Source organism: Geotrypetes seraphini, chromosome 8, assembly GCF_902459505.1.
Source record: "Geotrypetes seraphini chromosome 8, aGeoSer1.1, whole genome shotgun sequence".
Taxonomy (NCBI): Eukaryota; Metazoa; Chordata; class Amphibia; order Gymnophiona; family Dermophiidae; genus Geotrypetes; species Geotrypetes seraphini.
This window is the reverse complement of record NC_047091.1, coordinates 89,038,457-89,294,449: the sequence shown is the minus strand read 5'-3', so window position 1 is coordinate 89,294,449 and position 255,993 is coordinate 89,038,457. Positions and strand designations below refer to the sequence as shown.

General features: G+C 43.4%; 3 protein-coding genes and 1 non-coding gene across 13 annotated transcripts; 2 read left to right on the top strand and 2 right to left on the bottom strand.

Annotated features, from left to right (window-relative positions):
- Nucleotides 1-9,852: 9,852 nt before the first annotated feature.
- Nucleotides 9,853-20,517, bottom strand: NDUFA7 (NADH:ubiquinone oxidoreductase subunit A7). 2 transcript variants are annotated; one of them, XM_033955158.1, is made up of 5 exons: nucleotides 20,402-20,517; nucleotides 20,006-20,118; nucleotides 16,624-16,673; nucleotides 12,631-12,780; nucleotides 9,853-10,082 (listed from the first exon to the last, which is right to left on the bottom strand). In XM_033955158.1, exons 2-5 carry the CDS (start codon nucleotides 20,054-20,056, stop codon nucleotides 9,986-9,988), a joined length of 348 nt encoding a protein of 115 aa, XP_033811049.1. In that variant the 5' UTR covers nucleotides 20,057-20,118; nucleotides 20,402-20,517; the 3' UTR covers nucleotides 9,853-9,985. The 2 variants fall into 2 exon arrangements, with proteins under 2 accessions (XP_033811049.1, XP_033811048.1); XM_033955157.1 differs by lacking the exon at nucleotides 20,402-20,517 and having other exon boundaries at nucleotides 20,006-20,389.
- A 17-nt stretch (nucleotides 20,518-20,534) lies between these two features.
- Nucleotides 20,535-40,573, top strand: RPS28 (ribosomal protein S28). The gene is made up of 4 exons (XM_033955159.1): nucleotides 20,535-20,641; nucleotides 21,246-21,293; nucleotides 23,931-24,071; nucleotides 40,468-40,573. Exons 1-3 carry the CDS (start codon nucleotides 20,603-20,605, stop codon nucleotides 24,051-24,053), a joined length of 210 nt encoding a protein of 69 aa, XP_033811050.1. The 5' UTR covers nucleotides 20,535-20,602; the 3' UTR covers nucleotides 24,054-24,071; nucleotides 40,468-40,573.
- Nucleotides 40,574-64,584: 24,011 nt separating this feature from the next.
- TRNAY-GUA lies at nucleotides 64,585-64,672 on the top strand. The gene is given in 2 exon segments: nucleotides 64,585-64,621; nucleotides 64,637-64,672. It is a non-coding gene; the product is annotated as a tRNA-Tyr (tRNA).
- Nucleotides 64,673-80,151: 15,479 nt separating this feature from the next.
- Nucleotides 80,152-229,916, bottom strand: KANK3 (KN motif and ankyrin repeat domains 3). Of its 9 annotated transcripts, XM_033954736.1 has the most exons (14): nucleotides 229,796-229,916; nucleotides 171,708-171,794; nucleotides 154,894-154,945; nucleotides 120,099-120,256; nucleotides 117,633-117,741; nucleotides 113,498-115,486; nucleotides 106,330-106,429; nucleotides 104,157-104,417; nucleotides 102,126-102,213; nucleotides 98,769-98,988; nucleotides 93,401-93,543; nucleotides 92,626-92,826; nucleotides 82,764-82,862; nucleotides 80,152-80,912 (listed from the first exon to the last, which is right to left on the bottom strand). In XM_033954736.1, exons 5-14 carry the CDS (start codon nucleotides 117,667-117,669, stop codon nucleotides 80,829-80,831), a joined length of 3,222 nt encoding a protein of 1,073 aa, XP_033810627.1. In that variant the 5' UTR covers nucleotides 117,670-117,741; nucleotides 120,099-120,256; nucleotides 154,894-154,945; nucleotides 171,708-171,794; nucleotides 229,796-229,916; the 3' UTR covers nucleotides 80,152-80,828. The 9 variants fall into 9 exon arrangements, with proteins under 9 accessions (XP_033810627.1, XP_033810625.1, XP_033810632.1 ...); XM_033954734.1 differs by lacking the exon at nucleotides 154,894-154,945 and having other exon boundaries at nucleotides 120,099-120,259; XM_033954741.1 differs by lacking the exon at nucleotides 154,894-154,945 and having other exon boundaries at nucleotides 80,152-80,909; nucleotides 120,099-120,259.
- Nucleotides 229,917-255,993: the final 26,077 nt, after the last annotated feature.

Genomic DNA, 255,993 nt, shown 5'->3' with positions numbered 1-255,993 from the left:
CAAGCACACTTTTAAACAGCAAGATGATCATCATGAGCATTTAACTTGCCCCTTTTTGAAACATATGACTTTGATCGTTTTTCAACTAAAACAGCCAGTTATACATTTAGTTTTTTATACAGTTGCCAGCCCTATCCGCAATCCACATAAAGGCTTCCGAATATCAACCCCATACACTTTCGTCTGTTAAAATCAGGAACTTCTGGACTCCTAAAATATGGAAAAATAAGCCATGCTTTAAAAATTCCAAACGACAACAATAACAAGAATGAGGGAGAAATAGTGTGGTATTAAATTAAAAAGACGGTATTCATAAGCAGATGCAAAGGAGCCAGCAAATTTGGATGTACTATGTGGGGTCTGGCCAGCGCCAGCCCCAGGAGAAAGTAGCGTTTTGCAGAATAGGCACTGAGAAACCTGTGCTTTATTAAAGCTAAGTTCTGCACTTCAGCAAACTTCTTGTCGCCTCACTTTCTCTTGAAGCTGGCTGCTGTCATGCAGCTTCGGCAGTCCTTTTCCAACCTTATTTATGACATTTCACAGCCCTCATGTAGACCATTTTGGCTGCCCGCTAAATAGGATGACAGCCCCTGACTCACCACGACGTGCATCCTGGCCAGCTTCAGGGCTGATGAGAGGCGACACCATGTACATAAGAACATAAGAATTGCCACTGCTGAGTCAGACCAGTGGTCCATCATGCCCAGCAGTCCGCTCACGCGGTGGCCCTCTGGTCTAAGACCAGCACCCTAACTGAGACTAGCCCTACCAGCGCTCGTTCTTATTCAGCAGAAACTTGTCTACCTTTGTCTTGAATCCTTGGAGGGTGTTTTCCCCTATAACAGCCTCTGGGAGAGCTTTCCAGCTTTCTGGGTGAAGAAGAACTTCCTTACGTTTGTACGGAATCTATCCCCTTTAAACTTTAGAGAGTGCCCTCTTGTTCTCCCTACCTTGGAAAGGATGAACAACCTGTCCTTATCTACTAAGTCTATACCCTTCAGTACCTTGAATGTTTCGATCATGTCCCCTCTCAATCTCCTCTGTTCGAGGGAGAAGATGCCCAGTTTCTCTAATCTTTCGCTATACAGCAGCTCCTCCAGCCCCTTAACCATCTTAGTTGCTCTTCTCTGAACCCTTTCGAGTAGTACCGTGTCCTTCTTCATGTACGGCGACCAGTGCTGGACGCAGTACTCCAGGTGAGGGCATACCATGGCCCGGTACAACGGCATGATAACCTTCTCTGATCTGTTCGTGATCCCCTTCTTTATCATTCCTAGCATTCTGTTTGCCCTTTTTGCTGCCGCCGCACATTGTGTGGACAGCTTCATCGACTTGTCGATCAGAACTCCCAAGTCCCTTTCCTGGGAGGTCTCTCCAAGTACTGCCCCGGACATCCTGTATTCGTGCATGAGATTTTTGTTACCGACATGCATCATTTACACTTATCCATGTTGAACCTCATCTGCCATGTCGATGCCCATTCCTCGAGCTTGATGATGTCACGTTGCAGATCTTCGCAATCCCCCTGTGTCTTTACTACTCTGAATAACTTCGTATCATTCGCAAATTTAATCACCTTGCTCGTCATTTATATTTGTTGTTTTTTTTCCAAAGATGTCAAGTCAGATGACTTTAAAATATGCAATGTCACCTCAGTAAAACATGCAGCTTAGTAAAATATGCAAAGTAACCTCAGTAACTAGAAAAATAGACAAATATGGTGCAAAATATAGACAACAGATATAAATTCTCAAAACTGACACATTTCAATCACTAACTTAAAAATAAAATAATTTTCCCTATGTTTGTTGTCTAGTGATTTTATTAGCAACATTACGCCCATCTTTAAAAAGGGATCAAGAGGTGACCCGGGAAACTACAGACAGGTGAGTCTGACCTCGGTCTCGGGGAAAATGGCGGAAGCACTGATAAAAGAAAGCATCGATGAACATTTTGGAAGAAACAAACTTCTGATAACCAGCCAACATGGTTTCTGCAAGGGGAGATCGTGCACTTATTGCACTTCTTCGAGGGAATTAACAAACAGATGGACAGAGGAGACCCCATAGACATCATATATCTAGATTTCCAAAAAGCCTTTGACAAGGTGCCCCATGAACGCCTACTCCGGAAACTGAAGAACCATGGGGTGGAAGGAGACGTACATAGATGGATCAGAAACTGGTGGGCGGGTAGGAGTGAAGGGCCACTACTCAAACTGGAGGAGGGTCACGAGTGGGGTCCCGCAGGGCTCGGTGCTCGGGCCGCTGCTATTTAATATATTCATAAATGATCCAGAAACAGGGACGAAGTGTGAGATAATAAAATTTACGGACAACACCAAACTATTTAGTGGAGCTTGTACTAAAGAGGACTGCGAAGAATTGCAAAGGAACTTGAACAAACTAGGAATGGGCGACAAGACGGCAGATGAAGTTCAACGTTGAGAAATGTAAAGTATTTCATGTGGGAAACAGAACCCTAAGGTACAACTATACGATGGGAGGGATGTTATTGAATGAGAGTACCCAAGAAAGGGACTTGGGGGTAATGGTGGACATGACAATGAAGCCGACGGCACAGTGCACAGCGGCCGCTAAGAAGGCAAATAGAATGCTAGGCATAATCAAGAAGGGTATTACAACCAGAACGGAAGAAGTTATCCTGCCATTGTATCGGGCGATGGTGCGTCCACATCTGGAGTACTGCATCCAGTATTGGTCGCCGTACCTTAAGAAGGATATGGTGATACTCGAGAGGGTTCAGAGGAGAGCGACACGTCTGATAAAAGGTATGGAAAACCTTTCATACGCTGTGAGATTGGAAAAACTGGCTCTTTTCCCTGGAGAAGAGGAGACTTAGAGGAGATATGATAGAGACTTACAAGATCATGAAGGGCATAGAGAGTAGAGAGGGACAGATTCTTCAAACTTTCGAAAAATAAAAGAACAAGAGGGCATTCGGAAAAGTTGTAAGGGGATAGATTCAAAACAAATGCTAGGAAGTTCTTCTTTACCCAATGTGTGGTGGACACTTGGAATGCGCTTCCAGAGGGCGTAATAGGGCAGAGTACAGTACTGGGGTTCAAGAAAGGATTGGACAATTTCCTGCTGGAAAAGGGAATAGAGGGGTATAGATAGAGGATTACTGCACAGATCCTGGACCTGTTGGGCTGCCGCGTGAGCGGACTGCTGGGTATGATGGACCTCAGGTCTGACCCAGCGGAGGCATTGCTTATGTTCTTGTCTCTGGTTGCACTTCCTTCTGTTCTTTCTTTCCTCAGGCCCAATAATTGTCCCTTTCTAGTCCTTCCCTCCGTCCTTCCCCCTGAAGCCGCACCAAAACCTGTCTTCCTGCCCCCAAGTCGACCCGCCGCCGATTCCGCCTCCTGCCACCGCTCACCAGCTCCATTTATTCCCCCCCCCCCACCGCTGCTGCCGCAACTCCAAAAGGGCCAGGCGCATGCAGCGATTGCACCCGCTGGCCCATAAGCCTTCCCCCAACGTCAATTCTGACATTAGAGAGGTCTGGGCCAGCCAATCGCTTATTTTTCTTGTTTATCTTTCTGTTTTTCTTCTTTTTGAATCTTTTATAATCAGTTCAAGCTATTGTTTGTAAAAACAAAAAACATGGACACATGCACTGAATTAGGAAATAGACCAACAGGTATTTCAATAGTCTCAAACCCCTACTTTACAGAATATCATCAGGTCAGAGAGCAGATCAGCTACGTTTATCTCTTGTTGCCTGTGACTGAAATTGGAGCATGGTGATAGTATCACTCTTGAGACTTGAACTGATTATAAAAGATCCTGATGGGTTTGAGGCTCCAATTCTGAGGCTTTCTATTAACCATATTAGTAGTAGTACCTTATGTTAGCTGCATTATAAGGGGAATGCTTTACTTGAGAATATCATAGGTGATTAAATAGTGGATTGTTTTATTGCATAATCTGTGGATTTGGACTAGGTCATATTAGCAACTGTTTGTTTTTTCGGGGATCGGCATTAGCGATCCGCTTATGGCATGCAATATTAGGCCATTAATCAGATGGCTCATTTTAATATTAACTACTTCATTTTAATAGTAATTAGATCATTTGCATGCCAGAATCGGAGAATGTACAAATGCACGGAAAACCACATGGTGAGCCATTTTTAACATTGGGTCGGCAAATTCTGTTGGTCACTAAACTAGTCAAACTGGTTTAGCAATCATCGGTATACAATTGGAGCGTTTAGTGCATCTAGCCCTATGAGTGTTGGGGATGAATGTGATAGTTGAGTAGACTGGGACGGTGAATGTGAGCGAGAGTGTTAAGGTGCATAGTCCACACATGGTTTCTGCCTACCTGTAACCCTGAGTTTCTTTATCACACTTTTCTTTCCCTGCCCCTTGCTGTAACCCTTCTCTACTCTTCATCTTTTCTTTGCCTTTCCATCTCTTCTGTCTGTATTTCTTTCAATACTGCCCACCTGTCAAATCACTCTCCCTAGTCTCTCATTGCTTCCTCATTGGCAGGCAGAGCCAAAGCTTCTTGACTACTGTGCCTGCTTACTTTGTCCAGTCCAGTTGTTGGTGTTCCAGATAGCAGTGCCTGGCCTCCCTTGCAACCCTGCAGATTCTACCTCACTGCTTACACTTTCTCCACAATTATAGGTCTGCTTGAACATGCACAAACAAACCAATGAGTATGGATATATGAGGTGACTCATGGCAACAGACAAAACATGCCTAAACAGGATTTGCATAAGAGGCCTCCAAGGAAAAGTAGATGTTGCCATGAAGGAACAGTTCATAGGAGACAGCACTCTTTTCCTGTACCAATGCTGAAGTAATATTTTAGCAAAAAAACCTTATGCCAGGAGAAGGAAACCTCAGGTCCTCCAAGATCTCTGGCCAGATTTACAGAATATTTCTAATACATATGATGAGAAAGAATTGGAGAGATGTACATAAATATATCCCATGCATATTCATTAAGGATATATTGAAAACCTGATGGGTGTGCATCTCTTGCGGAACTACAGTACTTTACCCTTACCATACGAGTACACTATTGAGGGGGCCACTTATATGAGGTGTTAAGGGCCCTATTTTTCCTCATAGACACAAAATAGGGGAAGGCTTTCAGAATAGAGGCTCCTAAATCAAGGTTTTTTCTTCTGTGTGGACATTAACAATCCCATCACATATTTTACTAGAGCAAGGGTGTTGACCCTGGTATCATGGCTGAACTCCAGTATGGATTGTACAATCTGGCCTAATGAAATTTTCCTTGTCGATGACCCAATTAAACCTAGCAAAACTGGTTGTGTATTCAGTATGTTTTATTATTAATTAGTATGTTTTATTATTAATTATGGACTATTTTAGAAAAATAATGTTGCATATACAGTAATAACATATGAAAGCTCCACCTGCTAGCACTAACTGAAAACTGCATCTGCCCTGAAGACTCTGCTTCAGCTGCCACCCTGTGTCATGGAGGGTACCTTTTCTCACACAGATTGCATCCACATGGTCAAGGAGGTGATGTTGGACTCTTACTCTCACCATCTAGTAAATATCAACCCCTTCTTCTGCCTCAATCTCACTTTTCTGCCTCTGAAGTTCACTCTGTCTATTCATTCCTCTACCTCTCAAAGTAGCAGTCATCTACCGACCCCCTGATAAGTCCTTCTCCTCCTTCCTCACTTTGACTCCTGACTCTCCTTTCTTGAACTTTCATCACCCTCGGCAACTTCAACATCCATGCCAATGACCCTTCTGACTCCTCTATGTTCAGGTTTCTTGCTTTATCATCCTCATATGATCTCCAGCTATGTTCCACCACCCCTATGCACCAGAAAGGCCAGTCTCGACCTTGTCCTCTCCTCCAACAGCTCTATCACTGAATTCTGTACCTTGACTCTGATTATCAGATGCTAACCTTCACAACTCGTCACTCTCCCCCCCCCCAACCCGGCCAATCACTACCCATACATTTAGGAACCTTCAGGCTATTGACCCCAACATATTCTCTACCACTGTCTCATCCCTTCTTTCAACTACTATGTCACACAAGTCTGTCAATGAAGCTATCCTCTCCTATAATTCCATTCTCTCTTCTAGTGATACCCTCACCCCTCCCTTTTCACATCCTGTAAGACGTGCCAAACCCCCAACCCTGATTGTCTCCCAACATCTATTACCTGCGCTCCTGTGCCCGAGCTGCTGAACCTCTTTGGCTTAAATCCCGCACACATGCTGACTTCACACAGTTCAAATTCACGCTGACATCGCTTGCCAAAAAAGAATACTACAACCATTTAACTAACTCTCTTCGTGCCAACCCTCGCTCTTTGCCACACTCTCTACTTAAAGTACCTCCACCTCCTATCCCCTCCTCACTTCGCTCCAGACGATGGCAGAGTTCTTCTACAAGATTCACAAGATCCACCTTGAATTCTCAACCAAGTCACTTCCCCCACCACCCACTCTAGCTGCCCACTCTGCCAACATCCCTTCAACAACCCCTACCAATTTTTTCTCCTTTTCTGAAGTCTCAGAAGAGGAAGCTACTCATCTTCTCTGCTCCTCCAGACCCACCATCTGTTCCTCTGATCTGATTCCCACCCGCTTATTCGGAGCTATCGCTCCCACTGTCATCCCTCCAATCTGTCACATCCTCAACTTATCTCTCTACTGCAATAGTTCCTGATGTCTTCAAACATGCCATAGTTACACTTCTCCTCAAAAATCCCTCACTGGACCCCCACATCCCCCTCCAACTATCGCCATTTCCTTCTCCTCTTCCTATCCAAATTACTTGAACGTGCTGTTCACTGCTGCTGTTGCTTGGACTTCATTTCTTCTCATGATATTCTTGAAACAGATTCAATCAGGCTTTCACCCTCTCCATTCTACGAAAACTGCACTTGCTAAAGTCTCTAACAACCTGTTCATGGCCAAATCCAATGGCCTCTACTCTATCCTCATCCTTCTCAATCCGTCTGCTTCCTTTGATCACCACCTGCTCCTCGACACACTGTCCTCGCTGTGATTCCAGGGTTCTGTTCTCTCCTGGTTGTCTATCTCTCACATTGCACTTTCATGTTACAGTGGATACTCCACTGTCTATCAGTGTACCTTTTCCTCTTCTCCATATACACCCACTTTCTCAGTGCACTGTGGGCTATTCATTTTTAAATAAACAAATATCTCTGAAACAATCCAATGCTCCTTTCTTGCCCTAAAATGAATTCATTCCAAGGCAATATTTGGATAATTCTTCATTCTCTTGTAATTAGTTGATTATTGCAATTTTTTGGCAGGTTCTTCACATTAGCAAATGAAAAGATTTTAGCTGATTCAGATTTATGAACACTAAGAGAAAAGTCAGATCATATCACCCTGCTGCTTCTGGAGCAGCACTGGCTCCTAAGAAAAAGGATTAAATTTAAAATCCTTGCCCTGGATCATCATGCCTTTTTACACAGGATACCAAGCTATTTACACTCAAAACTTATCCCTTATAATCCCATCTGTTCTCTCCATTCATCTCAGGCAAACTTCCTTGTCCTGTCATACACTACGAGATTAGATATCTCATAACTTATGCCTTTTAATTGTGTAGTTCCTTCCCCCCTTTTGGAATTAATTTCCAATAGATGTTTGGCAGGAATACGTACTAAGAAATTTAAAACAGGACTTAAAGCTTGGCATAAAAAAAAAAATTTGAGGGGTACAGATAGAAGTGGAGGTAGGTTACAGAAATAGTCAGAAACCACTTCACAGGTCATGGACTTGATGGGCCGCCGCGGGAGCGGACCGCTGGGCACGATGGACCTCTGGTCTGACCCGGTGGAGGCAACTTCTTATGTTCTTATGATGAACTTAATCGGATCCACCATTGTTGCTGTTTTCTGGAGCAGCATCCCAATTCTTTACTTATTCTTAGCACACTTAAGCTTTATCTTAGTTTTCTCAATTGTATGTAAAGTTTTTAGATTGAAAAGTGTTTGATTATTACTTCCTCCCTTTCTGGGCTGTATCCCTACCTGTTTTAACTCTATAATCGACTGATATCCGTTTGTCATAAATTGTAAGCTGCTCTCCTATGACCAAATCTTCTGAAATAAAGAAATCTGAAATTAAATTGTGGCAAAGGCACATCACTTTGGGAGCCTCCACACAGGAAACCTACCCAATTGCTGAACCTATTCATGATTAGGGGGAGCTATTGGGATATTCACATTTAAAAGGCAATAAATGAAAACCGGCAGCTGAATGGGAGAAATATTATGAATTAAAAAACTGTCTCTACAAACTCTGGTTTGTTTGTTTGGGATTTTCTTTTTTTTTTTTTGGTGTGGGGGGGGGGGGTTAAAATCAACTTTAAATGAAAGGGAGCCGGTTCTGGCGGGATGATAAAGAAAAGGCAATTCTGTAAGATAGATACCAATAGTTTGCCTAGTTTATAGAACAGTAGCACTTTTGCATGTGATTGGCACCAGTAATTGACAGTTACCTGTGCAAGCGTCAGATGCTATTCTATAAACAGTCTGGCTAATATTCAGTTCGATTTAACTGGCCATATAGAGTTTAACTGTTTATACATTCCTGTTCCACTCATTACTGTCACCTGCAGGGGAATTGAAGGTATTAGATCCCTAGTATGTGTCGACTTAGGACAGAAACTTTTATTGAAAAATCTTGTACTGTAACTATGGCAAATTGTAACCTGTTAACTGTATATTATGTATGTCAACCCATAGCCTGTTCTGAGCTCTTTGGGGAGAACAGGACAGCGCAAGATAAATCATTCATCTCTGCTGAATATTCCCAGTTAGCAGCTAAAAGGTAACCAGCTATATCACGCAATAACCAGCCAAGTTGAGCAGCTAACTCGGGCCACATAAATAGTAGACCTATCTTTGGCCACTATTAACTTAACTGGTTAACTTTTTAGCAGGCAAAAAACCCCCAGATAGTTTATGCTGGTTACCAGAAACAGACCGCCATTAAATAGCTGTGGTAAGTGCCGACCACGGGAGCTGTGCAGGCTGCCTCCAGGCAGCTGAAGTAAGCCTAGATCGCTTGGTACACAATCGTCAGGGAATGTACATGTGGGCAGAGCATGGGAATGTCACCAAGCAATACACAACTTAGAGAATACATGGTACACCCATTTGTGCCTGTCATAAATAGGCGAGTCTAATTTTTGGTGCAGTAAAACAGCTTTGTGGTAATATTCTGTAGTGACTGAAGCATGCCTTTAGGCTGTTGCTGTATTGGTGCCAAGTGAACCTCTTTGTGGTGCCTAAAATTAGGTGCCAATTTATAGAACTGCCACCTTAGAGGGTATCATATTGACCTCCACCCCTTAACCTCATGGACCTGCTAGGTACATTAGATAGATTGTGAGCCCACTGGGACCGATAGAGAAAAATGCTCAAGTACCTGATTGTAAACTGTTTAGATAACTTTGAAAGGCAATGTATAAATAAATAAAATAAAATAATTTTGTGAATCCTAAGATTTCGTTGTCCAAAGATAACCTAGTGCTGACTGTTTAGCCCAAACTACACCAGACGGATGTCTGGACTATTTCCCCATCACACTCAAGAACCAGCTATATGTTTAGACTTCTCTCTCATTTTCTGGAATCTGGAACATACTTTTGCTTTCCTTTGGTCATTTTTATTCTAACCAGAACGCCTTAGCTTAGCTCAGTACACTTCAGCCTCTGAAATAATGTCTGTTTTGCTGGATCTCCTTGCCTTTATAGTCAGAGTCCAGCTAGATCTCCAATATGTGTTATGAGGCCAGACACAAAGTACTGTAGTAATAACTCATGCCAGGCCAGGGGCGCTTATCAACAATGTATTTAAGCAGCAACATGGCAGAATATTTTCCTTTTTAAATAAAGTCCCACACACTCTCAGTGAAGATTCAGAGTTTAAAGAAACCCATATGATTCTCCTTTTCTTCCTGCCCCACTCAGAGGTAAGGCTCATCCTTTGATAATTCCCACTTAGGTGGCGGCATCCCTGGAGTAACGTGCCTTTTTGCTGAAGTGGCCACAGCAGTTTCTGAGCTGATAAGAGAGTGAAAGAGAGAAACAGGGTTAGCACAACTGACAGCACATAACAGACCACAAGGCTCAGCTCAGCTGTCCATTTCCTCTTTCTAGTGCAACACTACAAGAGTCTGCAAAAGCTCAGGTTTTTCCCACGGCTAAGGATCCTCCATATCTATTCCAGGATTTCTTGAATCCATATTACTATTTTTGCCTCCACTACCTCCCAAGGTAGGTCTTCTTTTCAGAATGCATGTTTTAAGATTTTCGCTTAATGATAAATAAATATTAGGGGGAGAGAGAATTTATTTGGATTTTGCTCAGACTTAAGTTCCAGGTGAGTTACATTCAGGTGTGCTAGATATTTTCCTGTTCCTGGAGGACTTACAATCTAATTTTGTAGACAAGGTAATGGAGGGTTAATTGGCATGTCCGAGATCACAAGGAGCAGCAGTAGGATTTGAACCAGGAACCTCTGGATGTAAACGGCAGTGCTCTAACCACTAAGCTGCTCCTCCATATTCAGCCAGCACCAGTCAGTATTTTGATAAACACTAAATGCCACCCAGATATTCAGTGCCAGGCCCCATCCAGATCCAGCACTGACTATACAAGCACAAGCATACAACTAGGAGTTATCTGGTTATTGCTGATATTCAATAGCAGCTGCCCAAATAACTGCCTGGTTAACTTAGGAGAGCCTAACTATTGGCAGTGGTCAGCTCTGCCCTCATCCAACCTCAGCACTACCCAGAAAATGCTGCAGTGGCCTCCTTGAATTTTCAACAGCCTGATCCAATTATCTCTTTCCAAGAATCTGCCCCTCTACTTACTTATATTTGTTAAAAATTTCTATTTCTTGTACAATCCCACTCTATTCCTGGGTTATGCATCCCATGTCGTGAGACTGCTTGTAGGAAGCCTCATTTACATATTTTTCTGACCTTTACCTCAGGACTGCCCTCTGATTTCCAGTTGCTTTCCTACAAGCAAGACAGTAGAGACCAGTCGTTTCTACTCATGTTTATTTTTTTCTTTTATTCAGTCTTTTCACAGCTTCGCAGCTTTGGGGGCTCAAGGACTATTGTATTGAGAGCATTGCTCACCTCAGGCTCATTCGCTAGCAGATTTGAGTGCAGGCTACTCCGTGGAGGTGTGTGCAGGATCGGGTCTGACTGCATTCCTCTGCCAGTAGTGTGCGTGGCGTGTCAAGAGCGGTGGAGGTCTTCAGTGGAGACGTCAGGCCAGAGGGGCAGTCAGCAGTCCAAGTTCCAAGGCTTGTTGAGGCAGATGATCTCCCTATAAGCTGTTTCAGGTTCTTTTTTGCAGCTCCCAGCACATGACATGGCACAGTGGGTAAGAGGCTGACAGACTTTGATAGCAATTGGGGGGGGGGTCTCTAAATCTAGATTTTGGACAGTTTGAGTGTTAGCACCAGGACCCCCACCTCTAAACTCGCCACATTTTTGGGGTTTTGGAAGTTTTTCTGGGCTACTTTCTTGGTGCAATCACTCCCGCAGCAGTCATCTTGGATCTTCCAGAGTTGAATTTAAAGTTATTTTCTGCCACTACAAGCTTAGCTTTTGCAATAAAACGCTTCAGATGGACTGCTCAGGGCTGAATACTTCAGATCCATGCCTCGTTTGCAGCGAATTGCTGATCGACGAGTGGCTGTGTTCCACGTGCAAGAGGAGGCCTTGGCGTTGGCGCATGAGGGAGCGCATAAGGCATCAGCCTTGGCGCCATCAGCCCCTTTAGGGGATCCTTCCAATCAGTCAAAAAAGTGGAAAGTCAACCCCTGGCAATGTTTTTCTGTAACCTGTGAAGCGCAGTCACCTCCACGGAGCCACGCAGCCTGCACTTAAAACTGCTAGCAGACGAACTTGATGCGAGCAAAGCTCCCAATGGAACGATCACTGAATCCCGATCTGAAAGTGCAGGGTATCCAGGTTGGAATACTACCAAATAACCAGCTCCTTGGAAACAGATTTTACCCACAAAGTCTGCATCTCCCACAGCCAGAGCTGTTCCTGCGGGGAACCTCTGTAGCATGAGGCCGTGAAGCCGCATGAAGACTGAATATAAAGCCTGAATAAAAGGAAAAATAAACATGAGCAGAAACGACAGGCTCCTACTGTCTCACTTATACGAAAGCAACTGGAAGTCAGAGGGCAGTTCTGAGGTGAGGGTCAGAAAAATATTTAAATTAGGCTTCCTACAAGCAGTCTCACGACATGGAATGCATAACCCGCTTGTCCAGGAATAGAGTGGAATTGTACAAAAAAAGTCCATTATATTGTACTGAACACAGCGTAAGCCTCTGCAATAATATCCCTTTTATTTAAAATATTAGTTTATTGAGCTGGAGTAAGATCTTCCCATTTGACATTTATACACCACTAGTTCTAGTTTCTGTGACCTTCATATGCTCTCTGCTTCTCTACATAGTAGCACCCTGCTCTTTGTGAAGCATGCCCATTCTTCATCATATCTTTAATTTTAAATGAGGATACATTACTCAAATGAAATAACACTGCTTTCTTCCTGCCAAAAGGTTTGCCCTTACCTGGAAGGTGGTGCTCCAGATGCCAGAGTTTTCTGCGGCGACATTAGAACGATGGGAGGGTATGACTCCCGCCGGCCATCACGTGTACAATAATAATTATTAGCAAACTTGTGACTGGGACCCACAGGAAGCGTAGGTGGAGGCTGAGTCCTAAGCAAACAACGAATGAGATATAATGATACAAAATGAAATGAGTGAAGTAGACAAACTCTGAATGTATGACTAACTCTTCAACAAATATGCAGCTGTAGTTATTGGATTGCTTAACTTTTCAAATCTCAGCTCAAGGTGAATAACGTGCAGATATAGCAGGTATTCCCCTTCCTGAGGCCTTTAAATTTAAGTTGTCTCTGAGGCAGTAGAAGGTAAAATGATTTGCCCAAGGCAGAGTGAGAAGCAGGATTTGAATCCTAGCTTCCCTGGTATTGAGCCCACTGCTTTAACCTTAGGCTTCTCCTGCACTCCAATGCAACACTGAGGATATAGTGTGATGCATTGTGATACAGCAGTCCGAGGTTCATGTCTACTCGCCACTGAAGCTAGCTAGGATTTGGAGGTGATGCACTTGCTCTCTAAGGAACTGGGAAAATAACCAATGTTGTCCTCTTCTGGCCATAAAGAGTTGTGCAGGCAAGCAATTCCTGTGTCATTCAGGCTTATGACCAGGGGCACTGGGGATTAAAAAAAAACAACATGATCTGAAAGGCCGTTTTACTAGAACATCTGGGGGGAGGAGCTCGACATCACTGCATCGACGTCTGTGCATTTCCGGATGCCCTCCAGCCACGGCACAGGGTTTACTATGCCACAGTATCCAGAAGTTTGCAAGACACTAGGCTAGATGCACTAAAAAACAGTCATTTTGACCGTGTGGGTTGCTGTGGGATGATTTCTAGAAAGTGATCAACGTACAAACGGCTGCCATGCAAATAAGTTTTGCGGAAGGCAATTGTAATCCCATCCAATCACTCGCTTAGAAACCAGCTCTTACACATAGACAGAGCCGGTATGGGGAAGTATGAACAGCTGAGCGGCAGGGGAACCTACAAAGCAACCTCCTGCCACTCAGATGTTGGGGCTTTTTCTCTTATGGCACAGATGTTGTGTGCGTTACACACGCACAATATTTGTCCCCATTTTTATAAAAAGCGAGCCCCTCACTGATAATGATAAGCGATCCCCCACCATTACCCCCTGAACCAAAATAAAGGCAAGAAGGATGCCCACTCCCTCCTGCCACCACAAACCCCACCCACCCCGAAATGCCCCCATACCTCTAAATTACGATGACAGCAAGAGAGATGCCTAGTCCCTCCTGCTCGCAGGCCCACCACTCCAAAATGGCAGGCCTTCCCCTTCCCAGTGCATCCTGGGATGCATGGGGAGGGGCCTAAGGCCCTGATTGGTTCAGACACCTAAGGCCCTTCCCCATGTATCCCAGGATGCACTGGGAAGGGGAAGGCCTGCCATTTTGGAGTGGCAGGCCTGCGAGCAGGAGGGACTAGGCATCCCTCCTGCTGTCATCGTAATTTAGAGGTACAAGGGAGGATGGTTCAGGGGGGATCCAGTGGCAGGAGGGAGTGGGCATCCCTCCTGCCGATTTTTGGTAAAGCGGGAAAGAGGAGGGGTTGGTTCAGGGAGGGGGGCTCGTGGCGGCAGGAGGGAGTAGGTGTCCCTCCTGCCAATTTTTATTGAAGTGTGGGGAGGGGGTGTCATGCAGGGGATATGATTTGGCTTGGTGCAAGGGTTCACAGCAGCAGGAAGTAGTGGGCATCCCTCCTGCCTCTATTTTTGTGCTAGGGGGCTGTCATCGGGTGTGGGGGGAGAGGCACATCATTTGTGCCCATAAAAAAAAAAGAAAAAACATTAAGGACCTGCATTTCTATCTTAAAAGAAAGTTATTTTCTGTTCTTTTTCGGAGAGCTAGCAGTACTACTGACCTGAATTAGGTGATAATTAAGGTATTGTAATACAGCAGAGAAAGACACGGGGGAAGCCACTGCTTGCTCTGGATCTGTAGCATGGAATATTGCTACTCCAGGGTCCTGGATTGGCCACCATGAGAATGAGCTACTGGGCTTGATGGGCCATTGGTCTGTCCCAGTAAGGCTATTCTTATGTTCTAATAGAAGCAAAGGTATTGATAGATGTATATCATCCCTGCTCAACATCCCATGGTCCAGGAAGCCAAAATGCTCTTGACACATAAGAACATAAGAAATGCCTCTGCTGGGTCAGACCCGAGGTCCATCGTGCCCAGCAGTCCGCTCACGCGGCGGCCCAACAGGTCCAGGACCTGTGCAGTAATCTTCTATCTATACCCCTCTATCCCCATTTCCAGTAGGAATTTGTCCAATCCTTTCTTGAACCCCAGTACCGTACTCTGCCTTATAACGTCCTCTGGAAGCGCATTCCAGGTGTCCACCACACGTTGGGTAAAGAAGAACTTCCTAGCATTTGTTTTGAATCTGTCCCCTTTCAACTTTTCCGAATGCCCTCTTGTTCTCTTATTTTTCGAAAGTTCGAAGAATCTGTCCCTCTCTACTCTCTCTATGCCCTTCATGATCTTGTAAGTCTCTATCATATCCCCTCTAAGTCTCCTCTTCTCCAGGGAAAAGAGACCCAGCTTCTCCAATCTCTCAGAATATGACAGGTTTTCCATACCTATTATCAGACACCATCCACATAGCCATGCATTCAGCTCCAGGATGCGTGCTTATCTAACCTGACTGCTTCACCTTCTCTCCCAGAGCCACAAAGTCACTTTTGATATGTTCACAGGGTTACCTGACAGTATCATTAGTGCCAATGTGGATGAACAGCATAGTCATCAGGCTTGATGAGTCTTAGCAATCTCTCTGTAACATCTTGGATTTTAGCACCAGGTAGACAGCATACCTCCTGGGACATCATGTCTGGTCTGCAGATGGATGCTTCTGTATCCCTGAGAAAGGAATCGCCAACCACCACTACTTTACACCGCCTAGTGGTCATAGATCCAGCAATTTTAGGGATTTCACGCTTTGGTCTTTCCTCTCCCTGGGATGCTCTCATCTCCTCCACTTCCAGGTCAGCATACCGGTTCTTCGGTTCAAGGGCGGGTGGAGTAACAGTGCCAATCTTGCAGGATCTGAGCCCAGCTGTCTTCCCTCAGCACAACCCCATTGCTGGAAATCGATGTACCTGTCATTTTCACGGATGCTTTTTAGTCTTGCCACCTCTTCTTTCAGTTCCTTTACTTCCTTAATGAGGGATTCAAGCTGAAGACAGCTGGCATTCCCAGACCTTTAGCTTTACGATTCTGTCTCCGTCAGCACAAGATTTTTCTTAACAGCAGCCTGGACACCTTGATAGGGCCCAGCAGTGATCACAGAGTAGCTCCCAAGCACACTAGATTCAGGTGCTTCATTCAGCCCTATGCTGTCAAACAGCAGATTGGGGCTAGATGCACTAAACTCTCCGATCGGGTACCGATGGTCACTAAACCAGTTTGACTGGTTTAGCAACTGTCATAATTTGCCAACCCGATTCTCAAAAGGCTCACTGTGTGATTTTCTGTGCGGTCGTACATTCTTAGATTCTGGCATCGAAATGACCTCATTACTATTAAAACGATGGCCTAACATTGTATGCCATAATTGGATTAGTAATACTGATCCCCCCAAAATGACAGGCTAGACCTGTCAGTAACTATGCTTAAAATAGAAATGAAAAATGAAAGCAAACCATAAAAAACACTTGTCCTTTAGTATAAAGAGCCTCTGCTGTCTTGACTTCTCATACCACAACGAACATACAAAATAGAACTTAGTGCATATTAATGTCTGTTATTACATGTTAAGCGTTAATAAAGATCCCTTCCATCTCCAACATGTATCTTTACCTCTTGTCTGAAGCTGAACTAGAGCATATAACACAGAACTGAACTTGAGATCTTCAAGGTCATTTGAGAGAATGCATGTTTATAGTAGTGAAAAAAAATATACAAGTTACCTCTTAGATATCTCTGTATATCGAAGCTGTAATTTGGCCTGAAGGTTTTGCTGCAAAAAATAAAGGCAAGCTGCATATTACAATAATCATGGCTTCTGCCTTGGAAAAACTTGCTTTCAGTAATCCATTTTCTTCTTGCTATGTTCATTACAGAAGCAGCACAACAAGTACAAGTTGCAACTGAATACAAGTGCCCAGCTGAGTCTGTATGCCATTATCTTTCAGCAACACTGCCAACCCTATTGTTGCATCAAGCCCTGTGGAGCAGGCGCTATTTTGGCAAAAAATGCGACTGAAACTGAAGGTCAGAGAGAGAGATTTTTCAGATGTGTCTAAGTCAGGATATAAATCTAAAATGATTTAAATGTAGTACTAATGCTTTACTAAAGAAAAAGAAGTCAGTACAAATTGATGTTTACTTTTCTCTTGAGCCTCTGAAAAGATGCAGACAGAGCAGTAGTAATATGGCTACGTTCTCTGGGCTGAAAACTGCTCTCCCTTCAGTGGCTAAAGGCAAGCACATAGATTTCAGAACAATTGTAGGTGCATGAATGAGGTATAGGAGAGGCAATAGCAGAACCCTCACCCTTTATGTAGTATCTAAATTTGAATGCATAAATTTATAAAATACTACCGTGTTTCCCCAAAAATAAGACAGTATATTATATTAATTTGGGGCCCAAAAAAGGCACTAGGTCTTATATTCGGGTAGGGCTTCTTTATTTCATGCTTCCATCCTTCCCTCCCTCATGCAGCAGAACCCTTTGCCCAGCTTCCATCCTTCCCTCCCTCCCCCCTGTGCAGCAGAACCCTTGCCCAGCTTCCCTCCCTCCCATCCCTCGTGCAGCAGAACCCTTGAGCACCCGTTGCTGCACCGCTGATGACCCTCCATCCCCGTCAACCCATCTCCCAACTGATTCCCACCGATCACGACCATAATAATGCTGCAGAGGAGCATCGGGCCAGCAGCACTCACAGGCTGCTTCACAGCCTTCTCGCTGGGACCTTCCGATGACAAAGCAGCCTGTGAGTGCTTCTAGCCCGACACTCCTCTGCAGCAAGGTATTTATTGTCACGGTCAGTGAGGAAGGATGGTCAATGGGGGTTTGGCTGCGCGGCAGGGGGAAGCGCGGCTGCTTAAGACTAGGGCTTATTTTCGAGGGTAGGTATTATTTTCAGGGAAACATGGTAGCACTTACACAGGTAATCATACACTTATATTGTACAGGTCCCCCTCCTTCATATTTGTGGGCTCAGCACTCAACTTCAATTATTCACGGTTTTCATCTCATTGACCCATCCTGCCTCCCAGACTTCTCCATTTACTTATTTTTTAAAGCCTGGTGGTCAGCAGTGAAGCAGGATAGGCGCGATCTTCCTATGCTCATGCCCTGTGCAGAGCTGTGAACAAAAATGGCTGCCATGAGTTCCCGTGGTCTTGTGAGACTACAGCAGGGACTCACAGCAGCTATTTTTGTTCATGGCTCTGCAAGAGGTAAGAGCATAGGAAGAATAGTCCTGCCCTGCTTTACCACTAAACCACCAGGCTTTAAAAAGTAAATAAGTGGGAGGGAGGCAGGGTGGGTCAGTCGGCCCTAAAATTATTTGTGAATTTTTCTTATTTGTGGGCCGGCTTTTCACCTAACCCCCACAAATATGGAGGGAGGAGTGTACATGTAAGTATTAGATGAGCAGCAAATGCTAGTCTATAAATATGTGCAACTCGCTTAGCACATAAATGCAAGGGGCATTCATAGGGAATAAGGATAGGCGAGATAAACAATCCTGTAAGTTACATACTAACATGCTGTATTTTGATGCATGCATGTATTTAGACCTGCCATTGACATGGCTGGGCTCACACATTGATGACAATTTACCCTTATATTCTACAATGGAATCTTGGTGCCCAGATGCCTTTCTAAGAATTAGTGTTCAGCTAGGCACCTAAATTGTGGCATCAAATTACAGAAATGTCTCTGCAGTGTGTTCAAGTTTCTTCCTATTGATTAGGCTGTTTGTTTTTTCTTCTCTAAGGCTTAAAGTTCTAATGATTGAGAAAAGAGGCTCAAGGAGCACAAGAGCCTTTGAATTAATGGGACACACTCCTAAAGAGCAAGAGGACATTTTTGTTTCAACCTCAACAAGTACTGTACATGGAGGATATCAAAACAACACTACAGGAAATGTGTGACTAGGAAGGATGAAAGGGAGGTGGGGCGTCCAAAATTGCACTTTGCTCATTGTTTCACTGTTTGGCCCTCCTTCGCGCAAGAGCACTGACGGTAGTCATTGTTTTCATTCGGTGTCAGGTCAAAAGCGTGCCGGGACAAAGGCGCGCACAGACAATTGAGCGCAGCGTGGAGGTGCGCACCGCAGAAAATTACTGTTTTTAGGGCTCCGACGGGGGTGTGGGGGGGAACCCCCCCCACTTTACTTAATACAGATCGCGCCGCGTTGTGGGGGCATTGTGGGGGGTTTGGGGGGTTGTAACCCCCCACATTTTACTGAAAACTTCACTTTTTCTCTGTTTTTAGGGAAAAAGTTAAGTTTACAGTAAAATGTGGAGGGTTACAACCCCCCAAACCCCCCACAACGCCGGCGCGATCTATATTAAGTAAACTGGGGGGGCTCCCCAACAAAAAACCCCGTCGGAGCCCCTAAAAACTGTAATTATCTTCGGCGCGCGCCTCCGTCTTGCGCTCAGTTGTCGGCGCGCACCTTTGTCTTTCGCGGGATTGTCTATGAACCTTTTCATTCAGTTGTTATCCATCAGGTTATTTTGTTTTGACACGCGTTAGGACCCCTGAGGAAGAAGTGTTTCTTCGAAACACGGACCATGTTGGGTCCAGTCTTATCAGTCCTTTTGAATATAAACTGTTTTATGTTTTTACGATTCTTCAATAAAGTCTTGGCGTCCTGTACATCATCACTGCAGTCTATGTTTTTTGTTTTAAGCCCCTCTGGCTAACATCCTTCCTCTCCCTATATCCCCCATAAACACAAATATTCCCCCCATCCCCCAGCCTTGTGATCTAGCAGGAACACCCCCCCCCCTTGCTACCTGAGCTAGCTTCACACTCAGAATAAAACGCTCATGTCTCACTGCTGTTTGAGCCCAGCTGTTTCCCAATGAACTCAAGGGTAGGGTAGAAGCTGCTATATTACCTGCAGAATGCACACTAGTCTAGGATTTTAAGCAATTCCACCCGATCTACTGTGATACCCTACAAACCCCACAATGCAATGGACTAGGAACTAGCACACTCGGTCAATAGCAGGCCTTTATTAATCACTATACCAAGAGCTCTCCTCTTCCAGGAAAGCGCTCGCAGCCTCAACAAACGCCGTGTTAACCGTCCTCTCGCTCTGAATCACTTACCCCGGACGCCCAGTTCCGCAGCATTTGGATGAATTTTGTGGCCGATGCCATTTTCGTTGTCAAGGGCAGGTAGAGCTGCAGTGCATCCTGGGAAAAGGGCGGAGCTGAAAAAGCTGCCAGTCGCGCAGTATACAAGGTTATTATGGGCAAGTTAAACTAACACATAAAAGTAAAAATGTTCAGTGATGCTATAAGAAACCTAACCTGGAAAATTAATTTAGCATTTTGTTAAATACATTATAAAATATTGGGAGCTATATTCTTTCTAAGCTGAGCACATGAGCAATTGCTGCTACATTTTTAGAAGCGTCGCTCACAAAACAATACTTGTAAATCTGAAAAATTATTTTTTTTTTACTTGCTGTTTACACGATTTATTTTTTAATTGTCGCTCACATGAGAAAAAAAGTTGCACACATCCGGTTACTCCTTAGCTTAAATATAATCACGGTACGGGCCAGTAACTCAGTCACGTGCTTGCAGTGGCGCCGTAAACAAACGAGAACGTTGGACGTCACCGCGCCCCTTTTTTTACGTAGCGGTACATAAGCTGCTTGTAGGACCACGTGACTCTCTTTTTGCTTTGAGGTCGCCATCATGGAAGCAAACCGCGTGCAGCCGATTAAACTGGCGCGAGTAAGTGTGGGCCCAGATTAATGTAAGGGAAGGGGAGTCCCGCGGGAAGGAGCGAGTGCACCGGGGAAGAGGGAGGTACGGTGACCGTGAGGAGAGGACCCTAGGGAAAGGGGACAAGACCCGCTAATGAGTAGAGAGGAGGGTCCTGGGCCTGTGTAAATATATTAAGTTCACTGTATTCTCCACTCTTTAATTGTTTTTCAGGCCCTTCTTCCTGAAATATTGATAATTCGGCTTCATGATAACGATTATCCCTGTGCCTTCCGTTCTGAATTTATATAATAACATCTGTATAGATTTCGTATGTTTATTGAATTTTGTTTCATATATGTATGCTATTTATCCAAGTAAATGGGTTATTAGACAATTCCTTCCTGCTGTTGTGGCTGTGCTGCCTTTTTGACTGCTTAATCTTAAACTCAATCCTAGAGGATCACCTAGTGTGCTGGTGGTAGGGGTGCAGTGGGTAACGAACTAGCTCAAAATTTGAAACTGGAGAAGTGGAAAACGTTCAGCTTGGCCAAACTATTTGATGTGTAGTTACCAGACCCTAATGTGAGCTAGATGCTATTCCTGCTAATGCTCTTTTTTTCCCCCCTTTTAGGTCACCAAGGTGCTGGGCAGGACTGGATCACAGGGCCAGTGTACCCAGGTAAAACTCTACTTGGGTGGGAGGAGTATTTCAGTCTCAGATAACTTGATGTGCTGGTAAAGAATACTGTGGTTATTCTCTGTCTTTTTCTTGGACCAGCACAAAATCCCCGTACCCCCTAGTACTTTTAAAACAACCCCCTCCCTGCCGCTGCCCCTTTTTAAAACACCCTTCCGCCCGCCACCGCTGTAGTACCTGGTGGTCCAGTGTGTTTCCCTCCCTTGCTAGCAGCGTACAGGTTAGGAGCGTGGAAGTCAGGTGCAAGCTTTCCACGCTTCCTCGGGCCCGTGCCGCTATCTGAATGGCTGTCGTCAGTTCTCGCAGTTACTCACTGGGCAGCTTTGCTCGCGTTTGTGAAGCAAAATGGCGCTGACCCTGACCAGACGCCATGCATGCACTTAAGAACTTACTCATCAATTATTCATCAATTGTTCCCATAAAAGCGCAAGTGTGCAGATTTTACTAACTACTAAACGCATGGATTAACTTCAAGCAGATAAAACTTCAAAAAATGAATTTCTCAACTGTTGTAGCCTATGATTAAATCCCTGAAGAAGCCGACAGTAAGGCAAAACAGGTTCCGTTGGGCATAATGAGTTAAATTTGTCTACAACGGAAGGCATTATAAGATAAGTGCCAGTTCCAGTTATATTAGTAGCACTATAACACTTTATTTAAGTTTATTGTACAAAGCATCAGCACTTTTTTATAAAACATAGAGCTCAATGAAAGATATCCTTTGCCTGCATAAGTCGTTAGGAAAATCTAGCATGATTTAACAGTGCAGGTATCTGAGAGCTGTTTGGTAAAGAAAAACATATAGGTATTTTGTATACAAGTCCTGAATATATTGTTGATCTGTTGATAAGTGGACTTGTTTCCATTGTGATATATGGTAATAAACTACCATGAAACAGTTTCAAAAATATATTTCTTAAGTGCACTGAAATTCAATTGAGATATATAATAATGCTAAAAGGAGAAATGATACTTATGCAGCATCTAATAAGCACAAATCAGATCATTCAAATAACATAGGTATGATACTAATGCTTTTCTATAATAGTTTCAAGTTTCTATAATAGTTTCAAGTTATTAAAAATTTGTTGTACACGCAATGTCAAGTGCTTCAGTGTGTATGACAATTAGGAGACAAAAATAAAAGTTTTCTACAAATAAAAGTACAGTGTATAAGTACAAGAATTACAAATACAAAAGGAGAGAGGGATGAACTACAATCTTTAAATGAAGATATATTTAGGGAAAAAAAATATCTGGAAGGTAACAAAGAATAATTTTAAAAACATGGCTAAGCCTAAAGGAGAAGGTAAAGGAGATTGCAACCTATATGTAAGGTCAGATTAAAATTAAGTTTTAGAGCATAGGCGTTAATAATAGATGAATTAGCCTATCTATATCTCAAAAGTGTCCTTATACAGGTAACTTTTTAAAGAGCTTTTAAATTTTTCTAGTGAGGATTCTACAAGTAAGTAAATTAAGTTAATCCAGAGCTGAGGTGCTATAACCAAAAAAATAGTAGATCTCTTGGTACCTATTACTTTTAAAGATGGGATAATCAGCAAATGTTGTTCTGTCGATCTAAGTGTCCTAACTGGAGAATATGGTATCAGAAGACGATCCAGGAATATTAGTGCGTTAGTTTGTCGGATTTTAAAGGTTATCTGTGCGATTTTATAAATTATTCTATGTGAGATTGGTAACCAATGTGCTTTTTGTAGAAGAGGTGTGACAACTTCTATAGCCAAGAGATCAAATGCAGTTATTAGATGGGGACAAGATGGATGGTACAGACTGTATTGGGATTAACAAATAGGAGGCTAAACTCAAGGCAAGTTTTATACAGCTAAACAAGGTATAAGGAACTGATTTAGTTAGTATATGTGGCAAGCTAGTCCTGGTGCACATTGAGAGGGAAATTCTGTATGCAATGCTTTTTGGAGAATGTCGAGTATGTTGGGGAATGTCTGGGGAGTGGGCATCCCGCTTGCCGCAGACAGTGTCATGGGGGGAGGGGTTCAAGGGGTGGCAGTGGAAGGGAGTGGGCATCCCTCCTGTCGGCCAACTTCATGGGGGGTGAGATCCCTACCACAGCCTCTCAGCTGATTGTGGCAGTGAGATTTCTTTGCTGCCATCAGCATAGTGGCCGTGTCTATTTGAAATGTAGACCATTTTTTTGTTGGCCTACATTTCAGGTGCCTATCTTGGCACTAGGGAGACACCTAGGGCTGCTTAAGCTCGCCCAAGGCCACTTTGGGCGAAAGCATGCCCATGCCCAGCCTTGGGCGAGCTTAAGTGTCCCTAGGCGCCTTCCTGCACCAGTGACAGACACCTATATTATAGGCAGCCTGCCTCGGGGGGGGGGGGGGGGGTTAGAATACACGTGTCCCAATTGGCTGGTTAGACAGCGGTAGGATGCCTACCGATGCCTTCAATCGGGACACTTTTATAGAATTTGCCCCTGAGTTTATAATCAATCACTCTATGTATGGTAATGTTGATTACATGATTTGTCTTGTTTTCTGATAAATGTGGATTAAAAGCACTCGCCTGGCCTCTGATATCAATGCAAAAAGGATTGTTGATTATAGATAATGCATCATCCTGTTTTTCTTACAGGTTCGTGTGGAATTTATGGATGACAGCAACCGATCAATCATCCGGAATGTGAAGGGCCCCGTGCGTGAGGGGGATGTCCTGACACTGCTGGAATCTGAGCGTGAGGCAAGGAGGTTACGATGAGCTGACAAGCGCATCCAGGTAACATTTGCCTTTCTAATGGCAGCTTAGTTTTATATTTTGTTGTATTTCAAACTCCCTTACACCTAGTTTGACATAATGACTAAACTTCAGATAACTCTAAACTGTTGGCAAGAGAAAGTGGTCTGCATGTTGTCTGGATAGCAGGAGCAGGCACTCTGAAATTGATTCCCTGGTAGCAGTCTATAGTGCAGAAAAAAGAGAAATATGCATCCCACGAGTATCATAAATGCATTCTGGAAAAGACCAGTTTTTATCCCATGGCTGAAGAACAGCAACATCAAGGACTCAACTATAGAACAATCGCCCTGATCACCCACGCCAGCAAAGTGCTTCTAAATATCATAATAGAAAACAAGTGGGGAAGGGACTGTGCATCTCTAGAACAATCATAATTTATTAAAAATTATTATAAAAACATACCACATATAGAACACCAAGCCTTATATAGAGTCCTTTTGCTTATATCTTTGGACCCAACTCGGTCCGTGTTTCGGCTTCCACTAAAAAATCTCTGTATGGGGTTGAGTTTTCCTTTGTGGAGTGCTTCTAAAGATCATCCAGAGGCACTTGGGCAACATCCTTCATTGAGAAATTCCTGATGCTCAAGCTGGATTTCATAAGGGCAGAGGCACCCATGATCACATCGCAAATTTGAGGTGGATCATAGAAAAGACGAGGGAGTACCAAAAGAAGCTCTGCCTTTGCTTCTTTGATTATACCAAGGCTTTTGACTGTGTTGAGCATGACAAGCTTTGGAAAGCACTGAGTGAAGTGGGAGTGCCAGTGCACCTGATCAAGTTAATCAGATCACTCTACTATGATCAGGAAGCTACAATGCAAACTAGGTGTGGACATACAGAATAGTTCAAGATCAAGAAGGAATAATGGATGCATCCTCTCAAGAAAGAATAAAAGGATGCATCCTCTCTCCTTTTCTTTTCAACCTCTATGCAGAAGTAATCATGAGGAAGCTGGACTTAGATGATTTGAGTGTTTGGGTGAAAATAGGTGGAAGAACCATCAGCAATCTGAGATATGCAGATGATACTACCCGGCTGGCAGAGAGTGAGAAGGACCTGGTTCATCAAAGATTCCATGTCTCAAGGGGTTATTGTAGCGACCCAACAGACTACCTGGTTCCTACAAAGTTTGGGATTCGAAATCAACTTTCCCAAATCTCAACTTCAGCCCTCATAGACTCTACAATTCATTGGAGCTGTTCTGGACACTGTCCAACTCAAAGTATTCTTTCCACAACAACATCTGGAAGCTCTTCTTCAACTCTGTCATACAGTGTCTACCCACACTTCCATCTCAGCGAGACACATGATGGTACTTCGAGGTCACATGGCCTCCACAGTACACATGACTCCTTTTGTCAGACTTCACCTCAGAATTCCTCAGTGGACCCTGGCATCTCAATGGATGCAAGTTTGCGACCCTCCTTCTCGACACATTTCAGTCACTCCTTCCTTGAAGAAGTCTCTCCGTTGGTGGATGCTCTCTTCCAATCTTTCCAGAGGCTTGCTTTTTCAAACGCCCCCTCATCAGAAGGTCCTCACGACAGATTCTTCGACCTATGCTTGGGGTACTCATCTCGATGGTCTCCGTACTCAAGGCCTCTGGACCAGTACAGATCGTCAGTGTCATATCAATCAGTTGGAACTCAGCGATCCTCAAAGCTCTCCATGCTTTTCAACATCTACTTCACGACACAGTAGTCCTCGTTCGGACGGACAACCAAGTTGCAATATATTATGTCAACAAACAGGGAGGGACAGGGTCTGCCTCCCTTTGTCAAGAAGCTCTGGAGGTTTGGGACTGGGCAATCCGCCACAACACCTTCCTCAAAGCTGTCTACATTCAAGGGGCAAAGAATTGCTTGGCGGACAACTTGAGTCGTCTACTGCAACCTCACGAATGGACTCTCCATTCCTCGCCTCTTCATCACATTTTTTCACAGTGCAGAATGCCACAGATAGACCTCTTTGTGGCTCCCCACAACTACAAACTGCCTCAGTTCTGCTCCAGGATATATTCTCCTCACCGCCTCGAGGCAGAAGCTTTTCTTCTGGAATGGACAAATCTATTCCTCTATGCATTTCCTCCATTCCCTCTCATTCTCAAGACTCTGGTCAAATTGAAGAACGATCATGCCACCATAATTCTAATCGCTCCTCGGTGGCCGAGACAGTCCTGGTACTCCCTTCTACTTCAACTCAGCAGCAGGGAGCCATACCTTCTACCAGTTTTTCCTTCTCTGCTTACACAGAGTCAAGGATCTCTGCTTCATCCCAACCTGCAGTCTCTACACTTGACAGCCTGGTACCTCTGAACATAACCCCTCTTCAGTTTTCTCAATCTGTAAGAGACGTTTTAGAAGCTTCTAGAAAGCTTACAACTAGACAATGCTATCACCAAAAATGGACTAGATTTTCTACATGGTGTTTTTCTCATCATAAGGAGCCTCGGCATTCCTCCTTATCTTCTGTTTTGGACTATCTTTTGCACTTATCCAATTCTGGCCTCAAGTCTACATCTATATGAGTCCATCGCAGTGCAATTGTGGCTTTCCATCAGCCTATTGAAGGGAAACCCCTCTCTGCTCATCTGGTGGTTTCCAGATTCATGAAAGGACTTTTCAATGTCATACCTCCTCTCAAACCACCTCTTGTGGTTTGGGACCTCAATGTTGTCCTTACTCAACTCATGAAGCCTCCATTTGAACCAATTGATAAGGCTCATCTGAAGTATCTCACTTGGAAAGTAGTGTTTCTCGTTGCCCTCACTTCTGCTCGACGAGTCAGTGAGCTGCAAGCTTTAGTTACTGACCCACCATTCACGGTGTTTCATCATGACAAAGTTGTTCTTCGTACTCATCCGAAATTCCTACCTAAAGTGGTCTCAGAATTTCATCTCAACCAATCCCATCGTACTTCCAGTGTTTTTTCCAAAGCCTCATTCTCACCCTGGAGAATCAGCTCTTCATACTCTGGACTGTAAACGTGCTTTGGCCTTCTACTTGGAACGCACCAAACCACAGAACTGCTCCTCAACTTTTTGTTTCCTTCGACCCAAATAAGTTGGGACATCCTATTTCTAAGCGTACCATCTCCAATTGGATGGCGGCTTGCATCTCTTTCTGCTATGCCCAGACTGGATTACTTCTTCACAGTAGAGTCGCAGCCTATAAAGTCAGAGCTATGGCAGCTTCGGTAGCTTTCCTCAGATCTACACCTATTGAGGAAATTTGCAAGGCTGCTACTTGATCCTCGGTTCATACCTTCACTTCTCACTATTGTCTGGTTACTTTCTCCAGACGGGATGGACAGTTTGGCCAAACAGTATTACAAAATTTATCCTCCTAAATTGCCAACACTCCCACCATCCCATTCTGGTTAGCTTGGAGATCACTCATATGTGAGAATACCTGCCTGCTTGTCCTGGGATAAAGCACAGTTACTTACTGTAACAGGTGTTATCCAGGGACAGCAGACAGCTATTCTCACAACCCACCCACCTCCCCTGGTTGACTTCTCTGCTAGCTATCTGAACTGAGGAGATGGGCCCTGTGCTTGGCGGGAAGGCACTCGCGCATGCGCGGTGCGGGCGACTCGAAACTTCGAGTTTCTTCAAGCAAATCTGCTTGTGAGGCGTCCGCATCCGGGCTCCGTCGATGACGTCACCCATATGTGAGAATAGCTGCCTGCTGTCCCTGGATAACACCTGTTAACGGTAAGTAACTGTGCTTTTTCAGTGCCATTTCGATGGTAAAACGCAAATCTAATGTCTGGGTTTTCCCGGAGGAATCTATATCACTTACCGGCCCGATGGATGCGTTAGTGCTTCACTCCGCCCAAACACAGAACCCGGATGAATCCTTGGCAGGAGGAGGCAAACAGACTGAGGCGTGCAAACACTCCAGTGAGGGCGCCATCTTGTCTTCGGAGGAGCAAAGACCACTGCAGCGTCCTGTGGCCATAGAACCAGCATTGGAGGCTGGGCTGGCCCATGATGCTCCCCTGCAAACTCCCCTTCCAGACTCACGGATTTGAGTCTGAGTTGGGCCAGGAGGTTATGTCGGCATTATAGGTGGAGGAACTGGATGCAAATCAAGAGGGAGAGAGGATGCAAATTAGAGAATGACACGGTGGCGGGTTACCCACGGCTAGCCGCGGGTAGCCTGCCGAAACGGGGAAGAAAAAATAGTGTCCTCTGTGGGATGGGGACGAGGCCATTCACCGCCCCGTGGAGCGGTGAATGGACTTGTCCCCGCAGTGAGGCAATTAAGGATCGCATGGTCCCCGCCATCTCCCTCCCTCCTCCTTACCGACGGTTGTATTTCTGCCGGTCCGCGCGAAAAAAAAAAAGCCTCCTTCCTTTTCCCCTGCTCTTACCGCCATGCTCATGCTGCAGTACTAAAGCCGACAGGAAGTCTTTCCGACGTCAATTCTGACGTCGGAGAGGACGTTCTGGGCCAGCCAGGCAGCGATTGGCTGGCCCAGAACGTCCTCTCCAACATCAGAATTGAGTCGGAAAGACTTCCTGTCGGCTTTAGTACTGCAGCATGAGCATGGCAGTAAGAGCAGGGGAAAAGGAAGGAGGCTTTTTTTTTTTGAGCGGCAGGGAGGCAGCAGGCTGGCTTTGGCTAGGGAGGGAGAAAGGTAGGCAGGCAGGATTCGGGGGTGGGGGTGGGACAAAGTGTAGAAGGCAGTGAGAGGGACATAGGAAGGAGGCACTAGGGGCACTAAAGACATGGGAAGGAGGCACTGGGGGTACTAAAGACAGGAAGGGGCACTAAAGACAGGAAGGGGCACTAAGGACATGGGAAGGAGGCACTGGGGGCACTAAAGACAGAAAGGGGCACTAAGGACATGGGAAGGAGGCACTGGGGGCACTAAAGACATGGGAAGGAGGCACCGGGGGCACTAAGGACATAGGAAGGAAAGAGGGAGGGAATAGAAAGGGACAATTCTTAGGCCTGAGTGCAGAAAGAAAGAAATGAAAGAAAGGATACACAGACAGAAGGAAACGCAACCAGAGACTCATGAAATCAATCACCAGACAGCAAAGGTAGGAAAAATGATTTTATTTTCAATTTAGTGATCAAAATGTGTCAGTTTTGAGAAGTTATATCTGCTGTCTATATTTTGAACTATATTTGTCTATTTTTCTATAGTTACTGAGGTGACATTGCATATTTTAAAAAGTCATCTAAGCTTGCGGAGATGGGGCGGAAACAGGGTTTTAAAATTTTAGTCCTAGTAGTTTGCCGGTCCACAAAATAATTCTTTTATTTCTGCCAGTTCACGGGTGTAAAAAGGTTGAAAAACACTGATGTAGAGTATGCCAGCTTTCTTTTTCGCCCAGCCACACGCGTTCAAAAAGCTGCGCTTGCGCAGCTGCTCGAGTTGATCAATCTTTTCCTCTCTTACAACTTCCTGTTTCCGGTTGCATCAGAAGAGAATATTGAACAAATGAGCACCCGCACGTGCGGCTGGGCGAAAAAGAAAGCCGGCATACTCTACATCTAAGGTGAGATGGAGGGAGGGAGATGGCGGGACACTGCAATCGGTTGGGTGTCTGCTGTTTTTGTATCACTGCCTGCCTGCACTCACGTTCCAGATCCACCTGCATTTTTAGTGTGCACAATTGACCTGATTCAAGCTATAGGTGATGGAACACTGCTCATATGCCGAGAGGCTGGATAGGCTGGGGCTCTTCTCTCTGGAGAAAAGGAGGCTCAGGGGAGATATGATAGAGACTTTCAAGATCATGAGGGGCATAGAGAAGGTGGATAGGGACAGATTCTTTAGACTGAAGGGGACAGCAAATACGAGGGGACATTCTGAGAAACTGAAGGGAGATAGGTTCAAAACAAATGCAAGGAAGTTTTTTTTCACCCAAAGGGTAGTGGACACTTGGAATGCGCTACCGGAGGAAGTGATCAGACAGAATACGGTACAAGGATTCAAACAGGGATTGGATGGATTCCTGAGGGATAAAGGGATCGTGGGATACTGAGGGAGGAGCTGGGAGGTAACACAAGTATAGGAAGTAAATCAGGTAATGAGTATAAACTAACCTGGTCGTGCATGTGCAAGACCGGAGGGCTAGGACTTCGATAGGAAGGCAGGACTTAAATGGGAAACCAAGGTGGCAAGGGAGCCCCTTCTGATGATTCAGACAGGTCTTGACCTGTTTTGGGCCGCCGCGGGAGCGGACTGCTGGGCGGGATGGACCTGTGGTCTGACCCGGCGGAGGCACTGCTTATGTTCTTATGGGGGACACATCATTGCAAGGGAGGACAAGTCAATTGATTTATTTTATGTTCTGTTTTTACTGCAGGGCAGAGGCACTGAAACAGATTCTCAGTGCAGTAGTAGTAGTATTGGTGGCAGGATTCTCTTCTGTCTTCATGGTGCTTCGCAGTACTGAGGCTTATATGGATGCTGCGGGAACGGTGACGGGGCGGTGAAGGGGATGGCGGTGACGGGGCGGTGAAGGGGATGGCAGTGGCGGTGACGGGGTGGTGAAGGGAACGGCGGTGACGGGACGGTGCAGAGGATGGTGGGCCGGGGACGGTGCAGTGACGAGGACAGATTTTTTCCCCGTGTCATTCTCTAATGCAAATCAAGAAGGAGAGGAGGATTCCATTCAGATTTCCCTTGCAGCAGCAGCCAAAGGTATTGGATTTACAGGGGAGCCCAGGATGGAAATAACTCCCTTGCAGCTCCTGATTGGTGAGGCCTGACTTTAGCACAGGAAGAGGCAGTTGAAGCATACTGCGAGTAATTTCCATCACTCGCCGGCGCTCCAGCTGCCCGGTCATTCATGTTTGGAAAATACCGCAAATTTGCGGGGGAGCACTGTAGATATAAAATGCTTGGAAATTAAAACCCAGTAACATGTATGTAAGAATTACAGCAGCACACAATGAAGAGCCTTAATAGTAAAGAAAAGAAAAGGCTTTGTTTAAATGATTATCACGAGAATCACATAAATGCAAGTCACGTTGAGTTGTGCACAAGTATGATGGCTGCAGCCACAAAAAGAAACTGCCCGAAAATCCCAAAAAAGTATCAAGTGCTTCAAGAAAATATGCAGAGTTGAACAAGAATATTGCAACATCGAGAGAGGTTATACTGTACAAAAATGTATTGCTGTGAAAAATGAATATTTCAGTTTTACTAATAGGACAAACACCTGAGGTTAAAAATTCAAGTACTCACCAAAGGTTTTAAGTTATTTGTGTTTTAAGTGTTTTCACACTAGATCAATGGTCTCAAACTCAAACCCTTTGCAGGGCCACATTTTGGATTTGTAGGTACTTGGAGGGCCTCAGAAATAAATAGTTAATGTCTTATTAAAGAAATGACAATTTTGCATGAGATAAAACTCTTTATCTAATGTAATAAAACCCTAAGCCGCGCAAGCGCACTCCTACTGCGTGCGCCGGTTTTCTGTGAGCTGTAGGGACCCGCAGGTAGGAGTGCGCATGCGCACTTAGGGTTCTGTTTTTCGGTCTGGCCTGCTCCCTGCTCGTCTTGCCGTATTGTATTTTTTTGTTGAAAGACGCGGCGGTGGCTCCTCTCACGATCCCCGCCTGCAGGTGGGGATCATGAGAGGAGCCGCTGCCTCCTCTTTCAACTAAAAAATACAATACGGCAAGGCGAGCAAGGAGCAGGCCAGATCGAAGCTCCGACTTGAACTGCCAGTTAGCCGGCTCCCTTGCCAGAGTTATTTTTCAGTTTAAAGGTGCCGCGGCGGCTCCTGTCACGAGCCGCACCTGCTTCAGAGAAGACTTCTAATGCAGGTGGGGATCGTTAGAGGAACCGCCACGGCACCTTTAAACTGAAAAATAACTTCGGCAAGGGAGTCGGCCAGATCACCACGGCAGCCACTACCCCCTCCCGCCCTCTCTGTCTGCCGAAAAAAAAACAAAAAAAACCCAATAATCGCTGGCATGTAGGGGGAAAGGGGAGCTTGCAACAACAAAAACTCCCGATGCCCGCGATTGTGACCCCCCCCCCCCCAAAGTAAACTCCCCTGGGGGAAGAGGGAGATCATTCCCATCTGTCCGAAGAAGGAAACGGCAGGTTAACGGTCAGCTGGGGGCAGGAGCAAGGGAATCAATCATGAGATGAGGGTGGAGGACAAGGAGGAGAATGATAGTTGGGTGGGGGCGGAAAGAGATGCCTGTTTGGGAGTTGGGGCCTGGGTTGGTGAGGAGAAGAGAGACATGGGATAGCCACTAGAGAGAGAGGTTTTGGGCTGGTGAGAGAAGCAGGCATTTGGAGTGTAGGTAGGAGAGAGAGAGTGCATGGATGGGGTGGCCCACCACCACCTCAGCGAACGAGAGCTAAAGGAACCCCTCCCCTGCCAGGAGTGTGCGGGCAACTGACCACAGCTGGATTGAGGAAAGGGCAAGGGATCCCTTAGCTGGCACCGCTGGAAGGCGGCTTTAGTAAGGGTCTCGGCAGGGAGAGCGACAGAAAGAAAAAAAGATAGAAATAAAGATAGATAGCGGGAGGGAGAAAGAAAGATAGAAAGAAAGAAAGATAGGGCAGGGAGAGAGACAGAAAGAAAAAAGATAGACGGGGCAGGGAGAGAGACAGAAAGAAAGGAAGAAACAGACAGGGGGCAGGAGAAAGACAGAAAGGCATCTATTCTAGCACCCGTTAATGTAATGGGCTTAAACACTAGTAGTTTATAAATCTTTCCGTTTGGCTAAGTCTTAATAATAATATTGTAATTTATAGCTAAAGAGACATATGATCAAGAAACTGTTTTATTTTTGTGATTATGATAAACATACCGAGGGCCTCAAAATAGTATCTGATGGGCCGCATGTTGCCCCTGGGCTGCAAGTTTGAGACCACTGCACTAGATGGTGCTGTAGTGACGAATAAAGCTTTATTTAACCAGTTTAGAACAACATTGGATTTACCACTTGAATACTTTTGCAACCTTCAGGGTTAAACTCAGAAATAGATTTCAGTGTATTCTATGATCTTTTACTATGAGTTTATTTTTAATTATATCTTAACACACTATCCAGTTACATATGTTGAGATATTAATATATCTTATATCCCAGTCTTTTACTTTTTTCTGTTTTATTAAAGCATTTTCTGTTTGTCAGTTGCCTCCCCTTTTCACCGATATTTTATATTTACCATCTTTCTTCCCTTCGCTAATCCTTGCTTCTTTTTCAATTGTAGTTTTTAAGGGTTCTTATTTTTATTTCCCACTAGATGTATCCGTGGTGACTGGTGTAGTATAATGTTTGAATTACCATTTGATCAATCTGCACCATGTGGGGTTATATTTAGGAATACATTTGTGGGAGTTTTTAATGATTATATATTTTTCCATATGTTTTGTTTTAATTTCCACTTGATAACATTTGGCCAGTTTTTTCAGCATGAACAATGGGACAGTTTTCCCTTTTCCAATATATATTTGTATAGGGTGCATTTCTTTTCCCTTCATCCCCCTTTATTCTGTCCACATTTTTATTTTTGCGTCAATAAGGTTAAATTTTTTGGCGCTAAGGACACTTTAAATCACTTTGATTTGCATGTGCCATTGTTTTGTCTGCTTCTCCAGAGCTAAAAAAAAAAAAAGTATGTATATACAGAGAGTTTAGCTCTGGGGAAGTCTTATTTGAGAGTGTTCGGGTAGGTTTTCTTTATATTTATTTTTAAAGAACTGCAGAAAAAAAATGTTGAAAAATCTCTCTCTTCTAGGGGGGGGGATTTAAGTCTAAAGCTTTTTTATTTGTTTTTAATTTGTATGAGAGAGTGAGGGGAGAGCTGCATCTAACAAAACAGGGAAAAGGGAGAGGTCACGGATGGCAGGAATCCCTGCACTTGCCTGATCTCCCTGCTTCATTCTGGAGAATATACGGTACATAGAATCGCTAAAGGAGAGGAAGAGAGATGGTAGATGGCATGGATGGTCAGACTAGTCCATATGGTCTTTGCTTTCATTTTTCTCAATTTGTAATCTTACCTGTTCCACTCGCTAGGCAAAGGATAGTCCCATATTTATGTTTATTCAGAAGATCTGATATACCTCTATAACTATACAGGTCATGGTGGTTTACATAAAATCATACAAAAAAAACCCCAGTTCAGACCTACAGAAATGAAACTAAATCTAAAAACCAAATCAGATAAAATTATTTTAAATAATTTCTTGCAAGCAGTAGTAGTCTGTGGAGCTACACAACACCCTACAACCTATAAGTCAAAAGCATCTGGAGCTTTTCACTACCAGACACCAGTGTATTTAATGAGGGACCATAGCAACTGGACTATGACATCACAATATGACCTGACAGTGATGTCATCACCCAGGAAGATGCTCTCCCCAGTTGTCAGCTGGTTTAACCCTCTGCTGTCTTTTAATCTATAATTTGTCAACACCAAACTGGTAGACCTTTGCTGCATACAGAGTCTCATAAAGTTAGTGGGGCATCACGAGACGAAGTAGTGTGGGAGTCCATGGTCAGCTTATACTGCAAGAGCCACTGAAGTCATAGAATATACTACCCCTATCATCAGTCACCATATTGGACAGACCAGGAGTTGAAGGGTGGGCTTAGCATTAGCCATAGTGTTCGAGTTGGATCAATGCCACCCCACACTGTTAGCGCATCACTGTGTCGAAATATGGGAAGAAAGCTGTACAGCGATCATTGTGACTCTATTCTGTAGAATCTCTTAATAAAAGAAGCTCTTTTAGAATCTATATCCTCGAGTTTTTGAACTGTCTCTTGAGTAAAAGCACAGAGATGCTGTATCTGGGACGTTACCATGGACTTAGTATATGTAAACGCTGTCCAAATATCCTGCAAAGTAGTAGACTGATTCTGCTGAGGGGAGATCATCCTTCTCTTCAGAGACTGAAAATGTCACTTTTGGGCATAGGTGCAGAGTGAGTTTGATTTTAAATCATAATTTAAATCACTTGTCAGACTTGATTTAAATTATAGTTTTCTACAGAAAGACTCATTCTTGCTGGTATAAACTTAATATTTTCATATGGTTTCATTTTTTGAATGACCTGTGGAGTATTCTGTTCAAACAGTTTCACTTTCATTTTTACTGCTTGCTCCTCCCTGCTCATACTTTGCTCCTTGTACGGATATAAACTTAGCATTTAAGAGGTTAAGGCAGTGTCTCGCAAACTTTGCAAAGCTATGGCACATAAACGTGGTTGCCATGGTTCAAGAGCATCCGGAAGTGCGTGGATGTTAATGCGCAAAGGCCTTCCAGACAGGACCTGAGTCGCCAGTGGGGGGTGCTGGAAGGGAAGCGGCGCAGAGAGAAGAAGAGGCGCTGGCTTACTGCCTACAGAGGCGCCTCGCCACCTCCTCCCCAGTATCTCGTGGCATACAGTTTTTAATACACTGGGTTAAGGTGTTAATTCTTTAAGCGTCAATTTCCAAAGGAACAATGGGGATAAGGTCTTTTTTTTAACTCTATATTTTATAACAATTTTGCTGTGAAGAAGTATGTTATCTTTGCAAACACAAATTCACAGTTTTGAGAAATGCAAAACAAGCATCTGTGATATCTTCTAGATAGACATATTACCTGTAACATTATGAATGGATTAATGGAATTCATTTACCAAAAAATTTATTCATTGCTTCATAATTAAAAACTAATCCTTATTTTATGGTGAATAACTTTTGGACTGATCTTAAATAGAAAACTTATCTTTAGATTTTTTTTCCTCAAGAAAACATTTTATTTTATAAATCCAATTTTTTTTTATCGGTGATTTTTATCACCCTGCATAGATGGCAAAAGGAGCTGGGCCCACTACAAAATCCTTCTTAGTAACTACCAAGTCAGTGACAGTTCTAGAAGCTACCAGAGGATACTAGGCATCAGTGAAGGTATTCTTTCTGGTGAGCTGATGGTTACTCCTGAGGAGGAGGAAGGATAAATAACCTATGTAGCTGAACTAGATACTAGTTATGTGTTTGTCCATCAGTCCCCTTTATCGGGGTACTCCCACAGCTCTAGGTTGGGCCTTCTGCTGCCTCCCTCTGGTGGGCACATCAGGAAACTCAAATAAAACACTATAACAAATTCTCCCCTATACTCCAAGGGGCAGGGTTTGCCCCTTAGGTACTGCCATGTGGACACATGCCATAGGAGTCGCTGCCTTATGTGCTGTTCCAGGTCACTCAATATCGAGGTCACTCAATATTGCATGTAACATCTTTTCTTCCAGCCCTCATCATGCTTTAGTAAGCATTTGTTAAATACCTACAGCATTCTTAAGCATTTGCACCAACCCTCAGCAACTACTTAACAGCACGTAACATCTCTTCCAGCCTGTCACAACACTGCTACCCCTTCTGCCTTCTTCAGCCTTGCAACTCCCTTTCAACCCAATCAAACCCGAACAAAAAAAAAACAAAAACCATCAAGCGCCCCAACATGGCTTGGCCAAACCCTCATCAATGTGCTACACTGCTCATACTTTATCTCATCTCCATCAGGATCTGCACAGCCGACCCAATATACCCCGCCCACATCCCAGTCCACTACTCCACATTCTGCACGGTAAAAACCAAATCTCATACACCCACTCTCCACATGACTCCCCCAACATAAGCCCACCCCCCACCACCCCACAGACCAACCAAACCTCGCCTAAAAAAACAAAGATCACTGAAAAAACTAGCTTACTTCCACTACTCTCCTATCGACCCCACCAACCTTCAAAACCTTCAAGGTTTCTACCTAAATATAAGATCGATGAGAAATAAATCCATTCTCATTAAAGACTGGCTCACCGAAACCAATCCCGACTTCGTTCTACTCACCGAAACCTGGCTGTTATCAGACACAGACATCATTATCAAAGACTGTCTTCCCCCAGGCTTCAAGATTTTGTCCCAAGCTAGAACCTGGGGAAGAGGAGGCAGACTAGCAATAATCTTCAAAGACCACCTAAATTGCACCACACTCAACACCAAATCCTCCCCCAATCTAGAAATGCTAGCCGCCTCCCTAACCTCAGAATCCTTAGCCTCCTTAACAATCACGCTGTGTTATATCCCTCCAAAAAAATGGACCCTAGCCAAGGAGGACTTCGCTGAATTTCTACTCTCCAACTCTTTAGCAAGTCCATACAACCTTCTATGCGGAGACATCAATATTCACCTAGAGCAAACAGACCTTCCAGACATATCTGACTTTTGGCTACTAATCTCGCAACTAGGCTACTTCAAGCCCCCGCCCATCACAACCCACCAAAGAGGCCATCAATTAGACCTAGTGACATTCTCCACCAAAGAACCAGCCACCCCTAAATTTTACTGGAAACAGAACAGCTGGACAGACTCCCTATGGTCGGATCACAAACTATGCCACTTCTCCATCCAATGCCAACAAAAAGCCACTAAAAACAGAACATCAAAAAACACCAAAACTCATACCACCAGAGGTAAAATCGATCCGGCTGAATTCTGGCCCCTCTACGAATCTCTCTCAAAACAAAACGAAGAAACGGATCAAATTATGACCTCTTGGATCAAAGACAGCACAAAAATCCTAGACGAAATTGCCCCCTTAAAAACACGCAGAACTAGATCTCCAATCCAGGACGGATGGTTTGATTCGGAGCTATTACAGGCAAAAAGGGACCTAAGAAGATCAGAAAGACAATGGATTAAATCTGGTGCCCAAGAACACAGAACTACATGGAGACTCAAACTAAAAAACTACAAAAACCTTACCAAGAACAAACGAAAAAATTTCTATGCCCATAAAATTGGAAATGTTTCAAACAACAGCAGCAACCTTTTCAAACTGGTCAACGACCTCTACAACCTCGAAACTCTCGCCAACACCTGCGTTAACGAATCCACCTTAACCGCTAACACCCTTGCAGACTTCTTTAACACTAAGATACAAAAATTAAGATCATCGATATCTGCCCCAGCCAAACCCCACGGGGACTTCCCAATCCTTCTCAACTCAGACAGGCCCAAACTAGACCCAGGATCCAGAACTGACCTAAGCTGGAATCAATTCACAAATATCAACTGGCCAACCTTCAACACATATTTTAACAAATATTCAAACTCCTTCTGCAGACTGGATACCTGCCCCCCCAACATTATGAAAACTGCTCCAATCCATTTTAAAGCCAATATGTTAGCATGGGTTAACCTATTACTAACCACTGGCAGTTTCCCAGCAGAACAAGGCCACATTTCAATAACTCCCATCATAAAAAACAAGAAAGAACCATCTAGCTCCCCATCCAACTACAGACCTATCGCTAGTATCCCGCTATTCACCAAAATAGCAGAAGGGGTGGTAAACGCCGAACTTACCACATACCTAGAAAAATTTGATATCCTAAATGACAACCAATCAGGCTTTCGCTCCAACCACAGCACCGAAACCATCATAGCCTCCCTCCTAGACCACATACACACACTCTTCAGCCGGGGAACCAGTGCCCTGATTATACAACTGGACCTGAGCAGTGCATTCGATCTAGTCGACCACGACATTCTCCTAGACTGCCTTGCCTACATTGGCATCTCCGGCCAGGTCCTTAACTGGTTCAATGGGTTCCTACGGAACAGATCTTACAGGGTATTCAAAAATGACTCTCTCTCCTACCCATGGGAAAACTCCTGCGGTGTGCCACAGGGCTCCCCCCTGTCCCCCACCCTGTTCAACATCTACCTCACCTCCCTAGGAAACCTCCTGCAAAGCCTCAAGCTAAAATTCTTTATATACGCAGATGACATTACCATAGTCATCCCTCTAACCAGTTTCACTCAAGAACTCCTCAACTCCCTCACAAGCATAATTAGTCAGATAGAACTCTGGATGCTATCCTTTAGACTAAAACTAAACCCAGACAAAGCAAAATTCTTCCTAGCAACCCCCAATGACAAAATCAAAGACACCACAATTCAAGTGAAAGGATCCACATTCCCCCTTGAACAAACCTTAAAAGTTCTGGGAGTAACACTGGACAAACATCTATCCCTCGAGAAACACACTGATATCACTGTCAGGAAAAGTATCTCGATACTATGGAAACTCCGCACCATAAAAAAATACTTCGACTCTTCATTCCGCCTCTTAGTACAATCCTCCATCCTCAGCTTACTGGACTACTGCAACATCATCTACTTAGGCTCCACAAAGAAAACCATCAGGAGACTAAGGATGATCCAGAACACCGCTGTCCGCCTCATATTTGGCCTGAAAAAATGGGACCATATCACCCCTTTCTACCATAAACTACACTGGCTCCCACTAGAATCCAGAATCATATTCAAATTCGCCTGTTTTTGTTACAAGACTATATCTGGTTTATCCCCAAGCTACATCACCCCCCACTTCACCCTTAACCACAGCTACAAGTACTCCTGTAAAATTCAACTCTTCGCCTTCCCCTCCCTAAAACTATGCCACTCTAAAAAATTCCAAGACAAAACCTACGCCTTCCAGGCCACCAAACTAAACCCCTGGCTAGCCCAAATGGTCCTCAAGGCCCACAAATACCTCGACTTCAGAAAATTACTCAAAACTCACCTATTCCGAGACCAAGACCCTTAATGCCCTTTCCAATCCTCTTCCCCCCCCCTTTTGATCCTCGCCCCCCCTGTTCTCCCTCCTCTTCCCACTACTTCTCTCCTTGCTGTTCGCAACTCTATGATCAATTTGATATGTAATCACTTGTAATCTCTGTTCAACTACTCTATGATCAATTTGATATGTAACCACTTGTAATCTCTGTTTAACTAATGTGAACCGCCTATAACTCTTCGGGGTATGGCGGTATACAAAAATAAAGTTGTTATTATTATTATTACTTTTCAAAGTGTCAAAATCTTGGGAGGGCACAGTCTCACTTCTTTCTGTACCAGTGGCTCCTGAATAACACTGGGCTCCTAAAGGTGCCACCTACATCTGAGGGACATCCTGAAATCAGTTTCCTGATTTCAGGATAGGATTTCCTTAAATGTGGTAGGGGTTGTCGGCCTGCACTCTACTGGTGTAATTCTCCAATCTTCACTTGGCCAGCCAGACATTTTTTGTGGTGGTCATGTTTACTGATTGCAGCTAGGACACTGGTTCCCAACCTTGTCCTGGAGGACCACCGGTCAATCATGTTTTCAGGCTAGCCCTAATGAATATGCATGAGAGAGATTTGCATATAATGGAAGTGAGAGGCATGCAGATCTGCTCCATGCATATTCATTAGGGCTATCCTGAAAACCTGATTGGCCTGGTGGTCCTCCAGGACAGGGTTGGGAACCACTGAGCTAGGATACACAATAACCAGTTAAAGTCCTATGCTTATAACTGTTTGTTTGTTTTTTTTTCTTTCAGGTTTTTGCTTGGATCTGGAAGACAAGACCTGGAGTTTCACATCCCATTTTTCCCCATGTTACAAAAACAATGCAAATGTGAAATAAACATTTACGAGTCCTTTTAAGTACTGGGTTGCTGTTGATCTATTTCCTGTCTGAATTTCTCTTTAAGAATTTTACCTCTTGAAATAAGAATGTTACAGTAGTATCTCAGTTGTCCGGCACCCACGGGGATTGGTGAATACCGGATAATTATTTCTGGTTAATTGAGAGTGTGTTGGAAACCTTGTCTAACACACTTGCAATTCCTTCCCCCCCTTATCCCGAAGCATTATCATGGCAGTGGTCCTGAGCCACAAAGCCTTCCTCTTTCCCTCAAGCCCTGAAGTGGCAGAAGCAGGCAGTGGTCCTGAGCTGTGATATCTCTCTCTATCACACTCTCCATCTGCTTCTTGCCCTGAGTCCAAGCTATGCTTAAGGAGGCCTATGCAGTTGACAATATCAGCAGTCAAAGTACAGTCAAACCTCGGTTTGCAAGCAAAACATTCCTGCAAACTTTGACTCACAAACCGAGCGTTGACTATATGTGAGCCCTCCACCCCAGGAGCTAGCTTCGCACACACACCCACAGCCCCCCCCCCAAAAAAAAATAAAAAATCCTTACCTCGAGCAGATACCAGCACGCACCAATCCACAGGACATGTGTGTGTCGGTGCGGAAAGAGCCTGCCGCTGATCTATGCAGGGCCTCTGCGCATGCTCAAGGCCTTCTGGCTCCCACCCTCTCCGTGGAGGCCCTGAGCTGCCAATAGGGGGTGCTGCAAAAGATGACATGCAGAGAGGAGGAGAGACACTGGCAGCAGCTGACTGCCTACAGGACATGTCTCTTGCCATGAGAGGCATGTCCTGTAGCCATTCAATCGGCACTGGCCCCTCTCCTCCTCCCCAGCATCTCGTAGCATACTTGAAATCTCAGGCGGCATACAGTTTGTGATACACTGGTCTAAAGCAGTGTTTCTCAACTTCTTCAAGCCAAGTACCCCCTAAGTCTAACAAATATCAACTGAGTACCCCTGACCAAGCTCTGCCTCTGATCCCACTTGAATAAATTCATGTAAACCATTCTGAGCTCTCCAGGGAGAATGATATAGAAAATTGTATAAATAATAATTAATTGCATTAATTGTAATGCAATTTCTTCCATTCATTTTTCATATATACACAATATAATCTTATTACTGTAATACATAATGATAACCACAAAATTTAAAAAAACATAAAGCACACTACGCAGAAAACTGTTAATTATTTATATTCGTTTAGGGTTTTTTTCAAAGAGGTCAGGGCAGATGACTTTAAAATATGCAATGTCCTGTTTGGAGATTTGATAATACATTGATTGCGGATTCAAAATTCCTTGAAGAGTTGCAATTAAAAATGAATGAATTCTTTCAAATGAATACATTGGAAGAAACCTCCATGGAAATTTTATAGGATGCTTTTAAGGCGACCATGAGAGGTTATATTTATTATATCATATTCGGCATATATTAGGAAACAACTTAAAAAACAATTTTCTACTTTAGAAATAAAGAATCTAGAGTCTAAATTGATTCATAAATGGGAGCAAAGTACTTTGCAGGCTCTATTAAAAACAAAAGGTAAATATAATGAAATATCTTCAAAATTAGTAAGGAAAGATTTGTTTTCTCAGCAGACTCTGTATTATGGAAACTCAAATAAGGCGGGAAGATTATTAGCAAATTACCTTAAAGCAAAGAAAAGGAAAATAAAAATTATTGCAATAAAGGATAAGAAAGGTGTCATCCATACTCAAATTGGAGATATTTTAAATCAGTTCTTAAAGTTTTATAAAGACTTATATTCCTCTGAGCCTTATGATAATAGAAAAAAGGATGGATTAGAATTTTTTAAATTAATTAATGGTCCGAAAGTTCCTGAACTTATTAAAAGAAGTTTAGAGGAGCCTAGATCATTAAAAGAATTAGGATTAGCGTTGAAGTCTCTTAGAGCTGGGTCCGCTCCAGGTGGTGATGGTTTCACAGTAGAATTTTATAAATCATTTCAAGTTACCCTATTACCTCATCTGCTAAATTTATATCAGTCTCAACTAACTAAGGGTTGCATTACAGGTACTATGGCAGAATCATTGACTATAGTTGTGCCAAAGCCAAATAAAAATCCCACATTGATATCAAATTATAGGCCTATCTCATTAATTAATGTAGATGGAAAACTTTTGGCTAAGACATTGGCTTTACGCTTAGCTAAGGCTCTCCCTTCTTGAACCGCAAGGTAATGGCGGAATAGAAATCTCTAATGTAATGTAATTATTGGTATGCACCAAACTGGATTTGTTGCTAGAAGACACTCATCTAATAATACAATATTGGCTTTCCATACGTTAAATTTAACAAAAGCCATGAAAGATCGGGCTTTTATCCCAGGACAAGCAGGCAGCATATTCTTAACGTATGGGTGACGTCACCGACGGAACCCCGGTACGGACACTTTTAACTAGAAAGTTCTAGTTGACCGCACCGCGCATGCGCGGGTGCCTTCCCGCTCGATGGAGGAGAGTGTGGTCCCCAGTTTCTTCGTTTCCGCGGAGCGAAGAAGACGCATGTGCTTTCAACGGCTGTTGAAATCTCCTTCCTTGCCTTCCCGCTCGCGTATTTTTCTTATTTTACTTTTCCCTTCGGGTTTTGTTTTTGTTTCGTTCAAAAAAAAAAAACAAAACATTATTAATTAGTTTTTTTTCCTTATTTTTCTGGCTGGCCCCGGCGGGGCCTGTTGCCAACATACAGGCCTCCGGGTTTGATTTTGCGGAGGCCGTATTTCCATTCATGCCCCCTCAGCCGGGCTTTAAGAAGTGCCAGCGGTGTGCACGCCCGATCTCTCTCACTGACCCACACAATTGGTGTTTATAGTGCCTGGGTCCAGAGCATCGGGTTGACACCTGCACCTGCTGTGCCACTCTTAAAAAACGTACGTTAAAAAATCGGCAGATCCAGCAGAATATTCTTTTCGGCACCGGTTCTGCCAAGGAATCTGCCACACCATCGACGGCGCCACCGAAGTCGGCACCGACTACATCGACACCGCCTGATCCTTCCTCGGGGTCGATAGCGCCAGGTAAGCCGGCTAAGAAGCCTTCCACTTCCCTTGAGCGCCCTCCTGCCACAACGGCGACACCGGTCCTCCCGGCATCGCGCCGACCCCGCAAACGCTCCGCCCCGATATCGGTGAGTGCCTCGTCATCGGCCTCCTCATCGACGGGACGTGAAGCGGCACCTATGGTACCGAAAAAGAAAAAAGCGGTACCGGTGCCTCCTCTGGACGACCGCAAAGCGGCCATACTCCAAACCCAATTGCAGGAACAACTACAGCAACAGCTCCAACATCTGTTGCCGGCAATGTTGGCCCCGCTACTTCCGGTACCGGACCGGCCCGAGCATCGCTCCATACCACTGGAGTCCACTCCATCGGTGCCATTGAACACATCCATGCCGGTACTCTCAGCAGAACCCATTAATCCTCTCATTCAACTACGATCTGACGCCGATCCTCCCCAACATCGGGAACGGCACCAGGCTCCCCGAGACCAAGACCAGCACCGTTCTTCTTCCCCCGGTACCGTCTCCATGCGTTCTGGCAAATCTCTCTCAAAGACTCGCCACGCAGAACCATCCACACCGCCGTCCCGTCCCACGCACCCCGACGTCAGGGACCCGGACCTATGGGAGGAATCCCAACCTGGTACCGATGAGGAGCCTTCCTCATCCGATGAGGAACCTTCCACACTTGATACCGATTTCAAGCCTGAACAATCCTCGTTCACCAAATTTCTTCGAGAGATGTCAGCGGCTCTCTCTATACCTTTGGAATCTGACTCTAAGAAGTCACAGGCTTTCCTAGATGCCCTAGACTTCGAGCAACCACCCAAAGAATTTCTCAAGTTACCCGTCCACGACATCTTACGGGAAACTTTCTATAAGAATTGGGAAAACCCTCTCACGGTACCGGGCGCCCCTAGAAAACTGGACAGTCTCTACAGGGTCATTCCTATCCCGGGGTTTGACAAACCCCAACTACCCCATGAATCCCTTCTGGTGGAGTCCACTTTGAAGAAAACCCAGGGCTCCAGTGTATATGCTTCCACCCCTCCTGGCAGAGAGGGAAAAACGATGAATAAATTTGGCAAGCGCCTTTATCAAAATGCCATGCTTACAAACAGAGCCAATAATTACACCTTTCACTTCTCCTTCTACATGAAGCACCTAGTGAATCAACTTTCTTCTCTACAGAAATATCTGCCTGAACGTAAGGTCCCTCTCTTTCAACAACAAATTTCCGGTCTGCTCCAACTCTGAAAATTCATGGTGCGCTCCATCTATGATTCATTTGAGCTGACCTCTCGAGCATCTGCTATGGCTGTTGCCATGAGACGTCTAGCCTGGCTGAGAGTTTCCGACCTCGATATTAACCACCAAGACCGCCTGGCTAACGCATCTTGTCTTGGTGATGAACTTTTTGGAGAGTCCCTGGATTCCACCACCCAGAAACTCTCAGCTCATGAGACGAGGTGGGATACTCTCATCAAACCAAAGAAAAAGACTCCGCCTGCTCGCCCTTACAGACAGCAGTCTTCCTACCAACGTAGGTTCTCCGCCAGACCTCTTCAGCCACCTCCGCAACGACCTCGCCGACCTCGTCAGCAACATCAAACTCAGGCTCGCTCCCAATCTCATCAACCTGCCAAGCCTCTCCCTCAGTCAAAACCTGCTCAGCCCTTTTGACTCCTTTCTCCAGGGCATAGCCAGTCTCTCACCGGCGTTACCTCTTCCTCAACCTATCGGAGGACGCCTGCAACTTTTTCTCAACCGTTGGGAGGTCATCACATCAGACCGGTGGGTCCTCAACATCATTCGCCACGGCTACTCTCTCAAATTCCAGACTCTTCCACCAGACAATCCTCCCGTAGAGTCTGCTTCTCACTCTTCTCAAACCCTCCTCCTCCTTCAGGAGGTCCAATCCCTCCTTCTCAATGCCATCGAAGAAGTCCCCCAAGACCAAAGGGGTCAGGGATTCTACTCCCGCTACTTCCTGGTACCCAAGAAGACAGGAGACCTCCGTCCCATCCTCGATCTCAGGGACCTCAACAAGTGTTTGGTCAAGGAAAAGTTCAGAATGCTCTCCCTTGCCACGCTTTACCCTCTTCTCTCTCAACACGACTGGCTATGTTCCCTAGACCTCAAAGAGGCCTACACTCACATTCCAATCCATCTGACTTCACGTCGCTACCTCCGATTTCAGATTCAGCACCGCCACTACCAGTACAAAGTGCTACCCTTTGGCCTCGCATCATCGCCCAGGGTGTTCACCAAGTGCCTTATTGTAGTGGCGGCCTTCCTCAGGTCTCACAACCTCCAGGTGTTCCCATACTTGGACGATTGGTTGGTGAAAGCTCCTACGTCTCCACTTGTGCTACAGGCCACTCATCACACCATCTCTTTCCTCCATCTCCTGGGGTTCGAAATCAACTACCCCAAGTCGCATCTGCTTCCCACACAGCGACTTCAGTTCATTGGAGCCGTCCTCGACACCACTCTGATGAGGGCATTTCTCCCCTCAGACCGCCAACGGACTCTGCTCCGCCTCTGCCATCAGGTGCTCCTTTGTCGCTCTATTCCTGCTCGGCAAATGATGGTCCTCTTGGGCCACATGGCCTCGACGGTCCATGTGCTTCCTCTGGCGCGACTCCACCTCAGGACACCTCAGTGGACTCTAGCTAACCAATGGTCACAGACTACGGATCCTCTTTCTCATCCCATCTCTGTGACATCGTCTCTTCAGCAATCTCTTCAATGGTGGTTGAACTCCTCAAATCTTTCCAGGGGTCTACTCTTTCATCTGCCCCCTCACTCCATGATCATCACCACGGATGCCTCCCCCTATGCGTGGGGAGCTCACATGGGAGATCTTCGCACCCAGGGACTCTGGACCCTTCAGGAACGTCAACATCACATAAATTTCCTGGAACTAAGAGCCATGTTCTATGCTCTCAAAGCCTTCCAGTACCTTCTCTACCCTCAGGTCCTTCTCCTGTGCACAGACAACCAAGTCGCCATGTACTACATAAACAAGCAAGGCGGCACCGGATCTCCCCTCCTCTGTCAGGAGGCCATCCGCATCTGGACCTGGGCCGCGGCACACTGTCTCTTCCTCAGGGCTGTCTATATCCAGGGCGAACAGAACTCCCTGGCCGACAATCTCAGCCGCATTCTTCAACCTCACGAGTGGACCCTGGATCCTCCCATGCTCCGCTCCATCTTTGCTCGCTGGGGCACTCCACAGGTGGACCTCTTTGCAGCTCCTCACAACCATCAGCTGCCACAGTTCTGTTCCAGACTCTTCTCACCTCATCGTCTGACCCCGGATGCATTCCTGCTCGACTGGACGGATCGGTTCCTCTATGCCTTTCCTCCACTGCCTCTGATGTTGCAGACGTTATCCAAACTCCGCAGGGACAGAGCCACCATGATTCTCATCGCTCCTCGGTGGCCTCGCCAACACTGGTTCTCCCTCCTGCTCCAGCTCAGCTCCAGGGAGCCCATTCCTCTTCCTGTGTTTCCTACTCTACTTACGCAGCAGCATCAGTCTCTACTTCATCCCAATCTGTCCTCCCTCCTCCTGACAGCTTGGTTTCTCTCGGGCTGACCTCTCCAGAGAATCTGTCTCAGCCTGTCCGCCGTATTTTGGATGCCTCCAGGAAACCGACCACCCTCCAATGTTACCATCAGAAGTGGACCCGGTTCTCCTCTTGGTGTCTCCTACATCATCACGATCCCACCTCATTGGCGGTGGAAACTGTACTGGACTATTTGCTCGCTCTCTCCGACGCTGGCCTCAAGTCTACCTCAATCAGAGTCCACCTCAGTGCCATCACTGCGTTTCATGAGCCTATCCTCGGAAAACCTCTTACGGCTCATCCCCTGGTTTCCCGGTTCATGAGAGGCCTCTTCAATGTCAAACCGCCTCTGAAGCCTCCTCCAGTCATCTGGGACCTGAATGTGGTTTTATCAGCCCTCATGAAACCTCCGTTTGAGCCTCTTGCCACAACTTCCCTCAAATTTCTCACATGGAAGGTGCTTTTCCTCATTGCCATCACCTCTGCCAGGAGGGTTAGTGAGCTGCATGCCCTGGTTGCCGACCCACCTTTCACAGTTTTTCACCATGACAAGGTGGTTCTGCGTACCCATCCTAAATTCCTTCCCAAGGTGGTCTCGGACTTCCACCTCAACCAGTCCATTGTGTTGCCTGTCTTTTTCCCTAAGCCCCATTCTCATCCTGGGGAACAGGCGTTGCACACGCTGGACTGTAAGCGTGCCCTTGCATACTACCTTGACCGTACCAGGGCTCACCGCTCGTCACCCCAGCTCTTTCTGTCCTTCGATCCTAACCGTCTAGGTCGCCCTGTCTCTAAACGGACGCTTTCCAACTGGCTTGCTGCCTGCATTGCGTTCTGTTATGCTCGGGCCGGTCTCTCACTGGAAGGTGCTGTCACGGCCCACAAGGTCAGAGCTATGGCTGCTTCTGTAGCTTTCCTCCGCTCCACGCCCATCGAGGAAATCTGCAAGGCTGCCACTTGGTCCTCAGTTCACACGTTCACTACTCACTACTGTCTGGATGCCTTCTCCAGACGGGATGGACACTTCGGCCAATCTGTGTTACAAAATTTATTTTCCTAATGGCCAACTATCCCACCTCCCTCTTTGTTAGCTTGGAGGTCACCCATACGTTAAGAATATGCTGCCTGCTTGTCCTGGGATAAAGCACAGTTACTTACCGTAACAGGTGTTATCCAGGGACAGCAGGCAGATATTCTTAGGACCCGCCCTCCTCCCCGGGTTGGCTTCTTAGCTGGCTTATCTTAACTGGGGACCACGCTCTCCTCCATCGAGCGGGAAGGCACCCGCGCATGCGCGGTGCGGTCAACTAGAACTTTCTAGTTAAAAGTGTCCGTACCGGGGTTCCGTCGGCGACGTCACCCATACGTTAAGAATATCTGCCTGCTGTCCCTGGATAACACCTGTTACGGTAAGTAACTGTGCTTTTCTGTGTCTTTGGATGCAGAGAAGGCCTTTGATTGAATAGAATGGACCTTCATGTATCAAGCGATGGAATGGTTTGGAATTGGTTCAGGATTTATACAAATGATACAAACATTGTATAGCTCCCCTGTTGCAAAATTGTATATTAATAATAATTTTTCAGAGTGTTTTTATTTGTGGAGGGGGGTTAGACAAGGTTGTCCCCTATCTACTTTGCTTTTTGATATTGTTTTGGAACCCTTGTTATTAGCTATTCAGCAAGTAAAGGAGATACAGGGTATTCCTTATTCAGATCGGGAATACAAAGTCTGCAAATGCAGATGATATATTACTTCATTTGAGAAATCCAGAAACAATTATTACATGCTTACTTGAATTGTTTGAGAGATTTGGAAAATTTTCAGGGTACTAGATAAATTAGAGTAAATCTGAAGTTCTTCCACTAAATGTGTATTGTACAAAAGGCCTGTTTGATAAATTTTCTTTTGTATGGAAGGATAGTGGATTAAAATATTTGGGAATTTGGATAAAAAACATGCTGAAAGGCACGAAAGAGAATGAAAAATCTTTATTACAGAAGGTAACAGAAATGTGCAAGCAATGGAATCCATTACATTTATCTTGGTGGGGGAGAGTTCAAACTATTAAAATGATGATGTTGCCTGTGGTTTGTTATCAGATGGGAATGTTGCCAGTTTTTTTTAAGGGGTCCTTTTATAAAAAGTTAAACAGTATTCTTACAAAATTTGTTTGGCTAGGCAGAACTCCTAGAATTACTTTAGTATCTTTACAAAAATCAATTGCGGAGGGTGGGGTAAATTTTCCCAATTTCTATAGGTATCATCAAGCCTATATTTTGCGCCAGGGTACGTATTGGGTCCTCCCAGAGCTCATTGATAATACCCCAATTGGTTGTGGTTGGAATGGCGACTCATGTCCCCTCTACGTCTTTGTCATATTCTTAGCATTAAATTGCCTAGATTGTACAAAGAAAATAGAATATTTATGGAAAACTGCGATATGTCAGTAATTTAACATCTATTCCAGTCTATAAATTGGCGGATTTAAGGTCATCTGGAAGCATTGGATGACAGCAGGTATACGGATTTTAGGTGATGTTATTTTAAATGGTAAACTGCTTGGCTCTTCACAGTTGCAATATAAATATGGTCTTAAATCACAAAGCTTTAGATGGGTGCAACTGAAGCAGGCCATTCAGGCAGGGTTCCCTGAATGCAAGAATTTTAATACGCAATATAGTTTAGAATTCTTATGCTTTCAGGTAGACTTTCTGGGTCACCAGGCTGCACAGTGGTATAAATTGATAAATGAATTTGTAAATAAAAAACCTAAAACAGGACTTGGGGACATTTAGAGCATTGAGATCAAGCATCAAATTACTGCATCTCAATGGCCATGAATTTGGTCTTGGAGGATGAGATGTACGGTGTCAGCATCTATTAGACAAACTTGGTTTTTCCTTTTCATAGAGCATTTTGGACCCCAGTTAGATTGCAGAAGTTAAATAGCTCTAAATCTACTAGATGTTGGCATTGTAACCTTGAAGCAGGGACATTAGATCATTTGTTATACTATTGTCCCTTTACTTTGATCTTTTGGAAATCAATTTTGACCCAAATAAATTGTTTATTAGAAAATCCAGTGGTTTTGTCGTATGACATGATTTTATTTGGTACATCAATGAGAACAAAGAGCCAAATTTCATCAAATAATAATAATGTTTTATTGATTATGACAGGAGTCACCATACAACATATCATGCATAAATGGAAAAATTGGAGCAGGCTTAATTACAGTTTTTGGTGGAACTCATTGTGTCACATCTATAAGATGGAGAGAACAATAACCATACAAAAAGGGAATTATAAAACATGTAAAGAGATATGGGGGCCATTGACAAATTATTGCAATGAATAGATACCATTTTTCCATTATAAGTATAATACAAGGGAAGGGATGGGGGGGGGGAGAATTCTAAATTTTATTAAGTGTTAGAACATTAAAAATAAAATTTCACAGGATATACATTGATTACATATGTTATGATAGGGTTGGGAGGGAAGGGTTAAATTTATATGTATTATTGTTAATTATGACAAATTCAAGTGATGAATTTAATTTCAATTGTGAATTTATTGATACACTTGTTGTAAGATATAAAAATGAATAGATTAAAAAAATATATATATATCTAATATAATAAAATGCTAGCCACGCATGCGCACCCCCACTTGCATGTGCCAGTTTTCCATGAGCTGTAGCGACCCGCAGGTAGGAGTGCGCATGCGCGTGAAACTCTCCCTCCCCCCGAGGCGGATGACACCGGACCAGTTCTGAGACCGCGCTGGAGGCGGGGGGGGGGGGGAGGCTAAATATTTGTCTCGCCGGCCCTCTCAGCTCTTACCGCGTCTGCCAGAGAGTTAGGATAGAGGGCGCTGTCATGTCACCGTCTCCAAACTTCAGCACGGGACCGCAACCACCTGCTGATCGCCTCCAGAAGCCCGCTCCGCTCCTCCAACAGCAGAAGGCCCCGAGCCCGAGTCGGCGAACGAGCTGGTCCTTTGTCGGCTGCTGCCGCTCATGCTAAGGAGCGCGGTGTACAGGCGCTGAATGGTGGCGGCTCTGGAGCTTCTCCTCCCGCACAGGTCTCTCCCTTCTCCACCAAAGACGCTCCAAGCGCGGCACTGTGTGCGAAACCGAGTCCCACGTTCAACACTGACCAAACTGTGCTCCCTTAATAAAAGCCTGAGATCGGACAACTTAGACTACCTCCTCCCTCCCCTTAAAGTAACATTGCCGTCGCCGCCGCAATCGTTCCCTGTAACAACACTCTCTTAATTTATAAGTTCAATCAAAGATGCGGCGCCGGCTCCTTTCACGATCCCACGCAGGCGGGGATCGTGAGAGGAGCCGCCGCGGTTACTAATAATTCTGCAAAGGTTTTCCTCTTAAGTTCTGCCTTGCTCCCTGATCCCTTAATGCTGTTGTTTACATTTCACAGCGCAACCAACTTTACTTCTAAATTTTCCTCGGGACACGTTCTATGGTTGCCATAACAATTTTCCATGTGTGCAGGTTCAGTGCGCGTAACTTCGCTTTTAATCGAGTGTCCAGTGGTGGTTTATCTTCCACAAGTCACTCTGTGCCTATTTTACTACTTTGCCGATTATATACTCAATACTCTGCCGGTCTCATTCATTACAACTATTCTGTGCCGGTTTGCAGTTACTGTGCTATCAAAAAAAAAGGTAAGTGAGAGAATGGGTCTATTCACACAAAACACCCCTGACATCTCCACACACACAATGAGAAGGTGGCAGTCAAACACACACAGAAGAACAGGGGGCAAGAGAGACAGATTTGCAAAAAAAAAAAAAAAAAAAAAGGAGAGAAAGACACACAAAAAAATACAGCTGCCAATGAGAGGCAGTGAAATAAAGAAATAGACAAGGAGATAGATAGACAGAAGGTGGTAGTCAAACACACAAAAAAGGACCATGGATATAATGGATATAAAAGTTCTCATGGTAAGTTTTTAGTAAATTGTTTTAACTATTAACTCTGCACATATATTCTAGCACCCGTTAATCTAACGGGCTTAAACACTAATATATATATATATATGTATATATATATATATATATATATATATATATATATATATATGCAATGTCACCTCACCTCAGTAACAACTATAGAAAAATAGACAAATATAGTGCAAAATATAGATAGCAGATATAAATTCTCAAATCTGACATATCTTGATCACTAAATAGGAAAAATGATTTGTCCGGTGATTTCATGAGTCTCTGGTTGCATTTCCTTCTGACTGCATCCAATATTTATTTCTGCCTTTTGCATACTTCATCTCCAGACCTCATTCCCTTCCCCAACCAACATCTCTCTGTCCCTCCGTGAGTACAACTTTTTTTCCTCTCTCCTCTACCCCCATTGGCAACATGTCTCCCTCTCTCTTTCTCACTATCCATCTGTCTTTCATTCTCTCCCTTGCTGCAAAGGGAATGGGGAAAGAGAGAGAGAGATCCGGGGTGCATCGCTCCCACCCCCTCTACTGCCGCATCCAATATTTCTCCCTCTCTCATCTCCCAGATCATGTGCATCATTTTTTACCACTGCCCACCAGCCCCATGCCCATTTCTATCACCCCTCTCAAGCACCATGTCACATCTCTCCCTCCATCACTGTCCCTTCGATCTGTCCTTCTGTTCTCTCTCCACCACCATATCCAACATTTCTCCCTCTCCTTTTCCCCATGCATCTCTACCTCACTTCTCTCTATGCCCAATTTTCCTCTCTTCCTTTCCTCATGTGCACCTTCTCTTTCCCTCTCACTCACATAGTCATGCCCAACAATTCTCCATGTCTATTCCCTCCCTCCTATCTCCCAAGTTAGTGCACACTTCCTTCTGTGTCCCGAGTTTGTGTGTCCCCCTTTTCAGCCTTTGTTCCAAAATTGTGCCTCTCCCATATCCCAATGCGATCCTCCTACCCACTCCTCCTCCCTTTATCCCAGATAATGTCCCTTTTTTCCCTTACATGCTTGCTACAGGACCACACTCTCTTCTTTCAGGGCTGTCCAGCTTGGCTGCTCCTGCCTTCAGCAGCACATGTTGCAGGGATGCACGGACAGCGGCTCTTACATGCGCATGGCTGACCCATAAGCCTTCCCTCTAATGTCGGAAAGAAGGCTTTCGGGTCAGCCACATGCAGCGTGAAAGAGCCGCTGATGCATCCTTCAACAAGTGTTGCTGAAGGCAGGAAGGTACAGCCCACCTGGAAGGAGGTAATTGGGATCTCCCGCTGACCCAGAAGGCTTTCCTCCAACATCAGCTCTTGACACTGGTGGGAAGCCTGAGTCGGCTTCGGGGGCGGTAAGGAAGGAGGCCTTGTGATCCCCCACGCTAGGCTTCATAGTGGTTTCCAGTCACAGTAATTAGTCTTGTGTATCCTTAACTGTTTTGTTTTTTTAAACAATTTAGAAACAATAATAAAATCCATATATAACAATCTGCTTGGTCATAAAGGTATATGGAAAATCATGGATTGGTGGATGATCATGAACTCGACACGGACCGTGTTTTGGCTGCCGTGCCTGCATCAGGAGTCCCAAAGTAACAACAAACTAACGATGAAATCCAAATGTTTAGGAATGGAGAATTATACAGGGACAAATTTTTTCCCCTGTCCCCGTGGGAGCTCATTTTCCCATCCTGTCCCCATGAGTTCTTTACCTGGCCCTGCCCCATTCCTGCAAGCTCCATCCTCATCTGCACAAGCCTCAAACACTTAAAAATCATAAGTTTGAGGCCTGTGCAGTTAAGGCAGAACTTCCAGGAATGGGCTAGGGACAGCAACAAAACTCATGGGGATGGGATGGGGAAATTGAGTTCCTGCAGGGATGGAGACAAATTTGTCCCCGTGTCATTCTCTATTTAGGAATGGAAGGTAGCCATGTTACAAAGTAACTCATTTGAAGTAGAGTTACTATATGATGTAGCCGCAGTGGCGTACCAAGGGGGGGGGTCCGCCTCGGGTGCATGGCCCAAGGGGGTGCACAGCTGGCCACTCACTGGGGAATAGGCTGCCGCCAGGGAAAGGCTGCCACTGCCATCATCAGGAACAAGCCGGCGCCGAGTTCTCCCTCCCTGCTTCTCTTCCCCGCAAGCTGATCAACTCTAGCAGTCCGACGTCAATTCTGACATCAGAGAGGACATTCTGGGCCAGCCAATTGCTGCCTGGCTGGTCCGGAACGTCCTCTCCGATATTAGAATTGACATCGGGCAGTGAGAGTTGGTCGGCCCGCGGGGAAGAGAAGCAGGGCAAACTCGGCGCTGGCCTGTTTCCGATGGCCAGTGGCAGCAGCATGTTTCCCAATAGCGGTGGCATGAAGGAGGGCAGGGAGAAAGAAAGAAAGGGGGAGGGGAGACAGGGAGCCAGAAAGAAAGAAAGGGGGGGACAGGGATCCAGAAAGAAAGAAAGGGGGCAGGGTGAAAGAAATAAAAAATGGGGCATGGGAAGAGAGAGAGAAAGGCAGACAGAGAAAGAAAAGGGGCATGGAGAGAGAAAGAAAGAAGGGGGCAGGGTGAAAGAAAGAAATGGGGCACTGAGAGAGAAAGAAAGACAAACAGAAAGAAAGGGGGCATGGGGAGAGAGAGAGAGAAAGAAGGGGGTAGGGTGAAAGAAAGAAATGGGGCACAGAGAGAGAGAGAGAAAGATAGACAGAGAAAGAAAGGGCATGGATAGAGAAAGAAGGGGGCAGGGTGAAAGAAAGAAAGAAATGGGGCACAGACAGACAGACATAGAGAAAGAAAGGGGGCATGGAGAGAGAAAGAAAGAAGGGCAGGGTGAAAGAAAGAAAGAGGGTTCGGAGAGAGAGAGAAAGAGAGACAGAAAGAAAGGGGGCATGGAGAGAGAAAGAAGGGGACAGGATGAAACAAAGAAAAAGTTGGGGGAGGGAATGAGGTCTGGAGGAGAGGAAGCATACAGGAGGCTGAAAGAAGGAAATAAATATTGGATGCACAGTCAGAAGAATAAAGAGCAACTAGAGACTGATGAAATTACCAAACAAATGTAGGAAAAATGATTTTATTTTCAATTTAGTGATCAAAATGTGTCCGTTTTGAGAATTTTTATATGCTGTCTATATTTTGCACTATGGCCCCCTTTTACTAAACCTCAATAGCGGTTTTTAGCACAGGGAGCCTATGAGCGTCGAGAGCAGCGTCGAGGGGCATTTAGCGCAGCTCCCTGCGCTAAAAAACGCTATCGAGGTTTAGTAAAAAGGGAGGGGGTATATTTGTCTATTTTTGTATAGTTGTTACTGAGGTGACATTGCATAAAGTCATCTGCCTTGACCTCTTTGAAAACCCGCGGAATATAAATAATAACATTTTCTCTGCGTACAGTGTGCTTTGTGTTTTAAAAATTGTATTGTTGGTAGATCATTTTGACTTGGCCACGAAGGTAGGGGGGAGGGAGGGAGGGGAGCTGCTGAAAGACATCTAGTAATCCTTGCAGGCTTGACTGTGCAGGGAATTATTTTTGTAAAATCATGTTTTGTTATGTGACTGGCATTATTTAGTCTTTAATTTCTATGAATGAATAGAATGAAAATGATATAAAATTACTTGCTTGTTTTTATGTGCATGTGCTGAAGGAAAGTAGAGAGAGAGTGGGCTGAGAACGCTGAAGGGAAATGGGGAAGAGAGAGTGGGGAGAAGACGCTGATTTATAAATTGACAATTGTACAGAATATTGTATATTTTTATACTTTAATATAATAAGTTCAATATAAAACAATTCAAGGCATGTGTGGATGGAATAAGGTGGTTTGTGGGGATGAGGACCGAGCTTACGGGGATTAGTCCAATAAAATGGTATTTTCTTATTTCTCATTATTTGTTTTATTTTAATTTGTTAATTTGTAAAGTGGTGATTGTTATGTATCAGTTTTTTTAAATTTACATCTACTGTCTTTATATTTTGCACAGTATTAGAGGATATATATGTATTACTGTTTTTGTGGTGTTGTGGTGTTGCATTGTATGCAGAGTCTGTTTTTTTGGCATTTCAGTTTAACTTTTGTCTACATATTTCTATTTTTAGTTTGTGATTATTCCATATTGGGAGAGGGTGTATCTGTCTGTGTGTATGAAAGGGACATGGCTTTCTGATAGGATCAATTGACTGTGCAGGATCTGGTTTGTTTAGTTTTACAATGCATGTGTTGGTGTTCTAGTGCTCACTGCAGTGTTTAAGATGCTGCCTTTTCCTAGGTACACTCTTGTTGTGCGATATATAGATTGTTACTAAAAATCATATTTTTCATATAGATGGGTGGGGGTGTCAAAAAATGATGGGCCCTGGGTGTCACATATGCTAGGTACGCCACTGCGTAGCCAAAACACAATCGAGTTCATTATCATCCACCAATCTATGATTTTCCATATGCCTTTATGACTGATCAGATTGCTTTATATGGATTTTATTATTGGTTGCTAATAGAGGGGCTTGAAGACCAGGCACGCTCTGGTTCAGTTCTTCGTGCAGAGTTTTCTGTCTCCAATGCATTTGGCTGAATAATTTAGAAAGACACCCTTTTTCTGGGCATAACACCAAAGTAGAAATGTTCTACACATTTTGCAGTATATTCAACTCCATTGGTAATTAGAAACATAGAAACAATAGACGGCAGATAAGGGCCACGGCCCATCTAGTCTGCCCACCTTAATGTCCCTCCCCTACCTTTGCCCTGTGAATAGATCCCATGTGCCGATCCCATTTGGCCTTAAAATCAGGCACGCTGCTGGCCTCAATCACCTGTAGTGGAAGACTATTCCAGCGATCAACCACTCTTTCAGTGAAAAAGAATTTCCTGGTGTCACCTCGTAGTTTCCCGCCCCTGATTTTCAACGGATGCCCTCTTGTTGTCGTGGGACCCTTGAAAAAGAAGATATCTTCCTCCGCCTCGATGCGGCCCGTAAGATACTTGAACGTCTCGATCATGTCCCCCCTCTCTCTGCGCTCCTCGAGCGAGTATAGCTGTAATTTGTCAAGCCGTTTTTCGTATGGTAGATCCTTGAGTCCCGAGACCATCCGGGTGGCCATTCTTTGCACCGACTCCAGTCTCAGCACATCCTTGTGATAATGCGGCCTCCAGAATTGCACACAGTATTCCAGGTGGGGCCTCACCATGGATCTATACAATGGCATAATGACTTCCGCCTTACGACTGACGAAACCCCTTCGTATGCAGCCCATGATTTGTCTTGCCTTGGACGAAGCCTGCTCCACTTGATTGGCAGACTTCATGTCCTCACTGACGATTACCCCCATAATTAAGGCCCATATTCACTAAACTCACCGATCTGGATTGTTGGGCGATTCGTGGCCGAGTTCTGTCGTGTGACCGATTCACTACTAATTCAACATGCAAATGATCTGATCGGATGAACTCCCAACAGCGATCGAGACGCATGTGCAGATTCTCCTTGATTGTAGATGCCATTTGCACATCTGCTTGCTCTTCGCACAAGTGAGCTCAAAATAATGGGGGAGGGGAGCTGCAGTTTATTTACCAGTCCTACGCTACCATAGGCTGCAGCACATATAGGCAACAGTCTATCTGATTGTTAATGTCCGCCATAGGCAAAAGGGGGTTTTGCAATGATATTATACCTACTAGTCTTTAAGCCCGTTACATTAACGGGTGCTAGAATAGATGTGTGTGTCTTTCTTTCTCCTTGGCTGCTTTCTGTCTGTCTTTCTGTCTCTCTCCTTGGCCACTGTCTTGTCTGTATTTCTTTCTTTCTGTCTTTCTCTTTCCTCGGCTGTCCACCACCACCCCTTGCCTGCTCCCCCTGTCCAGCAGTAGCCCTTCTCCCTTCCTTTTACCTCCCCTGTGTCCAGCAGCATCCCTTCACTGCTCCCCCTGTCCAGCAGAAGCCCTTCTCCCTTCGTTTTACCTCCCCTCTGTCCAGCAGCACCTCTTCCCTGCTCCCCCTTGTCCAGCAGTAGGCCTTCTCCCTTCATTTTACCTCCCCCCTGTCTAGCAGCACCTCTTCCCTGCTCCCCCTTGTCCAGCAGTAGGCCTTCTCTCTTCCTTTTACCTCTCCCCCTGTCCAGCAGCACCCCTTCCCTGCTCCCCCCTGTCCAGCAGCACCCCTTCTCCCTTTGTTTTACCTCCCCCCTGTCCAGCAGCATCACTTCCTACTCCCCCTATCCAGCAGTAGGCCTTCTCCCATTACCTCCACCCCCTGTCCAGCAGCTCCTCTTCCCTGCTCCCCCTGTCCAGCAGTAGGCCTTTGCCTTTCCTTTTATCTCCCCCCTGTCCAGCAGTACCTCTTACCTGATCCCCCAGTCCAGCAGCAGGCCTTCTCCCCCTGTCCAGCATCCGCTAGCCCGGGCAGCCTCGGAGCTTTTGCTAGGCCGGCCCACCTCGCATTATCGAAGTGGGCCGGTCTAGCAAATGCCCCACAGCTTCTGCGTTTGTTGGTCCGGGGGTGAGAAGAGGAGTCCCGGCCTCGCAGGGGTCAAATTGCCACCGCTGCTCAAATCACACGCACTGCAAGCTGTCACAAGCCACCCCACATGCCTGAAATCAAATGAGGCACACATCATGCTGTCAGGGAACACAGCGTTGTAAGTGTGCATGCGTGCTTAGGGTTTTATTATAGAGGATGATAGACATTAGCACACAGCACATTAAAATGTAGGAAAAGGAGCTATTAATTACCCCGCAGCACTTCAGAGCTGTGTGCTGTCTACTGCAGGGACACAGAGCCAAAATCCTACTTCCATTTACAGTATTTCAATTTTTGTGCAGCCAGATTTTACAGAACACGCTTTTTGTGCAGCCAGATTGGGTAACAGAACACGCTTTAAACCCACAGATTAAAACCACAGGCTCACACTGCACTTTTTAAAGAGTAATGTACAGTATTATATATTTTTATGGTTGTTTTGTAACCTCGATACTGGGATTTCAGGGCGGCACAGAGCAGGAGAGTCAGCAAGGACAGTAAGCGACTGGTCCTCAGCAGTTGCTTCATTTTGGATCTGCAAACCCAATCGGTGTTTCTTCTGTTTATGGGTGGATCAGATCAGGTGGGAGATTGATCGGGCACAGATCGTGTGGGAGATTGATTGGGCACAAGGTTAGAGGATCAGGTGGGAGATTGATCGGGTTGGGGTCGGAGAACGATCGCAAACTGGTCGAGACAATATCAGTGCGTTTAGTGATTCTGGCCCTTAGTTTATCACAGTAGGAACATCTGGGTCTATCACATCACAACATGCACTCATATCTTTAGCAGTAAGTTAACACCATGTTAGGGCAGCTGGGTGAAAATCCTAGGAAGTTTCACTTTACATTTTTGCACACCTATGAATTGTGTGGTTATGCATCTAAATGCAGCTTTGTTATCAAGATAAGTAGCAAAAAAAAGGGTAGTAGGGTTTAAGCCTCCCTTTTTTATGAGGATATTTGTCACATAATGAATTAGATCAAATCCTGAAAATTGAATCCTTAGAACTAAAGGCAATCACAGTTTTATAAACAAAAATGAAAGGGTGGGCCCATTAGACATTGTAACAGAATTGCTAACTGCTTCCAGCAGGACCTCTACCAGAAGGGAACAGATTAAGATAATAGCTTTTATCTATTAACAGGAAACATCTGAGCAAATGTTTATACAGACATCCACTTGCCCTACCCTTTCCACATGCAGTACTTGTTTTTGTATTTTAACCAACCCTTCCAGGGTTCTGATAATTTCAGCAACAATTCATAATTGGAAGGTGGTGCATGGGCTGATCATCTGCCAAACTGAAAATGATGAGGTCATTTTGTAATGGCATGGGCATGGGCTTGGTTTTCCTGCCTGGATGTCCCACTGCCACTTAAAAATGACTATGACCAAGACTAAAGCCCAGATTCACTAAAAGATAGTGACTCAATCGCTATTGGCTGATTTTAAAACAATGATTGATTCACTATCAAGTTTGCATGCAAATGATTTGCACACAAACTCACTCAATCGCTCAGTTAGTGATTGAGTCGGTGCAGAGCCCTGACAGTAGTGACAGGAGAAGCAGCCTCCTGTCATTGCTGTCAAAGCTTCTGCCGAGTTGTTGGGTTTTTTTTTTTTTTTTTTAATGGCACAGATAAGTTTGCGTGTATTACACAAGCAAAATATCTACCCAATAAAAATGTTTTTTTTAAAAAAGCGCCCCACGCAAAATATCAGTGCCATTAAAAAAATGAAAAAAAAAACCCCAACAGGCAGACCTGTCAGTAATACAGTTACCGACAGGCCTACAGCAGTCGGGTTTTAGAATTGTAAAACCTGATGCTAAATAGCCAAGCAAAGACATTGAATATGTTTTTTGGGATCCCATTCAATTGCAACAATTTCTAATTGCTAGAGAACAAAAATGATTAATATTTAAGATGTTTAAGTTTCACTACTGAGGAATAAGAGGGTCAAATCAAGAATCCCTATTAGAGTAAGGAAAGGTTTAGGATTCGCGTGGGTGAATCATGAATTATTTCCTTTTTTCTCTTTCCTTATAATTTTGTTTATTTGAAATTGTGTCATATCTTCCTAATATTGTGGGCTTAGAAAGGAATTTTGTATGGTTTCCTTTTTTTCTTTGTATCATCTGATATTGTAACTATTAAATTTATAAATAAATAAAAAAATAGCCAAGCAAATGTTAGTGAATCAGTCGCTCGGCTATTTTGCATGGGGTTTTACAAATTTGCATGGCTGGATCGGGAAATGGGCGATCAAGGGAGAAAACACAAGGTGGGCCAATTTGTGAAAACAGGTTTAGGGACGATCGCTGACTTTAGTGAATTGGCGCCTAAGATACTTATCCTTCCACCTCAGGTCATCTTTCAGTCCTCTCTTTGCACAAATCCAACAGACCGCCAAAACCTGTTGTTTCTTTATATTTCCAAACCCTTACCCACATCCTTATCACCTCTTGCTTAGACTAGTGCTGCCTGATTCAGGGGAAAAAATTTCAATTCAGTTTGGCCCATTGAATTTATTTTTGATTCAATTCACTTTTCCTGCCCAATTGGGTGTTATTTTAAATGCCTGGTGGGTTTATATTGCAGCCTCTTCACCCACCCTACCCGCCTTTGCCTTCTCCAACCCCAGGCTGATGCTGGGGTATAAACAAAATTTATAAAGACTTTTCCTCTCTCTGGCCCAGGTGTACTAAAGCCAAAGATCATTGCTAAACCTGTTTTAACAGCTATAGCGACACTAGCATTTGCCGACCCGATGCAAAAAATGGCTCACGGTGTGGTTTTCTGCATGATCACTCATTCCCCAATCTGACCATGCAAATAAGCTTATTAATATTGAAATGCCTTATAAACTAGTGAGCGATTGATGCTCTTAACATGGCTTCCCGATACACTAAAAAAATGTGATCCGTTTTAGTGATCCAAAAAAAGCAACTGATCAAGACCAGTTGCTTACCTGTCTAACCTTTTTTTTAATGGGCACAGACGCTGTGTATGTTTCACATGCACAATATCTGCCCCATTAGAAAAAAAAAAAAGCAACCCACACAGCAGTGAAAACTGCAGGAGGAATGCCCACTTCTGCCTGCCATTCCAACCCCTCCCCCACCCTGTATGAGATAAAATGGCAGGATGGATGCCCACTCCCTTCTGCTGTGGTGACCCCCCGCATGAGAGAAACTTGGCAGTAGGGAAGCCAATGCCCTCCTGCCACCAGATGCTCCCCAGAACCCCCCATGTACCTTTTCTTTTGGCTGCAGGAGGGAAGCACGATCCCTCCACCTTCAGCACCTGCCAATCCAAAATGGCAGGCCTTCCCTCAGTAGAATTATGAGATAACTGGTAAAGTCCATTAAGTCCTGAGGAAGCGGCTGAAAAGTCGTGAAATATTGACACAACTCACCGATATGTATGACTGACAAATGAGATCTTTTGACTTATCATAAATAAGAATATTTATAATCTCCAAATAATCACTAGTGTGCAGTGAATAATTGAATTATACTGGTTTTTGCAAATTGTTTTTGGTAACTAATCTGTACGATAAACCATTGAATAAAGTTTTTTATGCCGATGATGTGGTTGGAGGTTGGTAGGGCTTAGCTTTGTTCACCACTATCCTGAGCCTTTTTCTTTCATTCTGAGTGGTTATTCAGCTTTTGGTGTGGGATGTTTTTGTATTAGTATTAATCCTCTACTTCCTTGATGTTTTGGGCCTTCCCTCAGTGCATCATGTGATGCACAGAGAGGGCCTTAGGTATCTGAGCCAATCAGGGCCTTGGGCTCCTCTCTCTGTATCCCATGTGATGCAGGGAGGGATCATTTAGGGGAGCATCCGGTGTTAGAAGGGAGTGGGCATTGAAAGCAATGGAAATAAGCAAGACAGTCTGTTAAAGTTGAAAAATTCACATCCAAGAAACATGGGGAGAGGGCAATAATCTATAGTGCACCTTGGAGTCCTGTAACTTTTGAACACAAGCATTTTCTGGCAAAAGACAGATTCCACCTTTTCAACAGCTGCACATAGTCTATCCAGAAGGTGCTGATCTTCTCCTGCTTCAGGTTTAGAAACAGTAATGGAAGGAGAAGCAGCTACATCCTGCTGCACTTTTTAAAAGACAGTAACATTAACTTGCCTAGTAATTAGTTTCAATATGTTTGACCAGGTTACTAAAATTCACCTTTTAAAGCCAAAGTATTGCTGTTTTGTTTTTTCCTCTTCCTGGATAAGCTACAGCCTATTTTGACTGCCCCTCTCTGTTTGTCATTCTGCAGGGAGTCCCCCGCACTGCCGTCTTCTCCATCTCTGCCCCACACAGGAAGAGAAGAGCATTGTCATAAGGGACTTGGGACTGGCAAAGAAGGAAAGATGACGTTGCTGGGGACTCCATGTAAATGCATAGCAGCAGCTGTGGCAATTAAAAACACAAAACACAGCTATCAAAATTATTTCAGGTTCAAATAAGTTTGATCAGGTCACCCCACTGTTACAAAAAGCCCACTGGTTGCCAGTTCTACATAGGAATACTTATAAAATTGCCCTCTTGACCTTTAAAACTATGCAAACTAATGCCCCAACTTCACAGCAGTCCCTTAATATTTCATCCTTGAAGATAATTGGCACTCTGTGGTACCCTTATTTTTTTCAGTTACTGCCCCTTTGATCTGGAACTCTCTCCCTATACCTAAGAGCCGAACAAAACTTGCAGAAATTCAAAAGCAGTTTAAAGTGTTTCCTCTTTAAAGATGCCTATAACTGACAATCTTACACCTATGTACTCCAGAAATTTTTAACTTTTTCCCATTTCTACTGCAGTAATTTTTAATCTTTTCCCATCTCCTATTGTATTTTCCTTCTATGTATTCTTTCTATAAAAATTGTGGTTCTCCCCCCTTTTCCCATTGTTCATGTATGTCCAATAATTAGTTTAATGTATGTCTAATAAGTTGAAATGTTTATCTTTCAGCTATTTTTAAATATTTTGTACTTTTGGATAAGCTTTTAATCAAAAACTTAAATAAAGAAAAAAAAAATAATAAAGATAGAAGAGGATGTCTGCTGTTAAGGTAGTTCAGGATCCTGGAAAATCCTGCTTTTTTATTTTTTATTTTTTACCAGGATCTCAATACTATTCAATGAGGATCCTGGAAATCCTGGTTTTTACTTTGTTCCCACTTGGGTATATTGCTTTTATAGATAAACCATAAACTGAAATCATTGGACATAATGCAAATATTTAATAAAGCTAGCCCAAGTAAAGATCATTTCTGTAATGGTATGGACAAACTAAACCCCTCAGGGTGTGGGTGTGAGCAGACAGCTCAGCTCTGTGTGAGTTTAACAAGTCTCCGGAATCAGACTGTGCGGGCCGGAAGAGCGACGTGGCAGCACTTGCTTCAAAGGTGGGGAAGGTTAGAAACTAGCGGGAGTGCAGGTGAGCGAGTGGCTTGGTGGGATCGGGTTGGGGCGGGAAAGGGGAGAACATTGGGGTCAGATCCAGGAAGGGGCAAAAGGGAAAGAGTGATACAGCTAAAGTAATGAGGGGGAGGGGGACAAAGTGGATATAAGAGGGAGCTGAGAGCAAGGGAATGAAAAAAAAAGAGAATAAATGGACCATCTCAGGTTCACTAGAACTCTAAGGCTCCCAGGTATTGGTAAATATGTACCCTTGAGGTATAGGAGCCAATTCTGCAGTTGCAGTGTTGAGCAAGCAACAGACAAAAGTAATTTGTTAGCATCCACAAATATTGTGGGGGGTGAACCCCCAAACAAACAACAAAAAAAGTTGGCCCCTTTACTTATTAGTGGCTATTGTATCTTCAACTGAGAAATCGTATTTTGAATGAATAAAATAGGTATCGCACAACAACAAATAAAGAAAAGCATAAGAGCCCTGCAGAAAATCATAGCCCCGAAGATCCCTTCGATAGCTCAGCTGGTAGAGCGGAGGACTGTAGTGGGAATACATAGAAATCCTTAGGTCGCTGGTTCGATTCCGGCTCGAAGGAGATCAAACTTTTTATATTTTACTTTCAATATTTTTTGCCTTGTACACCCTTATTATCTTTTAGGACAGGTTCTTCTTATATGATAGTGTTTTCCGGCAGTACAAAACCCCTGGTCTAAAGTTTTAGATTTGCAGCAAAGGGCTTGGGCTTGTCTGAGCAAAAGAGACGGGTGCCAGGCAGAGGGAGCAGGAAAGCCTGAGGCTTCCCTAAAAGTGCAGGCCTGATGTGGAATACTACACGAACCCCACAGCACATGCCAAGATCAGCAAAAGGTTATTTATTTATTATATTAGGTATTTATATACCATCTATTAAGCAGCTTACAATCAGGTACGCAAGTATTTCTCTATCTGTCCCAGTGAACTCACATCTTATCTGTACTGGGGCAATAGAGGACTGAGTAGCTTATCCAGGGTTACAAAGAGAAGCACAAGGTTTAAAACCTCAACTTTTGGGGGCTGAGGCCATATCTCTAACCACACCATCTGTCCCACACCACTGTGGATGATTTACACTAGTAAGTTGTAGTACAGGCAGTTCCCAAATTACAGACCCACCACTGAAGTAGTATTATAGCTAATTGATAAACATTTATAAATAGAAAATGGAAATAAGGTAATATTTTTATTGAAATAATTATAATACATTTTTTTACTAACTAACTTTTGGAGATCAAAACCCCCTTCCTCAGGCAGTGGTGCACCAAGGGAGGAGGAACGAGGGGGGGATGTGTTGCTCCAGGTGGCGCTCCTAGGGGGTGCTCCTTCAATCCCTTTTTATATAGGAGGGGAGTGTTAAAAAATGAACGGCCCCAGGTCTCACATACACTAGGAACACCACTGGCCAGTGGCCTTGTTGCAAGGAGTTGAACAGCATCATAGGCTTTATTCTGACTATCTCAAAAGAAGACATTGAATGCAGTGGCATAGAAAGGAGGTGGGAGGGGGTAGTCCGCCCCAGGCGCTGTCTTGGTGGGGGGGGGGCAACAGCTCCCATCCTCCTCTCTGACTCCCCTTGCTGTGCGTTCCTTCCCTTACCTCATACCTTTTTAATTTTCCTGGTGTAAGCAGTATCACAAACTTGATGTCTATGTCAGTGTCTGCTCTCTCTGATTCACTTCCGGGTCCCGCGTCAAGGAAGTGACGTCAGAGGGAGAGCCAACATGACGCGGACAGCAAGTTCGTAATGCTGCTCACGCTGGGAAAATTAAATTGGTACGGGGAAGGGATGGGGGCAGCGCGTGGCAGGGTGAGTCGGAAAGGAGCGGAGGGGGGGAACCATTCACCCTCGCTACCATACTGATTGAATGCTTGAGTGTTTGGAATGCCATTGATAGATGACTACACCTACGTGTTCGTGTTTAGCTAATAGCAAAGTTTGTTAAATTTCTGTTATTTTCCACAATAAAGTACGGATTTTGAAGGTTTATTTAATAAAATACTGCTAGATTTTTTTTTGCATAAAAAGTTTCTTTTTGTCATTCTTTAAAAAAAAAATAAAAATTTCAATCATTACATTTACATGATGAACAAAGAAAAGGACAAATCATCATAATTTTACCAATACTGAACAATTCAAATCATAGGGCTCCTTATACTAAGGCGCGCTAGCATTTTTAGCGCACGCAGGAAATGCGGCTATGCGGCTAGAACTAACACCAGCTCAATGCTGGTGTTAAGGTCTAGCGCGCGGAGCAATATAGCGCATGCTATTCCGCGCATTAAAGCCCTAACACAGCTTAGTAAAAGGAGCCCATAATTTCCTTTCAAGCCCACATTATTGAGGAGACATACTTCATTAAACTAAAGAAAAGATCGAATGGACAAATAATCCAATACCAAGTGGACCATAAATCCATTCACAAAAGTCAGGGTTTTATTCATAAACAAAACCAAAGTGAACTGCAGACAATGTACAAAGATGCAGGCTAAATTTATTGTACCAAAGTCATGAATGCGTTTAATGTTACCACCTTGTACCAAACCAAAGGACCCGACATGGTCCGTGTTTCGGAAAGCACACCTTCATCAGGGGTCCCAGGTGGATAAGGTTTTGAATAAAACCGCCTGGAAAGATAGCAGCAACAGCAATGAGAACAATCTCTTGGGAACTCCGCCATGGCGAAAAGAAGGCATGGACAAATAATCCAATACCAAGTGGACCATAAATCCATTCACAAAAGTCAGGGTTTTATTCATATTCATTCCTCAATATATTAGGTAAACAGTAATCATATTGTCTCTCTAGCTACTCAAAATTGTTGCAACTATATCGGGTCCCAAAACACAAATTCAGTGTCTTGTAATTTAACAACCAAATATCTAACTTGTTCCACTTAGAACCCAGTTGTTTGAACGTGGAGTGGTGCATCTGAGGATCTAGCTGACATTCTTAACTACTGGGTTCTAAGTGGAACAAGTTAGATATTTGGTTATTAATGAATGAATGTCAAGCATTACTTTAAAGATAAAGTGCAGTGATTTGGATTGTAATTTAACAAAGCACTTAACAGGGAAATTTTAAGTAAAAGGATGCCTCTGGAGCCACCATCTAATTTTAAACTTTTGTCAATGACAGGAGAATGTTTTCCTAAAGATTTTAGGCGTCATAATCAATTATAAACTTACATACCACGATCACATCAGCAATATAGTTAAATCGTGTTTTTTTAAATTACGTTTAATTTGTTCAGTATCTAAATTCCTGGAGCCTAAATCCAAAAACATTTTAATACATTCCTTGGTAATTTCCAAAATTGACTATTGTAACTCTCTTCTTCTCAATGTTTCACAAAAGGAAAAAAGAGGCTCCAACTAATTCAAAATATGGCCGTCAAATTGATCCACGATGCAAAGAAATACAATCAGGTTACTCCCCTGTTGATTAAATTGGCTCCCTGTCAGCCATCGCATCACTTTCAAAATACTATTCTCAGTTTTTAAAACTTTGAGTTATAATGAGCCTCAATTCGTAACCAGGATATAATTCCCCACGATCTCTCCGTTCGACTTCCCATAATCTTCTTTCCATTCCCTCTCTGAAAATCATAGGCACCAGAAGGCACGACATGTTCTCGGTTATGGCCCCTCAACTATGGAACCTTTTAACTCAATATATTAGAGAACTAAAAGACTTATCATCGTTTAAAAAAACCTTAAAAACTTACCTTTTCAATGATGCATTCGATCTTTTACTTTCTATTCAATAATCTTTTTTCTCTTCACTTAATAATATATGAAGCCAACTTGACACCAAATTTACCCTCCCTTTTGTTCATTCCATTAATGTTTTTCTTTCTTACTCAATTAGCATTGTAACTCTGCCCCTTTTTCCCTCACGACTCACGTTAGTTTTACCCCTTACTGTCATTGTCACTTTGTACGTCAGCACCAGATATTTATTTGTATATTTCTTTTATTATATTGTACATCGCTTAGTATATTAAATAATCGATTCATTAAATACGAATAAACTTGAACTTGAACTTCCTATTCTTTTGTGGTTGTAATACTGTAGTAGTGGGGTTCTAAGGATCTGACCCCACTTGTTATAATAAACATATCGGAGACTCTGTAGTGTCATTTCCGTACTGATTTATTGTTCTTTTTCAATAAAACAGACTTGACATATAGGGCTACTTTTACGAAGGTGCGCTAAGCGTAGTGCACGCCAGATGAAAATCTACCGCCGGCTCAAAAGGAGGCGGTAGCGGCTAGCGTGCGCTATTCCGCATGTTAAGGCCCTAATGCACCTTTGTAAAAGGAGCCCTTAATGCAGGGGTGTCCAATGTCGGTCCTCGAGGGCCGCAGTCCAGTCGGGTTTTCAGGATTTCCCCAATGAACATGCATTGAAAGCAGTGCATGCAAATAGATCTCATGCATATTCATTGAGGAAATCCTGAAAACCCGACTGGACTGCGGCCCTCGAGGACCGACATTGGACACCCCTGCCTTAATGTCTTTTAATCAATGTATCATTGCTGAATGTGAAAACATAAAAAGTTATAGCTATAATACCAAGAAATTTGTTCCATTAAGCAAAACTAATAGCAGATTTTTTTTAATTTTTTTTTAAATAAAGCTTTATGTAATCAGTGGCTTTGAGGGCCCCCTAGGGACTCACTAGTACTGTCTAGCATTCTATCTATAACTTTTTATATATTTTTTTTTATTTTCTTATTGTGACTGTTTCACTCTGTTTAGTACTTTTGAGCTTTTATACAGAGAGTTTTTTTACCTCATTCCCAAAACAAAAACTTGGGAATGAAGTGTGTGAATTACCACGTGGGTGATACGTGGAACAATTACTAATACAAAAACCACCCACTCATATGCTTATAAGAGAACACCTTACCAGTGTCAGTAGTGCTCAGAACCAATTGAATGATATTTAAAGATCACAACGGAGTAAAACCCTGGAAAATGTGCCTTTAATGTTCAGTCACTGCACTTTGATCCCTGTAATGGTTACACTAATGACACTGGTAAGGTGTTCTCTTATAAGCATATGAGTGGGTGTGTTTTGTATTAGTAGTTTACCTCATTCACCAGTTTCATCTGTTGGGTATCCCGGGATACACAGGGAGGAGCCTAAGGCCCTGATTAGCTTAGCCAGGATGCACTGGAAAGGGGAAGGCAAGCCATTTTGGAGTGGCAGGATTGGGCATCCCTCCTGCTGTCATCCAGATTTGAGGTATGGAGGAGGTTCAGGGGGGCCAGGAGGCATCCGGTGGCAGGAAGGAATGGTCATCCCTCCTGCCGATTTTGGTTAACGTGGAGAAGAGGTCGATTTGCGAGGGCCTGGGGGCGAGGGCGTCAGTTCAGTGGGGGAATTTATAGCATCAGGAAGGAGAGGGCATTCCTCTTGCTGATTTTTATTGAAGTGTAGGGGGGGTTCAGCTGGTGCATGGGGGGAGGGTTGTGGCAGCAGGAGGGAGGGGCATCCCTCCTACCTCTATTTTTGGTTCCAGGGGGTCTGGGGGAGCCGTTATTGGGAGGGAGGAGCTGCAAGGAATGGCATTTTTTTAATGGGCACATCTGTGTCCATAGAAAATTAAAAACCAAACAGGCAAACCTGTTGTTTTTTGGGGGGGTCAGTAGTACTGATCCAATTCTGGCATTGCAATGTTAGGCTGTCGATTGGATGGCTGGTTTTAATATTAAAGACCTCATTTGCATTCCAGAATCAGAGAATGTATGACCGCATGAAAAACCATGTGGTGAGCCGTTTTGTGTATTATGTCTACAAATTCGATCGATCGCTAAACTGGTCAAACTGGTTTGATGATGATCGGAGACTTTAGTACATCTAGCCCAATGATCTGAAACAATGTCAAAACAGAGAATTTTGTTTCTGCAAATTGGCACTTAACAAAATAGATACCGTATTTCCCCATGTATAGGCTGTGGCTTATACATGGATTTTACAATCCTGTGCAGTGGGTGCGGCTTCATTATATGGGGCGGCTTATCTAAAGACATCATAGATAAGCCGTGGCGCTCCCTCGCTGGGCAGCCAGCTGTCTCCTCCAATGTCGTGGCCAGCGGTGTAGGGCAGGAGCGATCTTTTCAGGATCCAGCCTGGCCCCGTGCTGCTTCCTCAATGCCTGCCTCAAATTTGTCCCCGTGTCATTCTGTAATATACACCACTCCATCCACTTAGGAGTGGAGATACTGCATGCTTCGTTCTACAGTTCATCCTCAATCTGGGGCTCACTCTAATAAACCCTTCCACTCAGACCAACACCTGCTGTCATTCGCTGCTTAGAATAAAACAGACCTGGATTCCTCTCTGGATATCCATTCAGATATGTGTACGAGGGAAAAAATATTAGGAGTATGGAATTATTAGGGCCAGCATAGGGGTCATACTGCCAAAGATGAGGAAAAAAATATCTTTTGCAGCTTACTTACCAGCATCTCTGCTGTATGTATTCTGTGGAGGGGCACTGTTTGCATAAAAGTGTGAGGAGACTTGTACTGCTGCTATCTATGCTGTATACAAAGGCACAGCCAGAGGTTGATTTGGGTGAGGGTGTCCGGAAGTGGATTAGGGGGCCATGCATTTCTTCTCAGTCCCCCTTCTTCCCGCTGTATCCATTACTGCTGTTGCCAACCCCCTGAATCATGGGGAAGCTCAAGTCTTACCAGCTGAAGTTTTGCAGCCAGAGTCCTGCAGGTGCTTTCTAAGAAGGGGAAAGCAGGCAGGTTGCTCCAGCCTCCAACACCAGCACTTCTATGCAAGACCAGTTCAAATATATGAACTGTGCACGCATGGAAGTGCCGGCATCAGCCGCTAGAGCAGCCTACTGATTTCCTGCTTCTCAGGAAGCATGGGCTGTGCTCCAGCAGAGAAACTCATGGGCTGGTGGGGCTTCAGCACCCCTGCCAGCCATATATTTGCTGCCACAATGTTATCAATACCTAGGGTTACTCATGGCTTCTAAATTAACATTTGAAGAGCCAGTATCCAAGGTATTGCAGGAAGCATTTATGGTTTTGTGGAAATTAAGATCACAGTAATGTATTGCGTTGATGAAGCAGCTTTGCACACATTGTTTCATGTTTTATTAATTTCTCAAATATACTATTGTGTAATGTTTTTTTATACAGGTTTAATCTACTGTAATTATCAGATTAAGAAACTTCAGGCTTTGTAAAACTCCACAATCCAGTTTTTAGTTAGTAAAAGTAAATTTGATCATGTTACTCCACTGTTTCAGTATTATCGTTGGCTACCAATTAAATACAGAATACAGTTCAAGTAGTTGATTATAGCTCATAAAGCTTTTTATGCTTTGAATCCTTCAGATATGTGTGCTTTCATGATACCATGGAAATCGCCTGCAAACGCTCCTACAGCCACTTCATGGTTCCAAAGCTGTGGCTTTGGAACCAACTCCCCCCCATAAATCAGATCACAAAACTCATTAATGACCTTCCGAAGAGCTGTGAAGACTTTTCTCTTCAACTAAAGGTCCAGCCGCAAACAATCCCCTTTAAACTCTCTCCCACCAACAGCCACTGGTTGGCAACCCTCTGGTCCAATCTACTGTAATACCTCCCCAGGAATTTCCTATGACTGTCCCCATCCCAAGCTATCCTTAAGCTCCCCTTTATTGCACCTTCTCTTCAACATCTACCTTGCCTTTCTAGGAGACCTTTTAAGCCGCCAGCATATGACCCACTATAGCTACTCTGATGACTTACTATTGTCCTCCCTGTTACCTGCCTATCTCTTTTACAAAGCACTACATGGCCTACTGCCCAATTCCCTTACTGCTCAATTCCTCTTTGCGTGACCTGGCCCCTCCACATGATATCAATCCTTCTTTATCTTCGCCCTACTTCAGTGGTGTCTTGTTGTTCCACTGAGGTGGTTTCTGACATTACAGGTCTGTGCAGTGTGTTCACACCCTGAAGCAGCCAAGAATGTAAAATGCTGGCCATCAACGGTGTGACAGACCTTTCCTAACACAGATAAGCCTGTTATTTGCTAATCTTTGAAATTTCAGTGGATTTACTTGCATTGCATAGAGCACCAATTTAATTTGCATGAGGAGGTCTTTTTTATGCCTATGAGGTTTACCCTGCTATACCTGTCATTGTAAGGTAGAGGCTGGGATCTGAGGCTTTTTCCTCCTCTTTTTTTTCCTTTGGGCACTTGTTGCAGTGCACTTGTATTAGTGTTTGTGTTACACCTATGTACCTGTTTTGTTTCTGATGAAAGCAGAAGTGTGTTTGGTTATAAATATTAAACTACGCCATGCAATGATCACTGGATATCACCCACTATAACATCAGAAACACTTTCACCATTTGTAAGCACTAAGTCCAGGATGACCCCATCCCACGTGGGTTCCATTACCAACTGCTGGAACATTTCTTCTTGCAGAGAATTCAGGATCTCCCAACTTCTAGAAGACCCTGCAATAGGGCTATCCCAGGGGTGAGCAAACTTTTTGACTCGTGGGCCACAATGGGTCCTTAAATTTGATAGAGGGGCCGGACCAAGAGTATCTTTCTATCCCTTCATCCCTCCCATCCCCCTGTGCAGCAGAACCGTTGCCCATCTTCTATCCTTCCTTCCCTCCCTCGTGCAGCAGAACCATTGCCCAGCTTCCATCCTTTCCTCCCTCCCATCCCTTGTGCAGCAGAACCCTTGAGCACCCGCCCCCGCCGCGCAGCCAAACCCCGACTGACCCTCCATCTTTCCTTCCCATCCGAACATGAACCCTACATACCTCCCTCCAGAGCAGTGTTGGGCCGGCAGCACTCAACAGGGTGCTTCACGGCCTTCCTTTGTTGGGGTCTTCCATGTACCGCGTCACTGATGCGGTAGAGAGGTATGTAGGGCTCGCAGTCAGTGGGGTTCGGATGGTCGGCAGGCCGGATTAAAAAAATAAACAGGCCAGTTATTGCCCATGGGCCGTAGTTTGCTCATGTCTGGGCTATCCCAATCCACATCCAGCGTATTAAAATCATCTATTAGTAATACCTCCCTTTTTACAGATATATTCTGAATGTCTACTAGTAAATCTCTGCCCACTTCACAGCAATGTAAGATCTATTGATATATCTGTAATTGTTTTTTTTTTCCTTTATTTATATTTTGAACATATTATCAAGAATAAACTCCTTGTACAGAATATGATTGAGTCAACATAATATAAACAATTGAAGTAACATCTATATGACAAAATTGCTATTTACTTAATCAAAATTAAAGTCCCAAATTGAGATCCAAGATGTTTCTGAGTGAGAAACTATTAAAAGGAAAAAGAATAAATTCAAATTACAAATTAGGCGGTCAGATGAGAGTGGATCAAGAGTAAATTATACATTGAGATTTTCTTAATCCCCTTCAAGGCCCCTCCTGGAGAGAAATCCTGTCAGCTGAGAGGGTTCAAAGAAAATATAATTGCAAGATTAATACTTTACAATGCATTTGCAAGGATATTGTAAAAGAAATGATGCCCCCATTGCAGCGACCCCAGGCTTAAGAAGCAAAAATTCCTTCCTTCGTTTCTGAGATTCCCTTGTCACATCCGGAAATATTTGAACTTTACATCCAAGAAATTCTTTATGTCTATTCTTAAAATAAAGCTGTAATATCCAATTTTTATCTGGTGATAAAACCACCGTAGCCAATAGGGTAGCTGGAATAGCTACCTCCTTCATTGAAGATTCCAATAATAATGTTATGTCCATTTGTTCACCCTGACCTTGTTGTTCTAGTGGATGTTGTTCTTCCAAATTTTTTGATGGCAAATAATATATTTTGGAAAAAGGAGGAAAAGCATCATTAGGAACATTAAGAACCTCACAAAAGTACTTTTTCAAAACTTCTTTTGCTGATAAAGAAGGAATCTTTGGGAAGTTCAAAAATCTAAGGTTATTCAACCGCATATTATTTTCCATCATTTCCACCTTTCTCCTAAGGTTAAGATTGTCCTTAATCAGTGTCGTTTGAATTTGAGTTACTTCACTTATCTTTTTATCTATTTTTTCCACATTATTTTTCATCGATATATTTTCCTGTTTAAGTCCATTTATTTCATTTCTTTGTTGTAAATATTTCTCTTCTAGTTCTTTAATTTGTGGTGACAATGTTTGTCCCAGAGTTATTACCAAGTCCCAAATAGAGTCTAGAGTAACATTCATGGGTTTAGGAACAGAGAATATACTTGCTTGCATTGTCCCAGCTTCCACATCAATGGCAGTCTTCTCCCTCTGGGAACCTTGCTCCATTTCAGGTCCCCTCGTTGTTCTCACCGCAGTCTCGTCTTCCTCCAGTGCTTCACTCACTTCAGCCTCCCGGGAAACGAAGTCTGCCTCCTCGGGCTGACTACTCTCCCGCGGAGAGCTAGCACGCTGCGGCTGAGGGGGCGGGGTTCTAGCGTCGGGGCTCAGAGTCGACTCTAGCCCAGGGAAACTTGCCGCGACCTCACTCCTTCCCAGCGATTCCAGCGGGCGACTCCCCGATGCAGCTGCTGCCTCTTGATTCAGGCGCCGCAAAAAATCCTCCATGGACATCTGAAGGGGAGTCTCCAGGCGCCTCGAGGCTCCAGAAGCGCCTTTCCCTCTCCTTTTCGGCATTACTGAGGCACAAGGTAAATGTTATTTCGTTAGGATCTCTGGCGGCGTCTCACTCACTCTCATCAGCACGCGGCCATCTTGGATCAGAAAATCGATATATCTGTAATTGTGAAAATGACTTTGTATTGTGCAAATGTTCTTTGAAATGAAAGTGATAGGTCTTTTCTATTTGGTCACTGTTCTTTTCTGAATTAATTTTGGTTTTACTGTTAACTGCTTTCATCTGTATAAGTCAGGTGGCATATAAAATTTGAATAAACATAAATAACTTCACTTTCTCCATGGACAAGCAGGATGAGTCAGACACACATGGGTGACTCCGAAGCTGAGGGCTGTGAAAGAGCATTCTGACAAGGGTGGAATTACTCAACCCTTCACAGCATGGTTGGCGTGCAGTGGGAGGATGAGGCCGGTGAAGGATATCAGCATTAGAGAATGACACGGTGAAAAACATTCATCACCGTTCCCCAAGGACTGAGGTTGAAACAGACACTAGAAAATGACATGGGATTATTTCCCGCGGTTATCCGTGGGGACGGGGACGGTGATGAATTTTGTCACCGTGTCATTCTCTAATCAGCATCTAGGTAAAACATATCTCAAGATCCCATCAGAGAGACAACTTATGGAGAAGGTCAGGGTCCAACAGGGACAGGAAAGGATGCTGTGGCATGCGTGCCAATATACCTGAGACTGGGAGGAGGAACTGTGTCAACATTACAAGGTTTATAGCTAAATGGGGGCTGGCAATGAGGCATCTCCATAGAACTATAATGGGACATGTCTGGCCCTAAGAATGTGGAGTGGGTGAGGGAGGTGATGGTATATAGGGGTTAGACAGAGTCAGGTGGAGCCGGTGTACATACCATGAGGTTGGTGCATTCTTTTCAGCGTGACTCCAAGGTCGCAGGTTCTACAGCGTGTCACCAGCGTTTTAGTTTCCACAGCGTGTCACTCTCATCGGACCCCTGATGAAGATTGTACGAAACACGGACCGTGTTGGGTCCCTTGCCTAGAAAGAGGTTTTTAATTAATGTTTTACTTGTTACAAATAAAGTCTGCCTGCATCGTGTACAAGGTCTGCAGTCTTCTGTTTTGTTTGTTTTGTTTTATTTATTGGAAGCCAGCCTCGCTATAGGGACATTAAGTGGGTGGAATCCATTGGAAGGATAGTTTGGACAGAAAAATTGCTGGATGGATGGCTGAGCCAGAGGTTATGGGCACAGGAGACTAGTGACCTACAGATTGCATTACCACGTCTTTTGGTAAAACTTGTGATAGCTGTTACTACTACCCCAGCTCCACACAAACCTTGTCTCTTTAGAACCGCGTCTGGAGGGCATCTGTGCAGAAGTACTCAGCGCTGTACACATTATAGGCAAGTAGCTGTCCCTAGTGGAGCTCACAATCTAAGTTTTATACCTGGTGAAATGGAAGTTTAAGTGACTCGCTCAAGGTCACATTGAGCTGCAGTGGGAATCAAATGAGATCTGAAGGATTCTGCTATGAATACTTCAATGAGCCTGTTTGCCCATCTGCAAGTATTTATGTAAGCATTTATATACCACTTATAGCCCAAGTGGTTTACATTCAAATACTCAAGCATTTTTCCCTGTCTGTCCCAGTGGGCTCATAATCTATCTAATGTACCTGGGGCAATGGGGGATTAAGTGACTTGCCCAGGGTCACAAGGAGCAGTGTGGGATTTGAACCCACAATGTCAGGGTGCTGAGGCTGTAGCTCTACTTGTTGCAGCTGTGTAGTGTAATTTTGTTGTGAGAAAACTGTCACATTCAGATCTGCTGCCTGTCATTGGGGTAAAATAGCCTCACTACAAGGGCACAGCATAGGCAGCAAAAGTGCAAGCTTCCTTCACACATATACACTACCCCACCACAGGTCTGGTACAGCACAGATAACAACAACGCAAGACCCCTCCCCCCCCCCCCCACACACACACACACTGCCCCACCATAGGACAGCTATAGCAGGGAAAGTCTCCTTCTCACATATATTACATTACATTACATTAGTGATTTCTATTCCGCTTGTGCCTTGCGGTTCTAAGCGGATTACAAATTAGAAGATATCTGGACATTACCGAGAGAATTATATAACAAAGATTCATGTACATTACATGATACAGTTGATAGTTACAAATTAGAGGATATCTGTATTTATCCGATGGAATTACATAGTAAAGATTCAAGTACTTACAGGAAACAGTTGAGAATAACAATATATCCGGGTAGCTGAGGAGGATTACCTAACATTGAAGGGATAAGTTTATTGGATACACGTGGTAGATGCTTATTTAGCGGTCTGGATATTTTTGGTTGGTATGATTCGAGGAATTGACTAGTGTGTTATTCACAGGGGAGAAAGCATGTACGAGTGGGAGGAGATTAGTAAGTAAGGACTTGTTTTTTGAATAGAACTGTTTTGATTTCTTTTCGAAACACTTTGATGTCTGTTGTTTTGATCATCAGTTTGGTGATGGTGGGGTCAATTTTTGCTGCCTGTGTCGTAAAGTTTCTTACGTCGGGTACCATTATGAGGAGGGAAGGTGAATAGGTTCTGAGTTCTCCTTGATCTGGGTGATTACAGGACAGGTACAGCACAGCCAACAGTGCAAACTTCCCTCACACGCCCCACAAACCAGGCATTGCAAGACTTCCTCACATACATACACTTAAGGTTACCAGATTCTTGCTCTAAAAAAAAAAAAGAGGATGCATGGCCCTGCCCCCGGCCCTGTTCCACCTGCAGCCCTGCCTCATTCTGGCCCCCCCCTACCCCAGCCCCACACAAATCTCATCTCTTTGGAACCACATCTGGAGGGCATCTGTGCATGCACAGATGCCCTTCAGATGCAACCCTGATCTCAACACTTTTCAAAACCCAAAGTGCCAGGTTTTGAAAAGCCATCTGGACGCCTGAACAGTCCTCTAAAAAGAGGACATGCCCAGGTAAATCCGGACATTGGTAACCCTACATACACTTCCCCAATCACAGGACAAGTACAGCACAGAAAGCAGCAGAGAAAGTTACCCTCACACACACCCCCTCCACAGGACAGTATTTTCTTCACACGCGTACACGGCCCTACCATAGAACAGGTAGTTCAAGCTAACCTCACAAACATACACTGCCCCGCCACAAGACAGAGGCAGCACAGACAGCAGCAGCACAAGCATCCCTCACTTATTCCGCAGACCAAGTACAATAAAAGTAGCAGCTTCCATAGGGAGATGAAGCAGCACATTTATCGGCCTGAAAGCAAATCTCCTTTAGGGCTGGAACCTAGTAATGTTATTTTACCGGCATGAACAATTTTTAGCTCCCTATAAATGAAATCAACTGAATAAAATCCATACAGTGAAAATAAAGGCAGTTTTTAATAACTGAAAATCTGTTAGTCTACATAAATACTGTAATGAAGGCTTGTTATATATCTGGCAATAAAATTACATTACTGTGCTGTAAATATGCACAGTTAAACACTTCACATTTATATCTGATGGACACAGCACCATACAGACTGCAGGAAGGAGCAGTGGTGTTACACAGCTGTAGCAAGGGGCATTCAACAGGCCAAGGGCTTTCTCTAGATCAGTATTTCTCAGTCCTGGAGTACCCCCTTTACCAGTCAGGTTTTCAGGATATCCACAATGAATATGCATGAAAGAAATTTGCATATAATGGAGGCAGTGTATGCAAATCAAGTTTTTGCATATTCACTGTGGATATCCTGAAAACCTGACTGGCAAAGGGGTACTCCAGGACTGAGTTGAAAAACACTGCTCTAGATCCCAGCAAAGGAGAAAAGAAAAACTGACAAATTGCCTCGTTCCAGAAGAAACTTTTTAGCCAGGCCTGGTTTTGTACTCATATCTTAAAAGCGGAGTGACATTTTTGTGGTCCCTGAATCTACTCATTGAAATCAGTGCTGCATTCCCATAATGCATTAGATGGGGGGGTTGAAATCCATGACTAGCCTAAATCTTCCTCCTCAAACTGGCTTACTTGGATAGCTCTGGGGAGTGTGTGTGTGTGAAAGTTTATTTCTTGTTGGTTTCAGGCTTCCAGTTCTCCCTATTATGCGACTATCAAGGCTGAATTTCCACATCAGAAATCATGTGTTACCCTTTGTCTTACTGCAGCAGTGAGAAGCAAGCTGTCTAATGGTCAGAGTTTGCAAGGGAAAGGGGATGGAAGGGGGGGCTGTGGAGGGTATATTCCAATCAGTTTCAGTTGCTTGATGCATCTCATGACTTGGTTTCACACAGAGAGCAGTACAGTGCACTTGGCTAAAGCTTACTAATCTGAGCTGGCCAGACTTCTCATGACAGCTGTAGGTAAACAAGCTGTTTGGCTTGAGCTGTGTTTTTCCTGATCATGATCTCTGGAGCGGTTGGGATTAGGTTCTGAATAGGGAAGACAGGGCTGGAGCGTCACAGTCCTCATTGACTTGAACATTAACTAAAAGGAGAAAAGAGTTGCATCTAATTATAAAGCAATTTATTTCTAAAAAGTGACTGCACTTTAGGAAAATGTTAAATTATATGGCGTGAGGGAGGCACAAGGACTGGCCCTGCAGGCTATTCCTGCTCACACACACAGCAGGGGTGTCAAAGTCCCTCCTCGAGGGCCAGAATCCAGTCGGGTTTTCAGGATTTCCCCAATGAATATGCATGAGATCTATTAGCATACAATGAAAGCAGTGCATGCAAATAGATCTCATGCATATTAATTGGGAAAATCCTGAAAACCCGAATGGATTGCGGCCCTTGAGGAGGGAACTCTGATACCCCTGATTTACAGATACCCCTATTTGTAACCCTCCATCCACATATAGACTAGCTAGCTCAGGAACTAAGTATATGTGCACCCCTGGATCTGGCCACCAGGTGTCACCAGTGTACCATGACAGAGACTCCTAAGATGTTCAGGAGGTGTTTGGGTTTACAGCTGCTTTCCCCTCATCCAATGGCTATCACATCCCAATGGGAAAGTGGTCTGTATGGGTAGGGTTCCCAGATTTTACTATTGTAAAATTCGGACCCATGGCCCCACCCAGCCCCGCCCAAGTCACACCCCATTCCGCTCCAGCCTCGTCCCCCAGCCCCGCATTGCATTCGTGCATGCGCAGTTGCCCTCTCGAGTGGAAGCTTTTCAAAACTCAGAGAAAGTGCCGGGTTTGAAAAAGCTGTCCGGATGCCCGTGCATGTCCTCTAAAAAGAGGGCATGTCCGGGTAAATCCAGACGTCTGGTAACCCTATGTACGGGAGAGGAAGGGATTGTAAAGCTCAGTAGTTGGAATGAATGGGCAGACTGGATAGGCCATATATGGTCTCTATCTGCCATCATGATCTCTGTTTCTTTTTTGTAATTGTTAGGAACTGTTTCTTCTTTTTTTTTTTAATAGGGGGCGATATATTCAATTATAGAGACACTAGAGAGCCTCATGAACATGTTAAAAGCTTATAAATTTAAGAGTGTTGAAATTCAGACTGTCTGTAGGGCTGACCCCATCCCTATGTTGCTGGATAAGGTTCCCTGCAAGCAGATCATTACAGGAGTGGCAAAACAAGAGTCCATGCTTTAAAATACAAAATATTACATAGATACATAGAGTATAGCATATGTATAGGTATCATATTCATGGATGCTTGCTTCCTTTGCTAGTATATTTCCTTGCGTTCAGTGTGAGATGAAGTCTCAGACACCACTCAAACCTCCTGGTAACTTCTAAGCAGGTCCAAACCAAACAGGTGTTTTTGTAACGAAAATCCCTGAAATTTCAGGACAGGAAATAAGTAACTGCCACCTGGGCTGTACAGACCAGCCAAGAGATAGGAGGATTATCACTGCATAGTGCGAGGGTTGAAGAGCCATTCCCGATGTGGAGTATCTGGGACCCTGGGATGTAGACTGTCCTTTCAGAGGAGGAGACTGCACCCTGCGGTGTGTGTGAGCATCACTGACGGAGCACCCTGGAATCCATGACGAGTGAGAACCACGCTGCGGCTGAAAGTTCTTGGAGAAAGAAAGGGGATTCAGAGGCCCACAGAGCTGCTTCCATCTGGCTCCTGATCCGGGGGGCTCTTGAAGCTATTCTCAGCCAGCACTGGAGTCTCCTGCTGAATGAGACAAAAGAGAAAAGCAGTATCAGGTGTTTGTGACTTTTTAGGGCCAGTTTCTTCTTTCAGACCTTCCTGGTGGCTGCAGGGAACACAGACTAGCTGCACAGAGTACAGGAAAACTACAGGAGAAAGTCACTGCTAGATGACCGCAGCTATCTCCTCCTCCACACCTAGTGATCTCTTCCTAGGGTTGCCAGATTTTGCAATCGGAAAATCCGTACCCCCCAGATCAGCCCACAGGCCCGCCAAGTTCTGCCTATCCCCGCCCTGTAACGCCCTAATCCCGCCTCCAGTCCTGCCCAAGTCCAGCTCCCCCCCCCCATTGCCCAACGTGATTTGAGGAGGCTTTTCAAAACCTGGACAAAGTGCTGGGTTTTGAAAAGCCATTTGGACCCCCGTACATGTCCTCAAAAGAAGGACATGACCAGGGAAATCCAGATGTCTGGTAATCCTATCTCTTCCCCTTCTCATGCTTGATGTTTTAACTATCTCTCCTCCTTCTCCATCTCCTATTCCGGAAGTCTCTTTCCCTCCTTATTACTTATTTACACTTGTTATACTGCCCTTTATAAAATATTCATCAAATGAGTTTACAACTTAATTCACAGAAAACCAGAAAAGAGCGCTAAGAAATCAACAGGACAGGCACAGCGCAAATAGAATAGTATGTAGTGCTACGAAACCCACTTCCCATGATCCATATGCTCTCTGCTCCCCCCCTATCAATCAGGAAACAATGGTTTAAAAAAAGACTGTCTTCAAGGCCACCTTAAATTGAGTGAAGGACCTCTGCCTCTATCTGATGTTTGAAGGGTTTCTTCTTGCCCATCTAGTGCTCTAAGGTCTCTCCTGCTCCTCTCACAGATGTTCTTAGCGGATCTATCACCTCCCTATCTCTGATGCTCTGGAAAGGAGGGAGGAGTTTCTTCCGTGTCTCATTATGCTCCCTGTTCTTTCTCTTCTGTGTATTACTCTCGGAATCTTCCTTCTAAATGTCTTTTCAGGTTATCCTACCAGTTACTAATCCACAGCAAGTAAATGACAGACACACTAGGATAGGGACCCGCCCCCAGGCTGCCCAGTTCCACCCATCCCCACCCTGTAACACCCTAATCCCACCCCCAGACCCGCCCTAGCCCCCCCACCCCCCCCATGCTCTTGTTAGGCAGGGAGGAATCCCGAGTATGCGCGGATGCCACGCGATGATATCTGGTTACCCTACACTAGGGAGCTCAGAGCTGCTAAGGGGTCCAAACCACTCAATGGGAGATTTGGGCTTCACCCACTGCTCTGCTTGGCACCGCCCATTGCTCAGCTTCTGGCACAGCCGATTGGTGGCCAGAGGCAGAAAGAGTGGCCTCCCCATCCAGCGACAGCAAGAAACACCGCTGCTGCAGTTTTAGTGGCAGTAGCATATGACATTTTGTGAAGCGTTTCCTGCTGCTGCTGAGATCATGGCTGACCCGTGGGAGGGCAGAGATGACCCATAAAAGCAGGAGACTTATCAGTTCTGGGAACATCCTGTATCATTTGGCTGCTCTGTGCTTTACTCACCTCTCCCCCCGGTCAATATTCTGTCAGTGTAATGTGCCAGAGATTATACGGAGTATTGATATAATAAGTCAATGCTGTAATCAAAGTTTCTGACTGACAATTGTGTGCAAACCTATTTCAACAGGCACACTGTATCTATGATGGAATGGCTAAGTGTCGACACCCATCGACAGATATAGGATCTCTTAACCCTTCCACCTCCATGTCTGTGTTGCCAGTTGCCCACTTCCATGTCTTCCTGGAACATTTTTTGACAAACTGGTGAACTCCAGTCTTTGGTAGAGGGATACTCACAGACAATGGTGTCTTAGATGCATTCATGTGCGCATACAGCAGTGCAGCAATGTCTTTTTGCTCAGCCTCCAGAGCAACAGAGAGAGCGCTGCTGCTGTCCTGAAGGAGAAAAAAATAGCAAACTGGTACAGCAGAGTTGCAGATTCTCTAAAGGTCATAAACACAGAAATGCATCAGTGTGCTTCAATAGACCAGGATAACTGGCACTGAGGATTGGGAGAAGGATGGGGAAGGGGGGTCCAGTACATTACATTTACATTTATTTAAACTTTCTATACTGCCTCAACTGATGAGCAGGTCAAAGTGGTGAACAGACTACAATGAAAAAGAAAAGAACTGCATAATGAGGTTAGGAAAAAAGCATTCAATGAAGATAACCAAGGTAGAGATTAAAACAAGAAGAGAGGACCGTCATAGGTTTTTAAGCTGAACAAGGTGTTCAGGGGCATATCAAACCCAATCAAGTATCATAAACCTGCCGGAACAGCCATATTTTAACTGCAATTTTGAAACATTTTAAAGACAATTCACTATGAATATCCTATGGCACAGTGGCGTAGTAGTGGCGAGTGGCGCAAAAGGGCGGAGGCACCCCTCCCCCACCCCCTTCCCTTTCCCAGTACCTTTTTAACTTCTCCGGCGTGAGCAAAATGCTCACGTCAGTGTCGGCTTGCCCTCTGATGTCACTTCCTAGGTGCGAGTCTGAGAAGTGACGTCAGAGAGAGCACCAATGCCAACGTGGGCAGCAACCTCGTGCCGGGGAAGTAAAAAAAAAGGTACAGGGGAAGACAAGGGGCACGTGTGGCAAGGAGAGGAGTGGGGTGGTGCGAAGAGGGGGGAGGGGTGCCACGCCCTTAGGAAGACCGTGCCCGGAGCGGACCACCCCCCTCTTACTATGCCACTGCTATGGCAGGGTATTCCTGATAGCAGCAGCAGCTTAAAAAAAGACAGCACTATGCCTAGTGGATTCCAGCTGAGCAACTCACAGACCAGGCAGGAACAATCTATAATTTTTAACCCCCATTTTTATATAGCCACACAAGAGGTTTTTAGCACCGGCTGGCGTGCTGAATGCTCTGTGCTGCTCCGATGGTCATAGAACATAACATAAGAATTGCCGCTGCTGGGTCAGACCAGTGGTCCATTGTGCCCAGCAGTCCGCTCACGCAGCGGCCCTCTGGTCAAAGACCAACACCCTAAGTGAGACTAGCTCTACCTGCGTACGTTCCGGTTCAGCAGGAACTTGTCTTGAATCCCTGGAGGGTGTTTTCCCCTATGACAGACTCCGGAAGAGCGTTCCAGTTTTCTACCACTCTCTGGATGAAGAAGAACTTCCTTACGTTCGTATGGAATCTATTCCCTTTCAATTTTAGAGAGTGCCCTCTCATTTTCCCTACCTTGGAGAGAGTGAACAACCTGTCCTTTTCCACCAAGTCTATTCCCTTCAGTACCTTGAATGTTTCAATCATGTCCCCTCTCAATCTCCTCTGTTCGAGGAAGAAGAGGCCGAGTTTCTCTAATCTTTTGCTCTATGGCAACTCCGCCAGCCCCGTAACCATCTTAGTCGCTCTTCTCTGGACCCTTTCGAGTAGTACCGTGTCCTTCTTCATGTACGGCGACCAGTGCTGTACGCAGTACTCCAGGTGAGGGCGTATCATGGCATAATACCCTTCTCCAATCTATGAGCATCGGAGCAGCGCAAAGCATTCAGCACAACAGCTGGTGCTAAAAACCTCTTGTGCGGTTTTGTAAAAGTGTGTGTGTGTGTGGTAGGGGGGTTAAGATCTGAGAAAGTGTAAGACAGAAAGGGTGGGAAGGAAGGAGAAATTGATAGGCACAAATAAGATCCTCAATAAAACAAATGGTCTGATGAGTCTCAGTGATATACGAGATGATCCTCAATCATACAAATGGCATGATGAGTCTTGAAGAGGTGTCTCATAGGTAGTCATGAGTAAATGGATTTAAGAAAAGATAAGCCTAGAAGATCATGACTAAGGTGACCATATGTCCCGTTTTCAACGGGACCGTCCTGTTATTGGACCGACCATCCCGTTGTCCCTACCCACCGCTTCGGGACACCAAAGCGATGCACGAGGACAACAGGACCGGCAATTGCTTTCCCCCCCTGCTGCGCTGATTCAAACCCCCAGTCTGCCGCAACTGCTTCTTGCCGCCCAGAAGCCTTCTTCTCAACGTCAATTCTGATGTTAGAGAGGAAGTTCTGGGCCAGCCAGGCAGCGATTAGCTGGCCCGGAACTTCCTCTCCGATGTCAGAATTGATGTCGGGAAGAAGGCTTCTGGGCAGCAAGAAGCAGCGGCGGCAGACTGGGGGTATGAATCAGCACGGCAGAGAGGAAAGGAGGGAGGCTGGCAGGCAGCGTCGGCAGATCGGGGGGGGTTGAATCAGGTGCTGGAGGGAGGGAAGGAGGTAGGCAGGCAGGCTGACTTTGGGGGAGGGGGTGGGACAAAGGCTGGAAGGCAGTGAGGAGGACATAGGAAGGAGGCACTGAGGGCACTAAGGATTTAGGAAGGGGCACTAAGGACATGGGAAGGAGGCACTGGGGGCACTAAGGATTTAGGAAGGGGCACTAAGGACATGGGAAGGAGGCACTGGGGGCACTAAGGATATAGGCAGGGGCACTAAGGACATAGGAAGGAAGAAGGGAGGGAATAGATAGGGACAATTGTTGGGCCTGAGTGCAGAAAGAAAGAAAGGAAGGATGCACAGTCAGAAGGAAACACAACCAGAGACTCATGAAATCACTAGACAGCAAAGGTAGGAAAAATGATTTTATTTTCAATTTAGTGATCAAAATGTGTCAGTTTTTAGAATTTATACCTGCTGTCTATATTTTGCACTATATTTGTCTATTTTTCTATAGTTACTGAGGTGACATTGCATATTTTAAAGTCATCTGCCTTGACATCTTTGAAACCCCCCCCAAATATAAATGATAATTAACATTTTCTCTGTGTATAGTGTGTTTTGTGGAGTTTTTAAAATTTTATGGTTACCATTATGAATTAATAAGATATTATGTGTACATGAAAAAATGAATGGAAGAAATTGGGGGTGGGATTGGGGTGGGGCTAGGGTGGGATTGGGGGCGGGACTGACAATTAATAGATGTCCCATTTTGAAGAAAAAAATAAATGGTCACATTAATCATGACAGAACTTGGTAGTCTGGAAGAGGCTCTTAATGATAGATATGAGACAATGAGCTTGGGAGAGGCTCCTTAGAAAATAAATCACATGATGAGTCTGAGAGGCAGACATTGGCAAATGAGTTTGAGAGAGAATCCTCAGTGATAGTCATAGAAACATAGAAAAATGAAGGCAGATAAAGACCGTATGTTCTATCTAGTCTGCTTATCCATGCCATCTACTATCTTTTCCTCACCCTTAGAGATCCAATGTACTTATCCAAAGCTTTGAATTCAGATATATTTTTGTCTCCACCACCTCCACTGGGAAATCATTCTACACCTTCACCACCCTTTCTGTGAAAAAAAGTATTTTCTGAGTTTACGTTTAGTCTATCTGTTTTGAGATTAGGAGCCTAGAACAAGCTTAGTGATACAAGCAGCATGATATATATGGGAGAGGTGTCTCACAAGTAGACATGCGAGAGTGGGGTTGGGAGAAAGTCCTTTATGGGATTATAAACGTGGTGATAGACACAGGATGATGAACCTGTAAGAGCCTCCTTGAGAAGCATGTCAGAGGTAGACTTTGGTGAATTGAGTTTGAGAGAGGATCCTCAGTGATAGTCATGAGATTAGGAGTCTAAAACAAGCTCTTCTGTGATAGATACAGGATGACAGGCCTGGAAGAGCTTGCTCAGTAGTAGACATGGGTGACTGAGCTTGGGAGAGGATCCTCAATGGCAATTATGGATTAAGAGCTTAAGTTATGGGCAGGGAATTCTGAGCTTGAGAGAGGCTTGTAATGATAGATATAATGAGTCAGGAAGAGGTTCCTCAGTAGTAGGAATGGCACTGGAGAACAATCTCAAGAGGTAGAAATAGGTGAACTAGTTTGAGATACAATTCTTGGTGATAATCATGTGATTTTGAGCCTGAGGAGCCTCTTCAGTGCTAGAAACGGCATGATGAGCTTGGATAGATTTCTGTTAAGAGGTATATATGAGTAACTGAAATTGGGAGGGGATCCTTAGTGCAAGTCATGAGATTATATTTAATGCATATCACACAGTAATGTTTAGAGCGAACAAATGGGATAATCTGATTAGAAAAAAAGTGGAGAAAAAAGACTCAGATATGACTGCAGCCTCCCATTACCAAAGTAATATAAGGGCAGGGGCAAAAAATACCATCATTCTTCAGAAAAAAACTCCATGAAACACAGTACAACCAGCCACAGATATAAACCCCACTCTTCAAGCAGAAATTGACAAAAAACCAGGGGAAAAAAAATAGAAGCTTATCTTGACCGTTGTATCAGACGCTCCTCATTCTCATTCAAACGTCCACTTTGGGAAGGTGCAGTCATATCTGAGTCTTTTTTCTCCACTTTTTTTCTAACCAGAGCACCAGTTCCAGATTATTCCATTTGTTCGCTCTAAACATTACTGTGTGATATATCTAATACAGGACTCCTCTTTTTGGTGGTTTTAAAAAAATTCTATTTAATGTTTAATAGTTTGATTAATTGCTTTTATTTTTTTAGTCAAGAGTGTCCGAAGATCTAAAGGTGAAAAAACAGTGTGACATGGTGGTGGCTGATGCCAGAAGGATGCTGGACTGTATAAAGAGAGGCGTAGCCAGTAGAAGGAAGAAGGTATTAATGCCCCTGTACAGGTCATTGGTGAGGCCCCACTTTGAATATTATGTTCAGTTTTGGAGACCGTATCTGGCAAAGGATGTAAGAAGACTTGAAGCGGTCCAGGGGAGGGAGATGAAAATGATAGGAGGTTTGCGCCAGAAGATGTATGAGGAGAGACAGGAAGCCCTGAATATGTATGCCCTAGAAAAAAAGGAGGGACAGGGGAGAATTGATTCAGACGTTCAAATACTTGAAAGGTATTAATGTAGAACAAAATCTTTTCCAGAGAAAAAAAAAAGGTAAAACCAGAGGACATAATTTGAGGTTGAGGGGTGGTAAATTCAAGAGCAATGTTAGGAAATTCTACTTTATGGAGAGAATGATGGATGCCTGGAATGCGCTTCTGAGAGAGGTGGTGGAGAGGAAATCAGTGACGGAGTTCAAAGAAGCATGGGATGAACACAGAGGATCTAGAATCAGAAAATAATAGTAAATATTGAAGAACTAAGGCCAGTACTGGGCAGACTTGCACGGTCTGTGTCTGTATATGGCCATTTGGGGGAGGATGGGCTGGGGAGGGCTTCAATGGCTGGGAGGGTGTAGATGGACTGGAGTGAGTTTTGACGGCGACTTCAGCAGTTAGAATCTAAGAAAGGTACTGGGCAGAGCTTTGGATTCTTGCCCAGAAATAGCTAAGAAGAAAATTATTTAAAAAAAATTTAAATTGAATCAGGTTGGGCAGACTGGATGGACCATTCGGGTCTTTATCTGTCGTCATCTACTATGTTACTATGTTTATTTATTGAAACTTTTGCATAGAGAAATACAGAAAAAACATAAACTGAGCATCATAAGTTATACATAATAAGTATATATGTAAGAATACAATAATGAATAAAATGTCAAGAAGGTATAACAATGATGATAACAGTGTAATAACAGTAGAACTCACACTAAATTCAACACCAAATTGATTAATTGCTTTTTGAAGCAAACAGAAAAGCAGTGTACTTAGCAGCGACAGGACAAAATACAGGTAACATTTAAATTATAAATCAATAACAGGGCAAGATTCAGCACACTCATAGAGACTACTTCCAGTACAAAGTACATAAGAATTGCCATACCCAAATCTCCCAGGGACAGACCAAAGGTCCATCAAGCCCAGTATCCACAATAAACACAGAGAAGAGGCAACCTACCAACTCTTGCCATAATTAGTACAATTTGAGGGGGGGGGGAGCAAAAGGAAGTAGTTAGCTAGCAGACCCCCTTCCCACACACTCACAGCATCAACCAAACAGCCAAGAATTCTCAAGCTGGAATGTTTGAGATAAAAGCCAGATCTTCAATTCTACTTTGAATTTTGAATAGAAGGATTGTCACCAAGTTGAAGAGATAGCTGAAGGAAGATAATAGAGGTCTAGGGGACACTCCATGAAGTTAAATAGTAGCACATTTAAAACAGGAGAAAATACTTTTTCACTCAACATATACTTAAGCTTTGGAACTCACTGCCAGAACAAGTAGCAAAAGCAGTTAATGTGGCTGGGTTTAAAAAAGGTTTGGAGAAATTCCTGAAGGAAATGTCCATACACCATTATTAAGGTAAACCCAGGGAAAGCTATGTCTTATCCATGAGGTTAAGTGGTATGGAATCTTGCTGCTTATGGGGACTCTGCAAATTACTTGGGACCTGGATTGTTCACTTATGGAAGCAGGATACTGGGTTAGATGGATTCTTGGGGCAACTCTTATGTTCTTATGTCTATTCCAAACTGTATGGCCAACAAAAAAACCCCAACAGTTTGGTTGGTGCTCATTTTAAATTAAATTTTTAGACATTTTTGTGTGTGTCTGTTTCACCTATTTGTTCTTTGCACATGTATTGTATTCGTGTTAGAACTTTGTTAAGCAGCAAAGAAACAGTGAAGGTGGCCTGCTCAAAGGAACCAAAGGCGCAGTAACCAAATGCATATGTTTCGTGAGGGCTAAGAACTTCTAACTTTCTAGTGGTCCCTTGGGGGCATAGGAAGAGGAAAGGCCAGTAAAAAAAAGAAGGTGATATTGTACAATTCTGGAGACTGCACCTTCAAAAAGATATAAACAGGATGGAGTTGGTCCAGACAATGGTTACTAAAATGGTCAGTGGTGATCATGAAGAATATTGGGACAAATTTAAGGGTTTCAATATGTACGCTTAGAAGAAAGGCAAGAGAAGAGAGATATGATGGAGCAGGGCTTCCCAAACTATGGGCGGGGTCTCAAAACCTGCGTATGGTGTCATGACCTGAACGGGCTGTCCACAGAAATGCCATCAGCCCATGTTTCTAGGGGTTGCATGCTTAATATAGCCACAATAATGGAGTCACAGCCACAGAAAGTTTGATAAGCATGTGATAGAGACATTTAAATACCTCTGTGGCATAAATGTGCAAGAAACAAGTCTCTTTCAACTGAAAAGAAGCTCTGGAACGAAGGGGCATAGGACGTAGGTGAAAGGGACGGTGACCCGTCAAAAGCATGCAGGACTTTAGCGTGCCTACAATCCTGCGGCGACATTTGCAAGCAGGACAAATGCACGCTGCGCTTCCGCTATTCCCATTAGCGCTTTGAGGGGTGTGTGTGTGTGTGGGAACCCCCAACTACACTTAGAAGTGTTCACGCTGCCGTGGGGGGGGGAGCATCCCGCTACACTGAAAACTCCTGCTCTTCAGCAGTTTTCAGTTTCCCCCCCCCCACACCCCCATGGCAGCGCAAACACTTTAAAGTGTAGTGGGGATTGCCCCCCTCACCCCCTCAGAGCGCTAACAGGAATGGCGGAAATGGCAGCTCACATTTGTCCTGTGCGTAAATGTCACTGCAGGATTGTCGGCATGTAGTTACGGTACTGAAAGGGACAGACTCAGGAATAATCTAAGGAAATATTTCTTTATGGAAAGGATGGCAGACGCATGGAATGCCTTCCTAGTGGATATGGGGGAAACAAAGATTGTATCTGAGTTCAAGAGAGCATGGGACAAGGACAGATGATCTTTGAGGGAAAGTAGAGATTAGTCGCTGATATAGATAAGCAGACTGGATAGGCCCTATGGTCTTTATTTGCCATCATTTTCTCTGTGAGATGAATGATAATGGGAGACAGGAGAGTCAGAAGATTGTCTTGTACAGCCCTTAGGGAGCCTTTTGATCTTGGAATAAGATTCTGGGTAGTGCAACCATGATGTTGTGATACTTAGCAGAAAAATGACTTACATTAGCAAAAAATGAAAAGTGTATACACTTCCCCCTCCTTATGCGCAGTTTCGATGTACGCAGTTTCGATTATCTGCGTTTTTTTCCCCAGGCCTCCCCCTGAGAATTGCTCGTTGGCATCGAAAAAAAAACGGCCCCAGGACTTGGAGGGAGGCAATTAGAGGCGGCAGGGGGTGGGGTGTGATCGGAGGCGGAGGGAGGCAATCAGAGGCGGCGGGTGTGTGTGTGTGTGTGTGTGTGCGATCAGAGCATGGACCTTACCTGGTGGTCTAGCGGTGATGTGGGGCAGGAGCGATCTGCCTACACTCCTGCCCCGTGCAGAGCCGTGCTTGAGTTCCCGTGGTCTCACAAGACTACAACAGGGAGTTCCTGTTGTAGTCTCGTGAGATCACGGGAAATCAGCAGCATGGCTCTGCACAGGGCAGGAGTGTAGGAAGATCGCTCCTGCCCTGCATCACCGCTAGACCACCAGGTAAGGTCCGGAGGTGGGTCAGAGCCGGCTAAAGGTTATTCGCGATTTTTCCCTATTCGCGAGCCGGCTCTGCCCCTAACCCCCGCGAATAGGGAGGGAGAAGTGTAATTTATTTCATGCTATTACTTATTGTGAACAAGAAAGATAATTTGTTGCATTTTTGATTCATTTCTCCTTTTTTCCGATTTTTGGACTTTTTATGATTGGTTTCCTACATTCATTTTAACAAAATTTTTTAATGCGTGTTAAACATTATGCATGTTAATTTGTAGGTTAACATCTGTTAACATTTAAGTAATTTATTTATTTAAAAATACTTAGAACCTACACAATCCAAATTGTTTTTGGTGGTGTACATTTAAAGCAGGGGTAGGGAACTCCGGTCCTCGAGAGCCATATTCCAGTCGGGTTTTCAGGATTTTCCCAATGAATATGCATGAGATCTATTTGCATGGACTGCTTTCAATGCATATTCATTGGGGAAATTCTGAAAATCCGACTGGAATACGGCTCTCGAGGACCAAAGTTCCCTACCCCTGATTTAAAGCATTCATAATAAAAGTTTAAACAAAAGTAACTAAACAATAAAAATGAACAAAAATAACAAAAAATTTAGCGCAGACTAGACTTTTTAAGGCATCTGACAAACCAAATGCACATCCCTCTTATTCACTTAATGCACAAGCACTTTAAGGGGTCCTTTTACTAAATGGCAGTAAGTGCCAGCATGCACTTACCGCATGTTAAAAAGGCTTACGGCAGGATACGGACAGGTGTCCTGCAGTAAAATGGATAATTTGTATGCACACCGGCGCTAAAAATATTTTTATTTTTCTTGAAAGGGGGCATGTTTGGGGGCTGGAGAGTAGGCATGACAGCGCTAGTCAGTTAGCACATGAGGCATCGCCACACGCTAATTGATTAGCGCAGGGGCTCTTACCGCCTACAAAATAGATGGTGGTAGGGGCTCACGCAGTTAAGTTTTTTAATGGCTGCGTGCTGATAGCAAAGGGGTCCTTTTACTAAGGCGTGCAAGCTGTTTTAGTGCGGGCTAAATATGAGCACGCGATAAATGCTAACGTGTCCGTAAAATATAATGGATGCGTTAGCGTTTAGCGCATGCTAAAATGGCTAACGCGCCTTAGTCAAAGGACCCCCAAATTAGCTCATGGCCATAAATTCAGGAAGTGGGAAAAACAGCCATTTTCTGGCCTCGGCAAAAGTGGCCTTAGTGCAAGGGAATGATTCATGTAAGGTCCTTGCCAAGGCCACTTTTGCTGCAGCTTTAGTAAAAGAGCCCCTAAGAGAGGTGCAATGGAACAAACCATAAAAACAAAAGCTTACGTTGTCCGTGATGGAAACATCACAACCAGGCTGCGCCAACAGGAGCTTCACTGTCTCCAAGCGCCCATGCTCACTGGCGCACATGAGCGCTGTGGAACCTTCGTCATCCTGGACGTTCACACTGGCTCCACATATGAGTAACGCTTGCACCATCTCTTGCCGCCCATGACTCACCGCCAGCATGAGGGCCGTCTGGCCAGCCTGAAACCAGTACCAGAGAAATCAAAGCACCTATATGGGCCACCTATACAGCACCCATGCCTTCTGCTATAGAGGCCACCCACCCACAAAGGGGTCGGATGCCACTGGGGCTGCACACCCCAGGCCAGAAGTTGGACGGGGGATGCCTAGGGTCAGCTTTTACAATCTCCCACATGCCCAAAAGCATGAGACAGTTGCTGCAGTGCTCAAATAAGGAATGTTTGGTTCTATGCTCATGCAACACCTGCAGTCAGCTGCTACATATGCCAGATAGGGGATACAGGGGGCTAGATGCTCTGAGGGTCACCTATGCAACACCCAGGGCCAGTTGCTAAAGAGCCTCAAGTCCTTTTTTTGGATATGGTTTATAGTTTATTAATCTTGTTATACTGCTCGTTCATTATACTGGTCCAAGCGGTTTACAAAAATACAATTTAAATAATTAAAAATAAAAAGATAGAGATACTGCATCCACCAGCTTTTTCTGTCTCAAGCTCTGGGTGCTATTGATACTGTCCCCACCCACACTCTTCAGGCCACCCGGGCTCAGGTTCAGGGTGTCAGAGGCACTAACCTGACTGGCTTTAGCATTGACATTCCCCAGGCTGAAGAGCCTCCGTACAACTTGCATGTCTTCGTTTTTCTCCACGGTGGCCAGAGCAGTTAGCATGATGGCCGTATACCCTGCTTTGTTCTGACGGTCAACATTACAAACTTCTGCCAAGAACAAGGGCAAATAGTTCTCTTTAGACATCAGTTTTAGGTACATCGGTATATTGAGGGGTGACAAAGAGAGACAAGAGGTTGGAAAGCTGCACACTTTTTCCCCCTGAAAAATTCCCATCTAATTCCCACCATTGAAAAAGACTCCATAACGTACTTCCTGTTGAATCACTAATCACACAAAAACATAGAAAAACAGAGGCAGATAAAGACCATATAGCCTATCTATGCCCATCCAGCCATCTATTATTCCTTCCTCTCCCTTGGAGATCCTATGTACTTATCCCAAGCTTTCTTCAATTCAGATTGTTTTCAACTCCACCATCTCCTATCATATCTACCCTTTTCTGCCTTTCTTCCAAAGTATACATATTGAGATCTTTACATATGCTTTATGGCAAAGACCACTGATCATTTTAGTAGCTGAACCTCTGGACTGACTCCATCTTGTTTATATCTTTTTGAATGTTCAGTTTCCAAAATTGTACACAGTATTCTACAAGAGGTCTCATCAGTCTCATACAGAGGTATTATCACCTCCTTGTTCCTGCTGGTCATTCCTCTCCCTATGCAACCAAGCATCCTTCTAGCTTTTCCACTACAGAGCTGCATGGAAATGGGGGCAATGGAAATCCTGCAGAGTCGGGATGGGAATGGTTAATTCAGGACTCCTGTGGGTGTAATACCTTCCTGTAGGACCAGCTGCACTCGCTCTCTTCAGGCTGCCAGCAGTGTTCCTTCGTACAGGTGGCCAGTGGCTAACCTGGAGGTCTTCCCTCTGACATGTTTTGCATCAGAGGGAAGCCTTCCTTCTGACATAAACACGTCGGAGGGAAGGGTTCTGGGTTAGCCGCTGGCTGTGTGTAGGAAGGAATGCTGCCACGGCCTGAAGAGAGTGCGGCTGAACCTGGAGGAAGGTAGTACACCCATGGAAGCCATGTGGGAGGAGAGGGAAAAAGATGCTGTATGGGCTGGCATGTGTGGGAAGCATAGGTGTCTGAACGAGGGGGTGTGTGTGTGGGAGGAGGGCTCTAAAAATTGGGAGTCTGAGGTCAGAAGAGTCAGTTATGGCTCGCTCGATTCTCCCATCTACATCCTCCCCAGCCGCTGTAATTTTAAATCTTCATACTGCCGGCAGCAGCAATAAGGTAAGCTTGCTGCTGTCAGCCTGTCCAGGAACCCTTCATTCTGCAGTGTACCGCCTATGAGAGAAGAGGTCACTGCAGAATGAAGCTTTCTGGGGCAGGCCGATGGCAGCAGGCTCACCTCATTGCCGTTGCTGGCTGCCTGAAGAATTAAAATTACAGCAGACGGGAAGGAGGTAGGTGGGGGAGTTGGGAGCTGGAGAGACAGGTTGTGCCACTGGATCCCTTTGGGGGTTGGAAAGAATATATGCTACACAGGCTAGGGGTGGGAGGGTTGGAAAGACAGAGAATGACAGATGCTGCGTGGGCTAGGGATGGGGTTTTTAGAAGGACAGATACTGCTTAGGTTGGGGGAGTTAGGAAGGGAGGGAAAGAGAGATGTTGAATGGGTGGTGTGATGTGAAGGGAGGGAGAGATGCAACTGGTGGGGGAGGGAAGAGAAAGGAAGAATTGTTGGATATAGGTGCGTGGAGTGGGAGGGAAAGAGGGATGTGTATTTGGGGAAAGGAAGAAAGAGGGAGAATTGTTGAACATGATAGTGATGGAGAGGAGGGATGGAGAAATATTGAATGTTGTGGAGAGGGAACGGTGGGATAGATGGAAAGGGATGCAAGAAGGAGGAATGTTGAACATAGGTGGAGGGAAGGGAAGAAGAGATGCAGCATGGTGTTGGAGAGGGTTGATAGAAGGAGAAATATTGGGAATGGGTTTGGTGGGGAGGAGGGACAAAATATGCTGTACAGGGGCCAGGGGACGAGAGAGAGAGAAATGTTGCACTTGGCTGTAGAGAGGGTGAGCGAGATGCACCCTGAATCCCCCTCTCTCTCTCCTTTCCCATTCTCTTTGCAGCAAGGGAGGGAATGAGATGGTGAACAGTGAGAGAGAGAGACAGGGAGACATGTGGTGGAGAGAGGATGAAATGCATAAGACAGGAAAGCAGAAAAAAGAGAAACTTGAAACAACTTGTTGGAAAAATAAATCTCCAGACAATAAAGGTAAAAAAGGAATTTATTGACTGAAATACGTTAGCTTTGGGAAATGTATATAGCAGATGTCTTTGTATTCTGTTTACCAGAAAAGGAAATGCATTTCTGGTTTTATTTCTTCAGTGCTGAAGTACTTTCTGATCCTTGCTGTAGCTGGTGGGGATTCCCAGGTAGAGAATGACATGGGGACAAATTTTTCCCTGTCCCTGCAGGTTTTGTTGCTGTCCCTGTCCCATTCCTGTAAGCTCTGCCTTAACTGCACAGGCCTTGAATACTTATGATTTTAAAGTGTTTGAGGCTTGTGCAGATGAGGACTGAGCTTGCAGGAATGGGGCAGGGACAGGAAAAAGAACTTGCCAGGACGGGACGGGAAAATGAGCTCTTTTGGGGATGGGGAAAAATTTGTCCCCGTGTCATTCTCTATTTCCAAGCACTGCCAGCTGAGAACCTCCTCCAAAGGTGGCCAGAACACCCTTCTACCAAGTGTAGCAGCATCCTTGAGCTACTGAAGTGCCAACATCTGTGACTTAGGGACGCTGCTGCTACTGCTTGCCAAGCTTGATAAAAATAATTTTTGGCCACCTTCAGAGGAGGTCTTAAGCTGACATAGCTTGGGGTCCTCATCAGCTGGAATATTTATATTTTTACATTAGAGGCTCTGACAGAGACCCATTTACAAAGTATGTATTCTTCCCATTAATATTTCCAAATTAATAACATGTCTTTGCTTATTTGTAAATGGGTCTCTGCCAGAGCCTCTAATTCAGTAGCATAATTAAATGAAATAACTACTTTATGGGGATGGGTGGAGACAGATTTGATTCCAGTAGGGACACGTTTGATTTCTGTCCCTGCGTAACTCTTTATTTTCTACCTGTTTGGCCATCTTAAAGAACATCACATACGATCATACCCAAGTTCTCCTTCTCTTTCGTGCACAACAGTTCTTCATCCCCTAAAATGTACCTCTCCTTCAAAATTTTGCAGCCCAAAGGCATGACCCTGCATTTCTTAGCATTAAATATTAATTGCCAGAATTTGGACCATTCTTCAAGCTTTGCTAGAAACCCCCTCATGTTATCCACACAACCAGGGTGTCTAACCTATTGCAGAGATATCAAACATCTCCCTAGGTTGACTTGCTAAGAGTTAAGTGCCTCATTTACTGCTGACTAATTGAGAGAGATCCCATATCTCTCCCTCTGCTACGTCTATGAATATGGATTCCACACTTCTCTACATGCTGAATTACCAAGAGAGATCCTGTGCCTCTCCTCCTGCTGTGTCATTATTCATACAGATCCTACACCTCCCCTCATGTTGAATCACAAAGAGAACAAATACCTTAATTCCTGCTGAGTAACTGCGAGAGATCCCACACCTCTCCTGCTGAACCACTTATTCCTGGAGATCCACCATTCCTCCAATACTGAGGCCTAGATTCACTAACCTCACAGATCTGATCCATGAGATGGCCGGGCACCCGATTCACAACATGTCAGCATTCAAACTAGGCCGGTCAGAGGCACGCCCCAAACCGACCACACGGATCGCTGAAGAGCGATCCTGACGCATGCGCAGACCATCTTCTTTGCCTGTAGATGGTCTGCGCATGCTCTCCGTGCAAGGAAGACCTGGAATTTTTACTTTTTTCGAGTCCGTGGTTTGAACCCACGGGTTTAAAGCGGGGCTTCACTGCGGTGTGTTCTGGAACTTAACAGAACATGCCATAGTGCAGCCCTGCTTTAAACCCATGGGTTAAAACCATGGAGTTGGGGCGGCAAGCAGGAGAGTTGGACCAGACTGGATGGCAAAAAGTTCCTTGCAGCGAAGGGTACTGTGATTTCACAACACGGGCACTAGAAACCAACGAGAAAGGCATTAGCAGAAGACAAAATAACCAATCCACAAAGGGAGAGGGATGATTTCACACTGCTTCTTTCATGGCAGTCAGCCCCCCCCCCCCTCTTCCTGCCTGCTGCATTTTAACTCACTCCAGAAAATCAGTTAGAATAAGCACAAAATAATGACAGCATTTTTGAGAGGCTCTTTCCATGACAAGTGACACATCATTTTGGGGACCAGAGAGCAGGGTGGCTAGCAGGAGAGCCAGGGCAGAGAGCGGAGCAGCAAGCAGGAGAGTCGGGGCAGAGAGCAGGGTTTTTGCACAAGCGACTGTTCCTCAGCAATCGTTTGTTTTTGGATCGGCCAGCCCAGTCGGTGTGCCTGAAAATGTTTAGTGAATCGCTGCCGGCTACATTTGCATGTGCGGATCAGATTGAATCGGAGGTTGATCAGCACCAAGGTTAGTGAATCGGGTCGGAGGAAAATTGGGTCGGGCCATGCTTGCAGACATGATCGATGGGCTTAGTGAATCTAGCCCTAAGTTCTAAAAAGTTAACACACCTTGCTTCCTGCTGAGTCACTGAGATAGATCCTAGATCTTTCCTTCTGCTGAGTTATTATTTATAGAGATCCCACCCTTCTCTATTTAGTTGCTGATAACTTTTGTAAACCGCATAGAACTTCACGGTACTGCGGTATATAAACTGTTATTATAACTTTCACACCTCTCCTGTTGAGCTACTTATGATAGAGATCCCACATCTCACTTGCTGCTGAGTCAGTAATAATAGAGATCTTATACCTCAATCCCTGCTGGTCACTATTGAGAAGGATTCCACATCTAACATTCTGTTGAATAACTGAGCAAAATCCCATATCCTCTCCCTTTGCTGAGGCACTATAGATATCCCACACCTTACTCCCTGTTGAGTCACTATGAGAACACATGCTTGGCTTCCAGTTGAGTTACTTATGACAGAACATACACTTTCCTCTGCTGAATGACTAATGAGAGAAAGCCTCTATTTTACCACCCAATCAATGCTGTTTCTCTGGTTTTAATGTGCAGATAGGTTCTGATTCCATTGTAAATGAATACTGATGAAGGGAGAAAGTGGTGAGGGGAAACAAATAATAGAGAAGGAATGTAATATGGTTACAGACATGGGGTAGAGCGAGGGATTGTGCAAATGCTTCTGACTCTGTTTGACCTATTAGACTTTAAAAGATTTTGATGTCTCACCAGTGTCCAGCAGCAGCTTCACAATCTGGAAGTTGGAGTGGGAGACACTGTAGTGGAGGGCAGTGTTACCATTGGCATCTGCCAGGTTGATTATATAAGCCAGTAAGCCAGGCGAGATCTCAGCAAAGGCCATGAGGTAATCAGACACTGTGCCAGGATGGGACGATTTCTGGCTGGACACACGGAACCACTCTTGCTGGATGATGTGCGCACTGGAGACCTGGAGAGACAGTAGGGCAGCCATTCCTGGCAATGTACAAGCAGGATGTCTAGCATGGGACTCTATCACTATCAGGGAAAAGCTGTCTCACACAGGACTCTCTTGTCTCTCAGGAGAAGGATGTATACTATAGAACTGTGGTCTCAAACTCGTGGCCCACAAGGTACTATTCCTTCAGTATGTTTATCATAATCACAAAAGTATAATAAAACAGTTTCTTGATCATATGTCTCTTTAGCTATAAATTACAATATTATTATTAAGACTTAGCCAAAAGGAAATATTTATAAACTATAAAGAGTTTTATCTCATGCACAATTATCATTTCTTTAATAAGACATTAACTATTTTTTCTGAGGCCCTCCAAGTACCTAAAAATCCAAAATGTGGCCCTGCAAAGGGTTTGAGTTTGAGACCACTGCTATAGAACCTATACAGATGATACTCAGGGCCAATAGCATAGCGAGGGTAGGAGACACCTGGAGTGTTGGTGCCTCTGCGCCTTCCTCTCCGCCCCCCTGCTCCTTCTGCACCCCACAAGCCACACTTGCACCCTCCCAGTACCTCTTTAAATCTTCGCCAGTGCGAGCAGCTTCCCCAGCCCTGAGACCCGGAAGTGATTTTAGAGGGAGCCAGGTCAAAGCGAGCAGCAAGCCAGAGTAGTTGCACACCCTGGTGAAGATTTAAAGGTGTATGGGGAGGGGGCAAGGGAAGGGAGTGTGTGAGCGTGGCATGGGGGGGGGGGCAGAGAGGTGCTGTGACCCCACCAAGATGGCACCCAGGGCGGTCTGTCAACCTACAATCGTAATTGGCTTGTAAGTTGCTCACAGCCATGGGCTTAGGGTTACTTGACATGTCCGGCTGGCTTTTCAAAACCCGGCACTTTGTGTACTCCCTGCCCGACAAGAGTAGGCAGTGGGAGGCGGGCTTGGGGTGGGTTAGGGTAGGGATGGGTAGAACTAGGCGGGCCTGAGGGCAGGGCTAGGGGGGGTCAGGATTTTCCAAAAGGAAAATCTGGTAATCCTATATGGGCTGAACTAACTGCAGATATTCAATACCAGGGAATGTCTGGCTTCCAAAGCGACAAAACAAAAAGAAGAGTTCCAACCTAAACTGCAGTAAAGAAACAACCAAGAGCAAACAAGACAAAACTGCAGATCTGTACAAGACGCAGGCAAAATTTATTTGTGACAAAAAAATATATATATAAAAAATTTTTTTTAAAACCCTTTACCAATCAGGGGACCCGACACGGTCCGTGTTTCGGACAAACCTTCGTCAGGGGTCCATGGATAAAATAGAGGGAAAAACAAAAAGTCACAAAAAAACTGTATAGTGATAGCAAAGTATGGACGGCGTCAAGATCCGTCACTGTAATTAATTGATGGCTAATTACAGTGACGGATCTTGACGCCGTCCATACTTTGCTATCACTATACAGTTTTTTTGTGACTTTTTGTTTTTCCCTCTATTTTATCCATGGACCCCTGACGAAGGTTTGTCCGAAACACGGACCGTGTCGGGTCCCCTGATTGGTAAAGGGTTTTAAAAAAATTTTTTTATATATATATTTATTCTACAATGTCTGGCTTCCAGCATTGAATATCCAGGTATGATTCTGTGGTCACCCAAAAGTTAACTGGCCACGAGCCTATATTTTAAAAAATGCCTAGTTAACTTGGCAGATAAAGTTAGGACCGCTTTTTTCTGTCCTAACTTTATCTGCCTACTTAGCTGGTTAGTGGACTGAATATTGCCACTAACCAGCTAAGTCATGGCTCCTCCTAAACTCTGCCCCCGGACCGCCCTTATCCCAGCCAATTAGGGAATTTGCCAGCTAGTGGAAGTATTTAGTGGCACTTCCCAGTAATATTGGTGGACAGTCAGCTCAATGGGGTTTAACTGGACAGGAGTCTCCTGCTTAGGGTTACTATATAGCTGCAGAGAAAAAAGGAAGGATTGAGACATTTGGGTTTTACTTCCACTGAAAGTAATGGAAGTAAAACCTGGATGTCTCAATCCATCCTCCTTTTTCTGGAGCCATATGGTAACCCTACTCCTGCCCGGTTAAACCCTTTGAATATTTACCTAACCCTTAGTTTTTCTTTACATTTGACACTTTGATAGGTGGAATATAAATGAATTAACTATAACAATAACCATGCTTTGTAATGTCCATGAAATTATTCAGATCTAACATGATTTTTTACCAAGGATTGTCATTTCCTATCGAACAAGGTTGTCCAAGAAACCCAGTTCTCAAGCAGTTTTTCATGTTAGTCCTCAGGACATACTCAGCCAATTGGGGTTTTCAGAATATCCCCACTGAATTCAATGGGGATTCCTGAGAACTCTGACAGGCTGGGTGTGTTCCAGCGATCAGGTTGAAAATCTCTGAAGGGCTGCAAATGGGTATGGCTTTCAGGCTATCTTTAATGAACGTGCATAAAATAGATTTGCCTTTAATTGAGGCAGCATGCATTCACATTTATATCATGCACATTTATTAGATAGCCTGAAAACCCAGCCAGTAAGCAGTCCTGGCCAGTGGTGTAGTAAAGTGTGTATGTGTGTGTGTGTGGGGGGGCACCCCGGGCAACGTCTTGGTGAGGACACAGGCACCCGTCCTTCTCTCTGCTCCCCCTGCTCCTTCCCCACCCCCCACTGCCATGCTTGCACGCTTCTTCCCTTCCCCTGTACCTCTATAACATTCCTGGCGTGAACAGCAACTCCCAACCTGCTGTTGCGGTAGCGTTGGCGCTTCCTCTGACATCACTTCCTGGACCCACACCTAGGAAGTGACATCAGAGGAAGAGCCGACACTGGCGTGACAGCAGGTTGGGGGTTGCTCCTCATGCCAGGAACATTACAGAGGTACATGGGAAGGGAAGCGGCACATGCACGGCGAGAGTGGATGGGAAAGGAGTGTGTGAGGGGCAGAGAAGAGGGAAGGAGGGGCTCTACCGCCCCGGACACCTCTCACCCTTGCTACACCACTGGCCCTTGCCTTAAGGACAAGAGTTGAGCATGCCTGCTACAGGGGCATGTTAGGATTTTCTGTAATGAACTACTTTGGTCTTGTTGTGATTTTCTGTGGGTGGTTATCCTAGTCTGACAGCACATGCCTTGTTACTTACAGCCTCTGTGTTCTTCTGGGAGGCAGGGTTGTGCAAGTGGTCCTTCATGCTTAAACATGCCTCCTTTATCTTCATGTTAAGTTGAAACCTAGAAGAGAATGACTTCCTGAGTGACAAGAACCCAGCCAGACACCAGAAATATGCTACCGTGTGCGGTGCACTCAGTTTCTCCATGATCAATTGGATCTTTTCCTCTGTTTTAACACATGAAGCCCAACCAGCACAACTGTCCACAGCCTAGAACCCAGCTATCTAAGGGTCCAGGAGGTACAAGGATTTTGATCTATTGAGCAATCTACCAGGATCACTTAAGAAGCTCAGTTTTCACTGGGTTGAGTTAAGAGGAAGGAAGGAGCAGATTCTATCCTATTTTTAACTCAACATTTAACAAAGAGCAGCAGTAGGAAAGTGAATGTAGGAAGAGATGCTGCAACATGGCTCAGTCATCTTAATGTTTTTGCTCCAGCTGCCAGGCTAAATAAAGAATAACTGCAGGGAAAGAGCTTTGAAGGGAGATGAGACAGTACTTGGTGGTGGTGGTGGGAGGGGAGAAGAATGCGGTGAAAGGGAAAGTTGGTGAATCAGGGACAAGGAGGTACCTGTGTTCCATGGAGTCAGGGACATCAATTCAAAATCAGGGATGTCTGTAACCTTTGGGGAGCACAGGGAGGGGAAAGAGAGGTGCTTACCAAGCAGCAGCAGCAATGGATGGGGCACAATTTTGTGTGGTGTGCCATTTCTCTTGTAGGGTTACCAGATGTCTGGGAAAACTCAGACATGTCCTCTTTTTAGAGGACAGTTTGTCCGGGTTTTGGAAAGCCTCGATGAGCTCTGATTGCATCTGGAGGGCATCTGAGCATGCGTAGAGGATGTCACACATATCTGCCCATGCTCCAGGCCCTCTAGGCATGACCAGAGCTTGTTGGGGAAGAAGAGAGGAGGTTTGTGAGGGCTTGATTGGAGGCTGAACTGGGAGGGGCTGGGGCAGAACAGGGTGGAGCTGAAGGTGGGACTGGGTGGGGCTGGAGGCAGAACATGGCGGAGCCATGTGTCCAGTTTTTTGTGACCCGAAAAATGGTAACCCTAGTCTTGTGTGACCACACCAGCCGCACATACCTGACTATGGCCCTGACCCCTCCTTAGCTAACAAAGAAGGTTCCTTTAAATGTGGGCAGGACCTGTGCAGTCCTGGAAACTCAAATACATCACTACTTTGGGTCATTTCTAGATTGATCCACTCATAGGTATCACAACCTGTAGTAGAAAAGTCAGTGCTGAAACAGCAAGGCTGGGCCAAAGCCCTGGGTCAAAAAGGCAACTGGACCACAACAGTTTATGAACAAATGGCGAGGAAGGGTGTGGGGGAGGGTCTGGGAAACAACTGTAGGCCCTTCCTCCATCAAGATACCTCCATGTCCAACACATGCAGATATGGAACAGAGATGGAAACAAGAGTGTCACCACATGAACATGCTGAATAGGGCCTTCTTTTCCTCACAGCCTTTTGGTCTTGTGCTCCTGTCTAGATTTGGAACTGTAAGTTCACAGAGGCAGTTAGGTTAAATCCTGGCAATGAAGTCAGTAGGCAGCCATTAGCAGCAAGGGATTCTGGGTCAGGAATTTCCACACTAAGAAAACAAAGACTTCAGATGAAGCCATGTATACCAATCAGCCTTACGTATTGCACTAACAAAGTGGAATTAGTTTTACTTTGGAGGGGGGGGGGTATTTTTGGAAGGGGGAATTCTTGTAACTTCTGTAAAGAAAGAATGCAGTCAAATAGTATTGCAGGTAGTGTCTGAACTAATCCTAAGCATGCTGGGAATTGAAGTCCTGCATTTTTTTAGCACACAATGCAAGTCTGGAAATCCCATAGCACTCAGAGGTAGGAATTATACACACCAGGATGGTTAAAACAGCTTAGTCTCAGCTAGCAGGCCCAGTAAGAAACCATACAAATTTTTTTAGATGTAGTACTGAAGAATGACAAATCACTGGAGCTGATCCATGGATTCAGTTCCTTCCACTTACTTCTCAAACACTTCCCTTTGATCCGCCTGCTGCCCTCTGCTTTCCTCATCTTTCTTCCCCCGTTTTCCTTTCTTCTTTCTCTTCTTTGCCTGGCCCAGGGTCTCCAGGTCACTGTCACTGTCCTGTGGATTCACATTCAGCTCCTCCTCTGAGGTCTCGATCAGATTGAGCTCGTCACTGTCTGAGCTGTCCAGGGACACCTTCTCCAAAGAGCTGTCCTCTTCCTCCTCACTAGAGCCTTCGCTAGAGGTGCTCTCATACCTGCTCAGAAAAGGAGGTTCTCAGCATGCAAGATGAATTGGGGGGGGAGGGGGTCTCTAGCACGTATTCCAAGCTGCTTGTATGTAGCTCCTTTCATAATGATGTAGTTTCACTATGGTTCAACACTTTAGAAACAAGCATACAAGTACTTCCAAGGTGGATCTTTTGACCCAGTCTAATATTTGATCAAAGATCTGTAGGATCAAAGTGGAGTGCTGATAGGGATACCATATGATTCCAGAAAAAGGAAGATGGATTGAGACATCTGGGTTTTATTTTCATTGAAAGCAATGGAAGTAAAACTCAGATATCTCAAACCATCCTCCTTTTTATAGAGCCATATGGTAACCCTAGCCACAGTGCTGACATATCACCCCTTCCAGTTCAGTACATTGAATGGGGAAGAGGTGGGATTGGAATTAGATTTAAGGACTTAAAGCAAGTGAGTAGCATATCTGGGATTAAAACTGAGGGCAGGAAGATAAAGTGACCAGTTTCTAAAACAAACAGTAAGTCAATAAAAGGGCTGTGCTGTCATGGATCACTGTATCGACTACTATATCATACATCTCTGCAAACATAATCCTCACATCCCGAGGTCTGTCTGAAGGTGACACATATATGAGCATACATACACAGAAACAGAAAAAAATGAAGGCAGATAAAGACCTTATAGCTTATCTAGGTTGCTTAACCTTACCATCTACTATCCCCTTCTAGGGATCCAATGTACTTGGACCAAGCTTTCTTGAATTCAGACAAACATTTCATCTCCACCACCTCCACCAAGGTCATTCCAAGCATTCACCATCCTTTCTGTGAAAAAGTATTTTCTGAGGTTACTTCTGAATCTATCCCCTTTCACCTTCATCCTATACCCCCTCATTCTAGTTTCCTTTCAATTGAAAGAGACTCACCTCATGATCATTTATACCACAAAGATATTTAAACGTCTCTATCATTTCTCTCCTCTCCCATCTTTCCTCCAAAGTATACATATTGAGATCTTTAAGTCTGTCCGCATATGCCTTATGATAAAGACCACACCCCATTTTAGTAGCTTTCCATCCTGTTTATATCTTTTTGAAGGTGCGGCCTCCAGAACTGTACACAATATTCTAAATGAGGTCTCACCAGAGTGTTATACAGGGGCATTAATACTTCCTTTTTCCTACTGACCATTCCTCTCCCTATGCACCCTAGCATCCTTCTAGCTTTCAGCCTGTCTGGCCACCTTAAGATCATCACATACAATCACACCCAAGTCCCGCTTTTCTGTCATGCACAAAAGTTCTTCACCCCTAAACTGTACCGTTCCCTTGGGTTTTTGCAGTCCAAATGCATGACCTTGCATTTCTTAGCATTAAGTCTTAGCTGCCAAATATCAGACCATTCCTCAAACTTCAATAGGTCCTTTCTCGTGTTGTCCACACTATTATGGGTATCTACTCTATTGCAAATTTTGGTATCATCCACAAAGAGGTAAATCTTACCAGATAGCCCTGCAACAATATCGCTTACAAAAATGTTAGAAAGAACAGGCCCAAGAAGCAAACCTTGAGGCACCCCACTGGTAACATCCCTTTCCTCAGAGCAATCTCCACTGACCACTACCCTCCTGACGCCTTCCACTTAACCCAATCCATCATTTGGAGCCCATACTGAGGGTATTCAGTTTATTTATTAGATGCCTGTGTGGAACATTGTCAAAGACTTTGCTAAAATCTAAATACACCACATCTAGCCCTCTCCCTCTAGCCAATTCTCTGATTACCCAGTCAAAGAAATTGATCAGATTTGTCTGACAAGACACACACACATATATATTAGGACACTGCTTGTATAGTTCCTCAGAATAATACATGCATCAAAGACAATTTTACATGCAGGAGATACAGCAGATAGAACTCACTCTCCATTTAGGATGCCTACAAACTTCAGACTTTTTTTGTTTCCACCAGTCTCACTTACTGATGTCCCATCTTTTTTCTTCATGATAGATTTCAAGGAGCCTGTTGGATTAAAGAAAGGGGGAAAATTGTAAGGGACAAGAAACATTTTGTGGGCCTTCACAGCTGCTAAGATCAATGGCAGATAAATTACAAACTGCTGCAAGCTACTGTGATTCCAGAGAGAAGGCTGAGCCCCTGAATTATAGAATCTATCAGCCAATTCTAGTATCCTTCAAAACACATCATAAATCTCAGTCCTTGGGGAACTTCAGGTATATGAAAAACACATTATAAAGCTCCATCATCTGGGTCTAGAAAACCCCAGGGAGAATTCTACAAACATATTATAAAGCTCCATCATTCATAGAAACAGAGAAAATGATGGCAGATAAAGACTAATGGCCAATCCAGTCGGCCCATTCGTATCAACTGGTCATCTCTACAATCCCTTCCTCTCTCTCAGACATGCTCTATGTTTGTCACATACTTCCATAAATTCAGATACTGTTCTGGTCTACTCCACTCGGAAAAATTGAAGAGAGACCGATTCAGAACAAATGCCAGGAAGTTCTTCTTCACTCAGATGGTGGTGAATACCTGGATGCACTTCCAGAGGAGATAGTAGAACAGAGTACGATTTTGGGTTTCAAAATGGGACTGGACAAGTTCCTGAAGGAAAAGGGGATTGAAGGGTACAAATAGAGGGGTACTATACAGTACAAAATGCTTTAGAGTAATAGATAACTTACAGGTCATTGACCTGGGGGGCCGCCGCGGGAGCAGACTGCTGGGCACGATGGACCTGTGGTCTGTCTGACTCAGCAGAGGCGATGCTTATGTTCTTATGTTCATATCTCCACTGGAGGGTTGTTCTTTAAATTACTCCTGAATCTATTCCCCTTTCAACATCTTCTTAAACATCTTCTTAAAGCTGTAATGATCTGCGCATAATCTTAATCTTTCAACTTCATTCTATGCCTCCTCATCTGCCTTGGAATAACTAAGACAAAGTGCAGGACATTGCAAGTGGTGCAAAACGCAGCGGCTAGATTGATAACGGGAATGTCGAAATATGTTCACATCACATCTTATCTTCAACAATTATATTGGCTGCCAGTTGCATTTAGAGTCCAGTATAAAGCAGTGATGATTTGTCATCAGTTCCTATACAGTACGATCCCTGAATTCGTCAAGAGTATGATGGCTAATTACCAACCGAATAGATCATTGCGCTCTGAAAATTCAGCGCTGTTAAAGGCGAATGTCTACCCAAAACATGTAGAAACTAGCGCAATGACCTTTTGTTGTGCAGGGGTAAAATTGTGGAATTCACTTGTGGGGCAGCTACGGAAATGTGGTAATAGAGTTGCATTTAGGAAACTACTCAAAACAGATTTGTTTGTAAAAGCCTAGTTTTAGGCATTGATTTTTCTTGATTGCTGATTTTCTGAGGATCTGATTATTTATGTTTATTTGGGCTTTTTTATATTGTCTTAAAACTATATATTTAAGATTTTGTAAACCGTTTAGGTTATAGACGATATAGAAATTTTAAAAATAAATAAATAAAATACGAGGTGTCTAGGTGTTGAAATCTTCTGTTGAATGTGCAGCAGCAGCCAAAAAGCAAATAGAATGTTAAGAATTATTAGGAAAGCGATAGAAAATAAGGCAACACCCCCCCCCATTATAATGCCTCTGTATCATTCATTGGTGCAACCTCATTTTGAGTACTGGGGGGCAGTTCTGTCATCGTATCCCCCCAAATATAGCAGAATAAGAAATGGAATTAGGAATTGTAGATGATTCAGGCTATAAAATTTTAAATGAATAAGTAAAAGAAGGATAACCAAAATGATTCAGGAGATGGAACTCTTCCCATATGAAGAGAGGCTTAAGAGGTTAGGTCTCTTCAGCTTGGAGAAGAGACGGTTGAAAGGTCTCTAAAATTCTGAATGGAGTAGAGCAGGTAGACCTGAATCAATTTTTTATTCTTTCAAAGAGTACAAAGACAAGGGGACATTCTATGATGTTACATGGTAGTACTTTTAAAATAAATAAGAAAATATTTTTTCACTCAATGAATAGTTAAGCTCTGGTGAAAGGTCACTTTGGGCAGCCAAAAAACCTAGAGACTTGAAGAAGGCACAGATAGTTTATTAGCATACGTATGTGACTCCCGAGCTCCAAGCTGGCTTCAGAAGTGACGAAAACAGGACGTTACAGAGATATTTATACATTCTTCTGGCTATATAACTGAATTCTAGAAAAAACTTTTCACATGTTACTTTTCTTAATCATTGGTGCTAAGCTCATACTAGCAGGTCATTAGCAGGTCACTTATCTAAGCCCTGCAGTCTTTCTGTTACATGTCGTTTATGCTGAGATAGACATAAGAAGCTAGAATGTCCCAGCTAACATACAAGGCAGGCAGCTAGAACATGAGATAAGTTAGGTCTGCAGCTAAACATAATTCAGCATTTTATTAAAGAGAAAACTTAATTCAACACTTAGGAAAACCAGTCCCAGACTCCTTCACTGGAACTCATTATCAGAGGAAATGGTAACAGTGGTTAGCATATCTGAATTAAAAAAAAAAGATTTGGACAAGTTCTAGGAGGATAGGTCCATAAACTGCTATTAAGGAAGATATGGGAAAGCCACTATTTATCCCTGGAATTGGTAGCATGGGATTTTACTATTTGTTGGGATTCTGCCAAGTACTTGTGACCTGGATTGGTCACAGCTGGAAGCAGGATACTGGGCAAGTTGAACCAGTGATCCGGCCCAGTATGGCTATTCTTATGTTCTTATAACCCTTTTCCAGAGTTTCCTTTCAATTGAACAAGACTTGTCTCCCTGTACATTTATATCTTGGAGTTATTCAAATGTTTCTTTCATATTGCTCTTATCTCATCTTTCTTCCAAAATATTTATAGTTAGATCATTGTCTTATGTTGTATGATGAAGGCTCTGGCTCTAATAGCTGATCTGTAGACCAATTTCATCTTGTTTTTAACTTTTTGAAAGCAGTCTCCACAGTATTCTAAATAAGGTCTGACCAGAGACTTCCTTTTTCCATCAAAAGGATGTATATCCACAATTCAGTATAGTACAGTAGAGAATGACACGGTGGCAGTTACCCGCGGCTAGCCACGGGTAACCTGCTGAAACAGGGGGTAGGGGGAGGAAAAGTGCTCACTGCAGGCACGGGGACAAGGCCATCCACCGCCCCATGGAGCGGTGAATGGCCTTGTCCCTGCAGTTAAGGGAGGGAAGGCGAACGGTAACCGATCGTGCGCAGCCCCCTACCTCCTTCCCTCCCTACGGCCAAATCTATCTCCTGCCCTCCCCCTCCCCCTTACCTTTGCGTCACTTTAGCAAAGAAACTTACTGAAGTCGGCGAATAAGGGTAAATGGGATGCCCATGTGGGATCCCTCAGAGGGTGAAGTTACGGATGGGTCAGTTAGAGCGGGGGCTCTAGAGCAGACTTAGGGGGTGGGTCTGTTGAGTGGGCAGACTTGATGGGCTATGGTCCTTATCTGCCGTCATTTTTCTATGTTTCTATGTTTCTACCTGCAGTCGTGTGTGTGTGTGGGCGGAAGCTTCTCCTCTGATGCAACTTCTTTACTAAAGCAAGTTTCTTTACTAAAACGCAAGTTTCTTTACTAAAGCGCCGTGAAGGTAAGGGGGAGGGGGCAGATTTTCGGGCCGCTGAAGGGCGGTGAGGTGGCAAGAGGGAAGGGTGGATGCGACGGGGACGGGGCGGTGAAGGGGATGGCGGGGACAGGGCAGTGAAGGGGACAATGGTCCAGTGACGGAGACAGATTTTTTTCCCGTGTCATTTTCTATAGTACAGATAACAACAAATAACTCTCTAACCAAATGCAATCTCAAAAACAGCAATAAGTATGAAAAAGAAAGAAGAGGAAAGGAGAGAGAAGCTAGAAAGAAGGAGCCGTATATCAAGTAGCATGAATGAGGTTCTTCTGTACATAATGATCTAAATTAACCCATTGTGAGCAACAGTGAGAAGTAGAAGGGTGGCTGTCTCCTTTGCTTTTACTTTTGGCGGTTTTATAGAGGCAAATGGAATTCCACCAAAAAGTGTAGTTCAGTTTTCTATCTTTCAACCAGTTCTTAATCCATAATAGGACACCACCTCCTATCTCATGACTTTCTAATTTCCTCAGAAGTTTTTCATGAGGTATTGTACTTTGTCAAAAGCTTTTTGAAAATCCAAATATACAATATCGATCGGCTCACCTTTAACCACATATTCATTTACCGCTTCAAAGAAATGTAGTAGGTGAAAAGGGAGGGTTGGGTTATGTTTAGTACCTTCATGAATCCAAGGATCCAGCAAAGTTTGGCAGTAGCACAGACCTTGCCTTGAGGTAGGGTTTGGGGGGGGAGGGGGTCGATCTATATTGGAATCTGTTATGATGCGGTTAGTTTATTGCCGTCTAACCATTACAGTTGTGACATGAAAACTGACAAATAGTTGTACGATGGTTCTGACAAATGTTGGCTATGGGGAATGTATTCGTATGATCAAAAGTGTCAGTAAAGTAGCAGCCAGTTATTGTTGTGTTCATTGAATTGTTAACTTCAGAACTGGGAGTGCGGATGCCAAAGGTAAGCTCCATTGAAGCACAGAAAGCACATTATGATGAAGTCGATATCTCAGTGCCCTCACTCAGAAAACTTTGGGATTGATATTCAAAAAGATATTGAAGGGAATTGACTTAGTAGAGACAGAGAGATTGTTCACCCTCTCCAAGGTGAAGAGAACGAGGGCATTCGCTAAAGTTAGAAGGGGAAAGATTCCGTACAAACGTAAGGAAGTTTTTCTTCACCCAGAGAATGGTGGAGGTCTGGAACACTCTCCCGGAGGCTGTTATAGGGGAAAGCACCCTTCAGGAATTCAAGGTTGGATAAGTTCCTACTGGAACAGAACATGCGCATGTAAGGCTAGACTCAAATAGGGCACTGGTTTTTGACCTAAGGGCCGCCGCGTGAGTGGACTGCTGGGCATGATGGACCACTAGTATGACCCAGAAGCGGCAAATCTTATGTTCTTATAAGATCAAATCAAATCAAAATTATCTGGTTAGTAAGTGTCAATTGGATACATTTTTTGCTGTCAGTAACCAGGACCACTAAATGGATAACTTTTGTCCAGCTATTATGATGTCTCACTAAAACTTCTCTATTCAGAATGAGGAGACAGAAATGGGGCAGAGCCAGGTTTACACTTTAGTCGAATAGCTGCTATCCAAATGCTAGAAATCAGTGGCATAGTAAGGGGGTGGGGGCGGACCATTGTGGGTGCAGTCTTGGTAAGGGCACCGGCACCTCTCCACCCCACTATGCCACTCTTGCACCCCCTTTCCTACGAAACACTTTAAATCTTCACCAGCATGAACAACTTATCCAGCCTGCTGCTTGCGCTGGCTTGGCTCCCCTCTGAAATCACTTCTGGGTTGTGGGGCCAGGAAGTGATGTCAGAGGGAAAGCCAACACTGGCACGAGCAGCACGCCAGAGAAGCTGCTCATTCTGGCAAAGATTTAAAGAGGTACCGGGGGGAGGAGGGTATGAATGTGGCATGGGGGGATGCCACTGCCCCAGGCGCCTCCTACCCTTGCTATATCACTGCTAGAAATGCCTAAGATACCTGGAAAAGTAATCTGGTTATTTTTAAGCCAAGGCATTCAGCAACTCTGAGATATCCAGATATTGTGGGATCTCTCAGAGAGAGAAAGAGATAATGGTTGCTGTGAATGGGCAGACTAGATAGGCCATTTGGCCTTTATCTGCCATCATGTTTCTATTTTTCTAGATATACTGTATTTAAGCAGATTAAGTCCTGCTGCTAGCCTACCTCTTTTTTTTTCTCTTTTTGGGGGGCTGGTTTATGAAATAATCATGAGATAAAGTCACTGTACAAAACAGTGTTTCCAAAACTTGTCCTGAAGGCTTAGAAAACCAATTGGAATATATGGACAGCCACGATGAATATGCATAAGATAGATTTGTGTAGGATGGAGACCCCGTGCACATAAATCTATCGCATGCATTTTCATTATGGATATTCCATAATCAGGACAGGGATGGCAGCCACTGATATAGAGACAGAGGCATTTTGCCACAACCATAAAATGGGGAAAGACCCTTTAGTGCAGGGATCTCAAAGTCCCTCCTTGAGGGCCACAATCCAGTCGGGTTTTCAGGATTTCCCCAATGAATATGCATGAGATCTATGTGCATGAACTACTTTCAATGCATATTCATTGGGGAAATCCTGAAAACCCAACTGGATTGCGGCCCTCAGGGAGGGACTTTGAGACCCCTGCTTTAGTGTATCAGTGTATTTAACTATAACTTAATGACACATTGATAAATCTCTCAAGCTTCTTTATGATGGAATTCCAGAACAGACCTAGTATATTCTGCAGTTTGAAGTTCTGATAGACATGTTGGTCCTACAGAGTGTTACAGATCTACCTCCCAACATTTATTTTTTGTCCCCTCGCTTAAGATAATCAGCACTTGTCGCACAATAATATTTTTAGTAACCGCGCCCCTTACCTGGGACTCTTTGCTCCTACATATCAGAGAGGAAACAAACTTGGATAAATTTAAGGGGGCCTTGAAATATTTCTTGTTTAAAGATGCCTTTGAGCACTGATATTAGCCCACCTCTTTCTTACAAGGAAATGACAGCTATGAAGAAATCACCCCTTCCCGTTGTTTTTCTGCTTTATGTTCTCTTTTGATTTTATTGTAGTTCAGCCCTTTTCCTCTTGTTTTTTTTTTGTTTGTTTGACCGTCTTTGTCCATGTATTCGATTTATGTTTTTAAATTTTAAATTTGTATTCCCCTTGTTTTTATATTGTGCATCGCTTAACATTCAAGATAGGTGATTAATCAAATGTTCATTAAACTTGAAACCATATGAATTACCCAGAGATGATATACTGTGTGTAATTTTTCTGACATTTTGGTAACCATAAAATGTGTCAGAACCTGGAAAGAATCCTCTGATTACTCATGTAAGAAAATGTTGGACACAGGATAGAATTTATCAGTAGCTGGTAGATAAAATTTGTGGAGAAATTCTTACCTGACAGTGGACTCAGAGGAACACTGGCCTCTCCCTCCCTGTGGCTCTCATCTACCTGCAATGTGCTCCTGGTGTTTTGGAACATTAGACACTCATCTCTCATGGTACCCAAAGAGGACCTCAATGCTGCAACCTTGTTTTCCAGATCTGACAGTTTCTTGATTTTATCACATGACCCTGCCTGCTTAATGGACTCCTTAATGCTCACTGTGACTCCTGCTTTCATATCAGCTTGCACCACATTTTGGGCATTGGAAAGAGCCACATCCACCTCCTCACCACTGCCCTCCAGTATCAAGTCATGGGAAGTACAGGCTGCATGAGGCATTGGCTCTTGGCTGACCTGGATGCATTTTTCCTGGTACTCAATCCTCGAATCTGGACCTACTGCCACATCCTTAGCTTCTACATTACAGCTGATTGCAACACAGGCCATCTGGGGTGAACAATCCATTGCTATCTCCCTCATCTCCACATGGTTCCCCACTGCCTGATTCTGCACAGAAACCCTGGCCTCACTGCAAGCCTCCACCAGTTCAGGTCTGGCCATCACTTCCTTGTTGATGGAGTTTATTGACTTCCGGGAGCAAACTTCCACCCTCAGTTTCTCAAGCTCCTCAGTTGCCTCTCTTAGATGACCTTCCAGCATGGAGACAACATCCCTCTGATGGTCGATAGTACGTTGCAGTAGCTCAATTTCTCTTTCAGTCTCTGAGGTAAGGCCCAATAAAGACTCCATGACCCACACACTCACATCTTTCCTCTCTATCTCATGGCCTATTGCTGCATCCTGGCAGGGCTTCTGGGACCTGTAGTAAAATACTGCTTCATTCATATCCATCTCTGCTCCTACTGCTACTGACTTGCTCTGCTTGTCCTTCTCAGATGAAGTTTTTGGTGAGCTTGGGGGCAATCTGGTAGCATTAGATCTAGTGGTCCTAACATTTCGCTCAGAAACAGAAAGTCTCTCTGTCAGCTTCTTCAACTCTGAGACCTTACTCGTTCGAGATTTCAGCAACTCCAATTCATTGCATGACTCCGCTCGGAATTCTTGGTTTTTTTCTGGACCCCCATCCAATTTGTCAGCATTGTCTGCACTGTAGGAACGCTGACGGAAGACAGATTTGGATAGCTCTCTCTTCTGAAGGTCAGCCAGAAGTTTCTCCTTCTCCTTCTTTAGGGTGGAAACCTTCTGCTCCAGAAGCGGGATGGTCTTCACTTGCTCTTCTAATTCTCTGAGTTGCTTTAGGGCAGCAGCCATTTGCTCCCGAACATACTGAAGGTGCATTGGGCTGATGGTAGTAGCTGGGGTGCTTCTCCCAGAGTTCAGAGGGCTGATCCTCACAGAACCCATGAAGGAGGGACTTAGAATGGCTGGTCCTTCTCCACCTCCATTCTGTGGAACAGAAGAGGACAACTGGGTCAGATGTGAATATCCAGAGCTGGAGACAGACACATTGGCTTTGGAGTCACTGCTGGGGAGCCTAGGCCTGCTTTGAACATTCCCAGGATTCTGCAAGTTCAACTGTTCCTGTTCCAACCTCTTGCTGGTCTCCAGTAATGTCTTCTCCACACGAGCATTCCGTATAAGAGATTTAGGGGATGGTGGAGGAAGAAGCTTGATGACAGGGGTTGGGGATCCAATGCAGGAAGTCTGTAGACTCGAGGGCTCTCTTGCATCAGAGGAATTAGACTGAGTTCTTCCCCTTGGAGAAAGTAAAACCCCATATTTTCCATCTTCACTGGTAGTGGATGCCAGAGACTCTGTGGAAGTCCATCCCCCAGTCTGGCTATTAGGGCTCCACAGAGATCCAGAATGTTTGGGCACCTTGGGTTTACGATGGACTGGTACTTTTTTCAGGGTCTGTCCACTTTGGATGTCATCAACATATTTCAGAAAATCCAGATCCAACTGGAAGCCATAAGGAGTTTCCACAGTGTAGGTGCTCTTTTCGCTATTATTCTGTTCTTTGTACAAGAAGTTGCTCCCTATAATTGTAAACAAAATTACCCTCTAGTTAGTAACAGGAAACAGATTATTGATTCAACAGATAGCTCAATGTCATCATCAGTTTCATTCCTTGGAAATTGACAGATGGCATGATTTTTAAATATAACACAGTAACTGATTAACCTATTTATTTTATTCAATTTATATTTATTTGAAAAATACTCCCATTTTAAATCTATTTTATAAAGGCACAACCAATAAATATCACAAATATTTCCATAACATTAAAAAAATTATTTAATCAATTGAAAAAATATTTTTTTAGTTCAATTATATATGAGGCAAAAGGCTAGCTTCTAAGTAATTAGTGACTTCCTTTATTGTCTTCAAAAATTACTATAAAATCATCTACCTAGAAATTCCTCATGTACTTCTCTAAATACATTACTAAGCAGCCAATTTAGCGTGCTCTAAATGTTAACATGTGCTTATATTTAATTCGTGCTAAATCGGCTAGCATGCCTTAGTAAAAGACCCTTTAAATACCATGTATCACTTTAAAAAATAATTTTTACAACTATGAGTGCAAAAGGATTTATCATATCAGCACTTATCTGTTCATGCCATCTGCCTATACTGTATTATATTTCAGAACTGTAAAAAGAATGAATGAGTGCTTCTTGAAACCCTGATGCAGAGCTGTCACTAGCTCAAAATGTGATTATGTTGGTTGGGGGTGTGCTCATGGAGGAGATTAGGGGGGTCAAGGGCATTCTGAAAATTTACACTGACTATTACAGAATGTGCCGGATCACATGAGGATTTATACCAGGTTTTAGTTTGTGTAAACGGTCATGCCTAAATTTAGTCGCTGGTCCCAGTGCTAAATGCTACTCTATAAACTGTGCCTAACTTTAGGCACAGTTTAAAGAATGGAGCTAAACGGGAGGAGGGGGGGTTCTGTGCCAATTTTTTGGGTGCCATTTATAGATTTTTCCCCTTTGTGTGTAAAACAGGCTTTATGTGCAGAAAAACATTATAAAATTATCCACTATATAAATATATATAAAGTTTTAATATTTAAATGCACTGAGGTAAATTTTCAGCAAGATAGCACCTGTATAACAAATTATCTGTATAAAGTTATTCATAGGCATTAAACATATAAATGTCACCACTGAAGATCTGGATAAAGTTATGGTTGACATTTGCTGCTAGAACTTAAATGTGAAAGTTATAAAGAAAGCAGCTGAATATTGCCATTCTCTGTATGGCTTCTGCTCAAATACCACTCCTCTCTCAAAACACACAACTTTTACCATTTAAATGGCCATAAGTTTGGTGTTCTATGGCCAACAAAAACAAAACAAAAGGAGGGGTTGGCATCTGTTATCTGTATAAATCCTTTTCAGTGTTGACCTCAAGATTTCCAGAATGTCTAAGATACATTTTCCAAGGATTATTCTGGATAGGAGTTGTTGTATGAGACATTGTTAACTGATATTTAGCATGTCTAGACCATATGAGTCGCAGCCATAATATATAGTGTACACGGGATAGCATTCTAGGAGTTAAATCCTAAAAGAATATATGAGTAAGTAGAAAAAAGGCTTTGGCTGTATTTTTCTTTTAGGCAGTTGACTTTCCAATATGTCTGCCAAGATTCTGCAATGGAGCTTTGATAATTTTGATTGACAGGTGCTCTATCCAATTGAATTGGTCCTTTAGTGGGCATGTGGCTATGACAGTGATGGGTCAAACCCAGGTCAGGAAACTACAGTTACAAAGAATTACATGCACTGTTCTCAGGAAGAGCTTTCAATAACCGTCTCATGTGGAGGTAAGCCACAATGCATCAAAACGATCATGGGCCAAAAATGGAACTGAAAATGTTCATAAATTGAGCATTTAGGTAATTAAAAAAAACCTCACACCTCTTACTCAGGTCAGCAAGTTACATTGCTGAAAGTACTGAGGACTGCTCTTACTGACTTTTTTTTTAATGCTACCAGCAAAATGTTTTCACCATGAATGTTAAATATTGCATGCAGTAAGACTCAAGGCCCCCGCCCACCCATGCCTGAAAACAGTTGTAAGCAGGTGATACAGAGCTACTGTATTACAGAGGACAATCAAAGAGTTACAAGGACAAAAACAGCAAGTTTTTCACCAAAAGCCAAATACCTGGGAGGCTTGGATTCACGTGGACTCCCTGTGCCATGGTGCTGAATCACAAATCCATACAGAAGTTTTTAGAGTCTTCCCAAAAGGAAAAGACACAGATCTTCAATATCTGAAAGCCCAATAAAAGCAGTGTTAGCTCTGTCCCCTCTGTATGGAAATCAGTGAAGCTTAATGATGGAATTTGTGCATGACACAGGTTTAAACAGAAAGGCGGTATAGTAAGTCATGACCCTTGAAAGTTCAAAGCCCAGTTCCAGTACATATTCCACATACTTGAATGAGAGAACAGAGAAAACAATCCTCCACAAACGAGTCAATAAAATGCACAACAGTGGGGGGTTGACGGAAGAAGGCCCAACCAGTAGTGTTCACAAACAGAACTTTATTGCATCAACATGGGCTTGACTTAACACAAGTTGTGTTTCAGTTACAGAGCCTGCTTCAGGAGTCTAGAACTTACGCCCAACAAAGCAAAGGTAATAGTTTATTTATTTAAAAGATTTATATACCGCCTGAAATCTAGGCAGTTTACAGAACAACATACACAATAAATAATAGCAATACAACATTTACACAGAAACTATACTGCATCCTCCATTACTAACATGCTCATTTTATTCGTATAAATGCATTGACAAATAGTTGTGTCTTCAGGAATTTCTTAAAACTAGCCCTGGAATTACATAATTGTAAGTGACCTGTCAGTGTGTTCCAGAATTTCATTCCTACTATTGAAAACAGAATTTCTGACCCTGGCGAGAGTGTGGCGCTATGGTTAAAAGCTACAGCCTCAGCACCATGAGGTTGTGGGTTCAAACCCAAGCTGCTCCTTGTGATCGTGGGCAAGTCACTTAATCCGCCCATTGCCCCAGGTATATTAGATAGATTGTTAGCCTGCCAGGACAGACTGGGAAAAATGCTTGAGTACCTGAATAAATTCATGTAAACTGTTTTGAGCTTACCTGGGAGAACGGTATAGAAAATTAAATTAAAAAATAGTATGCGTCACATTTCTCCCTTTCATCAATGACAATTTCATATCATGAGCTGATCTCAATTCCCTTCTTGGACAATACAACTCCAACAATTCTTGAAAACATCTGGGGACTGTATGATATAAAACCCAATGTACTATCGATAGCACTTTTTATTGGATTCTTTGTTATACAGCAGGGGTCTCAAAGTCCCTCCTTGAGGGCTGCAATCCAGTCAGGTTTTCAGGATTTCCCCAATGAATATGCATGAGATCTATGTACATGCGCTGCTTTCAATGCATATTCATTGGGGAAATCCTGAAAACCCGACTGGATTGCGGCCCTCAAGGAGGGACTTTGAGATCCCTGTTATACAGGAAGCCAGTGCAACTGCTTCAGAATTGGTGAAATATGAGCCATCCATGAAGCAACATTATCAGTCTTGCTGCAAAATTCATCAAGACTTGTAATGCCTTACGGATGCAACATATGTATGCAAATGTCTCATGGATAATCAGGCTTTACGTGCAGTAGGGCAGGCTTAATGAGCCACTGATAATGCAGCATTCAGAGCGGGTTTGGATTACTCTCCTAATAGCTAGATTAGTAGTATTTAAATGAATTGTGTTAGAATTGATTATTAAGTAGCAAGGAATTTGATAGGGGTTTTATAGGGTTATTTCAAATTTGGGATTTTAATATTGTTTTGTTTGTATATTGTAGAGGGTGTCACCTCCTGAACAAGCCAAAATCTGCGAAACTCAAGACGGAGGGAGGGTTTGAATCTTTGTGTTGCATGTTAAATAGAGTATTAACGGTCAGGTGGCAAGGCAAGCCATGAAATGGAAGAACCACCAGTTACACTATAAAGATAAGCACACTGGAGAGATATATAAAAAAGATATGGTGATAAAAATATTGCAAAAATGTGACAAGACAAGGGCGGTTGGGACATCGATGTGGTTATGATGGTTCCGTGGTAACCCTTGCCTATCCTGTGGCATTTTGGTTATGGGTCTGAGCATATCATATTTAAAAAAAATATATTTTTTCTAAAATATTATTTTGAATGAGGAGTTGACTTAGTTCAAAGTGGACTTGTGTTTTTTGCTAGAAAGTTTTCTCACACACAAGTAGTGATTTTCAAGTGTACAACTAGAAAGCAATGGAAGTAAAACCCAGATGTCTCATGCTGTCCTCCTTTTTCTGGAACCATATGGTAACCCTGTGTAGGATGAATGGATGGAACCTTTTGCTAGTTATTGCTGGTCTCAAGACCATCTTTCCCAAACTTACATGAGGTGAATCTCTTATAGGTTTAGGAAAAAATCTCGCATAGGGCATGTCACCAATATTTTAATCCTGATCTTTCTAGATAGTAGTCTTTCTCAGGATTGATTCATGTGTCATGGGATCATTACCAGTCCACCAATTCCTCTGTCCTCACTATCAGCTCACAGAGTTCACAATAAATAAATCTGGACAGATGTACCTTGCTTGATACTGATAGACAGGAATATACATGCTGGGATTCTATTGATCTCTTTGCTCATTCTTCAGAAGCAGACAAGGTTGAAATCTCCATTTGTCACCAACAGCAAGAACCTCTGTTGAATGCAGTCCTTCCTCTGTTCTCTTCAGTTCATTCTTCTGCTTGGAAAATTAAAACACAGGAAGTTTACCATTGAGTGACTATTGTTTCTGCTGAGAATTTCCATGGCATGCACCTGCTAATGAGATCTCAGAAAATCATTCCATCCCTTTCTAGAACAAATCCTGGATTGTTTGCTATTTATATGAGGTGACCATGCCACAACCCATCTCATGGAACCAAAACCCCATGTGAGAATGCTGGGGCTCTAATCTTCTCTGAATAAAAGAGCTGTTAAGGTTATCACCTTCATCCCCCTTGTACACACAATTTTGCTTGTTCTTCTTTTCTGTGGACAGAGCAATTTTCAGAAGCTTTTATCGAGGTAAATGCTGATTTACCTGGAGAAACTGTTTCCTTCCTTATTCAGGTAAAGGTTTGCATGGGAATCAACATGCTTATTTTCCTTCAAGAGAACAGGAAGAGGGCTCGGGAGTATAGTAACACAAGATTTTAAAGCACTATTGGGCTATTTGGTGATATTGCCACAATTTCAGAAGAGATTCACAGATTTTGATGAGCATAAATCATAGTCCACTGGGCTAAAATATTCAAGTAGTCTGCAGGTATGATTTCTGGTCATGTGACTCGCAGTTAAAAATATTGATGTAGCCCACTGTTGAAAAAAAACCATGGATGTTCCTATCTTAATTCAAACTCGGTAATATCATGAATCTCTCCTACTCCTTCAGCTATATGTTCTGTATGCCTCTAAGAACTGATACATGTGGCAGGCAAGTACATGAGTCATGAACACTTAGAGGAAATCATCTCTAATGCAGGGTGAAAGAGGAGGGTTACTGAGCCTGGAACCACACTTAACCCAGCCTGGAATAACACATGTATTCTCAGAATGCCTGAGTCAGCAGGATTCTCTTTTCTGTGGGTTTGCAGAGGAATGAGGCTTTGGCTCAGACAATGTTTCTCGGTTGCAGGGTTTCCCTTCTCCTGAAGTTTGTGGCCAGCTGGCATTTCAGAAATGAATAACTTTAAAAGGTTCAGAACCCTGTAGATTAAATGTGCATTTCCTGTCTGAGAAACAATACTGCAGCCAGGAATTTTTCAGTACCACATTGTTTCATGGGTCGGAACATTCCTCTAAGGTGTGGGCTCAGATATCATCTGCTAGCTGTTAAGTCAAGACTTGGAGCTTTAATTTGGGGCACAAAATGCAATATGTGTGCTAGAAGGGCATAACTAACCAGCCAGCTGCTAGTGGCATTCACCCACATAGGGAAATTTTCAAATGCACGCTGTTACTAAAAGCTTTCTAAAAACTAAAAAATTAGTTTCTGATATAAACTAATTTTTTAGTTTAGGAGAGGAAGTTTATTCCAAATAGCCAGAGCTTGATAACTAAAACAAGCACTAAGTTGACGGAATAACTTAATTGATTTAGGCGATGGAAATTGTAAACAGAATTGATTTCATTGTATATGATCCTGTCTACCAATCATTAAGGAAATTAAGGGTCTCTTCTATCAAACTGCGCTAGCAGTTTTTAGCGCAAAGAGCCGCGCTGAATGGCCCTCTGAATGGAACTCTATGAGTGTCGGGAGAAGCACAGGCCAGTCCGCGTGGCTCACTGTGCTACAAACTGCTAGCGCAGTTTGATAGAAGAGGCCCTAAATACAGCAAATAAGGAGGAGCAAGGCCATGTAAAATATTAAAAGCCAATACCGTGTTTCCCCGAAAATAAGCCTCGAAAATAAGTACCCAGCCCTATCCCAAAAATAAGCCCTAGTCCCTGGATTCGCCAGCAGCAGCGCTTCCCCCTCCCCTGCCTCTGCCCCCTCCCCCGCCACGCAGCCGAACCCCCGCTGACACTTCCATCTCTCCCTCCTGTCCGAACCCGCCGACCCTCTGACCGTGAGACCTGCTACCTCCCTCCACAGAGCAGCATTGGCAGCACTCTAAAACAGGCTGCTTCGCGGCCTTCTCCCACCAGGGCATTCCCTCTGCCGCATCACTGATGATGTCATCAGCCATGCGGCGCACGGAAGGCCTTGGAGGGATAAGGCCATGAAGCAGCCTGTTTAGAGTGCGGTCGACGCTGCTTTGTGGAGGGAGGTATGTAGATATTGTGGTCGGGGGGTTTCGGATGGGAGGGAGAGATGGAAGAATGGGATGGCACGCGGGGGTTCGGCTGCATGGCAGGGGGGTTTGCTCATGGGTTCTGGTGCAGCTGCATGGAAGAAAGGGATAGAAGCAGGGCAAGGGTTCTGCTGCACAAGGGATGGGAGGGAGGGATAGAAAGATGCTGCAGAGGGAAGGCACAAGGGAATGGGTGAGAGGAGAGGAAAGATGCTGCACATGTGGGGGAGAGAAAGGAAAGAGGAAGAATTGAGATGGAGGAGAGGAAGGGAAAGATGATAATTGTACATTAAAAAATAAGACCTAGTGTGTTTTTTGGGCCCCCAAATTAATATGACAGTCTTTATTTTCAGAGAAACACGGTACACAGAGCTTATAAGTTATCCTAGCAGAAATTGGTAACCAATGTAATTGAACAAAGTAAGGTATAATCCTTTCATATTTGGGAATCGAGAATATAACTAACTGTACCCTTATTTGTACCTTTCTCCTCTATAGTCAACTCCAGGCTCTGCCCCTTCTTTCTTGTCACACCGTATGTATGGAACAGGCTGCCAGAGTCAATAAGTTATGCTCAATCTCTAGCAGTATTCAAATCCAAGCTAAAAGGTCACATTTTTGAAGCTACTTTCGACTCTAAACTCCCATTTACTGTCAGATACCTTTACCCAATGTATCATTCCTTCTACCAGAAACTCCCCAACCCTGAGATGTCCTGTCCATCTGTCCAAATTAGACTGTAAGCTCTTCTGAGCAGGGAAAGTCTATTGAATGTTAAATGTACAGTGCTGCATACGCCTTTCCGCTAGGACTCAGCACAAGACTAGAAGTAGGGAGCATCAGCACAGACTGTGGCAAAATTAAGGGAGTTTTGAGTTTTCAACCCCTCTCAGAAAATACAGAGAACAGGGCTAGATTCACCATTAGGTAAGACTAGGCAGTCACTTAGGGTGACAGCTTCCAGGGGGCAGCAAAGAGCAGCTGTTGTCAAAGCAAAACAATAGATCCTGACAGCCACATTAATTCCAAGAACCATCAATGCATATTTTAGCCCACCGGAAGGGTGGGTAATTTTCAAAGACTAGAGATAAGGACCAAACCTCTATGGTATGTGTGCTCCCTTATCCCTCTAATTCTCATTTAGTCCAACAAGTAATTAGAAAATACTGGCATGTCCTTAGTATATATCCCCAATTGCAGGAATTGCCAAAATTTGCCTTTACCCATAGTTGTAATCTGGGGGAAATGTTTAAGGCTAGGTTGCATAGAGAGAGTTATGGCCAGTAGGGAAAAGGAGGTATCGATGCCCCGGTATAAGACTTTGGTGAGACCTCATTTAGAATATTGTGTACAATTCTGGAGGCCGCACCTTCAAAACGATATAAAAAGGATGGAGTTGGTCCAGAGGAAGGCTACTAAAATGGTGTGTGGTCTTTGTGATAAGGCGTATGGGGACAGACTTAAAGATCTCAATCTATATACTTTGGAGGAAAGGCGGGAGAGGGGAGATATGCTAGAGACGTTTAAATACCTACATGGTGTAAATGCGCACGAGTCGAGTCTCTTTAATTTGAAAGGAAACGCTGCAATGAGCGGGCATAGGCTGAAGTTAAGAGGTGAGAGGCTCCGGAGTAATCTAAGGAAATACTTTTTTACAGAAAGGGTGGTAGATGCGTGGAGCAGTCTCCCGGAAGAGGTGGTGGAGACAGAGACCGTGTCTGAATTCAAAAGGGTCTGGGACAGGCACATGGGATCTCTCGGAGAGAGAAAGAGATAATGGTTACTGTGGATGGGCAGACTAGATGGGCCATTTGACTGTTATCTGCTATCATGCTTCTGATTTTATTAATAGCCTTTTAATCCCGTATGTTACGTCAAAATCCTTCCGCTCATCTTCTCAAAATCTTTTAGTTATACCTTCTTTAACATCAATTAATACTCTACGCACCAACAATTTTGCTGTTACTGCTCCTTCTCTCTGGAATTTATTGCCTATATATCTTCGTAACAAATCAGATATAAAACAATTTAAAACAGGATTAAAGACATTTTTATTCCGAGACGCTTTTGGTTAAAATGCCCTTTTAAGGGCTAAGTTTATAATTAAATCTTAATTTTTATTAATAATTTTTTACCTAACCTATTGTTTTAGCCATTGATGTTTTGCCTATCCTATATCAATTGTAGTTCTTCCCCATCCGTCCCTTTGTTGCCGTATGTCTGTGCAAGTCACTTGTTTTCCCTGTTTTAATATACGTCTCAATGTAACTGTTTAACTTGTTTTTAATGTAATTTTATTATGTTAACCGCTTAGAAATTAGATTAAGTGGTCAAATAATTATTTTAATAAACTTGAAACTTGATATGCAATATATCACCGATAATAATCCAGGTTGCTGCGTGCGGTCAGTGTTCATTCTGTGACTTAGCTTTACAAACCACAGCAGTGGATATCCCTCGCTGTAATCGCAAATTTAGGGCTCCTTTTACGAAGCTGCGCTAGCGTTTTTAGCGCACGCCAGCTGAAAAACTACCGCCTGCTTAAAAGGAGATGGTAGCGGCTAGCGCACATTAAACCGCTGGCACACCTTAGTAAAAGGAGCCCTTAGTTTACGTCGACACACCGACTGCACATCAGCAAGGGGTAGTGTATTGTATTATTTGCCCCTGTGGTTTATGCTATATCGGCCAGACCCAACGATCTATTAAGATACATATATCAGAATATCTGAGCACAATTAGGACCAATAAAATGGAGGCTTCGTTAACAGAACATTGGGTACGGCAGGCCACTTATTAAAACAATTCAAATTTGTGATGTTGTTGAAGGTACAACTCCGATATACAAGGAGCATAAATTAATTTACCAATGGAACACCATTGTTCGCTTTGGTCTTAATCATGAAATTGAATGACCCACCAAATAAGTGCCCTTAACGGGAGGCAAATTAAACAATTTTTGCAATAGTAGAATGAGAGAAGCTGATTGGATAACAGAAGGTCATATGATCACTATCTTTCCTTACATACAACAGTCCTTGTCCATAGCAGGCCGTACCTTTGTAGGGCCTGAATGTGGCACACAGCTATTTAGGCTTATGATTTAAGAATTAAGGTATTTGATCATATAAATAAAATTTATAGAGCAAGTATTTAAATATATTTATTGTAAATTAGCATGTTTTATAATAGCTCTTCCAGATTTACCATTGCTGGAATACAGTGGCATACCTAGCATATGTGACACCCGGGGCCCATCATTATTTGACACCTCCCCATCTGTATGAAAAACATGATTTTTAGTAACAATCCACACGTCACACATGAATACCTAGGAAAAGGCAGCATCTTACATACTGCAGTTAGCAGTACATCAATAAACCCATTGTAAAACTAAACAAGCCAGACTAGTACAGATCAATCCTACACAGTCAATCCTAACAGAAAGCCATGTCTTTTTGAACACACAGAACACAGAAAACACCTTCGTCTAGTATGTAATCACAAACTAACCCCTTCCCCTTTTACAAAACTGTAGTGTGGTTTTTAGCCACGGTGGTAACAGCTCAGATGCCAATGCTAAAAAACGCTCTACAGTTTTGTAAATGGGGAGATAGAATAAAAATACATAGACAAAGGTTAAACTGAAGCACCAATAAGCTGGACTCTGCATACAATGCAACATCACAGAAATAGTGATGCATCTCACCTAAAGCAAAAAATAAATAAATAATTATAATTTTTTTATACCTTGTCTTCTCTGGTTTCTGCTTTCCTCGTCTTTTTGTCACTCTCTTCCTTTCATCCACTGTCTACCCTCTCTCTGCCCCTTCTGTATGGCATCTTCTCTCTTTCTATTCCCGTTCTAGAAACTTTATGCATCCCCCTTCCATTTCTCCCTTCACCCCCATTAGTCTGGCATCCATCTTCTTCCCTTTCCTCCTCCAATGGTCTGGCATCTCTCCTCTCCTTCCCTTCCCTCTCCCACACCCACATGGTCTGGCATTTCATTCTCTCCTCTCCCTTCCCCCCACTTCCATCAGCATCTGCCCCCTTTCTCTCCCTCCAACCCAATTTCATGCAGTATCCTTCCCTCTTATGTCTCTTTCCCCGCAATTCCATCAGCATCTGCCCCTTTCTCTCCCTCCACCACGTTTCCATACCACCCTGACCCCCTTTCTCACCCTTCGCCATGATTCCATACCACCCTGACTCCCTTTCTCACCCTCCACACCCTTCCATACCACCCCGACCCCCTTTCTCAACCTTCACCATGATTCCATACCACCCTGACCCCCTTTCTCACCCTTCACCATGTTTCCATACCACTCTGACCCCCTTTCTCACCCTTCACCATGATTCCATACCACCCTGACCCCCTTTTCTCACCCTCCATACCCTTCCATAACACCCTGACCTCATTTCTCTCCCTTCACCACCCTACTATGCTCCTTTCTTTCGCCATCCCAAGTCAGCAAGGTCCCACGATGACTGCTTCTGCTCCGGATGGAAGAGGTAAGTGACGTCGGAGGGGGCTGGGCCGGCAGACGCAGGGAATTACGGCAAGATCCCGCGATGACTGCAGCTGCCGGTCCACCGCCCACCCCCCCCCCCCCCCCGATGTCACTTACTTCTTCCGGAACAGAGGCGGAAGATGGCGCAGTCATCGTGGGACCTTCGTTCCCTTCAGTGCGGCTGCCGACTCTGCTCTGTTATAAGTACAGCAGCTGCACTGAGGTGCCACTTGGAGCAGCGCGGGAGGTTCCGGATCCGGCCGGCTGTGCACCCACTTGGAGCATGCACCCGGGGCGGACCGCCCCCCCGACCATTGGAACGCCACTGCTGGAATATCATACTGGAACACGCTTACCAGGCAACTAAGGTTATGTGCAGAACATTAAAGCTTTAAGAAATTGTTGAAAACTAACAGCCTGTTTTACAAAGCCGCGCTAGCGACTGCCGCGCGGCAACAGCCCTGAAGCCCAAAGAGATTTAAAGGGTTTCGGGGCTGTTACTGTGCAGCAGCCGCTAGCGTGGCTTTGTAAAACAGGCCCTAAGTGAAAACAAAACCTAAAAATTCTTCAACAACATATTAAAATATTTAAAAAATATCCAGACAATCCCCCTCTTTTACTAAGGCGCGCTAGCCAATTTAGCACACGTTAAACTCTATGGACGTTATATTCTATTCTATGGACGTGTTAGCATTTAGCGCATGCTAATTTTTAGTGTGTGCTAAATCAGCTCAATGCTGGCGTTAAGGCCTAGCGCGTGGGCGGCAATGTAGCGTGCGCTATTCCGCATGTTAAAGCCCTAATGCAGATTAGTAAAAGGAGCCCTAAGTTTTTAAAATAAATACATTTTATCCTCCCCCCCCTTTTACGAAACTGCGATAGCAATTTCTAGCGCTGCTCCCAACGCTCTTAGGAACTCAATGAGTGTCGGAAGCAGCATGGGCCATTCAGCGCGGTTCCCCGCGCTAGAAACTGCTATCGTATTTTCGTAAAAGGTGACCTTAGTATTGTTCTCCCTGACGAAGCACAGTGACACTTGGCCTGAGTAGGAGAGCAAATACACAAGTGGACTTCTGAAAGATATACACTGGATTTTGCATCTATTGTTTCACGTTTGGGGATTTTGTGCAGCACATCGCACCACGTTTTCCAGATAAGTGATTTTATTATTTGAATATTTATACTATCAAAACAAAATAGGTTTTTGTTTATAGCCTTGATGTTATTACATTGAGTCTAATCTTGACAGATGGTGGGAACACAATGATGCGATGATGGTTCCCTTCAATTTGTGGCCCAGCATTGTTCTTATAACATTTGAATGTGAATGCTATTTAATATTCAATTTCCCAATTATTTGAGGTAATTTTCAAATAGCCCATTTATCTGGATAAATAACTTTTAGAAATTACCCTTTTTACTTGTATGTGTTTAAGGAGAGTGTGGTGTAGTGGTTGGAGCTACAGCCTCAACACCCTGAGGTTGTGAGTTCAAATCCCATGCTGCTCCTTGTGACCCTGTGCACTGGGACAGAAAGGGAAAATGTTTGAAGTACTTGTATGTAAGCTGTTTTGAATGTGGTTGTAAAACTACAAAAAGGCGGTATACAAGTCCCAATCCCTTTCCCTAATATTTGAAATCATGATGTCTTGGGGTGGGGGTGCAGATTAGTGACCTGAATGTTAATTTGGACGGGATGGGGGAAATAAGACCGAAGTTTCATCTAGGGTAGTCAATACTCTTGCACAGTCCTTGACAATGAACCAGGCACGTTAAGGGGAAGCAACCAGCAAAGGAAGAAGTGGGACCCTTAGATGAAGGAGACAGAAAGGGAGTGGTAACAGAGGAAAAAGAGATAGCTGACAAGTTGAACGAGTTCTTCACATCAGTCTTCACGAGGGAGGACACAACCAACATTCCGGAACCCGAAGAGATCGTAAATGGTGATCAGGATGATAAGCTGGTCCAACTAGCGGTAAGCCAAGAGGATGTCCTCAGGCAGATAGACAGGCTAAAGAGCGACAAATCGCCAGGACCGGACGGCATTCACCCAAGGGTACTCAAGGAACTAAGGAACGAAATAGCAGAGCCACTTCGACAAATATGCAACCTATCCTTAAAAACTGGAGAGATCCCGGAGGACTGGAAAATAGCAAATGTCACGCCCGTCTTCAAGAAGGGTTCTAGGGGTGACCCGGGAAACTACAGGCAGGTGAGCTTGACCTCGGTCCCGGGAAAGATGATGGAAGCGCTGATTAAGGACAGCATCTGTGAACACATCGATAACAATGGACAGCTAAAGTCGAGTCAACATGGCTTCTGCAAGGGTAGGTCATGCCTCACAAACTTATTGCACTTCTTTGAGGGGGGTAAACAGCCAGGTGGATAAAGGGGAATCCATAGACATCATCTACCTTGACTTCCAAAAAGCCTTTGACAAGGTACCACACGAAAGACTGCTTAAGAAGCTATGGAAACACGGGGTGCAAGGGGAGGTCCACCGATGGATCAAAAACTGGCTGGCAGACAGGAGACAGAGGGTCGGAGTAAAGGGCCATTACTCAGACTGGCAATGGGTCACGAGCGGAGTTCCGCAGGGGTCGGTGCTGGGACCGCTCCTGTTCAATATATTTATTAACGACCTGGAGGCGGGAACAAAATGTGAGGTCATTAAATTTGCGGATGACACCAAACTATACAGCAGGGTTAAAACCACGGAAGACTGTGAAGACCTACAAAAGGATCTGACGACACTGGAAGAGTGGGCCAAAAAGTGGCAAATGAGCTTCAACATAGGGAAATGCAAGGTCATGCATATAGGGAAAAAAAATCCGATGTTCACTTACAAAATGGGGGGATCACTGCTAGGGGTAAGTAACCTTGAAAGAGACCTGGGAGTGATGGTAGACACAACACTGAAGGCGTTGGCACAGTGCGCCACAGCCTCAAGGAAAGCAAACAAAATGTTGGGTATCATTAAGAAGGGTATCACGACCAGGACGAAGGAAGTCATCCTGCCACTGTATCGTGCAATGGTACGCCCGCATCTGGAGTACTGTGTCCAGTACTGGTCGCCGTACCTGAAGAAGGACATGGCAGTGCTTGAGGGAGTCCAGAAAAGAGCAACTAAGCTGATAAAGGGTATGGAGAACCTCCCATATACTGACAGACTGAAAAAGCTGGGGCTGTTCTCCCTGGAAAAGCGGAGACTTAGAGGAGACATGATAGAAACCTTCAAGATCCTGAAGGGCATAGAAAAAGTAGACAGGGACAGATTTTTCAAATTATGGGGAACCACAAGTACAAGGGGGCACTCGGAGAAATTGAAAGGGGACAGGTTTAGGCCAAACGCTAGGAAGTTCTTTTTCACCCAGAGGGTGGTGGATACATGGAATGCGCTTCCGGAGGCTGTGATAGGCAGGAGCATGTTACAGGGCTTCAAAGAAAGTTTGGATAGGTTCCTAGAGGACAAAGGGATTGAGGGGTATAGATAGAAGTAGAGGTAGGTTATAGGGATAGGAGTAGAGGTAGGTTAAAGAAATAGTCAGGGACCACTGCTCAGGCAATAGGCCTGATGGGCCGCCGCGGGAGCGGACCGCTGGGCGAGATGGACCTCTGGTCTGACTCAGCGGAGGCAACTTCTTATGTTCTTATGTTCATAGCATGTAAGAATCCAAAATGATCCCACAGCCTGCAGCGGCCCTACATTTCAAGAAAGCAAGCCCAGCCTGGAACAGTTACAAGAAATTACTTTATGTTCTCTGGTAGTCACGGGTTTGTGAAAGAGTACCTGAACCCTTGGATTGCAATATCATGCTTTTCTCAAATGTGGAAGACCGTGCAATAGAAATAATGATTCCAGCAACTTCTAGGGAAAGAAGGTGGGTGTTAACTGAAAATGAGTCTAAGTCCAATTTGGGCATATGGTGCTAGACGCCCAAAGTTGGCAGTAGGAATATGCCCGTTTTCGAAAAATTTGTCTAGAATAATTTTTTTGCAAAAATTGGACATCCAGGCTATTGTTCGCCCAGACCGCCAGGACGTCTGTGTGTATACCACATTTTCAACCAAAATTTTGTCCAAGTCCCAAATGCCCAGAACAAGACCATTTGGACATAGGAGGGGCCAATCTTGTAATGGACTGACTACCCAGACATGGCAACAGAGCAGTGGGGCACCTTAGAAGGCACTGCTGTGAACTTCACAAAAAGGGTGCCTGATAAACATTTCACCAGAACTCCCTTATAGGTTATGGTGAACCCCTCCTCCCCCAAACACACCCCAAAACCAACTATACCCATCTGTCTACAACCCCAATAGCCATTATGGCTGCAGGGGGCACCTATATGGCAGTTTAGGGTTTGGTGGGGTTTTGGTGGGTGCACATATTCCACCATAAATGTAGTGGTTAGAGTGGCTTATGGGCCTGGGTCCTTCTCTCTATGGTTCACTAACCCACCCCCCAGGCTATTTAAGATACCTGTGTGCAGCTCTACTAGGAGGGGGTGAGGAGGGGTCAATGAACACTGGGGTAGTGTGTGGGACAGGTATGTACTTTTTTATTCTGATTGTTGTGGGGGTGTGAGGGGGTCAGTGAACACTGGGGGAGTGAATGGGTCTTCGTCTCTGTAGTGGTTATCTGGTCACTTTGGATACTATTTTGGCACTTATGTCTGTTTTTACATACTTGATTTTACATCGTCTAACTCACAATGTTTAAGTTTCCTCCAGGATGTGTAGTAAAACATTCGATTATCCCTGCAGGACGACTAAGTCTAGGTTAGCCCCCATCCTGTCCACATACTGCCCTAACTATTCTTCCAGATATGCCCCTTTCAGTTCAGGGCACACAGCGGCATTCAGAGACATAAAAAGTCTTGTGACACGTCCAGAAAGTCAGTTTGATTATCGGCACTTGGACGACCAGTGTTTTAGGTCATCCAAGTGCCAACTTGGGCGGGTTTTTGGACGTATTTGATTATGAGTAGAGAATGACACGGTGACAAAATTCATCACTGTTCCCATCCCCGCAGATAACCGCGGGAAACCATCTTCATGTCATTCTTTAAGGAGAGAGGGAAGAATCAGAGTATGAATGGCCACAACCACTGACCCTCAAGCTCTGCGTTGAAGAATGCTGGTGTAGAAGGACTGAGGCTGAAATAGACACTAAAAAATGACATGGGATTATTTCCTGCGGTTATCCGTGGGGACGGGGATGGTGATGAATTTTGTCACCGTGTCATTCTCTAATTATGAGCCCCTTAGACTGTTGCCACAGTGTTAGCACAAAGGTATTAGGTACCCCAGGGGATTCTTCAACCTTGTGCCATCCTCAAGTAACTTGCAGGCCAGAGTGCCCTTCCTCCTTGATTCTACAAAATCATACTTTTAAATATTAAACTTTGTTTCATATACAGTGGTGCCTCACACAACGAACTTAATTCGTTCCAGGAGCAAGTTTGTTATGCGAAAAGTTCGTTATGTGAAACGCGTTAAGCGCAGTGACTAACGACTGCCTGCAGTGCCTGCACGGAAGGATGCAATACATCGGCAGCGATCGTGGAAGCTCGGGCGACTTCGTTGTGTGAAACGAAGTTCGTTGTATGAATCATGACATGAAGTTCGTTGTGTGCAGCGTTCGCTGTGCGAGGCGTTCTTTATGCGAGGCACCACTGTATATCATTGTATGTAGGTACACTACACACCCATATAGTAAGGAAGGCAATTTCCAAAAGCCACCTGAGTAAATGGGTTGTTTAAAATTATTCACCTGCTAGACATATAAAAGTATACCTTGCTGATTTTTGGTTTTCTGGGTTTTTTTTTTTGTTTTTTTTAAGTTTATGTGGCTGTTAGGGTTGATTGTTGACTTCTGCTGCTCCTTGCCATACCTCACCTCCTCCCTCCCCCCAAGCTGTCATCCTAAGCAACTGCTTAATTTGCATACTGGTTAAGCCAGCCCTGCCATCAAAGACTCATGAAATTTCCATGCAATAACTGTACCTCCTTCCTAATACTGCCCAGCACTCATGAATGTCCCATGCCAGGAACAATCAGCCTTCTAACGCTGCAAGAGCCCTACCAGTTTCAGCTGCCAGCTGCTTTGGGAGTTTCCAACAAAGACTGTGGATGCCTTAAATAACAAAAGTTCCCATGGACACATCCTGGTTTGGAAATGACAGATAAACGGGTTCCAAGTAACATGTAGTAATTTTGTGCTGGGCTTGACATTACTTCTGGACTCTGAAAGGAAGATAATTATCTGTTTTCATCGGAGCAGCAGAACACAACCTACTGCTGTCCTAATCATCTAACATCCACACAGAACAAACACTGCTTCCTCCAGTCCCAGAGAAGAACACCAGAGGGGACAGTTACTGAATATGAGTCAGGCCCTGCTCACCTCCAGCTCCATTACTGTAAGGATTGTCATTTATTTATTTATTCAATTTCCTATATCACTCTCCCAGGGGAGCTTAGAACAGTTTACATGAATTTATTCAGGTACTTGAGCATTTTTCCCTGTCTATCCCAACAGGCTCACAATCTATATACCTGGGGCAATGGCGGGGGGGGGGGGGAATTAAGTGACTTGCCCAGGGTCACAAGGAGCAGCATGGGCTGCTGAGGCTGTAGCTTTTTTTTAGTTCAAGTATTTTTATTAATTTTATATGATATATTAACAAGATATACAGGTGTTATCTAGGACATAAAACAATCCAACTTTACAAATCATGGGTGATATATAAAAAAAAACCCAACACAACCCCCAGTTATTTCATGTCTTATATATATTGAGTAAAATGCATGTTACATTTTGTGAGTTAGATCCCATCCCGTCACAATGGCTATCGTGCTCTAGACACGGGCTATCGGCTTTGGCTTTAAATATGATATAATAGTTTAAATAAGGGTGAGGCCCCAGTATACTGGAAAAAGGCAGTTATTAAACCTATTTTGAAGAACGAAGATCTAGATATATTTAAGCCAACTAGTTATAGGCCAGTTTCAAATCTTTGCTTTTTAGCAAAACTACCAGAGTGGATAGTTTTAGAGCAATTGGTCTCTTATTTTGAGTCAACAAAGGTTCTAAATCAAAAGACAGGCAAAATTTCGAACTATACACAGTACTGAGACAGTTTTAGCAGGTTTCCTTAGTGAAGTTCACTCTATCTTGGATCACGTGAACTTCGCTATGGTAATATCTTTAGATCTGAGCTCAGCATTCGATCTAATTGACCATGTACTTCTATTGAGATTGCTCCATGAGATAGGTTTAATAGGAGTGGTTTGGGATTGGTTTGCAGCCTTTCTCCGGGATCATACTTTTAGAGAAGTTATGGATGGGTCAACATCCAGTGATAGATTAATGGACTGTGGGGTACCACAAGGCTCAGCCCTTTCACCTATTCTATTTAATATATTTTTGAGTCCTCTTGCAAGACGAATTCAGGAATTAGGAATCAGTACATATATCTATGCAGATGATATTTTGTTGGTATATGATTTAGCCCCTTCAACATTGGATCTGAGCCCTCTTTTGGATGGTTTAGATAGAAGAATGGTTGGAAGAACATGGACTAATATTGAATATGTCGAAAACAGTAGCATGTTGTATTTCCGGTGACAAGGTAACACCACAACTAGATCTTTCACTACACCATCAACATATAGAGACAGTAGATAGTTTTAAGTATTTGGGAATTATAATTGACTGTCATTTGAATTTTGAGAAGCAGGTTTCATCTACAGTTACGAAAGGATTTGGGGCATTAAGACAACATAGAGCTATTCGAGATTTCCTAGATGAGAAATCGTTACATACTTTAATCCATGATTTTGTTCTATCTAAATTGGATTATGGCAACTTGGTATATGCGGGAAACGTTTACAAACTGTACAAAATGCGGCAATTCGGCTGTTAGGTCGCGCACACATCTATGATCATGTAACTCTATTATATTTGAAATTCCATTGGTTTCCAATGGAATTTAGAATTAAATTTAAAATCCTGATGCTGGCACATAGGGCATTATTTGAATTACAATCATTATATCTCTCTATTCTAGTGTTATTTTACACACCTAGTTGCTCATTGAGATTGTTAACTGACAATAGAGTAGCTGTTCCCCAAATCTCAAAGGCTCACCTCGCCTCAACCAGAAATGGTGCATTTTTCTACTTGGTTCCAATATTGTGGAACAATTTACCAGTAGAGTTAAGGAAGGAAGAATCATTTCAAAATTTTAAGAGACATCTAAAAGCACATTTTTTTTTCAAATGGCTCTCCCGAATTGAATGATGGAATGGGGATCGCAATTTGCCTTAATTTGCATCAATTTGTACTAATTCGTGTTGATTTGGATTTATTTATTTCATATAACAGTTTTGGTGGATGCACTCAAGCTCTGCCAGTGGCGGATCTGTGAAGTGTGCTGTGCCGGGAGTTGTATTAAGACCTGCACTAAAATATGACTTTTTGCTCTTAGGCCGCTTCAGAGTCTTTTCTATCCCTTAAATTTGTTTTATTTTATTTTTAATTTTTTATCTTCTTTCATTATTTCTGTTTTCTATTTCTTTAATTTTTGATCTTGAAAATGTATCATGTGTTATGATATATTTTTAGTTTATCAGGTACTTTAGCTAGATTGTGAGCCTTCGGGACAGATAGGGTAGTTTTTCTCAAGTACCTAATTTCATTTTAGTTTGATTCTTTGTAAACCGCTTAGGTCAGTAAAATGCAGGAGTGGTATATCAAATCTTAAATAAACATAAGTAAACATATAGTAGGTCAGTACACACATTATCAGTGAAGGGTATATATGTGAACATGTAATAGAACTCCCAACGAGCATCATGTATTAACTTAATCTAAAAAGAGATGATCAATACATATACTGAGGCTGTAGCTTTAGCCACTGTGCCACACTCTCCCACAATGTTAGTGCTAGTGGAGTTCTACAGAATGGCTGACCCTGCAACTTCATTTTGCATAACCTTTCCTGCTGCACCATGGGAGAAAAGGAACGTGAAAAATAAAACTTAACTTACACAAGTGATGGAAGCATTGCACACGTTTTGACACAATCTAGACCTAATTACATTTTTCCGCATGTTGAATAACTTTTGGGTACTGGACAAAAGGAGCCATGAAGATCAGAGTGCACACTGCTGAGGGGAGTAAATGGAATGAGCAGTAACCTTGAAAAGCTTGAGGAGTGGTCAATTGGTTAGCAGTTCAAATTCAGTGCAAAAAAGTGCCGAGTGAACCATTTTATGTGCCGAAGTCCACGGTAGCTGTGCAAGATTGAGGTGCACCTTCCAGAAGAGAGGCTCAGAGGTGTCTGATGATGGCAGAATGGCAAAACTGTGTGTGATAGAGAAGTGGCTACAGATGTTGAGCTGCAGAGAAAGAGGCATAACCAGCGGTAAAAAAGGACGATAATGCTTCTGTACAGGTTCTTGGTAAAGCCTATGTTCAGTTTTAGAGGCTGCATCTCAGAAAGGACAGAAGTAACTCAGGTAAAGGGAACCAAAATGGTGCTGGGCCTGCAGCAGCAGTGGCGTACCTGGCTTGGCTGCCACATGCAATAGAGCACCCTCTCCTCTGGGTGGAGCACCCCCTCTTCCAAGCAGTGGAGGGTGCATGGAGCTGTCGCTGCTGAGAAAGGTAAAAGGTCTTTCTGTTGTGCGGGGGTTAAGTTATGGAACTCCTTAGTGGGTCAGATACGAAATTGCTGTGATAAGGGTAGGTTCAGAAAATTACTAAAGACGCAGCTATTCGTTGATGCCTTTTTTTAGTTATTTCAGCTAAAATTGATGAATTATCTATGAGCTCCTCTTTCCACATTATGGTATTTCCCTGAGGATTGTATGTATTTCTTTTTATTATATGATTATTTTATCATGTATTTGCTTTTATTTGGTCGTCATTTTAAAATTTCGTATGTAAACCATGTAAACCATTTCGTTTTAAACGATATATAAATTTTTAAAAATAAATAAATTTTGTATGGTAAAAAAGAGGACAAGTGGCCCTGGCCCATTCCACCCCAGCTCCACCCTGTTGTGCCCCAGCCCCGCCCCCCTCACAACCGCATCTCTTCTTCCCGGAGCTAGGGGCCGCACCTGTTAGCCCTCCGAGCATCTGTGGATGTGACGCGATGACGTCACACACATGCACGCATGCGACATCATGGTGTCACATCTGCACATGGAGGCCCTCCAGACGCAGCAACGAGCTCTAGCAGAGACAGGGTCATCCAAAACCCAGACCAAGTGCCGAGTTTTCTAAATCCTTCCGGACACCTGGACAGTCCTCTAAAAAGAGGACATGTCCGAGTAAATCTAATCATCTGGTAATCCTAGCTGTCATAGGGTCATAGTCTGCCTGTGCGCAGCAGTCGGCTCTGCTGGTTCCCTGCCCCAGAACGGGAAATTGACATCAGAGGGTGCAAGGTAGAAGGTGGACTATATGGACTGTTATCCCATGGCTACACCTGGGCGGAGCGCACCCATCGCCCCATCCTTGGTACACCTCTGTGCAGCAGATATCATATGAGATTATTTCAGGCTCTAAATGTGTACCTTAGAGGAAAGGAGAGACAGGGGAACTATGTTATAGACATTCAGATAGAAACAGAAACAGAAAAAAAAAAAAAAAAGCTACATAGATGGAAATCTAAAAAAGAAAGAAAGAAAGTAGGTTGAACAATGGAAAATCCACAAGAATTCAAAAGAAAGGTCTAAAACATGAGGTTTATTAGTAAGCCACCACATGGAAATGATAAGTGATCGTAGCAGTAGTAATTCAACAGACCTTTTTTTAAAAAAAAAATTTAATTTGTTTTCTCTCCCATCTTCCCCAAAGCTCTCAGAATGGATTGACACAGAACTGTGTTTCGGTGTATAATTCTAAACTTATTCACTGCAAAACTGAACAAAAGGCTACCTTACTGAAGGTACTAAGGCTTCAAAATGTGGGAGATCATACCTGAAAAGTATTAATACGCAAACTGACCTGCTGCAAATCAGAAGTAACAGAACCAGGGTTCTTGATATGCAGCTTTAAGGAGGTAGATTAAAGAATGACATCAGGAAATATTTTCTCTTGGAAATGGTGGTAAATGCATGGAATAGACTCCCAGAGGAGGAAGTGGAGACAAAAACAGTAACGGAATTCAGAAAAGGTGCAAGAGAAGCACAAAGGGACCCCAGTGGCAAGAGGAAGGCAACAAAAGCACAGGAATAACTTGAACGGAACAACAGTTTTGCTCAAAACAGCTGTAAAATTATTCTTTTGTACCTTAAAAAAGGCATGGGGGAAGGGGAGTGCAAAATACAAAGACAGACAGTTATGACCATAAATAGAATGGCACGGGGGGGGGGGGGGGGGAGAGAGAGATGACTTGCATGGAGAAAAAAAATTATAATTATAAAGAGAATGGCAGGAGGGTGGGGAGGGAGGTGTAATATACTGTGAGGCAGTAGTTACAAACAGAATGGCAGAGGGGTGAGGATTGCAGGTTTTTTTAAACAAGTTTATTATTAGGATTTTATATACCGCCTATCAAGGTTATCTAAGCGGTTTTACAATCAGGTACTCAAGCATTTTCCCTATCTGTCCCGGTGGGCTCACAATCTATCTAACATACCTGGGGCTATGGAGGATTAAGTGACTTGTCCAGGGTCACACGGCGCAGCGTGGGATTTGAATCCACAACCCCAGGGTGCTGAGGCTGTAGCGTCAACCACCGCGCCACACACTCCTCCACATACATAAAGAGGCAGTTACAATTCTAAACAGAATAGCTAGGTGGTGGGGGAACCTGTGTGAAGTTACAAACAGAAGGTTGATGATATGGGCAGTTACAACCCTAAACAAAATGACATGGGGAGGTATAACAGAGAAGCAGTTACAAACAGAAATCTACAAGGGTGGGAGGAGGTGTAACATGCAGAGAGCAATTATAATCCTAAATAGAATGGCATGGGGGGGGGGTTAACCTGCATGGAGAGGCAGACTGGAAAAGAAAGGTAGGGGGCGGTGTAACCTTCAGAGAATGGCAGTAACAAACCTAGGCAGAATGACACGGGGGGGGGGGGATATTTTGCACAATACAGCTGTTACTACCTGACTGAGCAGACTGGATGGACCATGTTTGTCTTTACCTGTTATCATTTACTATCCTATTATGAACCGCTTTATGACTCTTACCTGCTGCAACAAAAACTGGCCCATTACCCTGCTGAAGAAGTCCCGTTGAGCTGCAACACAGTCTTTGTAGATCTTGACCACTGCCCACAACTCAGAAACCCTCTTTCACGGTTCTGGCATTGTCCCCAGAATTTCCAGGGAGATCAGTCTCTCTCTCTCTGATTCTTCTGTGTATAATTCTTTTCCTCTTCCTCAGTCTAGGGATGAAGGCTTCACTGGAGAGCAGAAGTGGAGACGGGCACTCCCCTGGAAAGGTCTAACTATTTTATAGCTTAGAAACTGAGAGCTTTCTTCACTTGCTGAGAAGTCAAAAATGGTCACAAATTACTGTGCTGCTTTTATCTCCAGCATCCAGAGATTCCTAACATACTGTTTCCGGACACTATGATCTGTGCTTGAGGCAAGCTGTTAGAAAGAGACAGCCTTCCCGCATGGATTCCGGCCACCTCTCTCAGCTCAAACTTCCACTATTCACTTCCACTTCATCCCAATCTGAGATGAAGGGGAGACGTGGGGTAGGCAGAGTGGGCAAGAGGGTGGGGGCAAAGTTTGCAGGTGTGGTGGGGACAGGCAGAAAATGATACAGAAGCAGTATAGGAACAGGGTAGAGGCAAACTGTGACAGAGAGGATGAAGGCTGAGGGCAGAGAGCGACAGTAGAACCAGCATGAGGTGGGGAAGGCAAAGAGGGTGGCAGTATATTTTCTTGAATCTAATGGGTTACAGGATCCGAGGCAACATGGCTTTACAAAAGGTAAATCGTGCCAAACGAACCTGATTGAATTTTTTGATTGGGTGACCAGAGAGCTGGATCGAGGACATATGCTAGATGTAATTTACTTGGATTTCAGCAAAGCCTTTGATACAGTTCCTCATAGGAGGCTGTTGAACAAACTTGAAGGGCTGAAGTTAGGACCCGAAGTGGTGAACTGGGTCAGAAACTGGCTGTCGGACAGACGCCAGAGGGTGGTGGTTAATGGAAGTCGCTCGAAGGAAGGAAAGGTGACTAGTGGAGTCCCTCAGGGTTCGGTGCTGGGGCCAATCCTGTTCAATATGTATGTAAGTGACATTGCTGAAGGGTTAGAAGGAAAAGTGTGCCTTTTTGCAGATGATACCAAGATTTGTAACAGAGTAGACACCGTAGAGGGAGTGGAAAATATGAAAAAGGATCTGCAAAAGTTAGAGGAATGGTCTAATGCCTGGCAACTAAAATTCAATGCAAAGAAATGCAGAGTAATGCATTTGGGGATTAATAATAGGAAGGAACCGTATATGCTGGGAGGAGAGAAGCTGATATGCACGGACGGGGAGAGGGACCTTGGGGTGATAGTGTCCGAAGATCTAAAGGCGAAAAAACAGTGTGACAAGGCAGTGGCTGCTGCCAGAAGGATTCTGGGCTGTATAAAGAGAGGCGTAGTCAGTAGAAGGAAGAAGGTGTTGATGCCCCTGTACAGGTCATTGGTGAGGCCCCACTTGGAGTATTGTGTTCAGTTTTGGAGACCGTATCTGGCGAAAGACGTAAGAAGACTTGAGGCGGTCCAGAGGAGGGCGACGAAAATGATAGGAGGCTTGCGCCAGAAGACGTATGAGGAGAGACTGGAAGCCCTGAATATGTATACCCTAGAGGAAAGGAGAGACAGGGGAGATATGATTCAGACGTTCAAATACTTAAAGGGTATTAACGTAGAACAAAATCTTTTCCAGAGAAAGGAAAATGGTAAAACCAGAGGACATAATTTGAGGTTGAGGGGTGGTAGATTCAGGGGCAATGTTAGGAAATTCTACTTTACGGAGAGGGTGGTGGATGCCTGGAATGCGCTCCCGAGAGAGGTGGTGGAGAGTAAAACTGTGACTGAGTTCAAAGAAGCGTGGGATGAACACAGAAGATTTAGAATCAGAAAATAATATTAAAGATTGAACTAGGCCAGTTACTGGGCAGACTTGTACGGTCTGTGTCTATGCATGGCCGTTTGGAGGAGGATGGGCAGGGGAGGGCTTCAATGGCTGGGAGGGTGTAGATGGGCTGGAGTAAGTCTTAACAGAGATTTCGGCAGTTGGAACCCAAGCACAGTACCGGGAAAAGCTTTGGATTCTCGCCCAGAAATAGCTAAGAAGAAAAAAAAAAAAAAAAAAAATTTAAATTGAATCAGGTTGGGCAGACTGGATGGACCATTCGGGTCTTTATCTGCCGTCATCTACTATGTTACTATGTTACTATGTATATGTTACTATGTCTGAGCATAGACATTTGGAGGAGGAAGAAGGAAACAAAGTTTGAAAGGGGATATGTGCAGGAGGAGTAACATTAGGATAAGGAGGGGATGGAACTTGATATACCGTCTTTCTGTGATTACAATCAAAGCAGTCCACATATTATATACAAGTATTTATTTCCTGGGGCAATTGACCCAGAGTCACAAGTGCGGTGGTGGGAGTTGAATCCAGTTCCCCAGGTTCTCAGGCTACTCCTCCACTCCTTAGAAATCATTTATTCATGGAGGGGGTGTGGTAGATACATGGAACTGCCTCTGGGGAGACAGTGGAAGCAAAACCAGTTACCCATTCAAGAAGGCCTGGTGTAAATGCATGGGATCTCTAATTGGTTGCTTTCATGGCTCATATCATGCCCCACTTGTCTTCATTCCCAGTTCCCAAGAGCCACCAAAAGGTCAATGTTCAAGATATCCCTCATGAATATGCATGAGAGGTATTTGCATAACATGGAGGTAGCATGCATGCAAACCTATCTTGTGCATATTGATGAGGGATGTCTTGAATATCTGACCAGTCAGTGGCCCTCGAGGGCTGGGAGTGAAGATCACTGTTCCAGAACTTCCATTCCACTACTCAATACATGGAAGTATTGAATACCTTATCATGCCCTTCTCTCTCTCTCTTTTTTTTTTTACTTGATTGCTAGAATTAGTTTGGTGCCCACACTCTGCACCAATTTGTAGCTCTTTTCAAAACTAGACAGACTAGATCAGGGGTGAGCAACCACAGTCCTCAAGAATCACACACCAAGTCAAGTTTGCAAGATTTCAACAAGGAATATGCACGAGTGATTTGCATGTAGTGCAAATAGATCTCATGCATATTCCTTGTGGAAATCTTGAAAACCCAACTGGATTGTGGTATTCAAAGTCCGTTCGCTGCCCAACCCTGGACTAGATGGACTTTCAGGTCTTTATCTGCCATCATATTTGATATTTCTGTGGGACCAGAAGGAGCATGGAGAAGCAAAATGGAGAAGATGGATGGGGAACAGAGAAGCTGGGGATGGCAGAGAGCAGCACTGACATGGAATGGAGTCAACTAAAAGGAGAGGATGAAAAGAGAAATGAAGTACACATGGTGGTGTGTAGTTTCTGTGCCAGCATGTGTGGGAGTGTGGCTGTGTGTCTGTAATCTCTGGGTGAAAATCTCTTACACTGAAGCATGGCCCCAATGTTGATAACATTAATGCTCAGACTGTAGTGGGAGGAAACCTGGCATCCAGCCTGTAGTACCCAGGGGTTGTGAAGCCTGTCATACTTCTAAAATAAGCCCCTGCTTTATCAGTGTAAATATATCCATCAGGCGTCTGAGTAGACAGCTCTCGACACCTCACGCTATGACATTCAGCAGTGTTGCTAGTGAAACCATAGGCCAAGGGAAGCAACTTTTTCAAGTGTTCAAAAAGCCACACCATGGTTACTAATATCAGTATTGAGCAGTGGGGCATTGGGAGGGGTGGGGGAATTCCCTTCACTGAAGAGGAGGGGCTGGCATCTTTTTCCAAGTTTCCAAGTTTATTAAAAATTTGATATCCCGCCTTTTCAAAATTCAAAGCGGCTTTACATAAAAATTAAACAAAAACAGGTCAATAGAAAAAGCAATAAAACAAAACATCAAAACAAGGGGAACTGACATACCGGACTTACTAAAAATTGACCTTAACAGACTGACACAAGAGGGTTGGGGGAAGAACTACAATTGATTGGATAGGAAAGGACAATTAAAGGGAAAAACAGAATGGCAGGGAACTGAAAGGTCCAGCTACAATGGCTGGGTGAGCCGGAAGGGCTGGACTAACATTAAATTAAAACATCCTTAGAAGGATGATCATACAACGAAGGCATCTTTAACAAGAAATGTTTTAAGGCTAGACTTAAAATTATCCAGTGTGATCTCTCTTTAATAATTCGGAGCAGAATTCCAGAGCAAGGGGGCTATAACAGAAAAGATGCTATTTCTCATGGTGTTAATATGTCTTAAGGAAGGGATTGCTAGCAGATTTTGATTAGATGATCAAAGAGAACGCTGAGATGGATGAGGAATCAAAAGTCTATTAATAAATTCAGGCTGTCCTGCTTTTCTGGTTTTGAATGTCAACAGTATGATTTTGAAAGTGATGCGGTGTTTGATAGGAAGCCAGTGTGTTTTAGTCAGAAGAGGAGTGACGTGATCGAATTTCTATGCATTGAAAATAATTTTTACAGCAGTATTTTGGACTATTTGAAGGCGCCTGACTTCTTTCTTTGTTATTCCTTTATATAGGGCATTATCATAGTCCAAAGAAGAGATAAAACTAGGGAATGTATGAGGGTATTGAGGAAAGAGTGGTCTAATAGCTTAGCATGAGAGCAAATCATCCGGAGACGGTAGAAACATTTCCGTACGACAGAGCACATTCAATTCCACCCTTGGATAAAACTGTCTCCTTGGAGAGTTCCCACTTGTTCACATAGAATTTTCTCAGATGAGGAGGTCCCTGTCTCCTCAAGGGGAGGAAGAATGTACTTCTTAGTTTACATCCAAGTCCTCTTAGAGGTGGGGGGATCTCATCATCTGAGAGGTAAAAAGACATGCCCCCTTTTTCACATCTAGTCCTCTTGATGGGAAAGAATCCCCAGAGATGAAGGGACATGGTCCTTCATTCACATCCAGTTCTCTTAGGGGGTAGAGAAATGTTCCCCCTAGTTTGCAACCAATCATCTTGGAGGTGGAGGGTCTCGTCGCCTCAGAGATAAAAAGACATGACCCCTTGTTCACATCCAGTCCTCTTGGTGGGAAAGAGACCTCAGGGATGAAGAGACATGGTCCTTCATTCACATCCAGTTTTCTTGGTGGGGGGTTGGGGGTCGCATCTCCTCAGGGGTGAAGGGACATGTTCCCTCGTAGAGAATGACACAGGGACAAACTTTGTTCCCATCCCCGCAAGCTCTGTCCCTGTCTCCGCCCTGCCCCCGTGAGCTTGGTCCCCATCTCCACCCCGTCCCAACAAATTCTGTCTGATCCCATCTACACAAGCCTCAAATAGTTATGATTTTATATTGAAATAATTTTATTAAAGTATAAAAAGAATCAATATTCTGTACAAATTGTCATTTTATAAATCACAAATTATATAAAACAAGGATCAACAAAACCCTCCCCTTCTCTCACAAATATCCCCTCCACTATCTGGTCAGTTTGGGCACCTTTGTGGCACTTAGACCCTTCTAAAACAGGTCAAGTTCCAAATGTATAAGTTCCTTCCAGGATGTCTTACAAAATGTTTGATCATCGCTGCAAGACTTCCATATCTAATCCACCCTTGAGACCGCCCAAAGCCCACTCATAACACATCTCCACCACGCCCATCTCATGCTCAGTCTGAACATACAGAAGCTGGAACACCTTGCTATACAGAAAGACGGTTTTGATTATCGGCACTTGGCCGTCCTAATCACCAGGACATCCAAGTGCCGATTTAGGATGCTTTTTGGATGTCTATGTTTTTTGATTATGAGCTTGTTAGGTTGCAAACATTGCAGAATACAGCAGCACAAGTTCTATGCCATGCTAGCTAGGGTTACCATATGGCTTCAGAAAAAGGAGGACAGATTGAGACATCTGGGTTTTTCTTTCATTGAAAGCAATGAAATTTAAAAAAAGTCTCAATCCATCCTCCTTTTTCTGGAGTTATATGGTAACCCTAAGAGTGACCATATTACCCCACTTTTCAAAAATCTACACAGGTTTCCAATCAGCTACATAATTCAGTTAAAAATTCTTACCTTGACATTCAAGGCGCTCTACACTGGATTACCAGACTATCTGTCCAAATTAATGATTCCATATACTTGGTTACTCTACTCCATCAATGACCATAAATATATCCTTCCTAGCTCATTTCAAGTAGGTCTAGGATAGAGAGTTGCGCGGGGACAGAAATCCCACCCGTCCCTGCCAAAATCCCACCCATCCCCACCTGTCTCAGTGAGGAATCTAGCCATGCTATAATTTTTTCATCAAAAGTGGGCTAGGTTTTCTTCCTGGTGTCTTCATCATCACAATTCAACTTCCTTGTCAGTGGAATGGTGTGGATTTTCTACTTCATCTATTAGAGTCCGTCTCAGTGCTATTCTAGCTTTTCACCAGCTAGTAGAGGGAAAGCTTCTTACGGCTTATCCCTTGGTCTCCAGGTTCATGAAAGGACTTTTCAAGGTGAAACCACACCTCCCCCTGTAGTCTGGGACCTTAATGTAGTTCTTTCCAGGTTGATGAAGCCACCATTTGAACCAAGCTCATCTCAAGTTTTTCACCTGGAAAGTTGTTTTTTCTTATCTTGCTCACTTCTGCCAGGAGGGTCAGTGAATTGCAAGTGTTAGTGGAGGATCCACCCTTCACGGTTTTTCACCATGATAAAGTGGTTCTATGCACACACCCCCAGTTTCTACCGAAAGTGGTGACAAAGTTTCATCTCAATCAATTGATTGTTTTTCCAGTTTTTTTTCCTAAGCCTCATTCTCATGCAGGAAAAACGGCTCTTTGCATTCTGGACTATTAAGTGTGCTTTGGGTTTTTTACATTGCCAGGACAAAGACTTATAGCACTTCTCCCCAACTCTTAGGCTCATTTGATCCTAACAAGTTGGGGCATCCTATTTCCAAGAGAACCGTTTCTAACTGATTGGTTACCTGTATTTCATTCTGCTTTGCTCAACCTGGCCTAAACCTGATGAGTCAGGTCACAGTTCATAAAGTCTGAGCTATGGCAGATTCTGTAGTTTTCCTTAGATCTACTCCTATTGCAGAATTCTGTAAAGCTGCCACCTGGTCCTCAGTTCATAACATTTCCTTAACATTATTGTCTGGAGTCTTTCTCCAGACGGGATGGGTACTTCGGCCAGTTTGTATTACAAAATTATGTTCTTGAAGGCCAACACTCCCATCATCCCATTCTGGTTAGCTTGGAGGTCACCCATGTGTGAGAATATGCTACCTGCTTGTCCTGGGATAAAGCACAGTTACTTTTTGTAATAGGTGTTATCCAGGGATAGTAGGCAGATATTCTCACAACCCACCCACCTCCCCTGGTTGGCTTCTTAGCTAGCTTATCTTAACTGAGGAGACGCACGCCCTGCATCAGGCGGGAAGGCACTCGCGCATGCGTGGTGCAGGCTATCGCAGACTTTTTAAAGTCTTAAAGTGGCGATGTACTTTTAAAGTGTCCATACCAGGGCTCTGTCGGTGACATCACCCATGTGTGAGAATATCTGCCTGCTATCCCTGGATAACACCTGTTCAAGTTTCAAGTTTCAAGTTTCAAGTTTAATACGTTTTTGATGAATCGCTTCTTCTAAATTCGAAGCGATGTACAATATAATAAAATTACAATGTAAAAACAAAATCATAGAAGATACCACTAACAAGGTTAAAAAACAGATTTGACAAAACTGGAGACAAAAGGGAAATAAGGGGATGAAGTTACATTTTAAAAACAGTAGAATGTACATAAAGGGAAGGCACATAAGGGAGGGATAATGATAATAATTTTAAAAAGATAAAATTTGATAGGAGAGTAAAAATCGGAAATGAGACTCGAAAGATTAAATTTATGAAATTCTCATGATTATTAAAAAGACACTTAGGAGCTAGTTAATTTATGAATGCGTCACTGAACAGGAATGTTTTTAGTTTACATTTAAATTTTACTAAATTAGTTTCTTCCCTTAGAAAGCTCGGTAGAGAATTCCAAGTCTGGGGTGCAGTGACTGAAAAAATAAACTGACGACGTGTATTAATTATTTTTAGCGATGGAATCGTTAGAAGATGTTGTTCGGCAGATCTTAGAGTTCTATTAGCTGTATAAGGGATTAGCAGTTTATGAATGAAAGCTGGAGTTTTGTAAAGAAGTGATTTAAAGGTGATCAAACTGAGTTTATATATTATTCGATGACCCACCGGAAGCCAATGGGCTTCCTTAAGGAGCGGCGTTACGTGATCAAATTTTTTTGCTTTAAAGATAAGTTTAATGGATGTATTTTGTATTATCTGTAAGCGTTTTATTTCCTTTTGTGCTATACCTTTGAACAGGGCATTACAGTAATCTATCTTTGAAATGACAAGTGAATGAATGAGGATGTTTAGAGAATTGGCATTAAGGAACCGAGATACAGAGCGGATTTGTCGAAGCCTGAAGAATGAAGACTTTATAACATTACTAATATGGTCGTGGAAGGAAAGAGAGTGATCGAAAATAACTCCAAGTATTTTAATATTGTTGACCTCTAGTAAAGGATGACCCTTAATAGAAATTGGGAGGCTTAGTTTGGGGTTATCCTTCCAGGGAAAAAGTAGTACATTGGATTTCGTTATGGTAAGTAATTGTGCTTTATGAGCAGTGGTCTGCATTCTTCATTAAGATTCCACTGCATAAAGTGATGAAAGAGGCACTCTTCAAAAACTGGGAGACTCCTCTTATAGTCCCAGTGGCCCCTCGCATGATAGACTCCCTTTACAGATTGCAATCCTGGCCTGGTTTCGATAAACCAGAATTGCAACACCAATCTTTTGTGGTGGAACCAGCTTTGATGAAATCTCACAGCTTCAGGTAAAGAGGCCAGAACTTTAGACAAGTTCAGTAAGTGCATTTTTCAAGCCACCATGCTTGCTAAATGCATTATAGACTATTAATTTTGTGTGTCCATCTACTTCAAATCCTTGGTCAAACAGTTACCAAACTTTGAGAAACATCTTCCTGCTGACCAGCTCTAGCCTTTCCAACAGGTGGTTAAGAATCTACTTGCCCCCAGAAAGCATATAGCTAAGAGTGTCCTTTGATTGCTTTGATGTATCTTCCAGAGTTTCCATTGCTATGTGCCATCTTGCATGGCTTCGCATATCTGATTTTGAGACCTCAGTCCAGGATCATCTCACTAACATCACTTGCAGAGGAGACCATCTGTTTGATGGCCATATTGAAGAGGCTGCAAACAAGATTAAACAACACAGTCAATGCATGACAGGCCCATCTAGGTCTCAGTCCTGCCAGCAGTTTAAAACATCCAGGAGGTACTCCAGCCTTTCACGATGATCCTCTTACTACTCTTCTTGCCACAAATCCAATCAAAGATATCCTAGCCAACAAAAGCAACACAAATTGACTGCATTTCAATTTCAATAGCAGTCCTCTCTTTACCTTCTTCTTTGAGAGCATTATCAATGTCTCCCTCAGCCCTTACCTCTGCTTACAGTTGGGGACAGACTTCTATTTTACCATCACCATTGGGCTCTTTTATCACTGACCAGTGGGTTGATAGTGTCATCTCACAGGGACATGGTCTCAACTTCCATCGACGCCACCAACCATCCTCCAAAAGAGTTTAGTTTTACACAACATCCAGGAGAAGAATTGAGCAAACCGAAGCCCTTTAAAAGGCTGATGCTGCCTGGACTGCCTCTGAAGTTCCAGCAAAGTAAGAAGGAAACTGACCTCTGATGATCAGATAAACATGATAACCCTTGAATTTTTCCTACCTGCCCTGCCGCAGCACACAGCCGACCGGAAGTCTTCCCAATGTCAGCGCTGACGTTGGAGGGAGGGAGGGAGGGCTTTGCTTAAGCCCTCCCTCCGACGTCAGCGCTGACATCGTGGAAGACTTCCGGTTGGCTGTATGCTGCGGTAGGGCAGATAGGAAAAAGAAGACGAGCCTCGCGGCTTGAATTGCATCTAACCTCGCAGGATCCCAACGACCCTAGGAGGCGTCCCAACGGGATCCCCGTGACCCTAGGGGGCATCCCCACAGGTTCCCCTGACCCGAAGGGGGAACCCGCGGGATCCCCGCGGGTTCCGCAGGATTCCCGTTGTCCCCATTCCCGTGCAGCTCTCTAGTCTAGGACAATTCATTTTGGCCATTTCATTGTGGCTGTTTCATTGCTGAATCAGCCACAATGAATGGTCCACGGAAGCACCTGACCTCTTGTGGTGGGGCTATGCCCCCCACACTCTCCACAAAGTAATAGCACCCCCCACAACCTCCATAGTAGGAGCACTCTGACACCCCCCAAAATAAGAGCACCCCTCATCCCCCCACACCTGTCCTTTTGTGGGGAGGGCTATGCCTCCCCCCAAAGAAGGAATGCCCCCACACCCCCAAAGTAATGTGTTTCCCTGAAAATAAGACATTGTCATATTAATTTTGGGACAAAAAACACATTAGGGCTTATTTTTGGTGGATGTCTTATATTTTTCATGTATAACAATCATCTCTCCCTTCCTCTCCTCCACCCCAATTCTTCCTCTTTCCTTCCCCCCCCCCCAATGTGCAGCATCTTTCCTCCCCTGTCAACCCATCCCCTTGTGCAGCATCTTTCTATCCCTCCCTTCCATCCCCTTGTGCAGCAGGACTCCACTGACCCTCCCACCTTGAGGCTGATAGATCTCCACTCCAAGACCTCCAAAAATAGCAGTGACGGCAGCTGTTTTTGGAGGACTCAGAACGGAGGTATGTCAGGTCTCACCGGGGTGGGGATCGCTGAATTGATGTGTCAGATTTTTTTAGGCTAATCTGGCAGCACTAGTGTCGAGGATGGAATCGGGGAGTGTTGGGGACATTCGGAGGAGAGGGGGCTTCGGGGGGTTGATCTTAACTAGTGCTTATTTTTGGGGTAGGGCTTATATTAGGAGCATCTTTAAAAATCATGCAAGGGCTTATTTTCGGGATAGGTCTTATTAATAATAATAATAATCAGTTTATATACCGCAAGGACGTAAAGTTATTTGCGGTTTATAATAGTTTTAAAAACAATAAAAGAAGTTGAATAGAACTAAAAAAGTTAAAAGCCAATAATTAGAGACACTACAATGCTCAAAATAGTGCATAATAAAATTTTTACAAATTAGCTGCCTAAATACTTCGAAAACAGATATGTTTTTAGATGTCTCCTAAATTCCCCATAAGTGTCAGTAAGCAAAAGCAATTGTTCTAAATCCTTACCCCATAACGCTGCTTGATATGAAAAAAGATTTTGATGATGTTTTTTAAGTTTACATCCTCTAAGAGGCGGAAAAACAAAATTCAGATGTGAGTTTCTCTTATGTCTGTTGGTTGCAAAAGAGAAAAGCTCAATTATATATTTGGGAGTTAAACCAAACAAAGCCTTAAAACAGAATCAACCAAACATAAACTTCTCCCGCGCCTCCATTAGTAGTCAATGCTGTACTCGATAGAAGGGTGTTATGTGATCATATTTCTTCAACCTAAAAATCAACCTGACTGCACATTTTGTACTATTCACAATCGTTGCATATTCTTCTGGGAAATTGCCAAATAGGCAATATTGCAGTAATCAAGCTGGCTTAGTATAAGAGACTGAACCAAAACTCTAAATGATGAAACATCAAAATACGCCCTAACAAACCAAAGCTTCCAAAGAGTAAAGAAACCCTTCCTGACCAAAGAGTCCACCTGGTTCTTCATAGTCAAGCCCAGTATTATTCCTAAAACCTTAATGGTAGATTGAATAGGATAGCTGAATTTATTTATACACAATAATGTTTTAGCATCAAATGGAGCAGTGAAGCTACTAAAAAGGTTTTTTTTCTGAGTTAAGCTTCAGTCTAAATTCAGTTATCCATTGCTCCATTAGACCTAATACTTTTGTTGCTTTAGGAATAACTTCAGAAAGAGAAATAGAAAATGGAATAATGATCATAAAATCATCTGCATAACTAAACAGCTTTATCCCCAGCTGGGACAATTGTGCACCTAATGATGACATATAAACGTTAAAGAGCAATGGGGACAACGGGGAATCTTGCAGAACGCCATATGAATTATTCCAAATACCTGAAAGATCATTATTGAAACAAACTTGATAGGTGCGAGACATGAGAAAGCCCCAAAATCATTCTAACACCTCTCCTCTAATACCAATAGCATCCAAACATTGCAGCAATTTCCCATGGTCCACTAAATCAAATGCAGAACTCATATCAAATTGCATGATCAAGGCATTAAGACATTTACTAAACAAAGAACGTAAATTGTCCAAAATAGCCACAATTACTGTCTCGGTACTAAATAAAGGTCTAAAACCAGATTGAGATTCATGCAAGAGAGAAAATTAATCAAGATATTCCATTAGTTGAGAATGGACCAATCCTTTCAAAATTTTTTTACAAAAAATGGAATGGATGCTACTGGTCTATAATTAGTGATTAATGCTAATGATTCTTTGGGGGGTTTTGGGATTGGAGTTATTATAATATGACCATTATTGTGAGCTTGATGTATCTGGACTGTAGGGAGCATGAGGTAACACCTCCCAGCCGGAGCTGAAATCACAGTCCAATGAGTGGAGAGCTCCATCTTCCCCATGACCAAAAAAATTTTGACAAGCTCAATCAAAAGTCAAACAAATGATGATTTTTGCTTATGATCATGAAGGCATCATCATCACAGACAAAGTTCCATGTGGAAGAAGTGTCACAGCAGTGTATTATCATGACTTTTTGCAAAAAATGCACAAAACCCAACCTCAGTTGCTCTTGGCTGGGCCACTCATTCTTCACGACAACGCTCGCTCGCACAAAGGGAATGTCGTCATTGATAGACTAAGTGAATATGGCTGGGAGGCGTTACCTCATGCTCCCCACAGTCCAGACTTGAGTCCACCAGACTTCAAACTTTTTCCAAAGTTGAAACAACCTATGTGTGGACATCATTTTGCTTCTCTGAAAGCTTTCTTCCGCCATTACCTGAGCCATTCAGCAACTGAACAAAAACGGTGTCTTGGATGGACTAATGAAGCTTCCCTGACATTGGGACTCGGTCATTGCAAAGCAGGGAGACTATATTGAAGGACTATAAAGAAATACTTGAAAAAAACAAAACAATACATGTAAATTAAAAAAAATAGTGTGCATTATTTATGAATTGACCCTCCTATATATATATATACTAGCTGATGCCCCGGCATTGCACGGGTATTTAATTATAGCAATAACACAGTAAATGGATTCAAATAAAGATACTTTATAGTGGTGAATGAAATTATTGTTTTACAGCTTAATAAAAAGTACAATATTCAAATTATAATGTGAAATATTTGACAAAATGAATACAATACAACTAACACAAAACGTGATTATAAACAACATTTTTAGTTTCACCTCCAGGAGCAAGAACATATAAATTGTTGGGTGAACCCACCCTTGAGCAAGCAACATAGAGTTGTGGGCCGAGAGACCCCCAGAACATATCACCCCAGGTAGTGAGGGATCTGCATACCAAGTTTAGTTCAAATCGGTCAAGCCGTTTTTGAATTACTGTGAGAATGGCAGCTTTTTACATTTTTTCCATTGACATGAATGGGTGATATCTGATTTTCTGTTTGTAGCTCCGCCCACGTGTGCAGGTGGGCCGCGAGACCCCCAGAACATATCAGCCCAGGTAGTGAGGGACCTGCATACAAAGTTTTGTTCAAATCGGTCAAGCCGTTTTTGAATTACTGTGAGAATGGCAGCTTTTTACATTTTTTCCATTGACATGAATGGGTGAAATATGATTTTCTGTTTGTAGCTCCGCCCACATGTGCAGGTGGGCCACGAGACCCCCAGAACATATCACCCCAGGTAGTGAGGGATCTGCATACCAAGTTTCGTTAAAATCGGTCAAGCCGGTTTTGAATTACTGTGAGAATGGCAGCTTTTTACATTTTTTCCATTGACATGAATGGGAGAAATCTGATTTTCTGTTTGTAGCTCCGCCCACGTGTGCAGGTGGGCCGCGAGACCCCCAGAACATATCACCCCAGGTAGTGAGGGATCAGCATACCAAGTTTCGTTCAAATCGGTCAAGCCGTTTTTAAATTACTGTGAGAATGGCAGCTTTTTACATTTTTTCCATTGACATGAATGGGAGAAATCTGATTTTCTCTTTGTAGCTCCGCCCACGTGTGCAGGTGGGCCGCGAGACCCCCAGAACATATCACCCCAGGTTGTGAGGGATCTGCATACCAAGTTTCGTTCAAATCGGTCAAGCCGTTTTTGAATTACTGTGAGAATGGCAGCTTTTTATATTTTTTCCATTGACATGAATGGGTGAAATCTGATTTTATGTTTGTAGCTCCGCCCACGTGTGCAGGTGGGCCACGAGACCCCCAGAACATATCATCCCAGGTAGTGAGGGATCTGCATACCAAGTTTCGTTAAAATCGGTCAAGCCGGTTTTGAATTACTGTGAGAATGGCAGCTTTTTACATTTTTTCCATTGACATGAATGGGAGAAATCTGATTTTCTGTTTGTAGCTCCGCCCACGTGTGCAGGTGGGCCGCGAGACCCCCAGAACATATCACCCCAGGTTGTGAGGGATCTGCATACCAAGTTTCGTTCAAATCGGTCAAGCTGTTTTTGAATTACTGTGAGAATGGCAGCTTTTTACATTTTTTCCATTGACATGAATGGGTGAAATCTGATTTTATGTTTGTAGCTCCGCCCACGTGTGCAGGTGGGCCGCGAGACCCCAAGAACATATCATCCCAGGTAGTGAGGGATCTGCATACCAAGTTTCGTTCAAATCGGTCAAGCCGTTTTTGCGTGATCGCGGCACATACACACACACATACATACACACATACATACCTCCGATTTTATATATATAGATTAAAAATTAGGGGTAACAAAAAACTCATAATTATATTTACAAGGACAAATTCTGAAGACAAACATACAGAAACAGGAGGAGAAAGGCAACATTAAATTGTAACATGATAGGTTGGTGAAGAAAGAAAGAGTAGATAATTTTTTTAAAGTAAAATAATGAAAAGGTATTCCAATGGTAATATTATCTGTAAATAAAGGTTTTAATTTTCGAAGGCATCTTTATAAAGGAAGAATGGGAAAACCCGGATGCATGACCTCACCCCATTCTGCCCCCAGGCCCACCTTGTTCCACCTCCAACCCTCCCCATTTTGCCTCCAGCCCCACTCCAAAATCGCCTCGTCTCTTTTTTCCCAACCTCCAGCTGTCCGGCTGCATGTGATGTCATTCGCGCATGCTTGTTAAAGGCCCTTCAGACACGGCCAGAGCTCGGGGCTTTCCAAAACCTGGAAAAACCGCTGGGTTTTGGAAAGTCTGTCCGGGAACGCGGACAGTCCTCTAAAAAGAGGACATGTCCAGGTTTTCCTGGACATCTGGTAACCCTATTCAAGACCCCCAAGGGACACCACTTTTTAAAAATGTGTTCCTTTACAAAAAAAGCTGTTCCCAGGGTACATGCTGCAAACAAACTACACCTGTATTTTCCATGTCCTCATAAGTATTTTACAAATGGCTCCATGCTCTGCAAGCCTTTTGTATAACATATGGGAAATTGTATGTCCAGACTTGAATGTCTCTTTTCTTCATAAATGTCTATGCAGAATCAGATTTTATATGTTTTAATGTGACAGAAGAGGCATACAAGAGGCCACAGTAGTGTAAAATTGCTATGACAATAAATTTATCTGAATCAGAATCTCATTTCTTTGCTGTCACCCCTCCACATCTTACCCTTACCCTAGACAAGACAGTCTCTGGAGAAAAATAGAAGACAGGAGATGTAATGCCCCTGCAAGAAAATGAAAACAGTGGGGGGGGGGGGGGAAGAGAAGAAAGAGAGACAGTGTTAAAACAAAGAGAAGAGAAAAGAGAATCTCCTCCAGAGTGAGAAGAAAACTACACTGTTTGTAGTGCAATTTGATTTTTGTGGCAGATAAACTCAACACATATTTCCCTATCCAGACAACTGAATCACATTTTATGATGGTTTTTGAAAGAAAAATTTCTAGTTGAGTTCCACCCCATTCCGCCCCCCGGCACTTGCAACATCCATTCAACCACATTTCACCCTCAAAAGAGGTGTCAGAGGGCAGGAGCTCTACATTCCAAGCCCTCTTATCTGTGTAGAAATGTCACCTCTCCCTACATTCCACACAACTCAGCCTGAAACCAGCTTCACTCTACAGTAAGAAATGAGGGGGGGGGGGGGGCGGAGGGGACAGAAATAGGGCTGTAAAATGAATTCCAGTAACTCTTTTCACATGTCATTAGGTTTTGTGCCCTTTATAAAGAGGCAGAGAACTGTGATAGTGTTTTCCTGGCATACATCAACACCCAGCCATACTACTCCACGTCTCCACCCCCAGAACAAGCGCATTACATGCTACAGCAGTGCAATCTTTCCTAAAACATACATATTGTTCCAGCACAGAACAGGCACATCACAGGCAGTAGCAGTACAAGCTTCCCTCATTAAACCCACAACACAAATATAGCCCAGGAGGGCAAATTTCCCTCATACATAAACTCTACCACCAGGACCAGTTTTAGACATTGTGGGGCCCAGGCAGAAATTGAGAAAGGACCCACCCCTCCTCCTTGTTCCCCTCTCCTCCTTGTCTTCCCCACCCCCTCATGCTGCTATTTATATATTTTCCACCAGCAGAACACAAGTCACTGTTTTTCTTTCCATGGTGTTGCATTGTGTGCAATGTCTGGCTTCTTAAGGGTTCCATTTCATTTTTGTCTACATATGTTGTATTTTTATCTTTTAACCTTTAAAGTGGAATAACACAACTAAGACACTACTTTATCCTAAATTAAAAATAAAATTCATTTTTCTACCTGTGTGGTCTGGTCATTTAATTTTTCTAATTGTGTTGATTCCAGTCTCTGGCTTCTGCCTTCCTCCGTTTTCTCTTATGAATAAAAAATTTGTCTTGCCAGGATTTCCAGTCCATTTGCCATTTTTCTCTCTTCTCCTGTCTTCTTCATTTCCTCCATTACATCCATCTCCAGCATTGATCTTTTCCTTTCAAATTCTTCCATTTATTTTTCTGCCTTTATGTCTATCTAGTAGCGATGACTGATTCACCAATTCACTTCGGTGACTCAATTCGAATGGATTTGCTTTCCCTCAAAATCGGACTCACCAATTCAGTAACCAAACCTCCCCCCACTGGTGAGACTGGCATACCTCCATGCCTCCTAAACCAGCAGCAGCAGTGGTGGTGGATGGCAAGCAGAAGCAGCGTTCTGAACAGACTGCTCATGGTCTGCCTTGCTGGGCCTTTCCCTCTGCCATGTCACTGTTGACATCATTGATGATGCAGCAGAGGGAAGCCCCTGGTGGGGCAGGCCGCAAACTGCCTGTTCACAGCCAGCTGGCCACTGCTGCTGCTTTAGGAAGCCTGACGGTATGTCAAATCGCACCGGGGGAGGTGAGTCGGTCGGGAAGTGCTGTACAGAGGGATTGATGGGATGGAAAGCTGCTGCACGGGTGGGTGGGGGGGTGGAAGGAACGGATGGAGAAGCTGCTAAGCTGATGCACAGGGGGATAGGAGGGAGGGATGAAAAGCTACTGCACAGGGGACTGGGAGAGAGGGATGGAATGCTGCTGCACAGGTGGGAAGAGAGGAAGAATTGTTGGACATGGGTTGGAGGAGAGGAAGGGAGAGATGCAACAGAGGCAGAAAGGAGTGGGAGGGATAAACTCTGCATATGGTGAAGGGGAGGGAGACATGGATAAGAGAGAGGGAGAAATGTTGGACCTAGATTGGAGGGCAGGGAGAGATGGTGCATGGGGAGAAAGAGACAAATGTTGCACAGGATAATAGAGGGGAGGAAAGGAGAGATGGTGCATGGAGGAGAATAGAGAGGTTTGACCCAGAGCACAAGGCAGGGTGAGAGAGAAAGAAGAGAGATGGTAGACAGTGGGAAAGAGATGTTGGATATAGCAGTGGAAGGGAAGGTACAGAGATGGAAGCTGGATGGTGAGTACGGCAAAAGAAGAAAACATCAAATGGGCAGGAGACCCTGGCGAGTGAGTTAACAGAAGACAAACAGAAACCAGAGCTTGGGACTAACATGATTTATATAATAAAATGACCAGACACCAAAAGGTAGAAAAAATAATTTTATTTTCTATTTTGTGATTACAATATGTCAGATTTGAAATGTATATTGCCAGAGCTCCTGTTAGCGAGCGTGAGCTAGGACCTAACAGAGAGGGAAAACTCTTTTTTGTTTACACCCAAAACAAAAAAGTCAAAAAGGTCCATTTAGAATAATATCAACAAATAACACAACAGTGGAACTTGACCAACATAAGAGCCACCAGTTTGGAGCGCACCAGTTTCACCTCCAGCTTCCTCAGGGTAAAAGAAGTGCTGTAACTGCCATCGTGCCAACTTTTCTGAGTTGTGCTGCAGCGGCATTCATCAAGCCTCTCTGAGCCATCAGGTTCCACTGTTGTGTGGTTATTTTGTTTACACCACAGCATCCAAGTGGGGTTTGAGTGGATACAGGTAGGTGGGAGGGGTAGGTGAAAAGGCTACAAAATAAACCCAACAAACCAAAAAATTAAGATACCACAATCCAAGATAAAAATATGGAACCAAAAGTGGATCTTATTAACTTTCAGAAAAAATAATAAAAATAGTAATAATGAAAAATACTTCTGAAAGTTAATAAGATCATCTTTTGGTGCCATACAAAATAAATCCACCAGAACATTTTGAAAAAAAAAAAACAAACAACACGCCCAATTGGGCAGGAAAAGTGAATTGAATTGAAAAATTCTTTATGCCCTGTTTAAAGAGTGACGGTCATTTACATTTTGCTTTAATTCCAACCGCTTTCTAGGTAGGGTTCTCTATGATTATCATATGTGTTTTTGAATTCTATCATTTGCGAAAGCAGGAAGTAGGTCAGAAGGGATGAAATGCAGTATAGAGCAGGGACTGGGCTTGGCGGCAGACAGCATGTGCAAATCAGTGCTGCTGCTGACCTGGAAAGTGAAACAAGGTAGACTAGAGGGGAGGGAGGTTCAGATACAGAGGGAGTTCTGGACCTGAGGCTGGACGAGGAGGTTAAGGGAAGAGGTCAGTCCTCCCCTGCAGCAAGAGGGCCAAAATAAAACTGCACTCTGGTGGTTCACATGGGAAAGTTTGGTGGTCTGGATTACAGACACAATCCACCATTTGAGAACCTTGCTCTATCTAGGCAAAGAGAAGGGTTCAGGAACCAGAATCCAGCTGGAGAAAATTCCAGAGGGGAGAGAAATTTTGGAGTGTGCCTGGAAAGGAACCTAGTAGAAGCGATCCCCCTTCCTGGTGTTTTCCCCCGCCCCCCTCTTCCCCTCAATTAATTTGTTTTAACAATGTAATTATTAACTTTTCCTCCCTCTTCACCCTCAAACTCGTGTTCGTAATTTGTCTATTTTATGTTCACATTTTCTACCCCTACTTCTCTTCAAAAATGTATTTTAATATTTTTAGCTTTGTAAACTGGCCAGGTGCACGTCGATGGTCGGTATATTAAAATTTAAATAAACTTGAAATTTCCCAGGATAAACTCCTGTTGCAAAGTTTAGTGAGGAGTTCAGTGGTTGAGGACTGGAACTTATCTGATTGGTGAGAGCCATGTTGAGTTAACCCAGCTATGAAGAGGTATCCTCTAGGAAGAAAGGAGTTAAAAGAGAACATGCGAGAGAGAGCATGGATGATCTAGTATCTATTGGCTTTCATAATAATTTTCACGCGTCTTCCAAGGAGATATTGTACTATTAAAGTTGACTTACCGGTACGTTTTCAGTAATATTGAAAGTCTAGTTATATAATCTATGTGCTCTATGGACTTCTTCTTGATAAGTGCACCTCTACTGAGGAGTAGAAGAAGAAAGAGTGGATTTAAATAGGATACTTGGAGAGGACACTGAGCTAGTAGTGGTGTAAAGAATCTCCCTCCTCCCCATATATTTGGAATCTATAAATCCCATTAGGTGTGTATGATGGGGAGGGAAGTGGGTATGTTCTATCTATTGTAGCTCAATGGTCAGCCCATCTCTTTTGTAAACCGCATAGAACCGAAAGGCTTTTGCGGTATATACATAAAAATTTATGTTATGTGGGTGTAAAGGGATCAGGGATCTGAGTCAATTTAATATTCAGAGAGGTCTGTGTAAGAAATACTTAAGAGTGATGAAGGTAGCGAGTCTGTGTGTTTTGGGGGGGGGGGGGGGGGGGGGATGCGAGAGCTGTGAGCAGGCTTCTGAAGCTGTTGCTTTCAGAGGGCAAGAAATCTCCTTAGACATGGTCACAGTCATTTTCATTCTCAACCTTAACAACTTGATAATGATATATAGAGCATATCCAGTTTATTTTTTATGGTTTGGGTAATCTGTTTTTGTCCAGACTGCCTGTTCTTCAGTGCTGAAGTCCTGTGGGATCCTGTTTAAATGAAACATACTGTACACAAGCTTCATATTGGATGCACTGGGCAGTATCATAACTTTATAAACACAGGTTCACGATGCACTGCTTGAGGCTATGGAATGGTCTGTGCCATGCAGAATTACACAGGACCCTCTTGTGCTCAAAGGGACAAAGGCTCCCTGATATAATAAATCATAATATTATAAACCACAGTCTCTTTACCTCCCCCACCCTGGCAACACTCTTCTTCAGGGCCTGATCCCTCTAGATTTCCAGGTGACCACCATGAATCTTCTATGGATAACATACCTGGTGCTGGGCTTCCTCTTAGCTGCCTTGTTACTCTTCCCCCAGGATGGATGTGCCTGATGCCAGAGCCGAGATTGCAAAGAGAGATCATCTTTCCTATTTTAGAACAGAAGTGATGGAGAGAATGTTCTGGCTAGCACCCAGGGAGGGTAACAGATCTAACCAGTCCAAAAACAGAGGTCCTAGGTTTCCTTCCTCTCCTTCAGATAAGACTCAGGAGAGGCAGACAATAGCATGGCTACACTCCTCCTAGAATCCTGCACTCCTGCCATGCCACTTGAATGATCCCTAATGGGGAACTGTGAGAAATGCTACAAACTGTAGCTTTCCTGATTCTCTACAGCAGGACACCAGTACATCCTGTGAGACTGTTCCATGCTAGGAGAATGTTCACAATGGAGATGTGATGTGACATGTTGCAGCCTGCTATCTTTCATCAGAACAGGCTGCTGGGTTTCCTGAGGAAGAGAGATCCCTGGGACAGCTCATTTTGAGGGAAGCATGGCATTGTATTCTGTATGCAACAGTCACCAGGCGTGCCAGAGAACTTTCCTTCTTCCAGCCCAGACTTCCTGAAACCCTGGGTTCTTCAAACAGGTGGGGAGGCCAGTGATAGGTATTCAGCATCATTATCTGCCTCTAGGACAAAAGAGTCTCTCATCCAGCTGCTAGGGTCCTGCTCACCTAACTGACATATTGCAGCCAAACTTGAAAGGCGATAGCGGGAGTGGGCTTGGCCCATAACCTCATGTGAAGCCAGTAGGCAACGCTTGTCACCATATTGATTACCTAAAACAGCCTATTAGAAACCAAGGAGATTTAATTGACAGGAGACTGCACCAATCAGAGACTATGTTTTGAGTGTATCAAGATTGTGGCAGTGTAAAGAGATAGTTTCAGTGTTGTCACATGACCCTATCTCCTGTTAATTAAACATTGACTGGGATTTTCTGGATTACTACCTCTCCCTTCCTGTCCCAAATACAGACTCTTCCTTATCAATTCCAAATACAGACCCTTCCTCCTAATTCCACTGCCTCTCTGTCCCAGATACAGAAATCCTGCTGTTTTCTTTGTCCTCCTTCCCTGTGTGAGGCACAGACACTCTTTCTAATCTCAACATCTCCCTTATCTAAATAGATATCTTTGATTCCAAATTAAGACCCTTCCAGTTGTCCTAAAAGATTGTTCATGTACTCAGCATGTCTGTTTCTTGATACATGTGTTTTGTAATAACTGTACTATTAAATGATTAATGCATACTTCTATGGCATCATATCTCCCTTTCCTCCTCTATTTTCCAAATTAAACATTCTCCATTATTCCAGATTATGCTCAGTTACATTTTAAGCTTTGGAAGTAGAAACATTTCAAATACCCAAATTTGGAAAAATCTGGCCTCAAAACAAACAATCAAAAAAAGACAGTTTTTGCAAGCCAATTTACTTCTAGCTATTGATTTTCAGAGGCTCGACACTTTTTCTTAGAATACAATTTAGAAAGTGCCTGAGAGCAGTGAGCCCAAGGCCAGCATTAAGGGGGATGCAAACAGGGCAACTGCTCCGGACTCCATAGCTCCTGGGGGCCCCTGTGGACTGTGATGTCCTTCCCATCTCCCCACCCCATTCCAAAGCCCCTCTCACTTTTTAAAATGTGAAGGGATTGCCTGCGCGGCAGCAATTCTTTAGTGCTGCTCATTGATTCCTCAGCACTGTTTCCTTCCCACAAATCTACCCACGCAGAAACAGGAAGTTACATCAGAGGGGGTAAACTGCATCAAGAAATCCTTGAACAGCGCTACAGAACTGCTGCTGTGTTAGCGACCCCCTTTGCATTTTAAAAGGTATGGGGGGAAGCTTTGAAACTGGGTAGGGAGAGGGGAAGGGCATCCTCGTCCACAAAGGCCCCCTGTAGCAGCTGAATTTTAAATTAAGGAAGGGATGCTGGATGGAAGGGCATTTGGTGGACCCAGAGGTGGGGGTGGAAAGGAAGGAAGAGAAATGCTGGATGGGAGGCATTTGGAGTGTGTGTAGCGGAATTGATGGAGGGGGCAGAGAGGAGAAGAATTGGGGGCCCCCTCCTTAATTTCTGCCCTGGGCCCAGCATGTAACACCTGCAAAATGCTGGCCTACATTTTAATCTTAAAAGTAGATGCTGCTGCTGACTCAGCTGATCGCCGCACAGGAATCGCCGATCAGCTGATCTAGTAGGACTCCCTGTAACTGCAGCTTCAGGGAGCCCTGCCAGCTCAGCTAATCGGGAGGGGGGGGGAGGGGGGAATACCCCTACTACAATCAGCTGAGCCAGCTACAGCAGAGGACCCCCCACCCCCGACACCCACATCTGCAATCAGCAGGAGGGATGCCCACTCCCCCTGCCTAACTTCCCCAACACTGCCCCCACATCCAATTGGCAGGAGGGATGCCCACTCACTCCTGCCTATCTTAGGCTTCTTAGGCAGCCACCGAGACCAGTGTCCTATAGAGAATCAGCCCCCAACTGGGTAATTTTTAAAATGTTTTTAAAATTGGTTTTTAATGGCTGATTAAGCCAATTAAAAATATTGTAGCTATCGGGGTCTCTCAAAGGTGAACATCAGTGCCCCTGGTGGTCACAGCAAAAACTGCTTTAGGCGCACTACTCTGTAAGGAGTTAGCCCTGCAGGTTTTGAGGAAAAATAAAAGACAAAAAACCCCCACAAAATTCTGGTTGCAAGCAAATATTCAATTTAGTTTTAATGTTCAGGATGTGCCAAGACACTTCAATCTGCTCAAGTTCAGCCAAAACAAACACTAAGGAAAAGTCCTGTTCAAAATCAAAAACTCTATAGAACAAACAGTTTCTTTCTGGTATCTCAAAGTTCTCTTCCCTAGCCTGCCCAAGGCAGGATTCAGGTAAGTTCAGCTCCTGAACTGTATTAGTCCCAAGCTCTTAAACATTTAAAAAAAAAAACCAACAACAAATTATGGAAGCCTCCAACTGCCACAAGCAGTGCTGGGGCCGGGAGACTTGTCTCAAGTTTGCCTTATTAAAGCTCAATAATCAGCTCCAAAAATGCCCACTCAGAGAGTGGCAAACCTCTCCCTCAAAAGACAAATCCCAGCTTCCTTCAAGCTTGGACTGAAAAATGTAGAAATCAAAAATACACAGTTCCTTTTCAGTTCCTTGTGTACCCCCACACTAAAGCAAAGGGAAACTCTTGAGGTTTCCAAAACTGAATCCTTATTACTGCCACTCCAAATCACACAGTTCTGGCAATAAAGCAAAGGGAAAAAAATATCCTCTGCAAAATAACAGTCTCATTCAAGTGTCCCAAAAATTCATCAAATCAAAAATACAGCACTGCCTTTAGTACTGTTTGGTAGCCAAACTCACATCCATTAATTCAGTACTTGCAAATGGTTCCTCTGCAACTTGCTCCTCCTGCAGCTCCATTGACTCTCCCTGGACTAGGGCTGCAAACTCTGGTGTGGATCCAGCTTCTTCCTCTTCCATGTCTAAAGCATTACCCTGGCTTGAACCTGAAACCTCTTCCTTGGGAAGAGACCTGTGTCTTCTCCTTAACCCAGGGTAGGCAACTTCGGTCCTCGAGGGCCGGAATTCAGTCAGATTTTCAGGATTTTCCCAATGAATATGCATTGAAAGCAGTGTATGCAAACAGATCTCATGCATATTAATTGGGGATATCCTGAAAACACAACTGGATTCCGGCCCTCGAAGACTGGAGTTGCCCACCCCTGCCTTAACCTCTCCCCCCAGCTTAGAAAAATCTGCTGGCTTTTCATGTGGAGAGCCACACCCTGCCCTGGCTAAGCTGAATCTCACTTGGGTCTTTCTAGGGCTCCCCCAGTGGACACTAGGAAAATGACAGGGACCACAGCAGGCACAGAGCCTGACTGGTCACAATATTAACATCCCTTTTTATTAAATTGTGCTAGATGTTTTTAGTGCAGGCTAGCAAGGAATTCTATGAGTGTCGAAATATTTACTGCGCTGGCCTCTAGCATAGCTTGATAAAAGGGGCCGTAAGTTAGGCACCTAGATAGGCTTGGTGCGCTGATTTAGGTGCCTAACTTTAGGCATCTTTTATAGAATCAGAGCCTAAGTCTAGTCTATAAAATAGCATGAAAATGCATTAGTGCGTAGCTGCAAAGGGGTGTACACATGAGTGAAGCATGGGAGGGGAATGCGCTTGTCTCCCAGGTATGCACACAACTTATACCTGCATGTGACCTGGAGTGAGCGTGCCCACCATTGTGCCTACATCTTAGGACTTACATCAGTACTGTACAATGCAGTGGTTCTCAACTTCTTTTTCTGTTGTGACACACCTGACAGGCAATGTTCATGTACATGACATGCCAAACATTGAAATTCACAGTTGAACAAAGCATGTCTACATATTTCTTTGTTTAATTATAAGTTTAGTATGAATTTGCTCATCTTATGTCAAAAACCTGTATGCAACTATCAGTCTCAGATTTCTCACTTGTCATACAACAAAACAAAATTGATATTCAAATTCTGATATCACCTCACTAACAGCAACATTATGAAGCAATAAAAAATCCTGCAAATATGCTACTCAGAAACTATATAGCAATTTAACCCGTCAGCAGCCGGCTAAATCGTTTTAATACAGGGTAGTCAGGGTTTTTTTAAAAAAATTCAAGCTTTCCTCAGATTTCCTAGATGATTTGTTTTCCTTTGACCTCATTAGAGGTCATCACTATCTATCCAATGAAATGAACAAAACTGATCTCAGATTCTACTACAGTTTTAACAAGACTTTTGCAAGAACAAGGGGAGACAGTTGGCTCTTTCCCCCTTACTGCTGACCTCCCGTGCCTTTGCATAGAAAGATCTACTGTGGTTTGCAAATCAACAGCTGACTCTGAAACTTGAAACTGATTATCCTTTAGGATTCCCAGATTCCAATAATCCCAAAGGATTCCTAGATTCCAATAACCTTCATTGTTTTGCTATTTTGTGATCCAAGTGTATATGAATTTCCATTTATCTACACTGAGCCAATAAGCCACTAGCCCACCTATTTCTCCGTTAGGCACATGCCTCCCTCACCCTTTTGCTGTGTAATCTAGCATTTTAGTGCAATATCCATCACAGTGCCATCAAGAACCATTTTTTCACCCCTTTCCTCAAATCATTAGGGATCCTTTCACTAAGTTGCAGTAGTGTACTCTTATGTAGTTTTTTCCTACTCGCTAAGGCCATTTTTACTGCAGCCAGAAAATGGCCAATTTCTTACATTTTCTATTAAAGGCCATGCGCTAATGTTGCCATGTGCGCATAGCCATTAAAAAGAATTACTGCAGGAGCATTTACCAACATCTATTATGTAAGCAGTAAGGACTCAAGTAGTAATCTTGCAATGACCAGTTAGCATGCAGTAATGCAGACATGCTAACTGATAATCACAGAGATGCCCACTAGAGAGCTGCACGTGAATGGAATTTGTGGGAATCCCATGGAAACTGCGGAAAAAAGTTGTCAAGGGAGACCTGCAGGGATGGAAGATGTCATGAGATTCCTTCAGAAGTGTAATCAAAATCTCTGGTGACTCCAGAATGAGGCTTGGAATACTCTGACAGAGACAACTGGATCACCAGGATGAGACTTGGAACATCCAGAGAGAGGCTGCTGAAGCAACTTAATGAGGGTTTGAACACTCATTAATTGAATAGTGAATACCATTAAAATAAAACCCACAGGAGGTTATTGGGTTGGGAGGAAATAGAGGGCTGTAAGCAAGTACGGAGAACAAGTAGCACTAACTTCTGTGGGTAAGGGTGGGAATTTGTAGGGATCTTAGTAAGTACAGGTAGGTATGGGTTAGATTAATTGGGGATGGGTGAAATTTCTGGCTCCATACAACTTTCTAAATGCCAACTCTCCACCCTCCAGACATGCCCCCTCCAACAGAATTTTTTTTTTTTTACCACATAAGTAACATGTGTAGATTTGTAACTTACCACAGAACCAGTGAGTGCAACCCACAGTAAGTCATTTTAAGATGTGAGGAGTTTCAATATAGATTCTTATAATGCATCTGAGTGCCTTTCAGTCTTTGTCTCTATCAGTGAAAACTAGTCTTAGCAAAGTTCAAATACATAATGTTCACAGTCCCATCCATTCCACTTGTCTCTCTACAAAGTACTTCAAAGACATTTACTAGGTTCATTTGACCTGATCAGTCTACAGTTTGGAAAAAAAACACCTTCATTATGTGAATCGAGTCTCTGCTTTCCTTTCATGATGATTCAACATTTTCAACGATGGACTCAGAAAGGAACAAGTATCCTAAGAACCAGAGCACTAAAGACCCATGAGAAAAATTGCAGTTAAATTTCTCAGCAAAGGATTCCAGAATGGACCTTAAATGTAACCTTTCATGGCTATCTACAAAGGCTTAAAAAAAAAATGGCACTATGCTAAAACATTGGATCGTTGGAAAAATTAGCAAAATGACAATGTGTTCATCCATTTGAAAATTATCCAAAGCAAAATATTGGTGGGAAAAATAGCATCTAACACATCTGAGGCAGCTATTCAAAACCCTAAATTTGTTTCCTATTTTCAGTCAAGCATAGGAGCCTTAAGTTTTCATCTGAAAATTCACCTACTTTAAGAGCTAAGTGGTCCTTTTACTAAGCTTCAGGAAGCACTAATACATGTTTACCGCAGATTAAAAAGGAACTACTGCAGGATGTGGGGGCAGAGAGGAGAGAGGTTAATCGGTTAGCACAGCGGATTAGTATATGGTTAATGTGAGAGCTCTTACCACCTAGTAAATAGGTAGTGCTAGGGGCTCACGCACTAATTTGGAAATTAGCACATGGCAGTTAATTCAGAAAATGGAAAATGCAGCCATTTTACAGCCGTGGTAAAAGTGGCCTCAGCACAGTTTAGTAAAAGGGCTCCTGGGTGTTAAGCTTCAAAATATAGATCCACCGTTTATTTTCATAGATTTAGAAACCTACTTTAAGTGCTTAGGGGAAATTCTAGAAACGACACCCTACCGGTGCCTAAGTTATGTAACAAATGCCATTTAAAATGGCAAAAAAATGGCACCGTTAAAGCACCAAATGACACCTAAATAATAAATGCTGGAATCGTGCCTATGTAGGTGCTTTAGGCTGCCGAGTGCCATGATGAGCATGGCTAATGCTGGAAGTGATGTTAAGCGGCTTTAAGTGCCTATATAGATGCCGGAAATGTAGGCCCAGAAAACGCTGGCAGAGATGTGATTCTCTATAGGGAGACGTCGTGTGATTGACATGCGATCTGCGGCAGCTATTATTGCATTACATTACATTAGTGATTATATTCCGCATTTACCTTGCAGTTCTAAGTGGATTACAGTATAAGACAGCTGGACATTTCCAGGAAGTTACATTTTAGGGGATGCTTACAGTTCTAAGCGGGATATAGTATAAGATAGCTGGGATTTTTTAGGAAGTTACAATTGGGGGATGCTTACATAATAGATGCAAAGAATTACAATTTAGGCGATGTTTACATAGTAGATGCAGGGGGATTACTGTATAGGGAAGGTTTAATAGAGGAGGCAGAGGGGAGAAGTTGGGGAAGGGAGGAGAATTGAGGAATACTAGTAGGGAAGAAGAGTTTAGGCTTGGTTACTTGTTAGGGTTGGTTGGGAGGTTGTATAGTTTTTGTGAATAGTAGGGCTTTGATTTGGTGCCCTAAAGAGAATCCGGGCCTTAATGCTGAAAATCAGTGCAAAGCTCCTACCTTTATTCTCAACCCTCAAGCTATACCCGGTTCCCCCCCACTTTTTAGGCTACCAAATTTAGAAACCTAGGAGAAATAGGGACATTTACTAAGGCTACATTCCTTAATAGTTTTTTATTTATAGTCTGCATTATACAAAGCGGATTACAAAATACCTCCGTGCAAATCATATGCATGCAAACTTGATAGCCAGAGAATCGACCAACAGCGATCGAGTCGGTATCTTTAGTGCATCTATCTCCTTCCTGGGACACCCCTAGCCACTCTTGAGGTCTAGAAACAGGCACTGCAAAGCTAAGAATCTTCTGCTGGATTTGAGTCGAAGATGCACCAGAATCAGATGGGTGCATCCGGGTTCACCATAGTTCTCCCCACAAATCTCCCGCAGCAGGATCGAAACTCAGCAGTATACCTCCTCTGTTGGCGCCATCTTAGCCACTCCCCAGTTTCAAATATTTTTTTTTATAATTATTCAATTAACTTCAATGGCATGGTCAATTATCATAATCTTTATTGTATCACAGTTCTCTATCAACTTGCAACAATATATGTTAAAAACAAACAATGCTCTCATTCCATATATGCATTGATTCAGTATCCAATGGCGCTGGAAAAGTTCATGCGACTAGATATTGAGCCAAATTTTCTTCATCCTGCCTTCACATAGTGGCAGGGTCAACATGAATATACAGTCCATAACCAGCGTCAATTGAAATGTTGTGCAATTAGTGCAATTGGTGTAAACAGATATTCAATGTGCAAGAAGTGCTAATAAAGTGCCTTGTGCATATTGCTTCAATGCCTGGCCCCCCGACCCAGGTTTCGTGTTCTTCGTCAGGAGGGGTCTGCAGAGGCAAACTAAACCGGGGAACGGCACCGGAACAGGAACTGTTCCCCGGTTTAGTTTGCCTCTGCAGACCCCTCCTGACGAAGAACACGAAACCTGGGTCGGGGGGCCAGGCATTGAAGCAATATGCACAAGGCACTTTATTAGCACTTCTTGCACATTGAATATCTGTTTACACCAATTGCACTAATTGCACAACATTTCATTTGACGCTGGTTATGGACTGTATATTCATGTTGACCCTGCCACTTTATGTGAAGGCAGGATGAAGAAAATTCGGCTCAATATCTAGTCGCATGAACTTTTCCAGCGCCATTGGATACTGAATCAATGCATATATGGAATGAGAGCGTTGTTTGTTTTTAACATATATTGTTGCAAGTTGATAGAGAACTGTGATACAATAAAGATTATTATCAAATCATCACAGAATACTAGAAATTTACTCCCTAATAGTAAATAGATGGTCAATTATCATGCCATTTAAGCTAATTGATTTAATTTAGGTTAGGTGCGGATTTTAGTTAGGCATTGCTAAGCGGCCTCAATTATAGCGTTTAGCGGCACCTAACTGAGGCACCGTTTATAGAATCTGGCCCTGAGTGTGTAATCAAGTCCTTGGCTCTTTGAACAAGATTTCAATCCCCCCCACCTCCTGATTTTATTGTGGGCTATTCTCCGCTGTTGCCTGAGAAATTTTTTAAAAAAAAAATATTATCCTGTATATGTATCCTGTATATGTTCCTTTCCTGTCGCCAATTCGAGTTCCATTCCTGATCAAATTTTAGCTTTGTAAACCGCCTTGATCAGCTTAAGTTTGGAATAAATAAATAATTAAATATATGTTTAAAAATCTGGCTCCTATATGGTGTTAGTCAAATCAAGACAAACTTCTCTACTAAAGTCAAACTTTTCAAAACTTACAGGTCACCACTGTGGTCAACATTGTTTTTAAACACCACCCACAGCAGTTAAAGAAAACATGGACATGTAGCACCCAGTGCTGGTGCTATCTAGATAGTGCCAGCTAAGGCATTTATCAGGATAATGACAGCTATTAAAAATGGCTTTGAATATCAGACCTTTATTTAAACTCGGCATTAAGGGCTGGAATCTCTAAATGGCACTGTTAGCGGCAGCCACTTAGAAAAGTGGCGCTGATCACATGTCAATCACGTGACGGTACTGTTTAGAGAATCACGGCCATGTTGAAAGCAGGTGCTGGAAATGTAGGCCAGAGTTTTACATTCATAGATAGACTTCTAATTCCATATGATCCCCCCCAGAACCCTAAGATCCGCTTCACAACATACTCTTAATGTTCCTCACTAAAAATAATTGGCACCCGTCGGGCTTCTATCTTTTCAGTCACTGCTCCTTCAATTTGGAACTCTCTCCCTTTATACATCAGAACAGAACAAAACTTGGATAAATTCAAGAGTAGTTTAAAATACTTTCTTTTTAAAGATGCCTACAACTGATTTATCCTTTTTTCAATATTTTTTTTTAAATTATTATGCAATCCATACCTGTCATATCCTATTGTTTCTATCTGTTTATGTTCTCTTTTCTCACAAATTGTAGTTCTCCCCTTTTTTCCTTTTGTTTTCTTGTCCTCTCTCCATTCAAGTTTGTCTCGTAAGGATTATGTTTATTATCTGTAGTCAGTCCCCTAATTAATATTTAAACAACTTTTATTGTACAACACTTTGAATTTTATGTTAAGTGTTTAATCAAATTATAATAAACAATGAAACTAAGAACTATTGATGAGAATTGGGGCCATAGAGATGCCTATCGGCGCCTGCGTCCACTTCCAGTGTAAATCACATCTACTTTAGACATAGGGCTCCTTTTACAAAGCCGCGCTAGGGCCTTAACGCGCCGAATAGCGCGTGTTAAATTGCCCCGCGCACTAGCCGCTACCGCCTCCTTTTCAGCAGGCGGTAGATTTTTGGCTAGCGTGCGCTATAGCGCACGCTAATCTGGTGCGCGCGCTAAAACCGCTAGCGCACCTTTGTAAAAGGAGCCCATAGGTTCCAGTAGGTATCTCTTTGGATGGGAATTGGATGCCATTGTTTGTAGGCACTTATTAGATTTTAATTGGTTTTAAACTATGTGGTCATTTACCGCACCGTTTATTGCCAATTAAAATAATTGAGTTAGATGGCGATAGGGTGCCTACCACCACCTAACTTTTGACATACTTTTGAGAATTTGGGCCTAATTGGATAGCACCGCTGAAAATTCAGTGAGACCGCTGCTGCACCGTCTGGTTAGTGTTGAGGTGGTTCAGGGGCACAGTTAGGGTGGCACCGGGTTCACATGGTTAGCGGATATATTCAGTCCACTGACCAGGTAAGCACCCGGATAAAGGTAGAACAGCAAAAAGGCTGTCCTCACGTTATTCAGACAGTTATCCAGGTACCAGTCTGAAAATCACTGGTAGCCAGATAAGTTCTGGCTGTCAGTTATAACCTGGATATTCAATTCTGTGCCCGGATTAGGTTTGGCATTGAATATCTAGGTCAAATTCAGTCCATGACGCTCAGTGCCTGTAAATTTGCCAACTGCCATGAGCTGAATATTGGGGGGAACAAATTCATACTGAATATCATTTGGGATAACAGGTTAGTGAGTTATGTATGGTGTTACTCTTACTTTAATCAGGATTACCAATGGCTTTTATGAGGGCTAGATGGAATTTCTGATTTTGTAATGATAATAATTATGTAAAATGATTTGTTATGTTTCCATATCCTGTTATGTTTCCTTGTAAACATTATTGAAATTTCAAAATAATAATAATAAAAAAAAAATACCAATGGCTTTTAATCTGCTTCATTTGTACCTACCGGTAATACATTGCCAGATATTGACAGACCATAATTTCTTATCTATTTTAAATGTTTATCTATTCTAAACAATATTGTTATTGTTTTGTAGGTATTATAAACATCTTACAATATCAAAGGAAAATGTTCAACTCCAACAGAAATAAGAACTGTTTTCATTTTAAATCACTGCTTTCTGTCCTTCAATTCTAACCCCCATCTATTTGCTAGTTTCCTTTTAAATACTATATAGTAGATCAGATTTCCAACTTCTAGCTTTGTGAAAACTGTGAGGCAGAAACCATCAATTACAGGAGCCTTATTACTAGTTAGTGTTGCTTGAAATTTTCTTACTGTGTATATGCCTCAGTCCACCTCTGGTAAATGATTAATCCAGTTGAATTGCTATTTGCATCTCTTTTCTCTATGGCCTCTTCATCTCTGTGAGGAAACAGAATTTGGGGAATTAATTTTCTAACTGCCCATATGTTTAAAAAAAAGCATATTTCATACATTGAAAATGATTCTTATAAAATTCTGTAGGGTTATACACAATCCACATGTAAGAATTTGCAGGGAAGTACTTTGGACAGAGCTTGGATAAAGTTGTTGCAGTCAATATTCAAACTTCAAGTGATTTAACTAGTCAGAAATGGCTTCTGGGTGGTTAAATTGCCTGTTCAGGACTAACAGCTAATTTTCAGTTTTTAGTGGCACTTAACTGACTTGTGCCACTAAAAATAGCCAGTTAGCACTTGTGAGGAAGTCTAGAAAACATTGCCCCTTTCTCTTAACAATACTCCCTCACAGAGTCAGGACTACCTTAAGCCTCATAGTCCCGCCCAAAGAGGAAGTGATATGGGAGGGGTGGAGCCAGGAGGACAGCTGCCAGGAAGTACAATAGAAGGGACCAGAGTTTAGTTAAGGAGGCCCAGGGAAGGAAGAAGCTGATCCATAGCATATGCCTACTCTAATCTGGTTGAGATAAGCCAAACCTTAATTTGAATACTTGTGAGGATCCTGCTTTTAAGGCCTGGCTGGAACCAGATCAGTGTTGGAGTACCTGAAAGAATGTATAAACTATGTTTTGGGGCCTGTCAGTCAAAACCTATATTTAGGTTTCCTTTGAATCTAAAGAGACGTTACCCTTCATTTTCAATACCTGTGAAGTAAAGGGCCTCAGCATTTTGAGTTAATAAAGAGTTTTGGTTTTACCTTGGCAATCTTATCCGGCTGTGTAATATGAAGGTCAACCTTCAACCCTTGATCACGCTATAACAGCGCCAAAATGAAAATGCAACATGATTTTTATTCCTGGGCAGTAATTGCTCATGTTTGTTATTTCCATTAAACTTTGCTTTTGTGACCAGGATAGTCATATTTTGCACTTTATCTATTTAAAATGTGAAAATGCCAAATCTTCATCTGTTCATTCTTAAAAGTCATAAAAAGCAACATATGAATAATAATTAATGTGTATTTATATTGATGTTATACAAAGATGACCTCAGAAGATTTAGAAGTGAGAAGTTTTTTGAGATATGCGATTATATTGTAAACCACTTTCATGAATCAGGCCCCAGATGTAGTCTCCCATCATATTCTCATTATATTGTCTTTGGTAGCAGAGTTCAAAGTCCAGTATATCCCAGTAGAAGCACTCACTTTGCCCCTCTGAGTATGTTCCCATGTTCTCCTTGAATGTCTCAAGATCAGCATGAAGGACATGAACTTTTGAGAGACATTCTACAGCCTATTTTAGTGTAATTCTTCACCAGATTCTCAACCAACTCCGCATAGTTTTTGGCCTTGTGATTGCTCAGGAAGCCCCGAACCACTGCGACAAAGCTGTTCCAAGCCACCTTCTCTTTCTTAGTTATCTTGGGAAATTCCTTGCATTCCAGGATCTTCTTTTTCTGTAGTCTGACGCAGACACTAGCTTTGACCTATGCCTCAGACAGATTAGGAAAGATGTCTTGAAGGTACTTAAAGGCTGTCAACTCCTTATCTAGAACTCTGACAAATTGTTTCATTAAGCCCAATTTGATATGCAGTGGTGTTATCAGCACCTTCTAGGGGTCCACCAGTGGTTCCCATTTGACATTGTTTCTTCCCACAGAGAACTCAGTCTGCTGTGGCCAATCCCAACTTTGAAGGTGCACCTTTGTATCCCTGCTATTCCAAAGGTAGAGATAGTAGGGAAACTTGGTAAAACTGCCTTGCAGACCCATGAGGAATGCCCATATTTTGAAGTCTCTGATGACTTTCCATCCATACTCATCGTACTTCAAGGCACCTAATAAGGTCTTGGTTGATGCTGTTGTAGTCCTAAATGAGCCAGTAGAAGAAGCGTATATTTGTTCCTATTATGGAGCAGTAGTTTTGATGCTCCTGGATGTATAGTCAATGAAGAGATACCACTCTTTCGGGTTACAGGCAATTCCAATTGCCTCAAACAGACTGGTCACATTATGGCAGAAGCAGAGCTCATCTTGATGGGTAAAGGAGGAAAAAGCTTGGTGACGCTTCATCTGATCTGTGACTTGCACACTTTCATCCAACAAGTTCCACTGATGTCAAAAGGGCCCTTAAGTTTACTCAGCTTGAAATCAATTTGGAATGTTCTGCAAAAAAGGTAAATTTCAAAATATCGATGTCCTGGTCACAAAAGCAAAGTTTGAGGGGAATGATAGCCATTTTCTATACTTTTGTGGCATAGGCAATTAAGAAAGAACACTTAAATAGTAAAACCAGCTATTCTTGGGGTGTTCCAGAGACAGAGTCAGCACTTAACTGGCAAGGTCAACTGCATACATAGGACTGCATAGACATCAGTACTGTCTTTATGTGGTAACCGATAGCTGGTTAAGTGCTGAATATTGTGCTTACTGGCTATGCGTTAGCCGGCTCCAGAAACCTAGAAATTCAGCGCCTGTCCCCAGACATAGTTAGGCATTGAATTTTCAGATCTAACAGCAAATGTGAGCACCACCAGATGAATATCAGGCCCATCATGTACATGTGTATGTTATAAAATATGCAAAATAAAATATAAACTAAAGTACCGGTATATGGATACATGTACATCTTCTTTACCACAGGTATAAATCTGTATGGTAGAATTTATTCTATTGGGAGTCATTGTAAGAGCTTGTTTTATAAATGGGAAAGGGAATGGGACTTGTATACCACCTTTTTGTGGTTACACATTCAAAGTGGTTTACATATATACAGGTACTTATTTTGTACTTGGGGCAATGGAAGATTAAGTGGCTTATCCAGTCACAAGAAACAGTGCTGGGGGCCTGTGCTGCCTACATAAAATAATATTAAGGTGCAGTGGCATATCAAGGGTGGGGCGGGGGCAGGGGCGGACTGCCCAGCTAAACGCCCTAGGGGTGCACAGCCGGCCAGGTCCAGAACCTCCTGGGACCTGCACTTCAGCGCGGCTGCCGGTCCACCTCTGCGGCCATGAAAAAGGCTAAGAAGCCGGCGGGAGTGGTGAAAACGTCCTTTAAGGAACACCCTCCCAATCTGGCTCTATCCCACCCCCTTCATGACGCCACCAGACAGCGTTCTCAGCCATTGGTTGACCATAGCAGTGCCATACCAAAATGATGGGCTGGGGGTGTGTGTCAAAAAATGATGGGCCAGGGGTGTGTAAAAAATGATGGGCCTCAGGTGTCACATACCCTAGGTACGCCACTGTTAAGGCGGGAACGTAGATAAAATAGCTTCACATAAACACCTCAAAACACTGTTCCAAAAATACACTTTCTTTTATAAGGATCCTCCAGATATAAATAATTTAACTCAAAAAGTATAGGGCCATCTTATCAGGGGCTGGGCGCATATGTTTCGTTCTGCATTTCATAACTTTCAAAGCCTGCCTGAAATATAGTCATTGGTCCATATTTTATTTCAGTAATCGGTCCAATGAACAATCCTCTTCAGCAAATGCCAAAGAAGAAAAAATACTTAGCTTGAAGATAATAAATTCCAATAAATAAATACTACTTTTACAGCCCGCAACACCAACACAATCACATTTCAACCTGCAACAGTGTGAGCAGGTTGGGGTCTGGGCCGGTGGACAAACAGCTAGGCACAAGCACAGAAGCTAAAGGAAAATCCTGCACCTTGTTAAGGAACAGTCTCTTGGTTCAAAAGCCCTGAGATTGACCTGTGGCTGACAGGATCCAAAACATGGACCATGGTTTGTAACAGCCACGCCCACAAATACAGTTTTGTAGCAGTCTTCTTTCAGCTACGTAACAAGATCTGGTCCTAGTCAGACCTAAGGGTTCCCAAGTATTCAGCAAGAAAAAGATTTGGCTTACCTCAGCCAAGCAGAATGTCTACTGGTTGTTAACACTTGTACCTTTTTACTACAAGAGGTAGATATTGTAGTGTTTGGGATTTTTGCACAATTATATGAAGAATCATCTATCAAAACAACATAATATAGCAACTGTCTGACTCCTGAGGAAGGTGCTTAGGTGCCGAAACACTGGTCGTGTTGAGTCAGTTGCCAGCTTTTTGCAATAAAGTCCCAGTTGATACATCTCTTTCATCTCTACTTTCGTTGTCTGCTATTTGCTGTGTGTGGTTTCAAGTTTTATTAAAAATTTGATAAAATACTTATAACAAATTTCTAAGCAATTAACATTAATAAAAATAGGCATCTAAAGACATATAAAAGACAGACGTAAACCAAGACTAACTTGAAGCTACGGTAAAAAGGGTAGAACTACAATTTGATTAAAAAGAAGAACACATATGGGAAAAACATCAGGGAAGGGATAAGAACTGCCTAGAATAAGGCTGTATTTGAGCATAGCACAGCAATGATTCTGTTGTACAGAGTTTAACTGTTTATTTGATATTATTATTATTCAAAAGCGCCTATATAGAGGAAGCTTTTAAGGGAGCCTTTAAATCTCTCTAATATTCACCTCCCCCCCCCCTTTTTACTAAATTGCGATAGCAGTTATTAGCGCAAGGAGCCGCGCTGAATGCTCCACGCTGCTCATAGAGTTCTATGAGCGTTGGGAGCCACGCAGCTCCCTGCGCTAATAACCACAATCGCGGTTTAGTAAAAGGGGTGATAGTTTCTTCTCTAAGATGGGTCGGTAAGCAATTCCATTGTTGGGGAGTGGTGCAGATCATGGGTGGGGCATAGGTGGGGCTCCCACTTATGCACATAATTAGCAGAATATTTATTTAATTTATTTTAAAATTGTGAGTTGCCTGAGTAGTTGCAACACTTACGTACCCAGACCTGCACCAGCTTCAAGGCTGGCATAAGTGTTCGCCCCTAAATATTAGCCACATATTTACCTGGGGCTCAAACTTATGTGTGTAACTTATAGAAATTTAGGTGCTAATACTTATACCAACTCAATGACTGGCCTGCTTACTCCTAATAGTTAAATGCTTATACAGTACTCCCTCCAAATTTGTGGGGGTTCCATTCAAGGAACCCTCGCAAATTTTGAAAAACCATGAATGCGTTTTTTTGCCTGTCAAAAAGCAGGGGAGGCAGGAGAGGGCAGCTGGAGAGCCGGCAGGTGAAGAAAATCACTCGCGGTCTGCTCCGACCGCCTCTTCCTGTAGTAAAGTTGGGCTACACCAATCAGGAGCTGCTTTGACACGCAGCTCCTGATTGGTATAGCCCGACTTTATTACAGGAAGAGGCAGTCGGAGCAGACCACGAATGATTGAGTCCGCGAACCACAAATTTGCAGGGGAACACTGTATACCTGGTTAGTTACTCTGTTATAAAATTGCCCTTTAACCCTTAAAGTGGGCTTGTTGGATATTTTGTATTTTTGGTATTTTTCCTTATCATTTATATATAATAGTGATTTCCATTTTCTTCTTTTTTGTTTATGGATTGTATATGACAATTTTAAAACAATAATAATTTTTTTTTTTTTAAATTGTCCTTTATGTGTCCGAACTCTTATTTTTTATGCACTTATACCCATGTGCAATCTTGTAAGAGGCTATTTGAGAACAGCTGGCAAACCTTCTGCATTCCACCTTCCCTTACTTTTCAGACCCCTAGCCTGAAGCATTAACGTGAGCATTACAAAAACTGTTGAACCTAGGTATAGCTTTTATCATGAGAAGAAAAATGATCCACTTCTCCTGCTGATTTGATTTGAAGGAGATCTTTTGAAGGGAATCAGGTCTGATCATTTGAATAGGAAAGATCTTTTAGTTTTGAAAGGGTTAAGAGAGTTATCTGTATTGTTTTTAAACCAGTGGACAATTTTCTAGACTCTGGACCTTCACGCAGGAATCATGAGACAATTAGATAATGTTACTTTTTGCAAGTGATTGCATAATCCAGCAGTTTCTTATAAGAAAACAGCATTCTACAAGAGGCACTGTAAATGTTTTATTAGTAAAATAATGATAGATAATAAATAATGATAGATAGTAAAATAATGATAGATTCCTTACATGATATTTTACCTAGGATGGATAAAGCATTGATGAATTAATGAAAGATTAGGTTCTTACCTCGGTAATCTTCTTTCTAGTAGACACACATTATTCCTCAACCTTTGGGTAATCAATCTATTCCCACAAGATTTCTTGTAGAAAGCCTCATTAGCAGTTTTTTGTACCACCTCCCATCTCTCTGGGCTGTTCTCCAATTCCTTAGTTCATACCAAAGCAGAAGGTCAGCTCCAGAGAGGAAACAGAATAGGGAGGGGTACGGGGATACTCCCCGAGAAAACATTTCTGTTCTGCTCATATCATTAGCATCAAACTGATGAAACAAACTTAAACGTTTGCAATACATAACAAGGTGAAAACAAAACAAATAACCTACTGGAGTGCAACCTGCACTAAGAGTGTGGGAGATTCATCATATACCCTCTAGACTCTTGAAAGCAGCATCCACATCCTCTATCCTTGTCAATGCTGGATAAAGGAAAGAAACAAGATGTCCAGATTCCCCAGCACGCTTGAAGCAGTAAGCAAGGAAATGAATATCTGACAGGGTGGGCTTCAGGAATAATGTGTATATCTACTAGAAAGAAGATTACCAAGGTAAGAGCCTAATCTTTACTTCTAGTACGACATAGAAACATAGAAACATAGAAAGATGACGGCAGAAAAGGGCTACAGCCCACCAAGTCTGCCCACTCTACTGACCCACCCCATTAAGTCTGAGTGCTAATGACCCAGCTCCTTAACTCGACCCTCGCAGGGATCCCACTGGATGTCCCATTTATTCTTAAAGTCGAGCATGCTGGTGGCTCTGATCACCTGCTCCGGAAGTTTGTTCCACTGATCCACCACCCTTTCTGTGAAGAAATACTTCCTGGTGTCACCACCAAATTTCCCTCCTCTGAGTTTGAGCAGGTGCCCCCTTGTGACCGAGGGTCCCTTGGGAAAGAATATGTCATTTTCCACCTCGACACGACCTGTGACGTACTTAAATGTCTCTATCATGTCACCCCTTTCCCTGCGCTCTTCTAGAGTATAGAGCTGCAATTTGCCCAGTCTTTCTTCGTATGAGAGACCCTTGAGTCCGGAGACCATCCTAGTGGCCATCCGCTGGACTGACTCAGCTCGAAGCACATCTTTACGGTAATGTGGCCTCCAGAATTGCACACAGTATTCCAGATGAGGTCTCACCATGGTTCTGTAAAGTGGCATTATGACTTCAGGTTTGCGGCTAATGAAGCTTCTATTGATACATCCCATCATTTGCCTTGCCTTGGATGAGGCCTTCTCTACCTGTTTGGCAGCCTTCATGTCTGCACTGATGATTACTCCCAAGTCCCGTTCTTCTGAAGTCCTAGCTAGTGTTTCTCCATTCAAGGTGTATGTTCTGCATGGATTTCTGCTGCCGAGATGCATGACCTTACACTTCTTAGCATTGAAGCCCAGCTGCCATATCGAGGACCAGTTTTCCAACGTGATCAGATCATGCGTCATGCTATCCTTGAGATTGCTTTCGCTTACTGTATTACACAGTTTGGCATCGTCGGCAAACAGTGCTACTTTACCCTGAAGGCCTCGGGTCAAGTCCCTTATGAATATGTTGAAAAGGGATGGTCCCAGGACTGAGCCTTGCGGCACTCTGCTGGTCACCTCCGAAGTCTCAGAGAGGGTGCCGTTGACCATCACCCTCTGAAGTCTTCCACTCAGCCAATCATTGACTCATGCAGTTAGTTTCTCACCTAACCCCATCGATTTCATCTTGTTTAATAGTCTACGGTGTGGGACACTGTCAAAAGCTTTACTGAAATCCAAGTACACTATGTCCAGAGACTCTCCCGAGTCTAGCTTTCCTGTCACCCAATCAAAGAAGCTGATAAGATTGGATTGGCATGACCTGCCCCTAGTGAATCCATGTTGGCAGGGATCCCTTAGATTCCCCTCATCCAATATCGTGTCTAATTTACCTTTAAGTAGAGTTTCCATGAGTTTACACACTATTGATGTGAGACTCACCGGTCTGTAATTCGCAGGCTCTGCTCTGCAACCCTTTTTGTGCAGAGGAACGACGTTAGCTGTTTTCCAGTCCAGGGGGACTCTCCCCGTACTTAGGGAGAGATTGAAGAGCATGGCAAACGGTTTTGCCAGAACATCGCATAGCTCTCTGAGCACTCTTGGGTGCAAATTGTCCGGTCCCATGGCTTTGTTCACCTTGAGTCTTGACAGTTCTCTGTAAACATCAGCAGTTGTGAACTCAAAATTCTGAAATGGGTTTTCCATGCTTTGCTTTGTTTCCAGCCGTGGCCCGTGCCCTGGTGCCTCACAGGTAAAGACTGAACAGAAGTAATCATTCAGTAGTTTGGCTTTATCGGAATCTGTTTCCACATAATCCCCGTCTGGCGTTCTAAGGCGTGTTATCCCGTTTGTGTTCTTTTTCCTGTCGCTAATGTACCTGAAGAAGGATTTGTCCCCTTTCTTAATGTTCTTCACTAGAGTTTCTTCCATTTGAAGCTTGGCCTCCCTGACTGCTGTTTTGACCGCTGTAGACTTTGTCCTGTATTCAATGTTTGCTTCCTTTTCCCCGGTGCGTTTGTATGAGAGAAATGCTCTTTTCTTCTCCTTGACGAGGTACAAGACCTCATCAGTGAACCATTGGGGTTTCTTTTTTCTTTGTTGTTTAGTTACTGATTTTATGTAGCGGATAGTTGCCTCGTGAAGAGTCGATTTCAAGGTTGACCACATAGCTTCCACATTATCAGTTACTTCTTGAACCTGCAGCTTCTGATGGACGAAATCTCCCATGCGTGCGAAGTCAGTGCCCCGGAAATTGAGTACCCTTGTTTTTGTTTGTGATCTAGGGAAGCCTTTCTTAAGGTTAAACCATACCATGTTATGATCACTGGTGGCTAGCGTTTCTCCCACCGAGACCTCCGAGACGCTTTCCCCGTTCGTAAGTACCAGGTCCAGGATGGCCTGGGCCCTGGTGGGCTCTAGTACCATTTGTTTGAGCCGTACTCCCTTCATGGACGTCAATATCCTCCTGCTATCACAAGTTGTCGCTGAGAGTGTGTTCCAGTCTACATCAGGCATGTTGAAGTCTCCTAACAGAACAACATCCCCCCGCAAGGTGATATTCTCAATGTCCTCAATTAATTCTGCATCCTTGTCCTCCGATTGTCTTGGAGGTCTGTATACCACACCAAGGTACAGGCATTTTTCTCCGCCTCTGGCCAGGTTTACCCAGATGGATTCCCCAGTATACTTGACATCCGTGATCCTGGTTGTCTTGATAATCTCTTTGATGTAAAGTGCTACCCCTCCTCCTAACTTACCCTCTCTGTCTTGGCGAAGCAGGTTGTATCCTGGTATAGTTATATCCCACCCATGAGAGTCTGTGAACCATGTTTCGGATATTGCTATTACGTCAAGGTCTGCATTAACTATTTCTGTTTCCAGTTCTAGAAATTTATTCCCTAGGCTGCGTGCGTTAACATACATAGCTCTCCACTCTTTATGTTTATTACTCTCCTGTAGAGAGCCACCCATTTGAATTAAAGTGTCTCCTAGCGATTCTTTTGCAGTAAGGGTACTTACCTCAGACTTAGAAGCGGAGTTTTGGTTCGCCACATCAGGATTGTTACTTACTGCTCTGGTGTAAAAGTGGGTACCCACCCCCGACTTACCTAGTTTAAAGCCCTTCGAAGTAGGCGGGCTAGTCGGTGTCCGAAGACGTTCTTACCTCTGTTGGTCAGGTGGAGTCCGTCTGATCCCTGTAGTCCCTGTAGTGCCTCTCCGTGATTCAGGAATCCGAAGTTCATTTCCCGGCACCATCGTTGTAGCCACTCATTCGTCTTCAGGATGCGTTCGTCCCTGTCCCTTCCTCTGCCCCTAACAGGAAGAATCGAAGAGAATACTACCTGTGCTCCTGTCTGCTTTAGCCTCCTTCCCAGAGCTCCGAAGTCTCTGGCTATGTCCTCCAGGGTGTTCTTGGCAGTGTCATTCGTTCCGACGTGGATGAGCATCATGGGGAAGTGGTCCTGGGGCCTGATAAGTCTATCAAGACAGGTGGTCACATCTCGTATTCTGGCTCCGGCAGACAGCAGACCTCCCTTGACTGCATATCCGGTCTGCATATTGGTCCCTCGGTGCCCCTCAGCATGGAGTCCCCGATGACTATTACTCTGCGCTTCTTTTCGGGGGGTCGCTCCATTGTCCCTGGAGATGGAGATGTGTGTTGAACCTGGTCCTGCTTCACTTCGGTATCCTCTTCCTGCAAGACCTGGAATCTGTTCCTCAGGTTAAGTTGTGGACAAACACATTATTCCAGAACCTTCAGGATGTATCAAAGCAGTCCCCATAGTCTAGGTCGGGACAGATAAACCTGCTGACAGTACGGATGACGCGAATGCAGAGTCCAATTTGGCTGCTACATCCACCCTGTAAAACTTCATGAACGTATGGAGAGGACCATGTGGCCACTCCACACATTTATCCTAGGGACACTGTTGAATATTCTGCCCATGAAGAAGCCACACTTCTAGAGGAGTGCGCCTTCACAGATATAGGCGGTCACTTTCCACTTCCGATATAGGTTGAAGAATGGTCATACAGATCCATCTTGAGATGGTTGTTTTCGAGGCTGGTCAGCCTTTCCAGGCAGCATGCACCAGTACAAAGAGATGATCTGTTAGTCGATATTTAATCATGACCTCTAGATACTGCATTAACACTCTGCACACATCTAATAATTTCAGTACTCTGTCACTCTTCCTCGAACCTGAGGGCAAGAAAGGCAACTGCACTTCCTGATTGCTATGAAGCTGAAGACTACTTTTGGTAAGAAAGAATCTGAAATTCTGAGAAAGGGATCTCTGCATGGCAATGTGCCACTGAGAGCATAAAAATATGGGACTCCGTCCAGCAAAACAGCAAAGAGCTTTCTTGATGCCCCCCAACGGTTGACATAGGCTAAGGTTGTTGCATTGTCTGAAAAAACTTGTACAGCTTTGCTCGGCAGAGTGCTCCTGAACGCCTGATTGTCTGAAGTTCCAATTGGTTGATTGACCCCCAATTTTGGGCCATTTTTTTTGGCCCCAAAATCTCGTCCTTTATTCGAGTATATATGGTATATTAGCTCTCTACTTATAACATTAGGGGGAGCTCATTCGGCCAGTTTGAGGCAATTATCAAAAAATCTGTGGATGCACAAAGCCCGACAGAAAACACCAGGTTGGGAGCGATTTGATTTGCCGGGCTACGCACAACACAAATAGCGTGCAAATCCTATGCACGCCATTCGTGCTGAGTATCTTGGTGAAAGGGAGGAGGAACTATGCCTGGAGACTGCGCGCAAGAGCTGAGTGGTGGGCACAGCTCTTGAGTGCAGGACTAGTACAGTTTCTGATCACTGGAGCTCTGGAACAAGTTTATTTTTTGTTGTTGTTTTTGTTTCACATGCAATATGGAAGCAGCTGTTGTGTGTGTCGCACCTAAGAGCTTGATGTGATTTATTATATTTGACATACCACGAGCACACAAGTATTAAGTGGTTTACAAGAGTAATACAATAGAAACAAGGGATTATCCCTCTCTGTCCCAGTGGGCTCACAATCTAATTATAGTAGTTATGGAAGAAGTATTTAATTACACGTTAGAGAGATATGAAAAGAAAGAGGAGTACTGTAGATACAACAGGCGCATAAAAAGGCTGGACAAAGGAAAACTACAAAATATAGCATCAGTGCATAAATAAAAGAAAGAAAAGCAAAAAAAGAAAGCAAACAGTATAAATGAATCAAACTCAGACAAAGTCAAATGAAATGAAAGAGAATTAAAAATAAAATAAACCCCAGTCAAGCTCAGGCAGTTTCCAAGATCAGTATTCGCAGAGCAGGGAGATTAGAACAGTTCATCAGGGGGAGGGCGGTCCACCCTAGGTGCCGATGGGAGCGACGGCACCCATCCTCCTCTCCGCCCCCACCCCCTCACACTACCACGCTCACGCCCCCTCCTTCCCTTGTACCTCTTTAACGTTCGGGGCCCGAGGCGGTGGCTCCCCTCTCCGCCCTCCTTTCTGCCCCCCCCAACACCTAGGAAGAGATATCAAAGGAAGAGCTCATGCTGGCGCAAGCAGCAGGTTGGGATTGCTGCTCGTGCCATGAACATTAAAGAGGTATGGGGAAGGGAGGGATCGCACGGCAGAAGGGGGCAGGGAAGGAGCGGATGGGGGTGGGGAGGGGCACCACTGCCCCAGGCCTCTCTCACCCTCGCTATGCCACTGTCTGCCACAGTTACTCTTCTCCGGGCTTGATTGATAATAATAATAACAGGCATTTTTGTCGCTTCTCTCTCCATCTCAACTCTGTTTTAGACCTGTCACATTATACCACTTTCTCCTATCTGGGACCCTTGTGCTGGAACTCTCTCCCCCTGGCAATTTGTCTCTCCCGGTTTAAATAGCAATCAAAGCCTAGCTTTTTGAGCAGGTGCTCAGCCAGATCCTGGTTTGCCCCTTGTCACCCTCTCCTTCTCCCTTGATTCTCCCCAGTTTGCTCTTGCAAATGGTCATGACAAGAGGTTGAAAGGACTGGAGAGAGATTGGAAGAAAATAATTCTGTACTGATAAACTGGTGAGCGTCTACGGGCAAAAGTGTTAATTACCAAACCAATGTCAGAATTCAAGCACAGAAATACAGAGATGGGCAGTATATCAAATGCCAAGTAACAAGGCTACGGATGGAGATTACTGGAGATATATAGCAGGTTCTGTTCATGGGTGGGGGCAAAAAAGAGAATGGTTAGCAAGTCACAAAGACATAATCTGCCAACATCTGCTATGTTACACATTCACTTTCCAGAGCGACAAGGAACTTATTGGTACCAGAATCTGAAAAGGAAAGTAATGTGGTCTTCAAAGCCCATTACTACAATATCCCTTCATTCATCTTATATTGACTGAGTACAGATTTTCACATCCTAAAATTACCCAATTCTTTCCAGAGTCAACAAGACAATTAAACCTCTGTTCTAGCAGAAAATGTCTCATCTTTGAATAAAGCAAAATACTGGCTGATGAACCGCAAGTTCCTAGGGCTTACCTCCTACATTTTGATTTAATCCTTGAATCAGTAACACTGATCTATCTTTGTCAGAGTGTTTCGCCGAGTGAAATGGTGTGGTGGCCGTGTTAGTCCACTTTCCAAGGTAGTATAAAGAAATAAAACAAAAAGCAAAGGAAATAAGGCGATACCTTTTTTATTGGACAAACTCAATGCATTTTTTGATGAGCTTTCGAAGGTAACCCTTCTTCTTCAGATCAGAAATAAGCAAATGTTGATAAATATCAGGAAAACATGAAAGCATTTCAGGGACAGGTAGAGGGAGGGGTGGGCAGGAGACGTAAAGGTGGCAGAGCAGCTTTAAATGTCTTTATAGTGGGAAAGAAAGCCCGGCTGACATCCTGGTTGGTATTGCAATTTTTAATATGATTCTGGGGTTCATAGACAACCCCGCGAAAGACAAAGGCGCGCGCCGACAACTGAGCGCAAGACGGAGGCGTGCGCCAAAGAAAATTACAGTTTTTAGGGGCTCTGATGGGGGGTTTTGTTGGGGAGCCCCCCCAGTTTATTTAATAGAGATCGCGCCGGCGTTGTGGGGAGTTTGGGGGGTTGTAACCCTCCACATTTTACTGTAAACTTAACTTTTTCCCTAAAAACAGGGAAAAAGTGAAGTTTTCAGTAAAATGTGGGGGGTTACAACCCCCCACGCCCCCCACAACGCCCCCACAACACGGCGCGATCTCTATTAAGTAAAGTGGGGGGGTTCCCCCCCACGCCCCCCCCTGTCGGAGCCGTAAAAACTGTAATTTTCTGCAGCGCACGCCTCCGCACTGCGCTCAATTGTCTGCGCGCGCCTTTGTCCCGGCGCGCTTTTGACCTGACACCGATTCTGGTCTTTAGGATTTGGCTTGTTTCACCAATGTAACATGCCTCTTTGCACTTTTTGCACTAAGGGCTCCTTTTACGAAGGTGCGCTAGAGTTTTTAGCGCACGCTTAGCACGCTAGACGCTAATGCCTCCATAGAGCTGGTGTTAGTATTTTCCGTGTAGCGCGGAGTTAGCGCGCGCTAAAAACGCTAGCGCACCTTCATAAAAGGAGCCCTAAATGATGCATACCACATTAGAAGATGAACATGTGAAGGATCCCTTTACGCTGAATGTTTTTCCCATATGAGCGACCGTTGGATCCTTTGAGATGTGCTTGCACAGTTTGCAGTTTGTCACAACACAAGGATGTGTGCCAGTCTCTTCTTCACGGGTCTGTGTGGGGAGCTTGCTTTTTACCAATTTTTGTTTTAGATTAGGTGGCCGACAGAAGGCCAGCACAGGTGGAGCCGGGATACCATATTAAGAATTGCAATATCAACCAGTCGGACAACGCTTTGGAAAAACTGACCACATCACCGATGATTTTATGGTGAGAATACTAAAAGGGAACTTTAAGGCAATCCAAGAATGTAAAACCTTTGAAATCAAAATGATAAGGTATTTTGACACCCACCAGACAGGACTTAACAGAGATCTGGGCTTTCTTTCCCAGTATAAAGCCATTTAAAACTGCTCTGCCATCTTTCTGTCTCCTGCCTACCCACTCACCGCTCCCTCTTCCTATCCCTGAAATGTTTTCCTTATATATACTGATATTTGCCAACATTTGTTTATTTCTGATCTGAAGAAGAAAGGTTACCTTTGAAAGCTCATCATAAAATGCATTGAATTAGTACCACCTTATTTCCTTTGTTTTTGGTTTAATTTTTTATACTACCTCAGAGTGTTTTGAGATGATATCCTAAATGCAGTTTGAACTGGGAAGTAGTGTGTCCGTGGAGGGACAGTAATGCTGCATGCAGGGCCGGATTTAGATGAAAGAGGCCCTAGGCTATTCCACTTATGAGGCCCTTTCACCTCCCATTTTTAAGTTTGTAAATTACATGAGAGATAATAAAATACATCATTACTGTGATATATATCAATATGTTAAATGAAACATATTGTTATTGGTACTAACCTTTATAAAAAATGTGACACAGATAATAAATTTAAAAAAGTCGAGAACACTTATTTGGACATTTATTCTCAGCACCATATATAATACTTGTAACAATAACTAATCAAACATAACACACAACATTGCCCCTTCCTATGTCCATAGTGCCCCCAGTGCGTCCTTTCTCACCTCACCCCCCCCTCCGATGCCCGCCTGCCTCCCATCCCCCTTCCATTGAACACCCCCATGCCATCCTGCCTCCCTGCCTTCCATTAAACCCCCCCACCCCCCTCCGATGCCAGCCTGCCTGCCTCCCATCTCCCTACCACTGAAACCCCCCACCCCACTCCCCCACCCCCCGATGCCAATCTGGGCCGCCCTGTCCTGACGTATCCACGTTTTGCCTCTCTCCCCGCGGGGCTGGGCTTTGCCCAGCTGTTTCCGGACTGACGTCTTTCCCTCCCCGATCCTCCTCCCAGGGCGAGAAAAAGAAAGGGAGAAGCCGAGTCGGCGTCCCGTTGCGGCCGGAGCCGGTTCCGATCCCGAAGCGTAGAATTTCTCCTTATTTTCGGTTCAGTGTTTTAGTGTTCACTGTTTTTAGAATAGGGTAATTTTAATTTTGCTAACAATTTGAATGTAGGCCTCTCTTGATCTTGAGGCTCTAGGCTGAAGCTTAGTTAGCCTATAGGAAAATCCGGCCCTGGCTGCATGGTTGGCTGATTCTCAGGCTTCAAATGGGAATTCATGAAAGCACAAGGCAAGGCTTGCACTGTTCATTCTCCCGTAAGTCCCTGACCATAAAAAGTTATAAAGTCGTTTATGAGCTTCACATTTTGCCCTGTAACACGGCTTAGTTGTGACATCACAATGCGTGATATTCAGACTGAACAATGAGCTATTCTTCCTTTGGAGTGCACACATCTGTATGGTCTCATTGTCCAGGTTTCTTGCTTGCTGGGGAAGGGGCTTCATAGTTTGGGAAGCACAGCACATGTCTGCATAATTTACTCACAGAAGATATGGTAAATGCTGCATAATGACCTAGGCTTTCAGATCAGCCAGAGGAGGCTTCAGATTGCTAAATGGACAGACTCATTATTTTACTGTAGGAACAGAAAGGAATTCCAGTGAATATGCCAGAGACTTGGCAAACAGTAATTCTCTTCATTGGAAATGCATATTCAGATCATAGTTCAGACTGCACTGTTCTGTATTCTCATCGCTTGATAGCCGGCAGAGCTGAAAGAAAGTTGGGGGCCATTTTGCTTGCTGGCAGTTGTAACTACATTACGCAGGGCCTGAAGGTCATAGGTTCTTCATTTGGGTGCACCAGAGATTAAAGAATTGTTCCCATTAACAGAATGCCCTTTGCCTGTTAAAGTGGACTGAAATCTACTTGCACTTTCTCAGAATATTCTGGTCATGGGATTCAACTGTGTAGAAATGAGACCCTCTGGGGCAGGGATTGTCATCTCACCTGGGTCCACTTTAAGGAATAGACTTAGCCTGTCCTGCATTTCTTAATAATAATAATAATAACTTTATTCTTCTATACCGCCACAATCTTGCAACTTCTAGGCAGTTTACATTCAAGAGAGCTGGACATTCAGCAATTTACAATATGTAGAAGGAGTACAGAGTACAGAGACTTAAAAAAATCAAAATTACAAAATATACTGTTTGCTAAGAAAAAAAAGAGAAAATTACAATATATAGTTTGTTTAGAGATTCAGACGTATTAGAAGAAAGGTTCTGAAATTACAAATGCAGCTCGATTAGGATTTCAGAGGGCATTTTGAAAAGAAACAGAGTGTTTGGTGACGTTCTGTTTAGGTGATATATCTGTCGAATATGAACTGAGTTGAGAATCAAGAAGAGGAAAGAAAGACTTTGGCTTCTGGTTGAAGAAACCAACGGCCAATGAAAGTACCGTAAGCGAGGAATGGCGGTGGTTGAAGCTACAGTGTTTTGGTGAAAGATGACAGTCTTGTCATTGAAGCACTTAGCTAGGTCCTCTCCAGAAATGGGAAGATACCTCTTCGCTCTCCAATTTTTGCCCTATTGCCACCTTCCATTTCTAGCTAAATTGACTGAGAAGGCTATTTTCAACAGCTTGACAAATTTTACCTCTTTAATAACACATTCTACCTCAGGTAATCTAGGCTTAGGGAAAGCCATAGTATAGAAAGTGCCCTTCTTGATATCAAGAGTGATATAGGGGCTCATTTTCAAAGCACTTAGACACACTTAGCAAAGCACACTTAGAAACATATGGTAACTTGTGTGTCTAAGTGCTTTGAAAATTAATCCCATAATCTGCCACTTAGATGCTAGGAAAGAAGTTTTGGCCATTGAACTAGACTAGAGAATGACACGGGGATAAATTTGTCCTCGTCCCCTCAGGAACTCGATTTCCCCCATCCCATCCCCACAAGTTGTGTCCCTGTCCCTGTCCCTTTCCTGTTAGCTATCCTTAAACACATAAGCCTCAAACCCTTATGATTTTAAAGTGTTTGAGGCTTGTGCAGATGAGGACGGAGCTTGCAGGAATGGGGCAGGGACAGGAAAAGAACTCACGGAGACAGGATGGGAAAATGAGTTCCCGCGGGGATGGGGAAAAATTTGTCCCCACGTCATTCTCTAAACTAGACCTCAGTGCATTGCCAGAGGATGTGGTAAGAGTGGTTAATGTAGCTGGTTTTAAAAAAGGTTTGGACAAGTTCCTGTAGGAAAAGTCCATAGTCTGCTGTTGAGACAGACATGGGGGGAAGTCACTGCTTGCCCTGGAAAGGGTGAGCGGTGGCCGGGTTGGTGGCACCCCCTCCCCTCTTCCCTCCCCCTGCCGTGCCCCCTTCCCTTTTCCCGTACCATTTAAAGTTCTCCGGCGTGAGCAGCATGCTGCTCACATTGGTGTCAGCTCTCTTTGACATCACTTCCTAGGCATGGGTCCTAGAAGTGGCGTCAAAGAGAGCGCCAAAAAGGTACGGCGAAAGGCAAGGGGAAAGTGCAGCAAGGAGAGGAACAGGGAGCAGGAAGTGGGCAGGTGGGTGAGCGAGCCGGGGTGGCGGAGAGGAGGAGGTGCTGCTGTGCCCTTAGGAAGACCACACCTGGGGCAGACCGCACGCCCTTTACTACGCCACTGTCTGGATCGGTGGCATGGAATGCTTCTTCTATTTGGGGTTTTGTCAGGTACTTGTAACACTGCCATAAAAATCATTGAGAATGAAAAAAAAAAAAAAAAATTGACCACGTCACCCCTCTCTTAATAAAAGCCCACAGGCTGCCAGTAATACACAAATTACATATAAAATTCTACTATTAACATTTAAAACCCGTAATTCAAATCTTCCGGAATTCTTAAACAGACTTCTGATCCCTTATACTCAGGCTAGAACCCCAAGATCTAATCCCCATCACCTCCTATATATTCCATCTGTACGAGAGCTTAGCATGCATCAAACATCAATCTTTTCCATCACAGCTCCCACACTCTAGAATGCCATGCCCGCAGACCTACGAGAGGAATCATCTTTGGAATGTTTTAAAAGAAAACGGAAAACATTTTTTTTTTTTTTAATTTATCATTTCAAATAATTACATATACCACTGTACACCATTGTATCTCTTCAATTTGTCCATCAACAATTGAATAGAGAACAAAAAGATAAAGAAGAAAATATACTCTTTAACATAGTCTACCTGTGGGGGGAGAAAAAGCTTTAAGAAACCACCTTTGGGGAATCAAGGTTTTACTAACTAAATATAAAATAAAAGGAAAAAATACTCCTAATATTCCTAATATTCCATGACCACATTTATACTGTTTCGCACTGGATCACAGTAGGAACTCCTTTACCTTCCAGAAAGAAACCTAATTGGGCAGGTTTAAAGAAAATATACTTATTCCCTTGATAGGAAACAAAACACTTACAAGGAAATCTTAATTGAAAACCTGCCTCCAAAGAAATCACTCTTGTGCGGTATGTAAGAAATTCTTTCCTACGAGATTGTGTCCATTTAGAAACATCTGGAAAAATAATCACCTTTTCACCTAAATAGGAGACCTGTTTCATTTTAAAGTATAATTTCAGCAACATTTCTTTGTCTTGTAAAAATACAAATGAAACTAACAATGTGGCACGGCCTTACACCTCTATCTCAGAAGATTCAAAAAGTCTTTTCCCCTTGAGTAACATTTGAAATCTTTTTTAAGTAATATATTTTCTTTATAGGGGGTAGGTTAGAGTCCGGAACTTTCAACATCGTTACCAGAAAATTCTTAAACAGTTCTAAAGGAGACATAAATTTGGCAATTGGAAAATTTAAGTCTTAAATTTAAACTTCTTTGTTGATTCTCCAAATTTTCTATTTTCCTCATTAATAACATTTTTCCTCATTAATAACATTTTGTCAGTAGACTGTTTAACAAGTAGACTCTTCGTTGCATTCATAGTTTTCTCCAATTTAAACTAAACTAAACCTTAAGTTTATATACTGCATCATCTCCACGGATGTTGTGGAGCTTGGCACGGTTTACAAGAACTTAAAATATAGGAAGAGAAGGAAAAAAAAAGGTTTACATGAACTTATATATAGAAGAAAAGAGTAAGGGGGGATAGAATTACATTTTAGTGAAAAGCCAGGTTTTCAGTTGCTTGCAGAATAATTGGAGAGAGCCCAGGTTCCGCAGCGGGGTAGTAAGGTCGTTCCAAAGACCTGTGATTCTGAAGAGAAGGGATTTTCCCAGTTTGCCTGCATAGCGAATACCGTGTAGAGAGGGGAAGGATAATTTATACCTTTGGGTGGGTCTGGTAGAGTCAGGACTCGAGGAGTTATAAGATAGTGAGATTAAGGGAGGAAGGATGCCGTGAATGATCTTAAAAGCCAGGCAGGAGCATTTGAAATGGATTCTGGAAATCACTGGGAGCCAATGAAGTTTGGCTAGGAGTGGGGAGACATGGTCAGACTTGCGTTTTGAAAAGATCAACTTGGCTGCAATATTCTGGATTAGCTGGAGTCTTTGAAGACTTTTTTTTGATAGGCTTAAGTAGATGGCATTGCAGTAGTCTAATTTGGAGAGGATGATGGATTGGACAAGGACGGCGAAATGTTGTTGGCGAAAATAGGATCTTACTTTCTTCAGCATGTGGAGGCTGAAAAAGCATGATTTAGCCAAGGAGTTGAGGTGGTCATTGAGGGAGAGAGAAGAATCGATAATGATGCCAAGGACCTTGCTTGAGAACTCAAGCTGCAGTGCAGCGCCTGAGGGTAGTGCGAAGAGGGTGGGCAGGCGTTCTAATTTTGGGCCAAGCCAGAGTAATTTTGTTTTTGATTCATTCAATTTCATCTGTATCGAGAAGGACCAGGAATGGAGTCTCATTATGCAAGCTGTAATGTTCTCGTGGAGGTTGGTGAGGTTCTGGTCTGTCTCAAGGAGGACAAGGATGTCATCAGCGTATGTGTAGATTGTTTCAAGGGGGATAATTGGAGGAGTTTCAGGGAGGACATATAGATGTTAAAGAGAATAAGGGATAGGGGTGATCCCTGAGGGACAGCTCTTCCTTTTGATGTTGGAAAGATGTCTCTAGATGGGCTATCTTAGCTGATGAATGTAAAGTATTTGTAACAAAGTTTGTACATACCGCATGAAGGTTTTCTATTGCAGTCCAAATTGAATCCAGAGTCACTGCTTGTGGTCTCACGAGTGGCTTGAGGGGGGAAAATTCAGCCAGATGAAATTCAGTTCCTTCCATAGGACTGTCCCTGAGCTCCCTCACTCTCATTACCACTCGGCCCCAGCGGGAAAGAATTCCCTACATGCACTGGCTCCAGAACGTGAGTCGGTAGCAACGTGCTGACATCCGGGTTAGCTACACGTTCAGAACGCTCCTCTCCAGATCTATTCTGTGAGTCCTCTAAGCTCATCTGCCCCGTCGTAGCATCTCCGGGCTATTGGGGGAGTGTGTGGTCCTTGCGGGCTCAGCAACAACTCGCCGTCTAAGCTATGCACTTCCCCTGGCATAGCAGCAGAAACGCCCACTGAAGAATGATAGACTGTGAAAGCTGTTATCACAATCTGTCGCGGTGTTGAGGTTTCCGGAGCAGCTGGAGGATTGTCCCTCGGCCTACCCCGTGTTTTGGGCATAGCAACAGGTAATTCAAACAGATTAATTGAAAGACAAGATCCCAAATGCGACGGGAGCTCTCAACCAGCGTCTTGATCGGGCACCATCTTGCTTTTTCTCCCAAACATTTTTATTGAAAGACGCTTTTGAGATTTCAATACAGTTTCTGTTCTTCTATGGCAGTACCTTTGCTCTTAGCCCCCCTCCTTTTAGGATTAACACTTACAGAAGGATCCCTTCCAATTTGTTCTTCCCATTGTCTCTCTTTCCTATAAGCAATAGAGTTCCACCCCTCTACCATAATGTACCAGTATGTCTGTATGTTTTATAGTCTTTGTCCCCAAGATTTTATTTTTATTGTCGACTCATTTGTACTCGCTTAGAAATATGATAGGCAGAATATCAAATTCTTAATAAAACTTGAAAAACCTGAAAAAAACCCAAAACCTTGCATTGGCATCCGAGAATATGGGATACTGGGCTAGATGAACCATTGGTCTGACTCAGTAAAGCTGTTATGTTCTTATGTTTTGATACAGCAGACCAGGGGTGCCCAAAAGGTCAATCGCAATCAACCAGTCAATCACAAAGGCAATGCGAGTCGATCACAGAGCACATCCCAAGCTCCGCAATAGACACACGTTGCCTTTGCATTCTCTCTGTTCCCCGATGCAACAGGCCAGCAGCAACTACGGAAGCGCTGGGCAAGCCAGCCTCACCCCCCCACACCCATGGGCCCCGATGTCAGTTCTGATGTCGGAGAGGATGTTCCGGGCCAGCCAATGGCTTGGGTACCGGCGGAAGAAAGCTCTTCTAGAGATGCAAAACGATGTCCACGCATAGGTTGTTTCATCTTTGGAAAAAGGTCGAAGTCTGGTGGACTCATGTCTGGACTGTAGGGAGCATGAGGTTACACCTCCCAGCCATATTTGTGTAGTTTTTCAATGATGAGTGGAGAGCTCCATCTTCCCCACGACCAAAAAAATTTTGATGAGCTCAATCAAAAGTCAAACAAATGATTTTTGCTTATGATCATGAAGGCATCATCATCACAGACAAAGTTCCATGTGGAAGAAGTGTCACAGCAGTGTATTATCATGATTTTTTGCAAAAAATGCGCAGAAAAATGCACAAAACCCGACCTCAGTTGCTCTTGGCTGGGCCACTCATTCTTCACGACAATGCTTGCCTTCACATAGGGAATGTACCCGAGCCATTCGGCAACTGAACTAAAACAGTGTCTTGGATGGAATAATGAAGCTTCCCTGACGTTGGGACTCAGTTATTGCAAAGCAGGGAGACTATATTGAAGGATGGTAAAGAAATACTTGAAAAAAACAAACAAACATGTAAATTAAAAAAAAAATAGTGTGCATTATTTATGAAATGACTGGCACAAGAAGGAGTGGGCATCCCTCCTGCCGATTGTTCTGAAGAAAGGTACAGGGGGATGTTGGGGGGGTTGTCGGGAATGCTGGGGGGAGGGGTATAGGATGAGGGTTTCTGTGTAGGGGACTGGGGGATCAGTGAGTGTGAGGGAGGAAGAGAGGAATCGGATCTCTCTGCTGGTTCAGCTGATCCTGGTAGGGGAATCCCCATCAGCTCAGCTGGCAGGACTCCCTGAAACCGGCTCAGTTGATCAGGATATATCTGCCAAGGTAGTTGGGTACATCTGCAAAACTTGACTTTGTGCGTTTTTCATGTGGACATTTTTATTTTTTAAAATGGCCATAAAAGATAGACGGCGTAAGGACCAAAACGTCTATAAAGGTCATTTTCAAAAATAAAAGATAGGCATCTGACTCTTTTGAAAATGGACATTTTCTGTACTGGGTCTCTGGCCATTTTTTCCCCAAAATGTCCAAATTAGACGTAGCCGTCCTATCGAAAATGCTCCTCTAAGTTTACAGTCCTGGTTGGGCTGAGAACTTTTCAGCAGCCCCTCGTACACTGGTCAGATGGTTTACTTACCTCTTGGTTACTACCCTTACCCTACATATCTATTTGTACCCTACATTCTGCTAATGCAAACCTTCTTATCATCCTATCTATTTCCCATGGAAGTTATCCTTGACTCCTACTTCCAATATTGTGGACTATACATAATAGTGATTTACTTTTTTGTAATTATGTGGTAATGATGTTAATTAGCTTTGACTTCTTTTATAATTTCTTTTCAAAGTTTTACTTTGAATGTATTTAATTAATGTAAATAACCCCCCCACAAAAAAACCTTATCCTGTTCTTCTCAAGACTTTGTTTAGATTGCTCTCATCTATGTACAACATTTCTCTCTTTCAAATTCTCATCCTTTGCAGCTCCAACTGGAAACCTCTGGGGAAAAGTTTAAGACTGTCTTGAAGACCTGGCTATTTTCCCAGGCATTCCTTTAATCACTTTTGTAGTTCCCTGTTTTTGTTTTTTATTTTTTTTTCCATTTTTCAAACAATTACATTGTCAAATGTAATAGTATAAGGCAGAAATAAACATTAAGTCCACATCAAAGAGAAGAAAGAACAGAATCATTAAGAAATCAGGACTAATAAGCAATACGTGGAAAATAATACAATCCCAATTTTACAGTACCCTAAATTTTTAGGCCCAATTACCTCCTAAGGAAAGGGAGAAAAAAAATTAGAGAATATTACTTAGTTTCTTTCTGCAACAAAAGTTGCTCCAACTGGATTGGATCAAAGAAAATATATTTACTATAAGGAAAATTCAGTAAACATTTACAAGGGAACTTTATAAAAAACGTTGCCCCTAATACAAGAAAAAGGGTTAAGGTGCTGTTGAGAGGCCTGAGACACATCATGAAAAATCTGAGGTTTGCCACCACAAAAGAAAGAAATCCTTCTTTTTAAAAGCCTTGTCTGTGTACCCTGGGTGGACCGCACCCCCCCCCCCCCTTCCTTGGTATGCCACTGGTCAGGGGTACTCCAAAGAACAATCCACTGAATAAATACATCAACAGTTGTGGAAATGTTTCACACAATGGCGCTGGCCAGCTTTGAAAATTCTCACATTCCCGACCCTGAGCAGTCTGGGATCTACTGTCCAGCAAGGCATTAGGGCAATGGTCTATAACACTGGCCATCAGGTCATCCAGACCCTTGCCAAATAGCATCTGCCCTTGAAAGGAAAGCCTGCTCAGTCTGCATTTAGAGACTGAATCTCCTGCTCACTGTCTGATTCAGAGCATCTGCCAGGCAGAGATAGCTTAGGCCAGGGGTGTCCAACTTTTTGGCTTCCCTGGGCCACATTGGCTGAAAATGTTTCTGAGGCCGCGCAAACGCTGCAGCAAGACAGAGGAGGGAGCCGGCAAGATGGCTTGGGTGGGGAGGAATTTGGGCAGGGGTAAAATTTCGATTCGATTCAGCCTAATGAATTGGTTTTTTGATTCGATTCAATTTAATTTTCCTGCTCAATTGGGTGTTTTTTTTTTTTCAAACATCCTGGTGGGTTTATTTTATAGCCACTTCGCCCCCTTTGCTTTCTCCTACCCACACTAGCGCTGTGGTGTAAACAAAATAAACAAACAAAAAAGACTTTTCCTCGCTCTGTTAAATCCTAGCTCACGTTTGCGGTCTAACACCAGCTCTGACAGGATATACGTTTCAAATCTGACATACTGTAATCACAAAACAGAAAATAAAATTAGTTTTTCTACCTTTTGTTGTCTGATCATTATTCAAATCTTGTTGGTCCCAGGCTCTGGTTGTCTTCTGATAACTTGCTTGCCAGGGTATCATTCTTTCTTCTTTCTCCATGCTAACCATCCATCTGCCATCTCAGTCCTCCCTTTCCGTTTCCCTTCCCTCCCCATGAGGTCTGGCATCTTTCTTTTTTTTCGTCTCCATCTACAGATCCACTTTCTTAACTACCCTTTCATCCAGCATCTCTCCCTCCTTCCCCACCACCCCAGGGTCTACCATCTCTCCCTTTCTTTTCCCAACTACTCTCCTATCCAGTATCTCTATCCCCCCTCCACACCATCCCTTGTGTCCAACTTCTCTCCCTTTCTGTTCCTTCTCTTTCTAAACCCCATTGTCCATCATCTCTCTCCCTCTCCTCTATTTTTAGAACCATTATTTCTTCCCCCCAAAGTCCAGCATATGCACGTCTCTTTGAACCCCCCTTCCCTCCCTCCCTCCCTCCGTGTACTTCTACACCAGGGCCCCCCTCCCCTGAAGGTCTGTCCCCCCGAAAGCCTGCACCCCACCCCTGAAGGCCTGTCCCCCCCTTGAAGGCCTGCCTCTCTCCCCTGAAGGCCTATGCCACCATCACTGGCCTGACCCCCTTAAAGGCCTGTCCCCCCCTTGAAGGCATGTCCCCCCCTTGAAGGCTTGTCCTTCCCTTGAAGGCTTGTCCCCCCCTTAAAGGCTTGTCCCCCCTGAAGGCCTGCCTGTCCCCCCTGAAGGCCTATGCCACCATCTCTGGCCTGTCCCGTTCTATAGGATTAGGTGACACATTGACAAAATGGGTTGGGAACTGGCTTGGAGGCAGGCTTCAAAGAATAGTGGTGAACGGCACCCCCTCCGAAATGACGGAAGTGATCAGTGGAGTGCCACAGGGCTTGGTCTTGGGCCCGATCCTATTCAACATCTTTATAAGAGACTTGGCAGAAGGGCTTCGCTGTAAAATAACATTATTCGCCGATGACGCCACACTAAGTAATGTAGTGGGCAAATGCACAACGGACGAAGATTCAGTGCCCGACAACATGATGCACGACCTACTCCTACTAGAGCGCTGGTCTAGGACCTGGCAATTCAGCTTCAATGCCAAAAAATGCAAAGTTATGCACCTAGGCAGCCAAAATCCATGTAAGACTTATACCCTTAATGGTGAGATCCTAACTAGAACGGTAGCATAACGAGACTTGGGGGTGATCGTCAGTGAGGACATGAAGGCTGCCAGTCAAGTGGAGCAGGCTTCATCCAAGGCAAGACAAATCATAGGTTGCATACGCAGGGGTTTCGTCAGCCGTAAGCCGGAAGTCATTATGCCATTGTATAGATCCATGGTGAGGCCCCACCTGGAATACTGTGTGCAATTCTGGAGGCTGCATTATCGCAAGGATGTGCTGAGACTGGAGTCGGTTCAGAGAATGGCCACCCGGATGATCTCGGGACTCAAGGATCTCCCGTATGAAGAACGGTTAGACAAATTATAGCTATACTCGCTTGAGGAGCGCAAAGAGAAGGGGGACATGATCGAGACGTTCAAGTATCTCACGGGCCGCATCGAGGCGGAGGAGGATATCTTCTTTTTCAAGGGACCCGTGGCAACAAGAGGGTATCCGTGGAAAATCAGGTGACACCAGGAAATTCTTTTTCACTGAAAGGGTGGTTGATCGCTGGAATGGTCTTCCACGGCAGGTGATTGAGGCCAGCAGCGTGCCTGACTTTAAGACCAAATGGGATCGACACATGGGATCTATTCACAAGGCAAAGGTAGGGGAGGGTCATTAGGGTGGGCAGACTGGATGGGCCATGGCCCTTATCTGCCGTCTATTTCTATGTTTCTATGAATCGCGGCTACAGATGCGCTTATGACACCTAAAGCCACTTCCAGCATTAGCCACGCCTATAGTGGCATTAGGTAAAAGTGCCTCCGTAGCTGCTATGCAGGTGGCTTTTTTATAGATACCAGTAGGCACCTATATTTATTTTTAAACACCATTATTTTTTCTAAATGGAATTTTGCACTTAAGTTAAGCATCATTTATAGAATACAGGCAGTCCTCGAGTTACAGATGCCCAACTTAAGTACAACTCATGCTTAAGAACACAGTCATGGCTTCACTGAGCAGTATTTCCAGGGCATAGACTCCTACACTTCTTCTGTAGCAAATTCAGGAATGATGCAAGGCCACATTAAGAGCAGTGTGTGGTTGTGCATGCTATACTTTAGGGAACACTGGTAGGGACTGTTGGCCCTTTTGTCAGCTGAGAGCAGAGGTAAGTAGAAAGAATCTTAAAATCTACAAGTTCTTACAAATCCGACAAGAACAGCTTTAAAAACATAACTTGTTCTTAACCCGAGGACTGCTTTTATGGGCCTAAGTGGCTGTAAGTGGGTCCCCTTCTTGCCTCATCCCCATGTACTGCAGGGGCTGATTGGGTAGCATCAGTGGCATATCAAGGCGGGGGGGGGGGGGAGCAGGGGTGGTCTGTCTCGGGTGTAACCCATAAGAAGGTACTCCAAGCTAGGATCAGCGTCATGGTCTGACTCCAGGAACTTCTTCCGGCAGTGGCAGCATTCAGAATTCACTACTCTGCCAGCATTGGGCTTCACAGAAACAAGAAGTAGGTGGGACCTGGCAAAGAGGAAGACCTGATGCTAGCAGAGCAGCAAATTCTGAACATTGCACTGCTGACTGGGGGGTGGGGGAGGGGGAGAGAAATGCTGCACCTCATTGGGGATATGGAGGGAGAAGGAAGAGTAGAGAAGCGAGAAGAGAGGAAAAAAAGAAAGAAAGATGTAAAACAATGGGGAAGGAAGGAGGAAGGAAGGAAAGGAGGTACCAGACCAGGGAGAAAGGAGGGAAGGAAAAGGAGGTGATACCAGAGCATGGAGAGGGATGAAGAAATGGAAGAGGAGAAGAGAGAGATGCCATGGCATGGAGGGAGGGAAGGGAAGGAGACAGAGATCGGGAAGGGATGGAAAGGAAAGAGAGGAGATGCTAGAGTATGGAAGGGGAGGGAGAGATGGAAGGGAAGGATAAGAGAGAGATGCCAGGGCACAGGGGGAGGGAAGAGAAGGAGACTGAAATGCTAGACTATCAGGAAGGAAGTGAGGGAGGGTAAGGAAGGAAAGGAGATGCCAGAGAGAGAGAGGGAGAGATGGAATGAGAAGAGAGGATAGAGATCCCAGGGCATAGGAGAATTGAAGCAGATGCCAGACCATGGGGTGAATTGGGGTGGGAAGGAGGGAAGGAAAGGAGAAGTCGGAGCATGGGAAAAGGAGTGGAGACAGAAAGAGAATTATGGAAGGGACAGAGAAAGAGGGCGGACTCTCGATGGAATGGAGGGTGAAGCGAAGATGAGGAAAGCAGAAACCAGAGATGACAAATGGTCAAATTTTTTTTTTTTGTCGCTTTAGAATAAAGTAGTATTGTAGCTGTATTGATAAGCATTTATAAATAGAAAATGGAAATAAGGTAATCTTTTTATTGGACTAATTTTAATACATTTTTACTAACTTTTGGAGACCAAAATCCCCTTCCTCATGCAGTGGCGTACCAAGGGAGGGGAGGAGAAGTGGTTCTCCCCAGGTGCAGCTCCTAGGGAGTACTCCTCCGATCTCTTTTTATATGGGGGGTGTTATATGGGGGGTATCACATATCCTAAGTATACCTTTGGGCAGCATTTATACCACTGGTGGCAGCAGTAGGTACAAACAGAAGCAGCAGGTAAGAACAGAAGATAAGGGAGTGGGAGGAGCAAACAGACAAGTCATATATAGGAATGTATTAATCTCAGTTTTTAAGGGGCTCCCTTCAGTGATACTGCTTGGCGGAAGCATGCTTCCTTCCCTGGTTTCCTGCCTTTGTGAACAATTTGAGAAAGGGGCCCAAACGCATGCTATAATTCTAACCCAGATGTCACCAAAATCTGGATATGCCTGGCATGAGCTATGGTTTTTTATGTCTCAGGAGCATCAGCCCTGGATTATAAAGATCCAAGGTGGTAAAAAGAAGCTGGGCTTTTATATCAAACATTATTGATAGCACAGCAGTGTCTCCTACTTGATGCCAGATGGCCAGGCTGGGTGGGGGAGAGGAGAAGAAAGAAAAATAAAAGTTTCATCCCCGTCTATACTTCAAAACACAGATTAGCAAAGAGCTGTTTCCCTTCAAGAGTTAGGTGGGCTCTGAGAATATGCTAGATAAGAATCTGGAACGTCTCAGCTCCTCGTGTGTGTGTGTGTGTGTGTGGGGGGGGGGGGGGTTTCTCTCAGAAGCTGTGCCCCTGTTCATGTTTTGGCCTTAGATAAGAGCCCAGAGGGAAAAGACACAATGATGTGTGCCAATCAGGGTGCAGATCTCAGGAAAAACCTCAGTGTTGCTCAGCACTATAAGGCAGCAGTGGGGAAAGTCAATGGAACATCAGTATAAATAGGGAAAAACATAGCAAAGAGAGAAAAAAAAAAGAAATGATGCCTCTGGATGTCACATGGAATCCCGTATCTGATTCTGTTCACTATACCTTCACAAAGATAAAAAGAAAGAAGGGTGATCCGGAGAAGGCTATAAATAGCTCTCTATCTTCTGCACCAAAAGCCCTATGAGGTCAGACTTAAAAAAAAAACAACAAAAAATATGAGTAAGTGATAAAACATTCAAGAACCTCAACAGCAGTTAGGAGAGGAAGTATGAGGAAATTCTTTGTGACTCAGAAGGTGCTGGATGTCCAGAATAAATCTCCCACCAGCAGAGGAAGCAACCATAATTCAAACACGGCTGGGACAAGGACAGGGACAATGGGAAGGACTTATTTGCAGTCAAATATTAATTCAATATTTAAAGGCATAAGTAATGCACTTGGTGGCATGAACTGTTTTTAGGAACGGGTAATAAGGCCAAAATCTGGAAAGGAAGAGGCTTAGGAATGATTTAAGAATTTATTTTTTAACAAGAAAAAAAGGTAGTGGGTATACAGAATTCTTCGTTGTGATCTTTAAATACCATTTAATTGGTTCTGAGCTCTATTGACATTGTTAAAGTGTTTTTTGTATTAGCACCCGCTCCACATATCACCTACGTGGTTATGTCTTATCCCAAGTTTTTTTGTTTGGGTATATAGAACAGCCTTGGATATTGGTGGGACAAATTTGGTAATAGGATTCAAGAAAACATGGGTCATGAAGAAAGGATGAGGGGGAAGTAAGGGTATTGCAAACCCCCTCTTAGACACCTACTTATTGCTAATTAATACTTGTAAAGCTGCTTTTTTTTTTAAGTTCATGAAATTTTTATTGATATTCAAAAAATCAATAAACAGAATAAAAGGGATGTACACCGGATGCAGAAATAAAGGTTAGAACAATCTCCAGTTTGAGAAATTATTGAACAATCGTAGTTTAAATAAATTACTATTTTGAGTTGCAGTGAGCTCTGTACGTACTGCACTAAGGCCCAAATTCTCTATACTATGGCATAAGTTGGTGATAAACAGCATGGTAATTAATTGAATCGTTTAAAACTGATTTAAATCTAATTTTTTTTAAAAATGTAGACGCTTGCAAGCGCCTACAAATGGCAGCATCCAACTCCTATCTATAGAGGCACCTACATCTAAAGTAGGCGTGGTTTACGCCAGAAATTGATTTAGGCATCGGTAGGCGCGATTCTCGAACGCAGGCATCTGAAAACCTGGCCTACATTTCCTGCGCTTACTTTCAACATGGCCGTGATTCTCTAAACAGCGCCATTGCATGAATGACACACAGTTGGCACCTCTTTTCTAAGCGGCCACCGCTAATGGTGCCATTTAGAGAATCCGTCCCTAAGGCCCAAATTCTCTATCGTGTGCTGTACGATAGGCAGCGGTAGGGGCCTCACCACTGCCTAACTTGTTTTAATTGGGGATAAATGGTGCGGTAATTGACTGCGTCATCTAAAACCAATTAAAATCTAATTTTAAAAAATGTAGACACTTGCAAGCGCCTACAAACAACGACTCCCATCCATAGAGGCGCCTACGTCTAACGTAGGAGTGGTTTTATGCTGGAAGTGGACCCAGCGCCGATAGGTGTCTCTATGGATGTGATTCTCATCAAAAGTAAATCCCTAGCCTACATTTCCAGTGCTTACTTTCGACGTGGCCGCGATCATCTAAACAGCGCCGTCGCATGATTGACACGCGATCAGTGCCACTTTTCTAAGTGGCTGCTGCTACCGGCGTTGTTTAGAGAATTCTGCCCTAAGTGCTTATGTTTATATTTATTAAAACTTGATATACTGCCAAATCTAACAATAGGTCAAAGCGGTTTACAATAAAAGCATTGTTAAAAGGTAAAGATCTCCATTAAAAAATAGGATAGACCTAACTCAAGCACACTTATACATTAATTACGCATGCACACACACACAAGTGTTTGGTAAACCACAATCCCAGACCCTTGAGAGAATCCTTACCAAGTACTGTAATCCCAAAAGCCCAAGCTGAGACAACAGCTCCAGAGTGTGCATTTGCTGTACTTAATTTAATTTAATTTATTCATTTTTCTATATTGTTCTCCCTGGAGATCTCAGAACGGTTTACATGAATTTATTCAGGTACTCAAGCACCAGAGGGCTCACAATCTATCTAATGTACCTGGGGCAATTGGGGGATTAAGTGATTTGCCCAGGGTCACAAGGAGCAATGTGGGCTTGAACCCACAACCCCAGGGTGCTGAGGCTGTAGCTTTAACCACTGTGCTTTGCTCTTCCAAGAGCACCGACAGCAGTGGCGTAGCGAGGGTAAGCAGTGCCCGGGGCGGTAGCGCCACTCCCCCACCCTTTTCGCCCCCTCCTTCCCAAGCTCCTCTGCCACCCACGCGACCCCCCTTCCTTCCCCTGTACCTTTTTAATTTTCCAGGCCAGAGCAACAACACGAACTTGCTGCCCGCGTCGTGTCACCGCGGGGCCCAGGAGTGATGTCAGAAAGAGGCGACACCGACATAGGCAGCCAGCCCGTAATGCTGCTCGTGCAAGAAAAAATTAAAGAGGTATGAGGAAAGGGAAGGGGCACACACGCACGCACGGCAGGGGGGGGTAAGGAAGGAGGAGGACGGGTGCCTGTGCCCTTTACAAAACCGTACCCGGGGTGGACTCCACCACCACCACCGCACACACCTTACTACACCACTGACTGACAGTGAGTGGGTCAGAAAATAATCGGTTTAGAGTTGCCTCCATCTTTACCCCCCCCCCCCCCCTAAACTGTGTGGCACAGGATGTCAGCTCTCCCAGAGGCTAAATAGCGATATTCAGTAGGTCTTAACTAGAGCCACTATATAATACACACCATAGGCTCCTCCTGTATCCGTGACTTGAACACAGTTCTCTAGCTCTGGAATACCACTTAGAGCAAGACATTCATTCAAATAAAGTAGCCTTCCATCTCTCAAAACCTGGAAAGCTAATAACAAGTATCTTATAACAAGCAGATGTTCTTTTAAAATAAATATAAATGTAACACAGTGGATGGAAGTTTGATTTTCTTGTATTAATTTGAACAAACAGATTTATGCAATACAAAAGTTTAAGCGTGCACCTTAAGGCCATGTTGCATATGCCAAAAATAATGCACCATGCATTATTCTATGTATGGCGTTCAAAGTTGCGTGCAGAAATTTGGGGAGCGCACCCAAATTCCTCACATTATTTAACTGAATAGTGAACCAATTAGCACTGATAATTGGGGGCTCATAATCAGCAGCACTAATTAGCAACAATTAGAATGGATGCCCGCATCTTGCTAAGTGTATTCTATAAAGACGCACATGTAAATTCTAGTAGGCGTATCTGAAAAGGAAGATGTCTTCTTAGTAGATAAGGACAGGCTGTTCACCCTCTCCAAGGTAGGGAGAACGAGAGGGCACTCTCTAAAGTTGAAAGGGGATAGATTCCGTACAAACGTAAGGAAGTTCTTCTTCACCCAGAGAGTGGTAGAAAGCTGGAACGCTCTTCCGGAGGTTGTTATAGGGGAAAACACCCCCAAGACAAAGTTAGGCAAGTTCCTGCTAAACAAGAACGTGTACTGTTAGGGCTAGTCTCAGTTAGGATGCTTTACTTTTTGCAGCAATCCTCGGCGAACACAACATACAGGCACTTTGTTACTTATCTTCATCTTTTATGGCAGTGGTTCCCAACCCTGTCCTGGAGGAACACCAGGCCAATTGGGTTTTCAGGCTAGCCCTAATGAATATGCATGAAGCAAATTTGCATGCCTATCACTTCCATGATATGCAAATCTCTCTCATGCATATTCATTAGGGCTAGCCTGAAAACCCGATTGGCCTGGTGTTCCTCCAGGACAGGGTTGGGAATCACTGTTTTATGGTATGTCCCAACCTTTTTCACCATGGACCCCTGACGAAGGTTTGTCCGAAACATGGACCGTGTCGGGTCCCTTGATTGGTAAAAGGGTTTTATTTGACTTATTTGCATTTTAATTTTGGTACAATAAATTTTTGCCTGCATCTTGTACACAGTCTGCAGTTTTGTTTGTTTCTCCTGCTTGGTTTTTTCTGCAGACAAAGTTGGACTTTCTCCTTTGTTTTGTTGCCCTGAGCGGACTGCTGAGCATGATGGACCACTGGTCTGACCCAGCAGCGGCAATTCTTATGTTCTTATGTTCAGGTGTCCCTAAAAGTCCTATGGTGGCGAATACGTGGAAAAACTGGTATGTGAAGAGAAGAATGCTGCTTGAAACTAAAGCAACGCTTTCTCAAAAACCTTTAGCAAGCCATCAGTGAAACATAGGGCTTCTTTATTAAGCCATACTAGCGGGGTTAACACGCACGACTTTTCATCACGCACTAACCCCTGCGCTGGCCTAAAAATTACCACCTGCTCAAGAGGAAGCAGTAGCGGCTCTAGTGCGGCCGGTGGTTTAGCGTGCGGTAATATTTAAATTTGGATGCATATATTTTAAGGTCTTGCACCCAATTATCTTGTGGATCATTTCTTATTTGTTAATCTAAGACGTTCTCAGCATATTCATGCCCTATTTGCTTTTTCATCTGTAAATGGTTGTTTATATAAAAGTTGCTTTCAATTACTCTTATTGCGTCAGGAGGCTACCTGAGATAAAGAGTTTAGTTGTCAGATAGTTAGTTCTGTTTCGTAATCAGCATTTTAGGAAATTGTTGAAGACCCATTTATTTGCAAACTTTTTCTAATGTTTTGTATCTTTCATTTTATTTTGCATCTTTTGTTATGTTATGTTTTGGTTTGTATCATTTCCTATCGTTTTGTTTTGTTTTGTTATGTTATGTTATAAATGGCACCTTAAGGAAGGCACCTAACATAAGTTGAAAACGACATTAAAAAAACTAAAACAGGGTTTTAAAAAATAAAAATAAAAAATGGCGCCTGCATTGTGCCTACGGAGGTGCTTTACAATGCCTGACACCACTGTAGGTGTGGCTAACACCAGAAGTGTCGTTAGGCGTCGTAAAGTGCCTCCGTAGGCGTGATTCACTTAAAAGGCCTTGAAAGCCCTGACCTACATTTCCAGCGCCTACCTTTTTCAGAGCCACGATTCTATAAACGGCGCCGTCGCGTGACTGACACATGATCAGCGGCCGTTTTTAAGGCAGCCGCTGACAACAGCACCATTTATAGAATCCAGGCCTTGAAGTCTTGTGGACTCACAAGCCAGCATGCTTCTTAGCATGAAGCTTTATGCGCAGGCCCCAAGATGAAAGTATACGGAACCGCTTCTGATTTAAAGTCTCCACAAACACCCCTCATCCTCCGTCACCATCATGTTTCCTGCTGTTTAGATCTTTTCAGGAAACAGGATTTCCCTCTTTAACAGGTCCCTGCAGGAAAGGAAAAAGCGCAGAACACACCCCTCAGTGAGGAATGAATTGTGTGAGGGCTGGAAACTATTTAGAAGAGCAAGCCCGCTCCACCACACTGCCTGAAAAATCCTCATATGACAGAGCACAGAGTATCCCACTCCCCAAAATGTTCCTTGCAGTGCAAAGTACTGCCCACCCCCACCACTCACAACTGTTCAAGTTACAGTGTAAAACAGTTTTTCCCAAGTGGGTCCTGGAGTACCCTTCCTTGCCAGTCAGATTTTCAGGATATCCACAATGAATATGCATGAAATTGATTTGCATACACTTCCTCCATTGTTTGCGAATCTCTTTCTTGCATATTCATGTAGATATCCTGAAAACCTGACTGGCAAGGAAGGGTACTCCAGGATCCACTTGGGAAAAACTGGTGTAGAACATCCCCACCAAAAGAACTGCCATACAGCACATAGCATTCCCCCCAAATCTCCTTATAGAACAACACAAAGCATTTCTCCTCATCCAAAATGCTCTGGGTTATGAACCAATGTCCCCTCTAAGCTGAGCGCATGAGCGATCGCTCACTATTTTCAGTGTGTCGCTCATACATTTTCTCGTGTTGCTCAAACGAGGGCGAGCGGAGGTGAGAGGAAGCGGCGGCAGCGGTCTGCCCTGCTCGCCTTAGTATATTTTAAGTTGAAAGATGCAGCGGCTCCTCTCAAGATCCCCCGACTGCATCGGACTTCCGACGCAGGTGGGGATTCGTGAGAGGAGCCGCTGCCACGTCTTCAGTGGCGTACCAAGGGGGGGGGGGCGGTCCACCACGGGTGCAGCCTTAGGGGGGGGTGCACAGCCGGACAGGTCTGGATCTGGCCGGTTGTGCACCCTCCCTAAGGCTGCTGTCGGTGAGGAAGTTCGGGCCAGCCAATCGCTGCCTGGCTGGGCGGAACTTCCTCTCCGACAGCAGAATTGACGTCGGGGGAATGCTGGTCGGGCGATGGTGGGAAGCAGAGAGAACTTGGGGCAGCCGCGGCGGTGGCTTTGGGGCCTGTTTCCCCCAATGGTGGCAGCAGTGGCTTTGTGGAGGATAGGGAGAAAGAAAGAAAGAAAGGGGGCAAGCAGGGAGACAGAAGGGAAACAGAAAAAAAGAAAGGGGGCATCAAGAGAGAAAAAAGAAAGAAAGGGCAGGGAGAGAGGAAGAAAAAGTTAGGGGAGGGAATGAGGTCTGGAGGAGAGGAAGCATACAGGCTGAAAGAAGGGAAGAAAGATTGGATGCACAGTCAGAAGATGAAAGTGCAACCAGAGACTCGTGAAATCACCAGACAAGGTAGGAAAAATGATTTTATTTTAAATTTAGTGATCAAAATGTGTCTGAATTTATATATGCTGTCTATATTTTGCACTATGGCCCCCTTTTACTAAACCGCAATAGTCTTTTTTAGCGCAGGAAGTCTATGAGCATCAATAGCAGCGCCTGGCATTTAGCGCAGTTCCCTGCGCTAAAAACTGCTATTGTGGTTTAATAAAAAGGAAGGGGGGTATATTTGTCTATTTTTGTATGGTTGTTACTGAGGTGACAATGCATAGAGTCATCTGCCTTGACCTCTTTGAAAAAAACCCAGAATACGAATGATAATTAACATTTTCTCAGCGTATAGTGTGCTTTGTGTTTTTTAATTTTATTGTTGGTAGATCATTTTGACTTGGTCATTTTAAAGTAGCTCACAAGCCCAAAAAGTTTGGGCACCCCTGAGCTAGAGCGTTGAAGCTGTGTATTTCTATTTTATCCCCCCTTTTACAAAACTGTGGAGCATTTTTTAGCGCCAGCCATGGTGGTAGCAGCTCTGATGCTCAGAATTCTATGAGCGTCAGAGCTGTTACCACCATGGCTAAAATCCATACTACAGTTTTATAAAAGGGGGAGGGGTTAGTTTGTGATGACATATTCCATACTAGACGAAGGTGTTTTCTGTGTTCTGTGTGTTCGAAAGACATGGTTTTCTGTTAGGATTGACGGTGTAGGATTGATCTGTGCTGGTCTGGCTTGTTTAGTTTTACAATGGGTGTATTGATGTACTGCTCACTGCAATATGTAAGATGCTGCCTTTTCCTAGGTACTCATGAGTGACGTGTGGCTTGTTACTAAAAATCATGTTTTTCGTACAGATGGGGGGGGGGGGGGTTGCCAAAAAATCATGGGCCCCGGGTGTTACATATGCTAGGTACGCCACTGTATGTAAAGATACCAGAAAGCTGGCGAAGCAAAAACTTCAAGTAAATTGTTATTCTTCTAAGTTTTGAGTATTTAACCCTCCCACAATCTCACGGGCACTCGTCCTCCGCGCCTGCTCATAAATTTGTGGAGTATGTAACTTGTCGCTCATGCATATTTTTTTTGCACACACCTCATCAATCCTTAAGAGGGAACATTGGTTATGACATATTCTATTCCCCACCTCTAGGGGAGAGTGTGGTGCAATGGTTAAAGCTATAGCCTCAGCACCCTTAGGTTGTGGGTTCAAACTCATGCTGCTCCTTGTGACCCTGGGCAAGTCACTTAATCCCCCCCCCCCCCATTACCCCGGGTATGTTAGATAGATTGTGAGTCCACCGGGACAGACAGGGAAAAATGCTTGAGTACATGAATAAATTAATTAAAAATAAAACCTCCATATATTACAGTGCAGGGTATTCCTTGCTACACAAAAAATACTCCCCACAGTCAGGATTTGCTATGAGTCTTCAGTCTCAGGTCCCAGAACTAGAAATTGTGACTGTGAAGGTTCATCTCAGACCCCTAGGGGAGCCCTCAGTGCTCTCCATCCTTACTTGGGGCAGGAGGAGGGTGTATAACGAAACATAGAAACATGGCAGCAGATAAAGGCCAAATGTTCCGTCTAGTCTGCCCATCCGCAATAACCATTATCTCTTTCTCTCTCCGAGAGATCCCACGTACCTACCCCAGGCCCTCTTGAATATAGAAAACACACCAGCTGACAAGAGGCCAAACAGTTTACTTTATGGGAGTGAAACATAACTGTTTTTAATATGTTGTTTAATTTTGTGGTTACCATTCTGTATTGTTAATAAGGTTTTACAGTATTGTTGGTATATTAAAAATAAATGGAAGAAGTTTAAAAGAAACTAAGACCTTGGCTGAGATTGGTTGTTTATAAAATTAAAAAAGAAGAAATAGCATTACAATTAGTGGGTGGCGTCAGGGGCGGAGCTTGGGCAGGGGCACTCAGTTGGTATTTCAAAATAAGAAATGGTATCACAATTTGTACTATTATTATGGGGTGGAGCTTGGGTGGGTCTGGGGAGGAGCTTGGGCAGGGGTAAAAGTCAAGGTGACCTTCTTGAATGAAAAGACAAGAGAAAAAACTAATTTCAGCAGTGACTCTATCTCTGTCATGTCTACTCCCTTAATATAGCAAAGATATCTGGCCTGGGATCTGAGGAAACGGATGTATGTGAGGAGAAGGGGGTCCCCCAGAAATATATTGGGTTTGCAGACTGGGAGAAGCTAGAAGACACTGCATACCAAGGTGAAGAGGAGGTATGCTGGTAAAGCAGGTGTTCTTAACCTGTTTTGGTTCCTGCACCCTTTTAACTGATCAATGAAACCCTTGTACCCCCCTTCCTAAGCAATGTGACTACTAATGTTTAGTGCAGTGTCTCGCAAACTTATTTCACCACGGCACACTAAACTCAGGGCCGCGTCTAGAGGGCCTCTGAGCATGTGCGGATGTCAACCGATGATGTCACACGCATGTACATGATGTCATCACATTGACATCCGTGCATTCTTACAGGCCCTCCAGACGCAGCCCTGAGTTCGGGGAGGGGGGGGGGCTTCCAAAACCTGGACAAACTGCTGGGTTTTGGGAATCCCTCCATCGCCAGGGAGGCAGAGAGGAGAGGCGCTGGCAGTGACAGGCTCATATCTTGCCGTAGCACATCTGGAATCTTGCTGTGGCACACAATTTGCAATTCACTGGTTTAGTGCATTGGCTTGAGAATATACTAATTAAACAGCTTTGATTGTAAGCACAAAAAGACCCTATTCCTACTGATTACTGACATCTACACATGTTGCTATTAGCTGCTATAAGAACAGTTGTAACAGTTATACTACCAATAACTAACCTAATAACTGCCTTCACTGTCTAGAAAGTTTGAATAAATTGCCTCAGATTTCAAAACCTTTCTCCACACCGTTTGTCTTCTTCCCACACAGGGGTATGGACACCAGTGGTTAAGAACCTCTGTGATACAGCGCCAGTTTGGAGAAGGGACCGTAAATTGAGGTTACGGGGGGGGGGGGGGGGGGTCGACTGAGAAATAGTGTTAGGAAGTGATTTTTCACAGAGAGGGTGGTGGATGTCTGGAATGCCCTCCCATAGGAAGTGGGGGGGGGGGGGGGGGGAGATGAAAATGGTAACAGAATTCAAGATTGCATGGGATAAGCACAAAGAATTCCTATATGGAAAAGGAATGAACTCAAAACAACTTAGCTGAAGTGGCAAATCCAGTGGCTGGGAAGTAAAGCTGGTGCTGGGCAGATTTCTATGGGCTGTGTCCCGATTATGGCTAGATAGATCTGGTTGGGCAGGAGAAGGCTTGGACAAGAAGTCTACTAGTGGAAAATTAAGCCAGTGCCAGGCCGACTTCTATGGTCTGTGTCCTGCACATGGCAAAGACAGTTCAAGATCAAGCATGCATATGTTATCATATCATATACTAGTAGTTTATTTTGTTGGGCAGACTGGATGACCCATGCAGGTCTTTGTTTGCTGTCATCTACTATGTTAATATAGACAAGGTCTGACAATTAAGTTCATGAACTTGCCACCGTGCGCTTACGTGGGCAGCACTGTACAAACAGCTCAGTAAGATTTCATAACCTTGGTATATTGGTGTCTCCCAGCTATGTTTGTGTCAACCTGTGGCGGTGTCTTGCTGAGTGGCATTCATTATTGTTGTTGCATGTTTTTGTGTGCCCTCACGAGAATGTCAGAGCTTGAATTAGAGTGACGAATGAACATTAAATTTCTTGTTAAACTTGGCAAGAATGGAAGTGAGATCAGGGACATGTTAGTCCAAGTTTATGGGGATAATGCCATGAAGAAAACGGCAGTGTACAAATGGATTAAATGTTTTTTTTCTGAGGCAAGAGAAAGAGAAAGCATCACTGATGAAGAGAGGTCAGGGCAGCCAGTAATGAGCAGAACTGATGAAAACATTGCAAAAATTTGTCGAATTGTGTGTCAAAATCATCATCAGACCAAGTAAACATTGATAGAGGAACAGGAAAACCTTAACTGAAAATCTCAGCACTGCCTGTGAGGGAGTTTTTAGCCAGTAAACAAATAACTGTATTGGAACACCCTCCCTACTCACCTTATCTGACCCCCCAATGACGTTTTTCTTTACCCGAAGATAAAGGAAATATTAAAAGGAACATATGACATTCAAGACATCAAGGGTAATACGATGACAGCTCTAAAAGCCATTCCAGAAAAAAAGTTCCAAAATTGTTTTGAAGGGTGGACTAGGCGCTGGCATCGGTGCATAGCTACCCAAGGGGAGTACTTTGAAGGTGATCGTAGTGATAGTCAGCAATGAGGTATGTAGCACTTTTTCTAGAATGAGTTCATGAACTTAATTGTCACACCTTGTAGTAGTAATAATAATAATAATAATAATCATTGCCTTCTGAACTTCTGAGAGGGACTGCACTGCTATTATCAAGTTTTGATCTCTGTCAAGAAACTGGTAGAGCCCCAGGGGGCAGAGCAAGATGGCAACTGCAGGTTTGCCAGATTATTGAGCTCTATGCTCATCTTTGTTGAACTTTTCTTCATTTTCCTATGTTAAGATAGGGAAAAAAAGAAAGGGCTCAGCTCATGCAACTGGGACCTCTTTGGCCTCGGTTATCAGCCCAATTGATAGCGTTATGCTTCAAACCTCTTCTCCAGTTTTAGCTTCAGAGGGCTCACTGCCAGCAGGGACCTTTGGTGTAGGAGCTCTGGTTTCTTCCCTAGCTCGAGAGGTTATGAAGAGCCCCGAAGAAAAAAGGTATCTTCCCTGCCCCCACCAAATTTTTGATGGTTACTTTGGAGGAGCAGTTTGGGAACCTTTGGAGGCCCCTGGTGGAGTGCACTGCTGAAAGAATGAGACTTGGCTGCTGGGTTAGGTTTGACTGGTAGATTAACAAGGCCAACAACTGGGATAAGGAGCCAGACCCACTTGACTTGAGCCTGCCTTCGTCAGAGATACTGGAAATCACAGGAAAACCACAAGTGATAGCTTTAGAAATGTTATGGCATGTTATTTTTGATTTAAAGAGATCTTTGATAAATTAAGGTTCAGTCTGCTCAAATGATTCAATTAACTGAGGAGACAGCTTCCCATGCATGAATACATTGGAATCTATAGATATGACATAATGAAGGATAATAAGGTGATTAATAGAAAGCTGGAACAAGTGGAAAATATTTCAAGATTGAAAAATTTAAGAATGATTAACTTCCTGAAGTGTATCGATCTATCTCCTGCAGATTAATTAATGGAATATCTAAAAGGAAGTTTTGAAAGATATCACAGCTTCCAGCTCTGATTCAAGTGTATTAAGTTCCCTCTCATATTGGAATATCTTTTGTTAATAGAGAAAATTTGGACTTATCATCAGAATTACTTGATAAGTTTGGCAGTTGCTAAGTCTTACGGAGAGGCCTAGGTCCCAGAACCAGTGGCTACTTTAACAGCATCCTTTACAGAAACGATAGAGAGACTTAGGGGCTGATTCTACAAATGGAAACCTAATTGTAGACAGCGATAGATTTCCTACCGCCTTCTCACCAGCCAATCGGGGTGCACGTAAAAAAAAAAAAAAATCCATCCTGTGAAGGACGCCTATAATATAGGCATCTAGGCACACATCCTGATGCCCAAGGCCGGTGTGGGCATGCTTTCCACCGGAAGTGGCCTTGGGCATCTATAAGCGTCCTATGTGTTTTTGTAGGAACGAGACAGACACCGTATACGTAGGCCTGCAAAATGCTGGCCTACATTTAAGGCGTCTGTTAGGGAAAAAAGACACGATTCTTTAAAGGATGCCGATGCGTGATTGACACGTGATCGGCAGCTGCTTCTTAGGCGGCCACTGAGACTGGCATCCTTTAAAGAATTAGGCCCTTAGGGTCCCTTTTACAAAGAAACAGTAGTGACGCTGATGTGGTAAATGCACCGAAGCCCAAAGGAACTGAATTGCCTTTGGTACATTTAACACGGCAGCATAGCTACTGCGGCTTTGTATGAGGCCCTTAATTCTGCAGAATTATTTTACTCATAATAAACAACTTTATTGTAACACAAGAGTGTGGAAAATTGTAGATGTGGCTTAAGCCGTATAAACTCAACATCCTCTGAAGCCAAAGTTTTTGTAATCTGGGGCTTGATTTTTCCTTGGTATAATCATGCTAAACATGTTTTTCATGAGCCATCTCAACTAACTTTCTTTTGTCTTTTAAAACCCATGTTCCCCATCCATCTGCAGGAATTTCGCAGGAGGTTCTTTATGGACCCCACCATTAGTGCCTTAATTGGTGAACTGTTTTGGTCAGGTTAGCACTCTGTATTTATTTGGTTTTCTTTTTCTCCCATGTTTGATTTTGCTCCGCCCCTTAATATGGTGGATTTGATTACAGGATCATAATAGTATTTTTCCTTTTGTTTTTTTCTTGGTGATAGATGTTCCTTCTTTATTGTATCCTCTATTGCCTTACAAGTTCTGCTTGGATATAATATTTGAAATGCTATAAATAAAACTTTTGAAGAAAAAAAAAATGTTGGCCTCTGTCACCTTTGGGCCTACTCTTTGGCTACAGTCTTGTTTGTTTTAACTTTGGGCTAGTGACCCATTTTTTTCTATGACAACGCTGTATAAGCTGGATCATTATTATTTTACCAGAGGCCTATTCCAGTACTCAGGAACACTGATTTCTGGAAAACACATGAAGAGTATTAAGGTAATGTTACCCTGAAGTCTGTCTGCTATAGATGACTAATTTCTTCTTCAGATGAATAATGGCTTGAAAGAAAACAACCCGTTCTACTGTTCTTAACTTAATTTGCAATGAATGTGTTGGCGTTTCATGCTCTAAATGCATCCGTTCAACTCTCCCACAATAGCAGTGGGATGACTGTCTTAGATCCTTTAATTACAGGGTACCCTGCCTTCCACAGCTCCTCCCATGCACCAACCTGAAATGATTTCTTCGGGGGGAGGGGGGCCTGCAACTCACAGCATAATTTTAGACTTTAGCAGAGACCTCGCTCAGCGCAAAGTGATTTAAAGCTTTCCACCACTCCATTAACAATGTGGTGGGTTTCTCTTGCTTAAGGCCAGTTCTCTAAAGTCTGTTCCCATATATAAGGTAATAAATAGAAAGAGAACAAAATAAAGAAAAGAAAATAGGATGCTACCTTTTCTAGCTTAATACTCCTACATTTTTAAATTATGGCACCTTTCAAAGGCAAATACCTCCTTCTTCAGTTTAGAAATGAGCAAGAAATGGCAAAAATCAGAATATATAAGTGAGACAAATGCATTCCAATGATAGTCACATGAGGAAAGATAGGGTAGAGGGTGATCAGAGGTGACCAAGCACTATAATTTTATGGCTTATAATGTGATAGGAAACCCAGATCTTTGTTAAGTCCTGTCTCTGGTAGATGTCAAAAAACATTATCATTTTAACCTCAAAGGTTTTAAATTTTCTTTGTAGTGTTCCCACCATAAAGTCATTGTGGTAATCTGGTCTTGTAAAATGCCATCCTACAGAAGTGTCACTCTGGTTAGTTTTGTGTGTTTAATGGGGTGCCTGTGTAAACTGATTCTTGTCTTTAGCACAGGGGTGTCAAAGTCTCTCCTCGAGGGCTGCAATCCAGTCGGGTTTTCAGGATTTCCCCAATGGATATGCAAGAGATCTATTAGCATACAATGAAAGCAGTGCATGCAAATAGATCTCATGCATATTCATTGGGGAAATCCTGAACACCCGACTGGATTGCGGCCCTCGAGGAGGAACTTTGACACCCCTGCTTTAGCATCTTATCTGTCTGCCCAATATAGCATCTTTCTTCACATTTTTTGCACTGAAATGATACTGTATATACTACATTTGAAGATGAACATGTGTAGCTAAAAAGAAGTAGGTGTTCAATGGTGTGCAGACTGCATAAAGTAAAACAGATAACATATATTTAGGACCTCTATTCTTAGGTGTTTATTATCTGCTTGATATTCAAAGTGATTTAATCAGCAGGAGAGGTTCCTGCCCAGTGAAATTGTTTGTGATCACTTAAGTGTTGAAATTCGGCAACACTCAACCAGAGAGTGCTGCAGACCACCCTGAACTGTCTGGTTAGTGTTGGGATGGTCCATAGGTGGAGCCTTGGAGGAGCCAGCACTTAACTGGTTAGTGGCCATATTCAGATCGTTAACCAGTTAAGTTAGTGACTCAAGTTAAAACAGCAAAAATGCCTTCCTGCTACTCCCCACCCTGCCCCACAATGCCGATCCCCTTTCCACCCATCCCCAAAAGCAAGAAGGGCTAGTAATGTAAGGCTGCTGCTAGAGGTTGCAGCAGCCATTTTAGACAAGAAGCCATGATGGGCAGGAAGGAGTAGGCATTGCTCTTGCCCTTAGAACCCCACAGGATCATTAGGATGATACATGATAGGCCTGGGGAAGCATACAGGGGTGGGAGGGAGTGGGTAGTGGGTGGGGGAGGGCCCTGGCCAGCCCCTCATGCATTGAGGGTAGGAGGAAGAAGGATTGGCATCTCAGGGGAGGGAAGGGAGAATTGTGGAGTAGAGGGCATCTGCTTCCTTTATGCAAGTCCTGCCAAAATTCAACTAGGACCCACATAAGCTCCAGTGGCCCCAAATATTCAATACTGGCTCCCAGATATGGCCTAGCATTAAATATCTGGAACTAAGTTTGCTCATGGCAATCAGCATTAAAAAAAATCACTGACCTGTAAGGGCTGAATATTAAATGTAGATGTTTATTTTTCAGCTAATTGGTTGTTCTTTGAGGTTAAAAAATTAATCTGTATTTATCAGTGGTTTTGTACCATAGCTACTATTGCTGGGTATCTTGTCGATGGAACCAAATATATACACATGTATCACTTAGGAGTCTCAGTAATGAGAAGGCCCAAAAATTGAGTGGGAGATGTGAGACAAGCCTAGGGATGAGTGAGAGTCCTAGGATAAATGGTGTTATTTTGGTATTTGTCCAGTAAACACCTTCCCAATTAAATCCTTTCACATCAAGCAAGAACACAAGAAACTCGGGCATGTTCATGTACCCTACTCTGAAAGCCTGCCATTATAAAAGTTTTTTAGACAAAACTCTAGCCTTTCAAGCAGGGAGAATGAACTCTTGGATGTGTTCTCTGATTGCCCACTCCCAATCTTACTATGAGTTTAGAAAATCACTGAAAACTTATCTGTTTGGTAAATTGATGCGATGACTGCTTTGTATCACTCTACATCAGGGGTGTCCAACCTTTTGGCTTCCCTGGGCCGCATTGTTTCTGGGGCCGCACAATGTGCAAATGCTGCAGCAAGACAGAGGAGGGAGCCGGCAAGACGGTAAACACCCAGGGGCAGCAGAGAAAAACACTGCATCGCCCTCGACCGGGGCCACACAAAATACTTCACTAGGCTGCATGTGGCCCTCGGGCCGCAGGTTGGACACCCCTGCTCTACATTGTATCATGTTGTATTTTATAGTATTGTATAGCATTGAATTCTACTGATTCCTACTGTATCTTGCATCTTCGCTGATATGCCTCAGTTCTCTTGCTGTGAACCGCCCGGATCTTCTGGTTGGGCAGTATATAAGAAATAAAATTATTATTATTATTATTATATTATATATATTTTTTTTGTTTTATTGGTGTTTATCAGATAAAACCTAAAATCAGAAGCCTTAATTATACAGTATATTTAAAGTTATGCCTGCTGCTTTGTTTGATCCAGCTTGGATGGATAATTTATTCAGTGGTTGGCTAAATATTGCCAGTCACTGGATAACTTTTAGCTCCATACTCCAAATCACAATCAAAGCTGAATAATTTTGCTATCTAAGGGGTAGTTTTAAAAGAGGGACTGGCCTATATTCAGATCAGGGGAGGTAGGCTAACTTCCGTGGTCTGCGCTGACCGCTGATATTCAATACCGGGCCATTTCCAGTGACTGGCATTGAATATCTGGAGGGTTTTATGGCCACTAAAGTTAACTGGCTATGTCATTATCCAGCATGGTTAAGTTTATAGTGGCCAAAGATAGGAAGCTCTGGAACAAGAGGGCATAAGATGAAGGGGACAGACTAGAAAGTAATCTAAGGGTGGTAGATATGCGGAATGACCTCCCAGTGGAGATAGTGAGACGAGGGCTGTATTTGACCAATGTCCGAGGTCAGATTCACCAGTCTGTAGTTTCCCGGATTTCCCCTCGAACATTTCTTGAAGATCGGTGTAACATTCGCCACCTTCCAGTCTTTTGGAATCTTTCCCGATTTGATTGACAGATTGGCTATTAGTTGAAGCAGTTCAGCTATGGTCCCTTTCAGTTCCTTGATGACCCTCGGATGGATGCCCGGGGATTTATCTCTCTTAAGCCTATCAATCTGCCTACACATCTCCTCTAGACTGACCATCAATCCTGTCAGCTTTCCGTCTTCGTTTCCAGTATATAGCCTGTAAATCTTCTTCGGTAAATACAGACACAAAAAATGTGTTCAGTTTGTCGACGATTGCTTTGTCCTCCTTTAGTACTTCCTATATTCCATGGTCATCCAACGGTCCCACCGCTTCCATCGCTAGTTGTTTCCCCTTAATATAGCGAAAGAACAGCTTGAAGTTCTTTGCCTCCTTGGCTATTTTTTCCTCGTAGTCTCTTTTGGCCCCTTTTACCACCTTATGACACCTGCGTTGATGTTGTTTGTGCCTGTTCCAGTTTTCGTCCATTTTTGACCTTTTCTATTCCTTAAATGAAGTTTTCTTGTCTCGGAACGCTTCCTTCACCTCTACATTGAGCCACGCCAGTTTTTTGTTCTTTTTCCTCTTGGATCCCTTGTTGATACGCGGTATATATAGATTTTGCGCCTCGGTGACTGTGTCCTTAAAAAGGGACTAAGCTTGCTCTAGCGTTTTTTACAGTGCTTATCCTCTTCTTAATCTTCTTCCCTACCATGAATCTCATCATCCGTAATTCCCTTTCCGGAAGTTCAGTGCCATGGCTGTCGTTTTGGACTGATGTTTCTCCCCTGCATCCAGATCGAAGCGGATCATATTGTGATCGCTGTTTCCCAGCATCCTTTCTACTTCTACATCTTGTGCCGGTTAATTGCACTCTTATATCTCACCAAATCCTTGCTAACTGGAGTTCTAGGCATGTTACAATCAGCATATTGTTACACAGAAATTAACATATAGTTGTCTGTGTTTCACCAAGTTCTACAAGCTGACTTAAATTTATACATTCTGTGTCATATAAGGCTTCTAAGATAACACGTTACTATTGATATTGTCACTCTATAGAGTGAAATTCATTACAGAGTGAGTTTCTTTAAGCCCCTAAGAGGGATTTCTTGAAAAGCCATGTTTTCAGGCCTCTGTGACACTGTGTATACAGTAGACCCCTGCAAATTCGCGGTTCGCAAATCATGGACTCAGTCATTCGCGGTATTTTCTGACTGCCTCTTCTGGTCAGAAAATACAGGGAATGACTGAGTCCGCATATCAGTCTTCTGCACAGCCGTCGAATCCAATCAGCCTGCTGCACAGCTGATTCCTCCTCCTCTCCCCCCCCCCCTGTCAGCCAATCAGCTTTCTGCACAGCCAAACCGCCTGCCAGCCTAAATATTGTTTTTTAGCATCCGCCACCACCCCTGCAGCCCTCTCCCGCCTCCAATCCACTCCTAAACCGCATTTGCGGTTTTTCAAAATTCGCGGGGGCTCCTGGAACGGAACCTCCGCGAATTTCGGGGGAGCACTGCATATCGTAAAGTTCCACCCTTTTGGAATTTAATAATTAACTGATTTGCTATGAAGTGATTTGCATTTTATATCTTTAGGCGATGGAAACAATAGGATCAAAATGGTCAGTTACGGTGATTAGTAGTAGATAATGACATGGGGAGAAATTTTTTTTCCCGTCCCGCGGGAACTCATTTTCCTGTCCTGTCCTGGCGAGTTCTTTTCCTATCTCTGCCCCATCTCTGCAAGCTCCATCCTCATCCGCACAAGCCTCAAACATTTTAAAATCATAAGTGTTCAAGGCTTGTGCGGTTAAGGCAGAGCTTACAGGAATGGAACAGGGAGAGTGACAAAACTCATGGGGACGGAATGGGAAAATTGAGTTCCTACAGGGATGGGGACAAATATGTCCCCATGTCATTCTCTAATTAGTAGATCTACCTAATAGAATTTCCAGTGTGAGATGAACTACCCATCTATATATATAAAATCGGAGGTATATATGTGTGTATGTATGTATGTGCCGCGATCACGCAAAAACGGCTTGACCGATTTGAACGAAACTTGGTATGCTGATCCCTCACTACCTGGGATGATATGTTCTGGGGGTCTCGCGGCCCACCTGCACACATGGGCGGAGCTACAAACAGAAAATCAGATTTCACCCATTCATATCAATGGAAAAAATGTAAAAAGCTGCCAACGCAAAAACGGCTTGCCCGATTTGAACAAAACTTGGTATGCTGATCCCTCACTACCTGGGATGATATGTTCTGGGGGGTCTCGCGGCCCACCTGCACACATGGGCGGAGCTACAAACAGAAAATCAGATTTCACCCATTCATATCAATGGAAAAAATGTAAAAAGCTGCCAACGCAAAAAACGGCTTGCCCGATTTGAACAAAACTTGGTATGCTGATCCCTCCCTACCTGGGGTGATATGTTCTGGGGGTCTAGCGGCCCACCTGCACACGTGGGCGGAGCTACAAACTGAAAATCAGATTTCAACCATTCATGTCAATGGCAAAAATGTAAAAAGCTGCCAACGCAAACACGGCTTGCCCGATTTGAACGAAACTTGGTATGCAGATCCCTCACTACCTGGGGTGATATGTTCTGGGGGTCTCGCGGCCCACCTGCACACGTGGGCGGAGCTAAAACTGAAATTCAGATTTCACCCATTCATGTCAATGACAAAAATGTAAAAAGCTGCCTACGCAAAAACGGCTTGCCCGATTTGAACGAAACTTGGTATGCAGATCCCTCACTACCTGGGGTGATATGTTCTGGGGGTCTCGCGGCCCTCCTGCACACATGGGCGGAGCTACAAACAGAAAATCAGATTTCACCCATTCATGTCAAAGGAAAAAATGTAAAAAGCTGTCATTCTCACAGTAATTCCAACTATAAAACACTTTCTATGACACTATAACCACTAGGGACATCGTTTCTATTCTACCACGGACACCATACATATAGAGTTTGTATGTTCTAACTGTGTTTGTAACTGTTTCCTTCACATATCCTGAACTAGGAACACAGGTTCCATTCTGAACCGGGAACAAACTGCATGGAGTTTCTTTTCAACCTGAGTTTCCACATATTGAGTTGTTTAAATCAATACTGAAACTTTTGGATGCCACTTATTCCAACAGATCTTCCTTTTCAGTTTAAGAGATTGCAAATTCCACTGAGACTTGCATTCTCTATCACAATCAACAAATCACAGGGACAGACTATTACATACTGTGGAGTGGATTTAAGATCCCCCTGTTTTTCCCATGGACAACTCTATGTTGCTTGATCAAGGGTGGGTTCACCCAAGAATTTATATGTTCTTGCTCCTGGAGGTGAAACTAAAATTGTTGTTTATAATCAAGTTTTGTGTTAGTTGTATTGTATTCATTTTGTCAAATATTTCACATTATAATTTGAATATTGTACTTTTTATACAGCTGTAAAAAAATAATTTCATTCACCACTATAAAGTATCTTTATTTCAATCCATTTACTGTGTTATTGCTATAATTAAATACCCGTGCAACGCCGGGGCATCAGCTAGTAGGCTATAATTCTTTATCTCCAATTTAGGATAAACAACTGTGTTAAACTATCTCCACTATAGCTCGTATTGTCTAATTGTCTGTATCTTGTTTGTCTAATTACGGTGAATGTTGCCTCGTAACCCATTCTGAGCTCTCTGGGGAGGACGGGTCATAAATCAAATTAAATAAATAAATAGTTTGGTACATCTTGGGAAGCTATTAGGAGCGTCTCTGTGAAGTGATTTGAATGCCAGAGAGCATAGCTTGAAACCTAGATATTCAGTTCTGGTATCTAGGTGTTGAATGTGCAGACAGAGTGGCAACCAGTTGCTGCAGTCCAAATAGCAGAGATGTTAAGCCCATTACAAGGGTAATTCTATAAGCTTGGGCCTAGAATTATGTACACTCACATGCTGATGTTTGTCTCTTATTACACCACGTTTCATTGGGTACAAGCAAAGCAGTTCACGATACAAGCAGGAAACAAGCTACAATAAACTGTCAAAAGTCTAGGAAAGAGTTAAAATAGAAAGTTAGAAAAGAAGTAAAGGATAAAAGAAAAAAGATAAATCGCATTTATTTATTTTTCTATACTGTTCTCCCAAGGGAGCTCAGAACATAGAAACATGATGGCAGATAAAGGCCAAATGGCCCATCCAGTCTGCACATCCACAGTAACCATATCTCTTTCTCTCGCCGAGAGATCCCACGTGCCTATCCCAGGCCCTTTTGAATTCAGACACAGTCTCTGTCTCGACCACCTCTTCTGGGAGACTGTTCCATGGGGGGTCTAGCTCCCACCTATCTACTAACTCATTTTGTATTATATAGCCCTACAAGGACAACCAGAAATTGTAACCTATTTGCATACCCAAGCATTACTGGCTGTAAATACAAATCCTTTGTGGATAGGACTCTCATGTATCAAGCAAGCAAACAGCAGTCTAACTACATTAATGGAGCTAGGCTGTCTACCTCCTGGAGTTTCGGGGCCAAAAGAAGCTGCAGCGAAGTCCAGGATAGAACGTTGAACAGGGGTAGACGTCCGGGCCACAGAGGGCTCGGCTCGGACGCTACCCTTCCGTTTAGAGTGGGGCATCACGAAGTAGGAGAAAGAAACTTTCCCGGACCGCTGGTGTAATCGCAAGCTTCACGCTGCCGCCATCTTAACTCCTCCCCCTCAAGGTGTTAAATATGTCTACTATGCACCAGAACGGTTACGCACCTTTTTAGATTTAAAGAATCTTGCTACCCGGAATGTTTAAGAGTAGGAAGAAAAGAGGGGGTTAAAGACTGTTAAGCCTTTCAAGAATATAGTTATTACTTATGCTTGTTATCTCTTCAATATATTCATCTCCTCTCCCTCCTGAGTTAGTGGTCTAAGAAAGAATGAATTTTTTTTCTGATAGCAGTAATTGTGAGTTTATTTAATTTGTTTCTTTTTTGCTTTACTTGTACAATTTGTTTCTTTTCTGCTTTTCTTGTGAATTATGTAAAATTTCAATAAATAAATTAAAAAATGGAGCTAGGCTGACCTACGGCACCTGTAGGAAATAAATAAAAACGGCATTGTTTGATAGATTTATCTCCTAAACAGAAACTACACTATAACTAATACTTCCTTCACGTCCTTTCTTATGTAATCTGTTGTATTTTCAATAATCTGTAATTCGCTGATTGTCCAGCTCTCTTCGGTGTGAACCGCCTAGAGGTCGTCTGATTATGGCGGTATAGAAGAATAAAGTTATTATTACCACCCTTTCTGTAAAAAAGTAGTTTACATTAATTTATTCCGGTACTCAAACATTTTCCGTCTGTTCTGGTGGGCTCACAATCTATCTAATATACCTGGGGCAAAGGGAGGAGTAAGGGGTCCTTTTATCAAGCCGCGCTAGTGGGGATAGTGTGTCGGACATTTCATCACGTGCTAACCCCCGCGGCCGGCTAAAAAACTAACACCTGCTCAATGCAGGCATTAGCAGCTAGCACGGCAGGCGGTTTAACGCGTGGTATTACGCACGTTAAACCCCTACTGCAGCTTGATAAAAGGACCCCTAAGTGACTTGGCAAAAAATGAAAATGTACTGCAGAGTCAATGTACTTGATGCAGGTGCTTTATTTGGTCAAATAAAATATCGTGTAAAAGCAATAACAGTTCAAATCCACATATGTTTTAGACAGTTGAGGTTCACATATGTTTTTAACATTTCAAATCCACATTTGCTTTATCGGATAAGGACCCGACATGTTCGTGTTTCGATTAAAACATCCTCCTCAGGGGTCCTAAGAATGTTATTAAAAAATGAAAGCCAAAGTGGATACACACAAAAGTGTACGGGTGAACCAGGTGATAAATTAATTTTATGCTGTAGTGAATGTCGCCTTGCCCAGGGTCACAAGGAGCAATGTGGGTTTGAACCCACAGCCTCAGGGTGTTGGGGCTGTAGCTTTAACTGCTGCACCACACTCTCCCCTGGTTCTGACCCAGTGCCTCAGCCTGACTCGAGAAAGCTTGTGTGGAAAGGTGGGTTTTCAACGTGATTTTGAAACAAGGGTATGACAGCTCTTATTCTAATGAAATCGGAAAGGAGTTCCACAAATAGGAAACTACAATGAAAACGGTGCTTTTTCAAGTAGAACCACAATGAGTGTGGAAAACCAAAGTTTCAAGTTTATTTTACATTTTTTATACCACTTAATCAAATTTCTAAGCGGTGTACAATTAAAAATACCATAAAACCAAATTAAAATTAGAAATACTAAACTATACTAGGGTAAGTTAATAGAACACTTAACGAGACATATAAACATACTTCACCCCAATGGGAAAAAAAGGGCAAGAACTACAGTCTTTGAAGAAAAAAAGCGCAGTAAGAGGAAAAAAAAACAATAGGCGAGGGTAAAAAACTATAAAGCTTTGTTTTAGTCCTTAAAAGGACAGTTATTGTCCAAAAGTATCCTGGAACAAAAATGTTTTTAATTTAGATTTAAATTGATTTAATACGGATTCGATGCGTAAGTGATTGGGCAGCGAGTTCCAGAGAGAAGGTGCAGTGACAGTGAAATTATTGGATCTCAGCGTGTTGATTGATTTTAGTGATGGAACAACGAGGAGACTCTGTGACATTGAACGAAGCGATTTAGAAGGCTAAACGATGTTCATACTAAAAGAGTTTGAGGTGCAATATAAGGTGTGATTAACGGCTAAAGCTACATGCTCCAAAGGAACTAGGCACTATTCTCTGAAGTAGACCTATGTGCTATATAGTGTGTAAGTCCAAGGTGGGCGGATACTTGGGAAGAGCCTGGGTGGGCCATGGGTGCAGGGCCATGTAACAAGCATAAGTTCTAGAATTCTGTCAGATACACGTATCATTTGATACACACAGGGCTCCTTTTTCAAAGCTGCACTAGCGGTTTTAACGCATGCACCGGCTGCCTGCTCAAAAGGAGGCGGGAGCGGCTAGCGTGTACAGCAATTTAGCACGCGCTATTCTGCACGTTAAGGCCCTAGCGCAGCTTTGTAAAAGGAGCCCATAGAGGGGCATTTTCGATACGACATCCAATTGTAGACATATTGATTTAAAAAAAGTCTAAAATTCTCATCCTGAACATAGCAATTTTTGAACCAGAAAAACGACTAGTTTTTGTTTCAAAAATCACTCATTTCCAGATGTTTTTGTGCTCGGTATGTATTTCTTGAAGTTTCATTAAAAAAAAAAAAAAAGTCTTAGAGAAAAATGCACAAAAAGCCATAGGAATGGCTGTAGCACCATTTCTAGTAAACTAGCAACACAAACATCCCAGCAGAAAGGAGTGGTAAGGGCAATGGACTTCACATAGCAAGTTCCATCTTAACACCTTTATTTTGTTTTGTGAGCCCTCCAGGAAAACCTAAAAACTTACTGTACTGTACCTAACTCACATTAGCACAAAAGCTCTCTGGTCTGCAGGTGTTTCCTATAGGTACAGTTGGCATTTTGTAGATTTTGGAAGGCTCACAATTTTCACCACAAGTGTACTAGTTAGAATGGGATATGGGCCTGGGTCCCTTTCTCAGTCTACAGTCCACTGCACTGGCCACTGGTTTACTCCTGGGAGCAGCTTGCTTCTCTAATAGAACTAGCCATAATTTGGGGGTCAAGTGAATAAATTATTGGAAAATCCAGTGGCAATGACGTACGATACCGTGCTATTTGGCACATTAATGAGGGCTAAAAGCCAAATATCTTCCCATAATAATAAACTTCTCTTTATTATGACAGGGGTTGCCATACAACTTATTTTGAGGAATTGGAAAAACTGGAATCGGTTAAATTATACTTTCTGGTGGGAATCTCTATGCCACACTTTTAAAATGGAACCTATGATGGCCATACAACAGGGACATTATAGGAAATTTATGGATGTTTGGAAGCCATTGACAAAATTCTGTAAAAAGTGATTGTTGATTTTGCCATTTGATCATATACGTCCAGGGTGGGGAAATACTTTTAATTTGAGTGCAATTGTTGGATATGTAGCAAGGGGGGATGATATATGTGTTTGTCATAAAATATAATTTGATAGAATTTAAGTGCTGTTAAAGTGTAAAATGTCTGTATAATATGTTGCACTTATTTTTGGCTTTAAAATAAATAAAGATATTAAAAAAAAGAAACTGCCATAATACCTATAAGCCTCGTATGTACTGCTTAACTTCCAGATCTACCTTCACTCTGCTCCAGTACCACCCTGGCTCCATCTGGATAATGCCGGATAATCAGTAACGGTTTTCAGTGGAACTATCTGGATAAATACCACTACAAATCCTCAGATAGTGCTGGCCAATGGCATTTATTTTGATAGTAGGTACTGTTTTCTGGATAGGTGCTTTTGAATATTGAGCTCTGGAACTCAATGCCAGATGATATGGTTACAGTTGTTAGTATACCTGGGTTTTTAAAAAAAAAAGATTTGGATGAGTTCCTGGAGGAAAAGTCTATAGTCTGTTATTGAGACAGACATGCGGAAGTCACTGCTGTCCCTGAGATTGGTGGCATGGAATTTTGCTATTATTTGGAATATGTCAAAGCACGTCCCAGGTCGGGTCTTTCTCAATAAAATATATGTTGATCACCGTTACTTCCCTTTGTGCTGTTAGTTTTGCATTATTTGGGCTTCTGCCAATTTCTTTTGACCTGGATTGTCCACTATTGGATACTGGGCTAGGTGGACCATTGGTCTGCCCCAATATGGCTATTCTTATGAGCCAATAATCACCAATATTATCCAAACTGAACCTGCCCTACACTGCATCTTTCATTTTACTTTTCAATAACTGTTAACATGTTGAAGGCTGACAGTACCAGAGCTAAACAGGTACATATAAACAGTAATGCAGGTTAAAAGACCAGGTCAGTTTTCTGTTTCCCAGTAAACAACAATGGAAAAATCACTGCCCATCTGTAACCAATTCTAAACCTCTCTCAAAAAAATGGGGCAGAAAAGGGAGGGGTTAAGGGTCTCCCTGAGAAGTGGAGAGCTGAAAGACATGTACCTAGTTCTATTGATGCCTCAATCAAAATCAAGTAGCACTAAATGTGAAAGAACAACATTGGATCCATCAGCTCAATACAGTGGAGCTGATGGGGCTCAACGCTGAGATTGAATGGTCCACATTTTTTTGACCCTTCCAGCGGACTGTTGGAAAGTGTTCTTGTATTAGAATCAAGTCCCCCGTGGATAGGTTTTACGTAAGGGTACGTAAGGGGGTTGGTCTCATGATGTAAGAGCCATAAATAGCGACTTAAAAGACGACGCCGCCATCTTGCATATTAACTGATTTGCGGGGTGGTATGCAATGGTATGTAAATAGGATAATAAGTAGATAGAAATGATTTCACCATAGAGTTTACGTATAGTTTTGTACGATTTTAATGGATGTGTTATGTTTTTTTACTTAGTGTGGATCCCTGACGAAGCGGAAGCGAAACATGTCGGGTCCAACCGCTGAACCACACATTAGATAAGTACAACACTATAAAGAATATGTGGTTGATAGTACTTTAAAAGCTAAGAGAATTAAATTGAATAGTTGAGTCTGGACCGGTGAAGAGTGTACACCAGTTAACTCCCCGTCAGGAATGCTTACCAGTGTGGGACGGAGGAGGGTGTTTTCTGAGGTATGACAAATGATATTGACTTTTATAAATATACATATCTCAAGGTGAGAGAAGATTTGATTGAAAGAAGATTTAGAAGCAGCTGGAACAATTGTATGGAAGTGGTGTTGATTTGAGTTCCAAGACATAAGTGTTTGCCTTCATTTGGTGTCAATCAAAATCAAAACATTTAATTTAGTTTGAGCTGTTCAAATCAGCCTTTCTAAAGAAACACCTAGGGTGCAGAACAATAGAAACACATAAGCTAAAATCTATAAAAAAGTTAAGGGATCGATACTCAAAGTGATTTAAGCGGGCAGTTGTTGGTGCGGGTCTGTCCACAGATATTCAGTAGCAATTATCCAATTAATGCCACTGAATTTCGGTACTAGCCAATAAAGCCATAGCCGGTTAGTTTGGGGGCAGATTTGGCACATTGACTTAACTGCCTACGGTAACCAGATAAATCAGACAGTCCTATCTTTATCTCATTTCACTTAGGCGGTTAAGTGCTTTATATCACTCTGAACTGGATAAGGGAGAGCCAGCTGTAGAAACATGGCCTGGCACTGAATATCCCAGCATAACCCTGGCGGCAGCCAAAAAACCCTGACAAATGATGGCTGAATATTTACCCCTACAACATTTCTTTAAAGTCACAATATTATAATAAAACATAAAAAAAATTCATAAGACAAGACTCCTATGGTACTACTAAAATAATCATAAAAACATGCTACTTATCCCTGTGGGATTTCAGAATTTAAGGGAAGGGGCCACATCTTTTATCTGAGAATGCTGGTGGGGAGGTGGGGGAGCTCCCTCACCTCTGGCACTTATAAGATTTACACTGATCCTTAAATCCTCCACGGTATCCTGATCTGTCTAACCCAAATTCCTGGTTAGAGCATGGGAAAACACTGGGCACTCCTGCACTGGCCATCTGTATCTGGCTAGGAGAGGTAACAGCTGTTGTGTTCCTGGGTCTGCCACATGAGATTGCGAACATTTCCCAACCTCAGGATCAAACTGGAAGCCAGCTCTTATGTTTGGGGCCCTCTTCAGAGCTAAATCGGTACCCCCAGGAACCCTCCTCTGAATCACGGCTGACTTCAAATTCAAATTCTCCCTGCCCACTTTTGATTAGCCTAGAATTTGACTCATTTCCAATCTGGAAGGGGGGGGGGGGGCGGGGAGACAGGCTTTCTTTCAGATCCCCACCTGCATGTTGTTCAGGTCTTTTTTTTTTTTTTTCCAGCTTCCTTCCTTTCCCTGGGCCAAGTAACCACTGCTTTCATCAGCTAAACAACAAACTCACAATTAAGCACTTGTAAAATGAATCCATGGCCACCCACTACAGGAAAGGAGCCAGCAGTACAGATCTGCTCAGTCTTAAACTGGGATGCAAGCCTTGCCCAAGACCCGTGACTGGGTTTCTCTTTATAGTCCTAGAGGGCATGATAAGAAAGAAGTCTTCACGTTTCCAAATCGAGCCCAAAGAATCTATGCCAAGGCCAGCTGCCAATGCACATCAGCCCAGCTGTGAGGCTCTAAGCCATCCAGAGAAGATACATCCCACAGAACCCTGTCAGCAATGATTCACTGGGGAATTAAAGGATTAATACACATTTGACCTACAGAAAGTGACTGAAGTGCAACACCTTACCAACCTAAATAAAAAGAGCCAATCTCCTCCCCTCCCTGACCCCAAACTGACCCCACTCCTGTGCTCTCCACTGACCAGGGGAATTAGGTCTGATCCTACCTGGAAGCTTCTTCTGAAGACAGGATTATTCCAGTTATCTCAGAGCAAGCAACAGCTTTACCATCCTGGCACAGATTCTACAGCAAGCACTCAGTTTTTTTCTTAGCCCCAGCATGCCATGCCCTACCCTACCCAGGGACTCAAGAGCAGTTTGGAGAAGTTGCAGCATGTGCGACTTTCTTTCTAAAACAAAACTGCAAATTCCAGCTCCCCTGCCTCCTCTCCCTCCCTCCAGCTTGCAAAAGTGTGAAGCTGAATAGCGTGGACTTACCTAAAGCTCCCTCTGCCTCCTACAGCTTACAGCGATCTGGCTGCTGTTTCCACCAGTGTCTGCAGCCGCCCTTCTTCCTTCGCTCTCCCTCTGACACTCCAGCCTGAGCCCTGCCTCCCTCCCACTACGGTACAGTCAGCTCCAGCTCTAGGAGTCCCATCCATAGGACTCCCAGAGAGGGAGGTGGGACTAGGCAGCTCAGAGCCCAGAATCGCAATACGCCTCCCTCGCCCAACTCTGAGGGAATCTCACACTGCAAGAGCTGCTCTTTTTTTTTTTTTTAAATGTTCTTTAACACTATTTTCATTTATAACGAACAAACAGAAAGCCTGACAAACCTGGTTTTTCTTATTAAATAGATCTTTTTGGACTCCTGTTAGGTTACACAAGTTAGGGATCTCAAAGTCCCTCCTTGAGGACCACAATCCAGTCAGGTTTTCCCCAATGAATATGCTTTGAAAACAGTGCATGCACATAGATCGCATGCATATTCATTGGGGAAATCCTGAAAACCCGACTGGATTGCGGCCTCATGGAGGGACTTTGAGACCCCTGAGTTAAACAGTTCTAAATCTAATAGACGCTGGCACTGTCATCTGGACATAGGGACACTGGATCATCTGTTGTTCTATTGTCCTTTGATACTCAACTTCTGGAAGTCAATATGGGGACAGATTAATCTCATACTGGAATCAACAATTCATTTGACATATGAGGTTGTTATGTGTGGTACATTATTACATATTTAACCCCTCATGGACCGATATAAATGCTGACTTTTCTTAATTATAACTGGGATAGCTATGCAGATGGTTACTCAAAACTGGAAAAATCACGAGCGCCTAAATTTTCCTTTTTGGTGGGCCAATCTATGCTCCAGCTATAGATATGAAAAAATGAATGCTGACATATTGGGGCATAGTAATTTGTTTAAACTGGTTTGGGGTCTATTGACTTCTTTTGTTACTTCACTGTTTTTGTTTATTTCCACACATCCAGGGAGAGGGGGATACTTCTATCTTAACTGGGTCCTTTGAGAATATATAGAAACATAGAAATTGACGGCAGAAAAGGGCCATAGCCCATCGAGTCTGCCCAGGGTGGAATTAAATTATTACATATTTGAATCATTGAGAGGATGGAGGGGGGAAATTGGTTGTTCATGTATATTTGTAAATTGAATGTGCTTTTCTTGATATATGATATGATGTTATATTTGTATTTTGCACTGTTAATATGTGGAAAATCAATAAAGATTTTTTTTTTTTTTAAAAGAAAGCCTGACTTTTGCCCAGTGAGAGGGGATATGATAGAGACTTACAAGATCATGAAGGGCATGGAGAAAGTAGAGAGAGACAGATTCTTCAAACTTTCAGAAAATAAAAAAAACAAGAGGGCATTCGGAAAAGTTGAAAGGGGACAGATTCAAAACGAATGCTAGGAAGTTTTTCTTTACACAACGTGTGGTGGACACCTGGAATGTACTTCCAGAGGACGTTATAGGGCAGAGTACGGTACTGGGGTTTAAGAAAGGATTGGACAAATTCCTGCTGGAAATGGGGATAGAGGGATATAGATAGAGGTTTACTGCACAGGTCCTGGACTTGTTGGGCCGCTGTGTGAGCGGACTGCTGGGTGCGATGGACCTCAGGTCTGACCCAGCGGAGGCATTTCTTATGTTCTTATGTTCTTAATTGTGTTCCCTCTGTTTGAGAGGAATATTAGTTCAACAAGATACTGGATCTACTTTCTTTTTTCAGGTTATTACAAGTTTCAATTTTTATATATTTATTTAGTTTTCTATCCTGTTGTCACCAAAGAGCTCAGAACGGGTTACAGGTTAAACATACATAGTATACAATTAACCGGTTAAGATTTGCAATGGATTTGTCATAATTTCAGTACAAGTTTGTGTTACAGGTTAAGTTAGAATAATAACACATACTAGAGTCTAATACTAATTAATATACAGTACATAATATACAGTTTACCGTTACAATGCAGGTTTTCCAGCACATGTTTTATCCTAATTGACACACAGACAGTTTACAGGTTGGATTTGCCATAGTTATGGTGTGAGATTTTACAATACAGTATAAGTAAATTTGGCAAGAGGGATGTCCACTCCCTCCTGCCGGCAGGCCTGCCTATTCAAAATGGTGGGCCCTCCCCCTCCCAGTGCATCCTGGGATACACTGGGCATGGCCCAAGACTTTGATTAATTCAGATATCTCAAGCCCCTCTTAGGAAAGAAGCTTTAGGTATCCAGGCCAGTCGTAGGCCCCTCCCAGTGCATCGCTTTTCACAGTATTTACATTTATTGGCTATACTGCTTACTCGTAAGCCATCTAGGCAGTTTACATTAAATACAATAATATATACAGTGCTCCCCCGGTCATTTGCAGTCGGCGATTCATGGTCCCAGTCATTCACGGTATTTTCTGACCACAAATGACCGGGCAGGAGAGGGCAGCTGGAGAGGCAGGAAAGAGCAGCCGGAGCACCGGCGAGTGAAGGAAATCACTTGCGGTATGCTCCGACCGCCTCTTTCTGCACTAAAGTCAGGCCTCACCAATCAGGAGCTCCGTGTCAAAGCAGCTCCTGATTGGTGAGGCCCGACTTTAGTGCAGAAAGAGGCGGCCGGAGCATACCGCGAGTGATTTCTTTCACTCACCGATGCTCCAGCTGCTCTCTCCTGCCTCTCTTGTCTCCCCCGCTAAAAACCGTATTTGCGGTTTTTCAAGATTCACGGGGGTTCCTAGAACGGAACCCCCGCGAATATCGGGGAAGTACTGTACACAATAAAATATGTGACCATCTTTGGGAAAAAGTGACTAACCCCCTCTCCCCCTTTAACAAAGCCATGCAGCCAAGTGCCACGTGGCAAATGCTTCGACACCCAATCAATTCCTATGGGTGTCAGAGTATTTACCGCTCCGGCCCACGCTGTCAGCTTTAGTAAAAGGATCCATAAAGTAGCAGATCTAAAATGTTGAGACTGCCCCATTTTCTATGTCATGAGTCCTTAAGCAGTCTGAAAAATTCACGTTTGAACTATTACATTACAAATTGTTTAAGACTGACAGTATTCTGGGCCCTGGGGAATAAGGGCCATGGGTCCCTAACTACCTATCAAAAGTGATTAAATTAGATGGAAGCTAGGGGAAAGTGGTCCCCCTGCTGTTGTGAGTCCTCGGTCACTGCCCCGTTGTTCCGACGGTCAGTCCGCCCCGGCTCTAACGGCGTTCATTAAAATCTCATATTTTGTTTCTGTTGACTTTAGTCACCATTTCCCAGAGATTGTCACATATCGGAAAGGGGGAGAAATACAATTCCATTAGAGACAAGAGATGACGTGTAGGATTCTGTCACTGCACATCCCAGACCCCAGGACTCTAGCATAAATGCCCCTCAGCAGCTGTTTGAAAACTGACAGGAATTTTAAGAATCAAAGGCTATGTGGAAAAAAATATGATTTAGCCGGCTGCTGACCAGTTCGATTGCTTGGTCGGGCTAGCTGCCAATTTTCAGCAGCCCTTACTATTAATTACTACTATTAATTATTTCTAGAGCACTACCAGATGTAAGCAGCGCTGTACAGAATCACAAAGGAAACTGTCACTGCTCGAGTAAGCTTACAATCTAAAAAAATCAAGACAGACAGGATGCCATGGTAGGGATTACCGTTGGAGGGGATAGTTAAATTGCTGGTTAGGGTGGTGAGCAGAGGGGAGTAGGATTATGAGTTGAAGGCCATTTCAAAAAGGTGGGTTGTCAGCCTATTTTTGAATAGAGAAAGGGAAGGGGCATGGTGGACGGACTCAGGTAGTTTATTCCAGGCATATGGGACAGTGAGCTCAAAGGAGCAAAGTCTGGAACTGGAAGTGGAGCAGAAGGGTACAGCTAAAAGCAATTTGTCTGAGGAACAGAGTTCTCAGGGAGGTGTATAAGGAGAGAGAAGGGAGGGAGATACTGAGGGGCTACAGAACTAGGAGTAATAGGAGTTTGAGCTGTATGGGGAGTGTGTGGTGCAGTGGTTAGAACTACAGCCCCAGCACCCTGGGGCTGTAGGTTCAAATTCCGCACTGCTCCTTGTGACACTGGGCAAGTCACATTAGATAGAGTGTGAGCCCGCCAGGACTGAAAGGGAAAACTGCTTGACTACCTGAATAATTTGTAATCCGCATAGAATTGTTGGATATGTGGAATATAAATAAATATGTGAAGGTAGATAGGAAGACAGTGAAGTGATTTGAGAAGAGAGGTGAGATGAGATGAGAGTAGCGAGATTAGCAGAAGATAAGTCATGCAGCAGAGGTTTGTACAGATTGCAGGTGGGAGAGGTGGTTCAGCAGGAAACCTCTTAGAAGCAGATTGCAGTCATCTAAGCATGAAGTTACGAGAGTGTGGACAGGGGTCCGGGTAGGGTGCCACTGAAAACCAAGGTTAGCGCCTAACTCAAAGCCAGCTATGTTGAGGGCATTCCAGGGGGCGGAGTCAGCTCTTGTCTGCATAAGGGCTGAATATCAGCTTGAGCAGCTATGCGTTAGCCAGCTTAAAAATAACTGGATATTCAAAGCTGAAGCTCGCACAGGTCCTGGCTTAGAATATCCAGGAATAACTCCATAGTACAGGTGATGAGTTTGACTGCCACATTCTGTATTATTAGTCATGCAAAACCATGGAATAAGGCATTAAAATTTAAAAAAAAAAAAGTTGCTTAGAAGTTTGCACAAGGGTCAGCAGTGGTTTGGCATCAAACAGATTCTGAATGGATCAGATCAATTATAGTTTGAAAAAAACCCATTTACTAACTAATGAGGCAATATGAGGATGGAAATTCAGTTTGGAGCCCAAAGTTTCCCAGATGTTACAATAGGGATCTTATTGTCTGCAATATCTATAAAACCTAAAGGTGATGTATTATGTTTCCTAGAAAACAAAAGGGTCTTTGTTTCATCAAGATTCAGTTGCATCCAGTTGGTTTTTAGTCATGCAGCAATGGTGGCTAATTCTGTGTTACATAACAGAAAATACAGTACTGTGAACTTCTTGTATCCACAGCTTACCGGGATCTGTATGTCATCTGCATATATAAATGGGGTCAATTCTACTGTTTGTACGAGACCAGCTAAGGGGGTCATAAACAGGAGCGGCGCTCAAGGCAATCTGAGGTGAGGGATGAGCTGACGTTTCTCTCCCCCCCCCCATTCTCCCCTGAGCATCCAAAATGGGGATGGGGCAAAGGCTGCCCCAGCTATTAGGTGAGACTGGTCAGCTGCCCATGATAGCAGCTTCTTAGAGGGTAGTAGCTTCAGTAACACAGTAAATGACAGCAGAGCCTCGCGCACCTCTCCTTTTAGGCCCAGGACACCCATGCTTAAGGCAAAATAACAGATCCTGCCAGACAAACTCAAAGAACCATGTTTCTCATCACACATATTTTAACCTACTTTTCTGCAAAAATACAAAGGAGATATATGTTGCTCAAAGAACAAAGAGCAAAATGAGATAGAAAGCAAAAGAAAAGCTCAGTTTAACACACCATAATAAAATTAATTATATGGGAGCTGATATTGTACCTTCCCACAACGTGCAGATCAGAACTAGAACATTTCTCTATGGAAGTCACCAAACAACAACAACAACAAATCCTGATTTTCATGTTATCCGAGCAATAGCAACACAAAGCTCACAAAACCTGAAAAGGGGCTTCATATTTTGTACTGAATACAGTACAAAGACAGAGGCAGGATTGCGGCGGAGGAAACAGCTCAGAAGCAGTGCAAAGATCGCTAGCATCGCAATCTTATCTGCAGGCTGCTTCTCAAAGGTAAATGGTGCGGGGAGGCCGAGGGGGGGGGCAAGCCGAACGCCGGGGGGGGAAGCCAGACAGCAGCACTTCCCAACTGGCCCTCCCCCCTTGCCCTCTAAAGCAGGTGCGGCAGTGGCCGGCCAGCAAGAGCAGTGCTGCCGCTCCTGCTTTAGGAGGCAAGGGGGGAGGGTCAGCCGAATCGGGAACCGATTTATTTTTGTTTTGAATCGATTCAAATCGATTCACCCAAAGTGAATCTTAAACTAGCCTTCCCCTCTCCACGCAGCATCCACTATTCAGGCAAATTGGGAAAATCCCTTCTCTTCAAAATCACAGGTCTTTGGAACGACCTCACCACCCCGCTGCGGAACCTGAGCTCCCTTCAGTTATTCCTCAAACAACTGAAAACCTGGCTTTTCAGCAAATTGTAGCTCTATCCTTCCCCCCTTTCTCTCCCCCCTTCTACACATAAGTTCATGTAATCCTTTTTCTTCTTCTCTACCCACTATTTTAAGTTCTTGTAAACCGTGTCGAGCTCCATTCTCATGGAGATGATGCGGTATATAAACTTAAGGTTTAGATTAGATTAGATTAGATTAGATTAGTAGGATGACCTGCTATAAGAAATTCCACTATCTTTAATATGAAAGAAAGATTCTCAATGGGACAATAATTGGATCTGATGCTACTGCTAAGGTGAGGGTCTTTCTGATGGGGGAAGGATGTAAGTAGATTTCCAGAAGGTGAGGGACTACCTTGCAATGAAGATTGGAGGAGATCATAGTACAACAGTAAATCAAAAAGTAAAGGCAAAATACATTTGACAGCTTTAATAGAAGTAACTGTGAGCAATTGAGCATATCACTTTTCCACCTAGTCCTCATGCAAGACCATGCATTTGTTGAATCATTCAACTAGCTTCTGCATTCCTGCAGAGAATAAGTTTTTCAGCTGCTCCCGAAGCCAGGTGAGCACCACTTCCTTTACTTCATCATGCTTTGTCTTTTGCTCTCTAGGTCACAGTGATGCACCCATGTCTCGTCGCTGGTGACAATTCTCTCCAGAATACTTGAATCTTCAAACGATCTCAGGAATTGGGGGTCACAACCTGCACATGCTGTTGCTTGTGCAGATCAGTAAGCTGTTTGGGAACCCATCATGCGCAGACTTTCCTATATCCCAAGTCATCATGCAGTTTGGCAAATGTAGATCAGCTGATATCCAAATTTGCAACCAATTGAGACACCATTATCCGTCAGTCTTCTCTAATCAAGGCATCCGGCCTGTCCACGTGTTCTTTTGTGTGTGATGTTGATGGGCAACCAGAACGACCTTCGTCCCCCGCTGTAAACCTTTTTACCCACTCATAAACCTTCCGTTGATTCATGGTGATATGTCCATACCGAGTCAATATCCAGTGATTAATTTCCACAGGTTTCACTCCCTACTGCATTTTGGTTTTCAACGGTGCAATCTTGCAGTGGAGAGTCCATGTTTCTGACCTTGTGGCTGCCGCATGACTGAAGGCCAAGCGCTGCACTGGGTGTGGACAAACTATCCAACAGGCAATGTATGAATACATATGTTGCATTTCACTAGCTCTGTTCTGGTTATCATGTATTTTAACTCCTGCTTTAATTTTTGATTTGCCCTCGTATGTATGATTGGATGCAGAAGGTTGGTAAATCACTTAATCAAAGCTGAAGGGAAGAGGTCATGAGGTGCAGTCACGAGCCTCATAGATATTAATGTGTGTAAGATAGTAAAGAGCAGTGGTCTCAAACTCAAACTCTTTGCAGGGCCACATTTTGGATTTGTAGGTACTTGGAGGGCCTTAGAAAAAAAATTAATATCTTATTAAAGAAATGACAATTTTGCATGAGGTAAAACTCTTTATAGTTTATCAATCTTTCCTTTTAGCTAAGTCTTAATAATAATATTGTCATTTATAGCTAAAGAGACTTATGATCAAAGAAACTGTTTTATTTTACTTTTGTGATTATGATAAACATACCGAGGGCCTCAAAATAGTACCTGGCAGGCCGCATGTGGCCCCCGGGCCGCATGTTTGAGACCACTGGTAAAGAGCAATGGGAGCTGAAGATTGATAGAGTACTGTGGTAAGGATGATGCCTGAGTTGAAAGCTTACAATCTGCTGTAGATGAGCCTGAGCATGTATTGATTAAAGACGATGAAGAGTTCACTGGTGCCTAAGGGGTTGGTGCCTTTTGAAGAGTTTACATTTTTTTCCGAAAAATTATGTAGCTAGATCACTAGCTGTCAGCATGAATGGGTAAGTATCAAGTATAGATGTCTGGGTTAAATTCCTTATGATCCCAAATAATTTTGCTGCTTGTCTTGGCCATTAATGCTGAATAATGCTGGGTTTTGCCGCATAAATTTCTCTTTTGTTAGAGTTAGCCTTGTGTTTATATGCATGATACTACATTTGGAACCTAGCTAGGTACTTGGGACATGGGTTGGCCACTGTTGGAAACAGGATACTGGGCTTGATGGACAATTCTTATGTTCTTAATATTTTCTCAACTTGAACTCATGGTGTCTTGAGCTGACAAACCATGAGAAGAAGCCAAACCAAGAGTCTTTCTTCCTGGGGGGGGGGGAGACAAAAGATTTTTTTGTCAGATCTAATTTGTTTAGGAAAGAAAGAAGTGATTTGTTCCAACTTTGCGCATGGTCCTCTAGGGAGATAGTGGAGAATTGTTCCATAGTCAGAGCTAGTAGAGAATGACACGGGGGAAAAATTTGTCCCCGTCCCCGTGAGCTAGGTCCCCGTCCCTGCCCCATCCCCACGAGCTCAGTCCCCGTCCCCGCCCTGCAAACTGTCAGATCCCATCCGCACAAGCCTTGAATAGTTATGATTTTATACTGAACTTATTTTATTAAAGTATAAAAAGAGACAATTTTCTCTACAGTTGTCATTTTATAAACACAAATAATACAGAGTAAGGATCCACAAAACCCCTGTCTCTCCTCCCTTTCACAAATATCCCCTCCACTATTGTGAAAATTGAACAAACCAAATTACTACAGAATGCTACATAGAAAAATCAAGCTAACAAAATACTTCAATCACATATGGCAGGAATAGTGTTAGGGGAGAGCAACTAGGACAACTGCCCCCTGATCAGAGAGAGAGCCCTAAGCCAGCTGGAAGCTAAAGAAGCACAGCCTGGGCTTTGCGGTTCCCAGTTATGTCTAATACCAGCTCTAGCAGGATACATATTTCAAATCTGAAATATTCTAATCACAAAATATAAAATATATGTATTTTTTTTTTCTACCTTTTGTTGTCTAATAATTTTATTCTTCAAATCACATTGGTCTCAGGCTTTGGTTTTGGGTTCCTTCTGTCTTCATCGTGGCATGGCTGGCTCCTGAAGGTAAAATAGGCGCAAGAGGAGCTGGGGAGGAGATGTCGAGTCTGACATGGGCGCAATTTTTTTTTTACCACAGGAGCAAGACTTGTCACTGCTCCCACAAGATGGTAAAAGGTCTTGTCCCCGTTCCCGCGGGGCAGTGAAAGGTCTTATCCCCATTCCTGCGGTAAAACAGTTGCAAATGTCTCCATTCCTGCGGATTTACTGCGGTGACCACGGTTTACCACGGTAAACATTCCCCATGTCATTCTCTAAGAGCTAGTTCATGCTCGAGGTCTTCTACAGTTATAGTGTAAAGATTTCTGCTGTGCTTAAACTAATGTTTTGGATTATGAGGCAGTAGAGGCACGTTTCAAGTGCTGAATATTCAGGTAGAGTCATATGTTTTATACGACTCATATGATTCATACGTTGGTGCACTTAAAAGTATCACAGTTTGCACAGACTCAATATATTTAAGTAAAGAGTTCTGCCCATTCCAGAGAAATTCTGCTTGGCCTTAGCTCTTCCTAGCTGAGGGGGGCACTTTAAATGCTGTTGCTGTAGCAGAGCCCGAGGGCACTTGTCATGAAATGTGACTCCCAAGTTGCCTCAGTTTACAGGGAGGAGGTTCCCTCTCTGTAGTGGCATCTCTAGACAAAAATATTTGAGAGGCAATGGGGAAGCAAGCCACATATGCAGGGGGGAGGACAAGCCAAAATGACATTTCTGTACATTATAATTATCCCCCTACACCTTTAAAGAAACTGTAAAAGACAAGTCCCAAGCGACTTCTATGCATAAATCTCACCAGCTAGTTCCAGTCATCCAGAAAACTACCAGTGTAAATTATAGCATTATGTCACAAATTCTTCTAAATGAGAATTTTATTTATTTATTCAATTTTATATACTGTTCTTCCAAGGAAGCTCAGAACGGTTTACATGAATTTAATCAGATACTCAAACATTTTTCCCTGTCTGTCCCGGTGGGCTCACAATCTATTTAATGTACCCGGGACAAGGAGGAGGGGGGGATTAGGTGACTTGCCCAGGGTCACAAGGAGCAGCATGAGTTTGAACCCACAACCTCAGGGTGCTGAGACTATAGCTTTAACTACTTCACCACAAATAGACCAGAATCCAGACAAGCCAAATTACGCAGTTTCATGGCCTCTCCTGGTTTTGAACTTACACCCTAAAGCAGTATGAGAATTATAGTTCCCGATTCTATTCATTGAAATCCATGATGCAAGTCCCATAATGTATCAGCATAAGGTTGTCTGAAAACAAGACATAGCCCTGTTGGAACTGGGTAACTTAGCAGCTCTGAAAATCTGTGAAAATCACAAAAATTAGATTGTGAGCCCACTAGGGATAGAGAATGGAATGAGCTCACATATAGGGCTCCTTTTACTAAGGTGCGCTAGCGTTTTTAGCGCACACTGAAGATTAGCGTGTGCAAACTCCACGCTAAATGAAAAATACTAATGCAAGCTCTGTAAAGACATTAGCGTCTAGCGCGTGAGGTATTGTAGCGCGCGCTAAAACCACTAGCGCACCTTAGTAAAAGGAGCCCCTAATGTGTATAGTGCTGCATATGTCTAGTAGCCCTATAGAAATTAGTAAAGTAGAAATTAGTAAAGTAGTAGTAAATTATGAACCTCCAGTTTTGTAATTTATTTCTTTTGTTTTCTATCCCATTTTCCCCAAAGAGATCAGAACGGGTTACAGGTTAACATACATAATATACAATTAACAGATTAAATTTACCATATTTACAGAACAACAAGTTTTTATCCTAACTCAATACATACTAGGAATCTAATACCAATATACATAATATACATTTACCGGTTAAATTTGCCATAGCTACAGTTCAAGATGTTTCAATACAAGTTTTATCCTAACGTGACATAATAATAATAATAATAACTTTATTCTTGTATACTGCCATACCCAGTGAGTTCTTGTATCAAAACACATTTCTTTTTGATCCATCAGTCACGACGGGAGAGAAAAGGTATGTTTTTGCTGCTTTCCTAAAGTTGAGGAGTCCTTCAAGGGATCTGATCTATGGGGGGCAGTCGATTCAAGTGGTTTGATATGAAGTGAGAGTAGGAACGTCGTTTGCCGGTTTGCAGTTGAAGGGCACGGCCAGGGGGGGACGTTATGAGGCGTATTTCATCCCAAGAGCAGTAACACACCACCACGGTTCCCATTGATGGAACTAGGACCCTTCCCCAGACAAATTTGTCAGTTTAGGCAGAGTGTGTGTGTGTGTGGGGGGGGGGGGGGGGGCATATTTACATTTGCAGATTATAAAAGACTAAAATCAGTGCGTGTTCTTTAAAATCTAGATGCAAACCTTTACACCAGTTCTATGGCTCGAGTGATTGTACCTAAAATAGAAGCATGTGTTTGACCTGTTTTGCTAGCATTCTATACTTAGGAGTTGTGAAAGGGAAGTTGAGGGCTTTGCAAATGCTTATCAACTCCGATGTAAGATTAATCACAGTACTTATATAACTCCTGTGTTGAAGAAACTACACTGGTTACCTATGCAACAAAGAGTGCAGTTTAAGATTGTTGCGATCATACATCAGACACTGTATCATGCTTCCCCAAAGATCATACAAGAATTCTTTGAGATCTATACCCTGAGAAGAGAGTTTAGAGATGTAAACGGGACGAAATTAAGTTTGGAGGGTAGAATGTTGACTATGCATGCTAGGATCAGAGCATCAGCGATATCTGTGGCTGGTGTAGAACTATGGAATGCCTTGCCTGGTATCCTGTGGTTTTGTATGGGGAGGATGAATTTTAAGAAAATGCTGAAAACTCAATTATTTGCCAATGCCTTCTTATGTGGTATATTGCAGTTGATAATTGCCTTTTAGAATTTTTTGACAGCAATGTATGATTTAAAGCTTGCTTATATTTCTGAATTGATTGAATTTGCGCTCTATCCCTGTTTATAACAGGGGCGATTAATGATGTTGTTTAGACATGTCTATGTTATATGTGATAATCGTAGGGAAACGAGATTTTATGTATGTGATATGGAAACCTCATAGTTGTAAGCAGTATATACATTTTTTTTTTGTAAATCTTTATTAGTTTTCAATTATTAACAGTGCAATAAAGTGAATTTAAATATACAAATATTTCAGCAACAAACATTTTCACCCCTCTTCCCCTTAACTAATGAAAATAAAACCACATGTATAATTTCAATAAAATAGATATAATGAATAATAATGTATATAAATTTTGAAATAAATAAATATAAAGAAAAATAGGTGCCACCTTTTCTATATAAAATGGCCTTCAAATAGTCAGTACTAGGCAGTTATAATTAAGGATAGGAAGGACAAGAAGAGAGAAGAAATTGAATGGCAGACTTGGGAAAAAAAATTAGAAGACCGACAAAAAAGTGGATCAGATTGGGAACAACCCAATTAGAAAAATGCCTAGACAACCAAAGTGGAAAAGAAAAAAAATATATTTTAACTTAGTGCTTTTTAAGGACTGATAAGTGTTTGCTTTGGGAAATAAGAGCGACAACATAAAAAAAGAAAAGACCTATGTTCCAAAAAACACCAGTGAATCTAAAACAAAGCAAATAGGGACAATAGTCTCTGGATGTCATAGGAGGGGGGAATGAAGGGAGGCCTACTGCTGGACAGGGGGAGCAGGAAGAGGTGCTGATGGACGAGGGAGCAGGAAGAGGAGGGAGGTAAAATAAAGGGAGAAGGGCTGCTGTTGGATAAGGTGAGCAGTGATGGGGTGGGGGCGGATATTGGGGAGGTAAAAGGAAGGGAGAATGAACAGGAGGAAGCGGCTAAAGAGAGAGAAAAAGAAATGAAGACACACACACACACACATATTCTAGCACCCGTTAATTTAACGGGCTATAAGACTAGTATATATATAAATTCCAATTGCTCGTGAACATAGCTGCAAATGGCATTAGAGTGGAGACATGTTACAGACCCAACTCGGTCTGTGTTTTGGCATTTTAAGCTTTCTTCAGGGGTCCTTAGAAAAAATAACAAATAAGAATGTGATCATTTGTAATATAATGACTTTTTTCTCAAAATCCAGGACATCATTCACTCACTAGTCACTACACATTCAACTTTCTGAGCACCCCATCATTAATCATCTATTCACTCTTAAGCTGTTTTGTCAAGCACACCTTTCTTCCACCACATTTTTTCACTTCAGCATCACTATATTACAAATGATCACATTCCTATTTGTTATTTTTTTTCTAAGGACCCCTGAACGAGCTTTAAAATGCCTAAACACGGACCGTGTTGGGTCCGTAACATGTTTATGTTTATTTAAGATTTGATATATCGCTCCTACATTTTACTGACCTAAGCGGTTTATAATGTATCAAACTAAAATGAAATTAGCTACTTGAGAAAAGCTACCCTATCTGTCCCGAAGGCTCGCAATCTAGCTAAAATACCTGATAAACTAAAAATAAGTAATAACAACATATAATACATTTCCAAGATCAAAAATCAAAGAAATAGAAAATTAAAAATAAAATAAAACAAATTTAAGGGATAGAAAAGACTCTGAAGCGGCCTGATAACAAACAGTCATATTTTAGTGCAGCTCTTAATACAACTCCCGGCACAGCACACTTCACAGATCCGCCACTGGCAGAGCTTGAGAGCATCAAAGAAATTAACATCTCTAAAACATATCCACATGTGTCCACTCTAACACCATTTGTAGTTATGTTCACGAGCAATTGGAATTTTTATATATATTTTTGTGTTGATGTTTTTACATTTGGGCATTTGTTCTCAATAAAATCTTTTTTAACCAACAATTCCTGTGTCATCCAGAGACTTTTGTTCCTCTTTGCTTTCCTTTGGGAAATATACGCCTTTTTATATTTAGCAGAGTATAGGAGAAAATCTGTTTCTGTTCCTTTTACCAATATTTTCACTGTTTATAGATTCTGTCTTTCTTAAGGGGGAGGTCTCCATTTCAGGTTTTGTCCGTATGATTTTTGTGGTTACTTGTTTTGTATCAGCTGAGGGTCTATCCATGTTTTGAGCAGCAAACAAAGCAAAAGCCCTAATGTTCCACAGTCAAAGAACGGAGATCAGAAAAACAAAAGAAAACCAGACTGTGGAGAGCAATGATCTTGATGAGGCATTTATTATGACAAAATAAAAGTACAAATCCAAAAAATAATGTACACTAAGGCCCCGATTCTGCAAAGTGTGCCTAATGACGCCTAAGTGACGCCTACTATTTAGGTGTCCTAACCAAGTGATTAATGAGTGTTTTAAGGGTTTTAACAAGCACTAATTGGGACTTAAATGGAGGTAGGTGCCAGTTAGGCGTCCTTAGAAGGTAGATGCGAGTTCTGAGGGGCGCCTATCTATTTGTAGGCATCCTCAACAAAAACTGGTGTCTATGTCACATCTACCTATGTAGACGTGGGCGTAACCTGGGCGTGGTTAAAGTTAGGCTTAGGATAGGCATTATTTGGGCGTCCATAAAGCGCAGAACTTGTAGTCAAATGAAAAGCTGGTCTAAATGTGGTTTTAGCTTCAGTTCAGTGTAATTTCAGCTTCGGTTGGATGCGACTTCCTATGGGCGAAACATAGGCGTCCTTTTGGGCTACCGAAATAATATTTTCTAAATAGAGTTCAGGAATATGTTTTTCCCTCCTAATACATTTAATAAGCCACTATATCAATAGGGCACATCAATACAAACATATTGCATGCAAAACATAGTACTTTGCAGCCCAAACAGCAATATAAGTAACTAATTACAGCACATGAAAAACACACCCCTTTAGATTTTCTCACCAAACAGTGCTGTAAACAGCTCTTTCTTGAAAGCAAAGAAAGAACATGAAAAATATATCAAGATTGTACACATTACTTAATTTCTCAAAGCTTAAAAACAGAAAAAACAGATACAGACCTTAACATGCATTTTCCTTCATTGCAAATGGAGGTGTCTAGGTGCACAATGGTGTCCTCATTGTGAGATCATCAAGGTGCACCTGCAAGGTACAATGCCACAATTAAAAGATGCGCTGGGTGTTGACCTCACAACCTCTGCAAGATTAGCAGAGGATTTTAACACATTGAGCTATATCAGCTTCCAAGTATGTAGATGTGACTGCCCTGTCATACCATAGCTTACTGACCTGCCTATGTATCATCTGCTTAGGAATGATATCAGAGTCACCGCAAAGAAAGCATTTTCTAGCTCACCAAGTTAATGCACCTCCTCTATTTTCTCCAGGTCACCGGTTCTAATCCCACCCTCACCTTCAATAATTTTAACACCATCCTAACAGCTTCTTATTAGCTCTCATAAGACAGTCTAGATGGTAGACATTGCCGTTTTTCATCAGCACATTTCCCTTTCCAGGCAAACTTATTTTCACCTTCCAATGGCTAGGACATCCTAAGCTGTCATGGGAGGAAACTTCTCATCTGACAGAACAAAGCCATTTGTGGCTCGCCAAGTTAATGCACCTTGTTGCACCTTGTCCATCTTCTTAAGCTCACCGTTTCAAATCCCACCTTCACTCATTTTAACAGCATCCTAAAAGCTGTCATAAGTGGTGGACTTTGCTGTTTTTCATCAGCATTCTGCAGTTTGCAGGCACAGGTGCATCAGATACATTCATCTTCTCTCAACTACAAGCCATTATGGTAGGAATGTGTTTCTTTTTATGCAATATAGGCACAGGACAACAGCTATAAGAGTTTACTAAAACTTCAGAGGGCTTGGACAGGTGTTGAAGGAAGGTACATGTTTTGAGATGTATCCTAGAGACATTACTATTGGTAAATTCAGCTTGGCTTTAGAATTGGGGGGTGTGTTGGGGTGGGGGAGAGGGTTTAGGATGAGAGAACAGGCTGCTTTAGAAATCTGAGAACACCTAAGGAATGGCCAAAGAGTTTGAAGGTTTCTGGTAGAAAAATGAATATAAAATATTTGTTAATCGCACTCAAGACTTGAACCTCTGACATATTGAAGATAAAAGCAGTGCCTTAAGGCATAGAGCTATAGAGGAAACTTCATTTAGAATTTGGCAACAGAGCCTCTACAGACTAAGCAGATGAGAAATGACTTCTTATAAAATGCTGTGAGAAATGAAGGAAATTATTAAAAGTCTGTACAGGTGTGTTTGGCCGAACAACACCCAAAGCATGCCCAATCAGATTTGAAAGTTTTCTGGTGGGAAATCCAAATGATGCCTATAACGTCAGATGCCACTTAGGCATGCTTAGTATAAGAAGGTCCATCCGAGCAGAGTTTTCTCTTTTAGGACTCCTATTCTGTGTTATTGCGTATGCTGATTTCCGAGACCTTACCTTTCTTGATTATCTTTTAACCTTTTCTTTCCTATATCTGCCACAACTCTCTATTTCACAGGACCATTAGCAGCTATAGTAACCTTTTTCATCTTTCCAGGTGACTATGCTGCACCTATGCAAGGAACTTCTTGCTTGCAGCTCAGATACCAAATCCAGGTGAGAATGATATATTGCTAGCTACTTAGGTGTCTTAATTAGATAAAAGGCAGAATTGATTTCTTCTTTTGGACTCCCATTCTGTGTTATTGCTTTGAAGAAAGAGTTGATTGTAGCAATGTTTAATGAGAAAGAGAGTGTTATTTAGAGCAAGGAACTTAAAACTGTGATTTTCATGTGCTGCAATTAGCTAATAACATTGCTTCTTTAGGCAATTTTAAATTCAATATGCTTGTATGGATGTGTCCTGTTTATGTGGTGCCTGAATAACAAAATAAAAATCCCTGAACTGTATTTCAAAGATCACTTTGAAAACATCTAAAAACAACTCTCAAATATAATGTCTATGGGATGCCCAGAGAAAGCTCATTGAATGACCTAGGCTGCTTAAATAGCATGTATCCTGCTAAAGCCTTTCTGGAGCTTAAACCACGTCTGTCTAAAGCCTCTATGATGGCTCAAAGTCTTATGCTTTACACTTCTTATAGGAGCTAATTTTACCATTACTATACAAGTTTCTCTGTTGCACAGGAGTGAAGCTTTCCCCCTTCTACTTTGATGTTTCCAATTCAACTCCCACTCAGTACCTCTCAGTCAAAAAGTAATCTTATACTTATCCTTTTAAACATGACATACTTTGTTACTTTTTTGTTTTTATACTGTTGAAGTATACAATTCTGAACTAATGAAGAAAAAGGATATAACAGGGCAGTGAGATCTACCTTGTTCTGTCTCCTAGCAGAATTAACTGCCATTCACTAGCTATAAGGAGCAGTATAATCAAATCAGAATTGCTATTATTGTATGGCTCGTTGTCTAGCACAGCGGATTAGAGTGAAGGTTAGCATGTAAGCATGTCACATTTTTTTCAAAATTCACACTGATATTCCCAGTTCAACTCCCACTGAAACTAATATATTATAAATATCCTTTTAAACATGGTATACTATGTTTTTTATTATCCTTTTAATGATGGTATACTTCGTGTTTATTATGTTAAAGCTTACAATCCTGAAATAATGATAACAAATCAGTAAAAAACATATTTTTATATATAACTAACATAGTAGGGATGTCTATCTGGCGTCTACATCAGAAAAAGTGTTATTTCTGGGAACAGGTATCGGATGCCTACCCGACGCCTAGGTAACGCTTATTGCACTTTGCGTCAAATGAACATCTAAAGCACACCTCGTAGTATACAGAATCGGGGTCAGAGTGCCAGTGGTACATTCAAGCTAATGGAAGATAAAATATGTTTACTAGGGATGTAGGTTACATGTGTAGGGTACACATGTAGGGTACATGTGTAGGCTACACATATAGGGTACATGTGTAGGTTACACATGTAGACTATATGTGTACCCTACACATGTAGCCTACACGTGTAACCTACATCCCTAGTAAACATATGATACATAGGCAGGTCAGTCAACTATGATATGATAGGGCAGTGAGATCCACCTGAGTAGAAGCTGATGTAGCTCAATGTGCTAAAATCCTGTACTGTTCATACAGAGATTGTGAGGTCAACACCCAGCGTATCTTTTAATGGTAGAATTCTACCCTGAAGATGCACTTTGATGATCTCACAATGAGGTCAGCTTTGTGCAGTTGCACACCTCCATTTTCGAGGAAGGAAAATGCATGTTAAGGTCTTTATCAAGTTTTTCTATTTTTATGCTCTGAGAAATGAAGTAATTTGTGCAATATTGATATCTTTTTCATGTTCTTTCTTTGCTCTCAAGAAAGAGCTGATTGCAGCACTGGTGAGAAAAAAGTGGGTTCTTTTTAAGCAGGAAAGCCAAAGGTGGTGTAATGAGTAAATCATATTACTGTTTGGGCAGAAAAGTACTATGTTTTTCATGCAATATGTTTATATTGATGTGCTCTATTGATATGATGGCTTATTAAATCTATTAGGAGGGAAAAAAGAGAAAAAAAAACCCTGATTCCTGAAGTCTATGTAGAATATATCATTTCGGAAGCCCAAAGCATGTCTATGTTCCTCCCATAGAAACCGGACTTCAGCTCAAGCAGAAGCCAAGCAGAAACCACACTTAGACCAGCTTTTCATTCGCCTACAATTTCCACAATGTTTAGACATGGTCTGCTGCCCAACTAGCATTTATGTAGTGTCTATCCTTAACCATGCCCACGTTATGCCCTCATTACGCCGTCTACATACTTAGACGCGACTTTTCCAAAAACTCGCATCTACCTAGCGTCTATATTCTGACGATGCCTAGGTGACGCCTAACCCCGTATAAGTCCCAATTACCGCTTGTTAAGACCCTTAAATCGCTCGTTAACCACTTAAATCAGACGCTTAAACCACACCAAAAACTAAATGCAGTTTGCAGAATTGGAACCTAAATGAATATCTGACGTGTGATGTGATGCAGACCCATCACATCACAGGTCAGGCATTCATTGAGTATACATTATTTTTTGGTTTTGTACTTTTATTTTGTCATAATAAACGCCTCATCAAGATCATTGCTCTCCACAGTCTGTTTTTCTTTTGTTTTTTGACTATCCATGTTTTGCACACACAACTGAGGTGAAGGATTTTGCTTGCATTTAGGGCAGGATTCTATAAACAGCACCGGTATTGGAGCCACCTAATAAACAGCCACCAATCACATATCAATCACACACTGGCACCGTCTGTAGAATCACAGCTTCATGAACGGTAAGTGCCAGATATGTAGGCCAGAGTTTTCAAGGCCTACATTTCCGATGCCTACTGTTCACATGAATTGTGTCTACAGAGGTATTTTATGATGCCTAATGCCATTTCTAGCTTTATCTATGCATATAGTGGCATTAGGCATCATAAATCACCTCTGTAGCCGCTATGCATGTATCTTTTTTTTTTTTTTAAGGCATCGATAGGCACCTACATTTTTTTTAAACGCTTTTATTTTTTTTTAAACGGCATGATGTCAGAAGGAGCACGGTAAACATTTCAAGAGGTACACGAGAAGGGGTAGAGAGGAGGAGAGGCACCCTCACAAAGACAGCACCCGAGGTTGTCTGCCCTCCGAATCCCACTAAGCCACTGAGTCTCCTCCCATGATTAGAATACCGAACACAGAGGTAAATTCTACTTTCTAGAAACTAGAAGTGCAGAAGTTTATTACCCAAGTCCTCCCAGAACCAATGATGCCACAACAAAATCAAACTCATACTGCATTTAGTAGGGCCTCTGGAAGTCTCTGCAGGAACCAATACTGCATGATTGCAGAGTCTCTATATATTATTTTTATTACATGATGGGCTAAAATCCAGAGTTCAAATCCTGTTGTCACTCCTTGTGAAGCTGGGCAAGTCATATCAAACTCCATTGTCTCAGATACAACACTAGACTGTAAGCTCTCTAGGGACAGGAAAATACTTCCTGTGCCTGAATGTAATGTGTTTGAGCTACCAATAAGGTGCGAGTTAAAAATTATTTGAGCCTTTTATTGTCATGTAGGAGTGTCCCTGAAAATTCCAGCTCTGGCAGCTGCTAAGAAAGTAAATAGAATGTTAGGAATCAGGAAAGGAAGGGAAAACAAAGATGAAAATGTTATAATGCCCTTGGATCGCTCTATGGTACGGCCGCACCTCAAAAACTGTGTGCAGTTCTGGTCACAGTATCTCAAAAAAGATATAGCGGAATTAGAAAGGTACAGAGAAGGGCGACAAAAATGCTAAAAGGGATTTGACGAATTCCCTATGAGGAAAGGCTAAAGTGGCTAGGGCTCTTCACCTTGGAGAAGAGATGGCTCAGGAGTAATATGATAGAGGTGTATAAAATAATGAGTGGAGAAGAAATCGCTTGCTCACTCTTTCCAAAAATACTAGGACAAGGGGACTTGTGATGAAGCTACTAAGTAGTAGATTTAAAACAAACTGGAGAAAATATTTCTTCACACAACATGTAATTAAACTCTGGAATTTGTTGCTGGAGAATGTGGTGAAATCAGTTAGCTTAGCAGGGTTTTAAAAAGGTTTGGATAATTTCCTAAAAGAGAAGTCCATAAGCCATTATTGAGCTGGCTTGGGGAAATCCACTGTTTATTCCTGGATAAGCAGCATAGAATCTGTTTTACTACTTGGGATCTAGTCAGCTACTTGGGACCAGGGTTGGCCACTGTTGGAAACAGGATACTGGGGTTGATGGACCTTCGGTCTGTCCCAGTATGGTAATTCTTATATTCTTATGTTATGTTCTCCTCCCTAAAGCCTGCAATTTATTATACAGACACAGCCCATTATTCAGACAGTGCTTGGCAATGTACTGTGCACCTGACATCGGTGCTCAACCAGGATATTCAGTGCTGGGCCATATCCAGCAACCGGCATTGAATACTGTGTGTGTGTGTGTGGGGGGGGGGGGGTTGTGGCTTTAACTTAATCAGCTAAACAAATATTCTTTTTGTTTAGATCAGTGGTTCCCAACTCTGTCCTGGAGGCCCACCAGGCCAATCGGGTTTTCAGGCTAGCCCTAATGAATATGCATGAGAGAGATTTGCATATAGTGGAAGCGACAGGCATGCAAATCTGCTTCCTACATATTCATTACGGTTAGCCTGAAAACCCGATTGGCCTGGTGGTCCTCCAGGACAGGGTTGGGAGATTGTAAGCTCTAATGATCAGGGACTATCTCTTGAATGTTCTAATGTACAGTGCTGTGTACATCTAGCAGCACTATAGAAATGATAAGTAGCAGTAATAGAATATTCAGTGCTGGCCAGTTAATAGCAGGCAAAGATAGGACTGCTATTTGTGTGGTCCAGTCTGCTTCCCAGCGCTTGAATATTGTAACATAACTCGCTAGCCACTAACTGAATATTCAGCAGAGATAAACAGCTATCTCCCACTGAATATTAGCAGTTATGTGACCAAATGCTATATAACCAGCTAGGAGATGTTCCTGGCCAGTTCAATAGCGATCACTGTTGAGGGAGGGATGGATAAAGTCTGGATACTTACATGGCCAATTTTAGGCGACAGCCTATTCTACACCAGCACCAGGGCACCTAGATTCTGTTACAGAATACTTGCGATACCCAGTACTGGCGCACCATTTGTGCGACCACAGTTACACCAGGCACAGACCTGGCATACCTGTGAACATAAGAATTGCCGCTGCTGGGTCAGACCGGTGGTCCATCGTGCCCAGCAATCCGCTCATGCGGCGGCCCTCTGGTCAAAGACCAGCACCCTAACTGAGACTAGCCCTACCTGCATACGTTCTGGTTCAGCAGGAACTTGTCTAACTTTGTCTTGAATTCCTGGAGGGTGTTTTCCCCTATGACAGACTCCGGAAGAGCGTTCCAGTTTTCTACCACTCTCTGGATGAAGAAGAACTTCCTTACATTCGTATGGAATCTATCCCCTTTCAATTTTAGAGTGCCCTCTCGTTCTCCCTACCTTGGAGAGGGTGAACAACCTGTCCTTATCTACTAAGTCTATTCCCTTCAGTACCTTGAATGTTTCGATCATGTCCCCTCTCCATCTCCTCTGTTCAAGGGAGAAAAGGCCCAGTTTCTCTAATCTTTCACTGTATGGCAACTCCTCAAGCCCCTTAATCATCTTAGTTTCTCTTCTCTGGACCATTTCGAGTAGTACTGTGTCCTTCTTCATGTACGGTGACCAGTGCTGGATGCAGAACTCCAGGTGAGGATGCACCATGGCCCAGTACAGCAGCATGATAATCTTCTCTGATCTGTTCATGATCCACTTCCTTATCATTCCTAGCATTCTGTTTGCCCTTTTCGCCGCCGCTGCACATTGCATGGATGGCTTCATCGACTTGTCGATCAGAACTCCCAAGTCTCTTTCCTGGGAGGTCTCTCCAAGTACCACCCCGGACATCCTGTATTCGTGCATGAGATTTTTGTTACCTACATGCATCACTTTACACTTATCCACGTTGAACCTCAACTGCCATGTTGATGCCCATTCCTCGAGCCTGACTATCACATTACAGATCTTCGCAATCCCCCTGTGTCTTCACTACTCTGAATAACTTTGTATCGTCTGCAAATTTAATCACCTCACTCGTTGTACCAATGTCCAGATCGTTTATAAAGATGTTGAAGAGCACGGGTTCAAGCACTGAGCCCTGCGGCACCCCATTGGTGACGCTCTTCCAGTCCGAGTATTGTCCATTTATCCCCACTCTGTGTTTCCTATGCTCCAGCCAGTTTTTAATCCATGTATTTCACCCTCGATTCCATGGCTCGCAATTTTCCAAAGTAGTCATTCATGCGGAACTTTGTCAAACACCTTCTGAAAATCCAGATATACAATGTCGACCAGGTCGCCCTTGTCTATCTGTCTGTTTACTCTCTCAAAGAAGTGCAGCAAGTTTGAAAAACACGAACTGCCTTTGATAAAACCGTGCTGACTGGTCCTCATCAGCCCGTGTCCGTCAAGAAAGTCAATGATGCGGTCCTTTATCAGCGACTCTACCATCTTTCCTGGTACCGAGGTCAGACTTACCAGTCTGTAGTTTCCCGGATCTCCCCTTGAACCTTTTTTGAAGATCGGTGTAACATTTGCCACCTTTCAGTCTTCCAGAATCTTTCCCAATTTGATCGACAGATTGGCTATTAGTTGAAGCAGTTCAGCTATGGTCCCTTTCAGTTCCTTGATGACCCTCGGATAGATGCCTTCTGGTCCTGGGGATTTATCGCTCTTAAGCCTATCAATCTGCCTACACACCTCCTCTAGACTGACCGTCAATCCTGTCAGCTTTCCATCTTCGTTTCCAGCATATAGTCTGATGGGTTCCGATATGCTGTGTACATCTTCTTCGGTAAATACAGACGCAAAAATGTGTTCAGTTTGTCAGCGATTGCTTTGTCCTCCTTTAGCACTCCCTTTATTCCATGGTCATCCAACGGTCCCACTGCTTCCTTTGCGGGTCATTTCACCTTAATATATTGAAAGAACGGCTTGAAGTTCTTCACCTCCTTGGCTATTTTTTCCTCGCAATCTCTTTTGGCCCCTTTTACCGCCTTATGGCACCTCTGTTGATGTTGTTTGTGCTTGTTCCAGTTTTCATCTGTTTTTGACCTTTTCCATTCCTTAAACCAAGTTTTTGTCTCTGATTACTTCCTTCACCTCTACAGTGAGCCACGCCGGTTCTTTGTTCTTTTTCCGCTTTGATTCCTTGTTGATACACGGTATATATAGATTTTGCGCCTTGGTGATTGTGTCCTTAAAAAGGGACCGAGCTTGCTCTAGCATTTTTACAGTGCTGTGGTTGCGTAAATGCGGCAGGGATATACCTGATATAGCTGACAGTATTCTGTAAGTTATGGGGCTTATAATCAAAAAACATAAACTTCCAAAAAGCATCCTAAATCGGCACTTGGACATCCTAATCGCCAAGACATCCAAGTGGTAATAATCGAAGCCGCCTTTCTGGATGTCTAGTGAGGTGTTCCAGCCTCTGTGCTTCCAGAGCTCGAGATGGGTGTGGTGGAGGCATGTTATGAGCGGGCTTTGGGCATCTTGGACATCTTGCAGCGATAATTGAACATTTTATAAGATGTCCTGGACAGAATTTAGATGTTCTGAGCTAGATCTGTTCTAGAAGAATTTAAGACTCACATAGGTGCCCAAATTAACCATAGAACCACTTCATGCATCAAGGTAAGACACCTCCAAACTCTCACAGTGCTCACTGAACCCCTTCCACCCCACAAAAATGAGAACAAAAAGCTACATACCCAGCTCTAGATCAGCAGCATATAGTATGGGAAATCCTAGTAGAGCAGTACACAGGTGTCTTAAGTCACCTTGTGGGTGGGCTAGTGAATCATAGAGAGGAGGACCCAAGGCTATAAGGTATTCAGTATGATCCCATCAAATCCCACCCAATCCCTACTATACTGCCATATAGGTGCCACCTGCAACCATAAGGGCTATTGGGGTGGTAGACAGGTGGGTATAGTAGGTTTTGGAGGGTTCACCATAAATTATAAGGGGGTTAAGGTGAGATATAAATCTGACACTATTTATGTGAAGTTCACAGCAGTGCCCTCTAAGGTGCCCCACTGCTCTGTTGGGATGTTTGTGAGGTCATTACATTACAATGCTAGCGCCTTCCACTTCTAAATGGTCTGAATTAGAATGTTTTAAACATGGACATTTTGGTATTTGAAAATGGACAAAAAAGTTAGACATCCTTAGGGGCCAAGATGTCCAAATAGGCCATTTTGAAAAAGTAATTTAGACTTCTAGTGGTTTCGAAAATGGATGTTTCCTCACCTCGATATATTGATGCCCTTCTATGTGTGTAACTGTGCACACTATGCATATCCTGCACGTACTCCATGCAGCTATACACCCTCTTACATTTGAACGCAATGCCACTTAAGTGCACCCTCACAAAATAGCGCTTAGTAGTTTGGCTTGCCATACATGTGTGTACATTTACTCACAAACAGGCTAGTACTCTGATCAATATTCAGACTGCGGGAGGAAGTGGCAGGAGGAAGGGTGAGCGGCGCCCAGGGTTGGGGCACCCGTCCCCCGCCCCGCCAGCCACTCATGTGCCCCCTTCCCTTTCCCCATACCTTTTTAACTTCTCTGACATGAGCAGCATGCCTACGTTGATGTTGGCTCGCCCTTTGATGTCACTTCCTAGACGAGGGTCCCACTCGCACTGGGGAAGTAAAAAAGGGGCGGGGAAGGCAAGGGATGGGCACATGTGCGCAGCAAGGAGAGGAGTGGGGGGCAGAGAGGAGGAGGGGTGCCGCTCCCTTAGGAAGACCATGCCCGGGGCAGACCACCTCCCTGCAACCCCCATTACTACGCCACTAGCAGGAGACAGGCCACCTTCACATCTTCCCCTAACTTATCTCCACCAGCTTTCTCCTTCTCCCCAGCTCCTTTCTTCCCTAATCTTACCACAGCCTGTCTCAGCACCAGCTTGCCTCTCCCACCAATCAGGCTCCACCATTCTGTCCCCGTCTTCATCCCATCAAGCTTGATTTTCTCCCAGTTTGTTATTCCCCCCCCCCCCAGAACAGTCTTGAAAGAGTAGTGTGAGAGGCAATACTGACAGCGAGCTTCTAGAGAAGCCACCACTGTCTCTCAAGCCTTGCTATAAAAAACATTGCTATAAAAATTTGGAAATCATAAAAAAAATATAGAAAGTGACATGTCTCACTCGTTACAACAGAGTCTCTTTTACTGCAAGACTCTCTCTCAGACCATGGTTTACAGAAAGTCTGCCAAGTCTGACTCAGTGGAGCTGTTATATCGCCTCAGTCACGGTCTGAATTTGTATCAGCATATGTCTAACAGGAGCAGCAGTTGTGAATAAATAAAAAAGAAATCCCTGCCAGTTTCTGTAGGCAACTTTCACATGGTCACACTCTTTCCTTCATCTGGCTTTCCCTGTCTCTTCTCTTTTCGTTCTCTTCACTTTCTTTCCAACGTCTCTGTACAGTCTTTTCC

Excerpts from the sequence above, each read along its gene's own strand:
- KANK3 (XM_033954736.1), bottom strand. The coding sequence starts at position 117,669 with ATGGCACAGGGAGTCCACGTGAATCCAAGCCTCCCAG. Across the intron at positions 102,214-104,156 it reads CAAAGGGAAGTGTTTGAGAA|GTTTCAACTTAACATGAAGA; the intron begins GTAAGTGGAAGG and ends ATTCTCTTCTAG. Across the intron at positions 98,989-102,125 it reads CCCAGAAGAACACAGAGGCT|GTCTCCAGTGCGCACATCAT; the intron begins GTAAGTAACAAG and ends CTGTCTCTCCAG.
- NDUFA7 (XM_033955158.1), bottom strand. The coding sequence starts at position 20,056 with ATGGCATCGGCCACAAAATTCATCCAAATGCTGCGGAACTGGGCGTCC. Across the intron at positions 16,674-20,005 it reads TGCGGAACTGGGCGTCCGGG|CAAAACCTTCAGGCCAAATT; the intron begins GTAAGTGATTCA and ends TATTTTTTGCAG. Across the intron at positions 10,083-12,630 it reads TCTGGAGCACCACCTTCCAG|CTCAGAAACTGCTGTGGCCA; the intron begins GTAAGGGCAAAC and ends CTCTCTTATCAG.
- RPS28 (XM_033955159.1), top strand. The coding sequence starts at position 20,603 with ATGGAAGCAAACCGCGTGCAGCCGATTAAACTGGCGCGA. Across the intron at positions 20,642-21,245 it reads AGCCGATTAAACTGGCGCGA|GTCACCAAGGTGCTGGGCAG; the intron begins GTAAGTGTGGGC and ends CCCCCCTTTTAG. Across the intron at positions 21,294-23,930 it reads CACAGGGCCAGTGTACCCAG|GTTCGTGTGGAATTTATGGA; the intron begins GTAAAACTCTAC and ends TTTTTCTTACAG.